The sequence below is a fragment of the Eschrichtius robustus genome, chromosome 9 (genome assembly GCF_028021215.1).
Source record: "Eschrichtius robustus isolate mEscRob2 chromosome 9, mEscRob2.pri, whole genome shotgun sequence".
NCBI classification, from domain to species: domain Eukaryota; kingdom Metazoa; phylum Chordata; class Mammalia; order Artiodactyla; family Eschrichtiidae; genus Eschrichtius; species Eschrichtius robustus.
Window position 1 is genome coordinate 31,526,129 of NC_090832.1, and position 288,358 is coordinate 31,814,486.

Here is a 288,358-nt window from a genome sequence, read left to right on the forward strand (position 1 = left end):
CGCGGGCTGGACTGGAATTGCAGAGCGTGGTCTGCAGAGGGCATGAGATCATGGGGCCCCAAAATAGAGCGTAGGAGAGGGAGGATGCGGCCGCCGGGCCAGTGCGGCTTCTCAAAGGCGGGAGAGTGCAGTCAGGACAGACCTGTGTGTTTCTGGATGGACAAGCAGAGAGGCTATGGGGTCAAGCGTTGGGGGAAGCGACCTTTGTCTCCTACGTAGAAACAGACAAGAATTCCCTCAAAGCCCTGCTATCCACTACCTACGCTACTCAGGACTATCCAACCTTAAAATACCTGAATTTACAAATGCACACATAAAAGAGATTTAATTTTCTGTGGTTTCTGTGCTGGGGGTGAGGGCTGCTCTTGCTTTATTTGTTTATTAGTTCTTTTAGACTTTATACATAGAAAGCTTCAAAGTGTCCGCGCTGCGCTCTCCTGAGGTTGCTGCCGATACTTGTTAGCAACGTCAAAAATTTTAACAGTCTGGAATACTTTGATACTTTGTTTTTGAACTAGGACACGAACAGTAGGCTATAATTCTTGGTGGGTTTTGCTTCACCTTTGATTCTACAACTTTTACATTTCCTTGCTCATCAATTAGAAAAACCACAAGTGTGTAGTGACGTGAGTCTCGGTTGTCAAGCGGAAAACAATTGACTTTCCATACCCGGAACTGACTTTAGTGACCAAGGAAATTTATACCATCCAATATCAATTAATTTTCAATTCATTTTGATTTCAGGAATATATACAAATATTTTTTTAAATGAGAATGGATGCTTAACAGATATAAGATGTGTGTTGTCCCCTTTAAAATAGTTAACTTGCGATGCTTTCCATTTATATTGATTGATTCATTCATTCATTCAATAATGAATCCTTCAGTTCAATCTCTTGGCTTCCAACAATGTCAGTGGTCTCCAACAATATCAAAGATGCACAGAAGTATATCTTTCCCAAGTGGCTCTCAGTCTCATCAAACAGGGTGAAGGCAGTAAACAAAAAACTAAAACCCAAATTATATATGCATAATAGAATCACACATAGGATATTACGAGAGCGTAGTGGAAAGGGTACCTGACATCTGGAAGAAGTAAAGGCCATCCCTCAAAGCACTACTGAGCTCTTTTTTTTTTTTTTTTTTAATTACCTTTGAGTCAGGTTTCAAACCAAACCACCCAAGAGAAACAGGTTTTCACTATTACATAGTCACACATTTTTTTACCCCAAACATGGCTCTAAATTTTCCTTTGACTGTTTCCAAAAATCAGAGTCAAGGACAAAGATTTACGGAGACTGTTCAAATGAGTGTCAAAAGCAACTCAACAGAGTCATTCCAAAATGGCTTTGAACTTGAGAAAACAAATGAAATAAGTGTATTGTCTGCATCCCAAGTCAACAAATCATTTTAAAGACTCCACCCATTGGTGGAGAGGACTGCAGGGTCACAAACGCAAACATCCAGGGACCAACAGGAACCATAAAAGAGTGAGGCAGCCCCTAGGTGACTGTGTGCCCTGTTAAAGGCTATGGCACTAATTCAGAAGGACTGTGTGCCCATTGTGGCCAGATAGTCAGAGTTTTCAAGAGAAACAGGACATTTAGATGTTTGTGTGAATTCTCCAGATTGTAAAAGTTTGTCTACAAAATTCAGAAAAACAATTTCATTAAATACTTTCAAGGCCAAACAAAATGTAACACATCAGCAGGGTGGGCCTGGCACTCAGGCCACCAGGATGTGGCCTCTGCCTTATGCTCAGGCCTTGCCTGTGCCAACTGGGACTTTTATGGGTAACTATAAAAATCCAGTTGAAACCCTAAAATTAGAATAAAAGTGGATCAAGTAGGCCACTCATGTTGTTTAGCCATACGCTGAGCTATAGACAAGTCTTGTCTCCATCTTGTTTATATTCAAAATGATCTGAGGGACAGCTTCACACTCCAAAGTACAATAAGGTCAAGAGACAGAAACTGCAACAAAACTCCGGTTAGTGTAAAGGTGAACAATGAACGTGTCATCCTTAGTCCTAAACCATTCTGCCTCTAATGATTGAGGACTCTAATCTAGTACAGCAGAAAAGATGAGGGTGTAAGATTTTATGATTCCTTAAGTTGTACTGTAAAAAATATGTAAACACTTCCCCCTTGGTGCCTGAAACTTTGGATATGAGTAAGGGCAAAACAGCAAACACAACCAACTTGTTATCTATGTTTGAACTATGACTTCTCAAAATTGAGAAACAACTCTTCTCAGCTTTTTTTTTTTTTTTTAACTCACTCCTGCATGTCTCCTCTACTCTTTTTTTTTTTTTTTTTTTTTTTTAATTTATTTATTTTTGGCTGTGTTGGGTCTTCGTTTCTGTGCGAGGGCTTTCTCTAGTTGCGGCGAGCGGGAGCCACTCTTCATCGCGGTGTGCGGGCCTCTCACTATGGCGGCCTCTCTTGTTGCGGACCACAGGCTCCAGACGCGCAGGCTCAGTAATTGTGGCTCACGGGCCTAGTCGCTCTGCGGCATGTGGGGTCTTCCCAGACCAGGGCTCGAACCCGTGTCCCCTGCACTGGCAGGCAGACTCTCAACCACTGCGCCACCAGGGAAGACCCCCCCCTCTTCTCAGCTTTTAAAAAATGAAATATACTATAATTATTTTAGCACCTGCTCCAGAGCTTCTCCAGCTGAAATCCCTCCAATTCTCCAGTGAAACTTGGAAGACATCTAGCCCAGTCTAAAATGAAAAAACAAGTTTCTTTCATCTTTATGAGATCTAGAAAAAAAGTTTTTTTTCCATGGCATTAATTTATTTTTAAGACTTTGCCTGACATCCTGATTTCTCTTTCTTTTTTGTAAGTGCAAAAATACTCCCCCTGGAAGAAGCTTGGATTGCAATGTGACCTTGTACAGAGTACAAGAACTCTCTGAGCCTTGGTTGCCTCATTTATAAACTGGTGTTATAAATAATACCATAAAATTACACTAGTATCTCTAAATGTCAACAAAATGTTTTAAATTTTCCCAACTTTACATACAAATTTAAATAGATCCTTTCCATATTTAAATCACCCAATCCCTACCCCTAAGAAAGAGAATAAAATGATTTAATTTTTACATAAATTATGCACAATTTAAATATTTAAATATAACAACTATAAATGATTTAAATATAATTTAAATATAATCTCTGGGAAGGTTTGAGAGCTCCCATTGGATATATGCATCAGCAAAGGGAGAGCCCATGGGATCAGGGAGGGATACTGACCCCTCTGTGATGGAGAAAAAAACACCTCATTGTCAGGTAACAAAATCAGTGAAGTGAACGCAGAAAGTGAATGCAACTGAGTCATAGAAACTGTGGAAAAATGGCAAATGCAGACCCCATCTAAAGGGAACTGCTGTCCAGTCTTCACTTTTTGGTTGTCCACGGCCTCTGCCACCCCCCATTGTCTCTTTTATACCTCATGTCAAGCAAAACCTGGGGTTGCCAGATAATCTGAATTCATGCCTGGCATTTTGCTATTTGTTTTCTCTATGCCTTGTGTCTTTTTTTTTTTTGTCCTTCTGTTTCTCCTTCACTTCTTTATAATTGTATTTCAAATATGTTTTATTATACCATGTTAATTCCTCTGTTGAATTTTACCTTTTCTAAAGAGTTATTTTCTTAGTAGTTGCTCTAGAGGTTATAATATGCATCTTTAATTTACCGTCTACTTCAGATTAATACTGACTTCATTCTGGTAAAATATAACATTGTTTTCTGTAATAGATCTCCATTTTCTGATTCCTCATTTCTGCCATTATTATCATATGTATTAATCTATACGTTATAAAGCCATTGATGCAGTGTTATGATCATTGTTTTAAACCTTAGGTTTTTTTAAAGAAATTAAGAAAACAGAGTATTCATACAGACACACACACACATACACACACACACTGATTTTTTTTTCATGAATCTGAGTCAAACTTTCTTGCTTCCTTGCAAGTACTACAATTTTTGGTTGAAAACTGGACTTGTAGGTAATATGTTATAGCTACTCTGGATTCTGGTTATTTTTCTGAGAATTTTTTCTTTCAGTACTCTCCTGGACTTAAAACTTCAGATTCTTCCTGCTGTTTTCTATAAATTTTGCCATTTTCACACTCCACCATCACCTCACGAAATCAAGTCTGCCCCTCTGATGTCTAAAGGCTACAAACTCCCACTGTTCTTATCCAACCCTAGCAGTTTTTCGAGAATAAATGCTGTCTCAACTTGTCTGCCTTTGGTCAGTTTACGGAACCCTGAGATGATTGTTAGGGTCATCTTATCTTTGACTATAAGGCCCACTGGGTAACTTCACTGGCTCTCAACTCAGGTAACTTCCACATCCCCAAAAGGCATGCGAGAAATTCAGTATTGCTCCCTTCCTACAGTAGAGCCAACTTCCATCCGCTATATCAGATTCTGCCTAGCCACAGGGTGTAAACATTTTTCATTTGTATGAAGCCCCCCCATATCGATGAGGGGAACGTTCTGCCCACAGAGGTCTAATCAGGAAGTAGGGTAGAAGCATCTCTGCTTCAGGCTTTCTATTCAACCTACCTAACACTTACCTTCCCATCCAGGACTTCAGCTCACAAAAGGTAAAGCCATCATAAAGGTGTCTAACTGAGCACTTCCCTCTCACCCTTCTCCTTTCCACACTCCACAGAATCCAAGAGTCAACTTTCTCTCATCGCAGTGTAGCAGGGACTTTTCCTGCATCATCTCCTGAGTTCTGTATTCCCATGGTTTACAGTACACTGAACATTCAAGTCTTTCAGGCCTCACACTTAATTTGTTTGTGGGAGCTTACAAAATTTAGAAATTGTTTTGTCTCTTAACAACACCTGGCTTTGAAGTAGGTGTTACATATCCTTGAAGTAGGTTTTTTTTTTTTTAGAAAGAACTCTCCCATTCTTTTTTTTTTTTAATTATTTATTTTTATTTATTTATTTTTGGCTGTGTTGGGTCTTCGTTTTCTGTGCGAGGGCTTTCTCCAGTTGCGGCAAGCGGGGGCCACTCCTCATCGCGGTGCGCGGGCCTCTCACTATCGCGGCCTCTCTTGTTGCGGAGCACACGCTCCAGACACGCAGGCTCAGTAATTGTGGCTCACGGGCCCAGCTGCTCCGCGGCATGTGGGATCTTCCCAGACCAGGGCTCGAACCCGTGTCCCCTGCATTGGCAGGCAGATTCTCAACCACTGCGCCACCAGGGAAGCCCTGAAGTAGGTTTTACAATTATATTTTTGCAGTTGAAAACTGGTAGCAATTCCTTTATCTTTGTATATTGGTCATAATAAAGCCAAGGCTGCCTACCTTATCTTCCTCTCCCAGCTCTGAGGCAGGTGGATAATTCTAGTTGGTCAGATATCAGATCCCTCACACAGAAAAAAAAAAATTTAACTCACCATTCTTTTCAAAATTATTATCCATTTTTACCCCCGCAAGTATATAATCGCATATAACATGTATATAGGAAAGATCCTGACATTTTTTTGATTCATCAATATGGGGAATCCCATTTTTTCTGTTGATGTGGTCATCAAAGCTGGTTAGGTATGATCATGGGACACACGGGACCAAGCCTGAGACAAGCACATGGCTTTCCTTCTCACTCATCTGAGAGAACATTTGCTACAAAGATGCCATAGTTGCAGGATAGTCTAAAATCTTGGGAGACAAGGAGAAATGTTGCAGCTGTGAACCCCAAAGAGTAAGAATTTCCTCTTCCTCACTGTGCTGGTGACATCGTCCAGAAAGTCAGATGCTTAAGTCTGGCCCAGTGTAAGACAGATTTGTTCATTCTTGTAATATGGAGAATAGTGGGAAAAAAAGCTTTGTACTTCTTTATACCTTAAGCCACCTAAAACCACAATATTGGAAAAACAGTATAAAAAAAGATATCTCATATTTTATTCCAGTATAAACTTCTAAAAGATAAAAATGTGAACATAAACACATGTACAAAAAACCCTCAAATGCATATGAAAAAAATATAGGTGATTATCAAAAATTACCTCATAGCTCCTGGTTTTTCAAACAAACATTTTTTTAGAAGAATGAATAAATGAGGGAGATAAAGTATGATCTTCCTTAATATACAAGGAACTTTATAATCATTTAAAGTTAATGATATTTTTGAAAAACTTAAGTATTTAAAAAAATGACAAAAAACCCAACTCTTTTTATTAAAAAAAAAAAAAAGGCACTTACCAGAAATAGAAAAGCGTATGGCCAAGAAAACATTCAAAGCAATGCCCTAACTAATAATAGGAGAATTGCCAATCAAAGGAATACTATATTACCAATAAAATAAAATTAGACAAAACATATTAAAAATGTCTTTTCATCATATTAATAATGGGCAGCTAAGGACTGTTATCTTTTATATAAAAGAAACAAACATAGTGAAGAATAGAAATTAATGAAATCAAAACCAGAAAGAAATGGAGAAACTCAATGACACCAAAAGATATTTCTTTGCAAAGCTTAATAAAATTGATAAGCCTCTAATTAGACTTATTGGGAAAGAAAGAAATTCCTAATATTGTGAAACAGGTAGCACAACCACTACAGATTCTACAAACATTAGGAGGATAAGGGAATATTATAAACAATTTTATGTGAAATTCTAGAAGGACAAAACTGTAGTGACAGAAAGCAGGCTTGTGTTTGCCAGGATCAGGGTGAGCGGAGAAAATTGACTATAAATGGGCACAAGGGGACTTTTTGGAGAGATAGAAATTTTCTACATTATGATATTGGTGGTTATATGATTGCATATATCTGTCAAAACTCATTGAATCGTAGACCGAAAATCAAAGAATTGTACTATGTATCAAATGTGCCTCAATAAAAGTGACTTTTAAAAATTAAAAAAAGGAAGTCATGCAAACAGGGACGTCTGGAAAAAGATGATGGATCAAACAGGTACATTTGCTTTCACTTTCTCCCCAGACCATACTAAGACAAAAGAATGCCTTTTTTAACGGCATAAATCCTCAGGGACAAAGAGAATTGGCAAGACATGACGAGAATAACACAATAGTGGATGGAAAAACAGGTGGACACTTGTTAAATGCTTTAACAGACCAAAGAAAGCTTAACCCTAAACCAAAAGTGAAGAAAGCCAAGATGTAACCAGACTTACATGCAAAATGGGCTACACCAGGTACTTCTGTTAGAGGCTGTGAAGGTAGGACTAAAAAACAGGCAAATTGCTTCGAAGTCTGTTTAAGAAGCAGTTAGAGGGCCAGATCTTCTCCCCAGTTCCATGCAGCTGGTGACTATCTCTTCCCCCTTGTCAGCAGAAAACTGGAGGTTTATTCTGTGGAGAAAATAAAACAGAGCCTTTGGACTCGAGGGCTCCAGAACTGAAAGGCAAGAAATTACCATATCAACATATTTGGCTAATTACCAAATAATTACACAAAAAACATATTTAGTGTGAAAAATAGGTTGCAAATATGCATACTGAATGCTAATCCGCCTGCCCTCTGGAACACACATTTATTGATTACTTACTGTATACCAAGGACTGTACCAGAAACATGGGATAAAGAAAGAAAAACAAGAATGGTCCAACCTCACGGGACGCTCCTAGCCCAGTGTGGAAGCCAGAAATGTTCACAGTTAATACAGTATGTTGAGAATTATGAAAGGGCAGCACAATGTATTGGGAGCCCATAGAAAGGTACCAATCCCAAATTGGAGGGCTATAGTCCTTATGACTATCATTGCTTATACCTCCTGTAGCCCACTTTAGAAAACCTATTCTCCTGAGAGCCACTAGAAAGGACAGCCTTACATATCCTGGGACACGGCCCTGCTCTTGTGGTCACAAATCATTTGATCAGATGCCTCACAGAAATCCAGCCCATCCATTCACTCTGCTGTGACCGGGGTTTTCTCTGGCTTGAGCTCTAAGGTTTGCTGTCGCTTGAGAATTTTGCAATCAGACAGAGCCGAAAGTCACAATGTAGAAAGAGCAGCTGACAGAGACCACGCTGGACACTGTGCAAGGTGCGTCAGCAGAGGACTCTGGTAGATACAGAAAGGGAAGCATGGAGTGGGCACTTGGAGAGAAGCACAGTCAGGAGAAAACGTGAAGTGACCTCCTGATTTTCAACACCCTAACCCACTACCTGTGTGGCTCAGCTCTACCTTACTTACTGTCTTTGGATCTTACCTGTTGTTGTGTTCTCAGAAGAATGCCCCTCCTTTTGGCCATGATCTGATTTTAGTGGGTTTCTTTCCTTTCATACAAAAAGAATAGAGCAAGGGTCATGGAAGACTTCCTGTTATTAGTCTGTTACTTCCAAGGACCAGTGACAGTCAGGCAAAGAATGAGAAGGATGGTATTTGAGGATGAAGGAGCAGCCCACACAAAACTCACAGGTACAAGAAAGAGTACTTGCAATGAAAGCACTTGAGTACAGCTGAAGCACATCACAGCGGGAAAGAGACCAGGGATGTACAGCTGGCATCTAGGCACTGAATGAGAAAGATGATGGGGTGAACTAAGAGCCCAGCCATATATGACAAATTTGTTTCTACAACTCAAAAAAAGGTAAATAAGTTTCCTGGAAAGTTTGACAAGCCAATTAAAAGACAGAATGAGTTGTGCCATTCTGGTTCCAATAGAAAAATTAATAAAAGTATTGCTGTGTGTAAATGTTCTGTTTAGAAAATAATTTCAATGGGAAAAAAGTGCTTTCAAAATATCTTCATTGTCTATGAGCTATAAGTAAATTCGTTTTAAGAAATCAAATGTAATAATGGAATGGTAATTAATCACAAGTCTCAAACTTTCCATGTGGATCTAATACCACGTAATTCTGAGTCCTTGCTATCACTAAATTGAGAAGCAAAATGAAAATTAACTTTATTATAACAGAAAAATAACTAATTATCCAGAAATCCCCATATAATTGAGATTATCATATTTTATTCTAAAGAAAAATGAAGTCTTGAACTTGCAAATTTTATTAAAGTGTTCAAATTAAAAGGAATAAAGTCAAACTTTTCAAAAAATGCAAAAAATGTATAAGTAATTAACCTTGTTTACTTCTGGTCATATATTCTTGATTTTGGAAATCCTGATAGGAATTGATAAAACTTATACTAAAAATTTAACTGTTTTAATAAGAAATTAAATCAAGGTGTATATACTTTTTAATATGCATGATTACTAAATAGAAAAATTATTTCACATATTTTTATATCTAAAAAATTATTGATTTATTCCTTATTAACACAGTCACATGTACACATACACACACGTGTCTCTTTCTGTCTCTATCTACATATTTGTCTATTGCACAACTATAGAAAAGAATTCAACTGTAAGAAACCACGTATTTGAAAGAGCACATAACTTTGTTTCTGAAGCCACAATCAAGACTTCAACAAACTAAAATACTCAGCAAATTGATTTGATCTGGAATGGAGACCAGCAATAATAATATCAACTATCATTTTATTGAATGCCACCGTATACTGGCCACAGTTCTGGGGACTTTAGTCATTCATTCATTTTTTTCACCTCTATTTATTCATCTATTCACTAAATATTTGTTGAATCCCTACTATGAGCCAAGCGTTATTCTAGACTCAGGATACATGGGTAAGAGAATATCAGTCTCCTCAAGGAATTTAAGAGTCTAGTGAAGGGAGATCGATATTAATCAAATAAATGCTGAAAACTATAATAAAAAATGGTAATAAACACTATGGTAAAAAAGTATAAGAGAGCAGAATATATAACTGGAATGTCTGAACCAATCTGTGGTAGGAGCAGGATGTGGTCAGTGAAGGCTTGCTTGAGGATGGAATGCTTTCACTGAGATTTGAAAAATAAGGAAGAAGTAGAAATAAGACCACAGACCTAGATGATTTTGAAATATGGCTTTTGCTAGTTGTGTAAGATCTGTGTATAGGAAGAAATGAGATATATTGACTATGAGTCATAAACTGGAAACTATTTGGACATCAGTTCTTAATCCACCAGTTTTATGGGCTCCCTTTTATAAATGAGAATAAGTCAAGATCCCCCCTGACAACGCCAGAAATAGTTTGGTAATTCAGAGAACAGGGAAGCACTGGAATTGACAAGTTAAAAAAAAAAAAAAACTTGAAAGGGATGATAACAATAATATACATTTGAAATATGATTCAGGTATGTACATTTTGAACATAGGAAACAGTAAATTAGAAAACTGATTCAAATACCCATTTGAAAATAAGGTTTTATCCCAGTAAATGAGGTGCTATACATCTGAAAGGAGATTTGAAAAGAAAGCAAATCACCGAATGATGTTGAGGAAGGAAATCAATAAAAATATTTCTTGTTTTAACTTGAGTTCTAAGACTCTCTAAGTAACAAGTGATCTATAATAGGTTATAAGGAAATTGAAAGTTGTGCCTTTTCTCCTCAATCTTACAAAAATCTTAAACTTGCAAAAACATTTCAGAGGAATGCGTGCTTGACAAAATGAAAAAATACAACATAAAGATTCATCCTGGTTATTTTTACACTTTCTTCAGACTAGAAATATCTGAACCTCGTCCCAAACTGTAAAATGTATCAAAATTTTATTTCCGTAAATTATTATGTGTCTTTCCAACCAGGGTTGGGGGATGCGGACTCCGGGGGTCACAATGTTAGGCCTTTGTCCACAGGGATGCGATTGGCCTCCCAGCTGGGAGCAAAGGTTGCCACGTGAGCAGAATGGGCAGCCCTGCTCTCTAGCAGTTGCTGTACTGTAAACAAGAGTGAAGCAAGCCCAAGCAGAGATGAAAAGAACTTTAAGGATTCACTCAAGCATGCTCCCCTGCCCCCTGGCTGTAAGCCATGACTGGGACTGGCTGGGAAACAGCTGCTTGTGACAGACCCGTCTGGCAAGCAGCTGAGAGATGCCTTTTTTTGAGCAAAGGCTTAAAGCCAATGATATCTCTAATAGGCACTGATACAACTCCAGGTGCCTCGTGGAGCCCGTGGCGAGGTGGCTCTATTATATGGAGAAAATAAATGATGACAAATAATAAAACAATGCCAGTCACCACTTTGGGGGCCTTTACAATACGCTAGGCACTGAGCTGTGCAATTTACAGACTGCTTTTGCTCCCTTCTCTTCACTGTTTACAAGACAGTGACAGCTAGAGAGCTGTGCCCTCACCCTCCCTCCCTATGCATGAGGCAGTTCTCATCATCTGTTTACTCGTGAGGAGACTGAAAGGTTTTCAGTAGTTTCACAAGATTTTATTTGTACCAAGGAACCACATTTTTAAGCCAATTCCCTGTGGATGGAGTGGGATATTAGGCTGTTTCTAGTCTTGCCACTATAAACAATGTTACAATGGATACCTTTGCACATACCTTGTTTCCCAAATGTGGACCACATTTGTAGGATATATACTTAAACACGTGGACATGCTGGATTGTCACTTCTTTTAGTTTCTAAAGATCCTGGCAAATGGCCCTTACATTGGAGTAAATGAATTTACTCTCCCACAAGCAATGCATGTGCTCCAGTCCCCACCCCCAGCCTCTCAATTTAGCAGTAATAACTGCAATCCCTTACTGATGCCTATTATAATGCTGGATGCTGTTTTAAATGGCTACATACATCAAGTCACTTAATCCTCACAAAACCCTAAGAGATAAATACTATTGTTATCATCACCATTTTACAGATGAGGAAACTGAGGCAGGCAAAGATTAACAAATTTGCCGAAGGTCAGCCAGGCAGCTTTGGATTCCAGGGCCCATACTTTTAATTCCCACATTCTAGGGTTCAAGTTTTATCTTTGACAGTCTGTTGGGTGAAAAGGGGTACCTCACTGTAGTGTTTGTTTGCATTTCTCAGATAATGAGTAAGATTGACATTCTTTGTATAAGAATTTGCCGTTCTTTTTTCTGTGAGTTGGCTGTTTACTCCTTTTGTTAGTCCCCTTTTCTACTGGGTTGTTGGTTTTTTTCTTACTGACCCATAATATAGTCAAGATCTTTTGACTTTACTTATGACTCTTGCTTATGATTTTTCCCAAGCAACATATTATTTTTTTTATGTAGTCATATTTACTGATCTTTTATCATTTCAGGGTTTGATATCACACTTAGAAAAATCCTCCTTCTAAGCTTTTTTTTTTTTTAATTCTCCAATGTTATCCTAGTAACATTTTTGTTTAAGTTTTTGCATTTCACTCTTTGACCCATCTGAAATTTATTTTGGTATGAGATATGGGTTTTATTTTTCAAATGGCCACCTATTTTTTTTCCAGAACCATTTAATGAATACTCTATTTTCCCCCTACCCGTTCTAGTTACCATTGCTGCTTAATAAACCACCCCAAAATTAGTGGTGTAACTAAAAAACCATCATATTGTGCTCACAAGTTCTTTAGGTCAGGAATTCAGAAATGTCACAGGAAGAAAGCTTTTCTTGCTCCACAGTGTCTGGGGCCTCAGTTGTAAAGAAGTGAGGGCTGGGGTCCCTAGACAGCTGGAGACTGGAATCATCTGAAGGTACCCTCACTTATCAGTTGATACTGGCTCTTAGTTGGGACCTCAGCTGGGGCTATCGGCCAAAAGGTCTCTTTGTGCTCTTTCATGTGTCTGCGTGGGCTTCCTCAGAATATGGTGGTTGAGTTCTGAGAGCAAACTTCCCAGGAGAGCCAGGGGGCAGTTACTGAATTTTATGACCTAGCTGGTAAGTCACGTAGTGTCACTGCCACATTAGGCACGAAGCCCACCCCATGTACTGCCTAAGAAGTCAGTACAAACTTACCCCTTTGACTAATACAAAAGGAATATACCTGGAGGAAATAACCCCCAAATGAGACAGGGAGTGGCAAAAACAGAACATCGTAAAAATGTGTTAGTGTTCAAAAGCAGAATGAAGAATAAAATCTAATGGACAATAAAATAAAAATAAAACAGATTCAAGGAAAGGAAACACAGACTCCACCTCTAGAAGTGAGGTGTCAAAATCACATTATATATATATCTGCCCCCAGTTCCTAGTGTAAGAACACTGGGAGTATCTCTTGTTCTAATACTTGGTCTCTGACCCTGGGCCAGACACAGGGTTCCCAAAACCCTACTAAATTCCTAAGAGATAAGAACACTAGGAGCATCTTTTGTTCTAATGAGTTGACTCTGAGTGGGCTCCTGGATGGGGGCTTATCACCAGAAGGACCAAGCCATGATGAGAAGCTTAGAATTTTCAGTCCTGCCCTCCTCACTTCTCTAGAGGGGAGAGGGGCTGGAAATGAAGTTGATAATTAATCATGCCCACGTGAGGAAGCCTCCATAAAAATCCCAATAGTGTAAGGTTTGGGAGCTTCCAGATTAGTGAACACATCCATGTATCAGATGGCACCCCACCTCCACGAGGACAGAAGCTTCTATGCTCAGCGCCCACTCAGACCTCACTTTATGCATCTCTTCATCTGGCTGGTCATCTGTATCCTTTATCTTATTTTTGATTAACTGGTAAACCTAAGTAAGTGTTTTCTTGAGTTCTGTGAGCCTATGTAACAAATTAATCTAACCCGAGGAGGAGGTCACAGGAACCTCCAATTCATAGCTAAGTCGGACAGAGTTTTTGGGTAACCTGGGAACCTATTACTTGCGATTGCCATCTCAAGTGAGGTGGATTGAGTCTTCTGGGACTGAGCACTTAACCTGCGGGACCTGATACTGTCTCCAAATAGATAATATCAGAAGTGAGTTTTACCGTTAAGAGACCCAGCTGGTGTCACAGAATTGCTTGATGTGGGAAAACCCCACACACATCTGGTGTCAGAAGTGCTGTGAGGACAGTAGTAGTGTGAGTGTAGAGGAGAAACCTAGGAAGATGAGTGTAGGCTCTTCCTACATGAACATACAGAGAGAAGACAATATGAAGACACAGAGGGGAGACCATCATGTAAAGCTGGAGGTTGGGATTACACAACTGTAAACCAAGGAACACCAGTGATTGCTGGGAGCCACCAGAAGCTCAGAAGAGGCAAGGAAGCATCCTCCTCTAGAGCTTTCAGAGAGAGCACGGACCTACTGGCACTTTGATTTCAGACTTCTAGCCTCCCAGAACTGTGAGAGAATAAATTCTTATTGTTTTAAGCCACCCAGTTTATGGTACTTTGTTACAGCAGCCCTACGAAACAAATACAGCAGCTTAGACCCCATATCTAGGTTTCTGAGCATTAAAACTCACATCATCAGAGAATAGACGCCACCATCCATTCACAGCCTTCAACTTTAGCTGGATCCTTAACATCAGTCCACGTACTCGAAGACATCTCTGGTATAGCTGTGCAAATCCTTATCAACTCCCTTCAAACCTCCTAAAGCAGTCCCCCTCCTCACTACCACATATAAACAGCAGCTGCAATTGTGGTTATAACTTGTTTATGTTTGCAGTAGTCCACTGTCATCTGCCAGGATCTATCTGGCTTATGTAGGGGACATACTTTTAATTGCCAGTAAATTAAATGTGGACATGAAGGGGACCACCACCCAGAAATCCTTTAGGTCTTTAAGGGTTGCACAAATTTCTGCCATTTCTCTTGGACTGTGAAATTGTTTTAGGTTCCACTATTTTGGCCAGAGGAGGCAGTTTTAGAGGTTTGTACTTGGCCTTCCCACTATGTGATAGTTCTTACCAACTGACCAAGGAATCCAAAGGAGCATTTTGACAAATACCAAGTCTGTCCACTCCAATTCTACATTCAGGGACTGAGGAACTGAGCACTTTGTCAATCCATGGGCCCCACATAAGCTGGACACAAGCCAGGACTCCATTTATTGCTGGGCCAACATGCGCTCCTACTCTATTAGAGAGGCCTCAGGTCCTTGACTATCAATATCAAGTCAGACCTTAGGTTCGACAGTTCTCAGAATGTCTGGGTGTATCCCTTTTCCCAGAGTATAGTTACCTAGTAAATGGCCTTGGACCCCTTTGGAAAATAACTGGAAAGAATCATCAATGCATCCACCTGCTGTGGTGTTGCAGTGGTCCATCCTCATGGGGACCCAGCCTGTACTTGACTCAATATGATACACATCTGAAAACTGGCTCAGTTCTGGAAACTAGGCTAGGGATTATGACATTTTGTTGGGCTGTTTGCCCTCACCCCCCTAATTTTCTATCCTGATTTCTTTTGTAGTTTACGTTGGACAATATCCTTGTTGTCTGCCCAGCTATCTTGCCCTGGGACCATCATGCTCCATTAACCATCTTCATAGCTCTTGGTGGTTCAGCCTCTTCTACTTGCTACTCCTACAATGCTGTTCATTATGCTAATCACATCCACTTTGCTTCAGAAGGTTAAATGGCATCACCTGGCTTCCATTATCAGCACGGCTTTCAAGGACCCCAGTTCTGTAGAGCCGCTCCTGTCCTCAGCCCTGGTCTCCAGAAAAGGACATCACTGAGCTCCACACCAACACTGCTTCCCAACAACAGCTCTCCCTCATCGGTGCATCCCTTATGGGTTTGGTAAACTGCATTCATCTGGGCTCTCCCACAGCTGGTGGACTTTCTGGCCTTACGTAGTATATCCACTCTAGCATGCCCACTTCTGTGAGCCTCCCTTGCTCAACCATTTGTCAGGAAGTTCTGGAATTTCTATTTCAATAAGTGTGAGCCATTATTTCCACAAAGTTTCCAGAGTCAATCTACCAGTGTATTAGCATCATCTTCAGCGGACCCTACCAACGTTAAATCCTGCATCAGGAGAGGGGGTTCCTGTGTCAATAAACTTTTATTTTATTATATCAAATATTATATGTTATATTCCATCTCACTTGACCTGTCACACTCTCAAAATTTCTCTCCTAGAGACTGCTTGTATACGTTGGCTAGATTCTACGTCTCTTTTGTTGTTAAGTCCCTTTCCTTCCCTGGCCGGTCCAGCACCTCCCCAACCAGATATGATTTCCCCAAGTTGTGATTGGACCCTAGTTATTGGTCTGGCGGTCAGGTGGCAGGGGAAGTGACTTCCTGAGGTGGACTTATGTTTTCTCGCAAGGCTTCAGCACCATCCTCAAGGTGGGAGTACTAGCCTTCAAAAAGGAAGAGTGAGCTCACTCTGTAGGTTTGAAGTCCTGTTTTCCAGCAGAGAACAGGTAGCTTTGAAGGGTAGTAAGAGAAATACTTCTGAGGTAGCAGGCATGAACCCAAAGCAGAATATAGACACATCATGTTAAAAGCTGTGGCTTAACTGTCCTGATCAACTCTGCGAAGAGTGTGAAGCTACATTTATTACATTTTGGAGCAACAGAAAGAAAAGTTATTGCTGAGTCAGGATGCTTGTATTACTGCTTCAGTATTTCACATACTATTTCATTACATCATTTCTACAATGTGCTAAAGACATGCTAAGTACTTATGTGTCCATCTGTTATGTGGAATCCAGAGTAGTCACAAGATCTTTTAAAAATGGTTGTTTCTCAGACTCTAACCTGTTTGGGAAATCTGCTTCCTAAATATATGTAATCATACAACTTCCTCTGTTGGTTGCAGATATTTTATTAGAAGATTTTTGTCTGGAAAGTGGGTGAAGAGAAGGAGAGGTGATGGCAGTAAGGAAGGGAAGTGTATGATTAGATTTTGCCTGATATCCATGGGTCCCAACTGGACCGCACTCCAATATGACCGTTTTGAAGGGTCTGCAGCTGTTTGTAAAGGTAGTTAATATCATTTTGTGGTGAGAAAAGCCTTTGGAATCAGAATACCTTTGTTGAAGCCCTCGTTTCTCTATTTGATGGTTGGATGACCCTAGCGAAGTCATTTAACTTCTTTCTGCTCTGGTTTCCACATTTTAAGAATGAGGATAATACTACCTGTTCTGCTAATCTCAAATAATACTGTTTGAAATATTAAGATTCTGAACGTAGAACACTTTGTAAATTTTAAGGGACCCCTAGGGTTGGTGAGGCTGTTCCTCTTGTAATTACCATGGAGTAGCTGCAAACCAAAGGCGAACTATTTATTCCTAAAGGGTGAATTTGTCTCTTTGGGGTGGCAGTTTGTTTCCTCTAAAATTCCTAGGATTTCATTTTTTTAGTTTCGAACTAAAGAAGTATTGGCAAACATAACTTGTAAACGTTACGTGTTTTAAATGAATGCTCATTTCTGATTTCATACCATGATTATTTGAAAACAACTTTTTTACTTTGAAAAAGTATCTACAGCTTATAACCACAGAGAAGGCAAACTGGTTTTTCTTAATTGCTCCAAAGGACATTCTATCCTGAGGTGATAAATGTGTAAATTTGCAGACATGTTTGAGGATCCAAAGTAAATTTCTAAATCTACAGAACTTTATGCAAGAAAATGTCCTTTTATTTCAAAGTAAAATTTGAGTTTAAAAATAAAAGTCAGTGTGCCTCAAAAACAGAAATATAAGTCAATGGAACAGGATAGAAAGCCCAGAGATAAACCCACACACATATGGTCACCTAATCTATGACAAAGGAGGCAAGGATACACAATGGAGAAAAGACAGTCTCTTCAATTAGTGGTGCTGGGAAAACTGGACAGCTACATGTAAAAGAATGAAATTAGAACCCTCCCAAACACCATACACAAAAATAAACTCAAAATGGATTAAAGACCTAAATGTAAGTCTGGACACTGTAAAACTCTTAGAGGAAAACATAGGAAGAACACTCTTTGACATAAATCACAGCAAGATCTTTTTTGACCCACCTCCTAGAGTAATGGAAATAAAAACAAAAATAAACAAATGGGACCTAATGAAACTTAAAAGCCTTTGCACAGCAAAGGAAACTATAAACAAGACGAAAAGACAACCCTCAGAATGGGAGAAAATATTTGCAAACGAATCAATGGACAAAGGATTAATCTCCAAAATATATAAATTATATATATAAATACATAATATATATATTATATATAATATATATAATATTGAGCTCACGTAGCTCAATACTAAGAAAACAAACAACCCAATCAAAAAATGGGCAGAAGACCTAAATAGACATTTCTCTAAAGAAGACATACAGATGGCCAAAAGGCACATGAAAAGCTGCTCAACATCACTAATTATTAGAGAAATGCAAATCAAAACTACGATGAGGTATCACCTCACACCAGTTAGAATGGGCATCATCAGAAAATCTACAAACAACAAATGCTGGAGAGGGTGTGGAGAAAAGGGAACCCTCTTGCACTGTTGGTGGGAATGTAAATTGATACAGCCACTATGGAGAACAGTATGAAGGTTCCTTAAAAAACTAAAAATAGAATTACCATATGATCCAGCAATCCCACTACTGGGCATATACCCAGAGAAAACCATAATTCAAAAAGACACATGCACCGCAATGTTCATTGCAGCACTATTTACAATAGCCAGGTGATGGAAGCAACCTAAATGCCCATTGACAGACAAATGGATAAAGAAGAAGTGGTACATATATACAATGGAATATTACTCAGCCATACAAAAGAACAAAATTGGGTCATTTGTAGAGATGTGGATGGACCTAGAGACTGTCATACAGAGTGAAGTAAGTCAGAAAAACAAATATCGTATATCAACACATATATGTGGAATCTAGAAAAATGGTACAGATGAACCGGTTTGCAAGGCAGAAATAGAGACACAGATGCAGAGAACGAAAGAACAAATGTATGGACACCAAAGGGAGAAAGCAGCGGTCGGGGTGGTGGTGGTGGGATGAATTGGGAGATTGGGATTGACATATATACACTAATATGTATACAATAGATAACTAATAAGAACCTGCTGTATATTAAAAAAAATAAATAACCAGTGGCAAACAAAAAAAAACCCGAAAAATAAATTGCTGACATAGGCGAAAGTAAACAAATAAAATTATTGTTAATTTTTAAGCTAAAAAAAGTCAATGTGCCTTTTTAAATAAGATCTGTAGTGAGATAACAGACGTGCCTTTCCTCTCCCCTCCCCCAACCATAATGAACTTCATTTCTAAAGAAATCACATAAGATGTGTTTGCTGCTTGATATTACTTCCTTTTGACCCCATCCTGGTCTATTCTTACTCCCTTGAGTGTGTAATTCCAAGGTGACAGCAGTTTCCAGGTAATAAGCAACATTCAAACATCTTTCATAAGGAAGATTCTGGATATTCCTTGATCCTCTTTCCCCACAGTTAATATCCCCTGTTGCTTTCCTTCCACGAATGTGTTATTATTTTATGATATATATATAATTAGACATAATAGTACAAAGATGTATTATTATTATTATTATTATTATCATGAATACCTAAAGATTTTGCTGATTTTAAATTATTCTTTGGCTAGTAGTAGAAAGAAATCTTTGAAAGATATTACCCTGTTAAAGAAACAGCACTTTGAAATGATTCTCCTGCATGTATAACCAGCTTACAATGGAAAATAATTAAGCTCATAAAAAATAATCACCTGGCTTGCATAACATTCTATGTTTCTAAACTTTCCACCAATATTAGAACTAATTTGTGCACAAGCTTTAAATCTGGGAACCATCTGCTTTATTCCACAAACAGCAGGCAAACTAGAATGGAAGAAAGAAAATATGCTTATCAAATTGAAGTATTCCAGTTGACTGTTCCACTTAATCAAATCACTGGGATAACTGCCAAATACATTCCCTTGGGTGGCATCCCACATGCTCCTAATAGAACCAAAATACCAGGAGTTTTTATAAAGATGAGCCCCCTGTAGAGCAGGAAACTGGGCAATTCCAGTGGTTCTCTACCCCCCAGTCCCCAGCCCCAAGCCTCAGGATAACCAGGACCCCTGGTGAGATCACCCATACTTCCAAGCAGAGATTTTCTGTGGTGTAGATGAGACTTTCAGTGAGGTATGTGTGTTTTGAAAAAAAAAAAAAAAATCAGTACTATAATATAATTTTATATTTGGAAAACCAAATAAAAATGCTTATTTTGAAATTTTAAATCTTTTATTGTTAATCTGGTTTTCCAAGGGGGGCACAAAGTTTGAAACGTTGAAATGCTGTCCAGACCTTTTCCTCCTTTCTGCTCTTTGTGAGAATTTGCCTGACTTTCACGACCGAGCCAAGATCCCTGCTGAGAGTAGGTGTCAATGAGACCACCAGCTTCACAGGGTGCAAGAAAGAGAAATCCAGCCTCCATCACTGCCCCAGCCCAGGGCACTAATGCCCATGTTTGTCTCCACACCTCTCTTCCTCAGTCAGCCTGCCTGTAGGAACTGTAAACCCAGTGCCCAAGGGTCACAATGAAGCTTGAGTCATGTGCCTGGAAAATGAGCTGATGGAGCTCTGGATGAGAGTTTGAATACAAGGAGAGTCGCCATCCCAGACAGAGCAATTTTCTCCACACCAATCTCCTGGGAGAGAAGTAGGATGGAAGAGGAAGAGGGGAAGCCTGGCCCACATTTATCAGCATGAGCTTACTTAAGCCTTTTGCTAAGTAACCATAGAAAAATACATTGAAACCAGACTTCACTACTATAACCAGAAAGTATTTTTCATGATTAATTGCTTCTTAGTCTCCAACTCCTGGAATACAGCTCTGCTGGTGAGAATGCACTAACAGCTCTCAGAAAACCCATGAGCAAGGTTGAAATCGCATGTGCTGGAACAATCAGGAAATGTTAACACATACATGTTGTGATGTTGACCTTTTCTTATGGAGAAATAAAGACGGAAGTCAGTTTGCCACACGGAGTAACCAATGGGAATTGACCAAAAAAATGATGAATTGGCTAGCTTTCTACACCTAAGATTTACTGAATATTTACATTTCTTCTTGATCAATGGTGATTCCAGAGGAGTGAAGTCTAAAGATTTTATGGTCTCTACATTCTCTAATCAAAAGTAAGACACCTACTGTGCATGGATCAATCTTTCAAGGACCCAGAGGGTCCCCAGCCATAGGAAGCACAGAACTGAAGGTGTCAGCAAGGCTGGCTGGCTGCATCTCGTCTACTTGCTCACCGACAAAGACTCTGATCTCAGAAACCAAAGCCTCCAGGTTCCAGTATCCACCACCAACCAGGAGATGCTGAAATTACGTACTTACTGCATTAGGAATGCCTTTGATTGGCTTAACACTTTATTTACCTATATCTACAATTTATTTACCAAAATGCAAATATTCTTGAGAGGGATAACAGAATTTGTTTTATCTAGTGTTTATAACTTAATGGAGAAAGATTTATGACAACTCAAGAGCTGGTTCTGACAGAGAAGGAAGCGAGAGAGGATGAGGGCACGGAGCATCGGAAATGACTGTGACAAATGAGGGGGCACACAGAGGGCACTGTGGACTCTGAAATCAGTTTGCTTATGTATTTTCCAGCCTTATTTTACTGAACCTATCCCTGACAGCATTCCCCCTTCAGGATAGCATTCGTTATCTGGATAAAAGAAAGCAGAAACTAGTGAGCTAGATGGACCAGGATCCCGCATCTGATGAGGCAAGTGGAACAAAATGGAACATCCCTTGGTCAATAGGGATGAAAAACTCCAGGGTAAGTGGCCGGGCACACCCGGAGAAGGTGTTACAGAGGGCACACGTGGAAACGCTCTAAGAACACACACAGCCTTGGCATGAAATGATGATCCACATTCCCAAAGTATTCAGGTTGCCCTAGTTTCTACTGCATCTCCGTGTTCTCCCTGCTCTCCTACCCTCCTAGGGCTGTCACATCTACACTCAGACAGCTTATAATGTCTTCCATCCCCATGACCCTTGGATTCCTGGGTTGTCCTCCTCAGGGTTCTGTTTTCAGAAAACTGTGCTCTTGCTTAATATCCGTGACATGATGGCCCAGGAACTGTCACCAGACGTCTAATCTACTTCCAATGTAGAACTAGGTCAGAAATATGTTTAATCTCACCAGGCCCGTCAGGCCTTCTCAGTCTCTCAGTCTTCCCACCTCATGGTCAATCTGCCCACCTTGCTACCTATTTGAATCTATTTGAATCTCTACTATTACCATCACCACCACCATCAAGGCCCTTACACCCATTTTTTATTGGGCATCCATCCATGTAGCAGACAGAGAGACATTGGGAGCTTGCTACATGGCTGGCACTGGGAATGTAGCAGCGACTGGAGGAGACACAGATCCCTGTCTTCCTGGCATTTACAGTTTAGTGGGGGGATGCAGACAACAAGGAAAATAAATAAATACGACATCTGGTATATTAGCAAGGGGTCAATTCTGTGGATATAAGTAAGTGGGGAGAGAGAGGTGGCTGCAGTTTTAACCATGGTGGCCAGGGAAGGCCTCACAGAGAAACTGACAATTCAGTAAAGACCTGAAGGAGAAGAGGGGGGACATCTGGGGACAAGTGTTGCAGAAAGCAGGAAGTGCACAGCCCTGAGGCTGGAGCCTGCCTGGCCGGTCCCAGGGGTGCTGGGGAGGCCAGTGTGGCTGGAACAGAGTTAGTGAGGGAAGATCAGAGCAGATGGGGTGGAAGAGATAAAAATGATGGGCCCTGGAGGTGAGAAACAACTCTGACCATCCCCAGATCCCAGAAACGTGGCGCATTCCTCTAGGGAGCCCTCCCCAGGGACTTTATATCCTTTATACCTGAGAGCAGCCAGAGAATTTACTGTTCACTTCTAGACATTCTGCCCTCTATTTGGAACCTCTGCCAATTTAAGGCAAAACACTTATGCATTTCTTGGTTCCTTCAATGGCAGTTACGCTGATAGGTTTTGTCAGGAATTGTTTTGCTCACAGTTGCTACAAAGATAGAAATTTGTGGAGATTTGTTTGCTGTTGACTCTTCAGTCAATTAATTCAAGATCAAAGGAAGTATACAGGAGGATTCACAACCAGAGATATATGCATTTTTCAGCCACGTCACTAAGAATATTGAGGTAAGATAGTGACCCACAGAATATGGGAAATGTGGTGATGCGTTCTAAAAGGAACACAATGGGCTTACATCTGTTGCTAGGGGTCCCCAGTGCCTAGATCGCGTCACAATGATGTTTCATACAGCTTCTCTGTATTAAAAACAACTATTTAGAACACTTAATCTGTACCAGATGTTTTCATAAGCATATATTTTTACATATATTAATCCATAAAAATGTCTGATGTATTCTATTATGCCATTTTAGAGATGAAAAAATCGATGCTTAGAAAGTTACAGAAATTTTCACTGTGTTGCTATGTGTAACTGCCAAAGGCACACATTTTCATTCACTCTGTGGAGGGAGGCATGGAGAACTGGTAAAATATATTCAAATCTCAATAAGCAATACCATTATCATTAGATAATGATACCAATATCATTAGATCTGTCTGTGATATTTAATCTATCAAGAGTTTATTCCCTGATGAATTTCTCTGATGGATGAGGGAGATATTCCCTTAAGGAGCTGGGTGTAGGTCAGGAAAGCTGTAGGAAATCTTGGCTTGTTCAGGTTTTACAGGCCCACGAATTGGCCTGAAAACCTTGGAAAAATAGATACAGACACATTATCTCACTTTTTCCACATCCAAGTCCGGTTGCAACCAAGGTCAGAATTGTGTGCTTCAGGAAAAATCAAGGAAATAAGCTAAATGAACTGAGATACACCGAGGTACACCGTTGTCCTGCTGGACCTCATGCAGCACTGCTCCTCTGGGATTTAGCTGTGCTTTCCTTATCTCAGGATGAGGAATTCAGAAATGTCTAAGAAGTGAAACAAGTAGGATGTACTTGTTTCACTTGGGTCTTGGCCATTCCTTTCTTCAACCTCAGCAGACAGAGAAGTGGCTCTGAGACTCCAGAAAACTCCCCTGTGGGGACACTGGTGAATCCAAGAACACATTGTTTACTCTCCTTGTGGTCGAGTCCCTCAGAAGCACACAGAGGGCCAAGTATCTCAGAATCCAAACTCCCCATGGCTTCTGCATCAAGACCCTCCACCCACTTTACCCCACACCATTTCCTTGTTCACTTATTTCAGTACCATCTACTTAAATCCATAGCGTTTATATAAAGTGAATCTTTCTTTACAAGCTTGTAGCATTCTAGAAAAGTTCTGATTTGCTTATTTGCAATTTTTATAAATCTTATTAATGTTTTTCCCTGGGATGCATTGTCATTTCAGACATGCCATCTCACTTGAAGAGGACAATATATACGTATACATATATCTTTTTGATTTATATATTTATATATGCAAATATTTAATATACATATATTAATTTACAAGCTATATTAATAGTCACATGTCCTGATGCCTCAAACTTGTCGAAATCTCATATCTAGGACAAATATAATTTCTGATAAAATTGTTTTTTTAATCTTGAGTTAAAGTTGGTGGATACTTCTGGTAAAAAAGCATGGTAATGAGATTTGAAAAATTCAAAAAATATTTTGTTCTTATCTCCAAATATTTACAGATCAACATCCTTCTTCCAAATTAAAAAAAAAAGTTCATTCTTTTAACAAATATCAATTCATTCAACAAATACTTATTGGGTGGTTGATATGTGCCTTGAAACGTACCACCTGCCAGGCACTACTGCTAAGCAATGGAAATAGAGTGACCAAATGAGCACAAACAAAGGTGAGCCCTGCCCTCCTGGAGTTTAGAGTCTAATGAAGGTGCTAATAAATGAATCATACCAACAATATAATTATAAGCAAATAAGGACTATGAGGGAAAGGTACTCAGGGCTTACCAACAATTCAAATCATATATATGGTAAATGACTTTTATTGATAAACTGTATTAGGATGCATAAAATTGATTGAGATGTACCCAACTGCTTACTCAACTACTGCATTTTGATGTCTGATCAACATCTGAACCTCCAGGTGTCAAAACTAAGCTCCTCGTCTTCTCCCTAGCCTTTTCTGTTTTAGTTAATGTCAACTTTATCCTTTGAGGTAGGACAAATACTTTGGTGTCATCTTGACTTTTCTTTCTACTTCAATCCTTTTATCTAATCCTTCAGCAGATCTGTGGCTCTATTTTCAAAATACATGCAGAATCTGACCACTTATTCCCTCCATTGATCCCACTGACGTCTGGATTATCAGAATACAAGCGATATTAAATCTTGCCTGGGTTTTGCAATACCTCCTAAATGGCCTGCCTTCTACATTCTCCCTGTTAGCGCTCTGTTCTCAGTGTGGATGATGTAGTGACCCTGCTCAGAGTTAAGGCAGAATGTATGACGCTTCCGCTCAAAACATTCCAGTGCCTCCTACCCACCCATTAAGTTCACAGCCCTACATGGCGCCTCATTTCCCCTCTGACCTAACCTCTTGCTCCTCTGTCCTTCACTCCCTCTACTCAGCAGCCTGACCTCCTTGCTGGTCCTCAGACTGGCCAGGCACATCCCTCTCCAGAGCGTTTGCTCCCACTGTTCCCCCTGCCTGGAAACCTTTTCCTCAGAGGTCGGCCTGGCTCCCCCACTCCCTCACCTTCCAGTCTTGGCTCAAATGCCACCTTTCCAATGAGGCTCACTCTCTAATATGGCAACCTGCCCTGGCTCGCACTGCCCAGCGTTCCTGATTCCTCTGACTGTGCTCTTCTTTTTCCTTTTGCCCCAGCACTTAGCACCTGTTAACGTGTATATAATTTTATATGAAATTATATTGTTTCTTTTGTCTGTCTCTCCCACTGGAATCTAAAACTCATAAGGGCAGGAAACTTTGTCTTTATTCACTGGTGTATCCTAAGCACTAAAAACAGTGCCTGGCATCTAGTATGCATTCAATAAATATATATATATATATATTTTTTAATTAATTAATTTATTTATGGCTATGTTGTGTCTTCGTTTCTGCGCGAGGGCTTCTCCAGTTGCGGCGAGCAGGGGCCACTCTTCATCGCGGTGCGCGGGCCTCTCACTATCGCGGCCTCTCTTGTTGCAGAGCACAGGCTCCAGACGCGCAGGCTCAGTAATTGTGGCTCATGGGCCCAGCTGCTCCGCGGCATGTGGGATCTTCCCAGACCAGGGCTCGAACCCGTGTCCCCTGCATTGGCAGGCAGATTCTCAACCACTGCACCACCAGGGAAGCCCTCAATAAATATTTTTAAATAGATAAACGGAAGTCAGTAGGCAGGGTCATGTAATGGATGAGTAGAAGCCTTGAGGAAGCAAACCTGAGTTCTAATACTGACTGCATTTTCTAGTAGGGTGAGTTACTACATACTCTGAAGTTTCAGTCCCCACTCCCCATAAAAATGTAAACAATAGCGTCATTATAAGAATTACACATGAAGCACTCAGTGTGACATAGGCTTTACAGGTGTAGTAATGACTGACCACAATATTTTTATTTGAAATAGTTAACAAAAGATTTAATGCTCTATTTTTTCAAACAATGTTCTGTAAGTCATAAAGATACCTTGAATACTTAAAAATACTTGCTCATTTTGGTACTGTAGGTACTACTCAAAATGTGAAGCTCATCAATTGTGTTAAATTCTTCTGGGTTTCTCTGTAAGAACTTCAGCAGTTCAGTTAGTGGAAGGTGTAGGGGAACAAAATGTCTCTTTGGCATGTGGATTATTTCTAGCTGAAAACAATCAAGGCCCAAAAGACTCCAAAAGAAACTCTGACCTTCCCCCTAACTGCCTAAAAGAATGTAGATAGAGGACCAGTTCTAGGAAGGGAGCTGTCACCATTCATAACTATGGTATGAGCCAGGTGTTGTAGACAGGGTAGAACCCAGCAAAGCCTGTTAAAATTTCTCTCTGTGTCCCACTGTCTCTGCCTGGCCCAGCAAACATTTGTTTACCAAACATTTGCTTTTCCATGTGAATTGCCTTCCTCCCTTTTGAGGTCCCAAACCACTACCTCCAATATCCTCTTTTGTCCTTAGCTGAAGGTATTTAAGTTAAGGGAGTCACCATTTTGGCAAGTTACTCAGTTTTTCTCAGTCTCTCCCACGTATACATGTTATTAAACTTTTATTTGCTTTTCTCCTGTTAATCTGTCTCATATCAATTTAATTCTTAGACCAGCCAGAAGACCCTAGAAGAGTAGAGGAAAGTTTCTTCCTTCCCAGCCTAGGTAACAGCAGCTGAAAGACACACAGAGTTTCTTAAGCCATAAACACCTAAGGACAAAAAAATAGTCTCATTAATAGTATTCAAAGTTAGAAAATTAGAGAAAACAGGCCCATTCCTTGTGGCACATAGTGAAATGTTAACAAATGACAGAGAGGAAGACAGAGAATAAATGACAGATGACATTGTCATTTATTTACGTTAAATGTTAACAAATGACAGAAATAAAAATTTGTTCGATTTTTTTTTTTTTTTGGCTTTCTTTCAGGAAGAATGAACTTCAGACCAAGAGTGGTAGAACAAACATCAGTGAGAGGATGTAGATGTCTAAGATATGTGAGGTTGTGAGAGAGAAAGGGACACTATTCTGAACCAGTTCGTCCCCACAAAGTAAAGTGGTGAGCACCCAGGAAAACTGCCTTTAAGATTTCTGAGCCACTTTCAATTACTTTTGAGAAGCAAAAGGAAATATATTTTCCGAGAGATGGAAGATGAGAGTAGGGCTGCTTTAGTTACAATTTCCTAAAGTAAATTGCATAAACCATAGCTTGACTTTAAAGCATATATGCTAAAAGCTAGTCTGAGGGAGTAACAGAAGCCAATATAATTCATGAAGTATTAATACAAATTCATTCATTCATTCATTCTAAAGTCACTTATTGAGTGCTTATCATGGGCTGGGCACTCAATAAATGTCTTTTTTTTTTCTTTTTTTTTTTTGTCTGTGTTGGGTCTTCGTTTCTGCGTGAGGGCTTTCTCTAGTTGTGGCAAGTGGGGGCCACTCTTTATCACGGTGCACGGGCCTCTCACTATCGCGGCCTCTCTTGTTGCAGAGCACAGGCTCCAGACGCGCAGGCTCAGTAATTGTGGCTCATGGGCCCAGCTGCTCCGCGGCATGTGGGATCTTCCCAGACCAGGGCTCGAACCCGTGTCCCCTGCATTGGCAGGCAGATTCTCAACCACTGCGCCACCAGGGAAGCCCCAATAAATGTCTTTTGAATGAGAAGAAATTCCCACCCTCATTGAAAATAACACCCTGTTCTTTTTTTGGAGACTGGTAAATAAAGGCAAGGCCATAAGAGCACGGCTAGATCTCCAAAAAGCATTTGATAACACCTTTTATGGGATACTAATAACGTAGTTATCTTCTCAGCAGACTGAAGGACGAGTCCCTGACCAATGAACGGTGAAACGTGTAGGTAGACTCTGCGACTTGATGTAGATCAGTAGCACATTGAGTGAACCAAGAAAGTGATTTTGATCTGCTTTGTTAGAGAAATCCTGTTCAGAAAGGATAGAAAGGCCACCTTCTGCGGAAGTCACCTCACCTTGGGTACTGAGTTCAGTTCCAGGTGTCAAAATTGAAATGGAAAGAAATATTGTTAATCTGAGGGCAATACAAAGATGCTGAGGAAGTACAGAGACTCATATCGCGAGTGACTGAAAAGAAGAAAGCCCCAGGTGTTTGCCCTGAGAGAAAAGAAGGATCAGGGGACACATAATAGCTGCCTCTATTATAGAAAGAGTGCTGCCAGGGTGGGCTGGAATTTGAGGAACAGGCAGAACATTTGGGGCCCATCTCTGAGTCAGGCACTCCTCAGGTACATTATCTCATTTAATCCTCATATTTAGCATTAAAGTGCCTGATCCCTGATGCACGCACACACCTGACATCTCTCCCCAAGTACATCGGGAACACTGGAAGTCATCACTTCTGTACATCCAGGCTCATCTTCCAAGGCTTTGAATTACTGCTTTTGTATTAACAGAATCTCATTGTTTGTAAAATTTCCGCGCAGTTAAGGTCAGTGAGGATTCCAAAGAGGAAAAAAAAAAAGTATTTTAGCCTGAGAGGCAAATATTTAACTGAGAAGTGGAGATAGAGAAGCCACTCCAGCCATCAAAAGTGACTTCAGAATCTGAAAGGACACGGGTTGTGTGTGCTGCGTGAAACATCACAGGTAGAAGCCCAATCTCACAGAAAACTATAGACACGTAGCACTAGCCTGTGCACAAGGAGCTGTTGGCAGATTTCCTAAATGGGACTTTAAAACATGGGGTCTGCTTTGAAAATGAGAAAAATTGGTGTTTCTGGATGGGAAAGTCAGTTGGAGTTCTCCAGTTCGATAAACATTTCTGAATCAGGCTTCTGTTCCTTTAAGAACCATGTTTACCTTCAAATTCATTTTGGTTTATAGAAATCCTCCTAAATAGCAATGTTCACGAAAAAAGGAATCCTTTCAGGGAAACCTCAGAAAATATATGAAAAGGTTCTTTGAAAGCTATAACATTTTGCAACTGACTTTCAAAGAGCTGCTGCCAGCTGCAGTGATCAGTTTGAGTAGATTCAATGGCTTTTCTTTATTTTTAGTATTTCATAGTTCACTTTTCCCTACTATTCTCAAATAACCTAAATATTCTGAGCTTTCTGGTATTTGCTTTACCAGGAAACTGACAGCATGAGAAGAAGCATTCTTTTTTCCCTGGTAACGTTCCCAGCAGATTTCTGCACACCTGAAGTTCTGTGGTTAAAGAACATAGATTTATAGGCATAAATTTTAAGAACTGTTCAAGAAAACAGACATCCAAACATAACCTCCATGAAACAGTAGTGCTGTTTGAAATACTATGGTTTGGGGTTTTGGAATAGAAAGAAGTACATTTACTGAAGACATAAGCACCTAGATGACTCCACTGGAGGGGAGTGGGGTGGTCACATTCCCCAGTGAGATGGAGTCTGGTCATAAACTCAGTCCAGTCTGCCCTTCCACCACCCCTCAAACCAGAATCAGGCCAATCCTGAACTCCCTCACAGCTGTTCTTTGCTAATGTCGACTTTTGTTAAATACTTATTATATGCCAGGCATTTAAGGACACAATTGAATTTAGTCCTCACAGTGGCCTCTTGAAATGAGTACTGTTTTTATTCCCATTTCACCAAGACAGAGACTGAGGCTTAGAAACTCTCCTTAAAAAATTGCTGGTAAGTGGTGACTCAGGCTCAGAGCCCTAGTCCTTCACTGTTACCCTAAAATGCCTCTCTCTGCCTTGTTCCTTCTACATACACTGGGTCCACGGATGCCCGAATTTAATCAGAAGTGTTCTAATGAAAAGGAAAATCCCAGATAGGCAATGAGTTAGTGGAACCTGAAATCTCTGGCCACTAGAAACAAAAAGAACCCCCTGGCAGGAGTATCAGAGAATACCACGTGTGAGATCAGTTATTCTGGCAGGTTCACCCCCCAGCCTTGGCTTGAGAGAAGAGCGCAAGGCTGGCTGCCTAAACCCTGAGAAAAGAATCTAGTCTTTTTCTGTTCATTTTTATTTTTATTTTTTTTAGGCTTCTGGGCTTTGGGAATCTGCCCGCAAAGCCTGCAAACAGCCTTAAGAGACCTGCTGGCAGCACCCTTAGGAGTTGTTAGCCAAAACCTTCCAGATCCTCTCCTCATCACTGAGACGTGTCCATTGGGAGTAGCTCAAAGATACTCTTTCAACCAAGATAATTAGTTTAGCAAAAGGGAGCCATTGTGGTTTGGAGAGCTCACCATTGATTACTAGGTTGAGATAAAGATTGTTCTCTCCTTTTTTCCCTCTTGAGACCTTAGATAGTAAAGCACTTTTGACCTTGTGCAATAGAGAGCTTCTTTCCCATTGAGAATAATGTGGGGAGGAAGGGGAGGGAGGCGGGAAGAAGTACATGTCCATTGTACTGCTTCTCGGCACTTGCGTTTACCCCATCAGCCTTCACTAAACCCGCAGTTATGTGGCCCTCACTAGTAGTGTCAGGGGAAAAACATGGCAATCCTAAGGCCAGTGATGGCCCTGAAGGGGTTCAGAACATGCCACCCCAAAATATGCTGCTTTGACATACTGATTATTTTGAGTTGAAAGCACTCAAGAAATAGCAGGTACGGGAAGGGCTCTCTGACCTCCTTTTTCTACCTAAAAGCACATGATAAAATTTCCCATGAGGGAGGTGCCCACCCTACACCAGGAAGAGAAGAATATCCTCATCACCAGAGACTGGTGTACAAACAAACCTACTAAATTAACCCTTATGTTCCATTAGTTCCTGCATGCATTCTCTATCGCTGTCTCACAATTTACTCCCCCTAGCCCAAACCCCTTTGTCTTATTGTATTCTTACAATTTATCATTCTTTGCTTAAAAAGATGTATAAGCTTTGGGGTCCCATGGCTTCTTCTGGTTGTCATTTTCCTTTGGAAGACACCCGTATACACATAAAAATATGTATGCTTTTCTCCTGTGACTCTGTCTTCTGTCAATTTCAGTCCACAGAAACTAGGAGGGTAAAAGCAAGTTTTTCCTCCCCTATAGCCCTCTTGGAATGCATGGAAACTTTTTTTCCCAAATAATTTGATGATATAAACTAGCCAAAGTTATAACATGCCTCTTTAAACTATTTTTCTCCTTTTCTGGCCCTTGTGTATTCTATTCATGATCATTGAAGAAAGTTTAGAAAATATAGATCAACAAAAAGAAAATAAGTAAATTAAAACCACTCAAAACACCACTACCCAGAGGTAATTATCATTAATAATTCTGTGCCAATTCTTCCAAGCCTGTTCTATTCAAATATAAACATATAAAAGTTAACTCTTTGGGCTTCCCTGGTGGCGCAGTGGTTGAGAGTCTGCCTGCCAATGCAGGGGACATGGGTTCGAGCCCTGGTCTGGGAGGATCCCACGTGCCGCGGAGCGGCTGGACCCGTGAGCCACAGTTGCTGAGCCTGCGCGTCTGGAGCCTGTGGTCCGCAACAAGAGAGGCTGCGGTGGTGAGAGGCCCACGCACCGTGGTGAAGAGTGGCCCCCGCTTGCCGCGGCTGGGGGAGGCCCTCGCACAGAAACGAAGACCCAACACAGCCATAAATAAATAAAAAATAAATAAATAAATTTAAAAAAAAAAAGTTAACTCTTTTAAAAAAAGTGTCAAATTCTACACACGGTTTTGTAACTTGCTTTTTACTTAGCAATAGATCTTTTCATATACAAATTAAAATTTCTTTTATTTTACTGCCATCTATATAGATGAGCATACCATCATTTATTAATTTGTTCAATTTTGTTGAACATTTAGGTAGTTCCTCATTTTTCACTATTACTTTAAGCTACAACAGAACAGCATCATTCATACATTTTCGAGCACTTGCCAATTATTCAAAATACATTGCCAGACCCAAACCAGCACATTTACTGAGGTTTCTGAGACATTGTCCTCCAGAAAGATGATCTCCAACAACAGTTCACTAGCAAAGTTTGAAAAGTGCCATAAAGCCTTTTCAAAGAGCAGAGCAAACCAATGATCCCAAAAACAATCCTAGGAGAGGGATGAGGCAGATCCACTGCTTTGCCAGGAGACCCTTCCTCTGGGGCTCTGACAATTCACTGAGATAATGTAAATGATTGTCGCTCTGTTGCCCCCATCCCAAGCTTGTAAAATGAGAAAACAGCAGAGTTAGATTATTATCCAGAACAATGGAGAGTCCCGGGGGCCTTCTGAGAAGGCATCGCTTCAGTGCGCAGCGTTGTTAAGAAAACAGAGGAAAAGCCAGCATTTGGTGAAAAGCTCGGTGGCAGCAGTTGATAAAAGCTGACGCTTTGGAGGTGCAGAAAGTATTTATTAATCAAATACTTATACAGCACTTATTATGTGCCAGCCACTCTAAGTGCTTTATAAATCTCAAATCATGTAATTCCCCTAACAATCCCATAATAAGGCAGATACCACTTTTAGCCTCATTTTTACAAGGAGGTTAAGTAACTTGTTGGGGATAGTTTTCGAGTCCGTGAGTCTAACTACAAAGTAATGTTGCCCGTCAGGGAATGTCCCCAGTCCCACTAAGAGCACCTCCAACTGCTTCCACATATACAGGGTGGTAAGCAATCAATTTTCCAATCAAGCAGGAAGCACCATTTAACTGGTATTGCCACAGTAAAAACAACAAAGACCGAAATTTGCACACAAAAAGCCACTTAATACCTAAAATAACTAAGATAATTTTAGATAGCAACATGTTCCCTGTACCTGATTTAGCCCTGGTTTCATTTGTCACTTATTAATTTTAACTATTTATTTGTCTGGAAAGATTCATTTTTCTTTAATAAATCATAACTGGACTATGTAAGGTCTTATACTTTGCAAAGACCTGTGACATATTTCATCTCATTTAATCCCCAAAACAACCACTTTGGAAGGTATTGAGGCTTAGAAAGGCTAAGTGACTTGTTTGTGGTCACTCAGCTAGATAAATAACAGAGGCAGGACATAATGCATGGCTTCTAACTACTTCCCCACTCTGCCCTAGCTACTAGCATCCATAAGCTCACAGCAGACGTTGAAACTAAGGAAAGATGTGAGGGAGCACGTTAATAGGTTAAAAGATATAGGTAGTTATATAGATAGATAAATATCTAGACATACACATCATAATATTTCATGTATTTTGAATTCAACCATCTGGGGAACTCACCTTCCAGAACTCAAAACCACCTGGTTGGTCTATCTATCTATCTATCTATCTATCTATCTATCTATCTATCTATCAATCTGCTTACCAGTAATAAGCTTTCTTTTCCAAGCCCCACAGAACTATTCTTAAATTTCACACATCTCAAGTCTTCTGGATTCTTTTCTCTCTGTAATTGACAGAGGAAGTTAAGGCCACTTTTCGTTCATTTATTCATATGTTCACTTCTATAAACCTGCCCTGGTGTCTTCTACACAACTTACCAAAACACTCTCAGTCTCTTTCAACATAAACACGCACACACACACACACACACACACACACACACGCCCACAGGTGCACGCATGCACCTATTAGTTGTAGCTAATTTTTGCAAATTTAGCTACACATTTAAAGCATGTTTGTCATATCTTATCCAACATACCTAGGTGTTACTTAGCAAAGATGTTTCTGGTTAGCTGGTCCTTCTTACTGCCTGAAAAGGGAAGTTATTCTTTTTCTCTCTAAACTTCCCTTTTCTTTGATGTGTCCACATTTTATTGCTTCTCTTCCTCTTTGTTTCTCTTCTCATTTCTTGCCCCTTAAATATCAGAATTATCATAAAATCTGTCCTGGCCCCTTTATCACTCTAATGTGCACTTCCTGTGTGATCATTTACATAGATAAAACTGAAAACAGTGTGCTGATGACTCACAAATCAGGAACACAGAATTCCCTTCTTGACGTCTAGAACTTTATATCCAATTACCTCCTGCATATGTTCACCTGAATAGGCCACTGGAACTTTAAATTCAGCATTTCTAAAGCCTAACTCTCTCCTTCCCCCAAATCTTCTCTTTTTCATGTACCTCTAAGAGACAGGCAATGTCATCCACTCAAGTGAAAAAAACTTAAAGTCACTCTTGACTCCTCCCCTTCCCTCAGTTTCCACTTCTGTCTCCCACCAGAATAATCAACTACCGTATCCAATTAGGTCTATTTCCCTTCTCTTTTATTCAATCCTCCACTTGCCTACCTTTTCAGGCCTTTGTCATCTCTCTCTGGGAAAACACAACAGCAGTCTCACCTCTGCTCTATGCTTTCCAACCAGGACTGACAATTCTAGTAAATAAATATACAAGATGCCCAATTAAGTTTGAATTCCAGATAAACAATCAGTATTTTTAGTGAAAATATTTTCCAAATATTGATGGGCAGACTATAATTTATCCAGCAACCCTACAAACACATCTTCGATATTGTCATCCAAGTGAGCAGAAAATTTACTATGGTATTCCTGGCTTAATATCCTCAAGCATTCCCCATTGTCCACAAGATTGTCTTTGGCATGGCACACAAAACTGTCCATAACCTCGCCACTCTATACCTCTCCAATTTTTCTCACCTATCTCTCCCTTTATTCACTGTGTTGCAGCCCCACTGGCCTCCTTCTGGGTCCTAGAATGCATGGAGCTCTTTTCTGCCTTGGAATTTGCAGGTCCATCTACCTGGACCACTCTCCCTCAGATCTCTGAATGGCTGCCTGACTCTTATTTTTCAGAACTTAGCTAAATGTCACTCATTCATAGAAACTTTCTCTGGGCATTCTATCTATAGTAGCCCCTGGTTACTCTTCACCTCATTCTTGTTTCTTTTTTTGATAGCATTTCACAATCTCAAAGTATCTTGTTTATTTGCTTACTAGTTTATTATACATTCATTAGAATATAAATTCTGTAAGGGCAAAGACTTTGCTAGTTCACCACTGAACTCCCAAGGTTTAATACAGTTCTTGACACATAGTTGGTGTTCAATAAATATTTATAGAACAAATGAATAGATGCATGCATGAATGAACAAATTAATGAACAGTTAAGCCCTCTAGCCATGAGTTTCTTTTGACTGTTTGCTTATGCCCTGTGCTTCATGCCCTGTCTTAGTCAATTCAGGCTTCCAAAACAAAATACCTTAGACTGGGAGGTTTAAACCATAGAAATTCATTTTATCACATTACAGAGGCTAGAAGTCCAACATCAATGTACCAGCATGGTCAGGTTTTGGTAAGAGCTCTTTTCTTGGGTTATAGATGGTTACCCTTCTCACTGAGTCCTCACATGGTGGAGAGAGAGAGAGTGAGCAAACTCTCTGGTGTCTCTTCTTATAAGGGCACTAATCCCAACATAATGGCCCCACCTTCATGAACTCATCCAAACCTAATATCTCCCAAGGTCCCCACCTCTAAATACCATCACAGTGGGGATGAAGGCTTCAACTTATGCATTTTGGGGAGACACAATTCAGTCCAAATCATGCCCCAAGTGTGATTCCCTCTTTTCCCTTCTGTGTGCTCCAGAATCACCATTTCTATAGACAGATTTCAAGTAAAATAAATCACTTCTTCCTTTGAATCTTGCCAACATCCTATGCACCTGTAGTGCTTTACTGTAACTAGTTTCATACATGACCATCTTCCTTTCTGAGACTTATAAGCTCCCTGAAGGTTGTACAAACACTTCATTGTGCCAGACATGTCTGGCACAATGTCTGGTACACAGAAAGAGTTCAATAAATATTCACTGATTAAATACATAATTGGATGAATGAATATTAACATCTAAGAAGGCAACATAATGTGGCTAGGACTCAGGGTAGTCAGTATTCATATCATAAAGCTCATAAGAGCTACTCACAGAAGATATATTCTTTCATTCCCTCATAGTCTGTTTATAGCTAGTTTTCATGGTACTAATGATTTCCAAGTCAACCTGTATTAGTTTGCTAAGGCTGCTGTAACAAAGTACCACAGACTCTGTAGCTTAAACAACAGAAATTTACTTTCCCACAGTTCTGGAGACCGGAAGTCCTAGATAGGATGTCAGCAGGGTTGGTTCCTTCTAAGGGCTCTGGGGGAAGGATCTGTTCCAGACCTCTCTCCTTGGCTTGTACATGGCCATCTTCTTTCTCTGTCTTCACATCATCTTCCCTCTGTAAGTATCTGTGTCCAAATTTTCTTTGCTTATAAGGACACCAGTCGTATTGGAGTGGGGCCCATCGTAATGACCTCATCTTGACTTAATTATACCTGCCAAGATCGTATTTCCAAATGAAATGACATTCTGAAGTAACAGGGGTTAGGACTTCAACATATGGATTTTGGGGAAACACAATTCAGCCTATAAAACAATCTCTGTTATGCTAATGAGAAAAATGGCAGGCAAGTCTGGTCTAAGCAATCACACAACAGCAGAAAGAGAAGTGATATCCAACCACCTGAAGCCAAGGGAGAGAACATGGTGGATGTGGGGACCATAAGGGGGTGGGGGAAGAACACAATGAAGAACAAACACAAGACATTAATAAAAGGATACCGACCAAAGGGCAGCATGCACTGCTGTTCGTGAAAATACATAGGGTCTTTAGGAAAATATTTGGTTATGTGTAGAGTAGCTTATTTAATGGAGCAGGAAAGGCTGTAATACATTTTATAAAGCAATCCTTCAAGTATGGTTACATGGTTTTAAATATTGCTTCTTAAAGGTAAACCTCCAGGCACGTGAAATATTTGGCTACTTAAAAAGACTCAGTCCCTCAGTGGTCCCATTGTTTCCTGATAACTTCCATCTTAAAGTAAATTACCACAGATCATAGAGTAGAAACGAAAAAAACCAAAAGATCAAGTAGTTCCCCAAAATGGGTGAAAATACCAGGAACATACATTCAGGTGAGAACCCATATGTGTAAAATAAGACACATACACTCTTTAATTCTTGTTCTTGCTCTTAGCTTCTCTTCTTTGCCACCCACCTTCTAGGACATCCGCTTAAACATCCTGGAAGAGTGAATCACCATGTGTATGTAAACCCAGTATTGGTTTCTTGGAAGTCTGGCAGGTGAATCATATTTCATAAATTTTGCCTTTAACAATTTCATTTGGAAAGAAGTTTTCATGTTTCCCAAATGTACAGTGTGTCTGTTAAGAAATTGAAACATGGTAAAAGAATGCAGAGCTTGTTAAAGCTAAAAAGTGTTATGTTATATACTTTTTGTAGCATAAGGTATTTTCACATCATCATGTTGTCTCCATATTCATTTCTTAACCACAACTATTATTGTAATTGCATTAATTATGGTAATGCTAACTGTTTTAACAAATATCCCAAAATATATATAAGGTTCAAACACACTGTCTTGAGTATTTGGGATGGCTAAGCTCCTCCTTTGGCAATCCTAACACTTTCATATTTGAAAATGAGTCAAGTATATGGATATTATATTCCAATTCCAGTTAACAAAGAAAGAACTCTTTGTATGTTGGATATTCCCAAATTCTTTCCTCAGTAGATTAGGAGATTTGGATTTGGTCTGAATTTCTTTATATTCCTGAAATCTCCTTGTGGAATTCTTCAACTTAGACCAGTGTCTGGACAGCTAGAATTATGGTGAGCACTGCAACATAAGTGACAACAAAGCTTACCTATTTAATGTGCCATAGGCCATAAATAAATAAGACTGCTCTTTGGAAAACTTCCAAAGGGGTTAATTTCTACCTCTTGGAAGAACCAAGTGCTTCCTTTTATGTAAGATCGCATTTATTTCATAGTATAGAAAGAGGTTTAATAAAATATTGTATGTAGAGCACTTAGCTCAGTACTTGGATATAGGAGACAAATAATAATACACAGAATATGGCCTTATACAAGCAGCACTCGAAGGATATGCATTCAGATATTAGGAGTGATTTGCTCTGCTTGGTAGTATTTCGAGTATTACTTCTTTTGCCTGTCTATATTTCTCTGTTTACAGTAAACATTTATAGGTTTATAACAAGTAAAATTAAAAAGCTATTTTTAGCTTTTAAGATAATATTTTAAATTCCGTGCTAGTGTTTATTCATTCATCTCTCTTTACACCTGAAGTTTCCCTGTTAAGTGGCTAGTCCAAAATACCCATTTGCAAAAAAGGGTCCTATTACCATTAGGAGTTTAATATGTGTTTAAATTTTTGTTAGTGACACACAGATAGAACCATAAAGCATACATGAAAGAAAATACTTTCTCATCTAAGAAAGAAGTCATTTTTTGCCTCAACATTCTAGGTTGGAAGACAAGTATTAATAGTGGATAACCTGATAATCATAGCAACATTTTCAATTGAGAAATGGATCACTGCCTGAAAGTCTAAGTAACGCAGGCGTTCCTGAAATTCTGTGGTGGCTTCTGTTCTCACCCTGTGTCTACTCTGAAATTAAACTCAGCTCTTTGCCGCATCCCCAAAAGAAATCCGACACTAAAATTCATTCATAAGTAATGTCAATTTTACTGAAGATTTCTAGGGGAGATGAAGAAAGGAAATTACATCATATATCACCCAGAAAAACTTAGTAAAGTTAATCTTCACTGTTTGCCCCCTTCTCCTGTGTCAGTCAGAAAATCCTCTCTACTGTCCAAAACCCAGCCTTGGGCTTGTTGCCAGCAATACCCTCCACAAACAACAGCCCTCACCATTGCCATAAAAAACAGACCAATAACTACTTAGCACAGGTTAAGTCTGGTCCGTGAGTGTTTTATGTTCCTTCTCAGGCAGTTTATCAAAATATTCACCCAATAAAACAGGTATGTGTGTGTGGTGGTGGTGATGGAAGTGAAATTTCGTAGCTAAGAGAATATTATTTCCACCAGATGGATAAATACACAAAGTCATTGTACACCCATAAACATATATGAATAAATACACAATATGAAAGTGACAAGGACTCTTTCAATTCTGCTCTCAGCTTGTCCTTGTCCCAAGCTTTGGCTCCCGAGAAGAAAGAGCTGGCCATTCCTGGAGCCCTTGGTGACAGGACTGGGGCTCCTTAACTTAAGTTCCCTCTACGTGGGAGCCTTCTGTATGCCCTCTCAGAAGGCACATTGCAGTGGCTTCCGAGAACACATGGAGCCTCCCAATGCAAAGTATTTTTTAAGAAAACTTTTTTAGAAATCTAAAAAAAAATTTCCTCTATACTTTTGTATAACACTTGACAAATCAAGATGAATTTTAATTGGAAATACATAGCAAACTTTGACTTTCCTTCAATAATCATGTGTCCTATTAGTATATAAACTATAACATGAGGGTAGGAAGACTTACCTTGATAGCTGTCATGAATCCAAATTCAAGCTTTTTTCCAACTATTTACTCAGCAACCATTTAGTAATTGCCCAGTTACTGTTTCCAATTATGTGGGCTCTGGCTTGTAAAGTCAGAGTGGGAAAGAGGAAAACCCAGCCTACAAAGTTTCCATCAAATAAGTCTAAACTCCAGACGTGTCTTGAGTCACTCTGACTCTGCTTGGTTATTGAAATTCTATGGAAATTTTTTCTCCTCATTGGCACTACTCAAACCTCCAGACCACTGGTTTCCAGCCTTATGGTGCACTGTGCTGTTTTTCCCTATTGCTTTTTGAAACATAAGAGTGTAACTCTTCCACTTTCATCCTTGCTGTTTTGGGGGTTTCAAAATTTATGCTCACATATTATCTAGGTTATTCTTATTTTAAAATAAAGACAATCACAATTTTAGGTTTTAATAGCTGAATTCTTCATATGCCATTGCGTCTCAAAACCCAAGTTGCCCACTCTGTCTGAGGCGGCCACATTCCACGGTTGTCCCAGAAGTACCTAATGAATACAGCTTTCCCCCAGCAAATCTGTGAAGGCGGAGAGCATGTTAGCCCTGGATAGCCTCTGACTCCCCTTTGCTAGTCCTTCCCCATTATCGTTAGCATCTTATCCTCCAAGCGTTACCCACATCTCAGGCATCTATCATTTCTTGAGGTCCCAGAAAAAAATAAAGAACTGAGTGAGTTAATCTCTTAGGAATATATGCAGTTCAAAAAAGGCGCAAATGTTTCAGGTGAATTTAGCAAATCTCTGATGGGCATAGTTAAGACTCCAGAAGGGAATTGTCTCAGGGCAGGACCCTTAATACAGTTGGTTTCATCCTGTTGGCCACCATATACTCTTCAGAGAGAGGCATCATATTGGATGAGGGACAACACTCTGCATTCTCTGAACCTCACTTGCTGCATCTGCACCTACTCTCAGGGTTGTGTAGAAAAATGGGACCGTGTAAATACAAACAAGTAATATTTTATGAGTGCATGTGAAAACTGGTGAAATCTGAATAAGGCCAATGGGCTAGTTAACAATACCGTACAATGACATTTCCTGGTTTTGGTATTTTACTATAGTCGTGTAAGATGTTACCGCTGGGGAAAGCTGGGTGAAGAGTATACTGGACTCTCGTACTATTTTCTGAACTTCCTGTGAGTCTATAATTATTTCAAAAATAATTTTTGTGTGTGCGTGGAAAAATAAGTGAGAAAGGAATTTAAAGTCTTCCTAGAAAGGTTCAGTGCATTGAAGAAATACTAAAGTTTTACCTGCCTCATTTCCAGTATCTTTTATGTCCACAAGTACTGTGTGCAACATTTTTAAGTAACTAATAATAACTACCCCCCCATAAACTCATTAAGCAAGAAGCATCTTTATTTCTCAAAAAAAATTCATTTTGGGGGCTTCCCTGGTGGCGCAGTGGTTGAGAATCTGCCTGCCAATGCAGGGGACACGGGTTCGAGCCCTGGACCGGAAAGATCCCACATGCCGCGGAGCAACTGGACCCGTGAGCCACACCTACTGAGCCTGTGCGTCTGGAGCCTGTGCTCCGCAACGGGAGAGGCCGTGACAGTGAGAGGCCCGTGCACCGCGATGAAGAGTGGTCCCCGCTCGCCACAACTAGAGAAAGCCCTCGCACAGAAACGAAGACCCAAACACAGCCAAAAATAAATAAATAAAATTTTAAAAAAAAATTCATTTTGTAAAGCATTAAGGTGATTTTTCTCTTTTGCCTATTTTGAGCACAAGCCGTCATCCTGACTTGCCCAAATGTGGATACGGGTGAAGTGGAGAAATTAATGTTTTGCATGCTTTTATCAAATACCAAAAGAAAGGCTGGTGTTCTAATATTCAAAAATAGGACTTTGCATAAAGACAACTAGACCTTTATGGCAGATTATTACTTGGGGAAAAGATTGTCTAAATTGCTCCATCTCCCCTTTAACATATTCAGGGACTGACTTGATTGCCAAAACATAGAGTTTTCATTGAGGAAGGTCCAGAAGGAGAAAAGACTGCTCCTTTTTGGCCTCGGTGAACTGCAGAAAGGAGGAGAAAAAAGAAAGGGTAGAAGAAGCCATCAGATATTTGTATCAGTTTTTATATCTCTGGCAGCCCAAAACATGTTAGGTTCATGAGACAATAACTTATGGGGGTACAAGGGAGGTGGTCTTGCATTGTGAACTTGGGGAGGAAGCTATCCTGATCCAATGTAAGGTGCAGTCATAGACACAGAGCAGAGTGGTAGACAGATGGAGCCCCTGAAGTTAGCTTTCCTGAGCTACTCAGTTTCCCTGTGGCCTGGATCCTGAGCTCAGGGCCAGCAGTGTGAGAGAGGAAATCCCACAATAGGGGATAAGACTGGATTTCAGGGCCAGCCAGATAGACAGAGGATGTCGTGAGAGACTCAGAGGCTGAGGTGGCTAAGCCAGATGGATGGACCTTGAGTTCACTACCGGTAGATTTCAAGCTTGGAGATGAATAGGGCAATTCCATGAAAGGCAGAAAGGAACTTACTTCTGAGGCCAGAAGATGCCAGCCAGCGCACACTCACGGACAACAGGAGGTCAGGGATCTCTCCCCCCAGCCCCACAAGGTCAGAAACTCCACTTCTTTTAAACCTGGACTCCAAGCAGTAGAGAAGGAGGGGGGAGACACTATATGAGAACTAAATATTTTCATCCTAGAGCATCTGAACACTTCTCCAAAACATCACTCACATTGTAAGGTCACACTAGCCTTTAAACAGGACTAGATTTTGGTTAAATTTTTTCCCTGTCAACCAGCATATGGTGACTCCTCTGCATACCTGAATATAATGCAGTTAATTATGAGATAAATTTTTTAGTCTGCTGTCCATGTGTCTTGTAAACTACAGGCAATCTACATGGTACCTGGGTGGCTAGAGAAAAGAAGAAAGATCAGAACTGAGCAGAATTTGTTCTCACTCAGGTTTAAACATATGGCAGGACAAATCATGTTATTACATCCTTACATCTAAAGTCTCTCTAAGCATAGTTTAGTGTAGCCGAAGCCCTTAGCATTTTTCTAACATAAGCTTAAACGGGTCCAGATAAGTTTAACTTAGCATTTATTGAGCCCTTCTCAATCAGACACATTGGTAGTTACTGGTACAAAGATGAGTAAGACAAGGGTCTTACTCTCAAATTGCTCACAAGCATCTAAGTAAATCATTGTGATACAATATATGCACTAAAACTACTTTAAAAGACAGTGATGTCAACGTACGTTCTGAAGTTAAGGTCCATCAGAACAGAACAAAGATCTATCAGCCAGTCTTTCACTAAGACTCTAGTTGACAACGTAACTGAATCTCAATAATGTGTCTAATAGTACCTCTACTGTGGTTTAAAAAATTATATTTTAAAATTCATGGGTTGTTTTACATGGTCATTAAAATGCTTTTTTTTCTGCAATCTAATTTTTAAGACTAGTCTGAATTCTATCACATTGGGACCTATAGGCTTGCTGTAAATTTTCAGAGCAAGTATCAACCTATAATTGAAGCACTTTTCACTTTTCTAAGCATATTTCATGTGTTATTTCACTTAATCCTTACAACGGGCATTAAATTATCCTGTTATCAATGAAAATGAACAACACAGAGTTCACGCAACGTGATGCAAGGGTCCGCCTCTGACTACTGTGCACACTTCCTCTTCCCTGTGCTTTTCCTAAAGCACCTGGCAGGTCTTTCCATGTAGTACTAGTTTATACAAATTGGCTTTGTTGCTCCACATTTACCAACGTGTATTCTTTAGAACACTAGAACTATATGCATAGGCTGCTGGTACTCTCTGTTTTGATTAAAGTTTTTTTTAAGTAAAACTAATCCTTGAAGCTTTTGGTATATTAATGTGTACTGTGTATATTTCCAAAGGACATAACAGTGCTTAGTACTTTCTAAGCGTATAAACTGTTTTGTAATGGAGCTTTCCAGGTCTATTAGGTTTCTCTAGAGAAACAGAACTAATAAGATATAAATAACATATATAATATATTACATATATATTAAATATGTATAATATTTATTGATCTATTGATTTTAAGGATTGGCTCACACAATTTGCAGGCTGGCAAGTCCAAAGTCTGCAGGGTGGGCCAACACTCTACGGACCCAGGGAGGAGCCAATATTCAGTTCAAGGCTGAAGATCTGATGTTGTAAAGGAAGTCTTAAGAAAGTCTTCTGGAGAAGTCCCTCTTGCTTGAGGATGGCAGACTTTTGGTCTATTCAGTCTGTCAACTGATTGGATGAGGCCCACCACATTATGAAAAACAATCTGTTTTTCTCAAAGTCCACAGATTTAAATGGGGCAAAAATACCTTCACAGAAATACCCAGAATAGACCCAGGCAAACTAATACGTAAAATTAACTGTCACACCGGTAGATTAGGATTCCACAGAAATCACCTTAGAAAACACTGCCCTGGCTGGATTATCAGCTCCTTAAAGGCAAGACCTGGGTTTTTAAGTTCTTGTATCCTTCAATATCTTGATTAATTGATAGTAAAAGACTGTAATTATGATAAAATGGAATGAGCACTGGACTTAGAATCAAAAAACGTGGAGTCCAATCCTGGCTCAACATTCTAGTAACTTTGTGGTTTCAAGGAAATAATTCAATCTCTATTCTTATCAGGTTTGTTACATGTGGACTGGGAGTAATCATAACTATATCAAATTAAATGAGGAGATACGTGAAAGTGTTTGGTACATACACTTATGAATTTAAAAATGTTTCATGAAGCAAACAATTAAAACTCCATGACAATGTCAAAGTATATCTCTGAAAATCAATACACTTCATGTTATTTTTGTCTGTTATCAATAATTATTCATTTTGTTTTTTTAGCCAAAAATGAAACACATGTCATTTTAATGTTACCAAAATGGGGTATAGGACAAACCATATGAAATTGTCAATGTTTAGTAGTTTCTGAATTACAAGAATGGCAATTTCATTTGGTTTATCCTAATACGAATAGGTGGTAAAATGCAGGGTTACACTTGAGGTTATTATAGCTAACAGACTTGTTATTGCTAATTAGGACTTGGTAGGCCCCATTCATTATTGTCTCTGCCTACAAGAAGATTTTATTCTGGGACAGAATGACTCAGAGTGTCAAACAGAACTGAAAGAAAAAAATTTGATCACTTTTTTGATTTGGTGGCAACTTTTAACAAATCTCCTTTATCTAGTTTTTTATTCTTACCGTGTATTGCAGGAAATGGTTATGAGAGGTCTGAGGGGAAAAGAAACTTCTCTTAATAGCCATTCTGGCTTCCTACTGCTCCTTGAACATACCAGGCACATTACTTCATAGCTTCCCCATGCATCTGCCTGGCCAGCACGTCATCTCCCCCAATTCTTTATCAGGTCTCACCTTCTCAAGGAGGCCTACCCTGACCATCCTATTTATTATTTTTAGCAAACTATCCTCCACATTTCCACTACCCATTGTCCTGGTCCTTTTTTATTCTGCCTTATTTTTTCTTTTTATCCATAGCATTTATCTCTTTCTAACATATGTAATTTAATTTTCTTATTTGTTGTATCTATTATTTATTGTTTATCTTTCTCACTAGCACATAAGCTTCTCAAGGGCAGGGATCTTTGTTGATTTTGTTCACTGATTATCCAAAGCCTCTAGAACAGTGTCTGGAACACAGTAGGAGCTCAGTAAACATTAGTTGAATAAATAAATTTAATGAGAAGATCTTGAACAGGCAAGACGTGTTGTTGAATGACTAGGAAAAGGTAGTTGGTTCCAGACTCAAAGGGACAGCAAGAGAGGAAGATATTTCGTATCAAAGTAATCGATTACATATTTGATTCTAAATTTCTGTTTTTATTTTGTGGAAAACTCTGCTGAAATGCTGTAAGAGACTGAAGTCACAATCTGAGGTGATAGCTGATGATGAAATCATCAGAATAAGTCCATTTTCTGAGATGACATCCAGACAGATCGGGAGGAAACATATGAATCTACTGCCAAAGCCAGTTGATCAGAGCCACTGTGGACAATCTGTTTCTGGTTTTTTCAGTATCCCAGAGTAACAAGATTAAGCATTCTTTTTTCTTCCCCCTTAAATTGCTAATGTGTGTATAACTTATAAAAATATTCTTGGACCTAACCAATGAATAAGGACTGTAATAGAGGCAGACCAAATTTAAAGATCAGGGCAACCACAAACCATAATGGAGGGTGCTATTAATGTGACTAACTCATCCTGGCAGGAAATATAGGAGTCAAACCTCCAAATCACAGGGCAAAGATCAACCTGACACAATCCACAAATTTGAGTCACTGAAATTGTGCCCAAACCCAAGTGAAGCAGAAACAATTGCCTTGTTCATTCAAGAAGAGTGCTTTCTATGTGATTGAGAGAGGGCAATGTTACCATGGCAGAGCCTCTGTTGCACATATTCTAGATCTGGTAACTTATTGAATCCTCATAACAACTCCATGAGGTGGGTACTAAATGATTCCCCTTTTACAGATGAGAAAACTAAGTTGTAGTTTTAAGAAACTTGCTCCAGGTCACACAGCTAGGAAGCCAGGATTTAAAGCCCGGTGGCTGTAACTTAGGAATTCATGGTCTTATCAATTCACTACCACCTCATAACACAACAGAGAAGAGATGATTCCTTGGGAGACTATTATAAACAAACTTTACAGCTAACACATTAAATAGAGAAGACACTATGCAAATCTTAGGCAAAATTTCTTAATTTCTAGAAATAGGAAAAATTGTTTAAGGTCTTTATTTATCCCTTAGACGTATAGAACATTATACTTTAGTGGAGGGGGCCATATGAGATGGACTAGCTAGACGCTCCAGATTTCTTCTACACCTACGCAACTTTAATTTACACACTGAGAAACATAATATCGTAGAATAACAGAACTAGCCTAGGTCTAAGCCTGGTGTCATGATTTACTAGTTGTTATTCAGCTACGTTTACAACGTGGATTTGGGACAAGTCAGAATTGTATGAATCCTCTGTCGTTGGAAGGCTGAGGTTTGTTCCTGTCTTGAAGTTTGTTCAAGCATGAGTCCACTGATTGAGGGAGTGATTGTGGTCTTCCAAGGGTGCTGTGTAAAAAGGAAGTTGTTTCTTCCAACAGCCTTGTTTGTGTTTTTGAAAACTGTTCCAGTTTATGTGCTGTCTCCATTCCCAGGCCCAGCCCTCTCAAAGTAAACAGATGACAAGCAGTAGTGGTAGGGTAGTGGTGATGCAGGGGTGGGGATGGAGGTGGAGGAAGGAAAGAGATGTCCCTAGGGCAAGAAGATTTCCAAAGAACCCAAATGTAATTTGGAAATAAACTCAAGTGCCAAAACCAGATGGGATTTATAGCATCAAGATCAGTCAAATCTATAAGCATAAATATAGACTGAGAGAAATTTCATGTACTTATTCTAAAATGATCAAACACTGATGGACATTCTTATACTAAATGCCAGCTAAATTAAGGGCTAAAGATGAATTCTTGGCCCATAAATAGGTACACCTCTTTATCCCATTCATCTCCAGCCATCTGCTTCTACTTGCCCAGAAAACTCATTTGTTTCTGATGTTTTGTGGAAGAACAGAATCTGAGCTTCCTTAATTCAGACTATGGCACTAAAAACCATGAAAGGAAAGCAAAGAAGGAAGGAAGGAAGGAAAGGAGGAAGAGAGGGAAGGAGGGGAGGGGAGGGGAGGGAAGAGCAGGGGAAGGGAAGGGAAGGGAAGAAAGGTAGGAAGGAAGGGAAGAAAGAAAGAAAGAAAGAAAGAAAGAAAGAAAGAAAGAAAGAAAGAAAGAAAGAAAGAAAGAAAGAAAGAAAGAAAGGAAGGAAGGAAGGAAGGAAGAAAGAAAGAGAGAGAGAAAGAGAGAAAGAAAGGAAGGAAGGAAGAAAGAAAGAAAGAAAGAGGAAGGAAAGAAAGAATAAAAAGAGAAGGACGAACGGAGAAAGGCATTGAAAAAATAAATTTCCATAATCTTAACTAAATCTGGAAAATAAGCCAACATTTAAAATTTCCCTTCTTTCCAAGTCTGCTCCCAAGACCTTAGCTGACCCCATTTGGGTTAGAATGTTCTCTTTCTACAAACAAGAATTAATTGCAATCCTTGATTCAGTAACATTGGAACTCACAAAAATGTCCCTCTTATACGCCTGTTTACCAAAACACGTACAACTAAAACCAGAAGTAATATGCGTTTCCTCTATTTAAAAAGCAAGTAATTCTGTAGTATTAAACTATCATTTATATACAAAGCACTTGTCAAAACTTTAGTTGATCGCATACTTTGATGTCAGCAGAATAAAAAGGAAAGACAACTGCATCACCTGAGAGATGATATAGTTCTATTGGCCAAAAGACAAAAAATAACTCAAGAAGACTTGGGGTGATGACTGGTCATGGATGCTAACATGGATTCTTACTACACCTACCTGAGGCTCCATTAATTCTCAGCTACACATTTTGGGTACCAATTTGTAAAAAATCAAGGCATTTATTGAAATATCAAGTAGTCATTTCCTGACTTACCCCAATAAGTTAAATTTTCTGATAGAAAGGGTTTTTTAAATCCTTAAAACATAAGTATTTTCCTGAAATTTTTGAAATTCACCTGAGAAAAACATTTGACTCTGAACCAAAGTAATGTGGATTGACATTTCTCCAAATCCTATGTTCAAATATTACATTCAAAGGAGAGCTATGCCCAGGGGCCATGAATTAATAGAGTTTCACTGTTATAATCATTGGTTGATGTGATTATGTGTGATTTTAATAATGTGTAATATATATTATATATTTTTTATATGTAGATGTAGTTTATATATAAAATGTTTATATATGTAGTTAAATAGTATAAATATATACATGTAGTTTGGATAGTGTTACAATGAGTATGTGTTTCTTTTATGATTTAGAAAAAATAAATTATTTCCATTCTTGGTGGGGGAAAGCTACATCTCAGTAAATTCAGATTTTGAATATACCAATTTAGGAATTAAAGTTGTGCCAATATAGTACTTTAATTTTTAAAAAATAAAAGTGCCATATATATGTTTACCAACTTCTAGGAATTTTCACAGAAGATACACTTTGAACAAAATTACATATGGATTAGGTTATTCATTGCTGTATATTTGTAACTACAAAATATTGGAAACAGTTAAAGGCCCTTACATAGGAGATTGACTTAATTAACTATGGTAGTCAACAGATTTTGACAAAGGAGTGAAGGCAATACAATGGAGCAAAGGTAGTCTTTTCAACAAATGGTGCTAGAACAAGTGGACATCCATGTGCAAAGAAAAAAAATTAATCTAGACAGAGACCTTACACCCTTCACAAAATTAACTCCAAATGGATCATAGACGTAAATGTAAAACACAAAATTATAAACTCCTAGAAGAGAGCATAGCAGAAAACCTAGATGGCCTTGGGTATGGTGATGACATTTTAGATACAACACCAAAGGCGTGATCCATGAAAGAATAACATAACTACACTGAAGGGGGAAAAATTAATACAAGTCATTTTGGAACACAGAATTGTGATTATAAATTTTTAGTCTAGAGACACAAAGAACTAAAAACATTTCTTGAATTCTACTTAGTAGATTTGTTTCTCTCAATGGTGTTGGTTAGTAATTCCTTCATTCTTCGTATTATAGGATTGAGCAAATGAGTAAATATGTTGATAATGTTGGGAACCAAGTTTCTCACTGTTGGAGAAGGAAGATACCATTATGAAATGGGAAAGAGTTAGAAAGAACCATGTAGTACTGAATGGTAATTGAACTCATTGCATTTTACACATGTAATTACATAATAAATGTAATTTATTAAATGTAATAAATATAAAGAGATATAAATAGAGACACATAGACAAAGAGATGTAGCTATAGATTGTACTCTTGTTGAGTAAAGGAGCCTAGATACAATGATACGCCAGAAGTAATTAGGGCACCAGCACCCACTAAATGGAACCAGGGCTCCTTGGAGAAATGGCTGATTCCAGAGTTAGCACAGATAAGTACAAGATGAGCTTAAAACATTATTTTTGGTATCAGAAATTAAGGAAGTGCTCAGAAAATAATGAGGATATGTCAAAAGGACACAAGAACCCACCTGCGGGAGCTTGCACAGGCCAAATTTGGGGCAATTTGAGTACTTAACTAAACAATGATTCTGTGTATTTTAATCAATTGGAATAAAAAAGAATCCATGAGTCTATATAAATAAGAAACAAATAATAGGGCTTCCCTGGTGGCGCAGTTGTTAAGAATCCGCCTGCCAATACAGGGGACACGGGTTCGAGACCTGGTCCGGGAAGATCCCACGTGCCGCGGAGCAGCTAAGCCCACACGCCACAACTACTGAGCCTGCGCTCTAGAACCCGTGTGCCACAACTGCTGAGCCCGTGCGCCACAACTACTGAAGGCCGCGGGCCTAGAGCCCGTGCTCCGCAATAAGAGAAGCCACTGCAATGAGAAGCCCGCGCACCGCAACGAAGAGTAGCCCCCACTCACCGCAACCAGAGAAAGCCCGCGCACAGCAACGAAGACCCAACGCAGCCAAAAATAAAAATAAATTTAAAAAAAGAAGCAAATAATAAACAAACAAAAATAAGAAGGGAAAGCTTTTCCTTACAGTAGAAAGCTAATAAATGTAGAAGGAATAATGGTAGTATTTAAAATCACCCTTTTGCAATTGTCATAGTAAAAATTGAATCAGGGAAGAATTATTAATGGATACTAAAGACAGGTGAAAATTTAATGAGAAACAGAATATTGATAGGGGCTCAAGTATCTCCCCACTAATAACTTCTAAATTATAAGGAGAAAGTACTGTCTTTGCAGCAGAGAAACCTGGTGAACACCAACTTAACCAACTGACCAAATTTGGCATCAATAATAATGGCAAAATCGAACATCTTGTGCTTCCAGAAGTGAAGCACCAAGGACACACTATCACTGATGTAGTGTTCCTGCCAAAACTGCAAAACATGGATCCAATCATAAGGACATATCAGACAAACCCAAACTGAGGGACAGCCTACAAAATAAATAGCCTGGACTCTTCAAAACGTTGACATTATTTGGTAAAGGCTGAGGAACTGTTGTACCAAAGAGGAAAGAAAACTTAATGCAATGCATGATTCTGTTTTGCATCCCAGAAAATAAAATCTTTTAAAGGACATTATTGAAAATGAGAAAAAAATAAATTTGATCTGGAAATTAAATAATGATATTGTATCAACATTAAACTTCCTACCTGACTGTGGTTGTGTGACTTAATGTCCTTGATCTTAGGAGATACACCTTAAAGTTCTGGGGTGGTAAATGGGCATAATGACTCCAGTGTACTCTCAGAAAGTTCAGGGAAAAAAATAAAGCTATCCATACACATACATAGAGAGAATATTAACAATCAGTGAAGATGGGTGAAGGTTAAACAGAGTTCTTTATACTATTCTCACAACCTTTCTGTATCTTTGAAGTTCTTTCTAAATAAGTATTTTTTAAATGCAACTAACTTTATTATTTACATTTTCAGATTTTTAAAATAAGACAAGATCATTATTTAAAAAGTAGGCTACATACTGAAAGTTATAAAGCAACGATTGTAAATCCCCTGTAATTCCATGAATTGTTAAATCAGTGGTGTCTTTCCTTCAGAATGATTTTACACATACATATTTCTTTTTAATGGGATAAGATTATACCAAAAAAAAATTTATACAATCTCTATGCAAAATATGCAATTTTAATGTTTCTCTGACTGAAATTTTTATTTCTATGTTGAGCACCCATTTGATATGATATCAAAAACAATTTAGTTGCTTTAAGAGAAACTCAGAAGCAATGAGGGCAACCACAGTTAAACTCAGTTCAAGGATGTAACCATCCTTCACTTGTCTCCCCCCAAAGTGGAGTCTAAATTCCAGGTTATCTTATCTAGTTTCCAGGCCACAGTGGGGCAGGGGACCACTGATTGGAGGAATTCTATCTGTATACAGGGCATCAACATTTTTGCCACATAGCTGGAAATAGTTTCCAATTTTTGTCTTGTCTTTCAGCTTCTCTGAATTGTACATTTTAAAACTAACTCTATAAGTAGAGTTAAAAAAAACCCCAATGGCCCTAAGCTAATATTTAAATTACTTATAATTAATGACCATAATTCCATTGAAGTCCTAATAGAAATAGTTTGTTTTTTTGAAGCTCATGCCACAAGATTTTTTTCTCACCAGCAAAGCCTGTGTCCCCGTATGAACTGGTCTATATATATCAGAAATGAATCTGGAACATTGCCAGTCTGCAAACCAAAAATCTGACCAATGGTATTGCCTCCCAAATGAGTACTGGGATCTCTTTGCTTAATAATCACATTTTGAAAAATTAAAGAGATACATATATAGTTTTTAAAAATTTGTATGCAATGCCAAAAGTCACAAGATAAAAATTTTATCTCCCTCTGTCTCTTAGTATTAATTCCTGCCTCTCTCCACCCTGGCTTTAGTGTACAAATCAAGGTTGACAAACTTCAGACCGTGGGCCAACTCTAGCCCCCCAACTACTTTTGTAAATAAAGTTTTATTGGAAACAAGTTACTCCAATTCCTTTTACATATTATCTATGACTACTTCCTTGATGTAATGGCAGAGTTAATTAGTTGCAGCAGAGTCTGTACAGCCTGAAAAATTCTATTATCCAGCACTTAAAGAGAAGTTTTGCTAGCCCCTGAAAAATGATAGTATACTATACATGCTATTCTACCACTTCTCTTCATTTAACAATAGTCATACAGTCAATATGTAGATCAACTTCTTTCTTTATAGTAGTGGAATCGCATTCCATTGTTTGCTTAAATAAACACCATAATTTGCTCAACAAGTCTTTTAGGTTATTTTCTGGTCTTCGTAAAAGACGATATTTTCATGCATTTGTGCAAAGTATATCTGTTGGCAGCACTTTTACAAATGAAATTACTGAATAAAGGTAATGTGTACTTTTTATTTTAATAAATATTGCCTGATTGCCAAGTATAAAAAGTTTTATAACAAAACTGATGTAGAACTGATTCAAAAGGGAGACCTACTTCTCCTACTCTCCCTTCTATTTAGATAATGCTGGGAAGAAAAATATAGCCCAGGATTATAAGAGAGATAATAAATATAATAAGGAAGGAACAACATAGCACAATCTCTGGCAAAAAAAGTGTACCTTTAAAATAATATGTTTTTATTGAAATGAAAAAGAGAAGAGAATAATGAAAATTATACAACATGGCTTTTAGAGGAGTTAAGGAAAAATAGAAAACTTTGTTTTACATTCTTCTGCAGAAAAAATCATTTACCGTTTGCCAAAGTTGTTTTATATATTAAGTTAAATAATGGTTTCAAATGTGGGCAAATATGTCTTTAGCTGCAAAATTTCAGAGACAGGCTGTTCTTTTTCCTGATAAAAGTCAAGCCCAGTAAGAAGTTCCACATCACGGACCCGGGCAACATGTGCGTTGAATCTTTCTTCAATCCAAAGAGCTTCTGGTTTATTTTCCTGAAAAAGAAAAACAAAAGACTATTTTCCCTGGGGCATGATTTTTCATTAACAGAAAGATCTTTTATTACTTAGAAGTTGTCCTTTTTCTTGTGTTTTTTTGGTTGTTGTTGTTTTTGTTTTTGTTTATTTTACTGAGGTATAATTGACATAAACAGCATTCTATTAGTTTTAAGTGTACAACATAATGATTCAGTGTTTGTTCCTGTGGTTTTTATTGCCTTAAATCTTAATTTGATACAGCTAAATTTTGTTGTATATTAAAAGAAAAAGAAAAAGTACAAAGTATAACAAATACAGACTGCCATAAAGTCATAAAGTACAGCCAATTTTATATGTACTTCAGATACAAATTTTTTTTAAAACTGAGACATTAAAGATGAAGTTAAGTCCCCACATTCCTCTACTCAGAGTTAATCGTTACCATGAGTCAGTGTGAATCCAGTCTGTGTTTTTACACTTTTACTGCACATCAGTATACAATATATAGCATTGATTTATGTTTTCAAATTTATAGAAATCATGTAAGTGGCATTCTATAATTACTTTTTCATTCAATATTATGTTTGTAATCTATTCATAGTGAAATATCTAGATCTAGTTAAATCATTTGTTTTTAGCTATGGTTTGTGGTAGCACAGTTTATTTTTTTCATTGCCATATTGCTAGTATTTTTGGCATTATAAATAATAGTGTCATGATAAATTACCACATGTCTTCTGTGTTCAAGAACATGAGTTTCTAGGATATAGAAATGGAATTGCTGGGTCATAGAGTACATGTAACTTTAACTTTACCAGATATTAAACCTAGCACTCCTCAAAGTGTTTATACCAATTTATAGTTCCATTGGCAATGGAGGATAATCCCCATTTCCCCACATCCTTACCAAACCATGATGTGAAATAGTGCTTTATCCCTGTTTAAGTGTTATTACCCTGAGTTTGACTGAGTATCTTTTCAGATATTTCTTGGCCATTTGACTTTCAATAGGTTTTTAACTACATATAAAAAACAGTATAGTTAAAAATAGTATAATAAATAGTATAGTAAAAACAATTTTGTATACTATATATACTGTATATATAAAGGTTAGTGCAATAATTTAGAGCCATGGATTTCTGTGAAATTCCTTATTCTTTATTTATTAATTTTCTGATATTCATATGATATTGCTAAATTTCCAGTTAAATTTTTAAAAAGTAAGAAAGTTTACAAGTTTGTTTAATTAGATGGGTCTGCTTAAATGACTTTCAGTTGACTTCAGCATACTGGTTCACTTGTTTTTTAAATATGCAAGATTAAAATAGGCAGCTACTATTTGAGCCAGAGAAAGTATAAGACGAAATCACTGTTTCGAACCTCTAAAGTATTTCTCCATGTGAGATTCATGAGGTGAGTTATTATTTTTTAAAATAAATATGTGATGTACTAATATTAACTCATATTTCTAATGGGAATCCAATTCAGTCTTTTTTTCTTGCCTGCACTATTTCACATTTTAGTAACATTTAATAGTTTTGATGACTTTTTTCATAAAGTTTCCCCCCCTTGGCTTTTATAACTCTATTTTCTCCCAGCTTATTTGGTATCCATCTAACTGAATGTTTAGGGAACACCTGACAGTCTTCACTTTTTTAAAACTGCAATGAAATGATCTTAATGATCTTAAATGAAATGAAGTGTACTTAAATGATCTTAAGTACAACATAATTATAACTAGGCAGGGGTGATACTCAAGCTATTCCGTATCAGATAGTTCACCAGCACCAACCAATCTGAACAGAAGCCAGCTGTAGACAACTGCTCTAGCTGTACCACTGCATCCCAAGAGAATAAAAGCCTTGTGTATACTGAGTTTTTATGAGCCATATTTAAATATATGCTTTTAGATTTATATATACATATAATTTATTGATTGATTACATATGTATTAGACCTGTTGCATAAATAGAAGTATTGTATACCCCTAAAATACAACTCAATTTGTTAGTTTTTTGAGGCGATACCAGTTTCAGTACTTTTCTCCCCTAACCACCTCCTTAATCTCTTCCTTATTCACTTACAGTCTCGTTATCACTGCCGTCACACTAATGAAACCATTTTGTCAAGGATGACCTAACTGAGTAGAATTTTTGTAGACCTTTCACTTAGCTATTACCCCAAGCTTCTGAAAGTTCCTTCTTTGTCCTCCATAGCTCTGCTTACTTGTTTGATGACACCTTCTGTTTCCTCAGCTGACTTTAGTTTTTTCCATCCTGGAAGAATAGACATTTCCCTCCATCTGATCTTTGGACCTCTTCTCTCTATTTTCTTCCCTTTGGAAATTTTATTTCACTCCCATGATTTAATACCAAATCTATCTCTATAGTTCTGTTCTCTTCCAAGTTCCATACCTGTATTGTCTACCCCTAATTCTATTTACAGTACAACTGTGTACCCCCAATTGCATTTCCAATATATACTAAGTTACAATAATGATAGTCACTTGGAGTTATGGCAGTGTTCTCATTTATCTGACAGGAATTCAGCAATACAAAGTTGAGGGAAAAAAAGAAAAAGGAGGAGGAAAGAAATGATGGAAGAACAAAGGAAGACAGAAAATATATAAGGAAATAAGAATCTAGTTCCCTACTTCAAGTGTGAGGTGGAATTGTGACTCTACCATTTCTACAACTGGTATCTGTTCCCTTAAACATTTTATAGTGTGAGTACCTTCCCCCCACTCAGTGATTAGAATATTTAAAAGTGCAGAATTTTCATACAACATGACCCTTAAAGAAAGCCTATTTCACTGGGTGCTTAAAGCACAATTACCTGTTCTAATGCTGGTGGAAATGTTGGCTGAATTGCACTTATTAAGGTACAGCTTGTGTATGTACAGTACTTTATGGGTGATTTGATTCTGGGTGATTTTATCTGTAAACAATTTCACTTTATGTTGACTTTAGAATGTAATTCCTTAAAAAATGTGATTTCTATATAATGGCTACCATTTGCTTACTATTTATTTAGAATTCTTAGGGGTTTATATGAAATATCGTATTTAATTTTCAAAACAACATCATGAGGGGGTGTATTTTTTATACATTTGAAGAAAGTGACACTCAGTTGTTTACCCAAAGAGGCCAAATCAGTAACTGAACCCAGATATCCAACTCCAAAACTCATGCATTTGAGTTCTATTCTATACTGCTTCTCACATACCCTCCTAGATATTCAACTAGTTTCTTAATCGGAAGACCACCAACAGCAAATGTATCCTTCCCAAAACAACTGATTGTCTTATATATTTCCTGGCCAATCACACCTAAATTTTCAGTCACCTTTAGCTCTATCATCCTCTCTTCCCTCCCTATATCTAATTGACAGTCACATCTTATTAATGTCACAATCTCTCTTATAATTATAGCTTGGTTTAAGTTTGTTTCATACTCCTCATATTATGCCTCATAGTTATCTTTATAGATATCATAGCCTGATTACTATACTGCCAATTCCTTAACATTTTGGCATATGTCCAATTTATTAGTGATCATGTCTTATTCAATAGAGATGATGCCCTGTTAATTTTGAGATCATCTCTACATTGGATGTTCAGGGAAAGCTTCATACCATTTGTACTTTACCTTGAAGTGTAGGTGGAATTTTTAGCAGATGGAAAAGAAGGGCATTCTAGAAGAGAGAAGAGCATGAGCAAGAACATGGAGGTAGGGAAAATCAAGGGGTGTTCAAGTAATTTCAAGAAGCTCAGTTGGCCTGGAACTTGGGTCTGCAAAGTCAACTTATGGTAAATGGTGAAGAGCCTTAAGTACAGGCTGGGAGATTTTTGTTTGTTTATTTTTGTAGTTTTATTCAGGGTAGATAGATAATCAAATGGATGAGAACGGATGTCATCACGAAAAACTAAATTTTAAGATGAGCAACTTGATAGTGAAATACAGAGGTGAAGGGGAGGAGGACAGGAGATAGTAAAACTACTTAAGATTCATTTTCAAAAGTCCTGATAGAAGACAATAAGGGCCTAGACCAGGGATAGCAAATCATTTCTTCTTTTCGCACCCATTCTAACCAATCCAAAATGGCTACCTAGAACCTCTATGATAAAGAACTATTTATTCCTGATTCAGTGGAAAAGAGCACCACACTGTATCAGTCACCAAAGTCTGCCACTGGAAGAGGAAGTGAAGAAGGACGGCTTCCCCTTGTCTTGACTAAATAAAATTCTGACAAGACAAATAGGAAGAGATTTAACTACACAACATCTCCTGATAGCTTCTTGTTTGGAAACTCTTCCTCATTCTAGGACTATGAGTGACCCACTGCTTAGCCTCTAAACTTTGCCATCCATCTTGAGTCACTGAAAGCAACCATTCAACACTCAAGTTCAAATCCTATCTTCAAGACTCAGCTAGAATGTCACCTTCCTTACCAGAAAGTATTTTTCCTTTGAAATCCTACTACATTTTATCTGTCCCACTTTGTGCCACTTATTTTTCTTTCTTTTATTTTACTAGGCTTCTAAATGATAGACTATGAGCCTTTTTTGCTAGAATTCATATCTGATTTATCTGTGTATTGCCCATAGCACACAGTATGGTGAAGGCAGTTATGTGCTGAACACCTGAAATAGAGATGAATCCCAACCTGGCTTAGAACCTAAGTTTTAATTTCCATCTCTACTAGCCCATGGGATTTTCCATGTGAACGCCCATTTCTACAAACCAGGTGTGCCTACACTTAATTATCCTACCTACCTGCCAAAATAATTCTCATTCCTAACTTCCCTCTTTGTTTCCCCCTAATTACCTGCATTTAAAATCTCTGATTCAGCTTTGAGTCTCCCTTTTCCTTTGGCTCTTGCATCCAGCCAGTTGCCAAGTCCCTCCCTTCTTCATTTCCTCCACAGAAGAGTCTTCCTAATCCTTTCAATCTGTTCAAATTCTGCCCATCCTTCAGGGCCCAGCCCTACTCCCACCTCAATTTATGTAACCTTTATTGGTTATCCCAGCCAAAAGTGTTTTGAATTTGAAACACTAAATACTTACAACAGTATTTGACAACGAATCCCAACTTTGTAATGTCTCTTACTTCTAATTTTTAAAATAATTCTTATATGATCGACTGGCCCATTTATGTGTCTGTATCTCATTTATATATCAAAGTTATATATGAACTCCTTGAGGGCAGAGACAATGTATTCTTCCTTGGTGCATTCGAAAAAGCTTCTATCATGATACTGTTTACTTAATAGGTATTCAATATATTAGCTGAATGACTTCAGTAAAACCCAGTTACCAGAATACATATGTTTTTCTATAAAGAACACATATGAAGTTGAAGTAACTATTTACATATAATTTGCCTTGATCCAAAAGGTTTTGAGGTGGCCTAATACATGATGTTAAAAAAGGAATGTTATTTGAACTAACTTATTTTGTAAATATATATATGTATTTAGGTAAATATATATACACATATATATACACCCTATATATATATGTATTTTCAGACCTCATGTTTCAAGTTGATGGAATTTTTATATTTACATATTCATTTAAGAAACATTAATTTAGTGCCAACTTTGGGACAGAACCTTAAGGCTTGCATTCAGAATAAAAAGCCTAATAAGATACAACCCCTTTCCTTATTAGTGAATGTGAATAAAATATATCTAAATAAAATATATGACATGCATATATAAACACATGTTCATGTAAGCATATACATGTTTAAGTTGATATTAATTACATAGAGATCAACAGTCTAAGGAAAAGTTCAAAACTGAGGTCATATTTACTACAACTCTAACCCATGAAACACCTAAAAAATATACTGTAGTCAGAGCCACTTTTATGAAAGCCCAGATGAGCTCTGACTAATCGTTTTCTCAGGGCCCAGGGCCTCTCCAGGAGCATACTCACGGGACAGCTCTCCACGTTGGTAGGTCGGTGAGGGATGACAAAGGGTAAGACGTCCAACCACCCAGGGCAGGCGTCGGGGGTTTGGCTCTTATTTTTACAACTGGTCAACACCACGAAGTAGTGTGTTGGGATGGGAACACTGGTGTTGACTACATATCTAAAAACATAATTGAAAAGATTTGATGCTATTATACTTTTGCTTCTGAAGATTAGAAATGTCTTTATATATTTTTAAAGAAATGTCAAAGTAAAATTATAGTAAAAGAAAGTAAATAAATAGAAAATACAAAATCTTACCACACATTTTTAAACCTTAATGAGCCTGAATCAAGATTTATAGAAGTCCAAGCCTGGTCATTTTAACATCATGGGAAAATATTAACATACAATGAAAAGCAGAGCATGGTATTCTGCCTCCCAGCTTTGTTGACTTATACATCACAGTGACGTTTCCTAATAGAGCAGGGGCTGGAAATGAAGGAGCTGGGATTTCAACTCTAGCTGCGCACTTCTACTAGACGTTTGGATGTGTACTAATCCTCTAATAGTCTAAGACTTTCTAAGTTTCCTCAACTTTAACATGGAGGTTTTCCTATGCTACCAACTTCGCAGCATAGACGGGGACAAATCCATACAACTGATATGACAGTCCTTTAGTCTCAGATAACAAACGTGAAAGTGCTTTTAAAAGTTTCAAGTGCAAAATAAAGGTAAGCTATTAGTATGAGTCCACTAAAAGGAAAATGAACTGGTAGAAGTAGTAATGTATTACTGTGATTTAGAATCAGAGCTAGACTGTCTGGGTTCTGGCTTTACTACTTAGTTTTGGAACTTAGACAAGTTAGTTAACCTCTCTGTGCCTCAGTTTCCTTTTCTAAATGGGAACTAATGGAATCTAACATGTGGATGTTTTTCAGATTAAATAAAGTATCTGTACATTCTTAGAAGCATACCTAGCATGGAGTAAAGTGCTATCAAATTGTTTGCTAGGATTATTAAATGGTGAAAGACAGGATCAATAAACATCGAAATAAGGACAAGGCAAACAAAATTTAAGGCCACACACAGTGATCATGAATGTTATCTTATCAGAAGGTATAAGTAGAAATCATTGCTTTACATAATCTAGGCTTAGACAGTACAATAGTTTAGTACTGCCCATTTTGATAATAAAGAGAAATCATGGATGACACTTCTAAAACTCTCTATTCCTGTGTGCTGGCTTCAAAAGTAATTCTTAGCAACATGTATGACCAGGTTTAGTACAAAGATGTACAGTTTAGTAGGACTAGTTTTCTATAGGAAGCCTACACTATCTCCTGGGAGATACTTTTATGAATCATCCACTATCCAAAATATTGGGCAGTATTTTGAATAGTCACTTCTTGATTTTTTTTATTTATTGCTGAACTGGTTCTCTATTTACTGATAGCACAGTGAGTCTTCCGTACCTCCTTAACCTTGACAAAACCACGTTTTCCCTTTCACATTAGTTTAGAAATTTTCCAAATAAAAATTTTGCTAAACTACTCCTGGACATTTTTTTCTTTGCCTATTAGTTTAAATCTTTGCCATAGAAAATTTTTGCTAAATATTTAGATAGACTAGTTGAAAATAGTCAACAATTGCATCTCTATATAAATATGTTATGTAATGTTTAGAATACTGAGCTTTAATTTTAAATATTGAGGTTTCCCCTTATGATACCCTACTGCCAAATCAAAAGTCCATTTGGTTTCAAATTACTTACTCTGTAATTTCATCTGGAGCATCAAAATGACCATCGTAATTATAATCAAATATTGGTCCACTAACCACATTCACTCCATTTCTTTCCATGGCATGTTTTACAAGAAGAACACTATGGAAGTAATCCCACATTGCTAAAAATAAAAGAATAAAGCGTTAAAAATGTCTGCCTCTATTGAACATGGAAATATTTTCTATTATAAACAGGTCCATTTAAATAGCATCCAATTCTGCTTTAATACTTGTCAGTGGTCATTGAGTAATACTGCAAAATAATCCATGCGACAAAAATAAACAGCCACATTCATGATAGCTTTTTGTTGTTGATGTAGTTACAGTCTCGGAATGACAGTTAAATATGTCTCCAAATGCTTCCCTAGGGCTGAGCTGCTTTGGGGACTGTATTAAAAAATGGTCAGAACACACATACTGCCTTATTAATTGTGACTCTAAGGACAAACACTTTTCATTTACTTATGGTGAGTATCAGTAAAATTTTCTTTTGTGGTTAGCTCTAAAATTAGGATTAAAAAATTATCAAAATTCTAGCAACAAGTCACCCAAAGTTGAAGTAAGTTGGAAAGAATTTACATTAGACATCCTTCCTGTTTCAATATTTAAAACATTAGAACAGGGACTTCTCTGGCAGTCCAGTGGTTAAGACTCCATGCTTCCACTGCAGGGGGCGCGGGTTCAATCCCTGGTCGGGGAACTAATATCCCGCATGCCACAAGGTGCGGCCAAAACAAAAAATTAGAACAAAATGACTGGTAACAGGAACAAATTGCAATAAAAGATGTGTTTAGTTTAGAAGTTCAAGGAGTCACTTGGGTATTTTAAAATTAACAATCTAAGTATATACTTACTTTTGAATGCTTCATACATAGGGACCAAATTACTTGTAATTAAAGCATCATATTGACTATCAGAAGTTCTATTGTTTGCTGCAAAACAAATGAATTTTATTAAATCTAGCTATAAGAGAAAGTATGACATTCTACATAATAGGCCCATTAGTATTACATACCAATGTAAATTTATTAACACACAAAACACAGAGATACAAAGCACTCTCCAGTGGAAGTCATCAATAATGCAGGCAGTTTTATGCATTTGATTGATACCTATAGTGGGCTGGTGACCCTCAAGAAGATAGGTCCATGTCCTAACCCCCCATTACCTCTGAATGTGATAGGTAGGAAAATAGTGTCTTTGCAGATGTCATTAAAAGTTCAAGATGAGATTATCCTGGATTTAGGGTGGGTTCTAAATCCAGTGACTGGTGTCCCTATAAGGAGGAGGAGGATTGAGAAGAGGAGAGACTCAGGGGAGAAAGCTATGTGAAGATGGAGGCAGAGACTGGAGTGATGCAGCTACAAGCCAAGCAACACCTGGAGCCCCCAGATGCTGGAAGAGGTAAAGAAGGATTCTACCCTAGATTCTCTCTTGCAAAGGGAGCGTGGCCCTGTCAACACCCTGATTTCAGACTTCTGGCCTCTAGAACTTTGAGAGAATAAACCTCTGTTGTTTTAAGCCACCAAGTTTGTGGTTAATTTGTTACAGCAGTCTCTAGAAGACAAATATAATACTGACAGGAAAGCATTGTTATTGAATATACATAAAATAATAATGCTATGATAAATAACACTTCCAAAGTAAAATTTTCTTGAGAAAGTGGGTTTTAACTCAGTGACGACTGCTGACAGCACCATCAATGGTTGGCTTTGAAGACACATGGACTTGCCATCTAGAGGAGCGTGTGCTGAGCCTGTATGCACTGGAACCAGACCGCCCGGGTTCAAATCCCAGCTCCACTGCCCACCAGCTGACCCACTTGGGCAAAGCGCTATGTCCCTCTGTACTTCATTTGTCTCATGGCCTCTCTCTCACTGAAATATTGTGAGGATTTAAACTGCTGCAAGCCTATGACTGTTTATTATAATGTTTTTTATATTTAAACTACCCTTGGCTACCTTAACTAATACTCAAATGAAAGGCCAATGCATGGGAAGCAAAAGGCAAGGAGAAGCAAGATTTTTTTCCTTTTTTCTTTAAGATTTCACAGCTGCTCACGGTCCCCAGATCCTCTACAAGCCTTTTCTACTTTTTTAAACTAAACTTTGAAAGTTGTAAAGTCAATGAACATAACATTATCTTCTTTTCAGGAAACATAAGAATTTGCTTATAATGGAAATGCTAACAATTTGTAATGGAGAGTTAGAAGGTGGTTTTGTTCAATCCTTAATATTTTTTGAGACAAGCTGTTTAGTTTTTCATTTCATTTCCTTGTCAAGACAAACATTTATAAATCAACCAATATCTTAGGGCTTAACAGATACAATTTTATAATGCCAATTTAAAATTTTTTATTAATAAAATGTTGCAACTATTTAAGGTTTATCCTAGGGTTTACATAAATTTGGTGGCGCTCTAATTGTCTCTAGATATTGTAACAAGATATATCAGTTTATTATCCTAATTCTCTGTCAGGAATTTTACATTGATGTGCTACTTGCTTTCACTAGGCCTTTTTTCCCCACTATAAATCTCAGAACCTCTAAATTATAAATCTCTAAATTGACCTCTTTGGTCATGGCCTCCAGAAAAATGAAGCCAAATATCTGGAGAAAACCCATTCTCAGAAGCTGAAATTGTTGAAAATCTCATGAGTAAATCAAGGAAATGACAATCCCTGCTGAACAGAGAAGAGATTTGGGTTTTAGAAAAATCACATTGGCTTTTGCATGTTCCCAAGAGAGAAGCTTTCTGAAAAAATATTTCAAGTTCATTCAGCTGCTTAATCCACATAAAGCTGTTGGATATACAGCCTGAGCGAGAGGCCCAAATTCCAGCCTGATTTGTCTTCACAGGCACAGCTGCATTCTCAAGGCAAGCCTTAGCTTGGCCAGTCACCAGAAAAAAAAAAAAAGAAAAGAAAAAAAAAAGTTTTTTTAGACGCTTGTGTCCCTCTCCAAAGAATCTTCAGTTTTAAAATTAAACTTAAACCTGTCGAACTCTCTGAACATCTGGGCCAGATTAAAGCTGATATGTGGTTCCCAGTGCAAAATTTATTAGTCTTTATTATAGCTGTTGCACTGCTCCAGGCCAGCCCACAACCACTGGAAGCCTCCTGGGCAGCTAGTTTAGCCCAAGCAGGTAGTTTTGGTGGGGAGCATATGTTTAGGGCACATGCCCACATCCAGCTGATGAGGGCTTTCTAAGCTGCTGCTCTAAAAAAGAGTTATACAAACCAGGAGGATAGAGGAAGCCGTGGGTGATATTCTTGTCTGCTAAACAGAAGGAAAAATTTTGGCTCTCAGAAGGAGCAACCCTGACATCAGCCCGCAGACAGTCTGGGACAGTGGGAGGAAGAGGCGATGTGTCTCCCTGTTGAAAGAGAGAAAAGAAAAAAAAAAAAATGACGCCCACATTGTGGCTCACCCATCGCCTTACTTGGTTTGTAACTTCCCTAGAATGTTTTTCATTTAACCTTTTCTTATTTTCTTAGTGAATCAGGTCTACGCAAGCAATGGAAATGGATGTCTTCAGCAATGTTTTCTTCTGTGGTTCCCTTCTGGTTAGGGACACGGGAAGGGCAAGTCAAATACACCTTGGAAAGGAATATTTGCAGGTTAAAACCTGAATTGAGTGCAGAGGGATAATGGGAGCTACTGCTAAAAACCCAAATCCATTTCAGGATCTAACTTTAGGTGGTGATATATACTGTGCTTGCAAATAAAAATTGAAAATAAAATATAAACTATTTTTAAAATACAGATATGACTTAAGGATAATATTCTTCAGTTGAGCAAGAACTTCTAATTAACCTAAGATTAACTCAAAGAAGCTGTATAAATTTACTTATTTGGGGACTTTAATAAATTTGTAGCTATGCTTTATTCATCTTGAAATATAGGAATATATTTTTTACAATTTTCTTTGCAACTTTAAAGACTAATATGGTAATTCATTTACTAGCAGGCATCTATAAATGCGCTGCCTAAGTACTTAAGGTAATACAGTATTACATAATCATATTTTGATGAGCATATAATTATGAGTATGTAAACATTTTGCTATTTATTTAATTTTTTCAGAAATTTTGATTTATATGCCCTCTACTGCCCACAACATATATATTTCTTAAAAAATTATTTTATAATTTATAAAAAAGAAGTTTAAATTAAATTAGAATGTTCTTCCTCTATTCACTATATTGTGCTAAAAGCAAAAATTAGCTATGGTGTCTAAAACATATGTGGTAATTATTTTATAATATATGCATATATCAAATCATCACATTGTACACGTTGTAAACTTACACAATGTTATATGTCAGTTATATCTCAATAAAGCTGGGGAAAAAATAAATAAATAAAATGTACAAGATCAATTCACAAAGGAAAAGGCAACATACACTGTGTGCTACATTCATAGGCAGGAGAGCCCCATGATGAGATATAGGACAGGAGGGAGATGAAGATGAGGGGAAACACAAGCAGAGGATGTACCCCTAACATGCGGCAACACACCGGTTGGAAAACACTATACAGCAGTGGCATAAATTTCTCAACTTGATTGTACACAAACATTTATCTCTGCTCCCCTCTGAAATCCCATTAAAAGAACAGTAATGATGAAGGCACATAAGAGATGATAAGAAATTTTCAGAAACTGGAAGTCAGATAAGCATATCTGTTTACTACTGTAACCTTGACTTGGTAAACCAGTAAACACTGATAACAAAGAGCCTCTGGTTGGGAAAAGCCCAAAGAAACTGATTCCTTCTGTAGAACACCAGAAGTGTAGAACTTGGAGTCTCCTAAAGACAGGGGATGTATGTAAAGTTGGAAAGAAGAGGATAGGCTGAAAGTCTGTAAAAGAGGCCAGACAGAGGCTTTACTCACTGGGGAGGTTGATCCAAAGAGACAACCAGACTAAAGGACACAAGGCACCCTGGAAAGCAGATGAAAGCAATGGAATTAAATTTTAAAATCTATGTACTGAATGGTAAGATTCCCTCCAGTCTCATCACCCCCGTGTATGTTGGTTCACATGAGAAGTGTCCTTTCTTTGAAAAACAAACCAGCCTGAAAAGAAAACGAGATACAATTGGCAGTCCCCAACAAAATGTCTGGTTCTCCTCCTGATTAACATATAATGAAGCCTATCAGCTGGCAAACTCAGCCCTGTAGCTTAGTGCCTCGCCCTTAAAATATGAGCTGACAGCCAAGGACCACCAGATATGCATTGGGGTTGGGGAGAGGAACGAAGAAGAAAAAGAGACAATACAGACAGCAGAAGAAAACTCACTTCTCAGAGAGATGAGAGTATGTATGGCATCCATAGAGAAAGAGCAGAAAGCATTTAAAAAGGAAAGAGATAACAGAAAGAGCTCTTGGGATTTAAAAATATGACAGCAAAAAAAAAAAAAAAAATATGACAGCAAAAAAAAAAAAATATGACAGCAGAAATAAAATTTTCAATAAGCTCTAGAAGATGAAATTGCAGATATTTCTCAAAAAGTGAATTAAAGACAAGAGATGGAAAAAGGGAAGGCACATATAAACACATTAGAAGTCTAATGTCCTATTAATTTTGAAGAAAAACTGTTTCTAAAATTCTAAAGCTAAGCCATCAATTAAGCATATAGATAGAATAAAAACATTTTGAGATGCACAAAGTCTCAAATATGTATCTTCTCTTCTTCCTTTCTTAGGAAGCTCCTCAGTGATATAGTCACCAAAACAAGGAGTAGACCAAGAAATATGAAGATATTAGTATTAGATGCAGTGTATCCGCTCCCACCATTTATTTCATTCTCCTTCTGGTGCAGATACTAGAAAGCTAAAAACATTTGTTTATATTCTTTCAAAAACAGATAGCGAACAATTCTGAATGACCAGGTTTCTTCACTTGGTGTATAGGGGCACATAGAGACGATGCAAAGTGGGAGAACTAGGGAGATTGACAGCTGACCCAGTCAGCCCTATAGACACCCAGAATATTGTGAGTTGATGTTTCCTACCACACACCATTTTACTTGAAGAAATATATAATACATGAATGTAGCCATTGATGCATTTTCCATAATATAAGGAAAGTGAAATGCCTATATTCAATAGTTAAAATTATAAAACTCTTAAGGAGGGAAGTTTATTGTAATTTTAATGAGCCTGCAGCTATGGAAGTTGTGCTCAAACAATTCAGTTGGGCAAAATGTTTACTGTTTTCTCAAAGTGGCATAGACTTTGGGTTGGGAGAAAATGACCAGGATGGCTTTAGTCAGAAAGTACTAAAAAAAGTTACACGTTTTCTGCTAACTGAAAATCTTAGATGTGTTTCTTATATATCAAACTTGAACCCCCAAATATAAGTACATCAAGACTGGGAAAGACAGGGTATGGCCTCCTTTATAAAGGTGAGATCAGGCAGTAGGCAGCTCTCTAGAAGGATGGAGGGGAGGTCTAGTCACATCATTTCTGAATCTTGGGCTCTTGAGAAAAGGCATAGTGAACTACCACCTTACCACCCCACTACTCCCCTACAGACACAGATACACGCACAGACACACACAGACACAGACACAGACACAGACACACACACACACACACATACACACACACACACAAATAGTTTCATCCTTCCATCTGTTCAGAGTTCCTTAGAGTTTTTTAAGCCAGGGGATAGAAAGTCAGGAAAACAATAAATAGAATTCAGACACTCAGATGAAATCTGAACTCTAGCTCTCAAAATTCTTCAAGGGAAGTAGATGATAAGCACAGACAGGAAAGTGAGATACTTTCATTTCTAGTCTGGCATGGAGACAAAATAGAACTTAAACAAGGGATAAAACTATTTTTATTGAAGTTATATAGACTCTCCTTATCTGTAGACTGAATGTCAAAGCTAAAACGTATTTATTTGAAGATTGGATAATTGTGATCTTGCCTTATGGTAAGGATAATAATTATGCACACGTTTAAATTATTTTTCTGGTCGTGATTTTTTTCTGTAGGGAAAAATATTTCTTATAGTTCAAAAAACAAAAAAAACCTTTTGCAATACACAATAATGTCCCTAGTTTTTAAAGACTCAGAAAACACATTTGGGTCATAATTTACAATATCAGTGCTAACAATCTTTAGAAACAAAAAAGACTTTGTAAAAATTTAGTTATGGGCAATATATACATATGTATATATAGAGAGAGAGGGAGAGATTTTTCAAAGTGTACTAGATTTTCTTCTCTGAAAAAGCCCTTCGACTTCATACTCAATTTCTGAATTAGATATGCTAAATAATTGTAATTCTTGGTATTATTTTTAATTTTCCACCTAGCAACAGAAAAAACAATTCTCATCTTCCTACTGAGGAGGGCCAGAAGCAAAATCCTTATACAGTCTGATCAACCTTAATGGTTTTGAAGCAATTGCTGTAGGACCGTGATTTCAAATCACAACTACTTCCCCCAAACTCTTCTGAGATAATAACAACAACAACAATTAGAAAACCCACCAAAACCACAGAAAAACAAAAGTTCCGTAAAACTTAAAGACACAAGCCAATTGGGTCCATGCTCCAAAAAGTGCTTATTTAAAGTCTGATTTTTCAAACACAGAGCTGATTTACAACATTTCTATGTGAATCTCAAAACATCCTTGTATGTAATTTTCTTGAACCACGACATACTAACAGAGTAATTTCTGAATTAGAAAGCAGAAAATTGCTAGAATTCCATCCTCTCACATGGACAGAGAAATACACAAGTAGTTCTGTGGGATCTGTGAAAGGACAGGAACTTTGGGTAACAAAGAAGCTAGTTTTAAAACAATAACAAAAAAAGAATTGTACTAAACTCTTAGTCTGAGCCCACTTGAAATCTCTCTGCCTTTGGTTTCCGCTAAAGCTCATATAAATTCAGGAATGCAAGACAGCAGGGGAAAGTATTAAAAACATAAACATTCCCCTTAACTCCACAGAATCCCTGGTACCTGGACTTTTCAAAATAGAGAATAGAATAATAAAACTGGCCTTGAATATACTGCCCCTCTCAAAATCAAAAACAAAATAGAAATTATGTTAAGGAATAAATAACTTCATATTATTGTTTCATAGTATGCTTCATAGCATGTTGAAGAAAATCACAGACAACTGAACACTGTGCATATTAAGAAAGTGATGTTGCCATTAACCATACATATGAACTCAGGTAACTTTGTAAATATTTGCCCACATTGGAAAACAACATTAGTGCTCTCCTACCACTGACCACAATTAAACCATTGTCAGCAGGAGAGTTGACTTTCAGAACACATAAAGCCATAATTAGTAGTGGGAAAATATGCTTATTCCAGAAATCTTGAATTGGAACAAGAAGAGTAAATAAACTAGATACAACCAATCATTTCCTTTCCATAAAAAGAGATGGAAGATCTGTACCCTTAACAAGAACAGTAATAGGTAGGGGTTTGTCATCAGAATCTTTGTATCTAAAATACTAAGATTTTCTCTACAAAAACAGCTTCCTGAATATTTATTTACCCTTCTGGTTGGAAGTACTGCTTCATCTTTAGTTCTTTAAAAATAATGGTTGGGATTAATTTATCTAACGCATTCACTCAATAACCATTTACTGGGCAGCGGTATTGTGCTGGGGAATACATTAAATAAAACCATTCAGCTCGGTGGTTTGTGACCACCTAGAGGGGTGGGATAGGGAGGGTGGGAGGGAGGGAGACGCAAGAGGGAAGAGATATGGGAACATATGCATATGTATAACTGATTCACTTTGTTATAAAGCAGAAACTAACACACCATTGTAAAGCAATTATACTCCAATAAAGATGTTAAAAAAAAAAAAAAATTCCTGCCATGAAGGAATGTTTGGGCTGATTTTTGGCAGACTTTGATTTTTGCTTTAATTTACATTTCCCTGATTGCTAATAAGTTTCAACTGTTTGGTTCATATCCTTTGCCCATTTATTAACTAAGATGCTTGCCATTCTCTTGTTTATTGGTAGAAATTTACTAGCCATTCTGGATCCTAATTAGTATACTGTATACTCATCACTTGTTTCTCATATGCAGTGCAAATATATTGTCCCACCCATAACTTCATTTCTTTTGTCACACATTAATGTTAATGTAGTAAATTAATCAATTTCCTCTATGTAATTTTTGTTTTTGTTGTTGTTCTGTGTCCTAAGAAATCCTTCCCTATCCTGAGGTCATAAAGATATACACAAAGGAAAATATGGATTTGCTGTTCACATTTAGGTCTATAAATTCACCATCAATTTAATTTTGTATGTGGTGTGAAGTAGGGATCGAATATTTCTTTTTCTTATGGTAGCCAATTGTCCCGGTGACATTAATTGAAAAGGAGTTTGCCAGATAGTGAAAGAGGTAAGAGGATTTAAACAATTGGATTCTCAACCTCAATCTGCAGAGACCTGTAACATAGGACACCTATACATGTAAGGCTAGCCTGGCTTCTTAGAGTGCTAGATCCTTTAGGGAAGGATTACCTCTTATTCACATTGTGTTTACTGTGCCTACCACGGTACACAGCAGATAGTATAGTATTTTAAAGTAATCAAATAAATAACAAAACCCTTTATAACTTAGTTACCATCACCTTTTAGGTGCACCCACCATATACTTGGGAAATACCAAATGAAATGTGTGCCTCTGTACTTCCTGTTGCTTCTCTTTGAAATCTTTTTTTCTACCTGCCATACCAATTAGTCAGTTGGCCTGTAAACACTCTGCTTTCTCCAGGCAAAACACAATGTATTCCTCTTTTGCACCCATGTAGCACCTACAAGTACTTGTAAGTAAAACCTGGGACATTGTCTTATCAATAGAAGCCACAGGCCCGTTGAGCTCCCTTTGGGATCTCTACTGCAAATCAAAATTCAACTTTTAGTATAGTAAAGAACTACAATTTCTTTCCAGCCTGCGTGAATCAATGGACACAGGAACTTACCGGTTTAGGGACTGTATATGAACTCCAAAGGGGCATCCTGCTAGTTTTGTCAAATCCACTGATATATTCCCTGTGATAAAGAAGACAGTGTTCCTTGTTCTTCTGTATAATCCTGGGCCTTCCAAATGGCAAGTTTAGTTTCTTTGTTGTTGTTACTAAAATAAAAATAACATAAAATAAAAATGTTTGTGAAAATTAGCAAATGTTTCTGTGTATAGTAACTACCCATCTCTGATGGATTATTATTTTCCAGGTACTCTGATAACTATTTTACATATTTAACCTCTTTAAAGTCTTACAACAACCCTATGAGGTAGGTGTTATTATTGCATTCTAAAAATTATAAAACTAAGGCTTAGATAAATTATTTAGCTAAACAGCTAACAGTTCACAAGACATATCTGAAGAGATAAAACCTTAAAATCAAAAGCACATACTTTATAACAAAGATGACTTACTTTAGTAATTGTCCTAGGAAAGAAATTGGAATTTTATTAAAAGTATGCCTACTGTATTTATTCATTTTTAATTGTCTGCCATTAGTCTAAATTCCACCAATTACTGATGGTTAAAAAACGTGCAGGGTATTCATGCCATGGAATAACACTCAGTAGATTATAAGAAGATTGTCAAAACAGCCGACGTATTTACTGAACTCTTACTGTGTGCCAGGCACCATTCTAAGTACACACATATGTTAACTCATTTAGTCTTCCTAACAACTCTAAAAGTAGGTATTTCCATTTTACAATGATGAAACAGGCCTAGAGAGTTCAATACAAGAATACTTGAAAGATAACAGGTTGATTGTAGTTAATAACACAGTATTGCACATTTGAAAGTCACTAAGAGAGTAAATCTTAAAAATCCTCATCACAAGAAAAAAAAAATTTTATAACTATGTATGGGGACAGATATTAACTAGACTTATTGTGGTGGTCATTTTGCAATATATACAAATACTGAATCATTATATTGTACACTTGAAACTAATATAATGTTATACGTCAATTATACTTCAGTTAAAAATTTTTTAAAGTAAAAAAATAAAAGGGATAACAGGTAATAATAATATTACTCCAGGGCAGACACTGTTCTACATTCTTTCCATGGGTTAGCTCTTTTTTTAAAATTTTTATTTCATGTCAGAGCATAGTTGATTAACAATGTTGTGTTAGTTTCAGGTGTACAGCAAAGTGATTCAGTTATACATATATTCATGTATCTATTCTTTTGCAAATTCTTTTCCCATTTAGGTTATTACAGAATACTGAGTAGCATTTCCTGTGCTATACAGTAGGTTCTTGTTGGTTATCTATTTTAAATATAGCAGTGTGTACATGTCATGGATTAACTCTTTTAATCTTTTCAATTACGTGAGGTGAGTACCATTATTACAAATGAAGAGACTGAGCCACAGAGAGGTTAAGTAATTTGGCCCAGGTTACACAGAGGGGAAACAGTAGACAGAGGACTTAAACCCAGGCAGTTTGTCTCTTCACATCTAAAAAAGTGAATAGGGAACTGTAGACAACGCACCACCATTTCAAGGAATTGTTGTGTGCTTGGGACCATCATAACTATTCCATGCTGCTACTGTTGTTATTAGATCTGGGGTATTTTTCCCTCTTGTATATTGGCAAGAAAATCTTTATGTTCAAAAGGACCTGTAAGCTTATTTTGGAGAACCTTCAAAAGGCAATATGGTATTTTGTTAGGTCTAAACATCGAAGACTTAACACGCTTTCTATTGACTTACTTTCACCTTGGGTGAGATTTAGCATTTGATTCACGCGTTCAAGGTCAGCATTCTGCAAGATAATGTGGGAGATGGGGAGAAAGTGAATCATAGTAACAACACATGTTTTAAAAGGTGATCGAGATTATTTCTGCAGTAGTCACATGAATGTCTTACTATGGAACAAAAAAGCCAGACTAACTTGAGTTTAAATTCCAGTTCTGCCACTAACTCAGAAATATAGAGACATTGCTACTCCCAGGAATACATTTTTTGTGTGGGAGTATGCAAAGATTTAATTGATAATGGGGCATATCATTCTGACCATAGCTGGAATCAACTACTAAGCTTGGATGACAACATCCCAGGGTTTCTGAAGCTTTAATATATATATATATATATATACACACACACACACACACACAAACACACGCAACTCCCTTGAGAGTCTTGCTAAAACGTACATTCTGATTCAGTGTAAGCCCAAGCTCACTGGGGCCTGTGATTCTGGATCTCCAACGAGCTTGCAATTGATGCAGATGCTGATCCTGGGACCACAATCTGAGCAGGAAGGGACCTTCCTTACAGAGAAGAACTTGGGGTTTTCAGTCACATAGACCAAGCTTCTGTGACATTGGACAATTTACTTAACTTTTCGGAGCCCTCCTTATCTCTAAAGTGGGGAAGAAAACACCCACTTTGTTAATACTTATTATTATTACTTTAAATAGTGGTTCCATTGAGGTTATCTGGAGCAGTAGGAAACCCACACCTTTACTCTGATCTTCAGGATGGATCTGATTTTTACTGGGAAGTTTAGACTTTTGCCCCTTTAAATCTTTTTTGGTTGGTAATTTACTTATGCATTTATTTCTGTGAAATGATGTTATTTTGAGGATCAGAGAATGGAAAGTCTTCCATGTCCCCTGGCTCTAAGAAACAATTCTTACCTGAGGCAGCTGGTGTTTATTTAGCTTTACAACAACCCTTGGAACTTGGCATCAAATGTACCTTGACATTAGTTTTAGCTTGATGGACTACGGATAGTGGGCTCCGATTCCATTCCGATATCCCAGCCCCACCCATGTGCTTTAATTCTCACAGCGGGGCTTGGTCCTTGCATTCTGAGCTCCTGTTCTGATTGCTTGCCTTTGGGAGACCCCTCTTAGCGCTGGAATCTCACCTGGTTGAGAGTCTCCTGGGATCTGAAATCCTGCTCCTGAACTCAGCTGGGCATCTGATCCACTAAAGAGACCTTCCCAATGCCGACTGTTTATCAGCCAGCCTCCAAGCGTCCTCTGATCAAAGGGTTCTTCACTACTACCCAAAAGGATACCTCCCACTTTAAATGCTAGGCTTCCTGCTGAGCAGCCTCCGAAGCACCTACCCTAGTGGGTGTGTCAGATGCCACATCTCAGTCCCTGCCCCCGCCAGCTATTTCTGCTCTGAAATAACCGAGTATGACCATCTGATTCTTAAGCTGTAAGAGAGATGGTTTATGAGGGAAATCAAAGAGAGCCCCAGGATTCCACTGTTTTGAACGATTAAGGACAGTTAGCTCACCATGGGTTAACAATTGCCAAATAGTGCTTTCCAGTTTACAAAACATATTCACATACTTAATCTTACAATGTTCCTCTCATTTCCAGATAAGGTTCAGAGAAACCACATATTCTCTTAGTAGATATCTGAGCTAGGACACAAACCTGGTTGTTAGCTACTCTGGTTATAGATGAGTTTGCCCCTTTACATTCTTATGGATACATGAAGTTATTACTTACATTTTGTAGCCCGGGGCATGAACATCCTAGAGTATCTGTGGGCAATGGAACAGTAAAGCCACAAACAGAAAGCTTTGACACTTCCTCTGCATGAGATGGTTCATAAAAAGGCACCTTCAGAAGATAGTTTAAACTACCATGGGTACCATTGTTTGGTGCTGGTTGAATGTGTAGAAGATCTGTTTAAAAATTAAATTCAGAGTAGTTTTAAATTAGAAGGCAACAACATCTATGCAGAAGATGGGAGAAAACAAACACTTAGTGTTCACTTCCTTTAATAAATTCTGCTGCATACACCATTCAGTTTAGCAGCTTCCCCCTCCCCTCCCAATTTCCATACCTAGTCTTTCTAGAAAATAGGAACAGTTGCTGTAAATGAGCCACAGGAATGTTTATGAACTGTTTCTGTTCCTCCAGAGAAAAGCATCTTTGCTTAAATGATCACTTTGTGCCTTAAGCATGTCATGGTTTTCTAGCATAAAAAAGCTATACTTTTAGTAAAAACAAGTTTAAAGAACTTAAATAATTTACAATCTTACTTGTAGTATATTTATTTAATTATAGGAAAATAAGTACAGATACTTTTAAAGTATTAAACTAGTGAATTTTGCTTAAAATTTAGAGAACTTGTTATAGTTTTTCCTATAAAAACAGAACATACAAATATTGCACAAACATAGCCTTGTAAGTGGCTCCTGCTGAGGACTACCAAAGAGATCTCTCCTAGAACTGCAATCCTAACTAGTTCTTTTTAAACTTTTCCTGGAAAGGGCCAGTAGCCCTGACCACAAACTCAGCCTTGGGAACAAAGAATTTAAGTTAATGCTACAACACATTATTTTTAAGTGGATACTCTTTGGTCTCTAAGTTACATTCAATTACTACAGGCCAGTGGCAAGATTAAGAGTGACAACCGTGAGCTACTTATGTTCCCAGATTCCTATAGCTAAAGGTGAAATTGCAACTCAATTCATTGCCTTGCCTAGCTAAATGATGTGTGGTCTGAGGTGAGCACATAGGCAGGAAGGTAGGTTAGATTCCCCAAAACTCTAATTCTTTATGGTTTTTTAACATTGAGTGTAATGTGTCGATCCAAATAGGACTTTTTTACCATCCTTTTATTCCAGAAGCTTTCTCTCTGTAATTACAAGAAAATACTTCTGTTTTTTGCTGTGTTATCCCTGCTCTGAAAAGTTGGAAGTGTAATTTTATTTATCTAAGTTCTATTAAATTAAATTTTCATGTAGTAACTAACTAACAGAAAAGTTGGTCTCCCAGGGTCCAATGTTTATCATTACTAAAACAAAACAAAACGAAAAGAACTCACATTTACCGCTAAATAATTCTGAATAGTAAATAATTCTACCTCATCTTTTCTACTTGCCATCTCCTTAGGACAGAGCATCTACTTCTGGGATTCAATTTATCACCAGCTTCAAAATTCATATTTTTAAAACTCAATTCACATATGATTGTTGAAGTTATATAGGTATACTTACCGCACATTAGGTTATAGACTTCAATATTGTCAAATGGTTCAACTTCAGTCTGCTGTTTAAAACTGGGTCCATGTGCCAGAAAGATAGCCTAGGCGGTAATAGTACACCTATTACTAGATGCCATGTAATCTCAAAAACAGATGTTGCAAGAGACACAATTTTCTTTTTCTAACAGCTCTTCTATTTGTATCTTAAGCCTCTTTAAGAATTCCTTTCCAGATTTTTTTTTTTAACAGTATGATTTTTTTTTATTATTGAAGTACATTTGCTGTACAATATTATAAGTTACAGGTGTACAATATAGTGATTCACGATTTTTAAATACTCCATTTATAGTTATCGTAAAATATTGGTTGCTTTCCAGATTCGAAAATGATTTTTGCAACATTTCCACCTGAGATGTTGTACCAAGTCCAATCAAATATAATCCATACTGTGTTTACTTCTAAATCCACCTGCTTCCATAGCACCTCCTATGTCAACAGACTAGGAGAATACACGCAACAGTGGACAACCGATGCCAGCACAATTCTACAACATCTGGACAACAGAAATTAGAAATTCATCATACAACATCATATATTCTTTTTATACTCCTTTCTTATCATTGTTCACATATGTTACTACTACATGACAAAAAATGTTGACATTTCTAAGCATTAAATATTTTTGTACACCTTATACTTGCCCACTGATTTCTCAAAGACATCTCCCATTTACTTTTGGGATGAAGAGACCTAAATATTTTTATTTATGTTTAAATAATTAAAGGTAACTTAATTATATTATTTATAACAGATCTAATTTGTTTTAGATTCTAAATATCTAGAAGAACAGTATCAAACACGGATAGGCAAAATTCTTTTCGGGCAACAGGAATATAAATATACACATATATATTTTCCCAAGATAATCAGCAAAGAATTGGAGGCATAGGTTTTTCTTGTAGTAATCAACTCAATTATCAAATAGTACCCTAATTAATAGAGAAGGATGCTGTCTCCAGAAACTTCTCAAGTATTTACAAAGAGATATAATTCATCATGACAACGTTAAGACGTAGTATATTCATAGAGAGCCTAACACATTTTTCTTTCTTTGGAAAGGGGCATGTGTGTGTGTGTGTGTGTGTGTGTGTGTGTGTGTGTGTGACAAACGGAACTAGGTAAGACAATCAGGTTGCAAAATCATGAAGCTTTACCTAGGGGGGAATATTGGCTACACTTTACTCATGGGCTCCTTCAAATAGTTTCCTCCCTGGGCTCCAAGGACAGCACACTCTCCTGGTTTTCTTCTTCCCTCACTGGCTCTACTCCCAGGTCTCTTTGCTAGTAACTCTTTGTCTCCCAATCTCTTCAAAGAAAAGTGCTTAAGGCTCAGTACTTGCTTTTCTTCTCCACCTACGCTCAGTCCCTGAGAATATTATCTAGTCACATATCTTCGAAATAATTTATATGCCCAAAACTCAATTTTTTTTATCCCTTTAGGTAGACTCTCTAATTGCCTATATGTAACATCTCCACTTGCATGTCTAATAAATATCTCGAATTTAACATATCCAACTAACTCTCCCTCTTTCCTCTCCAATCAGCTGCAGCCATGGTCTAATATCCTAACAGCCTAACGAAAGTTCTCTCACCTCCAACATATCAGACACGTTCCCACCTTAGGCCCTTGACACTGGCTGTTTCTTCTGCCTTGGACACCTGTCCCCTGGATACTTGAAAGGTTAATTCTTGCACCTTCTTCAAGTCTCTGCTCAGCCGTCATCTCAATGAATCTTACCATCTCCATCTTATTTAAAGTTGCACTCTGCCCCCATGTCACCCCCAAACACCCCCAATTTCCACCTACTCTGCTTTACTTTTTCTTTATTTCCCGTAGCACTTATCTCCTAACATACCTACCATACATTGCTTTGTTATGCCAATTGTCTATGTCCACCTGTTAGAATAAAAACTTCATGAGGGCAGGGGTCTTTATCTGTGTTGTTCACAAAGGTATTCAAGAGTCCTGAACATTGCTCGTCACAAAGCAGGTGCTCAATAAATATTTGTTTTTAAAAAAAAAAGCAGTAAGTTACCTCCATGCTCTTAAACTCATTGTTATAACCATGGTTGCCTCCTCCACAGGAAAATGCTTTAGTCCTATAAAGAAATAATATTATTACACTCTGATCAATCTATTGATATGAGACCTTATTGCAAACTGAGCTTTAATGGATTTTGATGTAGCCTCTCCTTTTATATAAGTAAAATTTTCTGTCAACAACAGCATAAATATATTTATTTTCATGCTCAAATTCAGAGCCACAGAGGAACAAAGAGAGTGGTAGGAGAGAAGGAAGGAGAATTCCAGCATCTATAAATAGAATTCAAAAGTATTTGACTTTTAAACATTAAGAGAAGGATATACAAAGGCATGGATTTTTTAAAAAATTTGTCTTTGGGCTTACTGTACCTTTACACATCCATGTCTGTGTGATTAAGAGTAGTTTGATTAATATATTATGTTAAGCATTTCAGTGCTTTAAAAATAAATCTTTGGAACTGGGAAAAAATATCAATTCCTATTTTATGTCAGAGATGTCTAGGGAAATAATATGAAAATATGAATAGAGAATACTCAGGGCAAGTTAATTATAATACTTGGAAAGGAAAAGCCAGTATATTCTGTAAAGTCAGAGTTTATTTTTAACTTTTGGGATGTTCTTCCAGAGGTTGTTGTTCTATTACTTGAAAGACTTTTCAAATTTAATTCATTTGTATTTTGCCTACGTTTCCACATTTTAGTCTTTGAATTGAGCAGCATTAGCAATTTTATATGTAGTTAGTTTTTATACTTGAAAACAAAATAGTGATAAAGGAACCTAGATTTTTTTAAAGCAATAATGTTATACTGGTTCAAATTAGGTCCCTAAAGGGAAAAAGACTAATATTTCCAAGTGTTGGCCTTAAAAATTTTCTCTCATTTGTTTCCCCAATCCCCAGCTCCCAACCCCTGGGCAAATACACACACACACACACACACACACACACACACACACGCACAGTTTTTGTTTTTTACATTGTAACGTTAATTGAGAGCAGGACTTTAGTGTCTTAAAAAATCAACTTTAAAAAAATTCATAACTGATTCTCACTCAGCTTAAATAAAAAAATAAAAATAAATCACAAAATAAAAAATAAATCACAAAATTCACCAGGCCACACTCAAGTCTACCCAATAGAGGGAAGAAAGGAGAAACTAAGTACCACCTAGAATGGGGAAAGCAAGAGTAGTCCTTTTGATAGGGGGTTTAAGTTCAGTTACTCTAAGGTGTCAGTTCATGTCATCTTAGTTAATGCCAATAAAATTGTTGGTATGAGGTAAAACTTGTTCTAAGAAATATTTTTATACTTATTCCATAGATATTTGGTTCCCCAAGATTACTGGAGCTATTTGATTTCGGATAGTTAAGTTTTAAATTCTGTGTGGGGAACTAGAGTATTCATTAATGAAAGAAAGGAAAGGTCTTTTAAACTAAGCCATTGGTAAAATTCCTAAAATTGATCCTTTATTTATCTCTCTGTTTTCAGATAAATCTAGTTTTTGTTGGTTTGTTTTTATATTTCCAATCCCTAACCCATCTTCATTAGAAAACTTTAGTATTACAAAACCATATTTGGAAGCAAAAGATAAAAATATTGTTAGAAAAACCTCTATTTTTTATTGCTTTCCAAGTGAAAACTTTAGAAGTCTGCTTTTCTAATTGCTCACATTCAAGCTTTCCAACCATTAATTTGGCTCTGGAAATTACATATGGAAAAATGGAAGCTGGCACTTGGAAAAGATGAGTTGATTTTATCTTTCATAACTTAGCTCAACTTCCAAGTACTATCTAAAATCTTTTGGAACAAATCTTTTTTATCTTCTCCATGTCTAATTAATAAAGTCAAAATTAAGGCCCCGTTTCTCTGTCACAGCTGGGACATGACACACATGGGCAATAAGCAAGACTTCTCTCCTGATACCCAGTTAGTTGCCAACTCCTATCTTTCTCTGTCGTACCTGTCACATTTCCCTCACTTTCCTCTACTGCCACCATTCTAAGCTAGATCTGACCTGAATTGGTTATCCTGGCTCTGAACTCCAAAATCTTCCCACATAACTCGTACACATACACACACCCCTAATTGTATTTAACCCTATATGTCCCTGCCGGAAATGGAAACATATGTTTTAATGAGTACAAATGGAAGACAGAATATAATGAACTGGTACTATCCTGGAAAATCTGAGGCATAAGTTCACCATACTTTCCCAATAGTGTGCTGACTAGTTTTACCAACCCCTACAGCTCCACAGCTCCCTTGGGGCTGTCATCACGCTGAAGACTGGGTTACAACACATCTTTCTAACTGGCCTCCCTGCCACTTGCTTGACCATCCTCCTCCATATGGCAGCTGGAGTGAGCTCTCAGAAATGCAAATCCCAATATATTCACCTCCAGCCACCTTGTATCTCCCAGTGGTCTCCTACTCTTTTCACAAAGTCACACTCCTTAGTCCTGACAGATAAGGTCCTTCATGCAGGAGGACCTGAATGAAGGCAGCTTCATTCACTAGGTGCTCTAGCAAAACCGAACTACTTGCAATTCATGGAATCTAGTCCCTCCGCCTGGAAACCTGACCCTCTGTTTCTACCTTTCCTGGCCCCAGAGCTGCTACTGACTTAAAAAAAAAAAAAAAAAAGGGACTTCCCTGGTAGCGCAGTGGTTAAGTATCCGCCTACCAATGCAGGAGACACGGGTTCGAGCCCTGGTCTGGGAAGATCCCACATGCCGCGGAGCAACTAAACCTGTGCGCCACAACTACTGAGCCTGTGCTCTAGAGCCCGCGAGCCACAACTACTGAAGCCCGTGTGCCTAGAGCCCGTGCTCCGCAACAAGAGAAGCCACTGCAATGAGAAGCCTGCGCATCGCAATGAAGAGTAGCCCCCGCTCGCCACAACTAGAGAAAACCAGAGTGCAGCAACGAAGACCCAATGCAACCAAAAATAAATATAAAAAAATAATTAAAAAAAAAAAAGGTGCTCCACTGCTCTGAGCAGAGCATTCAGAGAAAGAAGCACCTCTGAGAAGACACAGCCTGGCAGTGCTCAAGGCATGGCAAGCAGAGGGGTGCCTTCCAGTAAGGAAAAGGGGTCCTTCTCCTCTGCAGACACGGCCTGTCCAGGCTTGGTGAGCGGAACAAGGGTTAGATTCCCGCTCCCACTCGTCTCCTTGGTTGAGTGCCTCTGTACAATGCACAGACTAGACAACTGCACAGGGAGACCCACTTATGTGACAGCATTTAGCCTAACCCATCCTGAGCCTTCAAAACCCAGAGCAGGAATCACACCTACGAGGAAGCGTTCTCTGACATTCTCTGGCATCCGCACCTGGGGTGTGAAATCACTCTTTTTGTTTCCTTGTGCCTTGTACTTGATCCCAGTGCAACAGTTGTTACACCTGATTATAACTGTTGCCATCCTCCCTCCCTGGGTGAAGATCCTTCGGGTGGGGACTGTGTCTATCTCCATTTCTCAGAAACGTGCCTGGACAAACCGATGATTTGTCAGTTTCCAATCATAACATAAAAAGCTATTATTCATGTTATCTAAAAGGGAACTTTAACATTACTTCAACTAGTTTCAAATAATTGGGTTTCCCCAAATTAGTAAAATCTAACACATTTTATAAAGGGCAAAATAAGGAGGAGAAGGAGGAAAGTAGATTACACTAAATGATGAAATTTGCTATAATTTTGAAAAGGGAATCTAGTTATCAAATATTGAACATTATAACTAAAGATGACATATTTTAACTTAGAAAATAGGTAGCCTGAGACTCATGTGTTAAGGGCTGGAGATAGAATACACCCAGGACTTAATCAGATGAGACTTCCTGTTGCTCTGATTGGGGCTGTAGTCAGCATTTCCTCTGATGTAAGTTAGTTTACGTTGTATATGAATAGCAAGAGATTAGTAAAACCAGGTTCGTCTTGTGTTACAGATGAGACAAATGAAGACCTGAGATATTTATCTGTGCAAGTTCTCACAACAAACTAGGTGCGGAGCCGGGGCTTGAACTCTGGGGCTGCTGCTCTATTTACATCTGACTGCTAGCTAGTAAATGTACAAAGCTCACAATTTGAGACTGAGTATTAATGTGTGAAACCCAGAGGTATCCTGGTGGCTGGGCTCTCCTTCTATAACCCATAGTCCATGTTGTTGAACTGATGGGCACCTTCTCATTTTGTACCATTGGTCTCCTAACTCCTTTGATCTCATACCCTTAACAGTAAATATTTGGAGAACTCACTCACATTTGTATATGACATACACACACTACTAAAAATCTTATATATTTAACGTTAGTAAAGCTTAATTTATCTCACGTAATTTAATCTTTTAGAGAATGCTGTCCTGACCTACAGGACAGCCTACTGAGCCAAAGGGCTCTGAAACTCCAATTCCAAGAAGAAAGGCTAGTGTCATCTAGTGGCCACGTGTTAAACTGCACGCTCCCTGGCCTAGCGATGCACTGCTTGGCTTTCCTGTTATCTCAGAGAATAGACTCTACCAAATCTCCATTTCCTCATCCTGCACACATTTATTATGTTAGAGCCCAACTTCCTCTCTTCCTTTGTCTCCTCTTCCTTTATTAAACATATCTTCTATTTATATCCACTTATGCATATGGAAAAAATACTGGAATAAAATACAAAAATAGGGAATGCGAGTTAAACTACCAGATAATGTGTATTTATTTGTTTACTGGCTTATTATCAGGCTTTTCCATTTGACAAGGAGGGCAGGAATAATTTCTGTATCCCAAATGCCTTGAACAGGGTTTGGTACACACATAGCAAGCACCAATAACATTTTGTTGAGTCAATTAATTAATTGGTTATTTGGGGATAGAGTGATTCAGAATGCTTTATATTTTCTCAAAATGGCCTAATATTTTGCAAATGCTCAATGATCAATATGAATTACAATTATAACTAGAAAAAAAGAAATGTTACAACTAATTGGTTAGCTTGGCCTTACAGCCATAAGCATGCTCTTTCAGAAAAACCAAAGGTGACAAAGATCTTAAAGAGCTATCTAATCAATTACTCATTACCAGCCTGTGAGACAACCGAGGCCATCTTTATATCCTGTCTGCCACCTAAAGGAGACCACAGTGGTCTCAGTGGTTAAGAATGTGCCGGTACTGATAATCTCTGCGACAGTCAGCTTTCTTCCTCATTCTCATCTACATTGTAAAGATTAGTAGGCTAAGATGGGCAACCTCGTAACAGTCATTTCAAATACAGAAATGCTAGATAGCATATAAAAGGTCAAGAAATTGTCATACTCAGGAAAATTCATGTGATCATAATAGCAGGGTAAGGTCAAGGAAATTTATAATGAAAGATGGCTGTTAAAAGTATTATGAGATAAATTAATAGGCACACAGACCTCACAGCCAGCCACTGTCGATCCACCAAAAGATGAGCTTTGTCAATTCTGACATTTTTGGCATAGTGTAGGCGTTTTGGCAAATCAGGAGTCAAATAGGGTGTGAAATGCTGATCAGGTTTTCGGCACTGAAAAAGAGGTAAATTATTTCCTCATGACACCTATAAGATATGCAAACTAATTCAACAATTTCATCTCCTAAGATGATTTGTTAAACACTTTTTAAAAGTAAGAGGATTAAAAAAAAAAAAAAAAAGTAAGAGGATTTAAGCCTGACTAATAAAATAGGAACATTAAACTTATTATGTGTAGTCACATTCTCTAGTTATATTGTTTTTAATTGTTGCAACAATATTTAAGTTGCAATTTAACATATGATGTAAATTATATTGTTTGCTGTCTGAAGTTTTATTCCTGTGTATATATGTTAAACCACCATAAATCTCCCCTCCTTTTTAGACAGAGAATAAATATAAGTTTGGATTTAGAGTGGCAATTACAAATTTGGAGTCTAAATTATACATGAAAAGTCTTATATAGACATTAATAAATATGAGTAAAAAAATTTTTAAATTAGTTAAATTGCACCAAAAATCCCTTCACAATTGACTCAATTTACCCTTTAAATAACCTACATTTGCTTCATTTTCAAATCAAGTCAATAGTTTTTGAAATCTAGTCCAGTTCTCCCACTTGTGAAAAATTCATGGGTTTCTTCGCAAACTGGAATGAAATTTTATTTCTTAATAATTACTGCTGTTAACTAGATGGCGTATTTAAAAACTTGGTAAAGATGGAAATCATACTGGTATCTATACATGTAAAAAAAGTGATAAAATGAGAAATAGAACTACAAAGAAACTTTTTCTCCCTCGACGTTTTTGAGAAAAAACAGAAAAAAAAAATACAGGTAAGGATAAGGGGAAATGAATTGTTTTCTACTTGCTCATTTTCTTATTTATTTTAAGCCTCAATAATCTCATAAATATTTCAAGTCTGTGTCACTATTATCTCATGTTCAATTTACATAAGAAAAAGAGACACTACAAAATTGATTTTAAAAATCTAAAAGAAATATAGAAAGTAGGAGAGTGAAGAGAGTTATAGAATGAAAAAGGAAAGAGAAAGTTATTTATTACACAGATATTTCTGCCAGATATTTTTTTTTCCTGCCTACTTTGCTATCTTTTCCAGTCTTCTTATTTTTCTACTTTTTCATTTATCATTACTTCTTTCTTAAGCCGCTATTTTTGTAACTTCCAGGCAAGCACATTGTGGCAGCTGCTGCGGATGCAGCTTCCTCAAAGATCCAAGGGACTAGAATGTGCCCTTAAGGACCACCGATCATTTGATGAGGCACACTTTGCTGGCTGGATGTACAGCCCGAGTAAATCCAGAGAAAACTGGGGGTACACTGCCAACCTCTGAAGAAGTACGGGGTCATTCTTTGCATCTGAGAATTTGAGATGAAGACACTAGAGTTGAGATAAAATTTTGGTCCTTTTATCTAAGAACAAAGTTGACGCTGCTGTCTGTCATGCAGCCAGAATGTGCGGGACTTGCCACTTCATGTTTGGTTATGTTTGTCCAATATAAGCTCAATATAGGCCCACAAATCAGCATTCCTGGAAATATTGTACTACCACTCGGAACTTTTCCCTGGGAATAATGGCCTACTTCATAAAATGATAGTCCATTTCCTCAGGGCTCTGCAGCTCCAGGCCTGGTCCTATCTGTGATGCCATGTAATGGATTTCCAAAGCCTGCGGGATCCAATCCCTTTGCGCCACTAGGATTATTAGACATTTGCCATCATTTCACCAATAGGACTACAGCTATATGAATCATGAGGTGATGGAAAAAAGGGAAAACGATATGTGGATTTAGAGAGTCCATTTGCTGGAAATTCTCCACTACCCTTCCAGTCAGCATGGGCACATTCCAGGTACACCCTTCACCAGGAGGGAGTGAGATGGTCCGTCATGCTTACTCAAGATCAGAATATTAGGTGTAAGAGACAAAAGGAGTGACTAACACTAAAGAATTTCTGCTCAAGCGCTCATTCCTACTTCAGACTTGCAGTGGGTCCCCGGTTATAGTAACCACTCTTTCCCCAGCATTTCCTTATTCACATTTTCAGTGTTCAATCATTCACATTTTATTCTCACAGTTTTTACTACGTTTGCATATCGCCTATACATAAATAAATCTAGCCCCATCCCCAGCCACGGTAAACTCATGAATCCATATAACAGATGTATATTTGCAAATATATTTTAAACATAGAACCATTAAAACCACCATACAAGAATATTTCAGGTCTCTCCAGGTGTAGTGAACTTCACCTTGAAAAAGCCCGACTGCTTTAATCTATCTGGAGTTTGTCCTGCTTATTTACTTACAACCTGAGATGCAAGAACCAATCAAAAGCAGTTACAATTATACTTAAGGGAGTTGATTTTTCTGACCTGTACAAAAAGATCTATAATATCTGTGCTTCACTATTTTCCAATATTAAATCATACAAAAAAATATGAAAAATGATGCCACCTGAAGCTCACTAGCCCAGCTCCTTTGAATGAAACCTCAGCCCATTCAGTTCAGGAGTCAGTGCCTCTGATACCCAAACAAATTTCCAATAGTGGTGTCAACTCCAAAATAAAAACAGATAAGGTAAAACCAACTGACAGGAATTTTTAAAAAAGTTGATGGAGGTTTAAGAAATAAATTACAAATGGCTTGGACTCAAAAATATAGAATACAGCTTTCTTGAAACTTAGATTAAAGACATCCATTAATTTAAACATATGTATTAGAAGACTGTATACTTACACTGAGGTTCCTAACAATTTCTTCAGAATTAACTGTTTCAAAAGAAAAAGAAGTAAATCACATTACAACTGCAAAGAAATATAAACAATTCAGGTGAATTTGACACAGACGCTTATTAATGACTATGATCTGGTAAAATTAAATTAAAAAGTACTTTAAGCAAAGAATTATTTTAGCATTTAAGAATGGAGTATATTTTAACTTAACAATATTAGATATTACCATAGACTTTAACGACAGACTGTAATTAAACATGGGATTTTCTCATTTGCTTCTGTGTGGTCTTCCCAAGAGGTCAGAAGAGGGGGCCTGGTAATCCCTGCATCCTCAGAATCAGGAGGCTATGGTTATTCGTTTTCAGTATTACCTTTATTTTTTTATGTGGTCATCTTCATACTTACAGGTAAAAAAATCATGAGGTACATTATGACTCCTGATGCGGGGGGCAGGTCCTTCATACATGTAGAAGTTTACTTGGGAAAAATAATTAGTCATATATTCCACTTTGTCACAATAAGTCTGATCCATTCCTGAATTTAAAAAAAATTATTCACTGAATGTATAAGATGGTAACAATTGGTTGTCTTTGATCAGGTCAAACAGGAGATATTTTATGTTACAGATCTCAAACCAAGTTTGACTGAGAACCTTTACAATTTACCCAATTACTTTATTCTAATTAGCAGGCCTTGAAAATCCTGGCAGTGGAAGAGAAGGATCATGTTTATAAGAGAAGAACAGATAGGAATTATAAACAGATCATCTGTTCAATGCAGATCTATTAAAGTAATTTCAAAGAAGAAAGTTCTCTGTAGGAAGCTAAATAAATCTTTATAACATCTGATTTTACATAAAGCAACATGATATATTTTTAAATCAAAAAATAACATGCATTTTTATAAAACAATACATTAAGCAAGAGAACAAAGCCTAGAGAACTTTTACTTTTCATAAGTGTATTATTTAAATTTATATAAGAAGCATATGCTTTAAAAAAGAATTGGTAGTTAAACCTTTTTTATTTGAAGATTCTTCAGACTCCATCCAAATTTTTATTTTTATTATTTTTACTATTCATTTTATTATTTTTATATTTTATAATTTTTTTAACAAAATATGCATTAAAATATTTTCTTTAATTTTAAAACAATAGGTCAAAGTATTAGGGAACCATTTTAGAAACTTTTAAAATAAATTACTGTGTCTCACATTATCTTGATGTAAGATATAAACAAAATTCTGCAGATGTGTTCCTTTTCCTCTTCTCACCCCATCTAGACTACCCTGTCTAGAAAAGGTCCACTTCTGCTTTATGTACTTCCTACCACACCACATCGAGCAAAATACTTGGCATTGAGTTGGCACTTTAAAAATATTTGTTGAATGAATGAGTACTTTAAAAGTGAGGTTGCAGAGGGCATGACATCTGTCTCACTTCTTTTAATATTCAGGTTGACTGAAATGGAGAGCTACCCTCAAGCAGAGAAATGTGGAGTGACAGGGACTTTATAGAAGTCTATTCACATGACTCAAAAGAAATACACAGAACATGGTAAAACTAGCCAATTCAGTAAACAGCAGCCAATCTATATGAATGAATCATTCACTGAAAAGAAGACATTTTTTATGATAAGAGCCCAGCCACATCCTTGTTAAGTACTACTAACTCCAAATATATAGAAAATTAAGTGTATGGATAGATTTTTCAGAATGAATGTTAGAATAATTAAACTAAAAGTATAAATTTTAGTCCTCTATTCATCACAGCCTACTACAAAGCTCATTCTTTGCTCATTCAAGAGCTTCTAGGTCTAGAAATAGACTTTAAAAATCTCTATTTTTTTTGTATGCTCCCCGAAGTGATAAGATTTAATCAATGATAAAATACAATTTTAAAAAAAGCACGATAAAATATGATTTAAAAAAAAGCATACCATGGTCAGCCAAAAGGATTATATTGACACAATTGACTAAGTTTCTCTGCTTTAGGCCTTCCATCAACAATCCAAAAGTGTAATCTACTAACTGTAAGGCTTGAATTACCTAAGGAAAAAAAAATTGGAGTTAAGATTATCTTCATGAATTAAGGCTTAATTAACCAAACCATTACCTAATCGAGTAAAAATTAAATAATTTCCTTCTCTGAAATTGTTGGGTTTTGAAATAGGATATCAGAGCCCAGCACCCATACTACATTTACCAAATACCAATTCCCTATATTTCTATAGCCAAAAAAAAAAAAAAAAAAAATTAAACCATATTCCCTACAAAGGAAAATAGGCTACTGGCCAATAAATACCTGAGAAAAAGTGTTCAACTTCAACATTATTCAAACATTATTTAACTGCAAAGGTTTTCATGATAATTTCCAATGCTGGGGAGAAGAGTCCATAGACACTTCTATAGGAACCTAAATGGTTACACATGTTCCAGAGAACAATGTGACAATGTGTAGCCAGAGAGTTTAAAAGGGGCATACCCTGTAACCTAATAATTCTGTTTCTGGGCATTTGTCCTAAGTAAACAGAGTACAGATGGAGATTTACATACAAGGATATTCATCACATTATTTATTTACAATTTAAATACAAGAAAAAAATTATACCATATCCTTAAGTAGGCATACTCAATAACCATTAAAAAATATTTAAGCAACCTAAATGTCCATCAACAGAGGAATGGATAAAGAAGATGTGCTACATATATACAATGGAATATTACTCAGCCATAAAAAGGAACGACAATGGGTCATTTGTAGAGACGTGGGTGGACCTAGAGAGTGTCATATAGAGTGAAGTAAGTCAGAAAGAGAAAAACAAATATTGTATATTAACGCATATATGTGGAATCTAGAAAAATGGTACAGATGACCTTATTTGCAAAGCAGAAATAGAGACACAGATGTAGAGAACTAATGTATGGACACCAAGGGGGAAAGGGAGTGGGGATGGGAGGAATTGGGAGATTGGGATTGACATATATACACTATTGATACTATGTATAAAATAGATAACTAATGAGAACATACTGTATAGCACAGGGAACTCTACTTAATACACTGTGGTGACCTAAATTGGAAGGAAATCCAAAAAAGAGGTGATATATGTATATGTATAACTGATTCATTTTGCTGTACAGTAGAAACTAACACAACATTGTAAAGTAACTATACTCCAATAAAAAATAATTTTAAAAATATTTTTAAAGAACAATGGCATAGGAAGATGATCACAATACAATGCTAAAGTTAAAAAATTAAAGCCAAACTGTATACACACCCATACATATTGCATAATCCAATTTTGTTTTTAAATACATTCAGCATTTCATAGTAAAGTCACATATATGGAAAACCAAAAGAAAATATATCAAGGTACGGTTAACAGTGATTGTCTCTGAATAATGAGTTGGAGTTCATTTTTATTTTATTGTTTATATTCTTTTGTATTTTTAGATTTTTCTACACTTTATCGATATAGTATATTTAACTGACTTAAGGTTTAAGTGAATAATTTTAAACTAACATAACCTCATTTTTTTTCAGTGAATAAGAAAATGTAATAGCACTTTCCCCACGGGATTGGGGAAAATGTTTAATCTTCTTAGTACTATTATAACAATGATTGCCTTTTTTTTTTCTTTTTTGAGAAAGGATTTTACAATTTTACAATTTTATTTTATTGGCTTTGAGAAAGCCAATTACTGTTAAGAGTGTTAGTGCATTACCTCATGAACTCTCTCAGCAAACATTCATGGAAGGTGCTACTGGAATTTCCAGTTACAGAGACCAGGAAACTTGAGGTTTAAAGCAGTTAAGTGACATGTTGGTGATCCCACAGTTACTAAGGGACAGGGCAGGACTTTAACTCCAATCATCTCTATATACTGCTAAGTCTATCATCAACTCCATGACACTTTCCTGACCCTCATTCTCAGGGTGACCACGCACTCTGGTTTGCCAGTGAGAGTCATGGTTTCCACCTGTCATCACAGCCTAATTATGTTCCCTTTCACATAGGCCACCTACTCACTCCTCCCGGCTGCACTCAGAGCCCTTCCTCCTCTGTCCTCCCCTGGCATCCTGGCATCCCGCTACCTTTGGACTCTCCACAGTTTAGAAATCATCTGTGCCTCTGCCTTTCTCCCCAGGAGCGTGGGAGCTCCTGCAGGGAAAGGACTGTGCCACCAAACTCATCACCTGCTTCCTAAGCACAGAGCTGTTCACAAAGTACACACTCCATAGATGGCACGTTGCACTGAACGTGAAGTGAGTAGATGCCAGCCTCCTATTCTAGCCCAGACAAAGCTAAGAAACAAGAAATGCCTATAACAGGCAATGAGTAAGATAATTAACAGGGATAGAAAGCTCTGAGGCAAACTAAGTTTGGGTAGAAAACCCAACTTCTTTCACATGCAATCATGATCACTCACTTTCACAGGGGACACTGTGGAAACAGTAAAATCAATCCTGATATAATTAATTAACTGGAAAGACCCTCAATGAACAATTTTTCTCTGGATCTGGAAATCCCCTTGGGTAAAATGGCATTCAAGGCTGCTCTATGCAGCAGAGACATAACCTGTTTTTCAAAAGGTACAACATTCCTCCTGTCTTGTTCCAGCTCCTTCCACATGCTTCCCCCAAAACAGAGTCCTTCGGTGCTCAGAAATTTTCCCATCATGTTCATGAGCATTAGCAACATGTCAGTCAATCTGTTCTTAATTTCAATTTTCTTTTCAGAATTAAATTTTTCTTCCCAACTTTTCATTCCATCTAAGATTAATAATTTGTTTTTTAATAATGAATAATTACTGGATCTTATTAAAGTATTAGACCATTATTTAAAGTTACTGGAACCAAACCAGGACACTCTGTGCCTAATTCAACATCAATCCTAGAGACTCATCGGAGCAAATTTGTTATTAAGAAGTTCTGATTTTATTATACTTCAAATGCCTCTCCCACCTCCTCCTACCTCTCCAAATCCTGTCACCCTCTACACCCCCATTTCATAAAGCCTTCTCCAGCTATGCCAGGTCACAATAATCTTCCCATCTAAACACTATTTAAGCTATGAAATTTTTTTAAGGTTTCTTTGAGAAAGAATCCTTTTGTGCATTAACTCGTTATTTCCTTTATCTGCCCTTTCAACCTGGTTTCTGGTACAGCAGCTTCATCTTCTTCACCTCTAAGAATGCCTGGCACGACATCAGGCCCACAAGAAACTGTTAAAAGTAGGTCTTAGGGACTTCCCTGGCGGTCCAGTGGTTAAGACTCCACGCTCCCAATGCAGGGGACACCGGTTCGATCCTTTGTTGGGGACCTAAGATCCCGCATGCTGCGCGCCAAATAAAATAAAAAATTTTTTAAAAAGTAAGCCTCAAAGGGATAGCAGGGCAAGAGCAAGGGTACTGATAACTGAAAAACCTAGAACTAGTTAATAAGCTTTCAATATAGTAAATCATCTTTTTACTTTCAAATTATGTCATAGTAACTCTGAATCAAAGTATGTGATTAAAAGTAACAATAGCAATAACAAAGCCATAAAGCTTTCCAGTTTCTGCATCTGTTTGGCCTCTTCTTAAGTTTTAAATGAGGCTTTGTCTTAATCCTTCTATTTTTACTGTTCACTCTTTCTTTCCTTAGGACATCTCCGCTTCCATGCACCATCTGTATGCTGCCAAACTGCCTGATCTCCATCTCCTTTGAGCTTTAAATCCATATTTAGTTGCCTTCTGGACATCTCCATTTGGATGTCACAGGCACCCCAGTCACAACATGATCTTCACCTCCAAGAAGATGCCCTTCAGTGGTCTTATTGGAGGAACCTGCCTGCTTATGCTAGAAACCTGAAAATCACCATTGATCTCCCACCCCATCACCTATCTCACACCAAGTCATATCAAGTCCATCTCTTAAATGAATCTTAAATATACCTTCTTCCATCCATGATGGTTGCCACTACCACAGTCCAAGTCACTATTATCTCTTTCCTGAAACATTGTAAAAGCTAACTCATGTCTCCCCACTTTCCCTTGCTCCCTCTAACCCATTCCTCTTACATGATAAAAGTGATTTTTAAATTCACATAGATCTGATCATGTCCTTCCCTGATTAAAATGCCTCAGTGCTTCCCATTGCACATTTTATGGCCTAGAAGAACTCGCGTGGTTTGGTGCTTGCCTCCTTCTGTAAGCTTCCTCTTAGCCCTCTCCCCTGGTCCACAGTGCTCCTGACATTAGTGAGAGATAATCCTCATATAGCAATTCAGACAGTACCTGGCACAGAGCAGCACACAATAAGAGTTAGCTGCTATTCTTATTTTTACCATTATCATATTATCTATTTGTCTAGCTACCTGTCCATTTGTCTGTCCATTTGTTCCTCTAATGTGCTCAGCTCCTCCCTTAACCAGGCCATTTGTGAACTTTTTATCTTTTTTGTTATTCAGAGAACTTTCTAACCAGCCCCAACCCAGACTAGGTTAGCCCCTAAAGACCTCTCAGGGCATTCTGATTGTTCCCTTGGCAGCACTTTTCCAAATTACACTTAGAATTTATTTGGGTACTAAACTAGAGCATTGGATAGAAGAAAAAGATATGGCACCTAAAGTCAGCTGTAGGGGTCAGACAAATGCAGATTAGAGTATCCCCTCTCAAATCATATCAAGCAGGGATAACAATTAAAATGGAAAAGAAGAAATGGTGAATATGCTTTAGATAGTTAAGCCATTCACCCTTAGAATAACCTGATTAAGTGTTAGATTCTGTGAGACAGTCAAGGGTGGTGTAGGAATATAAAAGAGGACAAATGGGTTCATGGTGGTCAGACATGAGCAGGGCTTATATTAGAAATCATTTTGATTTAATGAGAAGGAAGAAGAAGGGCATTTCTGGCAAACACCTAAGACATGCTGCCAGAATGAATATGCTTGCATTCCAACTGAGGAAAACTGTTAAATGAGTTTCCGTGGGGTAAGGAAACGCCATACTCATGGGGACCTTTGCAACTTTATATCATGTCCAAGACAATGCAGCCTTGAGTGGGTTTTAGAAGAGAATCAGCTTTTTAAAAAAATCATATTTAAGAACTATATTTCTGTAGTAAATACAAAATGGTTTAGATAAAGAAGAAACAAGTATTGAAGGGTCTACCTCAATTATAATGGGGGCCTAGAAGGCGAATAACTCTGACTGATGCAATAATATATTGTCCAATTATAAGGAACTTCTGATTGGAACTGTGCTTGAATAGACAGCCATATATTCTACGACGGACTTTCAGGTGACATGGCTCGAAATGGGCTACATTAACATGTTAAGTTGACACACTGGATCTAGCCTTGATGTTCTCGTGATGTGAAATAACAATGCTGCATCTAAGCATTCAATAAGTGTTATCAAATTAATCAAGATGTGCTTAATAAGGCAGATATTCTTTTTACACATTTAACTATTTTGTGGTTAATAAAGCAGATAATCATTTAGACTTTTAACTATTTTTATGTCTTCATATATATCAAATACACTTGTATTCAGTGGAAATTAAAGAATAACATTTCATGCTGTGGGTGAAGGCTAGATGATTTTAGCTTTGTTTAAAAAGAAAAACTTACTGCGGCACTGACTGGTCCCTGAGCATGTCCTGCAGAATCAGGTTGTTCCACGTATATGGTATAAAAATCGGGTCTAGGAGTAAAATTGAAACAGAGAAAGACGTTACCCATTTGGAATAAAGGTACAAGTTGGGTGTGGGAGATTTGTAGGTCTGGAACTTTGTGGCAGTTTCCTCCTCTTTTTCTCTGGTCTTTCCTTCTCTACAACCAGGCCCAGTGGTTCAGTGGTTCTGCTTGGCTTTGGCAGGGATAGTGGTCTAGCAGGAAGTAAATGAGACCTTCCAGGATGTAAGCACTTGTCTGACTCAGTGCTGAAAATCTGTCTTGTTCTTGCTGTTAAGACCTCTCTTGATGAGCCTCGGCCCTCTGTATTTCCTACTTTATGACTTTCTGCTGACTCTTTTCTCTGCCACACTAGTTCTTTCTTTAAATGTCTGGTTTTAAGAATAATTCTTGAAAAATGCCTGTAAAAAGGAAATGCCAAGTTTTTTTCCAAAATGGTAATTTAAACTAAGAAATACTTTCATTTTATGCCCACAAACATCCCGCTGTGCCAGCACTTCCCTGACACTAGATATTACCGTTCAGCTTTGGGCAGGTCCAGCCACTTTAACAATGTAAAGACCCTCTCTTCATATGTGACACTTCTGAAATGAAAAGTAAAAATAATTTTAAAAAAATTAATCAAATCAAAATAACTTCATTATATGCCTGCTCAGGAAGGCAGGTTGATATTTTCAGATATTTTGTGTCCATATATTATAAAAATACTGAAAGGGATTCAGTACTACTCAGAGGGATTCCCGTTTTCAATACCTATATAGAGATACACTCGACTCACTATAAATTCAATGTATATTGTTTTCTTTCCTTCTCATCCATCCTTCCTTCACTGTTCCCCCGATTAAAATAGAAGGCCATTAATTACTATCCATTAGTTCAATTTGTTTATTTTTATTTACTTCATTCATTTATGCATTTATGTGCACTATCTTTTGTCAGACATGATTTCTTCATTTTAAACAGAATTTATCAGTGAGCAAACCAAAGACGACGTCCTTCCTAGAGGTTACATTCTAGTCAAGGAAGACAAACAATAAATAGGCCTAATACATAAATAAATTACAGAGTGTATTAAAAGGTGAAAAATGCTATGGGAAAACAAAAGCAAGACTAGAGCCAGAATATGGGGCACTGAGAAACTGGAGTGGGAGGATTTGAATTTGAAATCTTAGTGTGATGAGGCTAAGACAATACGGAGAAGGTAATTTTTGAGCTACAGCCAGAAGGAGGTGAGGGAGTGGGCTGTACAGATACATGGAGTAAGACTGTCTCAGGCAGAGGAACAGCCTGTGCAAAGGCCCTACAGCAGAAGCAAGCCTGGTATGTTGGGGTCACCGAAAAGGTCAGTATGGCTCGAGTAGAGTGACAGAACCCAGGAAAGTAGCTGGAGAGGAGTCTGAGAGGCAGGGGCACAGCAGGGCTCATACCACTAGGGCCTTGTGGGATTTACTCTTTGCTAAACTGCAAGCCGTTGAAGTTTTTGGTGCAAAAGAGTGCCATAATCGGACTTGTTCTTTTAAGTAATTATTCTGGCTGATAAACTGAGAATAGATTATAGGGAACAGAAATAGAAACAGGGAGATGTGTAAAAAGGCAGCTGCAGTAGTGCAGGCAAAAGAGGATGACAGCTCGACCAGAGTGTTAATGCTGGGGGTAATAAAAAGCTCTCAGACTGCATATAATATTTTGAATTAGAGGCACAAGGGTTTACTGACAGATGGGATGAGGGATGTAAGAGAGAGGAATCAATGTTGACTTCAAGATTTTTTGGCCCAAACAACTGGAAAAATAAAATTACCATCAAGATTAAGACCAAAAAAAAAAAAAAAAAATTCTAGGGGCTTCCCTGGTGGCACTGTGGTTAAGAATCCGCCTGCCAGTTCTGGGACATGGGTTCGAGCCCTGGTCCGGGACGATCCCACATGCCGCGGAGCAACTAAGCCCGTGCGCCACAACTACCAAGTCTGCGCACCTAGAGTCCGTGTGCCCTAACAAGAGAAGCCACCGCAGTGAGAAGCCCGTGCACTGCAACGAAGAGTAGCGGCCCCTCGCCGCGACTAGAGAAAGCCCATGCGCAGCAACGAAGACCCAACGCAGCCAAAAAAAAAAAAAAAAAAAAAATCGAATCATCCCTGCCTAGAGGGGATCACATCTGCAGGTGCTTTAGTACCTGTTGTAAATCCTATATATGGAAGGAAAGGTGCCATTTATAGCCACATCTGATCCTGGCCAAAAGTAGGTACCAGCTTTTAAACCTTGATACATTGCTGTCAGCCAGATCTATAAGAAGAGAAAATTTCAAATAAGTGGAGGTCAAGAGAATAATCAGTTTGAGTAGAAATGGTGCCATTTACGAGAAACTGAACAGTATTAACAGTTGCAAAATTTATTCAACTATTAAAATGTATTTAAATTATTTAAAATTTGTCTTTGTCGCAGTTTAAAAAAGTAATTATACAGGCATCCACTTCAAAAATCAAAAAACATAGGACAGTAAGAAACATCATTTTTCAAATTCGTAAATTTGCACAGTTCTTCTTTCCCTTTTAAAGATTTATAAAACAGAATGAGTAAAAACGTTAACAGATAATCTTTCTGAGTAACTTCCAGGTTGATACGTTTATAATACAACATCCAAGTTTCAACTGAAGACAATTTAGGTGAACAACTATACACGTTAAAAAGATTCAAATTATAATTATAAATAATGGTGAAACACCATCCCACCCCTAGCCCTTAGAAATTAAAAAGATAATGTAAAACTCAAAGTGGAGAGAGAAGAGAGATCCACTGTCACGTTGGGAAATGAAGGTTACTTTGGAGCCACATGAAGAATGCCACATACTGGTTGTCCATGCCACCAAAGTGGATTATCTTTCTCCTTTGAAGAAAGTGAAAACTTCTTGTTGAGGTATACGTCATACATATTATTGTCAATGATGCCATGTGATTCTGGATATAATCCCTAAAATGATAATTTTTAAAAAAGATTTAAGATAAAATAATAAATTAATAAAACATACATTTAAATTGAAATAGCATAAGACCTGTAACTCATATTTGAAAAGATGCCATATACCTTTCAATATAAAACCCCTGGATCTGAACCCTAATGCCAAATATACATACTAGTATTATATATATTCTAGTTCCACTGTGGTCTATAGCTGCAAATGAATGACATTAGGCAGATGATTTGGGCTGATAGTTTTAATATAACTCATGTTATTAATAACTGTTTGCTAATTATAGATTCTATATTATAATAATGATTAGCCATTGGTTTTATTGGCAGTAATAGCAAGAAATTTACTACATGGATGCTTTTAAGTATCAGATAGCCTGGCAAATGGGTTAAAGTGTGTTACCAGCACTTTAAAAGGAAGCCTGCCAAGTCTCTGTACTTCCTCCCTTCCATCCATCCATCAATCCAGTCATTCCTTCAATTCACATATTTTTATTGAATGCCCATGATACCCTATGCAGTTGTAACTACATTTAGAGAGGTTTTTAGGGTCATTATTTCGGAACATTACTATATATATGAATATGGATACATATGCATATGTAGGAAATTAATAGCACTTATGTATAATCCCTCATTTACATATACATGTATAAGTATTAATATATGATGTATGTAGACTTATGTAAGTATGCGTACATATAGTCAATTCTTGCTATTTGCAATAACTATGCTCTATAAAGTTGCTGCAAACACTGAATTAGTGAATATCGAACCACTGCTCCTAGAGAAAATAAAGGGTTAGGTTCCTGTGAGCTTTTGGTTATAATATTTTTGTCTACTGATCCATATGTAATCTTGTTTTATGTGTGTTTCTGTTTGAAGATCCCTCATTTAATATATATTTTTAGTTCAGTATAACTCATGACTGAACAAATCTAACACACATATCTTCTCCAAAAGGTACATCACAGACTTCTTGCTCTTAGGAACACTAGAAAGTACTTGAGCACCACACTTGAGGGCCATTGTAAACAGCAAAATCTCCAATAAAAAAGCACAAACATGTGAAAAACATGGCACTAAATAGACAGTAGACTGTGAAAACAACATTTGTTTATAGAATGAGAGCTAAAAACAAGAAGGCAGAGTATTGCCTTGTTAGACCTCAGCTGGAAACATGTGAGCTGGGTAACTCAAATGTTTAGGTGAATCTGCAAAATGGAATCTGCATTTATACATGCACACACACACATGCAAACACACATATATACATATATACATACATAAAATTACTTAAGGGCTAAAATTTAAATAAGTTGTAATTACTGTTCCATACTAATAAATGCAATGTAGTAAAGACATAATATCCTTTGGCAATAAAGGCTGAGGCAGAGGACGCCTTAAGATGTGTTCTAAATCTGTAAATATTAAATAAGTTAATCTTCCTTTGAGTTCATTTTGATCATTTCTTGTACGTCTTCTCATACATTGAGGACAATTCATTTGCTTTACTTGCTTTATCTAAAGAGATATAGCCAGTTTGGGACTTCCCTGGTGGCGCAGTGGTTAAGAATCCACCTGCCAATGCTGGGGACATGGGTTCGAGCCCTGGTCCCAGAAGATCCCATATGCAGCAGAGCAACTAAGCCTGTGCTCCACAACTACTGAACCTGCACTCTAGAGCCCGCGAGCCACAACTACTGAGCCTGCGCACCACAACTACTGAAGCCCATGCGCCTAGAGCCTGTGCTCCACAACAATGAGAAGCCCACGCACTGCAACGAAGAGTGGCCCCTGCTCGCTGCAACTAGAGAAAGCCCGTGCGTAACAACAAAGACCCAACGCAGACAAAAATAAATAAATAAATGTTTAAAAATAAATAAATAAATTTATAAAGAGATATAGCCAGTTTGAATTCAATTATGAAACAAGAGACTTTATAAAATTAAACATAATAAAAAAAGACTAGGAAAGAAAGAACTTTCCCACATCAGAGTGGCTGTCCTCATACATAGCCTACCATTCCCAGCAGACCTTCAGATAAATGGAGGTTAATCAAAAGATCAGAATAGAGGGTATTTCTCACATCCAAGAGGCTATCCTGGCCTGTCACAGAGGTAAATGAACCTAATGCTGGGACACTCATTCATAGTTAACATCTCACAGCCCTGGAATGACCCCATACTGAGACACTCCTTCCCAGCCTGAATTAGCTGTGACTGCCACCACACATGCTCGTGAAATGTGTGACCTGTGGCTTGGCCAGTTCCGCCTAAGCATGTCTGGTGTGGTCAGTTGCCCTTCGGGGGCCTGTCAGTCTTGCCACTGGGCTAAGCACTTACCGTGACAATGGTGTAATGATTTGGGAAGGTTTTGGTCGGATAGGCAGGTCTCAGGTATTTTGAATGAATTCCGCATGTTTCTGCAGCAAAGGATAGTGAGAAATTAAGACGTTGTTTCTTCCTCAGAAGTTGTTTGAATAACTAAAAATCTGAACACGAAAGTTTCACAGAGAAATAGAAAACTAACTAAGGGGTGAATTAGATGGAAAGAGGTCGAAATTCTGATGCTTAAAATTCCTCCATTCCAAGGAATGACAGTTTTCAGGAGAGGAGTGAGCTAAATCAAGGGTCAGGAAAATTTTTCTATAAAGAACTAGATAATAAATATGTTAGGTTTTGCAAATCCATATGGTCTCTGTTGCAACAGCTCACCTCTGCTATTAAGGCCTCTAAGCATCTATAGACAACATGTAAACAAATGAGCATAGCTGTGTTCTAATAAAACTTTATTTATAGACATTGAAATTTGAATTTCACATTTTTTTTTTTGCATGGCACAAAATATTCTTTTTTTCCCAACCATTTACGAATGAAAACAATTCTTAGCATTAACAGGCCTTACAAAAACAGGCAGAGTGGGCGAGATTTGGCCCGTAGGCCACAGCTTGCTGACCCCTGAGCTAAATGTACCCTACTTTACACAGTGCCAGCTTTGTTTGCTTTTGCTGCTCCCCTCTTTCTGACCCAGGCCATTACAACAAGAATTTCTATATAACATCGGCTTCTTAGCTAGTTCTTATACATAAAATATCCAATATAACAAAAGTGAACACAACTATCTTGATAACTGAAAAGGAGTTTAACTTGTGTAAATGCATAAGCCCATGCCACAAAGCAATGTTACAAGATGAACTAACTTTCCCACTTATTATTTTCAGTCAGTACAGTTTCCATCTGATCAGTGAAGTTTCCTGTGATCTGTTTTCCCCAAAGCATGGCATCAAATTGGCTTTCAGTTATTCTGTTGTTTTCATCTGTGCAATAACTCTGCTCAAGGAGGTCAGAACCACTAAGGCACACTGATATTTCCTCTGCAGCAGTGAAGTGTGAGAAATTTTCCATACCAAAATCCTACCAACTCTAATTCTAAAACAGAGCTTCACCATTAGAGATTCTATTTAGGTTAAAACAAAAAGTGCAAAGGATTGTTGTCCAGAAAGCAACAAACATTGCAACTGGAAATAATGAAGGTTTTCTCAAATAGGCTTGGAACTGGTCTCCTTCCCAGCCTCTAGAACAGTGTTTCCAATATTTTCCAGGAATTTCCTCCTTCAGAAGATTCTTGGATCCAATACTAAGTCTACTAAATAGGACTCTGGTGGGGATGGGGGAGGTTGAAAAGTGGAGGAAAAGGAGCTCAAAAAACCTGCATTCCTAGCAAGCACCCCAAGTGGTTCTGATGTACTCGAGTTTGAGGCCTGCTCTAGGACATAACGTATAATCAACTTTTTTCTTTCTCAGTCAATACCCCCAGTAAATAAATCATGTCCTCAATCAGGGAAAGAAACATTTAATATTGTTAAGAAGTCATATGATAGGGCTTCCCTGGTGGCGCAGTGGTTGAGAGTCTGCCTGCCAGTGCAGGGGACACGGGCTCGAGCACTGGTCTGGGAAGATCCCACATGCCGCGGAGCGGCCGGGCCCGTGAGCCACAACTACTGAGCCTACGCGTCTGGAGCCTGCGCTCTGCAACGAGAGAGGCCGCAATGGTGAGAGGCCCGCGCACCGCGATGAAGAGTGGCCCCCGCTTGCCGCAATTGGAGAAAGCCCTTGCACAGAAACGAAGACCCAACACAGCCATAAATAAATAAATTTAAAAAAAAAAAAAAGAATGAAGAAGTCATATGATAGAAAATAAAATGAGATCACACCCACTGATAAAAGAATTTAAGTGGGGAAAACAATCATACAATAGAGAGAGATATAAAGTCAGTTTCTGTTTTTATTTCCCTGAAACATGGGTAATGCGTTCAAATTCTTAAATGCCTAAAGTCACAGAGTATAAAATAAAAAACAAAGCTACCAGTGATGTAAAAACATGACACCTTCGTACTTGTAAACAGGACACATCTGTTGACTATCTACAGATTCAAGCTACCATTTTCGATCACCTGCCTTTGAACCAGAGCTATTATAGAATAACTCATCAAAAGCAAGATCTTCTACCATTGTTTCTTCCAGATCTTAATAATCTAAATTATGACTGAACAGAATAATTCTGGAAGGACACACAATAAACCAATGAGAATAGTTGCTTCTACAGAGAAAAATGAGGAAGATCAGGAAAGAGAGTCTGTTGGTTGGTTGGTTGGTTTTTTTGTTTGTTTGTTTTTTTACTGTATACCCTTTAATGCCACTTGTAAAAGTTTATCATTTGCATGTTTTACTCCTTAAAAAACATATTTTTAAAAAGAAAGTACCAACCGAAAAAAATTCTGAAAATATAAATGGAATAAATATATATCCATAGTAACTATAAACTATAAGAAGAAATGGAAGACTGAATGGATGAGTAGGTGAAATAGCTGAAGAATGTACAGATGCAGCAAAAGCAGTACTAGAAAAGAAGTTCATAGCAATAAACACCTACATTAAAAAAGAAGAAATTTCAAATAAACAACCTAAATTTACAGCTTAAGGAACTAGAAAAAGAACAAACAAAATCCAAAGTTAGTAAAAAAGAAGAAAACAACAAAGATTACAGCAGAAATAAGTGAAACAGAGAATAGAAACAGAGTTCTAAAAATCAACAAAATTAAAGTTGGTTTTTTGAAAAGATAAACAAAATTGACAAACCTTTAGCTAGATTAAGGAAAAAAAAGACTCATCAATAAAATCAGAAACCAATACCACAGAAATAGAAAGAATTATAAGAGACTGCTATGAACAATTACACCCCACGAACTGCATAACTTAGAAGAAATGGATAAATTCCTAGAAACATACAACGTTCCAAGTCTGAATTACGAAGAAATAGAAAATCTGAACAGACCAAAAACAAGTAATCAAAAACCTCCAAACAAAGAAAAGCCCAAGACAAGATGGCTTCACAGGTTAATTTTACCTAACATTTAAAGAAGAATTAATGTCATTTCTTCTCAAACTCTGCCAAAAATTTGAAGAGGCAAGAACACGCCCAAACTCATTTCATGAGATCAGCATTACCCTGACACCAAAGCCAGAGAAGGATACTACAATAAAAGAAAATTCCAGGCCAATACCTTCATGAATTTAGATGTAAAAATTCTCAACAAAATTCTAGCAAGACAAATTCCACAGCACATTAAAAGGATCATACACTACTTTCAAGTGAGATTTATCCCTGGGATGCAAGGATAGTTACTACTAGTCTTGTCCTATGCCCAGTTTCACATCTAACTTTCCAAGAAATCTGACTTCTAGTTCAAGCTAAATCACTTCTATCTCACCTGACAGTTTGTTGATCCCCGCCCTTCTTTGTCTGCTCCCACCCACGTTAGGACAAGACAACAACCTCATGTTCTCACTAGAGTCCATGACCCCTTAGTAGTCACTGATATAACTCACTGCATTGTGGTGTTAGCCCATGCTCAGTTTCCAGGCAGCTTGATAAGACACTAGAGATGAGGTTCTAGACTTCCTTAAAGTAATACCTGCTGTCACATACCTCACCTCAACCCTACCATTCTCGGGAGGTCCTAATCCTAAATCTTTTAACACATCTACTCTTAATTGGACCTCCTAGAAATGAAGAGCCCATTTTGCCTTGGTAGACCTAATTAGTTATGGCTTCACACATTAAAGAATTGAGATGTTGTATAAATGACTTAAAAAATATTTTAAACCTTAGACAGGAAGGCCCTTAATGGCCCAGTATTTCACTGGTGTCCTTTCCAACTCTCAAGGGGATGAGCAAATAAAATAATTCCACTTCTAAAGGGGTCCAGTTCAACCTGGCTAGATAAATTCCCTTTTGGGCACAGGGTCTGATATCCAGACTACCAAGGGAAATGCAGATAAGGAAATAGAAACCAAGAGTTGTTAATGACTTTTCAGGCTAAAGTAACTCAGCAGTAAGTGACAAATCCTGAATTTGGAGCCAGTACTGTCAGAGACCCAACATCTTAATCTCTATGCTAAAGATCTGCCTCAGAGAGTGTAGGAGAACCTGAAGAGACAAAGTCCCTTATGCTGTAGGGGGGAAGCAATTTATCTTTCTGCAGTCAAGGAATTTTAATGCTGGGATTAGTAGTAGAAATCATTAGGTCTAATCCTCTCATTTTACAAATGAGGAAACTGAGGCCCAGAAAAGGTGATCACCTTACTCAAAGTCAAATGCTATTTTTTAATAATTTGGAGAAAAATAAAACCAGGAAACCAGTAAAATTGTCAGAAATTTTGAGGACCATGGAGGTAAAAGAGGGCCTGGTAGAAGGGGGAAGTAAGGGAGGAATTGAGGGGCAGTGAAGACTGTGCGCCCTGGAGCCAACCCTCTGATACTTCTTAACTTTGTGTCCTCGGGGTTCTCCATTCTTCTTTATTATTGACTTTATAAAATTGTGCGAAGTCCAAGTACCCTAACTCAGAAGTACATCATGATAAAGATGACAATAAAAATAATAATTATAGTAATAACTTAAAATCATCCAATGTACACTATGTACATAGTCTCACAGTATTTCTATGAGGTGGTAAGTGACCATTTTACAGAGGAAGAGACTAGGGCACCAACCATGGAAGTAAACTTGCCGAAGGTCTCAGAGCTAGTAAGTGGTGGAGCCAGGTTCCAGGCACTTTGATTCCAGAACTGGACAGAGATACTGGACTTTTCACCTACTGGAGCCTTGGTATATGCTGATTCTGCCCAGTCTGCTCAGGCTTCTTCAGGCTCCCATCCCTACTGGGCATATCCACTTTGCTGAGACCCAGAACCCAGGTCTGACAAATGCCAACTTTGAGAGAGTATCCATGAACAGCTTTTCACAGAGCAGAAGTTATATTCAAATACAAAACAAATCAAAATAAACAAACAAAAAGATAAACACGCTGCAAAAGAAGGAAGGAGGAGCCAAGAAGTATGAAAATAGGTATCGTGTAGTAAACTCATCAGACTCTTGAGAGGACCCAGAACTAAGACAAACCACTGACATTAAAGGTCAGAAAGAAAAGTGTTAGTTAATCTAGACATTAACTAACTAGGTGTCTATCATCTGCATGTCCCTGATTATAGGAGACTTACTCAGTTTATTGATATTAGGTATTAGAGTACCCCATGTCTGTAAATATTCAGCTCTAAATCCATCCATGGAAAACAAAATAACTGGTGGCAGGTCAAATCTGAAAATGCAAAACAAGAAATTGTCCATTATTTTGATTTTTTAAAAAAGACACTTTTCTGTACTACTTATATTCTCTAAATTAGAAAATACTAAGAAAGTACAGTCAGAAATAGTTCTAAGTCAAGTTTTCCTTTCTCTTTTTAAAAATTATTTCCCTTTACAATCAGTATGTCCAGTACGTTATTAATCCATAGTAAAAATGTACAGTATTTTTTAAAAGGTGTTACATAAATTATCTGGGTCTTTCAACTTGGAGATCTACCACCCTTTGTGTTCTAGAGTTTAAATAATTTTAGCTAACTTTATTTCCATTTGCTCCTTGGCACTGGCTATCTCTGACACCCAGGTATACCATATATGAAATTTCTCTAGCCCTGAGTGTTTACAATGACCAGGCAGTGCACTGTGGAGAAAAAGGAAGGGATTGGCCTCAGAAAGATGAGTTTAATTCTCTGCTTCATTCTTTAGGAGCTATTTAACTGAGCAGTTATTCAACCTCTCAAAATTCAGTCCCAACCCACGCACCCAGCACTTTGGAATCATTACAACATGGTACATTAGTATCATTGCCTCACCTCAAATATATGTAGTATTTTACAGGGGCAGGTATACATGGAGCTAATTATTTGTAGTTTTACAGTAGAAGTCAGCAGCGTGCAAGCAGAGCACTAACAAAACATCACCAGAAATGAGATTTTCTATTAGAGACATTTCAAAATCCCAGCTTTGGCTAAGGATTCAAAAGCAATGATTACTGAATTCAATGCTCACACTCAAAAATTATAAAAGTTACAATTATTCTATCACATTTTGGATACAACTATTGTTATTATGATATGGACTTTAGGAACTCTGAAACTTACAAGATGTTTTATTAAAGTTCTACATTTTTTTACTCTTATTCCAATATCTCAGGATATTAATATTAACCTCCAAAGCATTACAATCTCATTTTAGTTGAGTATTTAAGTTACAATGATGAAAGGTAACTTTTGGGTTATAGTCAGAGACTGTCTTTTTTCCATTCAATATCTTTTTTCACTTCTAAAATTTTATTTGTATTTTATACACACACACACACACACACACACACACACACACACACACCAGAGATGTATAGTTTCCTAAATTTTTCCCAACTGAACTCCACTGCGTAGCCATCACCCAGATCAAGAAACAGAATATTACTTAGAATCCTTCCCTCGTTCCCCTTTCTAGTCACCAACCTCTGCAAAACACGCACCACAGATGATCAGTGTCTTGACTTCTAACAGCATAGATTAGCTGTGTCTATTTTTGTACTTATATTTATATGCAAACAGAATCATACAGTATATATTCTGCTGTGTCTAACTTCTTTTACTTAACATTATGTTTGAGATTCATCTGTATTTTTGCACATAGTTGTAGATCATTCATTCTCATGGCTGTCTAGAACTCCAGTGAATGAATAAACCACAACTTATTCATTCTGCTGATGGACATTTGGATACTTTCCAGTTTAGGGCTATTATGAATAACAACTATTAACAGAGTAAGTTTGTCTTAAATTCCAAACTTAGTGCACACATGGGACTTCCCCGGCGGTACAGCAGTTAAGACTCTTTGCTTCCACTGCAGGAGGCGCTGTTTGATCCCTGGTCGGGGAACTAAGAACCTGCATGGCACATGGTGTGGCCAAAAATAAAACAAAAACAAACATAGTGCATGCAAATAAGAATGCCAAAAGGAATTTTCAACTCAGTGCTCAAGCGGTTTCACATCTAAATTTTTGAACAAGAACATAAGTTTTCAAGAAATTTGGTTAGAATTTGTCTTTTAAAATTCTGACAAAGGCCCAGTAGTATTGTAAAGAAACTTCTGAATGCTGATACCAGCTCAAAGTAAGAAAAATAATTTCAGTTCTTTTCAATGTGTTTGAGTAGAGCTAGAAAAAAATATTAGCATAGCCATCTATTTGCACATTGTAAAAGAAACTGTGAGGAGAGTCTGGAGGATGTGTATTTGGTTTCCCAGAATATATATTTGTTGTACTCATTTAACAAATATTTGAGTCGGACATTGTGCCAGACACAGAATAAAGGCATGAAGGAATTGCAGCCCTTATCTAGGGGATGAAATTGAGAAGTAAACAGAAGTGATTAATGACTAGATTTGGGTACAGGATGCTATTCAAGTACATAGGAGGACGTCAGATTCGATCTTTGTAAGGTGAGAGCAGGCTCTCCAGGGGGTATGACATGTGAACTGACCCCTAAAGAACAAATAGAAATAATATGAAAAAAGAATGGGACCGATGTTTTACTCACAGAGAGCACACGTTGCAAAAGCCCATGTGAGATAAATGATGCATGCAATAACATTTAGGAGTCTCAAAAACATTGGGTGAAGCAAAAAACAAAAGAACACAAAAATAGACTCAAGAGGATATATGGTATGATTCCATTTATATGAAGTTCTAAAACAAGAATCTATGGTGATGAAAATCTGAACGTGACCTCTTTCTGTGGAGATGGAAATATTCTGTATCTGTGGGTTACACAGATTTCTGAATTTCCAAATCTCATTATACTGTACACATAAGTGTGAACACTTCAGTGTATATGAACTACACCTCAGAAAATAAGAATGGAAGATTTTGACTGTTTTAACTACAATGTGTAAAAAATTCATCATGAAATTAAAGTGAAATATTGCAATTTGCGTTGGAAAATACTTATTTTTTCATAAAGTCATTAGCATAATGCTGATTTTTAAATTTATATTTATAAATATGCCATCAAAATAACCACGCAGCTTAAAAACAGGGTAGGGGCTTTTTTAAAAAAAACTTCTGTAAGAACAGCATCTGCACTAACTAGGATAAAACTATAAGGTCTCTCAATCTTGATGCTGCAGGGTAACATCAGATCACCAGCTGAGCCAGCCAGAAATGCTTCCCAGTGTTCTAGTATTGCATAATTGGCGGTGTGAATTCCAGGGTTCCCAGCTTCAAATGCAGGGCTTGGTGCTGGTCACTCACCAAGGGAAAACACTGAACTAATGGTCTTTCCAAAGATTTTAATAAAGTCTGACACATTGTTCACATGATTTCAGGTTTGGGGGTAAAAGAAATATAAATGCATCTGTACGTGTGTATGTCTACAACTGCTCAGAAGAGTCCTCTATTTAAAAAAAAAAAAATTTTAAGCGTGGAAAAAAACAAAAACCAGGGTCATACATCTATGTGATCAGGATGCTGATTCAATTCTCATATGAAATCTTCTGAACTCGGCACATTATCGTTGTTGCTATTATTTTTACTATTATTCTGATTTTACAGATGAAGCTTAGGGAAGTTACCAGGGCAAAGTCCCACAGGCAAAACCAGGACTAAAACTCAAGTCTTTTTTTTTTTATTCCAAATTCTTTACTCTTCTACCTAGAAGCTTCTGAAGAGGGCAGCTGGATCTGAGGACTGGTGTAAACCAAAGTAACATGATATACAAACAGACACATTATACACACACATTTTTTTTTAACGAAATAACGTTATCTAAAAATGTCTCCATCAATTCTTTCTATAGTCAGATATTCCTTTCTCCTTCTTTTATCTCACTGTCATCCTCCCACTGCTTGGGCCAGAAGAGTGCAGCAGGTAAAGGGCAGAAGGGACAACTAGAGGAAAAGGGGAAATCCACCTTGACTGGGAGGTGACGTGGGGCACGTTTCCAGGGGTGGGCAAAGTCCGGGGAGCAACCATCAGAAACGTGTGAAGGAAATGTGTGCCAAGGGTGGGGTGAGGAGGGCCTCACATGTCCATCACCCGTGCCCATCTGGCAGTGTTCTCATCCATTCTTCAAAGTCCATCTTTCCCTGTGAGGCCATCCATGGACAATCCTCTTCCCCTTCCCTCAGTGAGAATAAATCTGAGGTGCCAGGATGATAATAGAAAAGAGTCCTGGCTGGAGTCGTTTAGATCTAAATTCTAATCCTGATCGTAGGACCTTGGGATGTTAGTACAGTACAAATATTTCAACCATTTTTTAAGTCATTGTTGTAAAATATGAATATAATAACTTAATGTAAAAATGCTTTTTAAACAATAAAGCAAACGAAAGTATGTTATGAGTTGGAAGCCACAAGGAAATCTAATCTTTTGTTAACTGTTTTGTTCTAAGATGTAAACAGAGTGGGGGAAATTCCACCCTGCCTCTCAGCTACATTCCTGCGTGCCTGTTAAAGGAGAATCTGTTAAAGGAGAATAAATATGCCTGTGTCCTTCTCACCCTTCTGGGCACTGAGGCTGCTGGGCTGTGCCACACTCTTCTTCCACCCATGAGGTTTCTCCTGAAAAGCATAAGGTCAAAGTCTTTAGATAAGAAAAGAGAAACCAATGTTCAATGGACATGCTCTTTCCAAACGACTTAATTCATGTTCCTCCAAAGACGAAATTCTTCCAGAACATGTTAAATGCTACTTCACACGTTGGCAAGGTCAGTGCCTCTAGCGATTTGCACAGATTAGTAATCTACACTAACTGAATACCAGGAAGCCCATCTTTACCAAGAAAATAAAGGGAATTCCTTTAACTGGAAAGGGACAATTTCTTCTTTCTTTTTTAAATAATGTTTCTTCCCTCAAGGACAGTGTTTTCCCAACTGCTAGGAAAAATGAGTTTAATAAATATAGGTATATAATCTAAAGAAAAATGAAAAGAAAGCATGAAAAAAAAGAGAAATAGCCAATGAGAATAATTGATATTAACATCAAATGGGGAAAATCAAACAAACAAATTTTTAAGATCGTAACTAAAAAATTCTCACTCCATGGTTGTTTCTGTCTATAGGACATTCCCACTAGTTAATGAAGTAGAAATAATAGAATATGAATGTCATCATTTGCAACCCCTAATGGATCTAGGCAATGATCATCAATGGCTAACATGACCAAAAAAGAGACAAGCAAACAAGATGTGCCTCTTGATGGAAGTAACACCACTACCTGTGAAGGGTACATGGTAAACAGGTAGATAGATAGATAGATAGATAGATAGATAGATAGATAGATAGAAAGATAAACACCTGAATCTGAACAGTCCTCTAGTTCTAACTACCAATTTGCAGGAAATATAAGGGATGACAAACTGCTTAAGTCACAGAGGATGCAATCTGCAAAACCCAGACTGGAAAATTCTACAGGACAAGTGACTCCACGTATCCAACATGTAAATTGCATGGGGTGGAAAAAAGGAAGGGAGAACCCACTTTTAAAGGACTTGAAATATATCAGCCAGTTGCAATGTATGGAATCTGTTTGGATCCTACTTCAAACAAATATTTTTTTACTATAATAAAACAAAAAACTCTGAACACAGATTGGACATTTGTTAACAATAAATAATTATTGAAGACATTTTTAGATATATTGATGATATTCTAATTTTGTTAAATCTTCATCTTTTTTAGATACATACTGAAAATATTTATAGATGAATGATATTAACCTTGGGATTTGCTTTGAAGTAATCTAAAATTTTCAAAGAGAGGTTGGAGGTATTTTATTAAGAAAAAAAAACCCAAAACTTGAAAATAAGCAAAAGGAGGACTGATCATTAAGCTTCATTTTAATGTCATGCTGGGAATTATTTAAAAAGCCCACCTATGGATTATCTAGTTACCTAGGAGTATATACCTTTATCTAGCTTATTCTTTACCACTTATTCATTTTACAACTTAGTAAGGGTAGCAGTTAATTGGTAGAAAACTAATAGCAGCGTAACTGATTCTTATCCGATAGCAGATAAATTGTCCTGTAGCAAAGCAAATCATTTGTGTCCCACCACAAATTACATCTTTAGTGATTTTATTCCAACATTCTCTCAGTTCTAGGTATACTTAGTCTCTTCAATCCTCTGAGCCAGCTTAACATTCATACTGTATTGGTATGAGACAAGATGTGGGCACGAGTTGATCACTGCTGAAGCAAGGTGATGGACATACGGTTAAACACACTATTCTTTCCATATGTTAGAAATTCATCATATTTCTTTTCAAAATTCTGAGCTTAAAATATAAGAGTTAACTAGCTGGTTTCTTGCACAAAAATTATTCAAATTCCCTCCAACTACGGTCTGGAGATACAATTTTGGCAAGAACCATTTAACATCTTAAAGTGTTGAATTCTTAGAGTGAGAAAACATTCACCTTTGTTTAAAAACTAAACTGAAATGATTCAATGAACACCATCAAAGGTAAACTTCAACAGTGCTTATAAAAATTACTTTTGTTTCTGTTAAATTCGAGAAATGTTGTGCAATGAATTCAGTGAGAAAATTTGCCACATGACCTGAGGATCACTACTGAGATAAAAAGTTAAGAGTTATAAAATTAGGGCAGAAGGCAGGAGACCACAAAGCTCAGAGGCACTATTCTCAATGAACTTATTAGAGAAATAAGCAAACTGCAAACTACACTTGCCTTTGTGAATTTAGGGGGATTTTTAATGACACAATATTCACTATTAAATATCAATTATTATTTAAAAACAGACTTACCATTTCAGGCTTTTACCTTCCTTTCTGGTTGCCCTTTTTAGTGGATTTTCAGTTATATTTTGCATAAAAACTGATTCATCTGTTAGTGTAAAACTTATTTTTTACTGAGGGACTATATTTAATAATGTTTCTACTATAACATTTTCCTCTTATTTAAAAAAAATCAAAATTCACCTTAATCTCTTTTTTTGTCTAAAAATATTACACACGTAAGTTAGTTAGCTCTACTGGGTGTGGTGTTAGGAAAAAGGGGTTGATAGCTTGAAGCAATCTTGTTGCTATGTGTATATGTATGTTTTTCCTAAGTCTCATCAGATGTGCAGAGGGATTGGTGATTTTTTTAAAAATCTACATCACTTATAAAGTGGTAAAGCAGGTGAAATCAGGCGTTGAATAATCTGGATTCTAACCTTGGCTCTCTGCATTACCTCCCTGCTAGTCCTAAATCAGTCATTAAACCACTGAGGACATAGTTGTTTCAACAATCACATTGCTTTAACTACCTGCTATTCAGGCCAGAGGATCTCTTCTGCGATGTTTTAACTTTAGGATCTGCCGTCCAGTGTCTCAGACCACAAGAATGTCTAGCATAGTCATTGGACTGAAAAAGACCTTGTTTTACAGAACATGTGGAATGTTAACTTTTCTCTTCTCTTCTATAATATCTTTGCTATGAGCTCCCTTCCTCTATCGTGCACAAAACCCATTTCTTCCCACAGTAAACACATTGGGTCTTTTCTTCCACATACAGTGGCTAAAAATTCTTTGACTTGTTTTAATGTTTGCAGCCTAGGCCAGCTCTAGGGTCACTGAACTCACAGAGGCAAATGGGTCAACACCTGCTTACCTTGGCAAACACTCTTATAGTCAGCACAGCAGTCTTTCTTCTGTAAACAGTCATCTGAACAAGAGCAAAAGCTGGATTCCAGTCTGGTCTCCCCACAACGAAATTTATTGCACGTCCATATTCGAGCTGGAAAATTACACAATTCGGTTTTGAGCATACAACTTAATTTAAGCATCCAATAACAAAAAATACAAATTCCATGCATTTCTTCTTGTATTATCCTATGGTCAAATTCTTGGTTTATCTGCATTCATAAATGAAAATTCATAATACGAATAAGGGGCAATCCACCACTTTTCTTCGTTTGGCATGGGTGGCAGAGAGAAATGTAGCTTTAGAAGCTGCAGCTCTGGTCTACCTATCAGGTACACCTCTGAGTTTGGAGAAACTCTGAACACCTGTCCTATTCCCACCCAAGGGTAGGAACTTCCAATGGTAAAGAACTACTAACCTTGAGTGACTGTTGCCACCCAAGAGCAGCCTGCCCAGCCTTATCTAAGGGCAGACAAGGAAGTGGCAGTGACAACAGAAGTAACAGGAACATGGTCAGGTCTGTAAGAATGTAGGCGGGCAGGGTACCTCCCAGCTGAGAGTGAAAGAAAGGTAGATCAGCTCCCCACCATGCCTCTGATATTTTCCCAGGCTAGGCACTTAATGTGAGATCAGTTTCAATAAATCCCAGTGCTAACAACAGCAAGAGGCTGGACCGAGACTGCTTCCTAGGGCCACCTGCCAGGAAACAGTGACTAAAATCAACATCAGCCCCTGTGCTCAGACAAATGCATTGGCTAGGTGACAGCTGTGTGTTTCAGTCATGCACAGAGTTCTTCATTCTTAATTATATGTTATGTACTTAGAAAGAAAAGAGTTCTGGAGATGAATTAAAAGGAGTACAGATCTTATCCATACTAGGCTATACCCTCCTTCTTGCCCTTTTCAGAGAGCATAATGTAAGGAGCTGTACTGTCCTAATCTTCTCTCCTCGAACCACTAGACACCTCCCCCCACCACCTCCTTGATTTCTTAGAAAATTAAATATTGCAAACTGTCTCTTCCGCCTCAAGAACAGTGTTTCCCAAGTTGTGTTCTGTGGACCACTGGCATCAGAATCGCTAAGAATCACCAGCTTTCCAGTGGGGTCTTATGCATCCTGAAATTTGAGAACCACTAAAAATGAAACTAAATAAGATGATAAGCCATGAGAAAACTCCCTTGAAACTTGTGTAATTTGACAACATTTCATCTACTGGAGACTGTTTTTCCTCAACCTCAACTAAATAAAGTGTGGATTCTATCTTTAGTACTGAAAGGGGGGTCAGGATAATACTAGATCCTGAATACAAGGCGTAATGGGCTGAATTGTGTCCCTCCCCTAAAATGTTGAAGTCTTAACCCCCCATGACTGTGAATGTGACCTTATTTAGAAAAGGATTTTGCAGATAATCAAGTTAAAATCAGGTCATTAGAGTGGACCCCAATCCAGTATGACTGGTATTCTTCTTACAACAAGAGGAAATTCAGACGTGGACACACCCAGAGGGAAGACTGTGAGGACACGGGGAGAAGGCCATCTGAAGACGAAGGCAGAGCTTTGAGTTATGTCTGCCACAAGTGGAGGAACACGCAAGATGGCTGGCGACCCGCCAAAAGCTAGGAGAGAAGCATGGAACAGATTCTCCGTCACAGCCTCAGAAGGAACCAACCCTGCCAAACCTAGATCTTGGACTTCTAGTTTCCAGAACTGTGAGAAAATGAATTTCTGTTGTTTAAGCCACCCAGTTCGTGGGACTTTGTTATGGCAGCCTGAGCAAACTAATACACAAGGTGAGCATTTGCACATGCATTAACGATAGCACAACCAACATGCTAGTAAACTTGCTCTCAGGATTCGTACTTGATTTCACACAGGTGTCTTCAAAGTCCCAGCAGCAGTCGCCTCGGCCTTTACATCCCACGTCACACCGGCAGCCCTCTAGTCCTCTATGTGAAGCATCAAAGCATTTTTTCCTGCAGCTTTCCTGCAGAAAGAATTCTGCAGAAACAATAAGGAAATCTGTGCTTAGAAGTTATCCGAAGTCTCATAGCTTGATGGTGCAAGCACAAGAAGTACCCAGCACAGACTAGGACGGACAATTAGATAATTTTTATTGCACTGTATGACTCATCAGTGCAAAGTGATAAATAATGAGTAATACATAATGAGTGATTTTTCCCCAGGACTCCAGAGAGGTCCCAGACTCAGAGACACCAGGCGCCATAAGGAGAGGGTAGGAGGGACAAGCAGAGGCTAAATGTAGTGGAATTGGTTGAAAGTCTGGATATGAAGCAGCAGCTACCCACCCCACCTCCCACTTCAGAATAGAAGGCTCAAAATTTGGAAGAAATTGGGAGGAGTTGCTTTCATCACAGAGACGGCAGACATGGAGGATGGCCATAATGAGAAAAAAAGATGAACAAGTCTTACTCTTAAATGTGAACAGATGACTACCAGACCTTTGAGGATAGCATCCAACATGAAAGACCAAAACAAACAAGAAAAAAAGAAAAACTTTTGAAGAGGAAATAATGCAAGGAGCAGAAGAGTTAAACACACACACGCTCACGCACACACAAACACACAACTGATACTGAGATGCTCAGAAAAGAAATCGCATCCATTAAATAAGAAAGTAAACTATAATTTTAAAAAGGGAAATCACGTTCAGGGTGCTCTTGGAAATAAAAACATGAGAGCAGTAATGGAAAACTCAATAGAGGGGTGTGGTAGGCAGAATTATGGTTTTCAAGAAGATTCCATCCCCTAATCCTCGAGACTGTGAATATACTGCCTTACATGGCAGAGGAACTTTGCAGGTATAATTAAGGCCACTACTTAGTTGACCTTGAAACAGGGAGGTAGTACTGAAAAGTGAAAACAAAGAAAATGGAAAAGATATTATTAAAGAAATCATAATAAAATTTCCCAGAATTGAAGAGTAAACATTATTATGTCAAAGGTGCTCACCAAATTTCACAGCAAAACTCACACCAAGGGATCAATAGGGATAAAGAGATCTGGAAAGCTCCCAGAGATAGATCAGGAGAAATGTATACAGGATCACAAGTCAGAATGATATCAAATTTCCTAAAAGCAACTCTGGGACAGGGCATAGGTCAAATGGCATGTTGGATACACGTCAAAGAGCACTATGTATTAAGTAGATAGGTGCATTAACAGTAAGGGCATGCATGGCAATTAGATAGCTACAAAGTCCAGTGAGAAAGTAAGGGGAAAAGTTTATATGCCATTTACATAAAAGGTCTTTACATTTTTACATTCACCTTCCTCCTTTGAAACATTTTCCGCACTTGAATTTCAGGGCAAAACAATCACCTGGCTTTCCTCCCACACTCCTGGCCCTCCTTCCTAGTCTTCTGTGTTCTCCCCCCTTCATCTTCCAATCCTTTAAGGTTGGCATACCCTGGTCACATTGCTTTAAATCCCACGTATGATGCTGGTAACCACCATGTTGCATGTCCAGCCAGAACTTCCCCCAAAAGCCAGCCTTATATATCCAACTGCTTTTTGACTTTTCTACTTGGACATCTAGTAGGTATTTCAAATTTAACATATCCAAAACTGAGTTCCTGATTATTCTTCCCAAACCAGCTCCTTCTATAGCCTTCCCCATCTGAATTATGGAAATGCCATATTTTCAGATGTTCCTGCTGAAAATCTTGAGGTCATTCTTGACTCCTCTGTTTCTCACTCCATATCCAATCTGTTGATAAAATCTATCTACTACATCGAAAGATCTCCAGAATCCAAGTACTTCTCATCAGTTACAATGCTACCACCCTGGTCCAAGACATATGGCTTGTCTATATTATTGCAATAATTTTCTAATTGGTCTCTCTATTTCTCCTGGTTTCACTCTGCCATTTATTCATAACACAGCAGCCTGAGCGATCATATTGAAAAGCAAACCACAGCATGTCATGTCATTCCTCTGCTCAAAACCTCCAATCACTCCCCATCACACTCAGAATGAAAGCCAAAGGACCTATTTTGACCTACCAACTCCTCTGTGATCAACTCCTCTTTGGTTGATCTAATTTTATGACTACCCTTCCTCTGGTCCTCTTAGCTCTAGCTCACTGATCTCCTGTTATTCTTTAAATAGAACATGCCAGGCAAGCTCTTGCCTTAGGCCTTTGCACTTGCTATTTTCTCTTGCCTGGAATGTTCTTTTCCAAAATATCCTTGTTTCTTCCTCACTTCCTTTAGCTCTTTACTCAAAAGTTATTACACACACCCCACCCACCCTGACTCAATATTTCATGTTCCCCTTTTCAGTTTTACTTATTCCTTAGCACTTTCCCTATCATATTATATATATATATTGCTCAATTTTAATTATCTGTCTTCCATGCTAGAATGTAAACTCTTTGAAGGATTTTTGTCTGTTTCCTTTATCACTATATCCCCAGTAATTAGAATAGTGCCTAGCACAGAGTCAGTGCTCAATTGTTGAAGAACAGGTAAAAAGGATGTGCACATAAAATGAGAAATTTATCACTCAAACTAGAAAAACTAGTTTAAAAACTCACACTAGAAAAAATATATATTGCCTATGAAAAGTAGGTTAATTGGAGCAGAGAATGGTGAAGATGATCAAGGGTTGGGGTTTAGAAAACAGTTGTGGTGGAGGAATGAGGGGGTAACTATGTTAGGATGCTGGCAAAAAGAGGCTAGCGTTAAACACCCATCCACTGGGTGGGAGGGAGAGGAGAGTGATGCCACACAAGCCCTGACAGACTGAAATGAAAGGAAGAGAATAAGGAACAATGACTGGGGAGCCAGTCAGTAGCTGTACTAATGTAAGGAAGGGAGGGAAAGAGCTGGAATAATTGGAGATTTTGCTCAGAGATTATGATATGCCTTTTGCAATTAATTTATGTGATTTGTGGGATGAAATAACCAAGAAATGATGCCCACCTGTGCACACTAACATCAGAATAATACCACCAAAATGACCTGCCAACCTTTGCTAGATCTAGGACTGGTACTGCAGCTCAGAAACACAACAGCCAAGCGACCAAGAAAAGACAGTAATTTTCCAGCCAATGCCCATCTTTTCAGTGCCACTGTGTTCCCATGTTACAGCAGGGGTACTGAGTGTTTGTAAATTACTAAGTGAAAACATAATTGGAAAATTGCCAGTTAACCTCACCAAGAGTCTTCTAATGGAGAAGACTTTCCCCATTGGAGTCAAATTAGAAGTTAATCAACCAGATAAAAAAGGAGAATAAATTATCTAACACTTGACCTCATACTTTCCCTTAGTAAAAGTGTCAAAACAATACATAGTAAGATTATAGAAAGTGCTTTTTATTGAATCGCTTGCAAACGGTTTATTTACTGTTCATACTGATGCGATATGGCAAAAGGGATGTGAGGTGTTTTGATACTTTGAGCCACGGATCTCCTATTTTTTTCTTTGCTTCTTATGAGGAAAAAAATGTGAAGCTTTTATTGTGCACTACATTTCAAGAAAGTGGCACTGCCTAACCAAGAAATGGTGAGATTTCTGGGATGGGGTAATACTAACGTGATATCAAGGTACAAAAGTGGTGGTAGGAAGTCATGGGAGTGAAGCAGCTAAGACTTTCGAAGCCAAGTTTATCATAGGGTATTAATGATTAGAGTAGGAGCTGGGAGAGAAGGAATCTTTGATTCAGTTACCAAAGTCCTCTATGAAGGTGAGGAAAAGGGGGAAATACTGGAATGATATGAATCTCAAAGAAGCAGGGAGATGAGGTCAAAGAGGAAGGTCCAGAAGCGGCAGTGGAGAGGGATAACCACAGAGGTGGGCTCCTGATAAGTGGGGCGTGGGAGAAAGGGGAGCCTAGCCTAGCCTAGCCTAGAAAGGAGGCGAGTCCAGGTTATAACAGGGAAGGTGAGGAGAAGGAAGAAAGAAGGAAAGTTTCTGAGACAATGCTGAGGGGAGTACCTTGCTCTTCTTGCTGCCTGAGTCCAGCTACCAGGCCTAACGCAAGTGACACAGCCACCAACAAAGTGAGAAGAACCTATTACCAAAAAAATGTGACTTTTATTACCATTTTGTTAAAATATACAAAGACCCAGATAACCGCCCTCCCTTGGTGATTGTTAAGGGAGCACAGCCTGCTAGCTTTTCGTGTTACCAGACCCAACAATGATAAGGGGACAGAATTTTATTTAACGCCTGATTATTTTCAGGCATTAAGTAAGAAAGGTTTGGGAAGAATGTTAAAATACTATTTATTACAGATCTTCAAATTCAAATACATTAGTCCTAGTTAGTTTAACCCCAAATTGAGTTAAAGTACAAATGAAACCAAGGGGCCATTTACCTTTGCCCATTTTCCTTTCTTAACTAGATACATGTCTGGAGATCATTTATTTAAAAGCATTCCAAAACTGTGAAATCGTTAACGACCTCATTCCCAGGAAGCAGGGTATTTTTCTCCCACTCTGACCATCAGAGAATAATGAGAATATTTAACATATAAAAATATAATGTCCAAATAATTAACTAGCAAATTATCTGCTTTGATCTGCAGTGCAAACAGATGTTTTAGGGTAACCGGGAAGTCACGTGATCAAAGATTGTGTATGTCATTCATTATCACTCCTACTGACAAAGCTCTTCAGTGTAATGGACCTTATACTATGACTGAAATTAAACTGTGATACAAATTAAAGAGAATTCTTCCCACTGACCTCTTTCCCTATCCATTAAGTCCAATGATAAGCATACTGGATGATAGAGCTTAAATAATATGTATCACCATAAAGAATACAAATGCAACAGGTACACAGTTTACTTAAAGTATTTTACAATACAAATAAACTTTGTTATGTTTCTTTTTTAAAAATCACTTTTATAAAAGAAAAAAAACCAACATCAAAATTTGCTTAGATAATAAAAACCCTACATAAACTATAGATTTTGTCTGTTTTTCTTCTGAAAATCAACTGAAAATTAACATACCTAATTTTTACAATAGAAGAGAATTCAGTGATTGGGAAAATATGGTTAAAATACTGTGAAAACAATTTTTATATGAAGACTCAAAATTAGCCCAAGGGTCAGTGACCTTCCAGCAGGTATTCATTCAGTGGAGAGGATGGAGAGGGAAAAGTAAACATAAACAGTTATTAAATAACATCATTAGCACTTTTTCCCTTATTATGATGCTCAAGAGCCACAGGTGACTAAGGCTACTAATGCTACAAAGCAACAAAGCACTGGGAAACTTTCCTATGGTAAACCTCATATGTCATAGATTTACATTTCGGCTATATCTCAGTTTACATCTTATTTTTGGTCCTTTGGCCATTCAAACTTGCTGGGAAAAGCAGAAAACATCTAGCTGTCCTTAGGATGCTTTAAAACTTTGTAATGTTAAATTTTCATGTCTATTTCCTAATGATTTTGTACTTGTTCCATATATTTATGACTTGCTCTCTGCATTATTCTGTAATCTCCTCAAGGGTAAAAAGGTTCATTTTTAATCTTGTATAATCATTGACTCTAAGTATGTAATTCTGAATAAGCTTCTTGATATTAAGGTGCAAATATATCTTAAACTATCTTATGCTATCTACAAAGTGGAGAGGGGAGTGCTTTGGACTCCAGAAATCACTGAGAAACCAACATTTGGCTTTAGCTTGGCTGAAAAAAGAATGCTAGAAACACAATAGATACATAAAAAAATTTTAAATAAAACTTTTACTAAAATTTAGAAAAAATAGGGTAGCTTTGAAGCTATGATTTTAAACTATTGAGCTTCTGTTTACGTGTACTAACAACCCACTAAAAGGATACAACGAAGGGAAATAAACGATGAACAAACTTTGCTCCCCAGGAGTTGATAATTCCCTGAATAAATAAGGTGGGATAAATATAGTAAATGGCATAAGAGCTAAAAAAGAATGCCAAAGTTCCCAGAATAATGAATAAATAGAATATCTTGAGCGTTTCCTTTGTTATAGTCACTGAGCTCAATACTTATACACACTGTTTCATTTACTCCTCCAAACAATGCTTGCGTGACAGAGAGAATGGCAATGACATTAAGAAAAGTAGGGAATTTAGGAGAAAACTGCAGTGGTATAGGTGTGAGAAAACTATGCAAATGGTTTTGGCTACAAGGAAGGTGCTGGATGACGAGCCAGCAAGCAGGCACTTGAAATGGTGTGATAGAAACTCAGCAAGAGGTCAGAACTAGTGGCTGACTTGGAATTCTTGGTGGAGAATATGCTCTTAAAACCATTAAAAAAGGTGAGATTTCCTAAAGAAAAGATCTTTAGTTAGGGTTTGGTGAAATGCATAATGAGAAGAAAGATAAATCAGCCAATAAAGCAGATAAGGAGAAAAGTGATAAAAATGGGAATGTCAATGCCATCATGAAAGTAAGGGGAGAGAAGAATTCGAAATGAGAAATTACTCCACAATATCTGTGTATTATTGTTAGGAGACTCAACAGGAGAAGGACAGGGGAGAAGGGCTGACTTTTGAGGAGGTGACTTGAGTACAGTAAAAACAAAGCTAGAGAACAAAACATGGTTGGGTGGTGAGAAAATTGAGACAATGGCTAGAGCTGAAAGTTTGATTGTAAAAGGAAAAGAGACTATAATAAAGTCAAGGAAAGTTTTTTATTTTTGTTTTTGTTTTGTTATTGTTGTTGTTGTTTTAGGACAGGGAAGATCTTACCATATAAGGGAACAAGAAAGAGAAAATAGGAAAAAGAGATCATCTCTAGGAGTGAAGTAAAATAGGATAAAATCAAGAGTCCAACAAAGAATATAAGACACGGTGATTTTAATTCCTCACTCTCTTGTCTTAAAATATTCATGCAAAAAAATTTAAAAAGGTGACTTGGGAGATAAATATAATTATAATCATGGTAAAATCAGTGCTGCTAAGTGTTCTGCCACAGATCCCAACCTTTTAGATTGATCAAATATTAATTTGTTGTTACTCAAATTTCTTATTTGCAAAATGTGATTCACTTTGCTTTAGAGTTGTCATAAGGGATAAAACTAAACACAATTACTTAAAACTTTACATTTAAATAGCAACACAAACAAATACAATCGGGAAGTCATACCCCTACCATTTGTTGCAAAGCTACAGAGACGAAAATGTTAAAATGTACTTACAATACAAATTATTTTGTATTTCTTAGCAGTGTTTCTCATAACAGGTTCTTCCGTTGATAAACTCAGCGTAGAATCCATTGTTCTGTTAGCTGTATAAACCTGTTCTACCAGAAAATGGTAGAACTCCTTCCTTTTTCTAGTCTGGCAAAGAGAAACTATTAATTACGTGGCTGTGACTGACTTTTAAATGTTTGGGAAGAGCACAGCTCTTTAGTGATTGGGCAATCAAGAGAGAGGGAAAAAGTAACAATAGTGTTGAGAGATGAAAGTTCATTTCTAGTACACTGTTGACAACTGTTCTTTCTCTCCTTATAGTTTCTACTAAATACTAATCAAAATATATGTAACAAGAATAATACAATAATCAAATTTTAATACAATGATCATTGATTTTCTTTAAAAATAAACCAAAACACCTTGTTACCAAAATTCTAGAAAGTTTCTACATTTATATAAACTTCCTGTCACTGTTGAAAACTAACATATTAACCATGTGCTTTAACCATATAAAAACTCCAACTCTGCTAAATCTGTATAAAGTATTAATCATGTGATAATTATGACTTGCATTTTAGAGCATTCACAATCTGACATGTTTTCACATGCATTAACTCATGTCAAACATAACAGAATCCTTTACAAACATTGTATCCCTATTTTGTAAGATGAGTAAGGTAAGGCTCTGATTATTTAAATTATGTGACTTACTTGTCCCAAGTCACATTTACTAGATGCCAGAAGTGGAACTGGAACCCAAGTCTTCTATAGCCCCAAATCCAAGGTAATTTTCACTGACCAATTAAACGTGATCCTTTCTTATTTACATAGACGAGAATGGTCTCATGATACATATATTTCATGCTGAGAGGGGGTTACTGATTTCTGATGAAAGAAGCTAAATTAGTAGCAGTGTGGCCAAAGAGAGTTCTAATAAATGGTGGGTTTTACACATTTCTATTTTAAATGGCCCTAAGGCAATAATTCTCAAAGTGTGATTCCATGGAACTGATAAATGAAATATTTTCTGCCATGTCAGTAAACAAAGGGTGTCACAGTCATCAACGATTGCAACCCTTCAGCATGAGCCGGTGAGCCCTGAGGAATCCCAGGGCTGAAAAGAGTATCTGCCTTCTAGCAGCCATCAGACTGCAGCCACTTCCTGCGGTGAGCCCTGAGGAAACTCAGGATATGAAAACACAGGATACTGGCCCCCAGATAGCTGAGGTGCATATCAAAGGAATGATTTCAGTGAGCCCAGACTCTTGCATCTTCCCATACATAGAAAAACGCTAAATTCCTTAACTTGAGATATCTGGTTTTCTTTAATTAACAGTAATTTTTTGACGTTCAGACTACATGCCCTTTGTTACAAAACTTCTATATAAACTGGCTCCCTGCCTTGCCTCTTCGGAGCAGTTTGTCAGAAGCATCTGAAACGCCGTCTCCCAGGCCGCAGTCCTCATTTTGCCCCAAATAAAACTTAACTCACAACTCTCACGTTGTACATTTTTTTTAAGTCAACAGAACATTAGTCCTATGATAACCTCCTTTATTTAATCAGATAAAGCTTGAAAACTCTCTTTTAGTGTAAAGGTTATAAAAATCCTGTAGACTGCAGTACATTCTTTGGAAACCACTATTCAAATTATTCCAACCCTAAAGACCGTGAAAAGAAATAGGAAATGAATCTATCCTAATATACAATGACATAAATATTAAGAATATTTCTGAAAATTGTAGCTAAATCCCTTTTTCTGTTATTGAAGTGCACTCCCTTCATGAAAAAAATCTGCAGCATAAAAGCCATGTTTCCTTTCGTGGCTTTGAGGATTTGTGCTATTCTTTCCCATCACTTTCTCCATCCACTATGCCCCCCACTTCACCAATTCCACCTACAGATCTACTAGTGGAAGCATCTGCATTTGTTGCGGTAACAGAAGGAATTAAGTTTTAGAGAAAATCTAATTCACGGTCTTGCAGACATCTTTCCATGGAACACAATGAACTACCAGTTCTTTAAAAATTCAGAAATGAACAAAAACATATTTGAATACCTTTGGCAAATGGTTCTTTGTACCGGGTAAACTTAGAAGCACCCAAAGTAGTTTTTTAATTTTAAGTTTTTAAATTCTGAAGCCCAGGCTCCACATTGATTGAATTAGAATCTTCTGGACTTTTGACAAAGGCAGCAGTATTTTTAAGTATCCTTCCACGTGATTCTTTTTATGTAGCCAAGATCAATCTGAGGCAGGAGATAGATGGGCTCCAGGCTAGGCATTCACAACTGGCCTCCTGTTTACATTTCATGGGGCAGCAAAAAGTGGGCTTCAGGCCAGACACTTACAAGCAGCCTCCTGTTTGCATTGCCTGAGACAGGAGATAGGTAGGCTCCAGGTTAGGCATTTACAATCAGCCTCCTGTTTACTCTGAAATGGAAGTAACAACAGAAACAGGGTAAATAGCCAGGCTTTGTCTCCTGTGGACACCTTAAGATACCAGTCACAGGAGCTAAACCCTGTTTGAGTAAAGGCTCAAGAGGTAACATATTTCCCCTCCTTGGGGCAAGGGAGACACTACACATGCAAAGAAAGGCTCTTTGGGGGTCAAAAGTCAGGGGATGCCTGGCCATAATGTCCTGCTTTTTTCTTCCCAGATACCTTTGCATTGAAATCCATCTTGGCTGAGGGGTGCGCGTGCACCTAGGGGAGGGTCCTGAGACAAATTAGCCAAGGGGACAAAACAAGATGACTGGCCAGAAGGAAGACAAAGACTGGAAGAACTGACCTATATAAATGGCTTAACCACCTTTTACGGGGCTCCTCCTCATTGGGGGGACGCCCGTACCCTTTCTCTCCTGGTGTGTATCTCTGCCTTGCTTCTGTCTTAACTAAACAAACTGTCTCTCTGTGTGCTCTCCCACTTGTTGTTATGCTGTGTCTCTAATAATAAACTTTGTACCTGTTTTTACAGTTTTTGCCTCCTTGAGAAATGCATTTTTCAATGGGGGCAAGAGCCAGGGAAAATTTGTTTCTAGCCTCTACCCCTTGCTGGTCTAGTGGCTAGGATTCCTGGTTTTCATCCAGGCTACCCAGGTTCAACTCCTAGGCAGGGAACTAAGATCTCTCTTCAAGCCACCACTCACTGCTGCCTCTCTGAAATCAAGTCTAAACACTTGCTTTGAGTCCTGTATGCACTTTTGGATTCTCTTCTGCAAACTTTCACTCTGGATTCTAATCAAAATTGATGATTGTACAGATAAAGCTAGAGGACCCAAGGGACTTGATCATCTGCCCAGATCACCTTGGTGAGCGATCTCTCAGAAACGAGATTCTGCCATGTCTTCAGGCTCCCACTGCAGAGTATTTTGTTGTTATTGTTGTGTTATGACATACTGATTTTATAAAAGATAGATTAAGTCTACATTGCAATTTGCCTCAAAATTAGGAGATTCCTAGGACCTACGGCTTTTGTGTACTCATCTGACTTAAGCCTTCAGTTTTTCTTGGTTTCTGGGTTCTAATTGCCTATTTGCACTTAGGACAATCTATCTAGTCTCCTTGAGTCTGGTTCGCAGTGCTCCTAGCTTTATCTACCTCTCTGTGGTGGTTTGTTTTGTATGTCAACTTGGCTACGTTATCGTAACCAGTTGTTTAATCTCCCACACTGTCAGAACACCCCTCCTCTCTTCTTCCACCCTTGTTCCCCAACCCCCTTCAACCTTGAGAACACAAGAAAACATTAGGTACGGAAGTCAGGAGGCCTCTGATAAAGTCTTATGTCTGTTACAAGTTGATTGACTCGACATTAGATTCTTCATTTTCAAAGTGATCTCAGATTATCTCCATGCTAATAAATGTTGGATATTATAATGGAGAAATATCTTAATCCTTCAGCTCCTGAGGGTAGAGAATCTACCTGGGACATGTACAGGTATGTACAGTAGAGATGTTGGCATTGCCCAGTCTCTAGTCATATTTTCTGCTATAACAATTCCCCTGAGTCCTAAGTTCCAACCTCTTCTGAGTTTTTCAAGTCTTAGAAACTTCTTAACAGTTCTCCTAAACATTGGACACCAGGCAAATGCACAGCTTCTGGGCAATTTAGACTTTGGACTAGACTGCCTGTGTCATCTGAACCTGCGCTTTCTAAGTTACTTGAACCTTGGAAGCCTCACTATTCTTCTTCCCTTCAGTTTTAGAACAATCTCCACCTTCTGGGTTCGGAAAGCTTCACTCTGCATATTCTAATGCTTAGAACACTTGGGCTCTGAAAGGCAGCTATCATTACATCCCCCACCAATCATAAATATTTTTTACATTCTACAAGGTCCCCCTGTCCACAGATTTCGGGGAATTTTCTAAAATCACAGAAAGCCCACTTGTTAATGTCTTGTTAATGTTAGCCTTCCTGGTTCTCCCACTTGAGCTTGAGTGGTAGTTGGACAAGCCAGACTGGGAAAGTTCAGAGAAACTAGATACTCTGTGGGTGGTGGAGGTGAAGTAGATACTAGGCACAGGTCCAGCAGAAAAAGTCCAGGGAGATCTCAAGTAACATAAGAGCAGGGATGCGTGGGCAGGTGGCCAACTTCAAGGAGGGCTTATTACAAAAAAAGGCTAACCAGATAGGTAGGTGATATAGAAAGCACAGATGCTAGCCCTTGGCAAGTGGAGATCCAATATTGGAGCTGAATCTAGACCAAGATGTCCAGGTGGGACTGGTGCTAGCAATGCCAAACCAGGGCCAAGAGGCAGCAGTATATAGGAAGGGACAAGGCAAAATCTCACCATGGACTATAGGACCCTGGCTCTTGGAACTGAAATACTAATAAAGTGCCTGGATTACTAGACATCCAAACAATGATTGATAAAGTAGAATCAATGCTTGTGGACTGATATCAGTATTTTGCATACCTAAGTGTATGAAAGAACACTTTTCAAGATGAAATACATCAAATCTCATTACCAGTCAGCACAGATGAATATTGAAGACAGGTAACAGTAATTTTGAACCTCAATTAAACAAAATGTTATCCCCCAACCCTAGGGGAAAAAAAGCTCTATTATTTTATTTTTAATTTTATCAATAAAAATTTGTGAAATTTGTTTCCTTTTACTATGTAAGTACACACATTTTAAATTTCATACACATACCTACATAGTATCTTTGGTTATGCCTCTTGGCCCACAAAGCTTAAAATATTCACTAACTGACCCTCTGCAGTTTTGGAGGCTGGCACTAATGTACTTAACCAGAGAAACCCACCCCAGCTCATCACTTGAACCATTGATTACTACCTCTGATGATTCAAAAAGTCAGAAACCTGATTTGATGCCTCCAGTTGTGGCAATTGTCTTCTACAGAACAGTCAACTTTTCTAAGGTTGTGTCTGGGGTCTGGAGAACTACTTCTCTTTCTTTGCCTCAAGTGCAGATCTGCCCTACTAGTGTTAGAATTCTAGTGGTCCACTCTTGTTCATTTCAAAACTCAGAAATAATTTTATTTCCAAAAAATGTCCAAGCTTTCCTAGGCTCTTGTTGTTTTTAGTGTTTTCAAGGGAGTGTCATTCACGACACAATTTCTAGGGACATCTCCAGAAGAGACATCCCAAAACCGGAGTCCCGCCATGCTACCTGAGTTCACCAGTGTTTGGGAGAGAGCAGCCCCACAAGTGTCAGTCCATGAAGATAAGGGCTGTGAGTTCACTCCACTTCTTTAAACCCTGACAGGCACTGGGCTATTTCCCCAAAACTTGGAATCCCTCTGGCATTCCAGCTCTGTTGAGACAGGGGCTACATTAGTTTAGGCTTGCCATTTTGTTCCATTTTATCTAGCGCAATGGCTGGCACCTAGAAAACATTCAATGAACATTTGCTGAAATTATTTAATGGTTTCAGAAATGACCTTGGAGGTTTAAGTCATAAATGTCTAGTGAAACAAATTGTTATAAATTATGACAACCTTACAGGTATGTGATCCAAATCTTTCTCTACATCCAGCATTTCAGAAATAGCTATTACCTCAAAGGAAGCCTCACCCATGAAATAATGCCACATTGGGTGCTTTTATTCAATGCAGAGTAACAATAATAACTGAGAACCACCAAGCCCCAGATTTTATACCAGGTGTTAGGAGATGCAAGAATGTTCCAGTCTGGTAGACGACTTCAGTCTGGTAGAAGAAACAGACATGTTAAACCATAATATAATGTGAGATGTGCTATACTAGTAGTATTAATGAAATACCAGGGGAATAGAAGAGGAAATAATCAACTTTTTTCAGGGGATTCAGAAAGGTACCTATATTAGTTTGCTAGGGCTGCCATAACAAGGTACCCCAGACTAGGCGGTGTAAACAGCAGAAATGTATTCTCTCATAATTTTGGAGGCTAGAAGTTTAAGATCAAGTTGTCAGCAGAGTTGCATTTTTCTAAAGCCTCTATCCTTGACTTGCAGATGGTTGTCTTTACACAGTGGTCTCCCTGTGTGTGTACTTCCCTGATGTCTTTGTGTCATAATCTTCTCTTCTCATAAGGACACCAACCATCTTGGATTAGGACCCACCCTAATGACTTTAACTTAATTACCTCTTTAAAGACCCTATTCCAAAAACAATCCTAAGGTACAGAGGATTAGGACTTCAACATATGAATTTGGGGGAAACGAGTCAGCCCATAACAGTACCTTAAGAGGTAACATTTCTAATAAGCACTATGTGACTTAAAAAGTAACTCAAGCACTGTTGTTGAGTAGTGAAAACATGAGTCCCATCACCCGTGCCAATTGTACTTACAGCAGAAACTTTGCCAAGATTTCATGTGCTTACATGGATAGGCTTAAAGGGAAGGTCTGTGGACCACTTGAAATTATGCACAAACTTTATGTGTATATATGTGTAGGTATATGCATAGGTATATGTATGTATTTGTTTTCTATATAGCTTACCTCAGAGTCTCAAAGGCAAGAGCTAAACCTTCTAAAAATAACACTTTTAAGGACACAATAGCATACCTACAGAAAACAAAATATGTTTAACCTGAATATAATCATGAGAAATGAGACAAACCCAAATCGAGGGACATTCTGCAAAACAACTGCCCTGGAATCTTCAAAAATGTCAATTTTATGAAAAGTGGGGGAAAGAATGGGTTAGTGAACTCTTTCAGTTAAAGGAGATCACAAAAACCTAACAACTAAATGCAATGCAAGACCCTTGTTTGGCTCCTGGATGGGAGAAAAAAAAAATATGTGAAGGACATTATTGGGACAGTTGAGGAACTGTGAGTATGGATGTATTTTAGATAATAGTATTATATTGATGTTAAATTTCCTGAGTGTGCTATGGGTACTGTGGTTATGAAAGTCAGGTCCCACATGCATGACTTTCGGAAAGCACACAATGAAGTATTTAGGAGTGAATTATGACGTCTGTAAATAATTCTCACATAGTTCATATAAAGATAATAGATTGATAGAGAGAAGATGAGGGACAGAGAGGAGAGAGAGAGACAGGAAGAGACAGAGAGAAATAGCAAATGTGGTAAAATATTTAAAATAACATGTGATGATTGCAAAATTCCTGCCATTTTTCTCTAGGTTTAAATTTTCACAAAATAAAAAGTTGGGGGGAAAAGAAATAGTCTTTCTGAGGAAATTAATGGGGGATATGATCTCTTCCATCTTCAAACAGGAGAGTAAATTGAGAAAGAGGAAGACATGAAACTGAGCAAACAGAAGATGCATGTAAGAGAGAACAAAAGAGAATCTCCAGGACACTAGCCAGGATAGTAGCCAGGAGGCAAGCTTAGAGAGTAGCCAATCCAGACTGGCAGAGGAGGACAGAAGTTCCAGGATGGATGTCTACAAGAGGAAGATAAAATTGGTATATACTTTATGTGTCTGAACTTCCTGAGAAGAGACTAATATCTCAGATGGAGGTTTCTGGATGAATTAGTCATAGGCACATCCCAAACTAAGCAAAGAAAAATCATGGCACAATGATTAACCCCTAAAACAAAATAAAAAGTTGTACAGAAAAGGAAAATATAATCACAATGCACTGTATTGCATTGTGTAAGTAATAAAGTGTAAATAATAGCTATAGAGTCAGAACAATATAAACAGTCTGCAATCTAACCAATAAATTCTGATACATGAGTGGGATAGAGAAGGAGGAAATGTGAGAGGTATTCAGGAACACTAAATGCTCATCTTTCATAGTAAGTCAATACATAATACCTAGAACTGAAAGAGCAAGAAATGGTGGGATAAAGCATATTATTTAAAAAAAGAATTGAAAGTGGTTAATTCTGGGGCATGGGGGTTGAAGGTGGGAAGGAGTTTGGTTGGAATGGATACACTTTAAATATGAGGTTTGGAGAATTAGTCCTCTCTTTATTGAAGTATTATTGATGCACAATATTATATAAGAATTAGTCATCTTTTAACATTTACATATATTATTGCTTTGAAAAATTATAATACCAAAAAGAAATTAACAATTATAGTAATAGTATTATCAATTGATTTCACAGTGAATAACCAAAAACTAAAGCTTTAAACTCTGGACAGCACAATGATCACTATGGTCTGAGTTAAAGTACTATTTGCATCAAAGTTTCTATAAACAAATAAGATGACCCAGGACAGTGAGGTTTTTACATGACTGAATCGATTATAAAAATCAGAGTTCTTCAGTCTGTAAAATCTATGTGGTATGATTAAAAGAATAATAAATTTGGAGTCAAAAAGCATTTTGTGGCAAAAGAAAGAAAGAAGAAATGAAAAGGTTCGAACTGAAGAAATTGAAATGTGAGTCTGTTGAAAATGAAACGCCAAGGTTGGATTTAGAGGCAGAGAGTAACATGATAAAAGATGTACTTTAGGAACATTTTCCCGGTTCTAGAGAATGGAATGGACCGGAGTGGGGAGAGATGAAGGCAGAGGGGCCAGGTAGGTGTGGCTGTCACAGTCCCGTGAGAGGTCACAAGTCAGATGAAGGCTGTGGAAAAGGATAATACATGTTGGGTTTGAGAAATATGAAGCCTGAGCTTGGAGAATGAGTCTAAACCCAGGTGACCCAGAGAGGAGTGGGGCCTGAGCAGAGAGAGGGGCATCAGGATGCGAGGCTAGTTTTCTGGAAAGCTGACAAGTAGGTTTTGGACCTAATGAGGCGGAGGTATTTATAGAACACACATCTTGAATTATTCAGCATCAAAAGTAAAGAGAATATCTTTTAGGAAAGAAGTGTAAAAATGTCTCTATTGTACTTTTTAAAGTAGTACTTTATAATAAATAGTATAACACATCCAATAATTTCTCCCATCCCTCTCAGGTAGCCAATGTTGATACTTAGGCATTTATATAAGTTTTCTGTGGCTGCTATAGCAAATTACCACAAACAATGGCTCAAAACACCACAAATTTATTATTTTACAGTCCTGCTGGTTTAAAGTTCCATCCAGATCTCACTGGGCTGAAATCAAGATGTCAGATGGGCTGAGTTCCTTTCCGGAGCCTCTTGGGGAGAATCTGTTTTATTGCCTTTTCCAGCTTCTAGGAGCCACCTACATTCCCTGTGACTCCCTTCCTCCATCTTCTAGGCTAGAAAACTTGCATCTTTCTGACCATTCTTCCTTAGTCATATCTCCTTCTGACTCTCCTCTTCAGCCTCCCTCTTCCACTGCTAAAGGCCCTGCGAATTACGTTGGACCTACCCAGATAATCCAGGATAATCTCCTTATTTTAGGGGCAGCGGATTAGCAATCTTCATTCCATCTGCAAATTTAATTCCCCTTTGCTATGTAATTTAACATATTTTCAAATTCTGGGGATTAGGACATGGACATCTTTGGGGGGAGTCATTATTCTGCCTACCATAGGCAAAAATACTTTTATGCTTTTGATGAAATAAAATTTCTATTTTAAGGCAGGACAAGAAAAATTAAACATAAAATTCTCTGTGTTTGTTTGGGCCTCCTCCCTCCCTAACGTGCTGTGTGCAACTGCATTGCACATCAACCAGAGCTCCTCAAAGATGGGAGAGCCTGTTCAACTGTAAAGATCAATTTTTTTCTTTCTTCTGATGCTAGCAATGTAACTTCTTAAAGAATAGCATGGGGTCATGGTGACTTCCTGCTCACTTTGTACGTGCTTACCTGGACTATGCACCCTTGGTTCACTTTATGTAAAATATTATTATGTCATTTGATGTATGATCCTTTGCCTTGAAAATGTATATGGCTGTGCCTTTGACTTCTAACAGGCAGAAAGTTCTCAGAGCTGCCCAGGTTATAATCCTCAGTTTGGCTCAAATAAAATTCCCTTTTTTTCTTCTTAACTTGACAGTTAATTGAATTTTTGTCAACATTTTCTTGGCGTAGTCGGCAGGATATCAAACCTGGCGTCTACCCTGAACCAGTGCTTGGTACCAGCATGGGCCCTTTGAGCCCCACCTGTTTACTGGTATTCCTGAGGTGCTTTGGTGAGTTCTCGTGATATCCAGACATCGTTGCTTTAAATGTCCTGAATTTTACTCCTGCTGTTTTTCTTGGGATTTGGAGTCCTAAGAGTATACCAGTACATTTCCTAGGTAGGGACCTAGGGGGAATTTTGGAGTAAACTGGCTGGCTGTCCTTTTTTAAAAGTTGCCTTAAATTGGAAAGATATGTATATATGGTCTGAACAAACTGTTTGCTAGTGAAATCAAAGACTGAGCCTGGTCAAGTCTGAAGAAAAAGAGACAACTGCTCCTTCTGGCCACAACACGTGTAGTGTCTGAGGGTCAATCCTCCTGCCAGGTAGTGGTCCCACAGAGGATCCCACTACAATCACTAAGTAAATCCTGCTCACCAGGTTGCATAATAAAGGCTAATCGCCTAGTGCCCTGAGCAGTTTTAGACCATTGGAGGGAGAAACTGAGACTCATAAGAGAGTTGAACTGACCCAGGCTCCGTGGGGAGCTAGACTCGGAAACAGCACACATCCAATCCAACTCACTGTCCTCAGAAATTGTTCAGATCATATCTAAATTAGGCCATGAAACTAATAATGGGAAACTGTGCCTCAAAGGCCAAACAGCTCCTGGACGGGCAGCCACTCACTGGAACTCTGGCTGGCTTCATATACAATTGGAACAAAGCCAATGCTTGCAAGCACTTAACGCTTAAATGGTCAGGATGGAGCTCTTTTGACATTCTAGAGAAAGCCAGCTTCATAAAACACCTGTTCAAAATTCTGACCCCAGGAGAATAAAAGTATTCCTAGGAGAAACCTTGACGTTATAACTCTTATTATGTCCTTGAAACGTAAACACAGCCCACAACACCTGAGAGTACAGCGTTAGCTCAGTTAGTAGAATTTAAAACTGAAAGGAAGAAAAAAAAAGGAAAAGAGGCTTTTTAAAACTCAAGCAGGAAAATTATGAGATATCTGTCTGTGTTTGTCTTGATGTATGCTTGTCTGTGTGTATGTTATAAACATGATATGTCCCTACCTCCAGATGGTGTTATCAAAATTAATTTGTAAAAGAACTCTATTTAACTGACTTAAAGATAAGTGCTAAAAAATCAAATATTTCTAGATGTAACTTAAATTAGCCCAAATTTGTAAAGGATCACATGATCTAGGATTAATCTTTAATGAATAAAAACAAGTTTAAATTGACGGTTTAATTAATTTAGACATGTCTTTAGAGTCATCAACATTAAGTATAATACTTTTGTTGTAACTAGGCTTACTGAAAGTCAATAAGCTCATATTATCTATGCTACAAACTTTGTCAATGAGATAATTAATGGCCTGATTATATTTCATAAGTAATAAAATATAAATGGGATATAAGCTTTTGGTGAATTCTTTAAGAATAATATGTTTTATGGAATGTCTGCCTAAAAACGGTTTCTCTGGATTTTTGGCAACCTGAAACTTTAGAGTTCTGCTAAATTAAATTAAATTATGGAAATTCATTGAATGTCTAGATCATTTTTAATAAGATAAAATACTGAAACATTAATTGTTAAAGAAGTCTATGTTTACCTACTTTTGACCTCTTATTACAGAGAAACTAAATATGTTTGAAACTATTAATAAATATATTTTGTGCTTTTTAAAAGCATATATTTTTAGAAATATATATTTTTAGAAATCAATTTTAAAAAGAGAATCTTGAGAAAAGAGTTTTATGCATGGTCAAGACTAAGATTAGATTGAATTTAATTAAATAAGTGAATTTTAATATTAAAGGTGAAATGATGTAAAACTAGAATTTGGTTTTTTTCTCTGTCGAGAAGACAAAGTTTTCTTGAAATATGATCTGCTTTTGATAACAGATTGTAAAGTTTCTTTACCAGTAACCCTCTGTACTTGCCTTTGAAATCTTATTGTCATTTTGGTTATGTGAATAAGTATTGTTTCACACTGACTTACTTACAATCCTACTTTGCCAAAATGTTTAAAACCTTTTGATATCTCTGACAACCTTTCTGAAATCAAATTCATGAAGTTCTTTTGACCTCCAGCTAACTTTGGGATGCTTCAGAGGGTCCTTGAACATCCCAAAGAAATAGGTAAATATTATTAACATAAAGGTTCTAGAAATTATATGAAGCTCCTAACCTTTGAAGTGTCCTGGTATGTTGTCAGTGTTAATTCTAGTCATTATCCTAAAATGTTGTATGTCACAGAAATTGCGAAATTTCCTTAATGACTGCATCATAATCAGGTCTTGAACAACGCTTAAGTCTTTCATTTATAGACAGTTATTGTCTTACTCTGATGCTTTTACAAAAATGCTTATAGATGACTTGCTTTTATGCTCCAAAACCAAATTAGATTAGGTAGCAAAAGGACTTCCACTTTGTCTGAAGGTTATTTCAGAAAGGCTACTGAAGAAACAGGAATAGGGTCTCCTTTAAGTATTTATGTCCCACACCCAGTTGAGTCTCTTCTAAACTCTCACCACGTTCAGCACAATTCTGAAAGCCAACAAACTTCTTATGAAGTAATGTTGCTTTCTGCACCTCATACCACCTTGGTTTGATGTAATAACATTAATCTTGTAATTTTGCTTCCAGCATCACAGGAAGAAAACAACTATGACTGCGTTTTGTTGACAGATCATCATCTTGCTCCCTGGAATGACTTACAAGAAGCCCCATTGATAAGGCTGATCTAATTAGATTTACAGATGGTTCCTACTTAAGGGATGAGCAGGGGCATTACAGAGCTGGAGGTGCAATCACATTCATAGAGGATATAACTGAAAGCTTTTATTTATCAGAAAAAAAGTCAGCACAACAAGCCAAATGAATTGCCTTAACTCTAGCTTGTCAACTAGCTAAAGACCAGGTGACAAATATTTATAATGATGGTCGCTATTCTTTTGCAGTGGCATGAAACTTTGGAATGCTATGAAAACAATGAAGTTTTTAACCTCTTCAGGACAACCTGTAAAAACTAAAACAAAAGACAGGTTTCAGAGTTATTAACTGTTATACAATTGCCAAAACAGTTAGCAATTATCAAGACAACAGGGCATTCCAAATCTGACACTAGGGAAGCTAAAAGAAACAGCTTGCTGTTGCTGCAGCCCAACAAGCAGCTTTAAATATTTATCCTGTTCAGCCTCGAGAATGCTCTACGTTAACCCTGCTAACCCAGTAAAAGGTTTCTTTCTACAGGCTCAAGAAATTGCCACCACAGAAGGGAAACGGACACGGCAACAAAAGGGGGGAATTTTGACCCCACCACGCATATATGGTTTAGACCTGTACATTCTTTAATCCATTGGGCATCTGAGAAAATGGTTTTTTGGGAAAACAATATTTTGGAAACTTTCACCCACAATGGTTCAAAGGAAATATATTACATTAATGACAGGGTCTTATTAAGACACTTTAAAAAAATTAGTAACTACCTTTACAGCAAACTCCCAAGAAATGAAAAGGATCATAAATTACAACCTAGAGATTTTGTTTATTGGAAAGGACATCAAATAAAAGATTCTTTGCAGCCACAATGGGAAGAACCTTATCAGGTATTAGTAACTAATCCATGCACAGCCAAACTGAAAGACATTAATTCATGGTTCACATCTCATTTTAAAAAGCCTCCTCCACCTGAATGGACTTTGACCCCTGTTTCTACACCTGGCTTCAACTAAGACAAGCATCACCAAGCTAGGGGGAGAAGAAGATGACAACAGTAGCAGACAACTGACCGGTCTATTCCCATCCTCCAAAGATTCTAAGCTGCTTTCATCTCCATCCACAGCATCTAGGGTTTCCAGCTTTCCATTAGAACTGCTATATCCTATTCCTTAAGGAGGTAGGTGCATCCCCTGATCCGCAAATCTGGCCCAGTATTTCTTCTAAACCAAATGCTTATTTTCTAAGAGACAGAAAGAAAACCAAATTTTCTTTCCGTCCCTTAGCTCACTCCATTATTTACAAGCCCAAAGTGATCATCACATTAGCTGATGACTCAAACAACCCGTCCTGGCTTTCAGGGCTCTCCAATTCTGAGAGGTACTACCCTTGACTCACCCTCCAGGATGATTCAACTATTTGTCCTAAGACCAGCTCTAACAGCGATCCAAATATACTAGCCGTTTTTACAAAGACATCTTGGTTGATCTCACTTTGCCCAAGTCCTGCTGGTCACCTTTACCTCTATTTCTGCCTTAGCTTGTTTCCTGAACTTTTGACATATTTCCTGTTCTCAGCACCAAGCCTCCACTATGCAAAATTGCACTGATAAATCACACTGATGTGACCACTAGTATACTTCCTTAGGTACAGTTTTATGTTCACCCTTTTGCTCAATCAGCTGCTCCACATAATTTTTCTTTCTGCTAAAGCTTTGGTCACGTTTGAGGAATGCTAGGACAGCTCATACTGTATTTATTTCTAAAACTACCTATCTATTAAATCCATGAGTTCATATCAAAATACCCAATTTCAATCAAGCACTGTAGGATTCATCCTAGTTTTCTCTTTCCACATGTGTATACCCCTTCTCCCACAATGTGAAACCAGACTTCCACTGAACTTACTATTTCTGCTTATTTGATAAACTCCCCTGTATGCAACCAGCCTCTCAACCTCACCACCATCCCCTCCCATGCTTGGATGCCCACGTCATGCCACTTAGGTGCCTGCAAACTCTACTGAGCCACCCCCCACCCCACCCCCATCCTGGAGGACAGAGCAAATAATCAAACCGAAAAGGATTATTCTCAAGCCTCAAAATCTAGTGGAAATTGCCCAGCTAGATTTCAGAGTTGCTTGGAACTTGCGACCCCTTTATTCTTTTCAATTTTTCCCTTTTGGAATGGGAATGTATATCCTAGGCTTGTCCTATCATTGTGTTTTGGAAGCAGATAACTTGTTATCTGGTTTCACAGCCTCATAGCTGAAGGGGAATTTTGCCTCAGAATGCCTCACACCTAAAGCACCTATAACTGATTTAGAGGATATTTAGATGACAGTTTGGACTAGGAATTGATGCTGGAATGGTTAAGATTTGAGAGCTGTTGTAATGGGTTGAATGTATTTTGCATGCTAGAAGGACATGCATTTGGGGGCCCAGAGGAAGGAGTTTTGAGGTTGAACTGTATGCCTCCAAATTCACATGTTGAAGATGTAATTTACTTGGACAGAGGGTCCAAATAAAGAGGTAATTAAGTTAAAATGAGGTCATAATGGTGGGCCCTAATCCAATATGACTGGTGTCATTATAAGAAGAGGAAATTAGCCACAGACATGCACAGAGGGAAGACCATGTGAAGACACAGGGAGAAGACAGCCGTCTGCAAGCCAAGGAGAAAGGCCTCTGAAGAAACCAACCAACTGATAAATTTATGAATCATAAATATTTCTTATATATTTATCAAAATAAATAATGATAATAATGGATTTTGACTTATTGAGTAAAATAGGAAACCTTGATCTCAAATTTCTAGCACCTTGATCTCAGACCTCTAACCTCCAGAATTGTGAGAAAGTACATTTCTATTGTTTAAGACAGCCAGTTTCTATTGTTACGGCAGCCTTAGCAAACTAATACCCTCAGCCTAACTCTTTTTTTTTTTTTTACATCTTTATTGGAGTATAATTGCTTTACAATGGTGTGTTAGTTTCTGCTTTATAACGAAGTGAATCAGTTATACATATACATATGTTCCCATATCTCTTCCATCTTGCCTCTCCTTCCCTCCCACCCTCCCTATCCCACCCCTCTAGGTGGTCACAAAGCACTGAGCTGATCTCCCTGTTCAGCCTAACTCTTGAAGCTACTGTGCAGCAGGAAATTTGAATTCTTTCATTTCAGGTTTTTAGAAGCTCTTACGTGGTAACAAGGGCATATTGTGTTGTATATACTTATTACAAATGTTAGGGAACTAAGTATCTGCCAGGTCAAAGCCACGACAGGAGAATTATTAGCTCGTCACCTAGCAAGTGAACGACATGAGTTCAGCTGTACAAGGTATTCCACAGCCTTCAAAAAAAAAAAAAATTTAAAGGGCTTTTGGAGGCCTATGACTTCCAGCAGTTTTCTTCACTAGTTAAAGTTGATTATTCAAAACAAGGCATGTTTTGTTAGGAGTTGGCGATGATAGTGGCATATGAAAAAAAAATACAATCTCAATAAAATATTAGCAGATAGAATCCAGAAATATATAGAAAGGATAACATATCATGACCGAATAGTATGTATCCCGGGGAAGCAAAGTTGGTTTAGCATTTTGATGGGGTTCAGGGCAGGCTGCCCCAAGATGTGCCACTCTGGCATGCTGAAAAGGCTCAGGAAGAACCTTTGAACTTCCCCCACTTATTGTCTAAAAGAATTTAAGATAGAAGACCTGTTTGAGGAAGGAGTCAACACCATAGATACTATAGTAAAATATCAACTAGGTGTAGTAGACAGGGAGTAACCTACCAAGGCTAGTTAGATCAAAGTCCTATCTGTGTTCCACTGTCTCTAGATGGCCCAGCAAACATATGCTTACCAAATATTAATTCTTTTCATCTTCCTGTGAATGCCTTACGTCCCTTTGAAGTCCCAGACCCTTACCTCCTTTTCTCCAGTCCAGAGTAATAAATATACCTTATCTTGCCTTACTGTCTTTGGAATTCTTTATGCTTATGAGGGTTCCCTGTATATATGTAATAAATTTGATTTTCTCCTGTTAATCTGCCTTATGTCATTTTAATTGCCATCCAAAAGAACTAAGAGGAAAAAGAGGGGGAAATTCCCTTCTCCCACAATTCAAAACCCCGTCAATTAAACCCATCACATTAACAGAGTAAAACTGAAAAATCTCAATAGAGGCAGAGAAACATTTGACAAAATTCAATATCTATTTATGATAAAAACTTCCAGTAAACTAGGAATAGAAAAGAACTTCCTCAATATGACAAACAGCATCAATGAAATGATAATGAAAATCAGTGAAAAACCTACAGCTAGCATCAGACTTTATGAAAGGCTGTTTTCCCCCTAAGATCAAGAACATGGCAAAGGTGTGTGTTCTCACCACTTCTATTCAACATTGTACTGCTGAAGGTCCTAGCCAATACAGTAAAGCATGAAACAGAAATAAAGGAAGAAGTAAGTTGGAAAGGAAGAAGTAAAACTGTCCTATTTACAGATGACCAGTTGTGGACATAGATGATGCTAAGGGTTCTATAAAAAACTACTAAAACTAAAAAGTGAATTGAGCAAGGTCACAGGATTAATGACCAATATCCAAAGATCAATTGTATTTCTATATGTTAGCAATAAACAACTGGAAAACAGAATTTTTAAAATGCTACTTGAAATACCATCCCCCCCAAAATGCATATAAAATACATAAGATTAAATTTAACAGAAGATATGCAATATCTGCACACTGAAAACTACAAAAGATTGCTGAAAAAAATAAAAGAAGACTAAATAAATGGAGAGATCAACCCTGTTTGTGGATTAAAAGAGTTAATATTGCTTAGGTGTCAATTATCTCCAAATTACACTATAGATTCAATTTAATCCCAATAAAAATCTCAGTATTTTTTGATCAAAATTGACAAGCTGATTTTAAAATTTATATGGAAGTGCAAAGGATTTAGAATAACCAAAATAAGCTTAAAAAATAAATTTGGAGAACTTAAGCTACCTTACTTCAAGAATTACTAATTAGCTACAGCAATTGGGACGATATGATATTGGCATAAGGATAGACAAATAGATCAAAAGAACAGAATAGAGAGTCTAAAAAGAGACCCAGACTAATACAAGGCAATGCAATGAAGAAAGAAGGGTAATCTCAACAAACGGTGATGGAACAAATGGATGAAACTAGAGGTATGATTCATCCTTTGGCAAAATTCCTTTCTATGAACATGTGAAACTACAAAACAAATTATCTGCTTCAAAATACACTGGTGAGACCAGCATTCCTATTTCAAAAGGAAGAAGTCAAAAAGAAGGGGTCACATGGGTCCCAAGCGAGTCTGAGACCTGGCAGGGAAAATTCCATTAGATTTTAAGGCTCAAGAATAACTCTCTTTAGCTTGAGGCTCTGTTCTCTAGGCCCATCAGGGTGGCAGCTGAGCAACTCAGCCCTAGGCAGCAGCCATGACCCCTCTGGAAACGAGGAGGAGAAAGCCCTGCCCCACCCTAACACATACACACACATGCACCACACCTACAAAAACTAATTCAAGATGAATCATGGATCTAAATATTTGAACTATATATCTACACTATCTATACTAACTATAAAACTTAGTTCTTAGAAGAAAACATTGGAGGATAGCTCCATGACCTTAGGGTAGACAAAGATTTCATAGGCTACTTAAAACAATAACCATAAAATTTAAACATAATAAATTGGACTTCATCAAAATTAAAATTTTCTGCTAATCAAAGACATCATTTTAAAAATGAAAAAGCAAGCCAAAACAGAGAGAAAACGTTCACCATGCATGGATTTGATAATAGACTTGTATACAGAATATATAAGTACTCCTACAAATAAATGAGTATATAAGAAATCACCTGATTAATAGTAAGCAAAAGACTTAAACAGACCCTTCATGAGAGATATCTGAATAGCTTATAAGATACACATTTTTTAAAAAATCAACATCATTAGTCACTAGGAAAATCCACACCCATTGAAATGGCTAAAAGTATAAAGATTGACAACACTAAATGCTGACAAGGACGTAGAACAATTAGAAACCACACAAATTTGTAGCATCAGAGTGTAAAAAGAGTAAAAACCATTTTGGAGAACTGTTTGCCAATTTCTTATAAAGTTAAGCATATACTTACCATATGACGCTAAAATTCTGCTCCTAGAAAAATATGTCTACAGAGAGACTTGTTTGAGAAAGTTCATAGCAACTTTATTTGTAGTAGTCAAAACTGAAAATGTAAATATCCATCAACAGGTGAATTGAAAAATAATCTGTGGTATATTCATACAATGGAATGATATACATGGATAGATCTCAAAATACAAAGTTGTGTGAAAGAAGTTAGACACAAAAGAGGAAATACTGTGTGAATCCAATTATATAAACTTTGAGAACATGCAAACTAATTAATGATTACTTAAATTAAACCAGTGTTTGCCTCTGGGAGGGGGATTGGCTGCAAAAGGACTCTAAGAACTTTCTGGGAAGATAAAAATATTCTATATCTTGCCTGAGGTAGTAGTTAAACAAGTGTCAACATTTGTCAAAATTCATGGAGCTGTATATTTAAAATATGCATTTCACTGTATACAAATTATACATCAATTTAAAAAAATGACTTGGGGGAAACACATGAAGAAGGTCTAGAAATGGATGGTCAACTTTTATTCAATGAATAGAGCATCAGCAAGCATAATATAAAAATTAATTTGTATTTGGTTATGACAAATAATTCTTACCAGACCATTTTACCTACTTAATTGTACAAGCCCTGGCCAACGTCAAGAGTAGCTGGCATTTGCTGAGAATATACCGATTTCTCTGAAGAACCTAGGGGCAGGACAGGAATAAAGACGCAGACATAGAGAATGGACTTGAGGACACAGGGAGGGAGAAGGGTAAGCTGGCACAAAGTGAGAGAGTGGCATGGACTTATATATACTACCAAACGTAAAATAGATAGCTAGTGGGAAGCAGCCGCATAGCACAGGGAGATCAGCTCCGTGCTTTGTGACCACCTAGAGGGGTGGGGTAGGAAGGGTGGGAGGGAGATACAAGAGGGAGGGGAGATATGGGGATATATGTATTTGTATAGCAGATTCACTTTGTTATAAAGCAGAAACTAACACACCATTGTAAAGCAATTATACTCCAATAAAGATGTTAAAAAAAAAAAAAGAGAGAGAGAGAATATACCGATTTCGAAACACAGAGCCGAAACGTGGAAATCTGCTAGTAAATGAAAGCTGTCTTAGAAGTGAATCTGGTAGAAGACAATCCACAATAAAATAATCTGTTTAGCATACAAAAAAGAACAATAGGTTGCTAGGGTACTTGGATTTTAATAATTCTGGCTCTGTCACCCTTCTATAATAGCTCAGATATTCTGCAAAATACACTCTGCAATACAGTTCATTGAATACCTAACACCGTGTCTAGCACTGAGGGAACGGTGGATAAATATTCCATAAATGAAGTCCTCTACTATTTATACACAAAAGTGTTATATGAAGACGAAGAAGAGACACCTAAATCAGCTTGAAGAATGAGAGCAAGTTTCCACAAAAATGTCAACTGATGTTTGAAAGAATACAGCGGTGGGGGGCACACTACTCAGTGTATCTGCTCCGACCATGCCACTGAATCAACCTTCCTCTTTGCCACCCTTCTCCATCCCTACCCACCACCAAAGAGGCTATATGTATTCAGTAATTGATAAATATTATTATTTTTAGATGATCATAACTGAAAACAGTATATATTATTATTCGATTATTTTAATTAAAAATCAGTAGTGATGCGTTCATTCACCTTTTCAACCTTCATTGAAAGTCTGCTGTGCTTCTGGCACTCTGCAAGGCACTGAGATAACCATAGACGAGAAGGCATTGTCCCTGTCGTCTAGAAAAGTGAGCTTTCAACTCCTGGCTCCAGGCTGCTGACGGAGTCCTAGAAGGTCAGCAGCTCGTAGACATCAGGTTGACCCAGGTCGCAAGAGGAGCATTTCCAGCAGGCTCTAGCCCCTGGGTCTCAAGTTTGTTTTCTTCCCGCCGTGCAAAAGCATCACCACCAAGCAGGAAGCAATTCCCGCTTCAGCCGGGAAGTGGCGGCCTGCAGCCGAGCGGGCCTCGGGGTGACTTAGGCTCGAGCTTCCACTTAGGGGCGCTCTCGTCTGGCTCGCGCGCCGCACTTCTACACAGGCGGAACCATCTGACTGGGTCCCTGGTTTCTGCGGGTTTCGTAATCAGCGGGCACCCAGCTTCCGTGCAGCTTCCGGTTGTTTGCTGGGCCCTGCAACAAACAGGGGACGGACTCAGCTGGGCGCTTGGGGAAGAAACCGACCCCGGCGAGCTGAGGTTTCCTACAGGCATTTGCGGCCCTCTGCCCCTCCATTGCCGGATCTCGGGCCTGACCCGGGCAGCGCGCCTGGTGTCCAAGGAAGGCGGTGGAGATGGTCCAGATGGAGACGCAACTGCAGAGCATTTTTGAGGAGGTGGTGGTGAGTGGAACGGCCAGGGATCCAGGACAATGGCTGGGAGAGGGGGTGGCTCGCGGCAACGGCTCAAGAAACCTGGCCCGGGCAACCTCTCCTCCATCTCTTCTTTGTTGTGAAACCGTGTATGTGTGCAAGGGTTGAGCAATTCTCAAACTGCTGTCCAATTCCAAGTCTCCTTTGAAATCCACAACACCCTTTGTTACAGGCCAAGCAGGCAGGTATTGTTTGTTTCTGCGCGTTGCTGATTAAGGTGACTTGCCCTTGTTGCATTGTATTATTTTGCTCGGGGACGCCCCTCCCCCTCCCTTTTTAAAAAACAAAATTCACATCGTTTACTTTTTTTTTTTTTTAACAGAAAACGGAAATTATAGAAGAGGCTTTCCCTGGGTGAGTATATGCATGGCAGATTTTTGTGTTTTTACCTGAGTGTATCTTTGTAAGATTTTATTTAGGTCTGTCTTGGAGGTTTACAAGATCCACTATTCTGGTTATGTTGAATTACCTTTTTAAAACTAGTGGCAAATAATGCTATTTTTGTTTTGTAGCATGTTTATGGACACCCCTGAAGATGAAAAAACAAAACTAATTAGCTGTTTGGGGGCCTTCAGACAGTTTTGGGGTGGTCTTTCTCAGGTGAGCACTGCATTTTTAATACACTCAGCTGATGATATTTGACCCTTTCTTTTTGCACATTTTCTTTGATGTTGCTGTTAAGGTCTTTCTGGAAAAGGAGAAATAAAATTGTCATCATCTTTTATTTGTCTATTCTGATTTCCATTTGTTTCCATTTGTATTCTTCCAGTAGAGAATCTGTATTGAAAAATCAGGTTGACGACAGCACGGTGTGAGTTGTTTTTAGAAATCTCTCCCAAGTTAGATTATATAAAACCATTTTGATCCTATGCTAATTTATTTGGTGCACTTCAAAACAGCTGTGTTAGGGATTGTAATGGCTAAAAAGTTCATTCATTTACTCAACAAAGGAACTGGCCCAGCATTGATACAAAGATGCCACAATAAGGATACAAAGATATTATAATAAAATTGAGGAAAGGAGCAGTAAAACTTAGTAACAGAGAACATTCACCAGAAAATGCAGCCTTGAAAAAGACAAAATGTGTGATCCTTAAAGAGTTCATAGTACAGTAGTACCTTATCTTCTCATGGTGCATTATAGGTAGGAAAATGAGAACTGTTTGCACTTGAGCTGCTGGTGGTTAAGACTTGCTACTCAGACATGAATCACAGAGTTTCAATACATTAGTTTTTTTAAATTTCTTTTACTTTTAATTATTTTTTTCTTTTTATTTATTTATTTATTTTTGGCTGCGTTGGGTCTTCATTGCTGCCCGCAGGCTTTCTCTACTTGCATCAAGCAGGTGCTACTCTTAGTCGTGGCGCGCGGGCTTCTCATTGCAGTGGCTTCTCTTGTTGTGGAGCACGGGCTCTAGGCGCGCGGCCTTCAGTAGTTGTGGCACACGCACTCAGTAGTTCTGGCTCGTGAGCTCTAGAGTGCAGGCCCAGTAGTTGTGGCGCACGCACTTAGTTGCTCCGTGGCATGTGGGATCTTCCCGGACCAGGGCTCGAACCCATGTGCCCTGCGTTGGCAGGCGGATTCTTAACCACTGTGCCACCAGGGAAGCACCCTAATTATTTTCTAATAGATAATATATTCATACGGTACAAAATGCAAAGGGTTGGACCAAAAGTTGGACCCAATGATGAATCTGCCTTACATCTCTCTTAGCTTAATTGCTTGTTTCTTTTTCTGTCTGCAAACAGCATTCCCAGTTTATGTTTCCTTCTAGAAGTGTTTTTTTTAATACATTTATTTTATTTATTTATTTTCGGCTGCATTGGGTCTTCGTTGCTGCGCGCAGGCTTTCTCTAGTTGCGGCGAGCAGGGGCTACTCTTCGTTGTGGTGCGCAGGCTTCTCATTGCAGTGGCTCCTCTTGTTGCAGAGCACGAGCTCTAGGTGCACAGGCTTCAGTATTTGTGGCATGCCGGCTCTAGAGCGCAGGCTTAGTAGTTGTGGCACAGGGGCTTAATTGCTCTGCAGCATGTGGGATCTTCCCCGACCAGGGCTTGAACCCGTGTCTCCTGCATTGGCAGGTGGATTCTTAACCACTGCACCACTAGGGAAGCCCCTAGAAGTGTTTTATGCATAGAATCATTTTTATAGAATGTTCATATGCCGTGTACACTGTTCATTAGCACCTTGCTTTTTTCCTCTTAATATTAAATTCTCAAAGTAATTCTACATCAATCCATTAAGAGTTACTTCTGCCTTCCTTTCTTACTTTCTTATAGCAACATAATATTCTATTATATGGCTGCACCTTCCTTTATTTAACCAGTCTCCTACCAACTGACAGGTTGCTTCTTACCTTTTTCACTTTAAATAATGCTATAATGAACAGTTATATGCATGGAACACAGAATAAATTTATAGTATTGCTGGGTCAGAGGGTATGTCTATGTGTAGTTTTTATAGAAATTGCCTAATAGCTTTCCATAAGGGTTTTACCAATTTATACTCCCGATAGCAATGTATAAGAGTATCTTATTCCCTAGAGCCTCATAGTAGAGTGTTAATGAACTTTTTGATCTTTGCCAATCTAAAACAGGAGAAATTTTATTTCAGTGTGGTTTTATTTTTGCATTTCTCTGAGTGATGTTGAACATCTTTATGACATACTTTAATATTTTAATAATTCGTTAAACATTTTATGAGTTAAGATACAGTCTTCGAAAATTTTATATTCTAATGGAGGAGCTGGGAAGAAAATAAGTATTTCTAAGTCAGCATTATATGTTCAACAGTAGAAGTGTGTATGAGGGACAGAGGTAGCACAGAGGAGCAGGACATCTTGAGGATATCCTAGAAGATAATCTGTGATTTGGGTACTACATTCTGGTATCAGATTTAAAGTTTTGCAAGTCTAGAAATTGGATATGCCATTAGATTCATAACTCATTGGGCTCTTAGGGATTAGACTCACGAAATTCTCATGAGGCTGATGTACTAATTCATAGTGGATTTTTCCCCCAGTGACAGGAATATTTATTTATATCTGCCATTAAGGGCACTGCTTACAATGCCGTACACAAGCTTTGCTAGAGTTTTCTATTGATCATGAATATGTTAATAAAATCATACTCTTTTTGGAGGTGCCATGTAGTAAAAATGGTAGAAGTTTATATAATTGTATGATTTTAAGCTTACTATAACTCAAGTACTAAATCTGAATTTTTTCACTTTTTTATTTTAGAATTTGTTTTCATCCATGAATTTATAATGGAGTATCTCATTCATAGTCTTGATATACTCCCAGGTACTATTAGCTATTTGTTAGTTACAAAATGTAAGTTTAGACCTAAAACGTGATCATTTTCTGATTTTCCAGGAGTCTCACGAACAATGCATCCAGTGGATTGTTAAATTCATTCACGGCCAACATAGTCCTAAAAGAATTTCTTTTCTTTATGACTGCTTAGCAATGGCGGTCGAGACTGGTCTCCTTCCACCCAGGTACGTTTAATGGTGAATATGAGCAATCTAAAGAATTTTCTTTCTTTCTTTTTTTTTTTTTTTTATAAATTTATTTATTTTATTTTTGGCTGCATTGAGTCTTTGTTACTGTGCGTGGGCTTTCTCTAGTTGCGGTGAGTGGGGGCTACTCTTCGTTGCCGTGCGCAGGCTTCTCATTGCGGTGGCTTCTCTTGCTGCGGAGCACGGGCTCTAGGGCACCCAGGCTTCAGTAGTTGTGGCGCGTGGGCTCAGTAGTTGTGGCTTGCGGGCTCCATAGTTGTGGCTCATGGGCTCTGGAGCGCAGGCTCAGTATTTGTGGCGCACGGACTTAGTTGCTCCGCGGTATGTGGGATCTTCCCGGACCAGGGCTCGAACCTGTGTCCCCTGTATTGGCAGGCGGATTCTTAACCGTGTGCCACCAGGGAAGCCCAGAATTTTTTTTTTTATTAATGTTTAGAAATTGGTTGAGGTTGTTGTTGTAAAAGGATAAGGGAATGAAGAAGGAAGTTGGGCTCAACAAGAAATCCTTTGTAATATCTCAGTTTTAATTTCTAGGATGCAGTATTCTTAGAATTGTATACTTATGATTCTCAAAACCAGGCAGACTTTGCCTTTCAGTCCAGAGACTAAAATCACTCATGTTGATGAGCTTGTTCCAGTTAACTTTTGTTGTTTTTGTTATATTCACTAGTTTGTTTTTTGTATTTTTTAGATTCTACATATAAGTGATATCATACAGTATTTGTCTTTCTCTGTCTGACTTATTTCACTTAGCACAATACCCTTCAAGTCCATCCATGTTGTTGCAAATGACACAATTTCATTCTTTTTTATGGATGAGTAGTATTCCACTGTGTGTGTGTGTGTGTGTGTGTGTGTGTGTGTGTGTGTGGCATGCCTTCTTTATCCATTCATCTGTTGAGGGACACTTAGGTTGCTTCCATATCTTGGCAATTGTAAATAATCCTGCTATGAACATTGGGGTGCATGTATCTTTTCAGTTTAGTGTTTTTGGGTTTTTTTGGCTATATACCCAGGAGTGGAATTGCTAAGTTGGTTCCAGTTTACTTTTGCTGCATGATGAATTACTTCAATACTTTGTGGCTTAAAACAATAATAATCCTTTTATTATTAACATTCATGATTATAGTGCTTGACTGGGCAAGTAGTATGTAGTTTTTTCTCAGGTCTCGTGATTGCAATCAGGTAGTGGCTACGACTGGAGTCATGACAAAGGTTTCCCCATTCATATCTGGTGGATGATACCTGGCTGTCATCTGAGACATCAGCTGGCACTGTTGGCCAGAACCTACATATGCCTTCTCCGTGTAACCTGGACTTTCTCACAGCATAGTGGAGTCCAAGAGCAAGCATTCATAAGAGGGCTAGGCAGAAGCTTTATCACCTTGCCTTGAAAGTCATACAGCATTCCATTCGCCAGTATTAGGCCTGCCCAGGTTGAGGGGTAGAGAATGACACTGATACTTTTCATGGGAGGAGTATCAGTGTCACATTTTAGAAGAGCATGTGGGATCGAAAGTCTTACTGCAGCCACCTTGGAAAAATACAATTTGTCACAAACTGGTAAATGGTAAATATTTAACCAATAGCTTTTGGTACATATCTTTCTAGTAAAAATATAATGTAATTAATATTATTTAGTTCTACTTTGTGTTTAGTCTTTCATATAAGTAAAAAATGTAAAATACTATATGTAATTTTTTGAAAGTGTGCTTGAGTAATATGTACCTTTATGAAAAATACTTACTGGGACTTCCCTTGTGGCACAGTGGTTAAGAATCCGCCTGCCAATACAGGGGACATGGGTTCGATCCCTGGTCTGGGAAGATCCCACATGCCACGGAGATCTAAGCCCGTGCGCCACAACTAATGAGCCCATGTGCCTTAGAGCCCATGCTCTGCAAGAAGAGAAGCCACCGCAATGAGAAGCCCGCGCACCGCAACGAAGAGTAGCCCCCGCTCACCACAACTAGAGAAAACCCCCGCGCACAGCAACGAAGACCCAACGCAGCCAAAAAAGAAAAAAAAAAAACTTACTATGGCAAATATAATATCCAGAGTACGCAGACCTTGGCTATTAGAGAACTTGTGAAAATTCTGTCTTGTAATTGGAACGGGTATTCCTTTTCTCTAGGATGGTTTGTGAATCCCTGATAAACTCTGACACACTTGAATGGGAAAGAACACAGCTTTGGGCCTTAACATTTAAACTGGTTCGGAAAATAATTGGAGGAGTGGATTACAAGGTATTTTTTTTCCTAATTATTCAATATAAAAAGTAATCGTTGTTAGGTGTGATTACTTTTTCAGTGTACATATCTTAATTTCACATGGGAGAAATGAAGTGGAACCATTTACAAGATCTCCTTTTTTTGTTGTATTTCCTGAAGGGATTTAAAATTGCTCAGTGTTTCTCACAGCTTCTCTGCTCCCCTCCCAACATTCTTAAAAATGCAGGCGGCTGGTAAATTTCTGTGACAAGTAGGGAAGTCACCAAGCAGACTCTGGGTCCCTTCATGCCACAGATCTTATGATGTTGGGGCCCCTTTCCAATGAAAGAGCACAGAACAGATGTGTATGGAACTGAGAAGAGATGCAGGCATCAGCTGATGAAGGGAGCAAGTCCTGCTTCAACTTGACCTCCCTTGGACACATTTCCTTCCTTAACTGGTGTCTTCAGCACTCTGCTCTTGACCAAAACCAACAGCATACACTCTCTAATTGTGTCTCATAATGCATCTCAGGAGCTCCATAGCTGCAGAAGCTTCTCCTTCATTCAAGCCACTTTTGTTATTGTCCTTCTTGAAAGACTTGCCAATACCTGACCCTGTGCTTTATGTCTGTATTTTTGCTAATCTAAAATGACTTAACTGATAAGTATTGGTTTGAATCGTGATTTAATACAGAACTAATTCTAAGAAGCTTTTTCTGATTATTTTCTCTGTACTTGTACTTCACTTTTCTCAGCATTAATATGTAGTTTTTACCTCCTTACTTATTTGTATGGTGCTTTATAATTGTTTCTAGTTTCTTTCATATATATGTTTTGTCTGTCTTTTTTACAAGATTGATCACATTGTTTATACTATGGAATGAAATTTCTTCTCTATATATCAGATTCTGCTCTGAAATAATGCAACTGGTAATAGATATGAGTGGATGACCAGTTAACAGAATGGCCTTATTCAATAAGTTTGAGGGATTAAAGTATGTGATAGATGATGAGAAGGGGGAATAAAGTTAGAATATGCAATGGGAAGGAGTAGAAAAGGTCATCTGCCAGAAAGTTTGTATTATTGTCCCTGTTTTCAGAGTATTTTCAAGTTATATTCAAATATATTTCTGTCTGTTAAGCTCAAATTAAACTTTTTGGACCCTCATAGTAATAGAAACTCTTCTAATGTTGTGAAGGTCAAAAAAAGCTTAGCAGAGTGTGGAAAGTTTAATTTTTATTTATAAGTGACTTTCTTCGTTCATTCATATTGCAAGCCATTCTTTAGAATCCTGCTTTGGAACATGACACTTCTCTTGGGTTAATGTTAGGGGGTTGAATGTTAGCTCTGGTTCAGAAAAAATCAAAAGTGTGACCTTGAGGGTAACATTTTTTTTTCCAAGTGTATAACCTTGAAAACTTTAGATGTTTTAACTAGCACTGGGGACGTTTTTATATTTTAACCTATGACTTTTTTGTTCTATCAGGGTGTTCGAGATCTCTTAAAAGTTATTTTGGAGAAAACCTTAACAATTCCCAATACAGTGAGCTCAGCTGTTGTACAGCAGCTTCTAGCAGCAAGAGAGGTAATTTAAACATGTCTGCAATTCATTGATCATATCCTAAAAAAAGGCTAGTTTCACATAGTTCTGTGCTTTTAAAACTTATGGTAGTTTGTAAAACGTTCCATTTCTTTACCTCTACAAAAATCGTGTTTTAAAGGTGCTATTTCACTTTCATTGTATTTCAAAGGGAAATTTTATATTTTAATTAATTCATGGTTTTTAACTATGAAAACAACAATATTGATGTTAAAGTATTTTCAACCATTTTAAAACATCAGCCTGTGGACCACTTAAAAGATCTTTGTGCTTTGTAACTAATGTTGCAAGAATTGTTAGTCTGTTGCCTTCCTATTAGAGTCTACCAATAATTGATGCATTTTCAATGTTTCTTACTATCAGCAGTCATTTTATTATTTATTAATCTTCATTTTTAGATATTCACATATAAACAAATTTTTTATGCTACAGTTTAAGCCCAGTGAATCCATGAAGTAACATCTCTACTTTTTAATACCATAGTTCTTGTTGTTGTTGCATTTAAAGGGCTTATCTGTGGGACTAGTCAAAATAATAACATCACCCTCTTATTTTTCTTAGGTTATAGCATATATCTTGGAAAGAAATGCTTGTTTATTACCAGCATATTTTGCAGTCACAGAGATCAGGAAATTATATCCTGAGGGAAAACTTCCACACTGGGTAAATTTAATATTTTCTAAAATTTTTAATAGAAAGTTTTATTAAAAATCGTTACATTAATCTGATTTTTTGTGTGCTTATTCTTTTAATGGTCACTTTATTCCTAGATAATAATGTGATTTTTTGTGTGCTTATTCTTTTAACAGTCACTTTATCCTTAGATAATACATAATATGTATTTATTTCATTTCTCTGCTGTCCTGCTGAGACAGTTTATATATTATGTGATGAAATATACATAGCTTCATCAAATAGCTGAGAACATGGTGGTATGACCTGACTTAATTCAGGGAGAAATGAACTGGTAAGTAATTGTTTGGAAGGAAGCAAAAGAGAACTAACCTTTGAGTAATTTTATGTGCCAGGAATTGTACTCAATCTTTACATATTATCTCATTTTATGTAAATGATTCTTGTATTCAGAGCAATCTTGATTTTATTTTTATACCTATTTGTTTTCTGTTTTGTTGTGTTTTGTTTCAGTTACTTGGAAACCTGGTATCAGACTTTGTGGATACCTTCAGGCCAACAGCAAGGATCAACTCCATTTGCGGTAGGATCATAATTCAAAATATACTAAATAGTACCTGATCTTTAGTCATCTGACTATTGAACAAAGTTGATGGTTGGTATCTTATACATGTCTTGGTGACTTGTCATTTTAGTATAACTCTAGGAGCTTAATAATGTCCTTTTACTTGCTTCAGGTACTTTGTGTGTTAAGTACAGGGAAGGAAAAGCAACTGTCTGGACTGGTCTAAGTTTCAGATAGAACCATTCTAGAAGATGTGTTTCCTCGTGATTAGAGGGAACTTTTAGTAGAGCTAGTAAAGCACCATGGAATCTCTAGGCAACTGGAAATCGTGGTAGATCTGCCCCTCGATTATCTGACTCTCTCAGCCCATTCCAATTTACACCTTTGCTCTGTATTTCATTTATTTTGTTTTCCATTTTTTCATGTTTGTTAGATTCTCAGAATTTTCTTTTAAAAACAAGCACGTGATTTGCAATTTTTGCAGTGCTCATATATATTCCTGAATAATTTCTAGAAATCATGGTGGCCTCAGAACAGCCTGGAATATAGACATTATTTAGTCAATGACCAAGTTTTTATCACTTTCTGTGAGTCAGGTGCTATTCTGGACACTGGAAATACAAAAATAAACTAAACAGACACTAGACAGATAATTCTTAGGCTTTTACCTTTTGTAACTGAGTAGATATTGACATCATTTAATGAATTATGGAAGGATTGAGAAGGATGATGTTGAATTTAGTTTAAGTTATGTTGAACTTGAGGTGCCTGTGGGACATCGCAGTGACAGTATTTATCAGTCATTTGGATACATGAACTGATTGATGGTCATAGACTACATCTAAGGCTTCTAGGAGCATCATGTTTAAAGTTACTCAGGTTGACCCTAGATTAAGCGTCTGTAAACTTTTTCTATAAATGGTGATATAACAAATATTTTAGGCTTTGTGGGCTATACAATCTGTTGCAACTACTCAACTCTGCCATTACAGTGCAAAAACAACAGTGTTCCAGTACAACTTTACAAAGACAGGTGGATTTTGTCCATGGATTGTAGCTTGCCGACCTCTGTCCCTGGACAAATGCAACATTTGTGAGTTTGGAAGGCCTGTACAAATTGGTCTTTAACCATCTGGACTAAAAATAATCAAAGAAAATTCCCAAACTTCTATCTAATTAAAACATATTTTTAACCAGTGCCTGGTTCAGCATAGATGTTCATTAAATAGTTGTAGAGTGAATGAAGGACCAGGCGTTGCTATGTTCACATTTATTTAGAAACATTTTTTTGTAATGCATACAGGCCGTTGCAGCCTTCTGCCAGTTGTAAATAACTCAGGCGCCATTTGTAATTCATGGAAATTGGACCCTGCAACTCTCCGTTTTCCTTTGAAAGGCCTCTTGCCATATGATAAGGTATGTTGCTAAATATGATGGAACTTTTGATCCATCTAAGAGTCTTCATTGTGGATTATTTGATGTGTAATGCTAAATTGTCTCTTCAAAGACTGAAGAAGTAAATATTTAATGAAAGACAGTTTATGGTTTATCATATGATTTCAATATCCAAGTACAGCCTGTGGTTTAGGATATTGCAGGTGTCTATGTTCCAATGGTCCACTTCTGGCAAAGCACTTGGTGTTAGAAAATTGAAGTTTTTAATTGATTCCTTGTTTTCACTTTTCCTTTACAAAGCAGGGACCAAAAATGAATTTGCAGTGTCCCTAAAATTTGAAGAGTGAGCCTCCTATTTGTTAGATTTTTTTCAAAAGGGGAGGACAAATGTAGAGTAGAAATTTCTCAAAGGAAAAAAATCCACAAATATCCGTAAAATGAAATATGTGATATAGACATAAAGCTATAATGAAATATGACAGATTTATTTTATTATCTTGGGGTTTGGAGTAGTGACAGAGCAGGGTATGGGGAGGGCAAGATACTTTTCATGTAAATGTTTCATGTCAAAAATGACATAGACAGTGATTAGGAAACTTTTCCAAAAGTGAGGAGTGTAAAATAGTGCAACTAAAGTGACAGTTCTGGGTTCTTGGCATATTAGTCACCGAAACTTTGGAAGATGAAAAAGTGGTAAACTAAATGGAATTTGCAATCATGATAGCAAGTAATAATGAAAACAGAGAAACTTATTGTGAACTTACTATGTGCCAGGCACTGTTTTAAGAGCTTACTTTGCAACAACTTTTATTCTTAACTATCATCTTAATATTCCCATTATCCAGATGATGAAACTGAGACACTGAGTAGAGTAGTAACTTGACTAAAAGGGCCCACATTTAGGAAATAGTATAGTCAGGATTCGAACTCTTAACCTGTGAGCTATCAAGTCATTTGTCCTCTCCAAATTTGGAAATGATGTTTATGTTTACACTTGTAGGAGAATGATTAGAAACTGCCTCCATTCCTCTTTGATTAGATTTCTGGGGAAAAAAATCCTTTCCCTACACTGATGCTTAAGACTTTCACGTGACTGTAGCTGAAGCCATTTCTAAGTTTTCCTCTATGACCTTGGGCAAGTCCCTTCACCTCAGTTACATCATTTATCAAATGAGGGGTGGGAACAGATTAATTGTAAGCACTAAAATCCTATGATTTTTTTCCACTAGATACTGCCTACTGTGTGAAGGTAACAAGTGCCTTTAGAGGATTTTTTGATCCCAATTTCAAATTATTTGAATTAACATTAACTTTGATCTTGAAGCAATAATTTTCTTTATTTTCTTTAAAGGATCTCTTTGAACCACAGACTGCTTTGTTGAGATATGTTTTGGAGCAGCCTTATTCCAGGGATATGGTCTGCAATATGCTAGGTTTAAATAAGCAGGTACTGTACTGTGCTGGAAACCTAGTAAATTCTGCATAGAATCTGCACTATTCTTTTCTCTTTTCTTTGCTATAGCTAACTGAGCAAAACAGTTAAGAACTATTTGGTGATTTTTTTTTAAATATATGGTTTATTAAACAATGTATTATTCTTATCATTTATATATTGCTTTAAGAATGTTTAAATTAAGAAGGAGATATTTTAAAAATTGGTTTATTTTGCATTGCTTTTTTTTCTATAAGGCCAGTTTCAAGTATACCTTTTGCCAGAGAAACCTACACATGACTTAACCATAATTTTTGACTTTTTTTGTTGTTCGGGTATCTATTTTTATAACCCTTGGTATTTTCAGCATGGCCTCCATTGCTGACTTTTTTTTTCTTTTTGGTGTGTGTTTTTGGTGGTTTAACATGTGGGAGGGTTTGTGCTGACTCTGGGTTCCTTGAGGCTGGCCTCATAGTCACTGTTTTGTCTTTTCTTTTTTTCTTCCTTTATTTTTGTTCTGTCCTGTCTTGTCCTGCCCATCCTCCAATGCTCTAGACCTTGAACATTGCTCAGGTATGTTCACAACCTTACTGTTGTATTGTGACTAACGATACGCTGGCCGCTTTGTAGCCACTGATTCCATTTAGAGAATACATGTATGGTCGGGGCTTGAAATTGGCAGGACCATGCTGAGACCAAGGCCACTAAAATGAATTTCTTCTTGGGATATGAGAGTTGTTTTTGGTGGATTGTTTTTGGTTTTGGTTTTTGGTGTTTGTTTTTTTTTAATATTCTTTTTTTTTTTTAATCAAATCAAGAGACAACACCTGGCACATGATAAAGCCTGTCACTTTTTTGATGGGTTGTTTTTCCTTCCCACTCCATTTTACTGTTTTTCATACTTAGGGCTAAAGCTAGCCTGGTGGAATTTTCAGAGATGGAAAGATTTGTGGTGGCCTTTATCTTTCCAGACTATTAAAACATAAACAAACAACAACATCAATAAAAATACTTACGTTGCTTTGCCTAAAAACAAAAACAAATTAAAAACAAAACAAAAAAGAGAACAAAAGCACTTTAACTGAGATATGTTACTTTTAAAAGTTGGAGTGGTACGCTTTACATGGGGAAGTTTTTTTGGAAACATGGGGATTGACTAAGAAATGTCACACTCTTAGGTGACCCCACACCTGCTTGACAAACACCCTTCTTTGTCAGTCTTTGCCAGAAGTGTCCTCCTCCTGCAGTGAGCGCCTCGCAGCTGAAGTCCACCTGTGGCAGGAGGAACACGAAATGGCCAAACTTTATAAACCAAACTCTTATACAGTCCCAAGTCTGTTCCAGGACTTTTCACCTTTGACATTTTAAGCAAAATAGTGGTTCTCATTATTTTTGTTAAAAATTTTTGAGCCCAACATATTAAAATAGACCAGCTTTTTGATTTTAAAAAGACGTTCTTGTCTAGGTTATATAAAATAGCGTTGCTGTTTGCAATACTATAGTGAAGGTTGTGCCAGTGCTTCCATTTATAAAGCCCTATTTTTAAGGACATATAGCTTGGCCATAAAACTTGCTCAGTGTTGAAACTTTGCATGCCAAACCTCACCCTAGTAGCAGTATCTCTTTTATTATTTTAAGTTTTTTCTTCTGAAAAATTTACCAAGTCTCCTTGTTTGGACAAGCCTTTGTTCATGTGAAACTGAAACTGCTTCACACCACAGTATCTGACAGTTAACCTCACATAACCTGTCAATGTAACATCTTAAACACCAAGTCATTAACTCTGATCAGCTTTCACTTGAGTTAGAGGTAAGTATTCAGTGAACCTTGAAAGAATGCTTCATGCTATGTCTTAAAACTAATTTTTGCAGTGAACTTTAAGGCATACTTGACTCAGTTTTTTTTTGCAGTTTGGTGAATGAATGTACCCATGGTCATTTGAGCTGCAAGTACCTTCCCCCAGATATCCTTAGCCATCCTTAGCTTTTTGCTTTTGGGGGGCAGCTCTTCTCAAAACTAGAAATTGACAAAATTTTGAGAAGGGTGTTTCTGATCTGATTCTTTCAGTAACAAGTTTCAACCTAAAAAAAGTTTATGACTAAGACATAAATCCGTAAAAAATAAAGTTTATAATGGAAATGCTGACAGAACATTATTAATATTGATCTCACTGTAGTGTAAACATTGTCAGAAGTTCACAATTCATCATTAATTGTTTTGGGAGAAAACTGTAGTGAGCGCACTTGTAAGATATATGCTGCATTGACTTGATATATTATTTTTACCACCTGGAGAGTAGGGTAGAAAATGAGAGCACACTGTATAAGAAGCATATGATTAAAAATAAACAAGTTATCTCATCACATCTTTTATCATTACAGAACTATATCCTGCACTATACTTTCTTGTCCTCTCTCTAGCAATGCAATAATTTACTTAAAGCTTTGAAACCTTTTAAGAGCTGTCCATATTGCATTTTCCAGTAGGAATTGGGCTATGGTATTTTATCCTAAAATTGGTTGCATTCAGAAGGTCATAAATAGCCCAGTTCTGTGACCAGCAAGGTAGAGTGTTCACAGTGTAAGAATCCTGTTTTGTGTATTTGCACAAGAGTTTGTATTCTTTCTACTGAATAAGAGCATTACAAAACAGATTCACTCCTCAAGCTCTTATGTGGTGGTCTATGAACTCTGGCTACCCTGAGACAGTGAAGTACTAGACTGATCACTCAGTTTATCCTTGAAAGGCACCATTGAAAGTGGTATTAACTGGCATGGGACTCCAGTTCTGATTGGTAGAGAATATGATAAATGACATACAATGGGGTTTTTCTTCCCAACCTGTCCTAAATAGATACTGCTTTAAAATTGATTTCTAGCACTGAAATAATGATTTTAAATTAACTTACGCCCACCTAAGTACAATATGTTAAAATTGCACCACATAAGCAGTACCAAAACTGTTACATGAAAATGTCAGCGGCCACTTAATATAGGATATGCTTACTAAGACGGAAAGCATTATCATTTGCCATTTTAAATAGTGGTGGGAAAAAATCAGGGGCATGGATGGGGCTTAACGTTTCTATTAACTCCTTGTGCCTGATTTTCAGCGTTTACCAAAACTGAAAATTTAATACAAGTTTCCGATACAGTTTGAGCTGTTATGCAGAAATTGCATTGTTAAAATACTGAATTTAGATTCTTATTGTTAAAACAGGCTTTAACTAAACATGCATATACATATGATGTAAACTAATTCAATTTGTATGCCTATATCTTGAAGACTTAAATTTATGAAAGCTTTCAGCAAGTTGTGAATAACCATAGACATAGCATCCATTGGCTACCAGAATTATCACACCCTATGATTGATAATTAGCCTTTATTCACAGATCATTAAACTGATTTACAAATTTTCATTTCTTCCACTTTATAAAATAATTTATTTGGTGGAGAATCTTAATTTTAATGTAATTATCTTTTAGCAGTTGAAAACTAAAGCAAAACTTATTCTAAAGTAGTTAGTAGCACAGATCATTTTATATTCCAGACTTTTCCCTCTTTTTTTTTTTTTTGGTATTATTAAAATTGGTAAGTAAAAAAAGGAACATGTGTAAGCTATCCCTAAACTTGGTTTGAGAACTATCCTTGGATTTAACCAAAAACACCTGGGAAATATATTCATTCTGATAGATGCTCTGCTACCCTCAGACTAACCAGTGCATTTGGTACCATAGAGATTCCTGACTGATTTAATTATTAACAGAAAATCTGGGGGTAGTCTTGAGTCATGGTATATACTGAAAGCTTGTCAGCTTTGACTGTAAATTTCCTAGTTGTTCTTACTTTGCCAAAATCTTAATATTTTTGGTTTTCCTCTAAATCATTAACTATATGACCATCAATCTCTGCACTCCTAAAAATATGTAGGTAAAAATCCGGTTCTCTGAAACAAATAGCTAATACTAATAAGGGAAACTCCAAAATGACCCAGGTGCTAAAAACCAATTTTGTTTAGTTTATTCTTTTTTTCCTGAAGCGGACTGATGGAAGACCATCACGGATGGAGGAATAGATGACAAATTGGTTAGTTTCCAACTAGCAGCAAATTCCCATCGCTGAAGAAAAATTCCTACTGGAAATTCTGGCTTTACTTCTTTTCACAAATTTTTCTGACTCTTGTATACTTTGAATGATCTCGCTCTAAATTTGTGTTGTCTGACACATTTCTTAGGTTGTTGGTGGTTGGCAGAACTAGTGAATTTCAAGCCCTGTACACAGTAGTTTTGCATGCTGATTTAAGAAATAGTTTGTAGTGTTGTCTGTTGCACTTTGCTCTGCTTCATAATGATAATTACATTTGGAGGAAAAGTACTGTAGTCCCAACTGGTGGTGTTAATATTGCTCTTCGTAAACCTGTAATGTGATTGAACTGTGATCATGGCATTGTGTTTTTGGAAAAAATATGAAACAACCATTGATGCTTACTGTTTTGGATAGATGTTTGTTTTATTTGCATGCTTTAAGAAAGTGCAGCTATATTGGAGCTTTACAAGTTTGGAGCTGGCAGAAAGCATGCAAAAGAGGGGATGCTATTCATTATGTTTTGTTTTTTTCCAAATTCGTCCCCATTTTGCATTTTTCCCCTAAATTTAAAGAAATCATATCCCTTTTTCATGGCAAAAGACTAATAATCACATCTAAAGTTTATAGGGAAAGCATCTATGTTAGTATTGTATTCATTAGAAAGGCTTCCAACTGCCTGGCTATTAAGTCATATAACATATTTTATTAAAAGTATAAAAATGGCTTAAAATGTGGCTTAACATATTTCTTTTCATAAAAGTACATGTTTTTAAAATCACTTTAAAAAAGCATAAATCTTTTTGCCTCTAGAAAGGGAAGTTGCATTTTCATTTTTAGTGTTTAAACTCAATTCTTTTTCTTGTTTTAGATTTTTAAAATAGTCTAATTTAAAATTAAAGCTGCATTATGTTTGGCTTCTAAGAGGGAAGAGCAGAGATTTAACTTTGAGATCAAGTTTTTTTTGTTTGTAGAGGAAGTTTTCCTTTCAGTATCAGATCAATACCACACATTGAAAAATAGACATTGAGTAATCTGGAAGCTATTTAGATATACCTCTGTATATAAAGTTAGTGTAAACATGTGGTGATTACTTTTAAATAAATAGATCATACACTACTTTGTTTGCTCTCCTGTCATAGTATTTAATTCCTGGAAATCCAGGGTTTTCATATTTTGAGCTAGATTGCAAAATTAATACTGTTATCCCCATTTCGTTTGTCTTTTAGATGATCTTTGTTCAAAAAATAAATAACAAAATTTTCTACTGTGTAGTGCCCTTTGTCATAGTGGAACAATGATGTCTATAGTGAAAGTCAAAAGTTAATGGGAAGGCTGTTTTGCGTGAGACCTGAAAAATAATTTTTTATGATACTCATCCTCTATGATAATGTAACATGATGCAGCTTTAATAGACTAAATCTAACCTTAACTTTCTAAGTTCAACTTCATTCCATGCTTCTCAGCCTCTTGTTACGATTAATGCCCATTAACTGGTAACTTCTGAAACTAACCGAGAGGCTTTTGGAATACTGTATTTAATCTCTGCCCTACAGCACAAGCAGCGCTGCCCTGTGCTGGAGGACCAGTTGGTGGATCTGGTGGTTTATGCCATGGAGCGATCGGAGACCGAGGAGAAGTTTGATGATGGGGGAACAAGCCAACTCCTCTGGCAGCATCTCTCGAGCCAGCTCATTTTCTTTGTGCTTTTCCAGTTTGCAAGTTTTCCACATATGGTCCTTTCTCTTCATCAGAAGGTAAGTACCACACCCTTTGTCAGAGCCACTTTACCTGTTGATTAGTATGTTTTAGACTGGTGTGGATGTTACCTGGTGAACAGAAGTTCCGAGCTCTGATTTCTGTTTTGTTCAGTGCCTTTATGGTTTCTTAACTTCTCACTTTCTTGTCACCGTAAAAACTGCATTCACTTCTTCATTCCACATATTCACAGTGCAAGGACCAAGAGATACAAAATGAGAAGGCACTAGTGTAGTACCCTCAAAGAGCTCTTTACCGGTGGGAAGATATAGGTATAAACAATTTGATTATAATATTGTAGTTCACATAATGGAAGCATGTTTCCTTGTGATAGGAATGAGAGAATAGTCCCTATTAAAGACATCAGGAATGGCTTTATCAAAGAGATCTTGAAACTATTACTTGAAAGACAAGTAGAAATTTGCCAAGAGGAAAAGATAGGAAAGTGTTTCCATAACAATAAGATGGTCATTTGGAAAGGGACAGAAGTGTGTGATAACTGGAAAGAAAAATATAAAAGGGAAAGTGTTGGTGAGATGAGGAAAGCAGGAAGGTAAGACCAGACATGGAGAACTTTATATGACCCTGTGTTTGTTCTGAGTTAAATTTACTTTGGGAAGCAAATGAGGAAGGGAATGACATCATCGTATACAAGTTGGAAAAATTACTGCTAATGACCACATGTAGAAGACAGTGATGTAGAGATGGATGGAGCCAAAATCAGAAGCAAAGAAATTAGTAAGGGAGCTGTTGCAGTGGTCTGGGTGAGAGATGCTGAAGACCTAAACCAGGACAGAGAGGAGGAGCCAGAAACCCGGTATGCTGGGAGGTGAATACGACTTGGTGACGATAGGTGACAGGGAGTAAAAGGAATCTAGGATCACTCACTGGTTTCTGCTTAGTCAGTGAATGAAAGAGTAGAACAATGAATCCAAAACAGGGAATACGAGTGGAAGAGTAAGTTGTGGAAAGGGTTAGACACATTGAATGGGAATAAGGCATAAGGCTTTGGACACATTGGGATTAAAATAGTGTTGTTGTATCTATAACATCTTGATAGTCTAGATTATTTTGGGGAAATTTTTTCATAAGAGTTGTTAAAATCCTTTCAACCACCACTTACCCACCACCCCTATCACCACCACTGGTTTCTGTTATCATCTACAGGAAACCAGGATAAGTGTTTTTGATAACCAGTCCTCAAGGAGTAAAAAAAATAAATTTAATCCTTTTGGTATAATAAAGCACTCCTTGTGTTTTGATGAAATATTTTTAGTAATATTCCCAAATTAAACTTGATTCTCATGCATACATGATCGACTTAATCATGTTTTAAAACATTTAATTTTTGATATGCATAGTTGTTTTGGAGGTCAGGGAGAAAACATAATATTAAAATAATTTAAAAGGCTTTTCTGGGTGTGCCTTGAGTGGAGAATAAGTAATTAGTAAATGCAAACGTTAGATGCTAACTTTCTGAGAACAAGGTTTCTCTCTCTCTCTCTCTCTCTCTCTTTTTTTTTCTTTAAACTTTACTGTATCTGTTTCTTTAACTGGCTGTGTAGATTTGTATTTGAATGTTTTTTACAGTTAGCAGGGCGAGGACTGATTAAAGGCAGAGATCATCTGATGTGGGTTCTCTTGCAATTCATTTCTGGAAGTATTCAGAAAAATGCACTAGCTGATTTTCTCCCTGTCATGAAGCTGTTTGACCTTCTGTACCCAGAAAAAGAAGTAAGTTTTACTAAATAGTTAACAATGTGATTAGAATTATGTCTAATTTATGTTTAAAGATTTTAGTGTGATTTTGTGAGACGAGCACTGGACTTGAAAGCTGGAAACATGGTTCTTTTCCCAGTTTTTGTGATTGCTGTGATCATGGGATAGACATTCAGTTTTTCTTGACATTAGTTTACTCCTGTATAAAGTGAAGAAATTGAACTAGATTATTTTTGAAGTTTATCTTAAATCACAGTTGAACATCTAGTATGACAAGCTCTTTCTCTACATTCTAAAGAGGGTTACAATTTTTTAAAGCATGAAACTGTTTTAATCTATACACATTGAATGACCACATAACATCAGTATCTGTTAATATGGTTTTTTTGGTTGTTTACCAATTGAGTGTGTCACACTAGTGTTTTATTATATAAGGTATTTGAGTAAAATATGGTATATATTGATGATTGTCAATTTTTTTTAGAAATTTTGGCTACCTAACATATCTGCTGTGATTTCTGTGACATGATAGCATAGTGATTGGTGTACTTTTTAAAAAATTTTTATTTATTTATTTATTTATTTTTGGCTGTGTTGGGTCTTCGTTTCTGTGTGAGGGCTTTCTCTAGTTGTGGCGAGCGGGGGCCACTCTTCATCGCGGTGCGCGGGCCTCTCACTATCGCGGCCTTTTTCTTGTTGCGGAGCACAGGCTCTAGACGCGCAGGCTCAGTAGTTGTGGCTCATGGGCCTAGTTGCTCCGCAGCATGTGGGATCTTCCCAGACCAGGGCTCGAACCCGTGTCCCCTGCATTGGCAGGCAGATTCTCAACCACTGTGCCACCAGGGAAGCCCGATGATTTTCATTTTTTAGAAACATTTTATTATGGAAATTTTAAAATGCACAAAAAATGTAGAGTAAATAGAAAAAGAAACTCCTGTCCCATCACCAAGAAATACTCTTTTTTTTTGGCTGCGTTGGGTCTTCATTGCTGTGCGCGGGCTTCTCATTGCTGTGGAGCACAGGCTCTAGGTGCACAGGCTTCAGTAGTTGCAGCACGCGGGCTTCAGTAGTTGTGGCACACGGGCTTATTTGCTCTGCGGCATGTGGGATCTTCCCAGACCAGGGATCGAACCTGTGTCCTCTGCATTGGCAGGTGGATTCTTAACCACTGCGCCACCAGGGAAGTCCAAGAAATATTCTTATTTCATCTTCTTTCCTCATCTTTTTTATTAATGCCGGATGATTTTAAAGCAAATTCCAGACATCCATGTCATTTCACTCATCAATAAACAATATGTTTGATGCTACTCATTTAGATTGCATGTCTCTTATATGTTCTTGGAAAGCATATATGTGACTTTTAGAAACTCTGTATTCATATTTATCACACTCAGTAAGATAATGATGTGATTAATTTTTTTCATAATGATGTGTTTAATTTTTAAAGGATAAAATTTGTTTTTTTTTTTAAATTTTTATTTATTTATTTATTTTTGGCTGTGTTGGGTCTTCGTTTCTGTGCGAGGGCTTTCTCCAGTTGCGGCGGGCGGGGGCCACTCTTCATCGCCGTGCACGGGCCTCTCACTGTCGCGGCCTCTCTTGTTGCAGAGCACAGGCTCCAGACACGCAGGCTCAGTAATTGTGGCTCACGGGCCTAGTTGCTCCGCGGCATGTGGGATCTTCCCAGACCAGGGCTCGAACCCGTGTCCCCTGCGTTGGCAGGCAGATTCTCAACCACTGCGCCACCAGGGAAGCCCAAAATTTTTTTTTTAATAAATTTATTTTATTATTTATTTTTGGCTTCATTGGGTCTTCGTTGCTGTACGCGGGCTTTCTCTAGTTGCGGCAAGCAGGGGCTATTCTTCGTTGCAGTGCGTGGGCTTCTCATTGCGGTGGCTTCTCTTGCTGTGGAGCATGGGCTCTAGGCGTGCGGGCTTCAGTAGTTGTGGCTCACGGCCTCTAGAGCGCAGGCTCAGTAGTTGTGGCACACGGGCTTAGTTGCTCCGTGGCATGTGGGATCTTCCTGGACCAGGGCTCGAACCCGGGTCCTCTGCATTGGCAGGCGGATTCTTAACCACTGCACCACCAGGGGAGTCCAAGAATAAAAATTTAATGATTATGAATGCTTTGTGGCAGTAGGAAAAGCTTGACTAAGCACCTGTGGATTTCTGTTATTTTCTTGGCAAGTAAAAACAATCTTGTAATAGTTTCAGTATTTGATAGCTGTTAGATCTTCTGATTTGTGTTATTGAACAGTCAAAGGACAGTTGGAGCTAAATTATGAGATATAGCAGAAATGAATTACTAAAATATATATAATTAGTTAATTCTACTCTTTCTTATTATATTTAAATTGTTCTTTTTTAGTTTATCCCAGTTCCTGACATTAACAAACCCCAGTCAACTCATGCCTTTGCAATGACCTGCATTTGGATTCACCTCAATAGAAAAGCCCAAAATGACAACTCCAAGCTACAGATTCCAATACCTCATTCCCTAAAGCTTCACCATGAGTAAGTTGTTTGTAGCTTGACAGCTCATTTTTTTAATTTAATAAATAGTGGGTTGTAGACTAATATTGGTCTCAGTATTTATGTGAAGTATGGAAATCTTCCCACATCCACTGGAGGTGAGGGTAAATATTTAATGTGTACGTTATAACTAAGGGAACCTGATCAATTGCAGCAGAAAGCAACTAGAAGATTAACCAAGCCTGTTTATATGTATGTGGAGATACATATTTATATATATATATATATATATTTTTTTAATTTTCAGGTCTAATCTTTGCTTTTACATGTTTTGCCTTAGTTAAAATACTTAATTTCCAAAACTATGGGAAAATGTTTCAAAATTGCTTAAATACTTGGAATTTGAGCATGATCTGACTGAGATATCTTTCACTCCCTGGGCTGCCAGGATTGATTGAGCTGATCTGGCTGGCATGCTCCCTTACATCATTTCCAAAGCTGCGATGACTCAAAGAAGATGCCCTCTTTTAGATAGGACTGGGCTTCCGTCCAGGGTGTTAGGAATAGCTGAACTTCTGAAAAGGACTGACTGTCAGATCTCTTCATAGGAGACTGTAGGGTAGTCAGGCTTTCATTTTATGAGGTAACCCTTAACCATTTTTTCTTAGTGACATCTGTAATGAAGGTATATTATTGTACTTAAGCAAATAGATAAGTAGAAGGCTAGTTCATGAATCTGTGAGTTATTTCTTCATTATCTGAATCTTAGTGCAGTATATATAGTACATACTTAACAACCATTCAGTGTTCACTTATAATTACTTACATTCTTTCTGAAATGCTTCTCAGTCTTCTTTATGTGTTAACACTATGTTTTGGGCAGAAACTATAATACCTATAGGAATAAATATATAGTTGCAGGAAATTAAACTTTTTTAGAAATGCAAATTACCTTTCTAGAAATTATTTGCATTTTTTTCTGTTTAATGGAACTTGAAATTTTAGGTTCCTGCAGCAGAGTCTTAGAAATAAAAGTTTACAGATGAATGACTATAAGATCGCCCTGCTGTGTAATGCATACTCTACAAATTCAGAATGTTTTACATTACCCATGGGAGCTCTGGTAGAAACTATTTATGGAAATGGAATTATGAGGATACCTCTTCCTGGAACGAGCTGTTTGGCTTCAGGATCTATTACTCCCTTACCAATGAACCTCCTGGATTCACTGACAGTTCATGCCAAAATGAGGTATGTTCTTTTCTATTTATTTGGTCCTATGTCAGGGAATTGATATCAGTGCAGCAAAGACTTGATTTCATGATTATGTGTGTATATTTTATGGCCAGGTATATTTTTAAAAACCTTTAGGTTTATTTTATTACAAAAATGGTATTGTTTATTATAGGAATTCTAGAATATACAAATAAACCCAAAGAAAATGAAAATAATTGCTATAATCCCTCCATAAGAAATAAGCATTGTAAAATTATGTTTATATATATGTATTGAGTCTTTTTTCTATGTATAAATATATGAATTTATAGGGGGTATTTTTGTTTTTTCAAAATGTGTTCTTAACTACAGTACTATTTTATAACCACCTTTTTCTCATAGTAATCTATTAAACACCTGTTTTTTGTTTTTTTTTTAATTAAACATGTTTTTAGATCTAGTGCTCTTCAGGAACATCTGTTTTAACTGCTACAAAGAAGTCTTTTGTGTGTCTATGTATGATTCTTTAGTCAGTTCCACGTAGTTGGATACTGAGATTGCAGTGTCTCAGTGTTATAAAGATGGCTATGAAGATTATCTTTCTGGCTGTCTTTGCACCTTTCTGGCTGTCTTTGCACCTATCCATAATTCCATTTTTATTAAATAATTTGCTGGAAGTAGAATTGCTGAGTCCAGGGATGCAAAAACTGTAATATCTTCCCTATGTTGACTATACATAAGAGTGCTTTTAGAATTGACATTTATGGTTTCTAAAAGACGGAAAGGGCTCTGTTGGGTGTGATTCTAGAACCTCAAGTGCCCATAGGAGCCAGGCTGATAATGTAAGTGAGTGATGCCTGCCTGGGGCTGCGTGAAGGCGAGTCAGGTAATAGTGTGCACGGAAGCCTGTGTGTATAGAGGGGTTGAGGCTGACCGGAGCGTGAGGGGCTCAACTCACGGTGCTGCCACTTGTGCTAATTTCTGCAATGTAAGAATGAACACTAGTGTAGCTAGTTCTTGTTTTTTTTGGAAAGGGCTTTTATTTCTAGACTCTCAACCGTTAAGTGTTGGCTCAAACTTCAAACACTGCATAGGTCAAAGAGAATGTGTGTGTGGGCCTCCAGGTGGGGGGGGGGGGTCATTGGTTCTAGAAAAAACGTGCTCTTTTTCAAATGGTTAACATTGTGCTAGAATTATACAAGCGCTTTACTGGCATATGTGACCAAATTGAGGTAAGTCCCTTTAGTACCTAACATTTGGGTCTTACCAGTGATTTGTTAAGTAATTCTGTAACAAAAGTTAATTTCTTAAATGGTTTTAGTTACATATTTGAAAAAGAAAAACAGCCTAAAACCATTCAAGCATGTACCCAAATTTTGAGTTGGGTACATGAGTTGTACCCAAATTTTGCTTTTCCGTGAACAGAGAGATCCTGAGGCACATTGAAAGCAGCGTGGAAACCAGAATTAGTCTCAGGTTGTACAGTGCATCACTACCATGTTTCCTGTACAGCCTAAATGATTAAAACAGAACTGATTCATTTCATATATTTAAGTTCAGATTTATACCAAGTTCTCTATAAGTAGAATAATTCCTGTGTTTATGTCAAAAATAATGAATTTTTCTTTTATTTTATGTTGTTGTTTCTCCTCAGCCTTATCCACAGCATTGCTACCAGAGTGATAAAACTTGCTCATGCAAAGTCCAGTGTGGCCTTGGCTCCAGCCCTAGTGGAAACGTACAGCCGTTTATTGGTCTATATGGAAATAGAGTCTTTGGGCATCAAAGGATTTATCAGTAAGACAGGACTTTCTGGTGTTTTTAACCATTAACGCGTCCATTCATTCAACGTATACTTTTCTAGTTGCTAGGGATATAGCAGTGTACTGAAGTCACTGCCATCATAGAGATTACCTGCTAAATGAGGAAGACAGACAAAAAATGTAAATAATCGAAATATGGAACATGTCAGGTGATAAACCTTACAGAGAAAAATAAAACAAAAAAGAGGAATAGACCCTCACAGAGGGTCAAGGGAGTGGGATGCATGTTTTAAAGTAAAGTTATGGTTAAAGAAAAGGGGGCGTGTAATTGTGCTAGGTGCTTGGATGTAGTGAGCAGGACAGACATGATGCCTGTACTCATATAAAAACCCACAGTCCCATTTGCCTCTCTTTCTGGTTTGCCTGGGACAGCAATGAGTACCAAGTCTGACTGGCAATAGGCAGGGGGTGTTCCTGCATTGCAGAAGACATTGTATGATGTCTGTTGGTTGTTATGCAGTTCTAAATAATAGATATTTTCTAATATGGAAGTGTTTTTCTGATTTGAGGTAATTTTAACTTTTTACTAATACAGTATCATTTTAACCATGGTTACTTTTTTTCCAGATAATTGAAAGTCAAATTAAACTTTATTAGCAGGGAGAAGGGGCTGTGATACAATTTGTGTGTTAAAAAGTGATCCTCATGCTTCAAAAGGTTGGGAACAGTAACTTTATAAAAGTAATTTAAAAGATAACTAAATAAAAATAAATAAAGAAGTGAGGAAGGTTAGAGTAATTTTTTTCCATATCCTGGCTCTTATTTTACCTTTCCAGATGAACTTGAGTATCATTTGTCAAATTCCAGAAAAAAAAAAAACAAAGTTGGTATCGTTGGGTTGACCAAAAAGTTCGTTTTGTAACAGAAAAACTCGAACGAACTTTTTGGCCAACCCAAAAATAAGGATCTGGATTTTCTTCCTTAAAATTAAAGTACAAATTAAGGAGAAAATTTGGAGAATATATGTGTATATATGTGTGCATGTGTATCTGTATGTTCGTATGTGTGTGTGTTCATGATCAGAATCTTTGCATGGATTTTACTCTGTGACTTTTCTTCAGATATCTTTTAATAAATAGCTTTTACCGATTGGTGCCTTAAATTGTCTTGTTCCTCAAGGTCAGCTTCTGCCAACTGTTTTCAAGTCTCATGCCTGGGGAATCTTGCACACGCTTCTTGAGATGTTCAGCTACCGGATGCACCACATTCAGCCTCATTACAGAGTTCAGCTCCTGAGTCATCTTCATACTTTGGCTGCAGTTGCACAAACAAACCAGAACCAGCTTCATCTCTGGTGAGCTCATTGGAGACTGTCTTTCCTTGGATTTATTAGAAACTTTGTTGGAGATGGGGAACTTAATCCATTAACTTACAGTATTTTTATTCACTGTCATAAAACTCCAGGGCTTCTGGAGTGTTTTATGTCCAGTATAGAGGAAGTAGAGTCCAGCTTTTTAAATAGAAACCTAGTAAGGTAGTTGAATTATTGCCTAGGGATCTTTGGACTGAGAACAAGTACTTCCAAGACCTTTGACATTGTATTCTAACTTAGCCCTTTAGAATACTGGATTCAAATATACTTCAGATTATGGTTAAAGTATCATGTCATTTTGATTTTCTCTAAGTGAAAATATATTTCATATTTTAAAAGATGTACTTTTTGAAATGCTGTGCATCCAGGTGAAATTTTTTAGTCCTGCAGACTACAAGCTATCTTTTTCAAATGTGTAAAATTGTCAGTTGGTTTTTGCTGTAAAATTTGGCACCTCGGGTTTTTAAAACAAATTAAGCAAAGCTCATTCTCACACAAAAGACGAGTTCATTTGTCTGTTTGTTTTTAATCAAAGAAGGGAAATTTATAGTTTGCATGTTTTCCCGTTGTGATTAACCTAGAATTAGATTTAATTCTATAGTTCTGAGATTTTACCTGCAGCTTAATCTTTTAATGATTGTTTTTGTTCTCCCACTTTTCAGTGTTGAGAGCACTGCACTCAGGCTTATAACGGCATTAGGTAGCTCAGAGGTACAGCCACAGTTTACACGCTTCCTTAGCGATCCCAAGACGGTGCTTTCAGCGGAATCTGAAGAACTGAACCGCGCCCTGATATTGACCTTAGCTAGAGCAACTCACGTAACAGGTACAGTGAATATGCAGCCGCCCCCAACAGAAGCAGATGAGTCAGTGTGCTGTGTCCCTCCTGACTACTAAGGGGCAGGGGGGAGGGTAACCTGCTGAAAAGATTCTTCTCACTTGTTTCCGAAAAACCAGTTGTTGTTTTGATATCTTTACCATTTCAGTAATTAACGTAAATTCTTCTCTGTGTACGACCATTTTAACTAGGTTGAACATCAGTTTTTGGTCATCTAACATCATTTTAAAGTCATGGTTCCTGAGCTTTTTGGTCTCAGGACCACTGATACTCTTAAAAAAAAATAATAATAATTGAAATTCCCAAAGATTTTCTGTTATATGGATTACATATATGATATTTACTTTGTTAGATATTAAAGTAGGAGTTTTTAAAATATTTGATTTATTTTAAAATAACGGTAATAAACCTATTGCATGTTAACATAAATGATGTAATTTTTATGAAAAATAAACCCTATTGTCTCCAAAACAAAACTTTAGTGAGAAGTACCATTGTTTTACATTTTTTGCATCTTTCTTTTTTTTTTTTTAATAGAGCTGCTTTTATTTATTTATTTATTTATGGCTGCATTGGGTCTTCGTTGCTGTGCACGGGCTTTCTCTAGTTACAGTGAGCAGGGGCTACTCTTCGTTGCAGTGCGCGGCCCTCATTGCGGTGGCTTCTCTTGTTGCGGAGCACAGACTCCAGGCGTGCCGGGCTTCAGTAGTTGTGGCACGTGGGCTCAGTAGTTGTGGCTCGTGGGTTCTGGAACGCAGGCTCAGTAGTTGTGGCACACGGGCTTAGTTGCTCCGTGGCATGTGGGATCCTTCCAGACCAGGGCTCAAACCCGTGTCCCCTGCATTGGCAGGCAGATTCTTAACCACTGTGCCACCAGGGAAGCCCTTTGCATCTTTCTTTAATGTCTGATGTAAAGGAACATTGCTGGATTCTCATATTTGCTTCTACATCTCATCTATTGCAAGTGTTATTTTAGTAGAAGTAAGTAAAAAAGAAATGGCCTCACACAGATAGGAGATGGAAAGGGGAAGAGTGTTTTAATAGCTTTTTCAGCTAATTATGAATATTCTTTGATGTCACACAAAATTGAAAAATTGATAGTTTCTTAAATGGAGTACAAAGTCCTGTCAGTGAACTCTTCGTACTCTGTTACATTATAACCCACTGGTCTGTTTTGTACATTTAATGGATTTTGTGTTCATGCATATTTTGTAACTTCATGAATTGGTTTTTTAGAAAACATTGGTTTACTGAGTTCTGTAGATAGAGCTTGTAAATATTGACACATTTCATTATGCAGTATCAGAAAATTACATTTTTTAATCTCACTACAGATTTCATTAGAAAAATTCTTTAAGTTTTGGAAAACTATTAGGCTTGTGGTAGTGTATATAAGTTTTCCAAAATTCTAATTTTCACTTGAAAGGTCAAATTTTATCATTGGTAAAAGATGCAGTCATTTGTTCTTCTTGAAGTGACAGACTCCCTTTGTTAATTTTCAAGAAAATGTCTGCCTAATGCCCAAATCCAGAAAACTATATGTTCTTTCAAGTAAAATTGGAATTCCATTGAAAAAAAAGAACTAATTTGACCCAGTACTCAATCGCACAAGTATTTTTCCTCAAGATACCCATCATACTTCGGTGTGTAGGTGGAACACCTTATGCGTACTTCCATTTTATCACACAGAATATTACAAATAGATGTACTTAAGGGCTGAGATACAATCTTTTTTACTACTTTATCAAGGATATTCTTAAGTGAAAGTGGCACCTTTTTTTTTTTTTCCTGCTAAGAGTGTTTTGTGGTGATTACAGTGGCTATTAGTATTGTTTGGTGCCACTGTTTGATTTGTTCTGAGGGCCAGCAGTGTTACCCACCATTGCTTTTGTGCCATCAGTGCACATTTCAACACAGTAAAAAAGCCAATGATATCTTAGCATTATTATTATTTCAATAGCATTGACCTCATCGAATCCTTGAAAGGATATTGAGGACCCACAGAGTCTATGGACCACACTTTGAGAACGGCTGTTTTAAAGAAATAGTTATTGAATTTAGCAACCTCAAATACCTTTGTGTAAACTGTCTTATTTTACATAAATAAACCTCTTTGGTTTAGAGAGTTATAGTCTATAGCTGTTTCAACCACCAGAAAAGATATGTGGTACTTTATTAATTCTATTTCCTTGGCTCAGTAAAGTGCTAATACCTCATTGTCAGAGTGAACTAAATGAGCAGTCGTGGTGGGCCTGTACCAATCTTTTATCATTGGTGCTCTGTAATGAAAAAAAAAAAAAAAAGATACCAAATGTCTTCTGTCTTCTTTTCACTAGTTATGTTCATATTTACCGATGTGATTACTAGTTAAGTAGTGAATGCACTGCAGTGAAATTCTCTGAGTGTACATACTTGTGACTTTTCTGTGATATCATTTATGAATTGTGGCCATGATCTTTTATATCTGGGTTACATTTGTTTGCTTGTGTTTAGATTTTTTTACAGGCTCTGATTCAATTCAGGGAACTTGGTGTAAAGACATCCTTCAGACCATCATGAGTTTTACTCCTCATAATTGGGCTTCACACACTCTTAGTTGTTTTCCAGGCCCACTGCAGGTAATTTCATCTTGAATTATATATTGAATATACAGTATCTGAAATCATTCTTCCCATTTACTGTGTTATTCTAGAGAGTTTTGATGATACCCAGAGAAAATTAGCTTTTATTTCTTTTTTTGTAAATCCTTGCTATTACTTCCAAAATCTCTTGGGTTCTTCCTTGTCTTATTATAGGACTGGATATGTTTCTAAAAATTTAATTGTTATGGCTTCATCTTACTAGTTAACAGTTTTAGAATCTTGTGAGATTTAACACATTAACTGAAAAATTCTTTCTCATAGAACAGGAACGGGGAGAAATACAATGTAATGGAGCTTCACAGAATACACATCATGTACATTTGACTGATTTTTTTAAAATCACACAGAGAGAAAAACTATAAACTTGGCTTTTATAATATGGAGAAAGGAAAACCTCATCTGTCTTCCACTTTTCAGAGAAAATTTTAGGCATAATGAACATCTGTTTTCTGTAACTTCTAATAGGGCTGGAACAGTAGGTCTCAAACTTATCAGAATCACCTGGAGGGCTTGTTTAGCTAAAGATTGCTGGACCCCAGCTGCGGAGCTTCTGATTCAGTAGGTCTGGGATAAGGCCTGAGAATTTGCATTTCTTACAGGTCCCAGGTAATGCTGATACGGATGGTCTGGGGACCATACTCTGAGAATCACTTGGCTAGTGTAATGGATTTTCCTTATAGATATACTAAAATATGTAACCAAAGAGTACTTAAATTGCTTTTTCTTTTCCTTTTTTTTTTTTTTTCCAAAGATGAGCAGAAGTATCACCAGATGATTGAAGAAAGTTTGAAATTCAGGCTTGCTTGGAATTTCTGTTTAGAAAATCTAGGAAAGAAATCTTACAGATAATCCAATCAAGCCTTTGTATTTTCCCAGTATAGAAATTCAGGCCTTGATTACTGAGCTGCTTGAGGTCACCTGGAATTTATTAGTGTTAGAGTCAAGCCTGGAGCTGGTTTCTTGACTCTGTAGCCATAGCCCTTTTTACTACAACCATTGAAGTAAACTTCTGATCTTCCTTGTAGGCATTCTTTAAACAAAATAATGTACCTCAGGAAAGCCGTTTTAATCTGAAAAAAAACGTGGAGGAGGAGTATAGGAAGTGGAAGTCAATGACGAATGAAAATGACATCATTACCCACTTTTCTGCACAGCGCTCTCCTCCTCTCTTCCTTTGTCTTCTCTGGAAAATGCTCCTGGAAACAGATCATATTAATCAGATTGGCTATAGGTAAGCCAGAAACCTAGATCTGCATGCCATTTGGCAATCCATTGTACCCTACAGCAATGCAATTTATTTTTTACTCTCTGCTTTCCAGAGTGTTAGAGAGAATTGGAGCTCGGGCCTTGGTAGTCCATGTGAGAACATTTGCAGATTTCCTGGTATATGAGTTCTCTACATCAGCTGGGGGTCAGCAACTCAACAAATGCATTGAAATTCTTAATGACATGGTATGGAAGTACAACATTGTTACATTGGACAGATTAATTCTCTGCCTGGTAAGAACACACTTACTTAAGAACAGATTTCTCAGCAGTCCCATTCTCTTTTGGATCGATGTGTATGACTAATGGATCTTGTGCTGATCCGTTCTATGTTGTTTCTAAGGATTTAATAAATTTATACTATAAATCAAGTATTGCTATCAATTCCCTAAGGGACTAGAGATTCCCCAATTTCTTCATTCATTCAGTAAGCATGTATTGAATATCTACTGTGTTGTATGCACAGAAGGTATAGAAGTAAATAAGACAGATGTGGTCCTGGCCTTGTAATGCCCTGAGTTGATTCTCAAAGGCTCCTACTAGAGGCAGGAAGTAGTAAAAAGTCACTGAATCTTTTTTGAGTGCTTATAACCATTTCTGTACACTTTGGTAGCCGTAGTCATAACTGAGCTGTATTTCTTACAGCCACCCAGTATTCCCCAAGCAGTTTTTTCTCCTGATTTTGATGTCTATTTCAGGCCAAATTTTAAGAAAAATCACTGAACCAGGCTGGACAATGCTACATTTTTTTTAATACTATAGTGGTGATATTTAGGGAGCTTAAGTGGTTAACATTTACCTCTTAGCTGTAGAGCATAGATATAAAGATGGTTATAGTCTAGTAAGGGAAATAAGGTAAGTCTATAAATCAGTAAAATAAAAGGATAAGTTAGAGGTGTAGGGAAAATATTGCCAGGCAACAATGAGAGATTACATCTACCTAGGTGGTGGATCTTAAAAGGTGGGTTAAATTTCAGAAAATAAAGATGGATATTCTAGGTGAGAGCCAAAAATAGGCAAGAAAGGGTCAGATATGTTTGAGGAATGCTGAACAGTTGTTTTGGGGTAGAGTAGACATATAATGAAATTCTAATAATCGTGAGTTTTACTGCTTTCAAATTTAGACTCTTTAGAGCCATGCTTTTCCACAGGTTGGGCATTTTCATTTAATTTTTCTGTTCTTCTCCAAAGGCCATGCGTAGTCATGAAGGGAATGAAGCCCAGGTTTGTTATTTCATAATTCAGTTGCTGTTGCTCAAACCAAATGATTTTAGAAATCGAGTAAGTGACTTTGTGAAGGAAAATTCCCCAGAACACTGGCTACAGAATGACTGGCACACCAAGCACATGAATTACCACAAGGTACTAATTAAAATTAGTGCTTCAATTAATCCTTTTTAAGGCCAAACTTTAGGTATTTGGCTAATTGACTTGGCTGTTTTCTCTGCAGCTCTGCTCTTTTCTCTCTGGTCTGTATAGAAGTGAATTAGCTCCCTAAACTTTCTCAACGTTCTAGAGTATCTCTAATGTTAAGAATAAATTGAAACTACAGTTTTAGTAGACATGGGTACTTACAATACAAAATGAAAAGAGTTATTACCAGTCCTTTCGTATGTAAATCTCTTTTGGTATATCTTTGGGATAATAGAGACTTTTGGTGAGTAAAGGACTCTAGATTTCGTTGCATTGCAGGAACAAACACAGTTTTATATTCTTCGAAAAATGACAGGTTTATTTAGCTCCTTTTTTAAGAAAATTACAAAAGATCCCGTAAACATTTACCATTTCCTCACTTCCACAGAAATATCCGGAGAAGCTCTATTTTGAGGGCCTGGCAGAGCAGGTCGATCCTCCTGTGCCGATCCAGTCTCCGTATCTGCCCATCTATTTTGGAAACGTGTGTCTCCGATTCCTTCCAGTATTTGATATAGTAATCCACAGATTTTTAGAGTTGCTCCCAGTATCCAAGTCATTGGAGACTCTACTAGATCACCTGGGAGGCTTATATAAATTTCATGGTGAGCTTTTTCAAATTTTAATTCCATCTAATAGCTCTGTAGACAAAAGTAGGCTGGGCATGACCATTTGGGTAATAGTAGTTCTAAAGGTTTTATTTTAATAATTTTTAATAAAAGTGTTTTTGAGGGGCAGTGCTATGTGATGATACCATGAAGTATAAAATAGAAAACATAAAAATATCAACAGTTAAATCATAGCCAAAAAAAAAAAAAAGTAATATACAAGAGATCCCTTATTTTATATATTGTGTGATTAATTACCAAATCAGTATAGAAGGAGGGAGGTATGAGTTCAGAACAGACTAATGTTACTATGAGCTAAACAGATCTTGGCAGGCTTCTTGGATGGATAGTGTTTGAACTATGATGTATGTGATTTGTATAAAGAGAAAGGAGAAGAGAGCATGATAAGCAGAAAGAATCCTTTGGAAAAATCATGGAGGTGTTAAAAACAAGGCATTTTGAAAACAATTGCCGCATTAGGCTAAATTGTACCTGGTGGTAGATCACCGTAAATGCCAGGCTGAGAAGTTATGATTTTATAACCTGCAGATAATCAAGAGTTAACTAGAAGTTATTGAGTAAAGTCATGGTATGGAAAGCATTCTTTTAGAAAGGTGAATCCAGTTCTAGCCGCAGCATGTCTTGGAAGGAGGAAGCTGTTTCAAAGACTTATGTCAAGACGTTCAGGTGTATGATTAGCATCTAGACAAGTGTGGTGGCATTGAAAATGAGAAAGAAGGGACAGATAGTCAAGGAAGTAGGAATTGGGCTTGATTGACCAGTTATGGGGAAAATATCAAAAGAAAGAAATCAAGGACAACTCTAAAGTTTTGAGCCTGGTAACTGGAGCATGGTGAGGTCAGTGACAGAGCACAGAAGTCCTGGAGCAGCCGCTGTGGGGACAGGGCATACTTATCTGGGGGGCAGTTCTTCTTAGTCCTTGATCTGAGATGTCTCCCTTCAAAGCAGAAGTCTGAATTGCATTTTAGCGCTGCAGAGTAGGTATGAAGTTCAAGGGAGCATTCCTTTAAAAACGCTTTCCTTCTGGATTGGGTAATGTATGCACATGATGCAGTGAAAAGTAGTTAGTCCCATCCCTATCCCCCAGTTAGGCAGTTTCTTTCCCTATCGGCAATCACTATTACTAGTTTCTTGTGTATCCTACCTTAAATACTCTAGAGTTGGTAGTTTATTTTTTTTCACAAATATTATGTAATATACACATTGTTCTGTACCTTATTTTTTTTTAACCTTTATAACGTATTAGGGTCGATTATTTTGTATCAATACGTACAAAGCTGCTTCATACATGCCATAATTGACCTAACCAATCCCCTATTTTTCACCATTTATACTGTTCTAATCTTTTGCTGGTATAAACAGGGCTGCAGCAACATTGCTTACACATAAGTCATTTTTGCAGGATAAATTTCCAGGACTGGAATTGCTACGTCAGAATGTGATGAATATCCTTCAGTATAAGCTGTGTATATTGTTAGACGCCTTCTGCGTTGTCCTAGAATAAAAATATTCATTGTATGCAATTGCCCAACATGTGAAATAGTTTTATAACCTTCTGAGCTGTTTTTTGGTAATCTTGAAAATAGAGGATTAGTTTTTCACAGTTGTCAGTAACCAGGTAACATTGTAATGATCTGTTTTCTTCTTGGCAGATCGTCCAGTGACCTATTTGTATAACACTCTGCACTATTATGAAATGCACCTGAGAAATCGCGAAAGTCTCAAACGAAAACTTGTCCATGCAATCATTGGGTCGCTCAAGGATAATCGACCACAGGGCTGGTGTCTAAGTGACACTTACCTGAAATGTGCTATGAATGCACGAGAAGACAATCCCTGGGTCCCAGATGACTCCTACTATTGCAAATTGATTGGCAGACTAGTAGATAATATCCTTTTTATTGTGATTTTTCCAGACTCTTCAGAAATAACTATATGTTGATTTGTGTGAACATATATTGTCTTTAAATATTCCAAGATTTTGATACATTCTAAGATTTCAATTTTTTAAGATCATTTTATTTGAAATGTTTTGAAGGTTTTGAAATCTTAAATTAGCAGCATTATGCCAGATAGGCAGAAATTTACTCCATTAAAATTTATATTTCAGAAAAGGCCTTAGAGAAGAGATCTGTTTTAAAGAAAAAAAATCCTATTCCTAAATAAATGTACTATGTGTTATAGTACATACATCTGTTTGCCACTGGAGAACATAGAATTTTGTTGCTTTAAATAAATCCCTGAATGTTTTTTAAAACATTAATAGATAACAATAAAACCTTATTTTTTTTTTTTTTTTAGTGAAAGAGATTCTATATTGGTATTTTTATTTCTTCACTTTTATGTTGTTTTAAATTATTAGCACACTGTGCTTAATATGTCTATACACCATGCCACTATTTACTAGATAGAGCAATTTTACATAAATGGGCATGATTTCTTTTCCTATGCAAGGAATTATTTCCTGGAGTAAAAGAATTACTCATGAGAAAGTAATGTTCTTATTAACTTTCCTATAACTATTAAAAAAAAATAGGTTGATAAAGCCTACAGATACCTTGGTTGCATCTATAGCTATCATGTCACAGTTATAAGAGCCCACTTATATAAGACCAACCGTTTATACCTGTGGTTGACCACATGGTTGCTATCAGTACACTTCGGTCATGTCAAATTTATTTGTATTTGGTTTGTATTGTTTGCCTCTTAAGCTCTCCGATAAATCACTTCTTGAGGCCTCATAATCAGATGCATTGGTAATTGAATGAGATGTTTACATGTGAAACATCTGAAAACTGTAAAGCACTATACAAATGTGAGCCTTTAATCTCAAAATAATCAAATAGTTATTGCTTTAATCATCTGCACCAATGGCTGGCAAATCTCCTGGTCCATTCCCAAACTGTGACTGGAGATTCAATGAGTTTCCCAACCCCGCTGCCCACGCACTGCATGTTACTTGTGTGGAGCTCATGGCCTTGGCTGTGTCAGGCCAAGATGTTGGAAATGCTCTTCTAAATGTTGTCCTGAAAAGGTGTGTATCCTGTTTCCTGCAATAAGATTCATTGTTTATTTGTAGAGAATGATATTTTATTTGGAGCTGTTTGACAACCTGTTGTCCCAAGGCCAATGCACGTTGAATAGTGACTGTCTTTTGGGTCCAGATCGTGTCTTTGTAATATAGATGAAATGGAATGAGCCCTGAACAGGGTCAGAAGACCTGGGTTTGTTCCCACTTCTACTCTTTATTAGCTGTTTGACATTTAATTTAGGAATAATGTTAACTTCTCACTAAAGATAGTCTTTCAAGATTCCCTTCTTAAAGACCAACATAAAGTAGGGGATAATGATTGGAGAAGAAGTATACAGAAATGAAATAGTCTTTTAGCTCAGCAACCATTGTTAAAGGAGACAACCAAAAAAAGAAAAGAAAAGCCTTATTTAGCTTTTGTTTATATTTTTACTCGCTAAAAATCCATTGTGGTTTTATTGAAATAGGTCAGTTGTCACCCCCCAAATGATATATGTTCTCAAAATAAGATCCATTGTCACTTTTATAATTTCACTCTTTTATTCTTTTTTCCCCACTAATAGTCAGCCTTTAGTGCCAAGAGAGAACATTACAGCATGGATGAATGCAATTGGATTGATCATCACTGCCCTACCAGTGAGTTAATCATTGTGATTTGTATAAGCTCATCATGCAATTAATGAAATGTTTCATATTTTTTAAGCTTTCACGTTATTATTGCTTCAGAAATCTACAGTGACTATTTTGTTTGCCTTTTGCATCAGATCTAAATAAATCTACCTGATTTATGGGTCCCTGCATCTCTGGTCCCACCTTACCTATCCAACCTTAGTTTTCCCATTAAAATCTGATCTACCTTCAACCCCGTAACATGTTATGTATCTAGAGCCTTTGCTCCTGCAAATAATGCTTGTTGAGACATGTTTCAGGTAGTTCTGCCATGTAAGAGAATATATCAGAACCCTTATTCCTTCTGTCAGCTTCCCTAAAGCTTACTCATTCTCTGCTGGCTTAGGGCTTGCTTCCTCAGTGAAGTCTTCCATGACTTCTCCGCCCATGTGAAGTCTCCCTTCTGTGACCTCCACACGTGTCTAGTCAGCACCACACAGTTGTCTGACATCTTTGAATGTCAGTAATATTGTCTAAACCTGAGCTTTCCAAACTTGTTTGATTATGCACCTTTATGAATCACTTTTTCCTTACACTCCTCCAAAATATATGTACACACACACGCATAGTTATGAATTATAAATGTGTACCAGTGTTATCTGTATAATAAATATAGGCAAAGTCAATTTACCATGTAGTAAATATCAGATACTAAATGAACTGGACATGAGAAAGTGCTATTATTTTAAGCTTTGGAGCAGAATACTGGATATGGGGTGGAATACTGGATAAATGCTGTTTTTCACCAGGCTTTCTCCTGGTTTTAAAGGAGCCGTATTGGATTGTCCTTCATGATCGAATTGTGAGTGTTATCAGCAGTCCCAGCCTGACGTCTGAGACAGAGTGGGTCGGCTATCCTTTCCGCCTCTTTGATTTCACTGCTTGTCATCAGTCCTACTCTGAGATGAGCTGCAGCTACACATTAGCTCTGGCACATGCGGTGTGGCACCATTCTAGCATCGGGCAACTTTCTCTCATTCCCAAGTAGGTATTATGATTTCGTAAAGACATTTGATTTATCATTTCGTTTTTGTTTTTTAATCTCATTTATGCATGAGGTATATATCTCATTCAATAGAACAACTTAGAAGTAAAAGTCTTAAGTAGATTCTAGGTATCAGGAAGCCTCCTTTATTTCAGAATTGTTTGAATGAAATTAATTTGTATGTATAAGTAACAATCTGGTATCTTGTTTTCCATTACCATTTTGGGAGGCTTAGTCAAATGCATTCTTTTTCCAGAATATATCCCAAAAGTTGGCTTTTGAACTGTGTAGCTAATATTAGGCTATCTTCTGATTTTTTTTTTTTTTTGACGGTATAATTGGTATTAATTAGATTCACATTTCTTGAGAATGGCCTTTATATTAGGTTGGTTATTCTCTTTTTATTTCAAATAATTCACATTCTGTCATTCAGTAATTTTACTATTAGGAATGACTTCTAAATCTGAAGTAATTTATTTCAATAATCAAATGAAAATAAGAGCCAGTGAGAGATGTGAGATTAATTTAAAATGTTACCAAAATTAAAGGAAACTTTTAAAAAGATTACGAATTTTGCAAATACTCGGGTAGGCTGTATTAACAAAGTTCAAACAATTCAACTGATTTCAAGTAACAATAAATTTTTATTTTTAAATTTTAGGTTTCTCACTGAAGTACTTCTTCCTATAGTGAAGACTGAGTTCCAGTTGCTTTATGTGTACCATCTCGTGGGACCATTTTTACAAAGATTTCAGCAAGAGAGAACTCGATGTATGATAGAGGTAGAATAAAATCTGGGTTTTCCGTGATAAGATTAAGTTCTAAAAGATATATTAAGATTTCTTTCCCAGTGTTTTTCAAACTGCATATCATTACCATTAGTAGGAAAATCATTTTAGTGGGATCTAAGAGCAATTTTTGAGGCCTTAGTGTCCCCATAACTTAGTATGCCTATAACGAGTTTGATGTGTGATGTGTTGAACTGGAGATGCAGGGGAGAATACCTGTCATCAAGGTTGAGAAGAAAGTTAAGGACGGAGAAGTGCATTTGAGAACATTCTCTGTAGTACAGAGGAATTCATTAAAATCATGGGAATGGTTGAAGTCAATCACCTATCACAAGAGTATAGATAAAAGAAAATGAGCCAGGAGTAGACCCTTAAAGTATGAGCCACCAAATGGAACTAAGAAGGTCCAGTATAAAGGCTCCCTGAGATTGCACATATCCCAGAAATTGAGAGGTGGTTTCTAGAAAAGGGATTGTCTAGCTCTTAAGTTTAAGAGAATACTATTAGAAAGAGAAACTGCATTTAAGCTCTATTAGGAGGCAGTTTGTAGCAGTCTGGATTCCATTATAAATGCAAGCAGTATCATATCACCCATGTGCATAGAGGTCTGTGTAATAGTGACAATTCTTCAACAAACATGTTATCCTCTGTGCTAGTCTTGTAATGGAGTCTAGCTGCATCAAGCTGAATTATTGAACCATTTTCTTACCATTTAAATAATTTTATATTATTTGTTAAATAGATTGGTGTGGCATTTTATGACATGTTGCTGAATGTAGACCAGTGTAGCACCCACTTAAACTACATGGATCCCATCTGTGACTTCCTGTATCATATGAAGTACATGTTTACTGGTGACAGTGTGAAAGAGCAAGTAAGTTCACTTTAATTATTTTTTAAGGACATTTAGTTTAGAAAACTTAAATACATGGCGGATAGACTTTTTTGTTTGGTTGAGTGGGGTTTTTTGGTTAATTTTTTTCTTTTAAGGGGACAAGGTTAATAGACCTTTTTAGGCTACATGGCATATTACTCTGGACATAGTGTTAAAGTAAATACCTATTATAATTTCTCACACTTTTCCCCTTGATATTTGCAGCAAAACATCTGAAAAAGACCGGGGGGTTTATTAACAGTAAACTCATTAGGAAGAAACAGTACGGTATGGCTACTGAAAAGATCAGAGAGGCCTTGTGTTATAAGTGAAGCAGGGCCTAGTTTTCCCCCCAGTGATGAGGGTACACTGTGAGGACGTGAGACAAATCGCAGCATGACAAGAAGACTAAAACCGGGAGGGTCAGGAGAATAACTAGTGAAGGGTATTTGAAGGAACTGGGGGTGCTTAACTTGAATTTTTAAGGTCCTGGGGAATTAATTGTATTCTTACTATTTGGGCGTTGCCATTTGGAATAGGTTTTAGATTTGTTCTGTGTCACTTTAAAAGGTATACAAACTGGTGAAGTTAAAGGGAGGCACGTTGTAACTCGACATATAAAGAGCCATAAAAAATAAAAAAATTTTAAAAATTTAAAAAAATTAAAAAAAAAAAAAAGAGCCATTCCCTGGGAGAGCTGTCTCAAAGTGGAAGGGACCTCCTTAAATCATAACTGAGTTTCCTGTCTGTGGGAACCAGGATCTCAGCTGTTTTAGAAGGGTGGAGAGAGGGCAGATAGGTGGAATTAAGTGACCTCCCCTCCATACTTCAATGTTATTTCTCTCTAAAATGGGAAAGGAACATAAACTGATAGATGTAAACATATGGCTCCTAGTCTGAGGGATTCGTTCCTTGGAGCTGGCGACATGGGGTGGGGAGGGTGTCGACTCCTTCATGCCTCAGCAGGATTGTCAAGTGGGAACCAATTCAGAAATGTTCTCGTTAGCATATTCCTTATATTTGGGCCTAAGAACCTTTGACACAAGGGGAATACAAAAAGGAAGAATTATTAATGGGCTGATCTTTCCTAGTAAGATCCAAAAACATTTGAGTAAAGCTAAGAAAGCTATGGAACTGCTTGATGGATGTATTCCTTTAAAGTTTTTTAAGTAAGAGTAGATCAAAGTGTAAATCAAAACCAAAAAGTTAGCTTTATAGATAAATGTTATGAACGTAAGTTATTCAAAGAACTTCGACATATAATCGTGCTTTATGCTTCCGTGAAGATGGTATCTTAAAAGGATGATCCCCTTGGTGGGTATGTAGAATTCCCTGTGTAAACTCTACTAGCTATCGTCAGTGGGACGACTGGCTAGCTAGGTAAACGAGTATGTCTTTGTAAGTGTATGCATACATAGATAGACGCGCATACACATGTATACATGTATATATAATGTGTGTGTGAGGGGCGACACATGTTTTTTCTCACGTAAGAGAGAAAGAGTTTTATCTGCTTTTGTTAAAACACAAAACATGCAGAGAAACATCTCATCCACCCGTTCCACTCCCTAGTTTGTTGTCTCAGGATATGTGTAAATTGCTTCTTCAAAGGTTGGAAATTGAAGTTCTCTGGTTAAAATACTTTTTAATGTTTAATGTTTTCATTTTTTAGGTAGAGAAGCTTATCTGTAATTTAAAACCAGCTTTAAAACTTCGTCTTCGATTCATCACTCACATTAGCAAGATGGAACCGGCTGCAGTGCCTCCACACGCCATCAATAGTGGGTCTCCAGCACCTCAGTCTAATCAGGTGCCAGTGTCTCTACCAGTGACTCAGTGAAGTCAGGGTGTGCTGTGGTGAAAACGGACTCGAATCTATTAAATCTGAACATGGTCGTGCTACATAGTGGTGGAGTAGAGGCAGTGATGTTCAGATTGTTTTATTCTGATTCAAGTGGTGAATCTGTTGACTTCCAACTCCCATCTCCCTATATTTTTGTCTCTAAGAGATAAAGTAAGCTACACGTTGTTCATATCCACAACAGTGTACTAGAGCTACCTAGGAATGGGGACATATCTGACCAAATGACTTTTACTAGGCACTCTCAATCTTTCCTATCTTGGCCATTGTTTTTATTGCTTAGTATTAATGACTTATTCAGTCTTCAAATACACTGTTTTAAAGGCACCACACATGTAAAATAGTTATTACAAATCCTTTTATACATAAATCTCTTTTGGTGTATCTGGGATAAGAGATTTCTGTCAAGTAAAGGACTCTAGATTTCATTGCATTACTGGAGCAAATAGGTTCATATTCTCTTTAAAATGGCTTAAATTTTTTATCATAGATTTCCAAGTAAATGGGCTAATATTTCTAGTGTAGATTGGCAAGTTTTTGCCTTTGCCGTGGACTTGAACTTACTATATGAAATGAGTTGGAAGTCATGTAAGAAAATAACGTAGCTAGAAACGCATAAACTTAATAAAATCATCCTTAAGTGGTGATTCTTTCATCTCTGTTTTTAAAAATAAATCAATTGCTTTTCCAGGTTGACACTTTTACCTGACAAATGATGTGATTCTTTGAATTTTTATAGTCTTAAGGTTTTTAAGTATTTATATTTTTAAATATCATGTACATTTTGGTTCTTTGGAGTTTATTAGATTTTGAGAGACATACTGTTAATGAGGGGGGTGGCATTAAGATTGTAAAAGAGCTGAAAAATAATTAGTAAAATCTGTTGAAAGAATAAACTGTCTGATTAATTACTCAGTTTGAATGAGCATCTGCTGTGTGCCAGGCAGTGTACTGGCTGCATTAGAACAGAGAACTGAGCTACTGCCCTGGGTTGTACACTGTAGTTTGTGACTGACATTGACCTAGGAATTAAGAGGTACATATTTTTTAAAAAAGAATTAGTGAAGTTTAACCAACTGTAGTTCAAATTTTTATTTCCAAATACATTCCTCCTAGACCTTCATCTTCTTCAGGTTTCATATTATCATAATCACTAAATGTTTATTTGTCATGCAAGGACAGCTTAAAATTTATATAATGGTATAAGCAATTTTTCTAAGCTAATAATATTCTTAAAATTCTCCAGAAATTTTATGCTAGAAATGATTTCAAGTATAACTCTTAACCTAGTCTCAATATATTCTTGCTGCCTCAAGGACTATATTGCTTTGAGATCCTAGAATGGGAATAATTGTAACACTGGTATTATACAACCATAACAAAGGGAAATGAAAATCAGTATCACTTTCTTAAGGACATACACATTCCAATTAATTTTATTAAAAATTCAATTTTTCCTCTCTAGCTTAAAAAAAAAATGGGAATATGATTTTCCCCAATAGGCTTTTAAGAGATTATTATTATTATTAATCAGAGACATTAATAAATACAGAAGCTTTGTGTGTTTAGAATGCAGCTGAGGAAAAAATATTTATATCCATTACATCCTAAAATTTTTCTTTTTGAAAACTAATAGTAACTTTAGAGTGGCTATGTTCACTAGGCATTTCTGCAATGGTAGAAATAGTCTATATCTGTGCTGTACAGTACAGTAGTTAGTAGCTCCATGTGCCTGTTGAGCACTTGAAATGTGGAACTGAATTTGTTATTTTGTTAAGCTTTAATTAATTTAGCCACCTGTGGCTGCTGTATTGGATAATGTTCTCTAGAGTAAGATCCATTATAATTGCTCTTACCTAATAAAAGTCATTCAGTAAAATATTTATCCTACAAAGTCCATAGTGTCAACAGGTTTAAAATTCTGGGTTGCAGGCAAAAAATCAGATGGTAGAGGCTTTTTAACACATTAAGCAATTATAACAAGAACAACAATAAAAATTCCTTAACAGAGCCTGCTTCATTACCGAGTCCACTTTGAGTTCTATATAAGTTAGAGGAAAGGGGAAGAGTTTGCTTCCCTTGTTTTGATTATAGTTTATTCTAATTTATTTTTCCACTTCCTTCACTATATAACAGCCAAGCTGAGTTTTTAGGATGTTTAGGAGTTCAACAAATGAGGCACACTGTAATTGCCATGAGTGAAAGGTGGGGCATTTGGAAGCCACAAATAATTTTAGGTGAAATCCCGATCTGAATTAGCATATCTTAGAAATAAAATAGCAGTTTGATTTCTTTCCTCTTTCCCAAAAGACTATCATCTGAATAGCAGTCATGCCTAAAATATCAACCAATATCACGTTTGAGGCTTAAAAAAAGTAAAACATGGTCATCTAACAATAATGAAGTTGGAGATTGCCCAAGCCTTATGATTACTCATTTTATAGATGAAGGAACCAGAGCCAGAGAGTTTAAATAACTTCACCAAGGTCTTAACAGTGTCTTGGGGCTAATGATTTCACTGTGGCTTTTTAATATTTATAGTAGTCTTAAGCAGGATGTGTGTGTATCTATGTCTGTGTGTGTGTGTTTTGCATGTATTTAGAAACCTGTGTAGCAGTAACAGAATCTTACAAAGAGATAAAGAGAAAAGAAGTTTCTAGGGATTACAGCTTTGAACAACATGGAAATATGGTCCCTTTTCAGGTTGGGTAGCTTTATCGCCTGAAATCAAGAGTTCCACTCTATGTGCGGGGGCTGATATAGGTGTTTATTTTTAATGCCAGCACATTTTTATTTGGAAATGAATGTGTATTTCTCTAACGATAAGGCTTTTGCCAAAATGGGAATATAAGCTTTTTAATTTCACAAAAGTTAGCATTTCCATATCTTGAATTTCATACCAAGAGGGAATTGATACAGTTTATACTAATTGTACTAATTTTTACCAAGGTAAAACATTTTTCTGAAAGACCAAATCTTTGGGAGGGTAACTAGAAGTTTAACTACACTAGTGGATTTGCTAATTATGTTGTTAACTGTGAGATTTTTCTATGACGTTTCCATGTTTACTTAGGCAGGTTAAGGTAATCAGTAGGCTTATGGTTACCCTCCCGAGCGACTCCAAAACAAGCCAAGGTTATTGCTACTGCTGTGTTCACTGTCCGAGTTACTTCTTCTGGTGTCTTCCCCAGAGATGGATTCACTTCCATTATATCTAATCCTGACAGTAGCCCTACAACAACAAATGGAAATAATGTAACTTATTAAATAGTTGACATTTTAAATTTAGTACAGACTGACTTGAAATATTATCCGGGAGTAGAAAGAGGTGTAACAACTGAAAACATTTCAGTCATTGCATCATGCAATGGACATTTAGGAAGTGTACGTTGGGGCTCGATTTTCAGATTTGGGAGGTATCAATATATATTGGCCAGGTATACACTTCCTTCTTTATTCACTCAGATTTTTACCTACCTGTTTTGTAAATTTCTTCTGTGATGTAGAGACCTTCTCTGTAAGACAGACCTCCCTGGACTGGCGTGCCAGTAGCTGGTGTGAAAGACGGGTCCAGTCCATCAACATCAAAGCTCAAATGAATTGGCCTTTTCTTTCTTTTAAGAGGTGGGAAAGGAATTCAGTTTAAAGTTGGTGGTTTAATATTTCCTAGAAAAATACAGTTCTTACTTTGCTTTACAAAAAGTAACAACCCAGTGAAGTTCCATGATTGTACTTACTGGCTTTATTAATAACTTACATTGACCAGTGTCAGTAGCAAGTCCTTTTCATAATATTTATGTTACACACATACAGACACACATACACACACACAAAGTATCATACCTTCCTAGTAGATAGCTGAATGCTTCTTCCATCACCTTGCCAATTCCCAGTTTATCCACTTCAGTCATTGAAAAGTATTTAATTCCCAGAATTTTCAAAATGTAGCTATGAAAGAGGATATATTAATCTACAATTTATAAGGAGGCTGACCCTATGCCCTCTTGTTTCCTTTTAAAGAGAAGATCAGTGTGGTGAGATTAAAAAAATATTTAAGTTTGGTGAACTGTATGTGTATATCAATATATTTTTAAATAGCAAGTCAAGGTAAAAATCACCTGAATACATACACATATATGTATGTACGTGTATACATGTAAATATATGTAGATATAGATATACAGACTTGGTGCTGCAAATAATTTTTTCTCATCGGCTCGACCAGCATGCCTAGCAAGAGAAAGGACAAAAAGGAAGATAAGTCACATCAAGGAATAAACTTACTGTTCCCCAGGGTCCACGTCTCTCAGGCCGATATACACAATATCTTTGGCAGATAGGCAAGGAGTCACCCAGGAGAATCCTGGGACATCGGGCATCTAGAATTGCAATGGTTCCATTGGGTTATATATGCTTCTCTTGAGCAAATCTTACATTGAAAGTTAAGGACACTTGTTAGATTGCGTGTATCTTGTTTAGAACATAAATCTCAGGGAAATCATTAAAATATAATACAAAATTAAGAATGAAGTGCCTGCCCGCCTGTGCTACCCTTGTTTGCTTTGGCCTTACCCAGCTTCACCCTGTGGCCCAGACCTAACCTGAATCACTTGTCAGCATTTACCTGCCCTGCGCCCCATTTCCACTCCGCCCTGCTTTCCTGGAACTCTTCTGTAAAGAAATCAGTGTGCTTCCATTACTTTCATAGCTTCCTTCTTTTCTTCTCTTTCTCAGTAAAGACTTAATCCAGAGGGTGGTTGAGAGCGGCTAAGGGAAATTTTCGATCAGACCTTTGGTTTGACCATATCTTCAGATGTCCTGGAGCCAAGCTTGGCTGTTCCCATGAGCTAGCTACGCATTTTGCAAGCCTATCACTTTGGTCATCTGTTTGGAAAACATTGTTGCCAACATTTAACATTAAGGAGGTTTTGATCCCCAAGTATCATCACGACGGCCAATTTGCTACAGTTGAATCAATAAAAATTGTTTTATTGATATGCTACAGCATATCAATAAAATTATGAACCACAGTGTTAAATCTTATTCTGGAATTTCATCTTAACGTCTTTTAGAAAAGAAGTTTCCAAGGAGGAGGTAGTTCTTCCTCTTGGGATTTAGATATATGCTTCTCACAGTAAAGATGTTAAATAATAAACCACCATAATCCTCATTTGAAAACTCCATTTTTGAAAAGGCCCTATGATGTGGAGGGGACACTTGGTAAGAATGAGAGGCTATGGGGTTTTGTAGTAGAAGGAGGAGGTGCCAGGAGACCAGTTCTGGGCCTTGCTGCACATTTGGTATGTCTGTTAACCTCTGAACCTCTGTTAACTTGCTTATAGAGGATTCCTCTCTGCCCCACCTACTAAAAAGGGTAGTTTAAGAATCAAAAGGGAAGCTACATATGAAGTCAGTTTGCAAACTATCAAGTAAGGTCGAGGTACAGAGCCTCACCACCTCTATCCGCCCACCCATTGCTTATTGGCTGCCCAGAAAAAGGTTTGAGAAATTAATCAAGAAGATGGCACAGGGGTTCTTAACTTCCCTTCCGCCTCCTGAACTTCTGCTAAAGATAATTCTTTTGTAACAAAATACCAACCAGCGGTTTACCTTTCCCTTTAGTTCCTTCAGGAGGAAAGATACAGGTTGTCCATGTAAGTTCCCAGTTGTGGTTGTCAGTGGAGTGTTGATGTCCGTGTGAGCATCCACCCAAATGACACAGAGATCTGGGTGGACCCTGGCATGGCCAGAGATGCTGCCAATTGCCAGACTTGAGAGGAGAAGAAGTTTGTATGGACATCAGGTTTGCAGTATCATTATAATCATTATCTATATCATATCATAAATGCAATATCCTCACCTGATTTTCCTTTAAGTCAAAGTGGCTAATATTTCTGAGAGGTTTTAAACTGGAGATGCCAATTAAACAATTATAACAATAGAGAAAGTATAGCTTATACTTAATATTTGCTAACAAGTTATATTTATTCACTTCAATGGCATTACTAATAAATCTGTAATTTTTTTCAAAACCACCTTCTAATAAAATTGCAAATTATAGTTTAACTAAAAATTAACTGTGTGAAAAGACAGTAGCCACACAAGAAATTTTTTAGCATGAGACACCACTCAACTCTCAGGGTTAAATCGGGCTCGTTTTCTGTACTCTCATCTCTCTTGGTAAATACTAATTCTCCCAAGTGAATTAGGACAGAGTCCTTCCATTTTTCTTAAAATCCAATTCTTTTACAATTGGGGAGCATCACTCAGAAGGCCTTACATCCACTTCAGCCAGTGTATCCTGGGAGCTCACTCACTCAGATCCTCTGCTGGAACTTTCTAGTCTCCTGCTACGTATTTAAGGACCCGCTCTTAGCCAGATCCAGAACCCTCAAAGTTCATCTCAAACATTCCAAGCTCCAGAAAACTTGCCGGAATGAAAATGCTAAGTAATATTTTACACAAAAGTTAAAAGATCAGGATTTGCCATGCAATGCTTGCATTCTCCCATTTGTGAATCTTCAGGGATCCTCCAGAGAATCGTGCACTTACAGATTCTCAAAGTGGAAGCAGTCGTCTCTTGATGTTCAGGTATTGATGATTCAGCTTGATGTTTGTCTTTCCCTACAGGTTTCTTTTCCTTTGGCCTTTTGCCACTTAAAATTTCCACTTACAAATTTTTCCACTTAAAAAAGAAAGTGAGCTCCAGTTTCTCAATGGCAGTTTTGTCACAGAAGCCCTGGTAACACTTTGGCTTCAGGGGAGAAAACGGAGGGGGGTGAAGTAACTGACTCTTGCATCGAGAGCTATTGTAATGTTTGTACTTTTTATCTAATTATACTTCTTCCGATAACATATCGTGGGACCTTGAGAGTAAACATGGAAAGACTCGCATGCAAAAATTATCTTTGCCACATTATTTATAATGGTGAAAATTTGAAAATAACCTGAATATCTGAAAATATGGATATATATAGTGATATCATACCTTGATGAAAAATTAAGCAACAGGAAACAATTATGCTTGTATATATCATGAAGTAACATAAGGAAATTTGTAGTGTAGATTAAGAACAAAACAGGATAATACACAATTGTTAAAATCATACACAAGGAAAAAATTACGGCAGGAACGAAGTATGCCAGATTTTCAAAATTCCAGTACAAACGGTTGTTAGAGAGTTACAACTGCCATTGTTTTTTCCCTTTTATATATGTGTGTGTCTTTCAAAATTTTTACAATTATTAACTTTTATAATGGGAAACACCTGCTTTAATTGTTGACCTAAATGAGTTGTTTCTATTATCAGTAATCAAGCACAATAAGCTGACTATGAATTTCCTCAGTGCTTATTTAGAAATGTAAGCCTGAACATTTTGCCGCAATCCATTCATATGTCATGTATTTTCTGCTGTTATAAATCTATGTTTCCAAAATAAAGTGGTAACCAATAAAATTAAAAGAAAAAAAGACAGAAATTTTGGTTTAAAATATTGATCAATGCTCTCCCTTCCTTATTTTCTCTCTTCTCATGGTTTTGGTGATACTTCCTTTACAGTATTTGTGCCAGACTTCCATAGAGATAATCATTAAAAAAGACCTGTGGTCTCCGCCCAGTACAAGGCTGGTCCTTCCGTTCCTCTTGATTTCTGCCACCACATCAGCCAGCTGTTCACTTGCTTTTCCCACAGACCTTGGATTCTTCACCATTTGAAAGGGACTGTCATTAGGGACATCAGCAAAGGTCAGGGCCCCATAATCTTTCACATCACACTCTATAATTAAAATTAAAAGTTTCAGGTTACTAAGTAAAAAAAGAGATTACAAAACAGCCTGTAGGATGATTCCAACTTTACCAAATAGGTGTATTTGAAATTTAAAAAAAAAAAAAAAGTCTGGAGTGGCTGCAAAAACTTGTGAAGGTGAAAACCTTGTCCACTGTTGCCTGACAGCATCATTCCACCTTTGCTGCACACCCGTGCCTGCTGTATGCTGGGTTCTCTGCAAATATCGATACTTCTTGAATCAAGCCAGTTAGGCTAGACGCGAAAGTGTAACAGTGATAAGCTGGTTTGGGCTTAATGGGTGGCATCACTGTCTTGGTCTCTGTCTCTGTTTATGTGCTGTCTACTTTTCTACAATAAGCATGTTTTGTATATGTAATGAAGAAATTGTTTTTAAAAGAATATGCAGGGCTTCCCTGGTGGCGCAGTGGTTGAGAATCTGCCTGCCAATGCAGGGGACACGGGTTCGAGCCCTGGTCTGGGAAGATCCCACATGCCGCAGAGCAACTAGGCCCGTGAGCCACAATTACTGAGCCTGCGCGTCTGGAGCCTGTGCTCTGCAACAAGAGAGGCCGCGATGGTGAGAGGCTCGCGCACCGCGATGAAGAGTGGCCCCCGCACCGCGATGAAGAGTGGCCCCGCTTGCCGCAGCTAGAGAAAGCCCTCACACGAAACGAAGACCCAACACAGCCAAAAATAAATAAATAAATAAATAAATAAATAAATAAATAATCCTTCCCTCTACTTTAAAAAAAAAAAAAAGAATACGTGTACATATATATTTATGCCCAGAAGAAAATACACCAATATTTTCTAAATTTTCTTACACTATATTAACAGCCCGTGGTTTCAGTCCAATCTGTCACCAGCTGAAGCAGCTCAGCTCCCTGCTCTGCCCATTGTACCTGCCTCATAGTGGGACTGTCTGAATTAAATAAGAACGAATGATTAGCAACGAGCCTTAAAGCTTCTGTGAGGTCAGGAAATAAAAGCTCTATTATTATACTTCTTTAATAAAGAAATTGCAGCTCTCCCAAAGTTTCTAAGGACCTAGGTCACTCCCTAAAAGGCCCTGTTTAGGCTTCAATTTACAGAGCTTCATGTGATGTAAGTACAGTGTTCTGAACTAACCAGTCATTGTACACTGTAGTCATTAAATGTCCGTGTGTATCCATGATTCATTAACACCTTCAAGAGATTCAACCTGATATAAAATATGACCAAATTATGCTTGTTAACAGAGGGGCTAGTCTAGTCCATTTCCCCAAGCCTTCTGTTCTCTCTTGGGGTCTTTTTTTTTTTTTTTTTGGCTTTATGAGGTATAATTGTTATTCACTAAAATTCACTCACTTTAAATGTACAGGTCAAGCAGTCTTAGAAATATCTACAGTCTTGCAACCATCACCATAATCAAGATTTAGAATATTTTCATCACCCCCTAAATTCCCTCGTGCCCCTTTATGGTCAATCCCTGCCCCACCCTCAGGCAACTACTGATCTTTGTCTTACTATGCTTTCGTCTTTTCTAAAATTTCATACAAATCATACAGTTGGTAGTATTTTGTGTCTGGCTTCTTTCACTCAGCATGATGTCTTTGCCATTCATCCATGGTCTTGCCTATGTCAGCAGTCTGTTCCTTTTTATTGTTGAGTACTAGCCCATAGTATGGATGTACCACTTTTTATTTATCCATTCAACGGTTGATAGGCACTTCGTTGTTTCCATTTCTTGGCTTTTATAAATAACGCTGCTACAAACATTCAGGTAGAAGTGTTTATAGTATATGTTTTCACTTCTCTTGGGTAAATATCTAGGAGAAGATTTGCTGGGTCAAGAGGTAAATGTATGTTTATTTAAGAAACTGCCAAAGTGCTTTCCAAAGTGGCTGTATCATTATGCATTCCCACCAGAAATACACGAGGGTTCCAGTTGCTCCATATCCTCCCCAACACTTCATCAGAGTTTTAAATATAAAGATGACGTTTACTTTAGCCCATACTTTTAAAATTATATCACTTTGCATTTGCATGCTCGTATATATGTATGTATATGTATATGTGTACACATACCCTCATATACACACCATGCAAACACTAGGTACTATTATTATTATTATATTACTGTTTTATTTTCTCTCCTTTTACAAATAGGGGTCCTCTTGCTAGTAGTGTACTTCCTGCTGCCCCTGGCTTTTCATTTTCGATTCCCCTGACTCCCCTACCACCCACCCCCAGTTCTTGCACACACACATTCTCTTATACAAGAGTCTGGCTGGAAAGACAAAATATCTGAGTGAAGATATTCATCCAACAGTATTTACTGAGCATGCTCCCCATTGCTGCTTTTTTAATAGGATGTACTTCTAAGGTTATAGCCAATGCTGCAATTCTGTGGTATAAATGTCACTCCAGACACACCCTCTTTTAGCAGGAGCCTGGTCATTCCTTCAGAGTGAGAAGGAAATCAGGCTGATCTTCCAAGTTAAAAATTACCTTGCTTAAACTAGTGGTTACCAGTGGGGAGGGGCAATGTAGGGGTAGGGGATTAAGAGGTACGAACTATTATGTACAAACTAAGCTACAAGGATATATTGTACAACACAGGAAATATAAGCCAACATTTTATAATAACTATAAATGGAGAGTAACCTTTAAAAATGTGAATCATTATATTGTACATATATGTAACATATTGTACGTTAACTATACTTCAATAAAAAGTAATTAATTAATTTTTTAAAATTACCTAGTTCTTTAAGTTTCTCAAGCAGACCAGCCTTCCTCAATACTGTAGGGCCTTCTTCCACCCCTCCTCGTGGCTGAACAATTAAAAAATAGAGTAATTCAGACATTATCATGACCATCTGATGCCCACAATAGGAACCCTTTTCATTAATCAATTGAAGAGTAACTATCAATTTTTGAATACCTACAGAGTCAACAATTTACATTATCTCATTTAATCATCACGGCAAGGTAGATTGAATTACCCCTATGTCAAATATGAAGATCTAGAATCAGAAAGGTTATATAACTTTCCTAACAAGTGGGAGAGCCTTAGTTCACATCCGCATTCTTTAGATTCCGAAACTTGCATCTCCTCTTCTCCATCACACCGTGTTACCAGCACAGTGAACACATATTTTGTACAAAAGCACTCCGAGAGATGGAGATACAGTGATTAAAAGGAGAGGGCTTCTGCCTTTGAGTAACTAACAAGCTAACAGGGGATTTGGATATTTAATCCCAATTACAGTACTTAGAGACTTGCTTCAACTCAGATACAAGATTCATAACCACAAAAACAGGATGATCGTAACTCTGCCAGGGGCAGAGTGTGTCAGAGAAGTCTGCGTGGAGTAGGCTGATATTTCTGCTGAGTCCTGCAACATGAGTAGGTGTTCAGGAAAATAGATAGGGTGATAGAGAAACTTTGCAAACCAGGGGAACAGCTTGAGTAAAAACATAAGAAAAAAAAAAAAAGAGCGTGGCATGAGAAAGACCTACTTGCAGGTCCTCACGGTGGTAAGTTAGGGCTCTTGGGGAGAAAGCAGGCGGCAGGGAAAATCATCACCCAGGAGCCGAAACCACAAAACTAACCCAGTATTTCAAGTTTTGACCTGCTTAAGCACAGTTGGCACAATTCTACCTTTGCTCATTTTACATCAGGGAAGCTAACATGCTTCTTCCTGGCCATAAGTCTTCTCCAGCCTCCTGGCAGATTAGCCATCTAAAGAACCGGTTCGTGCATGTGTCTCTCTGATTCTAATTTCCAACAAGCCTTTTCAATACAGGAGGTTACTTTGTGTTCTCAGGGGAGAAGCTGTGCCAAAAGATAGGTGCATCTATCCCCAGGATTGTGCTGTGGCACCAAACTAAGCAGATATTTCTTCCCAACTCAAATTACCGGATGACTTGCCCTGGCTGCCAGGCAAATCCTTCATGTCAGATTCCTGTCCCTGGCAGCCAGGGACGCCCCAGGCTCAGCCGGACACATTTGCTCCTTCACTCCACTCCCTTTTTGTATGACTCCCACCCCCTCTCAAGTAGATACAATTTCTCCTTCTTTAAACTCCAACAGAGTGCTGCTTGGCTCAAATTTTGCCTTGGTTTTGTGTGTGTTTTTGTCTTTTCTCCATTATTAGATTTCAGTCCGAGTTTTTCTACACTTCCAGCACTGTATTTTGTAGTACGGAGCTGACACTTAGTAGATGCTCAAAAATTGTCAATTTGATAGAACTCCCTGCCCTTTTTCCCTCTCCCTTTCAAACTTTAGAACAAATCTCATACACCCCTTACAAATGAACTTATTTACAAAACAGAAATAGACTCACAGACATACAAAACAAACTTATGGTTACCAAAGGGGAGATGGAAGAGGGGATAAATTAGGAGTTCAGGATTAAAATATACACACTACTATATATAAAATAGATAACCAACAAGCACCTACTGTATAGCACAGGAAACTACACTCAACATCTTGTAATAACCTATAATGGAAAAGAATTTAAAATTTACATACATATATAAAACTGAATCACTTTGCTGTACACTCAAAACTAACACAACATTGTAAATCAACTATATTTCAATAAAAATTTTAAAAATAATAAAATAACACCATTCTGAACTTTAAGAATTATAAAAAAACAAAACAAAACAAAACAACAACAAATCTTATACACCCCTTAGTTGATACGAAAGTCCTCCTGCAGTATCTGTAGAGGGTTGGTTCCAGGACACCCACCCTACCCCACCACGTCCCCATCCCCCCACCCCTACTCCCCCTACCCCCTGCCCCCTGCACAGATGCTCAAGTCCCTTACATAAAATGACATAAAGATATTCCAGATACAGAACCCGCAGATATGGAGGCCCGGCTGTATATTTATTACAATATCACAGTCGATCAATTTCACAGAGTGACACTTTTTAGCTTTTTTTTTTTTTTTTTTTTTGTCTGATTCAAACTGCTTCTAATGATTGGTCTTTCCTCATTGTTCTTTGTTGGCTCTACTGACTTTGAAGCTGGGCTCCATTCCCTAACTGACCGCAACTCTAAGATCCTCTGTAGATCTAAAGATGCACCAGTGCAGGGCAGGAGCACAGGCTTTGGTATCAGACAGTCCTGTCTGGAATTACACAGTCAAAGCTGTGTGACCTTGAGCAAATTCTCAGACCTCTCTGAGCCTTAGTTAACTCAACAGTAAAATAAATATAATACCTACTTCATTCTTTGCCACCACCTCCTCCCCTTAACCACTGCCCTGCAAGGGAATGGAGTCCTTTTTCAGATTCAACCTTCTAGCCCTTTAATCCTCTCCTTTGCCTATTTATCCAACTTTACCTCCTTTAGGTGAGGACAGAAATTTATATGTTGGCCATTTTTTTCCCTTCTATGCTATGGCTTAGTGTAGAAAAATATCTCTCTCTGAGTCCTTACTATCATGAGACAATAAGCTTCATTCTCATGGGGCCATGTTTTAATAAGGAAGAGCTGTAGAAGGCAGGAAGGAAGAATTATGGAGAATGGAAGATGCATCTGGCTATATTTCAAAATATTATCCCCTAGAGTGGCTGTTATTATCAGCATTTGGCCTTCTGCTGAGGTCCAGGGGTCAGAGCATATTCAAGCCGTTTCCTCCCTTCCTTTCTTCCTTCCTTCTTTTTATATCAGTCATTTCAGTGCTGTCTTTGTTAGAACCTGTCCCAAGAATAGGTGAGCACATTGTGGATTTTGCAATTACCCCCAGCATTAAAAGAAACACTTCTTTGTCAGCAAAATGTCCCTGTGTTTCAGGAGAGACCTTTGAAAGATTTCCAGGGAAAGTGAAGCAGTATTGACTGACAGTCCAAATGCAGTTTGCATCTCTAACCTCTGACCTGTCCCAATTTGTTTTGTAATAAAAAAGCCAGAGTGCAAAGCAAGAGTTCAAAACTAAGAGAAGAAATACATTGCTCAGACGGGCAAAGAGAAAGTTCTAAGAAACCTGAGAAACCCCATTTAAAACAACCACAACCACAAAAAATAAGCCTGGGAAGGTGTCAATTCACACTCTATCCTGTTTGTTTTTGTTTTTGTTCTTCCCCATCCCCCCTCTTTTAGCACAGACGCTTACAGGAGTCGAAGATATCTGTAATCTCATTAGATTTACCAGAATGAGTGTGCCTGGGCAGAAAAAAAAAAAGACTGTATATTTACGTGTTGCTGGCATGTTTTGGAATCTGGGAGTTTGATAAATTCATTAGTCCTTTCAATGTGGTCAACTTGCAGGTGGGTTTCCTTTTTTGTTTTTCTTTTTTCCTCCCTCAAAGAGAGGTGCACAGGGACTCTACCTAGTCCATGAAATCAGTACTTTTATAGAATCATGAAAGCCCTACAATAATATAAATCATTCACAAAGTTAATAAATCAATAATGTTTAGGTTATCCACATTTTTAAATTCTAAAGGTTGCTGCCCGTCTATGGAATTTTTCTAGGTGTTAATTACATAACTAAACAAATGTGTTTTCTTAAAATTCTATCTCCTTCTACACATACACAGTAACACCAAAAGCAACGAGAGCACGGAAATCTGAATGAGTAGCTACAATGAAGAAAAAGTCTATTTCCATTCAAATAAAAATATTTTCTCTTAAAAAAATATGAGGAAAAATTCAGCAGATTTAAATAAAATTAGCTGTGGCTGAGATTAGGAGCCATAAGAATAAATGGATTTGTGACCATAATTATACAATGATGCAAAATGGTGAGAGGACTTTAAAATATAGATTTCAGGTCAGGTTGTATCAGGGAATTTAACTAACCAGACATTAACACCTTACTAATTTTGGAGTTCGAAACTTTCTCATAAATTCCGGTTATTCAAAGCCAGCGTTTTTACTCACCTGGCCCTTTGAGAAAGGAGCTCCGATGACCCCTATGGATTTTGGCTTGGAACTCATGCTCCAGCACTGCTCACCGCTGCACCCAAGGTCTCGAGCCAGTCGTCACTCTGCAACTCTCAGTGACGGAGAGCACATATTTTTTTCTATTTATAATTGAGTTAAATCTGTTTACTTTATTCTAATGAGGGAGAGTGGCTCCACCTACTGAAACAAAGCAACCGTCAAGTGGAAGTCCAGCAAGTTCATACTTGGAATAACTATGAGTCCTCCGGGTCTAGGTCTCTAATTTAAAGTGAGATTATTCCTGTAGCCAGTTCACACCCATTTGACAAAGCCAGCTGGTGACATTAATCTTTCCTAACCACCACTTTGATTTCCTAATCATAATTATCTTTTCTAGTCATAATTAATTAATCAAAACCACAGAAGAAGTGCTATGGTTCTAGCGGTGCAAACTCGGGGCATGGCACTTACCTCCTCCAGGTCTTTGCATCCTCCTGTGTCAAAAGGGCTGGGACTAGCAAAATGGTCTCCCACATCCCTTCCAGCTCTACAACCCTGAATTCAGTTTTCACTCTGGGATTAATAGTTAATCCACGAGGCACACCTCATACACCACCAGAGCACAGTCTCAGGGAAGGCATATGACTTCCTTTTCTGATTATTAATTAAAGAAAAAATTAATTGCCTGATTAATAACCCAGAAGTGTTACCATACTAATTTCGAAATACGATATGTGGGAAAGTAACAGTTATTGGACTCATAATATCAAAATGAAATAGAGATGCAAAAACAGCCACGACTGAGTTTTTATCATGTGCCAGATGCTGTTCTGTTTTATATGATCTCATTTAATCTTTATGTGACTTTTATGACCAGTCTCATTATTTGTGTTATTTTACTGATGAAGCAACTAAAGCTCAGAGGGGTTGCCAAATGTCACAAAGAGGAAGAGCCATGACACAGTCCTAGGCATTCTGGATCCACCTAACCACTGGACTTTACATTCTAAACGCAGATGAAGTGTCAGCTATGTGTGCCTGTCAGACCAGTGTGTAAGATCTTATAGAAAAACCCAAATGAACTTTTTGGCCAACCCAATATATCCTAGATATTTACTTGGGGTATTTTGTATAGCTAAGTATTAACCTCTTATGGTTTCACACTGCAAATAACTTTTTCTAATCTGTCAGTAACCTGATAACTTTATATATATATGTCATCACTCAAGATTCTTATTTTTGAAATAGGCAGTTGAATAATTTTTTCCTTATGCTTTGCACTTTGGAAGTTTCATTAAAGTCCTTTCTACTCCAAAATCACAAATATATATTTCTGTATTTTCTCCTATTTGCTTTAGAGTTTATGTTTCACATTTAGTTCTTTAATCCATCTATACCCATCTTTGTACATTGTGTAAGTTTTCCAACTCTATTTTCCCTTGTAGAGTCCATCAGTTTCCTCAAAAACACCCACTGAGCCGTCCTTGCATTTTGCCTCATGGATTCGAGTGGTATTTCCCTCATGTACCAAGTTCCCCTAGACACATGGGCTCTTTCTTCTGATCCATTGGCTTATTTACCTGTGGCTGTACCAGGTCCACACTCTTTGATTATCCTGGCTTTACGGTATATCTTACCATTCTTTGGTTAATAGTAACATTTTGCTCTTCTTTTTCAAAACCGATTTAGCTATTTATGAGCCTCTGTTCATCTACATATTCAGAATAAGTTGTTGCGTTCCTTAAAAAAATCCTGCTAGGATTTTCACTAAATTTGTAGATGAGTCCATAGAGATTTGATACCTTTCAGGTTTCATTGTGGGTGTACTATTTTTACTCTAACATCTGAAAGTTCCTTCTATATCAAGCTGAGGTTGCCTTCTTATTACTTGACCTGGTGATTACAACCCTTCAATCCAAGTAAAACACACTATCCCTCGGCTTCATGTCTTTCTTGCATTCTCTATTGTTTAGCCTGTATATCCCCAAATACCTCACCAGTTTCTTATATTACATGATGGCTACTCTCCTTCAGGTCATCAACTTGGTCATTCCCTTCAAAACATCTTCTGGCTTCCCTATGGCCTCCTTAACTATGTGATTCCATCCAGAACCAAGTGCACACATCCAAGTGTAGATGGAGTCATCTAGCCCATCAAAGACAAATTTGGTAATGCTTGACTTTCCAATTCACTGATAAAAATACTGAACAGGGCAGCACCTATGAAAGAGCTCCTTGGTATTCCGATGGAAACCTCAGCCCAGATTGCCATAGTTCCATTAATTAGTCATGGATCCACAGGTACAGCTGTTCCCTCAATTCCCAGCTCAACCACTCCATCTTGGCTGTAAGGATATCATAAGGAAAACTGCCAGGCATGTCAATAAATTCTTGCTGCACTTTGCCTGCTACATTTTGTCACTTACCAGTCTGACTTCCCTGTCAAAGGTGATGAATGGACCCTGAGAGACACTCTCTTCTTGGTAAACCCATGCTGACTTCTAGTGATTACTGTTTCCTTTTTGTTGTGAACATAAACCATCTTTTCGATCTCCAAAGCTGTCATCTCAGGACTTCTAAAGGAAGAAGACAGAGGACATCTTACCTATATCATCCTATCAGAGCTCCAGTTTTTCCAGCTCAATCCTTTCACTTATTTTAGAGTGTACATATTAAGTTTTTAAAGCCCTTCTCCTAGTAATACAAACCTCTTATCTAATATCTCTCCTTCTCTCCCTCCGTCTTTCACTCTCTCTCTCTCTGTCTCTCTGTCTCTGTCTCTCTCTCTCTCTCTGAAATCCTATCTAGCACTTTCCTGAAGATGGGACCACATCTTATTTGACTTGGATCCAAAGCCACTAGAATGAGGTTTGACACATAGGCCCTTGTATTAGTTGCCTAGAGCTACCATAACAAAATATCACAAACTAGATGACTTAAAAGAGCAGAAATCTGTTATCTCATAATTCTGGAGGCTGGAAGTTTGAAATCAAGGTGTCGCAGAGCCATGCTCCTCCTGAAACCAATAGGAGAATCGTTTCTTGCCTCTTCCTAGCTTCTGGTGGTTTTCCAGCGAACTTTGGCATTCCTTGGCTTGTAGATGCATCACTCTAATCCTCCATCTTCACGTGGTCTTCTCCCTGTGTCTCTGTGTTTTCCCACGGCCATCTTCTTATAAGGGCACAGGTCATATTGGATTAGGGCCCACGCTACTTCAGTATGACCGCATTTGACTAGTTATACATGTATGCAATGACCCTATTTCCAAATACGGCCACATTCTGAGGGACTGGAGATAAGGACTTCACCATGTCTTTTGGGAACACAGTGCAACCCTTAAGAGCCCTCAGCTAATGTTTTTGCAATAAAAAGAAAGGATGAATAAATAAGTTCCATGATGAGAGAAACCAAAAAATCATATAGCTCTTACCCTCTACCTCTTTCTCTTTCTAAGCCTTCAAACTGTGGCCCATCTCTGCACTGTCCTTTCATCAGCCAACTAACAAACAAGACTCTCTTCCGATGAAGCCCAGGAGTCTTAGCGCTTTTATAAAGAACTAGAAAGTAGAAAAAATCCAAAGGACTAAATCTCTAATGAAGTGATTTCAGGGAACCATTTTGTTTGATGTATTGCCCAAACTTTTTTTTTTCTTCTAAATATTTTTGTATTGTGTACATTCTTTATATTTTGTTGTAACATATTATTTGAGAACAGATTCCATTAAAGATTTTCTTTTTCTTTAAGCCATCACTTACTCAGGAAGTGACCTGAAGGGCTGGCATTGGAGCCTGTTTCATCTCCGTCTGGGTCAGAGCGGGTGTGAGGGGTGTGGGTACGACAGCAGGCGGGGGGGTCTACGACGTATGTGCTACAGATGGGACATTCGCGCTCGGCACCAGTGTCTCCAGCTTGGTGGTTCTTAAGCTTTCTTGAATTACTGAGTGTTCTTTTTTTTTAAAATTTTTATTGGAGTATAGTTGATTTACAATATTGTGTTAGTTTCTGCTGTACAGCAAACTGATTCAGCTATACATATACATATATCCACTCTTTTTTGCCCGAACTCTTTAAACCCAATACAATAAGAAGGGGCCCGCTCCTGGAACACTTTGATTTTATAGAAATGTTCAAACTAATGATCCCTGGTACGTTACCTAGTCATGTCTCTAGGAAGGAAATCTTCTAACCCTTTGAGGCATGCTAGAAGCTTAAGCAGAGTGGGCGGTCATGAAAGAAGCTTCACTCTGAGTGTCTGGCTCATGTCACTTCATGACTATGTGTTTATAGCCTCCTCCTCTTTCTTTGCCTTCCTCTCTTTACCCGGTCAGACTTGAGGCAGTCGTCCTGAGAGTGTGGAGGCGATAGGAAACAAAATGTCGGGACGTCACTGATCTCTCTATGAGCATAGGAGCTCGGGGCAGCACTGCACCAGGAGACAGTGAGTAACCCAAAAGTGGAAGACCCACCCACCTGGTGCCCCGAAGTCTCCAGAGCTATCCCTCAGTTCCCAAGGGGACCCTAAACTGCAGCTTTGGGATGGGGAAGATATTTAAGTTTCATTTAGGAAGCTGCAGCTGCAGACTCCCAGACAGAATCTAAGAGAGAAGGAAGAAGATATAAATCACAGAAAATGATAATCGCTGGTTTCATGAGCACATGTGAGTCACCTGAGAGTACCCTAGAAATAGTGTGGGGACTTAAGGTCCTGCACTAACAGGCAAAGACTGGAGCCAGGGAACTACTGTGTATGCCTGTTATTGGGATCTAGATTTACTCCAAGGTAATGTGGCTGGGAATGTAGGAAGGCAGGCAAATGGAAAAACCGTGTCCCCTGAGGTAGAGCAGCTTGTTTAGCTCACACAACGAATTGAGTCTAGAGCTGAGAACGGGATCCACATTTCTTGGATCTCTCTAATGCTACTCCCACTTCTCATGCCGCCTCTCTTCACCTGCAAGACTTCTTCATTCTTATAAATGAGACAGTCAAACTTTAGCTTGTAAAAAATTAAAAGGATTTTCAGAATCTTTCAGAAATGAAACCTGGTGAGTAGTGAACCATATACTCTGAAAAAGTTGACAAAGAATCTGTAGAAAATTCATCAAGTTCTCTACCTAGACCCAGAGAGTCAAATCATTATCTATTATGTTTCAGTGGTTACTTTCTTTTGATTTGTCCTGCTAGATGGTGGATGCCCTCAAAGTCTGACTTCTCTGGAAAATTAAACTGAAATTAAAAACAAAATTTTAATTTTTGCTGAGGAGTTTTAGTGTGTCTGTGTATTAATCGGCACTGGATATCAATTTCTTGTAACTATTAATGGAAACCAGAAGTGTGTTAATTTAAGAGATGGCAGGATTTTGTTTTAAGGTTATCTTGGGTCATGCTCTGGGAATTACGTTACCTAAGCTTCCAATGAGGCATTTCTCGAGGAAAGTGGGGTTTTGTCTAGTTGTTTTCAAGATTTTTCTCTTTGCCTTTGGCTTTCTGTAGTTTTGGTGTGCTGGGTCTAGCTGTGCATTTCTATATATCTTTCTTGGATTTGTTTGGCTTCTTGAATCTGTGGATAAATATTGTTTATCAGGTTTTTTTTTTAATTCCCAGCCATTTTTATATGTGCAAGTGTCTCATATTCTCTGCCTCACCTTCTTTCTCCGCTCCTTCTGGGATTAAAGTTAAAAGTATGTTAGGCCTTCTAAGTCTATTCTCTTATCATCTCTTGCTCTTTTTGTCTTTTTATCTTTCCATGTTGCATTCTAGGGAACATCTTCTGATCTATTCCCTGGTTCAATAATGTGTCCATCAGCTAAATCTCTTCAATGAATTCTCAATTATTTTCCATTTTTTTGATATGGGTTTCTTCTCCCTGTAGCTATTTCCAAGTTTGTCTTTCATTTCTTTAAACATAGTAAATATAGTCGGCTTGTAGTCTGTAGCTGGTAATTAGTGTTTGAAATCTTTGTAGGCCTACTTCTATTCTTATTGTTTCTTTCTTAAGGTGATTTGTTTTTTAATGCTAAGTCATCTTTGTGCTGGTCATTGTTAATGAAAATATTTTCAGGAATAATGTGAGGAGATGATAAAAGTATCTTCCTCCGATAAAATCTGTGTAGTTTCCAGGTACCTGGGGCACAACAAGTCTAGAACTGCCTTTAATCCAATTCAGGGCTCAGGGTCTCAGTGCCACCCAGGTGAATTGAAACCTGGATGCAAATCTTTGTAAAAACTGGTTAACTTCTTGTCCAACTTATTCTGAGGATAGTCCCTCTAAAGGGTCACAGCTTTTTTTTAAGGTCTCTTCCTTAATTCTGAACTTTTTATATGCCCTGAGCTTTGATTTATGTCCATTTCACTCCACAAGGCTGTCAAAACAAAAGTTAAAATTTACCTGAATTTTCAAATGCCCCAGAGCAAAAGCAGCTTCTGTTCTAGCTTACTTCCTGAGGCTCCCATTTTCTCTTTTAATTTTAACCTCACAATTCTTTACTGTCATGTTAGGTCATCACTGCTTTTAAGTGAGTTTTGCCCATTATTTTTAGTTGTTGTCATCAAGAGAGATGATCTCAATAACCTAGCCTACTATTCTTGGAAACTGGAAGTTTACAGGTGAATTTTTGAGAGTATCCTGGCAAAGTACAGTAGAAAGTTGAACTTATGGTCTTTCCAGTGACATTTCCCAAAAGGGGGAATCGACAAGATGTCCACTCTTTGGGTAAACCATTTGAAGATGTGTCCTGAGAACACATCAGCAAGGAGGCTTGGCTCTCTGGCTTTCCAGAGTTAAGGACAAATGAGAGTCACCTCTGAGATCATGAAACATCTTTACTTGGCAGAGTCCAGCACTTTCAAGGCAACCACTCAGTTTTTTAGCTTATATGCTATAAATTCTCTGGTGAAGGACAGAGCTCCTCTGACCTGTATACGTGCACACTTACATTCTGTGGGTGGTTCAAAACACACTGCTACTCAGAGAGAGAGAGGCTGATGAAGGCAGAGGGCTCTACCTACCTAGATTCCTTGGTAAGTAATCAATCAATAAGTATTTACTAAAAACCATTTTATTTACTGCTTGCTTCTGTACTTTTCATTATGCAGGACCAGAGGTATAATATATAGACAGAGCCTTTAACTCAGGATGAAGCTAGGATCACAGATTGCATGAACTTGCTATGTCCCCTTAGTCTCCTTTAATCGCCACAGTTCCTCAGTTTCTCTTTGTCTTTCATAAACTTCAGACATTTAAAGAGTCTCTCAACTTAGGTTTGTCTGAGGTTTCCTCTGATTAAATTCAAGTTTTACATTTTTGCAAGAATACCACAGAAGTAATATTGTATACTTTCAGTGTATCACGTTAGAGGGCATGTGATGTTGATTTGTCCCATTACTGTTGAGGTTGACTTTGATCTCTCAGTTAAAGTAGGATTTGCCAGGTTTCTCCACTGTAAATTTACTATTTTTCTCTTTGTGATTAACAAATATCTTGTGAGGTTAATCAATTTTATGTAATTATCCTGTTTCTCATTATACTTCAACCCACTAAGTTTAGCCTTCATTGATGATTCTTGACTGAAACAGTTATTACTGTGACATTTGCCAAATGGTGATCGTTTATTTCCATCACTTTTTACATTTATTAGTTGGAAGTCTACTCTAACAAAGAGTTTTTATTCCTTCCCCATTTATTTATTTATTCAGTTATTCATATCATCATGTGTTCATGGTTTCTAATCTATGGGTATTGATCCATCATATTCTGTTACAAATGTTGGTGTCCCCCACATCCAGTTGATAGGCTGAACCTCTCACCCTCAATGGTATTTGAAAATAGGAGCCTTTGGGAGGTAACTAGAGTTAGATGAGGTCATGAGGGTGGGGCCCTCATGATGGGATTATTGCCCTTATAAGAATGTACACCAAAAGCTTGCTCCCTCTCTCCATGGATGCACAAATAAGAGGTCATGTGAGCACACAGAGAGATGACGGCTGTCTACAAGCCAAAAGAAAGAAACCTACATTACTGGCATCTTGATCTTGAACTTTAGCACTGTGAGAAATTTCTATTGTTTAAGCCACATAGTCTATAGTATTTTGTTATAGCTGCCTGACCTAAAACATTACCGTTTATTATTTTGTTCTCAGATTACCCCAGATTTGGCCAACGTTTCAAGCTGACTTGTGTATCTTGTTTTAATGACACCATCTTTATTGAGCACTTCCTTACTTTCTGGAACCATGAGATATTCCAGGCTCATCTTGTACATTCATCTTGTTCTTTCCCTATGACAGCCCTGGGGCTAGCCATTTGTCCAAGGAGCCCCAGTTCCTTTTATTTGAGAATGGTATGTGGAAACCAAGATCCGGGTGCCAGGAATGCCCATTGCTCCTGGGAAATCATTGCCTCTATGCTCTTTCAGCAGGTGGAGCTAGGAAATACACACACACACACACACACACACACACACACACACACCTATTCCTATAACCATCCATCCATCTGAAAATAGTCCCTCACAGAACCAGAACCAAACAATCCAGAGATTATTTGGGGGAGGGGGACATCCAGAAGGAGAGAAGGGCAAGGAAATTCCCAGAAAAGAGGGTACTTACATGTTTATGTGTTGTTTCTCAGCATCTCCCAGGAAGCCTCTGGGGCAGAAAGCTCTGAAGGACAGCAGCAGCTTGGCACCTATATAACCACAGGGTTTATATTATCTATGACCAGCAGATGTTGGGCACTATTTGGTGAAGTATGCAAAGCAGACAGGCAGCTCTAAATGGCTAAAAATTTGCTTATTTGGGCAATGCTTAAAACAACTAGATGTGTAAAATTTTTTTTAATTAATTAATTAATTTATTTATTTATTTTTAATTTATTATTTTTTTTGGCTGCGTTGGGTCTTTGTTGCTGTGTGCAGGCTTCCTCTGGTTGCGGAGAGTGGGAGTTACTCTTTGTTGCTGTGTGTGGGCTTCTCATTGTGGTGGCTTCTCTTGTCACAGTGCACAGGTTCTAGGCGTATGGGCTTCAGTAGTTGTGGCACGCAGACTCAGTAGTTGTGGCTCACAGGCTCTGGAGCACAAGCTCAGTAGTTGTGGCGCATGGGCTTAGTTGCTCCGTGGCATGTGGGATCTTCCCAGACCAGGGTTCAAACTCGTGTTCCCTGCATCGGCAGGCGGATTCTTAACCACTGAGCCACCAGGGAAGTCACTAGATGTGCAAAAATTTGAATTTGGTGCTAGCAGGTTTTTGAGCTAATTGGTCCCAGTCCACTGTTGGTGTTTTTTTCCAGTTTGATTGAGATGTAATTGACATTCAGCACTATATAAGGTTAAGGTGTACAGCATAATGATTTGACTTACAAATATCATGAAATGATTGTCACAATAAGTTTAGAGAACATCCATCATCTCATACAGATATAAAATTAAAGAAATAGAAAAAAATATTTTTCTTGTGATGAGAGCTATTAAGATCTACTCTCTTAACAATTTTCATATATAACATACAGCACTATTAATTATACTTATCATGTTGTATATTGCATCCTTAGTACCTATTTATCTTATAGCTAGAAGTCTGTACCTTTTGACCACCTTCATGCCATTCCCCCTTCCCTTACCCCCTACCTCTGGTAACCACAAATCTGATCTCTTTTTCTATGGGTTTGTTTTTGAAGTATAATTGACCTATGACACTATGTTAGTTCCTGTTACACAACATAGTGATTTGGTATTTATATATGTTTCAAAATGATCACCATGATAAGTCTACTTACAATATGTCACCATACTACATAGTTATTGACTATGTTCCCCACACTGTACATAGCAGTATATATATATTATTATATATATTATATATATGATTATTATATATGTGATTATTTAGAGTTGCTGATCTCTTAAGTACAGATACATTTTAAAAACCCTGCATTTTGGGGCTTCCCTGGTGGCGCAGTGGTTGAGGGTCTGCCTGCCAACGCAGGGGACACGGGTTCGAGCCCTGGTCTGGGAAGATCCCACATGCCACGGAGCAACTAGGCCCGTGAGCCACAACTACTGAGCCTGCGCGTATGGAGCCTGTGCTCCGCAACAAGAGAGGCCGCCGTAGCGAGGGGCCTGTGCACCACGATGAAGAGTGGCCCCCGCTTGCCACAACTAGAGGAGGCCCTCGCACAGAAACGAAGACCCAACACAGTCATAAATAAATAAATTAATTAATTAAAAAATGGTCCACATCAAAAAAAAAAATCTTTAAAAAAAGCTTCAGCTTGAAAACCTCTAACCTTCCAATGTTTACTTTCTAAAAAAAAAAAAAAAAAAAACCTGCATTTTTACTACCCCCCTCCAATGCTTACTGTTTTTGAAATTATATTTTACACCTTTTTGTTTCGTGTATCTCTTAAATACATTTTGTGGATATAGATGATTTTACTACTTTTGTCTTTTAACTTTCCTGCTAGCTTTATACATGGCTGATTTACTATCTTTATTGTATATTTGCCTTTACCAATGAGATTTTCCTTTCATAATTGTCATGTTTCTAGTTGTGGCCTTTCCGCTTTTGCTTAGATAAGTTGCCTTAACATTTCTTGTAAAGCTGGTTTGGTGGTGCTGAACTCTTTTAGCTTTTGTTTGTCTCTAAATCTTTTGATCTCTCCATCAAATCTGAATGAAACGCCTTGCCGGGTAGAATATTCTTAGTTGTAGATTTTTCCCATTCATCACTTTAAATATACCCTGCCACTCCCTTCTGGCCTGCAGACTTTCTGCTGAATAGTCAGCTGATAGCGCTATGGGAGTTCCTTTGTATGTAACTTGTTGCTTTTCCCTTGCGGCTTTTAATATTCTCTCTTTATCTTTAATTTTTGCCACTTTAACTACAATGTGTCTTGCTGTGGTCCTCTTTGAGTTGATCCTATCTGGGACTCTCTGTGCTTACTGGACCTGGATGTCTGTTTCCTTTCCCAAGTTAGAGAAGTTTTCAGCTATTATGTCTTCACATAAGTTCTCTGCCCCTTTCTCTCTGTCGTCTAATTCTGGGACTCCTATAATGCAAATGCTATGCTTGATGTTGTCTCTTAAACTGTCCTCATTTCTTTTTTTTTTTCTTTTTCCTGTTCAGCTTCAGTGATTTCTACTACTCTGTCTTCCAGTTTGCTGATCCATTTCTCTGTATCATCTAATTTACTATTGATTCCTTATAATGTATTTTTCATTTCAATTATTGTATTCTTCCTCTCTGTTTGGTTCTTCTTTATATTTCCTAACCCTTTGTTAAAAACTCCTAACTTCTCCCTCTGTTCATCCAGTCTTCTCCTGAGTTCTTGGAACATCTTTATAATCATTATCTTGAATTCTGTAAAGTAGATTGCCTATCTCCACTTCACTTAGTTCTTCTGAGATTTTATCCTGTTCCTTCATTTTGGACATATTCCTCTGTTGCCTTACTTTGCCTAATTTGCTGATTTTATTTCTATGTATCTTGTAGGTAGGTTATGTTTCCTGGCCTTGGAGAAGTGGCCTTTGGTAGGAGATGCCCTATGCATCCCAGGAGCTCTGCTGCCAGTGTCTATGCCCCCAGATTGCCTCCTGCCTCTTCGGGAGGTCCTCCAAGATTTGCAGGTAGGTCTGACCCAGGCTCCTTTCAAATTACTGCTTTTGCCCTGGATTCCAGAGCATGTGAGATTTTGCGTAGGCCCTTTAAGAGTGGAGTCTCTATTTCCCGCAGCCCTCTGGCTCTCCTGAAAGTAAGCCATGCTGGCCTTCAAAGCCAAACGTTCTGGAAGCTCACATTCCTGGTGCAGGATCCCCAGGCTTGGGAGCCTAATGTAGGACTCAGACTACTCACTTCTTGAGGAGAACCTCTATCATTGTAATTATCCTCCCATTTGTAAATTGCCCACCTGGAGGTCTAGGTCTTGACTATACCATATCTCTGCCCCTCCTACCCATCTCATGGTTACTTCTTTATATCTTTAATTGTAGAAGATCTTTTCTGCCAGTCTTCCAGTTTTTCTCATCAAGAGTTGCTCTATAAATAGTTGTAATTTTGATGTGCCCATGGAGGAGATGAGCTCAGGGTCTTCCTACTTTGCCATCTTGGCCACTCCCCTATTAGTTGATCTTACAGTATGTGGCTGGAACATCCTTCAATCAATGACACTTTATACCTACATCTATTAATAGATGAGTGATCTCAAGTGAAGCAATTCATCCATTCTGATTTTTTTAATGTAGGTTTTATTCAGGGTTTGAACCACAATCTAAGAAAGTAATATCCTTGGGCACTGTTTTGATTCACTGCAAACTAATCTCCCAGGGTTGCTTTTTAGTATCATGAAATTGATCTTTTTGGAAGGACACAATAAGAAGCCTTATATCTTATAAGCCTTAGATATAAGCAGCCTTATATCTATATTTGCAGTGGAGTTATTATTGAAGTTATTGTGTGCTCTATCTTTAAGTGCTCCCTACACGAAGTCCTCTGAGTAATTTCTTTCAGAACTGAATGTTATAAAGTGTTGCTTGGCCTGAGAAAGTTAAGTTGTCTTCTTTTGGACTTTTCTTTGGGGCTATGTTTTCCAGGAAGCTCAAAGCTGATTTTGTATGTATACGTGTGTGTGTGTGTGTTCATTTTCATTTTATCTGATGCTGACTTTTAGTATATTTTTGATTATTAGATTATGTGTGTTGCCTAGAAGCACCCTCAAATTCTTCATAGTCTCAAAGCATGGGAAAAATAAATAAGCAATTAAATAGTAAATTTAAAATGTTTTGATATACAATGTTTTTTCTTGAAATGCCATAGTCTGATTTATTTGTATCTGTTGAAAAAATGGTCCTAAATTGTTTGTGAGAGTCAGTGGCAAATAGAGACTCAGGGAACAGCCAGAAAGCCCTAAGAATATAAAAATACAACTTTAGTTAGGGATAAGTGGTTTCTCAATTGGGTGGATCTAGTCACCGCTCTTTTCTCAGATTTAGGAATATCCATTGTTTTCCATTCCCACTGAGGTCTACGTTCTGGTACAGTACTTCCAAAGTTTCAAAATTTTTGCCAACAAGGCTGTTGAAAGCAGGGATATAAATGGTATTTACAGTGTAATGTCCATGGACTTTGTTGCCAAACTCTATTACAAGTGAACTTCCAGGAATATTTGTGCTATTGGGAAGAGCTTCTACTGTTTTCAAGGCTTTCAGACAATTGTATGCAAGTTTAAGATTTGATGCTTTCTTTTCTACATTGACAAAAAGAAGTTACACCCTCATTAAGACACATGTAGTTTTAGTATTAGTTGAATTCATGTTTCTGTTTTAAGCATATTTACACTAATCCTCCAAGAGAAGGCTTAGAGAAAATTATGATTAAAATATTTATAGGACAATGCTCATAAACATACCAGCTGATTGATTGAAAAATAAAAAGAATCTAAGATTGCAGCGGTAAAAGAAAGTTGACAGAATGTGACCTCTTTATGCATTACAACCTGAGAAATCGTCTCCTACTCATTCATTCATTCATTTATTCAGCAAATATTTATTGAGAACATACTTTGTACCAGGCACCTTCTACTCTATTTCTAACATGAAAACAATGAAAATATATAAACCAATATTTTATAATGCCAAACTCACAAGGAAAGTGTTAGTAACGTGTGGTTTTCTATAAAACAGACATAGTTTCAGAAAAGTTTTATATCCAAACATGAATATCTCTAATGAGACTGATTGGAGACATTTATCATTTCAATTAGACAACTCAATTATTCACTGAATAATCTGTCAGGTTCCTCATAATTTTTATTTTTCTTCCTGATGATAGACCAACATAATATTTTTATTATTAAAAATGGATATGTGCCCATTGTAAAATATTGAAAATATTGAAAAAAATAAGAAAATGAACTTTACCCACAACCCTACCTCTCATATATAAATACTGCTAATATTCTTCTATGTTACTTTCTAATATTTTATGTATTTACATGTGTTGTTCATTGCAAACAATTTTGTTCATTGGGAACAATTTTATATCTCTTTTTATTCTCTTAGAATTATTTTCTGAACAGTTCCTATATTATGAATAATTTTTTAAAGAATGCTTTAAAGAGATATCAATATTCTATCAAATGATCTTACCATAATTAACTTGAATGATGAATGTTTAGATTGTTTCACTCTTCACTACTATTGAAATTACTATTAAAATTCCAAAGTTATCCATTCTACAGGCTCTCATACAACTGCCAAGATAAGCCCAATACTAAATAAGAGTATTTTACCAGCTTAAAACAGAGGCAGCTCTCATAGGAACTAGAAAGGGAGATGATGAGCATCGTGCAGTTAGTTCCTCAAATTTTTTTTTTTTTTTGGCCACACTGCACCGCTTGCAGGATATTAGTTCCCCGACCAGGGATTGAACCCATGTCCCCTACAGTGGAAGCACTGAGTCTTAACCACTGGACCGCCAAGGAATTCCCCTCAAACATTTTAAGCGTTCAGTTACACGAGGAGTTTGGAATTCTGTCGTAATAGTCTTCCTCATGGTAATTGATGAAGCAAGATATGAATATTAGGACTCTATGTGTCATAATAGGATGGAAGATAGTGCAATATTGTGAAAAGTTCATAGATTCTGGAATCAGAAAGGTCTGGCTTTGAATTCGGAGTATTTGACCTTGAACAACATCTACAAAATGGGGATAATAATAACTTTGAATGATTCTGGTGAAGAATATACTAACTAATGTATGTAATGTGTCTAATACAGTGTCCATCTATAATAAATGCTCAATTTATTGTAGATTGATTATAATGAATAATAATGGCTATTATTTTTAAGTTATATATACATGTATATGTATATTTCATTATTTAATAAAAATCATTCTATTGGGCAAGGCAATGTCTTTTACCTGACTTTAGTGACCCTATGCAGATATTCCAGAGGACAGTGACTTGCAAAAATTTCTTCTCGTGTGAATCAAAAGCCTACAAACTCTTCAAAACAACAATTTCTCCATTAGTTGTGAAATAGATGTCTTAACAGAAACTGTTAGCAGAGCAACTGATCAGTAACAAAAATTGATCTATTTGTCACTAAGGACAGCAATTGGAAGTTAAAAGCCTCCACCCCAGGAATGGATTTTCTATCCTCTAGTGTCATACAAACCACTCAGAGATTGTGTTTTATCTTTTCCATTAAAACAACTCTAAAAGATAAATTAATATTTATTAATTAACTAGAAAGCAGGACCTGGGGCTTCTGCTCTTAAACAATAAATTAGTTGGAAGGAGGAGGAGCATTGGAACATCACCTCCAAAGTGCCCTCATGACTGCAAAAGGGCTGCCTGGTCATAATGGACACCTTTAAAACTCCAAGCCTAGTGTCACCGTGCATGCTGGGAGCCATAGATACATAGGTGTGGACATTGTATTTTCTTCCTTTGGGGACCATGAGTGTTTATCAGGAACCAGAAACCACATTTCCAACCTTTAAACCAATGAGTCTCAACTCTGCCTGTGTAAGAAAATTTCCTGGAGAGATTTTAAAAACACCAGTGATGGCCCCCCACAAATAAATCAGAACCTATGGGGAGCATTTTGGTTTAGGCCAGTGGCTATCAAACTTTAGCATACATCAGAATCACCTGGAGGGCTTGTTAAACCACAAATTGCTACCCCACATCTAACACAGTGCTTTTGCCTAGTGTAAGTGCTCTAAAAATATTTGCTGAATAAACAGTGTTAGATTTGCATTTGAAAAGAGCAAACTTCTAGGACAAGGTAGATTAACTGGTGCCCCTGGATGGAATTTTCTGCAGTGTTTCATGGGCATGTGTGTCTGTACACTCAGAGGCCAGCTCCTTACTTTCATCAGATTCTTAAGAGGGGGTGGGGTTCCGTGATCTAGAAATGTTACAAGGCACTCTTATAGGAATTAAATGTTATATCTTCATGAGTAGAATGAAGAAAAAAAGTAGTCTTTTGTTTTTCAAAAAAACTAACTTCAGTATTGACTAGCACAAAAAGCATTTCATCTCATTAAAAGTAATCAATTAGCCACTAAAGACACTAGCCTCTCAATCTAAGAGCCAATCTGTACTCTGCCTCTCTCACATGGTTGACGTGGAGAGGAAACAAAAGATATGAACATGCTTTGAAAACTATTTCATCAGTGCTTTTTATTCTCTTCCAATACACTGCATGCCTAGTTTTACTCCTGATGCCCAGTTTTACCCTGTGCACCCAGTAAATGCTTGTTAAGTGGGAGACTGTAAATGGGCCTGCCCAGCGTTTCTCAAATTGTGGTCTGTGTACCACCTGCCAATGAGTCACCCAGTGGACGAGTTAAAAAAGTAGATTCCTAGGACCCCCTCCCTGGTCTAGCAAATTAGAATCTGTGTGGAGGGGGGAAGTGAGTGAAGAGGACCCGGATTCTGACTTTTCTCAAACTTCTCAAATGATTTTGAAGCAGATGAAAATTTGAGAACCACTGAACTAAGCTGACATTGGCATTGCCAGTCCCCACTGAAATCTCCCTAGTAGGTAACTTACCTCCTTGGGCGGAGGAGAAGCAAGTTCAAAACAGGAAAACATCCCCTGCACATTTTACTGACTTGAATCCCGTCATAGGGTCCTTAGAGATCCATCTCAGAGTGGACACACTACCCAAACAAGGCAGTAAATTTCCTGCAGAGCAATTTCCCAAGAAGGGCTTCAGCTTTCTTATCAAGATTTAGGCTTGTGTGGATGTCTAGATCCGGCGGAATAAAATATTACCTGCCATGACTGCTACCAGTCACGCTGAATGTGGGCTGTGCAAAATGTCCATGTGGAAATAGAAAAGTAGGCTGGCCCTTTCTGGGTAACGAAGGCCATGAATAATGCACAGAGAATGCAGTTTCTTTTCATGTACTTCTTACTGTGCTAATATTTGTGAACACTTTAAAAAGTAGCAAATGCAGGAAAAATAGGAGGGGGCATACCTTAAAATATATATCAAGCAAAGAGTTCAACAACTTAGACATTGCTTTCTCATATAGTGGTATATGATTACGGGAGAGAATGATGAATCAGGTGATATCTCTGAAGATCGGGTAATAAGATTAGCTCACGTAGGGAGAGCTTGCTTGGTGTCAAAGCTGTGTTAAGTATTTTACATTTTTATCTTATGAAACCTCATTAATTTGCCACTTAATACAATGTTTTTTTTTTTTAAATCTTTTTTTTTTTTTTTAATTTTTATTTATTTATTTATGGCTGTGTTGGGTCTTCGTTTCTGTGCGAGGGCTTTCTCTAGTTGTGGCAAGTGGGGGCCACTCTTCATCACGGTGCGCGGGCCTCTCGCTATCGCGGCCTCTCTTGTTGCGGAGCACAGGCTCCAGACGCGCAGGCTCAGTAATTGTGGCTCACGGGCCTAGTTGCTCCGCGGCATGTGGGATCTTCCCAGACCAGGGCTTGAACCCGTGTCGCCTGCATTGGCAGGCAGATTCTCAACCACTGCGCCACCAGGGAAGCCCTAATACAATGTTTTTTAATAAAATTAAATGTGGAAGAAAGTTAAGAAAACATGGACAAGCACTCCAGATGCTTCGAGCCAACAGGTGAAGCCAGAAATCCTGCTTTGTCCTCAAGGTCATTAGCTTCAGCTTCTATGAGGTCATCTGTCAGACAAGTTTATTGGGCAGGGTTACGGTTTGATGAGCCACCAGGTGAAATGGCTTAGGGAAGCACAAGGTAGCCCTCTTGGGAAAGAAAAACAAACACGTTTGGAACATCTAGTGCTATTTGCTATTTCCACCTGTGACGCTGCGGATGGAGCTGCCAGCATTCCCATCAGAATGGAGGGGTCTAGTCAGTCCGTTAATATTTGAAAACTCTCCCCCATTTGCATAGTACATAATATAAGGCATCTTGTAGAAGGCGGGTTCCCTGTCTCAGAGGAGTTTATAATCTATTATGAGGAAAGGAGGATAAATTCCCCTATGTTTTTACTTATAAACTTGTATGTTAACCCTAAAAAGCAACCTGAACCTTACAGATTCGTGGGAAGGAATCAAGAGATGAAAAACAAAAGTAATGGGGCTCATGGAACCAGTTGGAGTGCCCTATCTTCGGACGAGTCCCAGTGTCCGGGGTTGGTTAAGCATAAAGAGAGGAGTCATAGAAAGCACCCAACACCACCTCTGAGCTGGACCGAGAACAAGGCAAGAAGAAAATTAAGTCCCTGGTTACCAGCCTTGTCCAGGTCATGTTATGCTTTCCCGGCTCTGTCTGGGGGTTCTGCCATGTCTTCTCTCTGCACTATCAGCCTCACAGGACCCCTGTTCCTCCTCCCTCTTCCTGAACCTATACAGCCTGACACAGCTCCTGCAACATCAGACAGTGACAGAGGCACCCGTGACGTGTGAGGTTTCTGGCCCCCCAAAACCCAATATTCTACTTCATTCCCAACTCTGACTCTCCCCGGAGGTCTGAGTGTGCCCAGGGCACGGCTGTGCACCATATTCTCGCGGGAGTCCTCCAGTTCCTCTTTTCAGTAGCCTACGGTAACTTTAAAAATATATATATTTATTTGGCTGCACTGGGTCTTAGTTGCCGCATGCAGGATCTAGTTCCCTGACTAGGGATCAAACCCGGGCCCCCTGCATTGTGAGCACAGAGTCTTAGCCACTGGACCACCAGGGACATCCCTAGCCTATCGTAACTTAATGAAGCATGTTCTTAAGTCCAGCGGTGACCAAGAAGTGCTCCAGCCTACTGATAATAATGTGATAACAACAGGAGAACGTTATTACCTAGATCCCATATTCCAGGCAGTGAGCTTGATAATACTCAACTAGGATCATGGCATCAGGGGCATGCAAGGGTCTGTTATGCAGCCACTTCTCTGTGGATACTTGCTGCTGATGTTAACCGTTCCTTTAGTCCCTTATTGGCTGCTTCTGCTGTGCCCCTCTGCTCTTGGGCAGCCAGATCACAAAGCTCTCTCCCATCCTCCTGCACCACCCCAAGGCTCCTCCAGGTCCACTGACCCACTCAGCCGCATCTCTAGAAGTGGGAGAAAACCCAGACCTCCCCTTACGATATCCCCCATTCTTCTCAGCGTGTTTTGGCATAAACATTAATGTGTGAGTTCTCCTGATTTTGCTCCTGATATTCAAAGATAAGATTTTCGAACTAAAACAAAAACAAATAATCAAATTTCATGGTACCCTCAAATACCTGGCTCTTGAAACTGAAAATCACGTTTTTTTGTTTTTTGTGTTTTTTTTAATTAATTTATTTATTTTATTTATTTATTTTTGGCTGCGTTGGGTCTTCGTTGCTGCGTGTGGGCTTTCTCTAGTTGCGGCGAGCGAGGGCTACTCTTTGTTGCAGTGCGCGGGTTTCTCATTGCTGTGGCTTCTCTTGTTGCAGAGCATGGGCTCTAGGCCTGTGGACTTCAGTAGTTGTGGCACGTGGGCTCAGTAGTTGTGGCTCACGGGCTCTAGAGCGCAGGCTCAGTAGTTGTGGCGCAGGAGCTTAGTTGCTCTGCGGTATGTGGGATCTTCCTGGACCAGGGCTCGAACCCGTGTCCCCTGCATTGGCAGGCGGATTCTTAACCACTGCGCCACCAAGGAAGCCCGAAAATCATGTTTTGAAGATTAACATCTCCCTTACTGAGGGAGTTCACGGGAATCTCCGTAGAGACCCAAAAGTCAACAATTTGACTCTTCTTTCTTTACCATTCATATCTTGAGAGCAGTCATGCTCAAAGCCAGCTTTGATGCCAGAACAAAAGAAGGAGGCTGGATACTGAGAAATGCTGGCATTGGGTAGAGGGCTAAACTTCAGTTTTCTATCTGCAATTATCATCCTGGTACACAAGGAGGAAGCAAAACATAGAATTCAAAATTTGGTTGCTTTTTTTTTTTTTTTTTAAGCAGAAAAATGAGGATAATAGAAATATTGAGGACAGGCTGAGAGAGAGTGGGTCAATGATAATCTATTACAGATGAACTAAGGACAGATGGTACACTCCTTTTCCTCACTCTCTTTATTTAGTTTTGTTTAATCATTATTTTTTCATAAAGAGCATTTAGGTCAGAGTTCCTAGTTGTAAGCAAGGAAAGCATACTCTGGCCAATTAAGCTGAAAAAGGATTTTATTAAAAGGATCCCAGGCAGCTCAGAGAAGTGTTGGGTTGACTGGAAAACCAGGCTCAAGGCTTTCTGGGAACAAGCCCCCAAACATCACCACAGAAGGGGCCTGACAAGGGGACCCTCACAGTGACTGGTGCCACCAGATGTTACTGTTTGTCCTGATGCCAGTAAGTGGACTTTATCAAATCTGCAAATGCCGTAGTCACCCATGACGCTTCTGTACCAGGATAACTGGGACAGTTATACCTGCATAACTGCCTTCCCCAAGCACTCACTGCCAGTTCAGCCTGACTGGAGGAACCCAGGAAATATAAGAATGCCATTTTGAAAGGAGGAGGAAGGTTTGCGGGGAGGTGTGAGAATCAGTTTCTCTGGGCTCTATCTACCCTTGTGAGGCTACATGGTCCCCTAAATGTAGTGAGACTATTCAAAAGATGCTGGATTAGGAAACTCAATATATGAAGCTAGAAGAAGGTAGCGATAACACCACTGTGGAGAGATCACCAGGATATATGGTTATGTATGAAAGCAAGGGAGTATAAAAATAAATAATACGCTGCCCTTTGTGTAGGAAAGGAAGGAAATAAGACACAATATCCTCTTGCAAAAATGAACATTAGGAGGCTAAAGAAGACACCATGAAAAATGATTACCTATGGTGGGGAGAAATGAGGTGGAAGAGGAAGGATGGAAGGAAGATTTCTTATCTGGATCTGATTTCTGAGTCATTACCTGCTAAAGAATATCATTTTATTTAAATCTCAATGACTGAAATTGAAAGCCAAACAAAACAAATGACCCTGGATGTATATTAAATTATTAGGGTTACTCCACAGAGGAAAGATGTATTTCAAGTAACTTTAAAAGAGAGTACCCTGGTGGCGCAGTGGTTGAGAATCTGCCTGCCAATGCAGGGGACACGGGTTCGAGCCCTGGTCTGGGAAGATCCCACATGCCGCAGAGCAACTGGGCCCGTGAGCCACAATTACTGAGCCTGCGCGTCTGGAGCCTGTGCTCCGCAACAAGAGAGGCCGCGACAGTGAGAGGCCCGCGCACCGCGATGAAGAGTGGCCCCTGCTCGCTGCAACTGGAGAAAGCCCTCGCACAGAAACGAAGACCTAACACAGCCAAAAGTAAATAAATAAATAAATTTAAATTCATTCTATAAAAAAAAAAAAAGAGTACCTTAACTCTACATTCTTTTTTCTTTTTCTTTTTCTTTTTTTTAATATTTATTTATTTATTTATTTAGGCTGTGCCGGGTCTTAGTTGCAGCATGTGAACTCTTTAGCTGCGGCATGCATGCAGGGTCTATTTCCCTGACCATGGATTGAACCTCAGCCCCCCTCACTGGGAGCACAGAGTCTTACCCACTGGACCACCAAGGAAGTCCCAACTGTACATTCTTACTGGGATGCACTTTAAGGGGAAGAAAATCTATGGAAAAATAATGTTTTAACTTTTTTCAGTGGTAATGCTGGTATTGTTTTTGTTTTAATTTTTGTGTTCTTTGTTTTTTTTTATTGGGGTATAGTTGTTTTACAATGTTGTGTTATGGTATTGTTTTTAAAAGTAGTTTCTTTACATTATAGGATGAAATATAAGTGGAGGGAGATAAAACTATTAAATTAAAGAAATTAAGGAAAAATATTGTAATGACGAGATTAGAAATACCCATATGAACTCACTTTTTTAAAATATGTATTTTTTAACTTTGCTCACTGAAATATCTAAGATATGATGTCACTGCATTTGCCTTTAGCACTCTTAGAATAGGAGTTTTTGTCTCTCATACCAAGGATTCAGATTTGGTGCCCCAAAGCAAGCAAGAACACTTTCAAAGACTAATGGAGTCATGTGCAAAGGACCCAGGAGCCAGCTTAAAGGGTCTTCCACTGGTTATATTTGTGATGGTTTGAAACCTCCCCCCTCCATAATTGTAGTTTATTGAAATTCATTGAATTTATAAAAATCCATGAATCCATAGTGATACTAACAGAAGGAAAAGTCAGAAAAAAAACAAACAAATGACACTCTCTCTTCACCATTTGAGGCAGTTATTAAATTAACTCTTCTTGGAGGGGGCAATAATTTTCCCTCTACCCCTCTAGGTTCTTAGCTGAGACCCCTCTGTAATAAAAGACAGATTAACAGGAGAAAAACAAACAGAAGTTTAATAGCATGTATACCTCCCGTATAAGTGGGAGATACCCAGTGTGAAAGGGTTTCAACCTAAAATGGAAACAGAATATATGAAATGGAGAATCTCACGCATGCCCCCTCAGAAGAATGGAACTTAAGAAATAAGAGACTGATTTCCTGTGAATGCCTGGTTCACAGAAGTCCAAGACTTATCTCCTGACCAACGAACATCTGCCGGGAATTCCTCCCCACCCTCAAGCCAATGAAATTACTGCTTTAACTCTGGCTGGACTTCCCCTTCTTTGAGCTCCTTGCCCAGAAGTACAACCCACCCCAAATCTTCAACGGACCTGCCTGTGTTTCCCAGATTGCAATTCCTTGGCTATTCCCAAATAAACCCAATTTCTGGTAATTTGAGCTCACCTCAATTTACCTCCTTATTTAGGCTGACATTCAATGGTGTCAGAATGTGAGATCTGAAGGAAATGACCCCCTGAAGGGACAATGACCCTTGGAATCCAGCAAAGTATTTGCACTGAATGCCTTGAGCTCAGTGCTTCCCTGGGTCACCTTCTGCTTCTGATTTGATGGGTCTCCTCCTGGATTTTGAGCTCCCTCCTTTTGGTCTAATTCTCTGACTTTATTCAGGATTTGGATAAGGACAGATTGTCCTTCTGCTGAGTACTCTTTCGGTTTCTGAATTAGAGTGTGCTTGGTTTAGACTTAAACTGTGAATTTCCCTGAGAGCAAAACTAAAATCAGCAGGCACCAGTCAAGAACCTAAACAGTGTTAAAGAACTTGTCACCTTTATTTGAGAGAAAATTGTCTCCAAAGCACAAGATTCCCATGTAAGGATAATGGGGTCACGGATGAGTAAGTCTGACAACAGGTCTCTAGCCACCTGCAAGAAAACTCCCTCCAAGGAGGAACAGCTGGTCATGGGTCAAATAGGGCTAAGGCCATCTACCAGGAAAAAGAAGTATCCTGTGAAAGGCATACTATCAAAAAATACCCAAGTCCCAACCCTAAGCATACCCCTTAAGCTATCTAGAACTTTTTTCTTTGCCCTCAGGAAAACTCCAAAAATGAGATCTCAGTCATCTAAATGTTCTAAGGGTGGCCTCCCTTTAGGAACCTCAGCCAGTTTTATGTTAAAAAAATTATGGGACTTCCCTGGTGGTCCAGTGCCTAAGGCTCTGTGCTCCCAATGCAGGGGGCCTGGGTTCAATCCCTGGTCAGGGAACTACATCCCACATGCTGCAACTAAGAGTTCACATGCCACAGCTAAAGTTCCTGCATGCTGCAACTAAAGATCCCACAGCAACAACGAAAACCCTGTGTGCTGCAACTAAGACCCGGCACAGCCAAATAAATAAACATATAAATAAATATTTTTTAAAAAAACTATGGTCTCTCTTTATGTGCATGGATCAATCTTATTGAAGACAACCTTGAATTACAATGGCCTTATGAGGAATGTTCCAATTAGACAAGATCGTTTATTTAAGAAGTTCGTTTGAAAGCAAGGGCTCCCAAATCAAACAAACAGAATGGGATACCTATTTTAATTGGCATGCAGAAGCCTCCAAAAAGCTTCAAAATTCCAAAGTAACTTTATTCAAAGATTCCTTGAAAAAGGCTAATGAAAAAATAAAGATACAAGAGGTACCTAAAACAAAAGACTATAAGACACACATAACATCTACTGCTTCCTTCTACCCTTTACTTGAGTACTCATTCTACTAATTTTCTGTCTGAATTGTCTCTCCACTCTGAAGAGACTACACAACCGTTAAAAAAAGTCCACCAATTTAGTGGCCTTACAGACACCCCTATATCTACCCTCGAAGTTCCCCCTTATGAGCCCATATCAGTGTTGACGGGACTCCAAGGGGTTCTCCTGTAACTGCTACTAGCTATTCCCTTAAACAGCCAAAGGGAAACTAAAATTAAAATTATTGGAAAATCTTGGCAAATTCTGGTAAATACTGGAGCTACACTCTCCACTTTAAACCCAAATTACTCCAGAGCCTACAGATTAAATCCTAGGAAAACTGACAGAAGGATGAGAATTCTTTTGATAGTCAGCTCTCCCAGATCTCTGTCTCTACTGCCCAGTCTAGAGAGGAAAATAAAATTTCACATTGTCCCTACTTTTCCAAATCCAGACCTATCAGTTATTGCTCCTTTCTTTCCCAGGGACAGCTGTTACCTTCCTGTTTGTTTCATTTTGTGTCCTGAGAACTTGGCTTGGCAACCATTAGGTTGGGGACCCCAAAATGTGGTGGAATAGAAATATGGGTTGCACCACATTTGTAGCTTGGGTCCTACCAATTATTGCCAGCCCTCAGAGGAATTGCCTAAGTCTTTCTTTTTTTTCTTTTCTTTTCTTTCTTTCCTTCTTTCTTTCTTTCTTTCTTTCTTTCTTTCTTTCTTTCTTTCTTTCTTTTTCTTTATTCCTTTCTTATTTTTTTGGGGGGGGGGGCAGCGGTGTTCTTTTTGTTTGTCTCGACTGAGACCTGACAAGTTATTTGAAAGGATTTTTTTCAGTAGCTCTATGGTCAGAAGTTGGCCAAACTGGCAGCTGATATTCAGAGCCTGATAGAAACTTCTTTTAAGGCATTCTTCCCTAAGCTAAACGAAACTATGTACCCAAAGGGAAAGAAAAATCTTCCAAAAGGAAAGAAAAATCTTCCAAAGACAAAGCTCTAAGTCTCAAACAGAGGAATATTTTATTTCTATCTAAGTTGAAGATTTCCCTGATCTAAAGAAGCAAATTGAAGATAATATAGTCAGATGGGTGGATCAACCTATGATGTCACTCAAGCTGCAACCCAATCCCTCGAGGAATTAGAAACAATTGTACTTGTTTACGGATCTAATCTTTACAAGAATGGGAATTCAGCTCTAGAAGCAAATCAAAGCCCACCTATCAATTTTACCAATCCCAAACCCCCCCTAGTCATCTCAAAAGGCTTGCAGATATTGTATTTTTAAAAAATCTGAATTTAAGAAACAAAAGTCCTTCTTGGAGGAACTTGCATTTTCCCTGTGCCTTTGAGATGTAAATGTTCTACTTGGTTTTCCCTTGGAACTCTTAATTATGTCGTATCTTTGAAATGCAAACTTCAAGGAGGTCATTCTTATCAGAAGGAAGGGAAGAAAGGAAAGCTGCTTAGAATCTAGGCAAATGAAAAATCTTAAAACTCCATAAATGTTAGTAAAAAATTTAGGCTGTCTGAACAGATAAACTTATGCCATCAGCCAGAAACACTATTTGGATCAAACTGTTCTTTTATAAGCTAGTGAGTTTTGCATTATCTTACCTATCTCACAGCTAAAATTTTAAAACAAAAATTATAAGATTTCTGTTTTCATCTGTCTATATGTTTATGTATGTCTATGTATGTACGTTATAGATGTGTGATATTTTTCTACCTGCAGATGGTATTGCCAACATTAATTTGTAAAAGAACTCTATGTAATTGGCTTAAAGAAAAATAAGTGCCTATATGAATTAAGTATTTCTAGACTCTCAGAAATATTGAAAGTAACACAAATGTTTTTTCAAGTTCACATGATCTCTGGTAAGTCTCTAGTGTCTCCTGAAAAAAATGCACAATCTAGAAGTTGATAATTATGTTTTGTTTAGTGGACATACTGAGGACTTAAGCCTGGGAGACAGCTTCTCAGATAGCTCTGAGGGACTGTTCCAAAGAGGTAAGGGAGAAGTCAGGATATATAGGAGTTCAAACAAACAAACAAACAAAAACCAGGTAGTAGAACATCAAAAGATTACCGCTAATTAAACAAAAGCAGACTTCTCAAGTTAAAGAATTTAGCGCTTTTCTATGTATTAGAAGATGCAAGAGTCTAGGGTCAATGAAATTGTTCCTTTGATATGCACCTAAACTATCTAGTGCCAGTGTCCTGTTTTTCTCCATCCTGAAGACCTTCAGGGAGCACCATCAGGGGTGGCTGCAGTGACTGATGGCTTCATGGCCACAGCATCCTTTGTTTACTGGTAAGGTGGGATGACTTTCTCTGTCCACATTAATAAATAAAATCTAGTTTGTTGATTTAATTTTAGAAGTCATGTCTTTAGAGTCATCAGCATTAAATATAAAACTTTTATTCTACCTAGGTTTACTAAAATAAGCTCGTGTTACCTCTGTCACAGAATTTGTCAGCAAGAAAGATAACTTAAGAACATGGTTACCTGTTCAAAGTCTAATGAAATTTTCATGAGTAATCTAAACACAATGGTTATTAACAAGTAATTAAATAGATGTAAGGGAGATATAAGTTTATAAATAAACTTTTCAACAATAATTGTGCTTTATGATATGTGTACTTAAAAATAATTTCCAGAATCTTTTTGGTTACTTGAAACCTTATAGTCATACTGAGATAACTTGATGGATGGGTATTCATTGAATATCTAGATCACTTCCAAATAATATAAAAAAAAACACATTAATTACTGTGCATAGGTTTGTATACTTTCGACTTCCTTTTACAGAGAAACTAAAGCTATTTCATTCTATTAGTAAACAAGTATTTGTGCCACATTGAAAATCTTACTATGAGGAAGAATATACTTCTGTAAGTAGATAGGGCAAGAAGTGCCCCAAGGAAAAGAACCAGTTATAGTTTTTGACATAAGAGAAGCCACTTTTGGCCTAAGTCATTTTGTGATTTAAGCCTGGCGGCAATGCTTGCCCTTGAACAGATCTCAGTAATAACGATATTAAGGGAACAGAAGAACAAATGACTGTTATCAGGCAAGAGAAGTAACAATAACAAAGATAATAAATTAGTTGTAAAGATTCTGTTTCAATGGTAAAGATCAGCTAGAAGCACTTTCTTGAGCTGTTTTGCAGAATTTAAACCCCACCTTGAACACTTAAACACCAGATCAACTGAAACCTAAGGGATGATGATGTTGACCTTTTCTGACCCTCAGTGACATCAATCAACTAAAGCTTGGACTCTGTCAACCTTTGCCCCAATTCTATGCTGAATTCTCCTCTGCTCAAGCCCCTTCATGAATATGTGTGTACCCTTAGCTTAAAACTTCCCCATTTTTGCTGTTCAGAGAGACACTGCTTCGGGAAATATCCCAGCATTCTCCTTACTTGCTGCAAGTAATAAATCCTTCCTTCCCCCAGTCTTTGGCTTGGCTGTGTCTTTCGGCTCAAAGTCCACCAAGAGGTGAACCCAGTTTTTGGGTAACAATTCTAGAAGTTATGGAATATGCTCTGACCTGGAAAGATGTTTCCATTGTTCTAGTATCTCAGGCCACTGCAAAGAGGATAATCCAACATCCAAATGACTGTTGGATTTGCCACAATGCTGCTGATCCTATGGCTTCAGTTTCTGTGGAACAAACTCAGCCTCCTCTCTATCATGTCAGACTCCCTAACCCCAGGGGTCCATTTCTCTGTTTCTGGTCACCAACCCCAAACCTGGGAACTCTGCATCCAGGCACTGAACAAAAAAAAAGGACACAAGGCAAGAGCAACCAAAATTAAAACACCTGTGTTATCTACAGACCCTTAAATTTTACTGGCCTCCATGGAGGTCAACTTTCCTTCCAGTCTTGAGCCACAGACTCAAATGGGGATTACCAGGAGGCATTCATGATTCAAATTCGTTTCCTTTGGCAGATCTCTACTTCCCTGGCTAGGAGTAAGTGCAAATGAGGCTACAATCAAGAATCTCTCCTTAGCTCTTGAAGATATTGTACAATCTGCTGCTAAAGCAATAGCTGCCCAGCAAATATCCCTAGACTGTCTGGCCAAAATTGGCTTTGATACCAGAATAGCAGAACAAGGAGGTGTTTGTGCTATGGCCAACACCACCTGCTGCTCTTGGATTGAAACTTCTGGGGATGTTGAGACTCAGCTACATAAGATCCCTGAATAAACCAGTTTGTTTAAGAAAGTGATTCCTAAGTGGGGCTGGTCTTTAACTTTTTTTATTCTGATTGATTAGGGTCTTGGGAACCGTGGGGAGGGAGGGAAGGAAAGAAGGAAGATCAATTCCTGTACCAGAAAGAGCAGGATGACAAATTCTCTAGAAACTCTTATCAATGGAGAAGGCAAGGACTTAAATCTACAGAACAACTGTGCTTTGCCTGGTAAACTCTCATAACTCTGTCCTCATCACCCACACCCCAACCTCTTCTTTTGTCTTTAGCTGGAGATGGTATTTAAAGTGGTGGCTGGGCCATTTCAAGGAGTTTTATAGGAGGTACACATGTTATTAAACTTCTGTTTGTTTTTCTCTCATTAATCCTTCTTTTCATTACAGGGGTTTGCAGCCGAGAACCTAAAAGGATAGAGGGAAAGTAATTTTTCCTCCCCTACAAGGGTAACCAGATAGCCCCAATCAATATATAGGAAATAATAAAAATTAAGAAATACTCACTTGGCAACAATTAGTCCAATCATTGACTCAGGCAAAGAACTGGTGTTGACCCCCTTAGAAGAATGATTGATGGAGAACTGGAAAGCTGAATGAGGCCACAGTAGCACCACAGATATTGGTTTCTGGTTGCCATGGAGGGATCAAGATGTTAACCCCGCCCCCAGTGGTTTCTCTGAGCATCGCACTGGTGGACAACCAGATATCAAGGGTCCCCTGGTGAGATGCAATATGAAATGAAGCACATCATCTAGGGTGTTTTGTAGCCAAAAATGTTTAAATTGAATCAAACCTTTATATCTAATTTCCAATTAACAGGCAAAAGGTAAATGATGCCCCAAGCAAACAATCAGATAAATCCAGAATTGGGGATATTTTCTTCACTGTGAGCCATTCCCTTCAGCAAGACAGTGCCATTAAAATGTTACTGGCCAATTTGCAGCAACATGGATGGACCTAGAGATTGTCATACTGAGTGAAGTAAGTCAGACAGAGAAAGAGAAATATCGTATGATATTTCTTATATGTGGAATCTAAAAAGAAATGATACAAATGAACGTATTTACAAAACAGAAACAGACTCAGAGACTCAGAGAACAAATTTATGGTTACAGGGAGGGGGAGGGTGGAAGGAAGGGATAGTTAGGGAGTTTGGGATTGACATATACACACTGCTATATTTAAAAAGGATAACCAACAGAGACCTACTGTACAGCACAGGGAACTCTGCTCAATGTTACATGGCAGCCTGGATGGGAGGGGAGTTTGGGGGAGAAAGGATACATGTATATGTATAGCTGAGTCGCTTTGCTGTGCGCTTTAAACTATCACAACATTGATAATCAGATACACTTCAATATAAAATAAAGAGATGGGGCTTCCCTGGTGGCGCAGCGGTTGAGAATCTGCCCGCCAATGCAGGGCACACGGGTTCGAGCCCTGGTCTGGGAAGATCCCACATGCCGCGGAGCAACAGGGCCCGTGGGCCACAATTACTGAGCCTGCGCGTCTGGAGCCTGTGCTCCGCAACAAGAGAGACCGCGATAACGAGAGGCCCGCGCACCGCGATGAAGAGTGGCCCCCACTTGCCGCAACTAGAGAAAGCCCTCGCACAGAAACGAAGACCCAACGCAGCCATAAATAAATAAATAAATAAATAAATCCAAAGTTAAAAAAAAAATAAATAAATAAAATAAAATAAAATAAAGAGATAAAAAAAAATGTTACTGGCCAGATTAAAAGGACCTTAAAGCACCAGCAATCAGATGCGACGTGTGGTCTCACATCGGATCCTGTTTTGGAGTTATATATGATTTGGGAAACATTTAGGGAAATTTAAATGTGGACTGGTTATTAGATGATACTAAAGATTTCAGGACAATGTTTTTAAGTGAGAAAATGTTATTTTAGCTATGTAGGAAAATGCTTTTATTTTTTTAAAGATTCAACTGATATACTTACGGTGGAATGTCTTGGTGTCTGGGAAGTTACTTTAAAATAATTCTACATAAAAATAAATGTTCAGAAAGCTGCTAGATATAGGAGAGGAAAAATAATTTTCCAGTAATGGGAGGTTGTCAGGCAAAGCACAGTAAGCAAGGGTTTGATTACTATGTCAACTTAAGTTGTTGTCTTCTCCATTGACAAGAGATTCTAGAGATTTAGTCATCTTTCTCTTCCTGATACGGAGAGGGAGACACCTTCACAAATGGAGATTTCCCTTATAAACGGAAATGTCCCTTACAAAAGGGTAACTTCTACCTAGTTTTTAGAGCTTCTCCTGTGTCTCCTATTTCTTAAAAATAACCAGCTCAAGATAATCCTTATGCCAAAGAGGCATATTTTGGGGTGGGATATTCTGCTCCCTTTATGGGCAATTAGAAAACACATCTTTCTCTGAGTTAATTACTTTCTATAGTAGAACATTTAACTGCATTATATTACAAAGTGGTCATATCTCTGAGGATTTTTAATTATTCAGCCTAAAACTTAAGTCTGCGTTGGCTGTACTACATCAGGCAGCGGTAGCAACCCACAATTCCACTGACAGCAAATGTGGGGGTACTGGCTTGCTAGGGTTGCCATAACAAACTAGGGGGCTTCAATAACAGAAATGTATTCTTTCAGAGTTCTAGAGGCTAGAAGTCCGAGATGAAGGTGTCAGCAGTGTTGGTTCTTTCTGAGGGCTGTGAGAGATACTCTGTGCCAGGACTCTCCCCAGCTTCTGGTGATTTATGAGGAATTTTTGGTGTTCCTTGGCTTTTAGAAGCATCACCCCGATCTTTGCCTTCATCTACACAAATTTCTCCTTTTTATAAGGACACCAGTCATGCTGGATTAGAGCTCATCCTAATGACCACGTATTAACTTGATTACCTCTGTAAAGACCCTATCACCAACTCAGGTCACATTCTGAGGTACTGGGGGTTGGGACTCCAACATATGAATTTGGAGAGAGAGGGCACCATTCAACCCTTTACAGTGGAGAAGAGCAAAGTCTGTGATTGTGACGTGAAACCATGGTCTTGAGAAATCTAAGGATTCACAGACTGCACCAGCCTGAGTAGCTACCTAGAGGAGGGCCCAGGGGACAGGGCACCACCTCCCCTGCCTTAGATTAAAACAACACTGCTTCTAACTCTTCACATATTGGTGTCCACATGAGATTTCCCAAAAAAAGAAAAATTGTCAGGAAGAAGAAAAGGGGAGTCCTTGTTCAGTGGATATAGGGTTTTGGTTTTATAAGATGAGAAAGTTCTAGAGTTCTGGTGCACAACAATGTGCATATAGCTACTGTACTGTGCACTTACAAATGGTTAAAATGGTAAATTTTATGATGTGTGATTTTTACCACAATTTTTTTTAAAAACAGAGTACGCCAAATTAGATTTATTCAGCTGACTTTTGTTCTACAGCAATATTCCCTGAAGAGGTGACACACAGACAGCGAGTCTTTTTTTTAAAATAGACAATTCTTAAAGGTTACACTCCATTTACAGAGTTCAATACTGGCTCTATTCCCCATGTTGTACAATACATCCTTGTAGCCTGTCTTACACCCAATAGTTTGAACCTCACCCGTATGTTCCCTTTCCCCACCAATAACCACTAGTTTGTTCTCTGTATCTGCACCACAATCTTCTTTAAAAAGAGAAATTTGTCATAAAACCACGCTCCATATGAAGGACTAATAATGCCGTTTAGCCTGGGCTGCCCTCACACGGTGACAGCAGTATTTGCACAGGAAACACAAATGCCAACCACTTCCTGCCTCTCACTAGGTCTCCACATTTTCTTCTTGCCCTGAAATTCCAAGAATCAGAACAAATTCTCCTGTTTTGCAAAGTCATTTTTCCTTTATTCCTGAGAGTGAATCTGATTTTCTTAAGAAATGTCCTGATGCATAAGTGGTTTTTGTTCAATGACAGTCACAGGCATAGTATGAAACCTGAAAATTTCAGTCTCACTCCTTTCTATATTTTGTATTATGTATGCCTTTCAAAATACCAAAAAAACCCCAAAGAAGGTAAAATAATATCACGATCCAATATTCCTTTAGAAATTAGAAATCAAAATATAGTATATAAGCCATCCTAATGGGTGTGAAGTGCGATTTCATTGTGGTTTTGATTTGCGTTTCCCTAAGGACTAATAATGTGAGCATATTTTCATGTGCTTATTGGCCATTTTGTATATCTTCCTCGGAGAAATGTACTTTCAAATTCATTGTTCATTTTTTAATTGGATAGTTGGGGGTTTTGTCGCTGAGTTGTAAGAATTGTTTATATATTATAGATACCAGAACTTTATCAGAAAACATAGTATATAAATACTGACTCCCAAACTTTATTAAAGTCTATTACACAAGGGGGCGCTAGATTAACATATAATAGGTTGACTCGCGCAAGAACCAACATTTAAATTAGCTTTAGAATATAATTTAACCTAAAATAAATTTTAGCTATTGTTTTTCCACAGCTGAGAATTGTCAGTATTCACCAATTGAAGAGTTTTTTCACATTCCACGTGGGAATTAATCTCTTTTTACACCTGAGATTTCAAAAGTTTCTTTGAATGAATCCTCTCAGCACACACACACACACACACACGCACACACACACACAAATGTCTGGGAAATCAACACGCACACCTCTCACTTGATCTGAAATAGCGATGAGGTCTCATCCTATTAAGCATTTTTATTACCCATGTAATGCGTTATATAAGTAATTAGAAGCAGTTGTCAAAATAAATTAAGTAAACTCTACCGGTGATGCAGCATGTCTGTCCTTAAAAAGGTTATTCATTTACATGCATTCTTAGTTTAAAACTTTAAGGGAATTACGTGTTGTCATTAATCATAGTTCATTCTGGCCAACTTGTTCCTCCTAACTTTACACTTCCCCACCTCACAAAGTTATTTATAGGAACTATCAGGCCAAATCAGCAAAATTTTCAGGAGTGGTAAGAAATATCCAGAAACATTCATGTCCTCATTTCAAATTTGCCCACTAAGTGTCCATAGTATAAAAATTTGAATTTATGTAGAGGAAAAATCAGCAAGCTCTAATTAAAGTTTAAGGGAAAAAATGCTCACAATTCTAAATCTCATTCTACGGACTGGGTATTCAATTAATAACTTTGTAAAGATAACCCTAAATTTTATTTATCTCCATCACACTACACTAAGTTAAAAACAGTGTGAGTTCTTGGTATAGATGGATGTGGATTTAAATCCCAGATTCTGAGCCTCAATTTTCTCATCTCTAAAACAGGATCAATATTCTCAACGTATCTGGTATACCGTGATGGCATTTTAAATAAGATAATGTTTGTACATCATACTGGTCAAATAATATCTATAAGCATCAGATAGTCTTCCTCTTTCCTTTCTTTTCCTTCCTTCCTTCTTCTCTCTTCTCCTTCCTCCCTTCCTAAATTCTCTGATTTTAAAAGGTGTCAGGCTTCAAACAGTGGCAAGGTTTATACAATATGCTGCTCTTACTGCCGTGTTTAATATTTAGTTGTCTTTATCTGTCAGCTTCTCCTTGCCCCCCTCCCAAACCACCCCATTCCCCACACCCATGTACAAAAACTCTCGGTGGCGTTGGTGGTATAGTGGTGAGCATAGCTGCCTTCCAAAAACTCTCATGGGGAGCTCCTTAGGGGCTGTACTCCAAGCACTTTGCAGAGTACAACACCTGGTGCAGACTAAGTGAATCGACTCTACAGTTTCAAAGGTTTTCTTCTTTTCCTATTATTGTTCATTTCAGCTATACTGAGGATTCAGTGATACATTATACCAATTGTCTTAGGCAGAGTTTTTCGTGGTAGGCAACAGAATCCACTCCACTAGTGAAAGATTTTTTTTTTTTCAGGGATGTCTCTGGGAGACAGCTCCCAGAATTGCTGGGATGACTGCAGAAATGGGCTGAACTTCAGAAGCTGCTGGCTCTTCCACCATAGGAAGCTGTTAAATCTGAAAGCCACTGCTGCTGACAGCAATATGCCGCTGGTGCAATGATCTCTATTGGCAAAATGAATGCCCCAAACTCTTCTTTTCCCTCCACATAACTCGGAGGGAGAGCCTCTTTGAACGTTGCAACCTGAGTTACACCTGGAGCTCTACCTTTAAGAGAGACGGCGGAATGTAACTGCTAGTTTTACACACAGGAGGGCACAATAGAATTCATGTTGGGGAGGATTTTAAATGAGTCAAGAGAATCTCTACATTCTTTGTTTTCTATTTGGTGTATTTTCATATAATTATTAGAGCTTTTAAATACATTATTAGAAAAAGAAATGAAGAAAACAATAGTAAAGATCAATAAAACTAAAAGCTGATTCTTTGAGAAGATAAACAAAATTGATAAACCTTTAGCCAGACTCATCAAGAAAAAAAGGGAGAAGACTCAAATCAATAGATTAGAAATGAAAAAAGAGAAGTTAAAACTGACACAGTAGAAATAAAAAGAATCGTAAGAGACTACTACAAGCAACTATATGCCAATAAAATGGCAACCTGGAAGAAATGGACAAAATCTTAGAAAAGTACAACCTTCCAAGACTGATTCGGAAAGAAATAGAAAATATGAACAGACCAATCACAAGCACTGAAATTGAAACTGTGATTTAAAATCTTCCAACAAACAAAAGCCCAGGGCCAGATGTCTTCACAGGCAAATTCTATCAAACATTTAGAGAAGAGTTAACACCTATCCTTCTCAAACTCTTCTGAAAAATTGCAGAGGGAAGAACACTCCCAAACTCATTCTATAAAGCCAACATCACCCTGATACCAAAACCAGACAAAGATATCCCCAAAAAAGAAAATTATAGACCAATATCACTGATGAACATAGAGGCAAAAATCCTCACCAAAATACTAGCAAACAGAATCCAACAACACATTAAAAGGATCATAAACCATGGTCAAGTGGCATTTATCACTTGCAAGGATTCTTCAATGTACGCGAGGATTCTTCAATATATGCAAATCAATCAATGTGATAAACCATATTAACAAACTGAATGATAAAAAACATATGATCATCTCAATAGTTGCAGAAAAGCTTTTGACAAAATTCAACATCCATTTATGATACAAACCCTCCAGAAAGTGGGCATAGAGGGAACCTACCTCAACATAATAAAGGCCATATATGACAAAACCACAGCAAATATTATTCTCAATGGTGAAAAACTGGAAGCATTTCCTCTAAGATCAGGAACAAGACAAGGGTGTCCACTCTCACCACTATTTTTCAACATATTTTTGGAAGTCCTAGCCATGGCAATCAGAGAAGAAACAGAAATAAAAGGAATACAAATTGGAAAAGAAGTAAAACTGTCACTGTTTGCAGATGACATTATACTATACATAGAAAATCCTAAAGATGCCACCAGAAAACTACTAGTGCTAATCAATGAATTTAGTAAAGTCACAGGATACCAAATTGATACACAGAAATCTCTTGCATTCCTATACGCTAACAATGAAAAATCAGAAAGAGAAATTAAGGAAACCATCTCATTTACCATTGCAACAAAAAGAATAAAATACCTAAGAATAAACCTACCTATGGAGTTAAAAGACCTGTATGCAGAAAACTATAAGACACTGATGAAAGAAATCAAAGACAACACAAACAGGTGGAGAGATATACCATGTTCTTGGATTGGAAGAATCAATATTGTGAAAATGACTATACTATCCAAAGCAATCTACAGGTTCAATGCAAGCCCTATCAAATTACCAATGGCATTTTTCACAGAATTAGAACAAAAAATTGCACAATTTGTATGGAAACACAAAAGACCCCGAGTAGCCAAAGCAATCTTTTTTTTTTTTTTATGGCTTTCTTTTCTTTTTTTTTTTTTAACATCTTTATTGGAGTATAATTGCTTTACAATGGTGTGTTAGTTTCTGATTTATAACAAAGTGAATCAGTTATACATATACATATATCCCCACATCTCTTCGCTCTTGGGTCTCCCTCCCTCCCACACTCCTTATCCCACCCCTCTATATGGTCACAAAGCACCAAGCTGATCTCCCTGTGCTATGCGGCTGCTTCCCACTAGCTATCTATTTTACATTTGGTAGTGTATATATGTCCATGCCACTCTTTCACTTTGTGCCAGCTTACCCTTCCCCCTCCCCGTATCCTCAAGTCCATTATCTAGTAGGTCTGCATCTTTATTCCCATCTTGCCCCTAGGTTCTTCATGACCATTTTATTTTATTTTTTTTAGATTCCATATATATGTGTTAGCATACGGTATTTGTTTTTCTCTTTCTGACTTACTTCACTCTGTATGACAGATTCTAGGTCTGTCCACCTCACTACAAATAACTCAATTTCTTTTCTTTTTATGGCTGAGTAATATTCCATTGTATATATGTGCCACATCTTCTTTATCCATTCATCTGTTGTTGGACACTTAGGTTGCTTCCATGTCCAGCTATTGTAAATAGAGCTGCAATGAACATTGTGGTACATGACTCTTTTTGAATTATGGTTTTCTCAGGGTATATGCCCAGTAGTGGGATTGCTGGGTCATATGGTAGCCCTATTTTCAGTTTTTAAGGAACCTCCATACTGTTCTCCATAGTGGCTGTATCAATTTACATTCCCACCAACAGTGCAAGAGGGTTTCCTTTTCTCCACACCCTCTCCAGCATTTATTGTTTGTAGATTTTTTGATGATGGCCATTCTGAATGGTGTGAGATGATATCTCATTGTAGTTTTGATTTGCATTTCTCTAATGATTAATGATGTTGAGCATTCTTTCATGTGTTTGTTGGCAATCAAACACATGAAAGAATGTGTTGGTATATCTTCTTTGGAGAAATGTCTATTTAGGTCTTCTGCCAATTTTTGGATTGGGTTGTTTGTTTTTTTGATATTGAACTGCATGAGCTGCTTGTATATTTTGGAGATTAATCCTTTGTCAGTTGCTTCATTTGCAAATGTTTTCTCCCATTTTGAGGGCTGTCTTTTCATTTTGTTTATGGTTTCCTTTGCTGTGCAAAAGCTTTTAAGTTTCATTAGGTCCCATTTGTTTATTTTTGTTTTTATTTCCATTTCTCTAGGAGGTGGGTCAAAAAGGATCTTGCTGTGATTTATGTCATAGAGTGCTCTGGCTATGTTTTCCTCTAAGAGTATGATAGTGTCTGGCCTTACATTTAGGTCTTTAATCCATTTTGAGTTTATTTTTGTGTATGCTGTTAGGGAGTGTTCTAATTTCATTGTTTTACATGTAGTTGTCCAGTTTTCCCAGCACCACTTACTGAAGAGGCTGCCTTTTCTCCACTGTATATTCTTGCCTCCTTTATCAAAGATAAGGTGACCATATGTGCATGGTTTTATCTCTAGGCTTTCTATCCTGATCCATTGATCTATATTCCTGTTTTTGTGCCAGTACCATACTGTCTTGATTACTGTAGCTTTGTATTATAGTCTGAAGGCAGGGAGCCTGATTCCTCCAGCTCCGTTTTTCTTTCGCAAGATTGCTTTGGCTATTCAGAGTCTTTTGTGTTTCCATACAAATTGTGAAAAGTTTTGTTCTAGTTCTGTGAAAAATGCCATTGGTAGTTTGATAGGGATTGCATTGAATCTGTAGGTTGCTTTGGGTAGTAGAGTCATTTTCACAGTGTTGATCCTTCCAATCCAAGAACATGGTATATCTCTCCATCTGTTTGTATCATCTTTAATTTCTTTCATCAGTGTCTTATAGTTTTCTGCATACAGGTTTTTTTGTCTCCCTAGGTAGGTTTATTCCTAGATATTTTATTCTTTTTGTTGCAGTGGTAAATGGGAGTGTTTTCTTAATTTCACTTTCAGATTTTTCATCATTAGTGTATAAGAATGCAAGAGATTTCTGTGCATTAATTTTATATCCTGCTACTTTACCAAATTCATTGATTAGCTCTAGTAGTTTTCTGGTGGCATCTTTAGGATTCTCTATGTATAGTATCATGTCATCTGCAAACAGTGACAGCTTTACTTCTTCTTTTCCAATTTGTATTCCTTTTATTTCTTTTTCTTCTCTGATTGCTGTGGCTAAAACTTCCAAAACTATGTTGAATAATAGTGGTGAGAGTGGGCAACCTTGTCTTGTTCCTGATCTTAGTGGAAATGGTTTCAGTTTTTCACCATTGAGGACGATGTTGGCTGTTGGTTTGTCATATATGACCTTTATTATGTTGAGGTAAGTTCCCTCTATGCCTACTTTCTGGGGGGTTTTATCATAAATGGGTGTTGAATTTTGTCGAAAGCTTTCTCTGCATCTATTGAGATGATCATATGGTTTTTATGCTTCAATTTGTTAATATGGTGTATCACATTGATTGATTTGCGAATATTGAAGAATCCTTGCATTTCCGGGATAAACCCCAGTTGCTCATGGTGTATGATCCTTTTAATGTGCTGTTGGATTCTGTCTGCTAGTATTTTGTTGAGGATTTTTCCTCTATGTTCATCAGTGATATTGGCCTGTAGTTTTCTTTCTTTGTGACATCTTTGTCTGGTTTTGGTGTCAGGGTGACGGTGGACTCGTAGAATGAGTTTGGGAGTGTTCCTCCCTCTGCTATATTTTGGCAGAGTTTAAGAAGGATAGGTGTTAGCTCTTCTCTAAATGTTTGAAAGAAGTCGCCTGTGAAGGCATCTGGTCCTGGGGTTTTGTTTGTTGGAAGATTTTTAATCACAGTTTCAATTTCAGTGCTTGTGATTGGTCTGTCGTATTTTCTATTTCTTCCTGGTTCAGTCTCGGAAGGTTGTGCATTTCTGAGAATTTTTCCATTTCTTCCAGGTTGTCCATTTTATTGGCACATAGTTGCTTGTAGTAATCTGTCATGATCCTTTGTATTTCTGCAGTGTCAGTTGTTACTTCTCCTTTTTCATTTCTAATTCTATTGATTTGTCTTCTCCCTTTTTTTCTTGATGAGTCTGGCTAATGGTTTATCAATTTTGTTTACCTTCTTAAAGAACCAGCTTTTAGTTTTATTGATCTTTGCTATCGTTTCCTTCATTTCTTTTTCACTTATTTCTGATCTGATCTTTACGATTTCTTTCCTTCTGCTAACTTTGGGGTTTCTTGGTTCTTCTTTCTGTAATTGCTTTAGGTGTAAAGTTAGGTTGTTTATTTGAGATGTTTCTTGTTTCTTAAGGATTGTATTGCTGTAAACTTCTCTCTTAGAACTGCTTTTGCTGCATCCCATAGGTTTGGGGTCGTCGTGTCTCCATTGTCATTTGTTTCCAGGTATTTTTGATTTCCTCTTTGATTTCTTCAGTGATCCCTTGGTTATTAAGTAGTGTATTGTTTAGCCTCCATGTGTTTGTATTTTTTACAGATTTTTTCCTGTAATTGATATCTAGTCTTATAGCGTTGTGCTCAGAAAAGATACTTGATATGATTTCAACTTTCTTAAATTTACCAAGGCTTGATTTGTGACCCAGGATATGATCTATCCTGGAGAATGTTCCATGAGCATTTGAGAAGAAAGTGTATTCTGTTGTTTTTGGATGGAATGTCCTACAAATATCAATTAAGTCCATCATGTTTAATGTATCATTTAAAGCTTGTGTTTCCTTATTTATTTTCATTTTGGGTGATTTGTCCACTGGTGAAAGTGGGGTGTTAAAGTCCCCTACTATGATTGTGTTACTGTCGATTTCCCCTTTTATGGCTGTTAGTATTTGCCTTATGTATTGAGGTGCTCCTATGTTGGGTGCATAAATATTTACAATTGTTATATCTTCTTCTTGGATTGATCCCTTCATCTTTATGTAGTGCCCTTCTTTGTCTCTTGTAGTAGTCTTTGTTTTAAAGTCTATTTTGTCTGATATGAGAATTGCTACTCCAGCTTTCTTTTGATTTCCATTTGTTTGGAATATCTTTTTCCATCCCCTCACTTTCAGTCTGTATGTGTCTCTAGGTCTGAAGTGGGTCTCATGTAGACAGCATATATACAGGTCTTGTTTTTGTATCCATTCAGCCAGTCTATGTCTTTTGGTTGGAGCATTTAATCCATTTACATTTAAGGTAATTATCGATATGTATATTCCTATTACCATTTTCTTAATTGTTTTGGGTTTGTTATTGTAGGTCTTTTCTTTCTCTTGTATTTTCTGCCTAGAGAAGTTCCTTTAGCATTTGTTGTAAAGCTGGTTTGGTAGTGCCGAATTCTCTTAGCTTTTGCTTGTCTGTAAAGGTTTTAATTTCTCCGTCAAAACTGAATGAGGTACTTGCTGGGCAGAGTAATCTTGGTTGTAGGTTTTTCCCCTTCATCACTTTAAATATGTCCTGCAACTCCCTTCTGGCTTGCGGAGTTTCTGCTGAAAGATCAGCTGTTAACCTTATGGGGATTCCCTTGTGTGTTATTTGTTGTTTTTTCCTTGCTGCTTTTAATGTTTTCTTTGTATTTAATTTTTGATAGTTTGATTAATATGTGTCTTGGCATGTTTCTCCTTGGTTTTATCCAGTATTGGACTCTCTGTGCTCCCTGGACTTGATTCACTATTTCCTTTCCCGTATTAGGGAAGTTTTCAACTATAAACTCTTCAAATATTTTCTCAGTCCCTTTCTTTTTCTCTTCTTCTTCTGGGACACCTATAATTTGAATGTTGGTGCGTTTAATGTTGTACCAGAGGTCTCTGAGACTGTCCTCAATTATTTTCATTCTTTTTTCTTTATTCTGCTCTGTGGTAGTTATTGCCACTATTTTATCTTCCAGGTCACATACCCGTTCTTCTGCCTCAGTTATTCTGCTATTGTTTCCTTCTAGAGAATTTTTCATTTCATTTATTGTGTTGTTCATCACTGTTTGTTTGCTCTTTAGTTCTTTTAAGTCCTTGTTAAAAGTTTCTTGTATTTTCTCCATTCTATTTCCAAGATTTTGGATCATCTTTACTATCATTTTTCTGAATTCTTTTTCAGGTAGGCTGCCTATTTCCTCTTCATTTGTTAAGTCTGGTGGGTTTTTACCTTGCTCCTTCATCTGCTGTGTGTTTCTCTGCCTTCTCATTTTGCTTAACTTACTGTGTTTGTTGTCTCCCTTTCGCAGGCTGCAGGTTCGTAGTTCCTATTGTTTTTGGTGTCTGCCCCGAGTGGCTAAGGTTGGTTCAGTGGGTTGTGTAGGCTTCCTGGTGGTGGGGACTAGTGCCTGTGTTCTGGTAGATGAAGCTGGATCTTGGCTTTCTGGTGGGCAGGTCCACGTCTGGTGGTGTGTTTTGCGTGTCTGTGGCCTTATTATGATTTTAGGCAGCCTCTCTGCTAATGGTTAGGGTTGTATTCCTCTCTTGCTAGCTGTTTGCCATAGGGTGTCCAGCACTGTACCTTGCTGGTTGTTGAGTGGAGCTGGGTCTTGGTGTTGAGATGGAGATCTCTGGGAGATTTTCACCGTTTGATATTACATGGAGCTGGGAGGTCTCTTGTGGACCAATGTCCTGAGCTTGGCTCTCCCCCCTCAGAGGCACAGCCCTGACACCTGGCTGGAGCATGAATAGCCTGTCATCCACACGGCTCAGAATAAAAGGGAGGGAAAAAAAGAAAGAAAGAAAGAAAGAAGAAGGTAAAATAAACAAAATAAATAAAGTTATTAAAATAAAAAATAATTATTAAAAAAAAATTTTAAGTAATAATAAAAAAGGAAAGAAAGAAAGAAGAGAGCCACCAAACCAAAAAACAAATCCACCACTGATAACAAGCACTAAAAACTATACAAAAACAAAAACAAAAAAAAAAAAACCCCAGACAGACAGAACCCTAGGACAAATGGTAAAAGCAAAGCTATACAGACAAAATCACACACAGAAGCATACACATACACACTCACAAAAAGAGGAAAAGGGAAAAAATATATATATATCATTGCTCCCAAAGTCCACCTCCTCAAGTTGGGATGATTCGTTGTCTATTCAGGTATTCCAGAGATGCAGGTACATCAAGTTGATTGTGGAGATTTAATCCGCTGCTCCTGAAACTGCTGGGAGAGATTTTCCTTTCTCTTCTTTGTTCGCACAGCTCCTGGGGTTCAGCTTTGGATTTGGCCCCGCCTCTGCGTGTAGGTCACCTGAGGGCATCTGTTCTTGCCTCAGACAGGAGAGGGTTAAAGGAGCAGCTGATTTGGGGGCTCCCACGCTGAGGGGAGGGAGGGGTACGAAGTGCAGGGCGAGCCTGCGGCTCCAGAGCCCAGCGTGACATTGCAACAGCCTGAGGCGCGCTGTGCGTTCTCCCGGGGAAGTTGTCCCTGGATCACAGGAGCCTGGCAGTTGTGGGCTGCACAGGCTCCCGGGAGAGGAGGTGTGGATAGTGACCTGTGCTTGCACACAGGCTTCTTGGTGGCGGCAGCAGCAGCCTTAGTGTCTCATGCCCGTCTCTGGGGTCCGCGCTGTTAGCCGTGGCTCGTGCCCATCTCTGGAGCACCTTTAAGCGGCACTGTTAATCCCTTCTCCTCACACACCTGGAAACAAAGAGGCAAGAAAAAGTCTCTTTCCTCTTCGCAGCTCCAGACTTTTTCCCAGACTCCCTCCCGGCTAGCTGTGGCGCACTGGCCCCCTTCAGGCTGTGTTCCCGCAGCCAACCCCAGTCCTCTCCCTGGGGTATGACCTCCAAAGCCCGAGCCCCAGCTCCCAGCTCCCAGCCCCCATCCATCCTGGCGGGTGAGCAGACAAGCCTGTCGGGCTGGTGAGTGCTGGTCGGCTCTGATCCTCTGTGCGGGAATCTCTCCCCTTTGCCCTCCGCACCCCTGTTGCTGCGCTCTCCTCCATGGCTCCAAAGCTTCCCCCCTCTGCCCCCCACAGTCTCTTCCCGTGAAGGGCCTTCCTAGTGTGTGGAAACCTTTCCTCCTTCACAGTTACCTCCCACTGGTTCAAAGCAATCTGGAGAAAGAAAAACGGAGCTGGAGGAATCAGGCTCCTGGACTTCAGACGAAACTACAAAGCTACAGTAATCGAGTATAGTACTGGCACAAAAATAGAAATATAGATCAATGGATCAGGATAGAAAGCCCAGAGCTAAACCCACACACCTATGGTCACCTTATCTTTGACAAAGGAGGCAAGAATATACGATGGAGAAAAGACAGCCTCTTCAACAAGTGGTGCTGGGAAAACTGGACAGCTACATATAAAAGAATGAAATTAGAACACTTCCTAACACCATACACAAAAATAAACTAAAAATGGATTAAAGACCTAAATGTAAGACTGGATACTATAAAACTCTTAGAAGAAAGCATAGGCAGAACAGTCTTTGATATAAATTGCAGCAAGATCCTTTTTGACCCACCTCCTAGAGTAATGAAAATAAAAACAAAAATTAATAAATGGGAGCTAATGGAACTTAAAAGCTTTTGCACAGCAAAGGAAACCATTAAACAAAAGAAGAAGAGACAACCCTCCAAATGGGAGAAAACATTTGCAAACAAAGCAATTGACAAAGGATTAATCTCCAAAATATACAAGCAGCTCATGCAGCTCAATATCAAAAGAACAAACAACCCAATCAAAAAATAGGCAGAAGACCTAAATAGACATTTCTTCAAAGAAGACATACAGATGACCAAGAAACACATGAAAAGATGATCAACATCACTAATTATTAGAGAAATGCAAATCAAAATTACAATGAGGTATCACCTCACACCAGTCAGAATGGCCTTCATCAAAAAATTTACAAACAATAAATGCTGGTGAGGGTGTGGAGAAAAGGATCTCTCTTGCACTGTTGGTGGGAATGTAAATAGATACAGCCACTATGGAGAACCGTATGGAGGTTCCTTAAAAAACTAAAAATAGAACTACCATACGACCCAGCAATCCCACTACTGGGCATATACCCTGAGAAAACCATAATTCAAAAGGAAGCATGCACCACAGTGTTCATTGCATCACTATTTACAATAGCCAGGACATGGAAGCAACCTAAGTGTCCATCAACAGATGAATGGATAAAGAAGATGTGGCACATATATACAATGGAATAATGCTCAGCCATAAAAAGAAACAAAACTGAGTTATTTAGTGAGGTGGATGGACCTAGAGTTTGTCATACAGAGTGAAGTAAGTCAGAAAGAGAAAAACAAATATCATATATTAACACATATATATGGAATCTAGAAAAATGGTACTGATGAACCTATTTGCAGGGCAGGAAAAGAGACGCAGATGTAGAGAATGGACTTGTGGACACAGGGGGAAGGGGAGGGTGGGACAAGTTGTGAGAGTAGCATTGACATATATACACTACCATGTGTAAAATAGATAGTTAGTGGGAACCTGCTGTGTAGCATGATGACCTAGAGGGGTGGGATGGGGGCGGGTGGTGGGAGGGAAGCTCAAGAGTGATGGGATATATGTATACATATAGCTGATTCACTTTGTTGTATGGCAGAAACTAACACAACATTGTAAAACAATTATACTTCAATAAAAAAAAAAAGTAATTGGAGACAGAATTGAAACAACCATTAAAAATAAGCAAATAAATACTTTATTAAACACAAGTACATGTTCTTCTAATGTGACTGGTGAGGAAGATGGCAAATGCAGAGATTCAGTAATGTGACACTATTTTTAGGACTGCCTATTTTAAAACTATGTATCTAGAATATTTTTGAAAGTAACCAAACTCAGTAATATCATATTATCTATTTTTCTAAACAAGACTCTATATCATACCTATACAGATTAAATACCGAATTTTAAACACCACAGAAGAGACTGGTCAGTGGATTATTGTTTTCAATAATACTTTTTTCCAGAGGTATTTGTTTAACCCCTGAAAAATCTGGAAAGCTGTAGTCTCTAATACCTTGGATTTTTAAATTCACCCAAAATTTCTTTTTATCTTAGAATAATTCAAAATATACTATAAGCAAGAATATCATCAAATGAGGGATTGCTACATTTTTCTCTCTGGGGTGATTATTGAACAATTTTCCAGTTTCAACTTAACCTCTACTGAGCCCATTATGTCCGTCTATGGCCTTTTACAAGCTATGGAAGACATTCCAAAACGAGAAAGATTGTCAGCATAACCAAGAAGAAAATTAGAGTAAATGTGGGTTCCTTTTGATATGTTAAATAATTTCCATATCTTTGCCTTCCAGATCTGACCTGTGCTCTATAATTTCCATGATAATATCACAAAATGGAAGTAATATTAGGTTTACAGAGCACAGTGAGCTTGAAAGTTGTCAAAATGGCTCAAATTTCTACTCCTGAAACACTTCACAATACTCTTTCCTTTTTCCTTTTAAACAAAACAAATGCTAGAGTGCCTTTAAAATGCCTCAAAGCATAGTGCTAGACTCTTTATATACATTGCTTATTCAACTCTGATTTGAAAGCTGCAAGTAGTTCCAAACAATGACAACAGAGAAAACAGTTTTGACAAAATCAGAGATAATAATTATTAATTCAATCATTTAAATCAGGACAATGAATAGTTGTTTCACTGAACAGAAGAAATACTTGATTTAAAACGCATCCATCTGGACAACTACATGTAAAAGAATGAAATTAGAACACTCTCAACAGCATACACAAAAATAAACTCAAAATGGATTAAAGACCTAAATGTAAGGCCAGACACTATCATACTCTTAGAGGAAAACATAGCCAGAGCACTCTATGACATAAATCACAGCAAAATCCTTTTTGACCCACCTCCTAGAGAAATGGAAATAAAAACACAAATAAACAAATGGGACCTAATGAAACTTAAAAGCTTTTGCACAGCAAAGGAAACCATAAAATTGACGAAAAGACAACCCACAGAATGGGAGAAAATATTTGCAAATGAAGCAACTGACAAAGGATTAATCTCCAAAATTTACAAGCAGCCCATGCAGCTCAATATCAAAAAAACAAATAACCCAATCCAAAAGTGGACAGAAGACCTAAATAGACATTTCTCCAAAGAAGATATACAGATTGCCAACAAACACATGAAAGGATGCTCAACATCACTAATCATTAGAGAAATGTGAATCAAAATTACAGTGAGGTATCACCTCACACCAGTCAGAATGGCCATCATCAAAAACTTTACAAACAATAAATGCTGGAGAGGGTGTGGAGAAAAGGGAACCCTCTTGCACTGTTGGTGGGAATGTAAATTGATACAGCCACTATGGAGAACAGTATGGAGGTTCCTTAAAAAACTAAAAATAGAACTACCACACGACCCAGCAATCCCACTACTGGGCATATACCCTGAGAAAACCATAATTCAAAAAGAGACATGTATTCCAATGTTCATTGCAGCTCTATTTACAATAGCCAGGACATGGAAGCAGCCTAAGTGTCCATCAACAGATGAATGGATAAAGAAGATGTGGCACATATATACAATGGAATATTACTCAGCCATAAAAAGGAACGAAACTGAGTTATTTGTAGTGAGGTGGATGGACCTAGAGTCTGTCATACAGAGTGAAGTAAGTCAGAAAGAGAAAAACAAATACAGTATGCTAACACATATATATGGAATGTCAAAAAAAAAAAAAAGGTCATGAAGAACCTAGGGGCAAGACAGGAATAAAGATGCAGACCTACTAGAGAATGGACTTGAGGATACGGGGAGGGGGAAGGGTAAGTGGGGACAAAGTGAGAGAGTGGTATGGACATATATACACTACCAAACGTAAAATAGATAGCTAGTGGGAAACAGCCGCATAGCACAGGAAGATCAGCTCGGTGCTTTGTGGCCACATAGAGGGGTGGGATACAGAGGGTGGGAGGGAGGGAGATGAAAGAGGGAAGAGAGATGGGGACATATGTATATGTATAACTGATTCACTTTGTTATAAAGCAGCAACTAACACACCATTGTGGAGCAATTGTACTCCAATAAAGATGTTAAAAACAAACAACCAACCAAACTCATCCATTTCCACTCAGGCGGTTTGCCAGTATTTTAAATTTCCTAAAATGCTTTCATTGTCTGAAAACTGTGAAAATAGAGGGACATTAAAAAATTAGAACTGTAAAAAATAAATAAATAAATAGCTCATCCATTTCCATATTCAGGTTATAGTGGGACGGAATGAACAATTTATTTATTTTTCTCTATATTCATCAGGTTCCCAGGATGAAACACAGGCACTCAAACTGAATCATTTGAGGACAGTTAAGTAAAGGGACATTTTACAAAGACGTGGGCAGAGATTAAAGAAACCAAGGTGAAGAGAGCAAGACTCAGAGTCTGGTAAGTGCATGTGGGCGTGGAGAGCTATATCACCTCTGGGCTCAAAGAGGCAGGAGGGGGTATGGTTAACAGAATCTGGATGAGGCAGCTCTGTGGAGAGGGCTACATGATAGGAACTGACCTCTTCAGTAGAGAAATGCACACACTCTGGTGTGGCCTGTCAAGGACATGGCTGGTAGAATAAACACTCCATTCACCCTTTTCCAATACTTCAATAGCCTGCTGCCACCGCCCATTGGCTGAACTTAACTAGAGACAGCAACAAAGGAGCCATTAATTATTAACACAGTCCTAGGGCACAGTGTCAGAGCAGAGAGTGGATCATGGGGCAAAAGGAAGACATGGGTGTGGCCTTTATTTCGTGCCTGCGTGGCAATTCCTCATAGACACTATCTAATTTATTCCTCACCAAACCAAGCAAAGTAAAGATTTTTCTCAATTTGCAGATGAGAAAACTGAGGCTCAAATCTATTACTGTAATTTACCACATCCAATAATGTAAGTCACTGCAATAATAGTTTGGAGGAAAAAATCTAAGTACATGCAGAAAAAAAACACTAGAAGAAATGTAGTTTCCATTGATGATAAAATGTTTGAGCAATATTTGCATAGAAGGAATTTCTTAATCTAGTATAGGGGATATATATATTTAATTCTACAGTAAATATCATGCCTGATGGTGGAAATATAGAAACAGTCCTTTAAAACCAAGAACAAATCAAGAATGTCTACTGTATTGCTTATATTTTATATTTTAATGCAAGTCCAAGCTACCACTGGAAGTCTTAGCTATTGCAGGAAGAAAAATATATTTAAAACATAACAATTCAAAAAGAAAAAGTCTGCAAAATAAAATACATAAGAATTGAAAAAAAGAACAAAAAGAATCAATCAAACAAAACACTAAAAGATGGGATAATGAAGAGGTAGCAGAATTGAGTGGTGAAAGAACACAGACTGTTACGTACAACAGATCTGGTCTTGAAGCACAGCTTCCCTGCTCTCAAATCATGTGACCTTGGCTGAGTGACAACATCACAGATCCTCATGTGATGAATGTGTATTGGTGTATGAGTATAGTCATTATGGTTGTCTACTTAGAAAACCCAAGAAAATCTACAGACAACTTTTGAGATCTAAACAGAGAGTTCAGCAAGATTGTTGGATATAAGAGCAATATACAAAAATCAATTGCATTTTTATATGCTAGCAACAGATAGTTAGAAAATGTAATTTTAAAACATGAGGAATCTAGAAACAGACATAATAAAATATGTGCTTGACTTGGAGAAAATTTTAAACTTTACTGAAGGGTATTAAAGACCAAAATAAGTAGAGAGATGTATATATTTAGGAAATCAAAATATAATACTTCTTTCAGATTAATCTTTAAATTCAATATAATTCCAATAAAAAAGCCCACAAGATTTGGTAGAACTTGAAAGTTTAACCTAAAATCTGCATGGAGAAACAAAGGGTCAAGAGTATTAAAAACAATATTAGATAGGATCAAGACATACGCTACCAGAAAAAGACTTATTACAAAACTATAATAACTAAGACAATGTGACAAGGAAAGACAAATAGAAGAGAAAAGATAGCCCAGAAACAGATCTATACACATTTGGTTAATGTTTATGTGACAGAGGTGGCAATGCTGATCAGTGGAGTTCAGGAGTGCTAGAACAATTGGTTATCCATATGAAAAATACAAAATCGGATTCCTACATTACACCACATACAGAAATCATCTCTAAGTGTGTGAAAGACTTATATTAAAAAATAAAACTTTAGGGACTTCCCTGGTGGCACAGTCGTTAAGAATCTGCTCTCCATTGCAGGGGACATGAGTTCGATCCCTGGTCCGGGAAGATCCCACATGCCGTGGAGCAACTAAGCCCATGTGCCACAACTACTGAGCCTGCACTCCAGAGCCTGCGAGCCACAACTGCTGAGCCCGTGTGCCACAAATACTGAAGCCCACATGCCTAGAGCCCATGCTCCACAACAAGAGAAGCCACCGCAGTGAGAAGCCCACGCACTGCAAAGAAGAGTAGCCCCCGCTAACTGCAACTAGAGAAATCCTGCACGCAGCAACGAAGACCAAACACAGCCAAATAAATAAATAAATAAATAAATTTATAAAAAAATAAAAAATAAAACTCTAGACATTTTATAAGAAAATGTCTTCATGGCTTTGGGTAAGAAAGGTTTTCTTAAATGACACACAAAATGTAAATACCGTAAACAAAAGGATGATAAATTTGTCAGCATCAAAATTAGTGATGCTTGCAAATGATGCAACCGACAAGGGCTTAATTTCCAAAATACAAACAGTTCATACAACTCAATAACAAAAACCAAAATACCCAATCAGAAAATGGACAGAAGACCGAAAAAGACATTTCTCCAAAGAAGACATTCAGATGGCCAACAGGCACCTGAAAAGATGCTCAACATCACTAATTATCAGAGAAACACAAATCAAAACTACAATGAGGTATCAGCTCAAAAAGTGTACAAATAATAAATGCTGGAAAAGATGTGAAGAAAAGGGAACTCTCCTACACTGTTGTTGGGAATGTGAATTGGTGCAGCCACTATGGAAAAGAGTATGGAGGTTTCTTTCAAAACTAAAAATAGAGCTACCATATGATCCAGCAATCTCACTCCTGGACATATATCCAGAGAAAACTCTAATTTGAAAAAATACACGCACTCCAATGTTCATAGCAGCACTATTGGCAATAGCCAAGACATGGAAGCAACCTAAACGTCCATCTACAGATGAACGGGTAAAGAAGATGTACATATATACAATGGAATACAACTCAGCCATAAAAAAGAATGAAATAATGCCATTTGCAGCAACATGGATTGACCCAGAGATTATCATACTAAGTGAGGTAAGTCAGACAGAGAAAGATGAATATATCATTTATATGTGGAATCTAAAAGAATGGTACAAATGTTTTTATTTATGAAACATAAACAGACTCACAGACATAGAAGACAAACTTATTGTTACCAAAGGGGAAAGGAGGGGAGGGATAACTTATGAATTTTGTTTTAAAAAATAAGGGTATTAACAACAGTACCCGTATCGTGTGGCATGAACCCACTCCATGCCATCCTACAGGGAAAGTGCTGAGCAAACTGTCTGGCCTCTGGCAAATCTGCTTTCTGTGGCTCAACCACATTGATCTTTCAGAATGCCTGATGCTTTCTCCAACCACAGGACCTATTTACATGCTAATGCCATGTACTTTACTTCACAGCACTCATCTGACTGGGTAGTTATGCATTTACGGGAGCAGTAGTTTGATTAATTTCCATCCCATCGCTAGGCTGTTAAGTTCCACGAAATCAGAGTCAGTATTATTCTGGCTCAGAATCATATCCACAGGACCTAGTATATTCCCTGGCTCCTTCAGTACACTCTGGTTGAAAAGTGAATGCGTATGCACTTAATAAATAGTAACTACTGATATTTTATTATTTTGTAACTTGACCAAGACCATACAGCTAGTAAGTAAATGAGTTGGAATTCAAAGCCATCTGAAGGATTGTAGAAGTCCTAACCCCTGGGTTGACCCTATATAGCTAGGTCTCCTGGAGAAGTGTCAGCTGGGTCACCACACGTAATAGGAGCGTGAACAAGGGATGTCTAAGCCATTGGTTCTCTAAACCATTGGTGATTTACCTCCATATGGAACACTTGGCAATGTCTAGAGACATTTTTGATTGTCATGACTGAGGGAGGGGTTATGTTCCCAGCATCTAATGGACAGGGCAGGGATGCTGGTAAACACCCCACGATGCAAAAGACAGGCCCCACAGCAAAGAATCACCTGGCTCTAATGTCAGTGGTGCTGAGGTTAAGAAACCATGGTCTAGGCCACCCTAAGATGCATCTTGGAATTAGGACCATACTTTAATCACCCCTGGAAGACAAGAATCTTGCAGAGCAACCTCTTTTTTTCCTGTCACCGTAGATTTGAGTAATTAGGCTGCTCCTTAGTGAAGTCTCAGACTTCTGGATGTTCATCTAAGTTACTTTCAAGTGGCCAGCACTTTGGAGGTTTACTCATTAACTCTGAAATCCTAAAGGGCTCTGCTTTTTCTTTCTTTCCTTTTTTAAACTCTGATTTTTCTTCTTGGACCATTTACAGGACTCTGGGTGAAACCTAATTCTTTCCATTAACGTTCAGGTTTTAGTTTCAGTGGGGTTTTTTTTCCTTCTGTTTTCAACATTAAGAAATACTTCTCGGTCATGGAAAGATGAGAATAAAATATTTTAATGAGCTTTGTACAGTACGGGGTGTCTAAGGGAATAATAACTGTGCCCTTCACAGTGTACTCCCATTCCTTTCTGTTGCCTCAGTATACAGTGTGTATTTTTATTTCACCCCAAACTGAGAGTTGTTTTCTCTTCCACCCACAACAGTGCTGACTGCTAATGGGCTTATTAACTAAGGCTGGTTGCATGATTGCCACCCGGAGCCATTAGCATGTGCTGTGAGTCAGGGATGCAGAACACGGCTCCCGGAGAAGAAGAGGAGGAAGATCCAGATGGAAACGTCAACATCACAACGACCTCAGGGGTAGCGTTCTGGATTCCACAGTCTAACTAACTGGAGATATTTTGGTATTACACAGCGACAGGAAGTAGATTTAACTCATAACAAGAGAGACGTTAATAACCCAAGATATATGACAAGGGACTAGAAATGTCTTGGCTTAATAAAATATTCCCTGATAGTAAAAATTCTGCTGCAAATGGTCTGTGTGACATTCACCTTGAGAACAAATGAAGATGGACTTTTTATTAATGAAGATGAGTACCAATAAGATCCACAACTTCCTCCCCTCTCCCCCACTATTTAGGAGCTCAGCAAATTACTTAATCTCTTTAAGCCTCAGAATCCTCTTTTTTTTTTTTTAATTATTTATTTATCTATTTATTTTTGGCTGTGTTGGGTCTTCGTTACTGTGCGAGGGCTTTGACTAGTTGCGGCAAGTGGGGGCCACTCTTCATCGCGGTGCGCGGGCCTCTCACTATCGCGGCCTCTCTTATTGCGGAGCACAGGCTCCAGACGCGCAGGCTCAGTAGTTGTGGCTCACGGGCCTAGTTGCTCCACGGCATGTGGGATCTTCCCAGACCAGGGCTCGAACCCATGTCCCCTGCATTGGCAGGCAGACTCTCAACCACTGAGCCACCAGGGAAGCCCTCATTTTTTAAATGGGGTTGATGATAGTACATATTCCACTAGATTATTGTAAGGATTAAATGAGGTAATGAGTGTAAATAGGCAGATCACCATGCCTAATACATATAATAACTATTATCACCATTGGTATTACCAATCCCAGTTAGTTCTGCACATTCTTCCTACCCCTAGAAAAATCTGAAAGATAATCATTAAGACTGAATATAAAATATAATTAGGGTGGATTTTTTTTATTTTCTGAAAACTTTCCTAGAGCATATTTTATTACCTGAGGTAAAGGAAACTGCTTCTCTACCAAATGTATTTTGAAATAAGACAGGAAGACAACCCACTGATTGGAATTAATGTACTGTCTCTTCTTTCGCTAATTTGACTGTCTTGTCGTTTGACAAGTTATAAACCCTTCAGCATTAGGATAATCTGAAACTCTCAGAGTAAAATCTAAAACAAACTGCAAATATGAGGACATCAATAGTCAGTTGTGTTCATGTTAGCAGAAAAGAGGGAAACACTATCTGACCATATTATCTCTAATTTTAAATTGACAGATTCGTGCATCATACACATGAATATACTAGGTGTTGTGTTGTTAGTGTGCCCAGGGAAGGAAAGGCGTTTTTGCTTATCTTTGTGTTTCTGGCACCTAATTTTACACCTACCAGATAGAAGTTTCTTGCTACTTGCTGCAAGAACAAAATAAATAGTTTCTAAATGTTAAATGCTCATGACAAGTCTCACATGACCTGTGTGAACTATTAAATCAAAACCTCATGAAAACACCATAGTCTGAGTTTTAAAGCAAAGACTTAATATGTTGTTTAGTATCTCTGGTTTTATCACACACAAAAAAGTTAAGTCAAAATGGGGTAGAATGAAACCAGATATTCTATTTATAAAGTATGTCTAATGGTCTGAATGGGACTAAGGACAGTGTGTTGTCATGGTGACAGGATGTGGGGTTGTTAAGCCCGAAGACAGTGCCAGTGTATAAAAGGAGATTATTTGGATAAATATTCAATTATTCTTTTCTCATTCAAAGGTCCTAACAACCACCATCCAAGGATGATGGCAATGTAGCAAAGTAGCCAGGGTTTTAAATTAGAAGCTGTGCCCTATGAACTCCAATGTAACAACTGAAGAGGACTGAGACATTCACACAATAAGCACTTAATGAGTGCCCCTGTGTGCCAGGCACTTTGAGGCTTGGAACTAAATAGCTAGGATTCTCTATTAATGTAGACTTACTGGTATTGGTAAGGGGATGTCTACGTCCATTTGGGCTGCAGACTGGGTGTCTTAAAAATAAGAGAAGTTTATTGCTCACAGTTTTGGAGGCTGGAAACCCAAGGTCAAGGTTCTTGCATGGTCGGGTGAAGGCCCTTTTGCAGACTGCAGGTTTCTCATTGTACCTTCATATGGCAGAAGAATGGGCAAAGGATCCCTCTGGAGTCTCTTTTATAAGGGAACTAATCCCATTCATGAGGGCTCCACCTTCATGACCTAATTACCTCTCAAAGGCCTTACCTCCTAAGAGCATCACCTTAGGAGTCAAGATATCAACATATAAATTTTGGGGGTACACAGACATTCAGATCATATAGCAAGGGGTAACGTTAGAAAGTTACCTGGTTTCTTTGAACCTCATTTTCCTTATTTGTTATATCATTATACACACAGAGAATATTGTCAGAATCCATTCAGGTCCCTACCAGACTCCCTTTGCCCCTGGAATCCAGTCGTCTTCAGAGTCTATGCCATTCATTTGGCATGTGTTACCTGTGGCCTTGCACATTATAAGGATCACATCATAATCATGAAATAACACGGGCTGCATGAAGTAGCTATAGTACATAGCTTGTTTAATTCTTATAGCCAAGAAGCTAAATATACAGATATGAGGGAGGAGAAAGATGGGAGGACTCACAAAATAGAGGACTAGTCATATGGAAGTACAATGAAGAAGGCAGGGGAGGTAAAGCAGGAAGGTGAAAGGAATGAATTCAAAAATGGCAGCGGTTGATTTAAAGCAATGAGGTGGAGAAGAACCATTCTCCAACACAGCCTACTTTTGTATTTATGCCTTCTGTCCATTTTGTGTTCTGCCTTTCTTTCTCTTCTTTCTTCTCACTGTATTTTTCTTTAATAAGTTTTTTATTTAAAAATAATTGTCAATTTACAGAAAAGTTGCAAAGATAGTACAGAGAGTTCCCATACACCTGTATTAGCCTGCTAAGGCCGCCACCACAAGATACCACAGACTGGGTGGCATAAACAACATTTGTTTTCTCACAGTTCTGTAGGCTAGAAGTCCAATATCAAGGTGCCATCAGACTTGGTTTCTGGTGAGGCCTCTCTTCCTGGTTTGTAGACAGCCGCCTTCTCATTGTATCCTCCATGGCATTTTTGTGTTCACAGAGAGAGAGAGAGAGAGAGAGAAGAGGAGATCTGGTGTCTCTTCCTCTTCTAACAAGGGCACCAGTCCCATCAGATTAGGGCACCACATTTATGACCTCATTTCACCTTAATGGTCTCCCTAAAGACCCTATCTCCAAATGCAGTCACATTGGGGGTTAGGGCTTCAATGTAAGACTTGAGGGTAGAAGACACAATTCATAATCCACAGTAATTCTTCTCACCAAGCTTCCTACTGTTCTTATCCAAAGACTATAGTTCACTGACCCGTTACCCCTCTTTTGGACAGCTGGACAAAGAAAGGATAGGAGAAAAACCTACACACTCCCTTTTAAGATTTCCTTTTGGTTGAGCAGTTATGTGCCCAGCTTAAGATCACGATTTTCTTATTAAAGGAAAGGGGAGAGTAAATCTTGTTAGGTAGACAATGCCTACCACAATGTCTAATATATTTTGGTGTTTGGTGACTCCTAGTTCCTCTGAAAGCAAGAATGCATCTGAACCACATGTGTACAGCTGAATTTAAAAACCATTAGTTGTAAGAGGAAAGTGAGGGTAGGCAAAAAATTCAAAGATGGTTGAGTTCAGGGTAGGCAAAACTAGGAGGTTCAGAGACCCATGAGGAGATAATAATAGGATGGAAGAGAATAATGTGAAAATTTTCATTTTAAGAGGTTTATGGGGCCCAGGTTCTTGGGGCCAGAGAATTAAGGATGGGGGATGTAATGAAAATTGTTGGACATTGCTGAGAGCATTACATATAAATGCTTCATTATCTGGTTTGCATTAAATGCTCGGACAAGTTTTATATGCTCTGCATTCAAATTCAGTAAGAAAGACACTTGATCCCAGAGGAATCTGAATCCAAGGAATTGCTTCTCTGTAATACTTTATTAGTTGTTGAAGCCTGAGACAAAGCCCTCCACTCCTAATTCAATGTCAATTATTCTCCTTAAGTTATCAAAATGGCAGAAGGATAGTTTGCTTTCCCAGTGGCATTAAAATCCTCTTTCTGCTCATTAGGAATCTGCCTTTGTTTCAAGAAGGAGAGATTCTACATTTTGATGTGGGAAGTTCATAGCTCTGGATGGAAGAAAAGGCATCACTGAATAACAAAATATTTCATAAATTTGAATTTAGAAGTATAACCTTCTGAGTAATTTTTTTTCCTAGAAATCATGAAGCTCTTGATTGCTGTAAAACAATTTGACAGCAGTCAGAGCAGAGTAGATCTACCTAAGCACCATTAAATATGTTCGTTTTATTTCCTTTCTGTCCTTTATGCTCTACTTACTCTAAACATCTTTAAATTATTCATTACATTTCTAGGAAATCACTCAAAAGGACTGTCTTTGGTTGACCACTCATACTAAACTAAGTGGCCCCTCATCTCCCAACTTTGTTTACTGACCATTCAGAAGCCCCTACCACATCCAACAGCCTCCCTCTCTACCACATGCCTCACCACCAATTTGGACAATTTTCATACCCATGTTGAAATTTTACCACTCAGTTTTCTCAGCTTCTGGACTTTATCAGTAAACTGAGAGTAGTCACAAAGCCAAAGAAATTAATAAAATTAATAAATTAGAAAGCAAACAGAAAAGTAAAATTAATAGATAGAATCAGAGCTTTTTCTTCCAAAAAGACAATAAAAAAGAAAAAACATAGTTAAGATTAACCAAGGAAAAGAGATAAAACAAAAAAGGAAAAACTATCAATGAGAAAGACAGTAAAACCACAAATAGGGATACATTTGAAAGGTCATAATAAAGTATCATGTGCAGCTTTTTGCCAACAAATTTGAAGATCTAGGTGAAATTGCTGATTTTCTAGAAAAATAAATTTTAAAAATTGATTCAAGAATAAATAGAAAACTAGAATAGACTAATAGTCACTGAAAAAAAATTTTAACTTATCAAAGACCTATTTCTAAAAAATGTGTCCTACTCAAAGAACAGATGGCTCCTGTGTTATTTAAATTTTTGCTGAACATGCAAAGATGGAAACCTTTCCAGTTCATTTTGGAAAACTAGCATGTCTCTTATACTAAATCCGATATAGATAGACAGCACAAGAAGTAAAACATAGATCACTTTCATTTACGAATATGGCACTTTCTTAAACAAGTTTTGGATAGAACCTCTGTGCCAAACAACCCCAGATTTCTTCCTCTTCCCTCATAAATCCTCTGTTCCCATGCTGGGGTATGATGAAAGGTTAAAAGAGCAGAAAGTGGAATTTGGAACTTCAGGAAAGACGAAGGCAGACGCTAAAATGTAGTTTAAATAAATTCTGAGGTGTTTACAAATGACTTGCAAATTATCACAGCCAAGCTTTCAAATTTAAAGTGTTTTGTGATTGATTAGCTCACAAAGCAAATACTGATGATTAGCAGTTCATCTAGATTCTAGAGGTTGCAACCGAGAGACCCAGGTCTTTCAGGAACAAATGCTCTCTACTTTAGCTCATGTGCCATTTGCATGTGATGCATTTCTGTGTCTGAGTCCCAATCTCCGGATCAGCACATCACAGTAGTCAAGTCAGTGACCATTCCTTAACTTTACCCAAGGCAACCTATTTTTTCTGGATCATGTTCAAAAAACGTGATCCAAGGAGGAGTGGATGGCAATACGAACACAGAAGTATTTCTTAACAGTTGGCTCAAAAGTGAAATTGTGAAATTCAGGTGGGAAAGCATTAGAAATCAGACACACACACACACACACACACTCTCCAACTCATGCCATGGCTAAATGTCCTGAACAGAGGACACTGTTAGAAGCCCACTAGGTTGCTACAACATCCCCTCCCATAACACATGTTCTCTTGTAATATAACCTGGTCATTCCCCCATCAAAAAGTGGAGTCTAGGGACTTCCCTGGTGGTGCAGTGGTTAAGAATCCGCCTGCCAGTGCAGGGGACACGGGTTCAATCCATGGTCCAGGAAGATCCCACATGCCACAGAGCAACTAAGCCCGTGCACCACAACTACTGACCCTGCAAGTCACAACTACTGAGCCCACATGCCACAATTACTGAAGCCCACGAGCCTAAAGCCCATGTTCTGCAACAAGAGAAGCCACCGCAACGAGAAGCCCGCGCACCGCAATGAAGAGTAGGCCCCGCTCGCCGCAACTAGAGAAAGCCCACATGCAGAAACGAAGACCCAATGCAGCCAAAAATAAATAAATAAAATAAACAAATTTTTTTTTAAAAAGTGGAGTCTATTTACCCTCCCCTTAAATCTGAGCTAACCCCATGACTTATTTCTTTGTAAACTTTTTATTTTTAAATAATTTTTATTGGTAGAAGAGTTGCAAACATAATATGATGGGTTCCTGTGTACCCTTCACCCAGCTTCCCATAACGTTAACATCTTGCATAACCAGGATACATTTCTGTGATATATTTTGATCAATGTAATTCAATGGTTTGTGTGTAACTTCTTAGACTAGGTTTGGAGTGCTCTTTCTTAGAGCCCAACGTCCACTCAATAAAAAACCAGGCAGCCATGTGAGAGACCCGCTTAGAGAAGAACCAAGGCCCCAGTCAATAATCCCAACTGAGTTCCCGGCTGGCCCCTGGCACCAACAGCCAGCAACATGAGTGAGGCCATTACGGCCCTTCCAGCCATCTCAGCACTCCAGCTGACACCTCCAGAATGCAGGAGAACCATCTGGTCAACCCACAGAATTGTGAGACATAATAAATTGTTATTGCTCCAAGCCTCTAAGTTTGGACGTAATTTATTATGCACCAATACATAACTGAAACACCAACTTTAACTAGTTTGACATTTGTACTGAGGACTAAATAAAGCTAATCCAGGCAAGCTGGATCCAAGAAAGAAGAGGAAATGATACAAATAAAAAACAGTTTGGATAAGCAGTATTCTATCCCTCTAATTCAAGCATGCTAGTCTTTTTTATTATCAGACTAAATATAAAGCCAAGGTGTTTTTAAGTGATAAACCTCAGCTTTGGCGAAGGGAGACTCAAAGATCAATCTGACTAGGGGAGAAAAGCTGGTAAGAAGCCTTTTAAATTCTGATTTGAATTAATGTATATGTTTACCTATTCAAAAATTATATTTAAAAAAACAATCTGCACACACCTGAACTAATTTGGTTAGTCACACATTTCCTCTAAGCTTAGCAATGAAATTAGCAGTTACAAAAATGGCAAATAAGCAGGACCATTTGTGAATTTTTTCTCAATTACCTAGATCAGAAGCCAGCAAACTTTTTCTGTCAAGAGTCAGATAATTTAGGGCTTGCAGGCAAAGAAACAAAATCAACGATACTATATAGAAACATTAAAAAAAGAGATTTTTTACTGATAAAAGTCAAGGTATTTTAATAACAATTGAGTAAAATTTTTTGTAATATGGGTCTATTAATGAGAAGAATAGAATTCTCTTTTGTGGGGCATAATAATTTTTTTATTCAGAGTTCAAATGTAAAAACCATCCTTAGCTCATGGATAGTAAAAAAACAGGTAGCAGGCCAGATTTCATGCAGTCTGTAATTTTCCACCCTCTGCCCCTTTGAGAGAAGCAATTTTGCCATGGGTTCTGAGCGGTCCTGCACATCCTTGCTTGGTATGCCAAGATTGCAAGACCCTGACAGATATTTACTAGGCCTTTTTCAGGATGGTGTTTGTAGGAAACAAACTTGAGGGATGAGGTACATCTCCCCAAGACTAAGAGTAGGCTCACTCTAAAAGTGAAAGATTCCCCAAGATCAGTGTTCTCCTGTAATGCAACTCAATGCGTCTACAGGCATCCATCAAGGGCTCTTTGTATAGTGCCTGGACTTGGGGGCCATGGGAAACTGACGCAAATGAACATGAAAGTCTATGTACTGCTTTTGCTATGAGTGATAATATTCTTTATCTCTGACCCCAGAATCTCATGTCTTCTGCCATCATCCATGATAACCTCTTAGCCTGTAAGTAGGGTTAAGGTCTCAGACCATTTACAGTTCTTGCCATGAATCCTATATATAAATTAGATAAACAGCAAGAACCTACCATATAGCACAGGGAACTATACTCAATATCGCATAATAACCTACAATGGAAAAGAACCTGAAAAAGAATATATATATGTGTGTGTGTATATATGTGACTGAATCACTTTGCTGTACAGCTGAAACATTGTAAATCAACTATACTTTAATTTAAAAAAAGAGCTAAGGTTTTTAAGGGACAATCAATTCCATATTGGATGAAGTTAGAATGCAGAGAAAAGACTGGCCTAAGAGCATTGTGCCATATCCTGGTCATAAGGGAGAGCTGTGGGGATGATATATGGTGGAGCAGGAGGGCACAGTAAAGACAGCCAAGGTGTCTACATCACACTCCCTCCATCTCCCATCCCCAAGCACAATCTTCCCAGGTGGTGGTGACAGGTCCTCTTCCCCATCTTCTGCTCAGCCCCATTCACCCTTCTCCTCTCCTCTCTTATATTCTCTTTCCTTGACCCACATCCTGGTCAGCTGACCCTCAGCTCCAACCCCTTTCCCTTGACGTCTTCCAGCCAGGACTGGCCTCACACTACAGTTCTGACCAACAAATGGAGTGTCTTGAGTGGGGCATCTGAAATACTTTGCTAACATAATAAAGAAGGGCAGGCTCAGCCAACACACCCCATTGACCCCTTCCTGTAGGTTGGGTTAGATGATGTGTAGTCGGCAAACTTAGTATAAAGAATTCTCATTCTTTAAATGAGTGCACTGTTAACCCTAGTGTGCAGTTGGTGGGACTATAAATTGGTACAGTCACTATGGAAAACAGAATGAAGGTTCCTTGGCAGGTGGAGATAATGAACATAAAGTACCTATCATAGTCCTTGGCCCCATAGTGCTCACTGAGTAGATTAGTTATTGTAGGCATATTTTTAAAATTAATTAATTATTTACTTATTTATTTTTGGCTGCGTTGGGTCTTTGTTGCTGCGCGCGGGCTTTCTCTAGTTGCGGCGAGCGGGGGCTACTCTTTGTTGCGGTGCTTCTCACTGCAGTGGCTTTTCTTGTTGTGGGGCATAGGCTCTAGGCAGGTGGGCTTCAGGAGCTGTGGCACACGGGCTCAGTAGTTGTGGCTCGCGGGCTCTAGAGCACAGGCTCATTAGTGGTGGTGCACGGGCTTAGTTGTTCCACAGCATGTGGGATCTTCCCAGACCAGGGATTGAACCCGTGTCCCCTCCATTGGCAGACGGACTCCTAATGCCTGTGCTACCAGGGAAGTCCCTGTAGGCATATTTTTAAATCATTTATTGTTTCATGATTTACTTTGGATAATCCAGCAAGTTTAAATCTATTGATCCTGAAGAACTGGCACAACACAGGAAAAAGACAATGTTTTCCTTTGTGTGTAATAATATGTATTATATCTATGTTTTGGTGTTTTAGTATGTGCACACTGGTGATTGGCATTGGAAATTTTGTACTTCTTTCCATGTTGTAATTATAAGATGGGAGTTATTGGGTTAAGAGGTCATGTAACAATATAGTGTAGGGAGCAAGTGTGCTGGCAAATTTGCAAGACTTGAAGAGGAGCTTGAATAAAATTCATCAGTGCCAAAGGGCAGGTTGGAGAGGAGAAATAACCTAGCAGTTCTCCAGAAAAGGGGTATAAACATCAGGCCAAACCATCCCTCCTACATTAGGCTAAGGTAAGGCTGGTTGTGTTCAGCCTGCAAATCCTATCTGATAAGAGTCTAAAAATTTTGCTGAAGTAGTGCCTTTCTTTTACAAGTTTTTTTCTGTAAATCTTTTTTTGCAAGAAAAAACAACATTGCAGCCAGGAAAGCACTGGCAGGAAAACATGTGGAACTGTGACGCCTGGAAATAGCTGGAACCTTAGAAAAATACTGCTCCTATTAGGTTGGTATGCTATTAAGGAAGGGAACTAGCAGTTTTTATTTTAAAATGCGGTGTTTTTATTCTAATTTCAAGTGGCAATTTAGAAAAAAATACTACACTTAATGCTATTATTCACTATGGGATAAATTTTTCCAGCTTATGAATATTTTGTATTCTTTTACAAAAACTTTATTCTTTGGGGGAGAAGAGATACATATTCATTGTGTGTAGTAAATTCAATTATAGAAAAGTACAAAGAAGAAAGCAAAAATCATGAAAATTCTATCACTTAGAGAGAGATTATTATGGGTAATACTTGATACCTGCACTACTTCCAAGTATCTCTCTAGGGGTTAGTATGTGTGTGTGTGTGTGTCTGTGTGTGTATACATCTGTCTTCTAAGTATATATACATGTATATGCAATTTTGTATGGTATGGGATGTGGGCATTTTTCTGTGTCAATAAATTTGAATGTACATCCTTATTTACTCAAAAAACATGCCTAAAGAATAATATGAAGATGCAGCTTTAGAGAAAAAGAAATCCTTAAAATAAATTCTTTGAAACAATTTTTAGAAATTACTAACAGAAATTGTTCTCATGTCTATATGTGTGCATACATATATATATATACATATATATATGGCTATTTGGTTTTTTTAATTGTGCTTTTTTACTTTTCAAAATATTTTTCTATTTAAATTCAAAAAGTTCAAGTCTCATCTGATGCTGACCTCTAAGCCCCTGGTTTCCCTTCCTGAAGGCAAAAAATGTCATCACTTACTTACCTGTGTATCCTTTTAGAGATAGTTTACAAAAGTTGAGCAAATTCATATATTGCAAAGACATATATTTACGCAAACACAAATGCATATAAATTCCAAAACATTATTTTCTCCTTTTACATAATTGATAACACATTATATATACTGCACTGTACCTATTTTAAACAATATATCTTTGATATCACTTTGTCTCTTTCTAGATGACTTTTTCCATATTTTTAATACTTCCATGGTATTACATTATATAGTACACCCTAATTTATCTAACTAGGTTTATGTACCTAGGCATATAGGTTGTTTCCAATCTTTTGCTATGGCAAACAAAACTGAAAGTAATAAACTTGTGAAAATATAATTTCAATGAATATAATTATATTTGTAAGTTCAATTCCCATAAATGGAATTGCTAGAACCGTATGACCCAGCAATCCCACTACTGGGCATATACCCTGAGAAAACCATAATTCAAAAGGAGACATGTATTCCAATGTTCATTGCAGCATTATTTACAGTAGTCAGGACATGGAAGCAACATAAATGTCCATCAAAAGATGAATGGATAAAGAAGAGGTGGTACATATATTCGAAGGAATATTACTCAGCCATAAAAAGGAATGAAATTGGGTCATTTGTAGAGATGTAGATGGACCTAGAGTCTGTCATACAGAGTGAAGTAAGTCAGAAAGAGAAAAACAAATATTGTATATTAACGCATATATATGGAATCTAGAAAAATGGTACTGATGAACTTATTTGCAGGGCAGGAAAAGAGATGCAGATGTAGAAAACAGACTTGTGGACACAGGGGGGAAGGGGAGAGTGGGACAAATTGAGAGAGTAGCATTGACATATATACACTATTATATGTAAAATAGATAGCTAGTGTATCTAGCTAGTGAACCTGCTGTATAGCACAGGGAGCTCAGCTTTGTGCTCTATGGTGACCTAGATGGGTGGGATGCGAGTGGGGGAGGTCCAAGAGGGAGGGGATATATGTATACATATAGCTGATTCACTTTGTTATACAGCAGAAACTAACCTGACATTGTAAAGCAATTATACTCCAATAAAAAAACAATGGTGCCACACGACCCTTCATAAAAGTTGTACCAATTAAATAACCATCAGTAACATATGATAATGCCATTTCTCCACACCTGCCAGAATAGTGTTATCAAATAGTTTTGTCTTTGCAATCTGATGGAAGAAAAATAGTGTAAAGTAGTGTAATTTTCGTTTTCATTTATCTTATTATGAGTGAAGGTAAGCCTCTTTTATATTTAAGATTTATTTTTATTTCCTTTCCTGTGAATTGTCTGTTTGTGGCATTTGCTTATTTTTCTATTCAATCGATATTTTCTTATTGATTTGAAGAATTTCTTGTTTATTAGGAAAAGTAGCCCTTTGTGATATGAATGATAAACATACTGGTTTTTAAACAATAAAAGAAAAAGTATAAAAAATGTTCAGTCAAACAAGGTATGCAAAGATTGGTGTGGGTTCATTCTGTGGCTCAGCAGTACAAATGAAATATTTATTGGAATTTAAGGATTAAAGTTAAGTGTTACTCTAGTCTCACTCTACTCATATGCGAACTAGTTTAAGCAAAAAAAGAAAAAAAAAAAAGCTATTTTATGTAAGAAGAATTCCAGAGGTGGGCAGCTTCAGAAGCAATTCATTCTCATCAGCACCCAGGTTCTTTCTGTCTATCTAATATTCTTCTCCATACATCATAATAAAGCTGGTTCCTTTTGCAGTTGTGAGGTGGCCACCAGTAGCAATCACAGCTATGTGCCTCCTAGTTCAAGCCCACTGGGAGACTGAGATTGGCTTTTAAAGCAAACTAAGACCTTTCTCTAAAGATTCCATCAAACCTCTCCTCATGTCTCATTGGCCAGATTTGGGTCACTAACCCAATTTAAATCAATCACTGGTAAAAGTGATTGAATTACCTTTGACTCAAATAGATTCACCACTTTGTCCAAGGCCAATTCCCCAAAAATCATTACTCTACTCATTGCAGAGGTAAAGTAGATATTAGATAGATGCTCTTGCATTGGTCCAGTAGTATAACTTCTCTGTGCCTTGTTTTCCTCCTTCATTCAATGGGAATAATAATAGAACTTATTATAATTCAGAAAGACTTAGTGCAGTTCCCTGAACTAAATAAAAGCCCAATAGATGTTTGCCCTTTTCTCCTTGACTTCCCCTCCTTCCTAGCATTACTGTTGTTTTTGTCATTATTATTACTTACTGAATAGCTGTCTAAGGAGCACAGTTTTGGAGAAAAGTAGTTGAAAACTTTTTTTAGAAGATATATTATTGCTGTTGCCAGAACATACTCATTCTCTGTTTCTGACTGACCAGTTCTGTCTGTACCAATTGTCCATCATGTTAGAATATGAATGGCATCAGTAAGAAATCCTGTCATTCACAGTCAGCTCTTACTGATTTACTAGTGAAGTGAGCTTTTTTTATCCTAAACTTACTGCAGGAAATATCCAACCTTGACAATTAAAAATTAATTTTTTCATCCAGATATCCTTGTCCTATGATTAGATTTAGGTTATGCATTTTTGGTGAAATACTACATAAATGATATTATGATCTTCCCAAAGTATCATATCTAGAGGCATGTGATGTTTATTTCCCTCTGTTCTCCACTTGCAGAGTTACTATTTTTCCTTTTATGGTTAATAAACAACTTCTGGGGAATTTTTTTAGGTAATGTAAATATCATTTTCTTCATCAAATTGTCCCCCTACTATACTAAATACTACCATAGATGATTTTAATTACTTTTACTTGTGTTTCTTACCTGAATCCATTTTTAATATGATGTTCTAAGGGATGATTTTTAAAACTCTATCACTTGTTTTATATTTATCAATTGACATTCTACCATAAGGAAGAGCTCACATACACCTTCCTTTCTTCCTTCCTTCCTTCCTTCCTTCCTTTCCAGTACGGACTCTTGTATTCTTATTTTCTTCACTGAATTATAACTCATTATTGTCCTTACCTATTCTGATGTTCAAACTACCCCATATTTGGCTCCTGCATCCTTTTAACATGAACCAATTTTACTTTTAGTGCTTTCCTTAATTTCTGGCACAAAAAATATTCCAACCCCCTGCCCCTTTTTTTTCTCATCTCTGTTCAGTCATGAACTCAATCATTCTTTAGGGGTATCTACTTCTTTTTAGTGAGAAAATGAACTGACATCTAGGCAAAGTGTCACACGTTAAATATAAGAACATAGGATAAAAGAAGATTGAAAAGTTATATCATCCAAATACTAATTTTTCGGCATGATTATATTAATATCAGATACAATAGACTTCAGATAAAGGATATTACTAGAGATACAGTAGGATATTTCATAATAATAAATGGGTCAATCCGTTAGAAACATATGACAATCCTAATTACATGTGCATCTACTAGTGTTGCTTCAAAAGAAATTAAGCCAAAAAAAATAGACAAGAATAAAGAAGAAATGGACAGAACAGAAGCAAGAAAAACTACAATCCTGCAGCCTGTGGACCAAAAACCACAGTTACAGAAAGATAGAGAAGATGAAAAGGCAGAGGGCTATGTACCAGATGAAGGAACAAGAAAAAACCCCAGAAAAACAACTAAATGAAGTGGAGATAGGCAACCTTCCAGAAAAAGAATTCAGAATAATGATAGTGAAGATGATCCAGGACCTCAGAATAAGAATGGAGGCAAAGATTGAGAAGATGCAAGAAATGATTAACAAAAACCTAGAAGAATTAAAGAACAAACAAACACAGATGACCAATACAATAACTGAAATGAAAACTACACTAGAAGGAATCAATAGCAGAATAACTGAAGCAGAAGAACGGATAAGTGACCTGGAAGACAGAATGGTGGAATTCACTGCTGCGGAACAGACTAAAGAAAAAAGAATGAAAAGAAATGAAGACAGCCTAAGAGACCTCTGGGACAACATTAAACGCAACAACATTCGCATTATAGGGGTCCCAGAAGGAGAAGAGAGAGAGAAAGGACCAGAGAAAATATTTGAAGAGATTATAGTCGAAAACTTCCCTAACATGGGAAAGGAAATAGTCACCCAAGTCCAGGAAGCGCAGAGAGTCCCACACAGAATAAACCCAAGGAGAAACACGCCGAGACACATAGTAATCAAAGTGGCAAAAATTAAAGACAAAGAAAAATTATTGAAAGCAGCAAGGGAAAAACGACAAATAACATACAAGGGAACTCCCATAAGGTTAACAGCTGATTTCTCAGCAGAAACTCTGCAAGCCAGAAGGGAGTGGCATGATATACTTAAAGTGATGAAAGGGAAGAACCTACAACCAAGATTACTCTACCCGGCAAGGATCTCATTTAGATTTGATGGAGAAATCAAAAGCTTTACAGACAAGCAAAAGCTACGAGAATTCAGCACCACCAAACCAGCTCTACAACAAATGCTAAAGGAACTTCTCTAAGTGGGAAACACAAGAGAAGAAAAGGACCTACAAAAACAAACCCAAAACAATTAAGAAAATGGTCATAGGAATATACATATCGATAATTACCTTAAACGTGAATGGATTAAATGCCCCAACCAAAAGACATAGACTGGCTGAATGGATACAAAAACAAGACCCATATATATGCTGTCTACAAGAGACCCACTTTAGACCTAGGAACACACACAGACTGAAAGTGAGGGGATGGAAAAAGATATTCCATGCAAATGGAAATCAAAAGAAAGCTGGAGTAGCTATACTCATATCGGATAAAATAGACTTTAAAATAAAGAATGTTACAAGAGACAAGGAAGGACACTACATAATGATCCAGGGATCAATCCAAGAAGAAGATATAACAATTATAAATATATATGCACCCAACATAGGAGCACATCAATACATAAGGCAACTGCTAACAGCTATAAAAGAGGAAATCGACAGTAACACAATCATAGTGGGGGACTTTAACACTTCACTTACACCAATGGACAGATCATCCAAAATGAAAATAAATAAGGAAACAGAAGCTTTAAATGACACAATAGACCAGATAGATTTAATTGATATATATAGGACATTCCATCCAAAAACAGTAGATTACACGTTCTTCTCAAGTGTGCACAGAACATTCTCCAGGATAGATCACATCTTGGGTCACAAATCAAGCCTCAGTAAATTTAAGAAAATTGAAATCATATCAAGCATCTTTTCTGACCACAACGCTATGAGATTAGAAATGAATTACAGGGGAAAAAACGTAAAAAAGACAAACACATGGAGGCTAAACAATACGTTACTCAATAACCAAGAGATCACTGAAGAAATCAAAGAGGAAATCAAAAACTACCTAGAGACAAATGACAATGAAAACACGACGACCCAAAACCTATGGGATGCAGCAAAAGCGGTTCTAAGAGGGAAGTTTATAGCTATACAAGCCTACCTAAAGAAACAAGAAAAATCTCAAGTAAACAATCTAACCTTACACCTAAAGAAACTAGAGAAAGAAGAACAAACAAAACCCAAAGTTAGCAGAAGGAAAGAAATCATAAAGATCAGAGCAGAAATAAATGAAATAGAAACAAAGAAAACAATAGCAAAGATCAATAAAACTAAAAGTTGGTTCTTTGAGAAGATAAACAAAATTGATAAGCCATTAGCCAGACTCATCAAGAAAAAGAGGGAGAGGACTCAAATCAGTAAAATCAGAAATGAAAAAGGAGAAGTTACAACAGACACCGCAGAAATACAAAGCATCCTAAGAGACTACTACAAGCAACTTTATGCCAATAAAATGGACAACCTGGAAGAAATGGACAAATTCTTAGAAAGGTATAACCTTCCAAGACTGAATCAGGAAGAAACAGAAAATATGAACAGACCAATCACAAGTAATGAAATTGAAACTGTGATTAAAAATCTTCCAACAAACAAAAGTCCAGGACCAGATGGCTTCACAGGTGAATTCTATCAAACATTTAGAGAAGAGCTAACACCCATCCTTCTCCAACTCTTCCAAAAAATTGCAGAGGAAGGAACACTCCCAGACTCATTCTATGAGGCCACCATCACCCTGATACCAAAACCGGACAAAGACACTACAAAAAAAGAAAATCACAGACCAATATCACTGATGAATATAGATGCAAAAATCCTCAACAAAATACTAGCAAACAGAATCCAACAACACATTAAAAGGATCATACACCACGATCAAGTGGGATTTATCCCAGGGATGCAAGGATTCTTCAATATACGCAAATCAATCAATGTGATACACCATATTAACAAATTGAAGAATAAAAACCATATGATCCTCTCAATAGATGCAGAAAAAGCTTTTGACAAAATTCAACACCCATTTCTGATAAAAACTCTCCAGAAAGTGGGCATAGAGGGAACCTACCTCAACATAATAAAGGCCATATATGACAAACCCACAGCAAACATCATTCTCAATGGTGAAAAACTGAAAGCATTTCCTCTAAGATCAGGAACGAGACAAGGATGTCCACTCTCACCACTATTATTCAACATAGTTCTGGAAGTCCTAGCCACGGCAATCAGAGAAGAAAAAGAAATAAAAGGAATACAAATTGGAAAAGAAGAAGTAAAGCTGTCACTGTTTGCAGATGACATGATACTATACACAGAGAATCCTAAAACTGCCACCAGAAAACTGCTAGAGCTAATTAATGAATATGGTAAAGTTGCAGGATACAAAATTAATGCACAGAAATCTCTTGCATTCCTATACACTAATGATGAAAAATCTGAAAGAGAAATTATGGAAACACTCCCATTTACCATTGCAACAAAAAGAATAAAATACTTAGGAATAAACCTACCTAGGGAGACAAAAGACCTGTATGCAGAAAACTATAAGACACTGATGAAAGAAATTAAAGATGATACCAACAGATGGAGAGATATACCATGTTCTTGGATTGGAAGAATCAACATTGTGAAAATGAGTATACTACCCAAAGCAATCTACAGATTCAATGCAATCCCTATCAAATTACCAATGGCATTTTTTACGGAGCTAGAACAAATCATCTTAAAATTTGTATGGAGACACAAAAGACCCCGAATAGCCAAAGCAGTCTTGAGGCAAAAAAATGGAGCTGGAGGAATCAGACTCCCTGACTTCAGACTATACTACAAAGCTACAGTAATCAAGACAATATGGTACTGGCACAAAAACAGAAACATAGATCAATGGAACAAGATAGAAAGCCCAGAGATTAACCCACGCACCTATGGTCAACTAATCTATGACAAACGAGGCAAAGATATACAATGGAGAAAAGACAGTCTCTTCAATAAGTGGTGCTGGGAAAACTGGACAGCTACATGTAAAAGAATGAAATTAGAATACTCCCTAACACCATACACAAAAATAAACTCAAAATGGATTAGAGACCTAAATATAAGACTGGACACTATAAAACTCTTAGAGGAAAACATAGGAAGAACACTCTTTGACATAAATCACAGCAAGATCTTTTTTGATCCACCTCCTAGAGTAATGGAAATAAAAACAAAAATAAACAAGTGGGACCTAATGAAACTTAAAAGCTTTTGCACAGCAAAGGAAACCATAAACAAGACGAAAAGGCAACCCTCAGAATGGGAGAAAATATTTGCAAACGAATCAACGCACAAAGGATTAATCTCCAAAATATATAAACAGCTCATTCAGCTCAATATCAAAGAAACAAACACCCCAATCGAAAAATGGGCAGAAGACCTAAATAGACATTTCTCCAAAGAAGACATACAGACGGCCACGAAGCACATGAAAAGATGCTCAACATCACTAATTATTAGAGAAATGCAAATCAAAACTACAATGAGGTATCACCTCACTCCTGTTAGAATGGGCATCATCAGAAAATCTACAAACAACAAATGCTGGAGAGGGTGTGGAGAAAAGGGAACCCTCTTGCACTGTTGGTGGGAATGTAAATTGATACAGCCACTATGGAGAACAATATGGAGGTTCCTTAAAAAACTAAAGATAGAATTACCATATGACCCAGCAATCCCACTACTGGGCATATACCCAGAGAAAACCGTAATTCAAAAAGACACATGCACCCGAATGTTCATTGCAGCACTATTTACAATAGCCAGGTCATGGAAGTGACCTAAATGCCCAGAGACAGACGAATGGATAAAGAAGATGTGGTACATATATACAATGGAATATTACTCAGCCATAAAAAGGAACGAAACTGAGTCATTTGTTGAGACGTGGATGGATCTAGAGACAGTCATACAGAGTGAAGTAAGTCAGAAAGAGAAAAACAAATATCGTATATTAATGCATGTATGTGGAACCTAGAAAAACGGTACAAATGAGCCAGTTTGCAGGGCATAAGTTGAGACACAGATGTAGAGAATGGACATATGGACACCAAGGGGGGAAAACTGCGGTGAGGGGGGGATGGTGGTGTGCTGAATTGGGCGATTGGGATTGACATGTATACACTGATGTGTATAAAATTGATGCCTAATAAGAACTTGCAGTATAAAAAAACAAACAAAACAACTAATACTAAACTTTTATTGGGTTATTTGTATGGAAATATGTTAATATAAATGTTTCAGACATTACATGAAATTTCTAAAAATCTTATATTTGTATTTGTATGGAAGTATGTATGGAAATATGTTAATATAAATGTTTCAGACATTACATGAAATTTCTAAAAATCTTATATTTGTATGTGTATGGAAATATGTATGGAAATATGTTAATATAAATGTTTCAGACATTACATGAAAAAAAAAAAAAAGAAGAAATGGACAGATAGCTTCATAGTCATCAGAGTTTTTAGCATACACCTCTTAGCAATTAGTAAGACAGGCAGGCAAAAATCAGTCAGTGAAAATATTACATAACGAACATAACCTACAGATATTAACATGATAAAAACCAAATATTTTATGAACAACTTTATGGAAATATATTTAACAACTTAGAGGAAATTGATAAATTTCTTGAAAAACACAATTTACTGAAACGGACACAAGAATATATAGAAAATCTAAAGAGTTGTATATTGTTTTTAAAAAGTGAATATGCAAATACAAACCTTCCTTCAATGAAATATCCAGACCCAGATGCTCTTTTGGAGAATTTTACCAAACATTTAAGGAAGAAATAATTTCAATCCTATACAAACTCTTATAGAGAATAGAGAGAGTACTTCATGAAGTATTGATTTATGAGGTCAACATAACCCTATGACTAAAACCTGAAGAGAATATTATTAGAAAAAGACATTAGGCTCTTGTATTTCATAAACAAAGATGGGAAAAAATCCTAAACTAAATAGTAGCAAATGGAATCTAGTGATAGGTAAAAATAATATTATATTATGACCTAGTGGTAACATGTACCCAAGGAATTCAAGGTTGGTTTAACTTTAGAAAATCAATCACTTCAACAAATTTAAGAGGAGAAATACATGATCATCTCAATAGGAGTATAAAAAAAATTGATAAAATTCAATACTTGTACATGGTAAAAACAAACAAAACTCTCAGCAAATTAGGAAGAGAAAGAAAATTAAGCTAATAAAAGATATTTAACAAAAAATCTTTGCAGCTAATATTATACTGTAAGATATTGGATGCCTTTGCCTAAGATCAAGAAGAGGGCAAAGATGTCCACTCTCACTACTTCCATTCAACACTATAATAAAAGTCATAGTTCATGTAATAAAAATAAATAAGTCATAAAGATTGGAAAAGTATAAGTAGAACTACCATTATTTACAGATGACATAATTATATAAGTAGAAAATCTAAAAGAATCAACATCATACTAAAACTAATCAGTGAATTTAGCAAAGTCATCCCATATAAGGTCAATATTTTAAAATGTCAATGGCATTTCCATATACATGCAATAAACCATTGTATAATTAAATTTAAAAACAATCTATTTATAATAGCTTAAAAACAGCAAATACCTAAAAGTAAATTTAACAAAGGAAAAGCAAATTCTTCTACACTGAAAACTACATGAGAAAACTACCCAAAAAATTACTGCTGAGAAAAAAATTAAAGAAGACAAATAAATGGAAAGACAGACCATGCCCATGGATCAAACCCAATATTGTTTAGTTGTTGATTACAATCCCAAACAAAATACCAGCAGCCATTTTTTGTAGATATTAATAAACTGATTTTAACATATATATGGAGAAAATGTCCTGAAATAGTCAAAATTATCTTGATGAAAAAGGCAAATTTGGAAGAGATATACTAAAAGATTTCAAAACTTAACAAAAAACTACACTCATTAAAACAGTAAATTTCCTATTTGACCTAAGGATAAACCCATAGATTAATGGATCAGAGCAGAGAACTCAGTTACTTAATGTTCAACAAAGATGTTAATAAAATTTAATATGAGAAAGAAAGGTCTCTTCAATAAATGGTGCTGAAGAAACTGGATAGCCATTGAGGGAAAAAAAATTTGATCTTAACTCCTTCACATTATAAAAAAATTAATTCAAGAAGGATCATTGACCTTAATGTGAAAACTAAAACTATAAATTTTCTAGGATAAAATAGAAGAATATCTCTTTGACTCTGGGATAAGCAAAAAATTCTTAGATAAGGCACAAGAAGAACTAGTAAAGAATCCAATTATAAATTGGATGTCAGCAAAATTTACCTTTCTGGAAGGATCTCCTAGCACTACTCTAATTTTTTCTGGTCTTAAAAAAGGATGCCATAGGTCTCATTTGATTTGTCTTTGTCCTATGTCTTCATGGCCATTGCTATGACTCAGTGAGAGACAGTTTCATTATCCAAACTGCATTGTTTGGACTTTGTTTTCTTTCAATTCTGCTTGCAAATTGGCCAGTTTTTTTTTTCTGAGGTCATTTCTTACAACAACCTGCTCATGCTATCAACATTCTGCCTTGAAATATCTTTCTAATTCCACAAGTTCATTAGGTACATTTTCTGCCTTCAAGGGTATAGCATATAATAGTTTAAACAAATGTTTTGTCAGTACATTATACAGTACAGTATAATAGCTAAACAAATGTTTAGCTTGTAAGTTTGTAAGTTTTCCAACTTTCTGTACAAGTTTTTATACCACCTTCCCTCCTAGTCCCAAAAGCAATAATACCATATATATTAGGTTTTTGTAAAAACAACAGCCAGGGCTTCCCTGGTGGCGCAGTGGTTGGGAGTCTGCCTGCCAATGCAGGGGACACGGGTTCGAGCCCTGGTCTGGGAGGATCCCACATGCCGCGGAGCAACTGGGCCCGTGAGCCACAACTGCTGAGCCTGCGCGTCTGGAGCCTGTGCTCGGCAACGAGAGGCCACGATAGTGAGAGGCCCGCGCACCGCGATGAAGAGTGGCCCCCGCTTGCCGCAACTGGAGAAAGCCCTCGCACAGAAACGAAGACGCAACACAGCCAAAAATAAATAAATAAATAAATAATAAAAATAAAGGAATTCCTTTAAAAAAACAAAACAAAACAACAGCCACTTCTAGAACCAATGTCTGTATTAGTCAATTTTTGCTACATAATAGAAACTCAGAATTTCAGTGGCTTGCAACAATAAACAATTCTTTTCATCTTCACAGGTCTGCACTTTGCAGTGGTTTGGCTGATCTAGGCTGGGCTTTGCAGTGACAAGCTGAACTCCAGGCTTTGGGTCCAGTTTATCTTCGTTACAAGTGTCTTCATTCTTAGACCTTCACAAAAGGTGTTCCAGCTACCTGGGGCAGATCAAAGGAACAGTTTTGAAGACTTTGCTTTAGTAGTGTACATTAATACTCCAATGGCCAAATCAGGTTACACAGCCAAGCCCAACATCAACGGGGCAGAGGAGTACACTCTACAACCATGACACAGTGGGGAGGTGTAACCAGGATGGAAAGAAGAACCGGGGAACCTTATGCAACCGACCAGCCAAACCAAAGGAAACATCAAGTTAAATTAAAACATACTAAATCCATTTTCACTAAAATCAGAAATAAGACTGATCACTGCCATCAACAATATTAGCAAATGCAACATAAAAAATATATTAAAAATTTTTTGAATCAATTACTGCATTACCTGAGTAAAAACCATGTGGCAAAATTAGCTGAATCAGACAGATTTATATTCCATGGAAAAGGAGGCCAGATCAGCATTAGAATCTTTGTACATGAAAATTTTTTACTGATTTTTTTTTTTTTACAATTTTAAGCACACTAGATCAGCAATCCTCCTTTCTCTTACTTCATTTTTCAAAAGGGGGAAAAAACCCTTTTTCCCCTCCAAAGACTACTTACTGAAAATCTCATGGACCAGTTTAGAAAAGAGGCTAATGTTCATGAACAGCTCTTTGCACAATTTCTTCATTGTACAGTGTACAATGATGTAATTCTAGGAAATAAAAGATAACAAAGACCTTGGTGTTTCGAAAATGGCCACACCTAGTTTGTCTTAATGCTGAAATGATGTTATTTATTCATATGAATGAATCATCATTGCAGAGCTTCTGCTATTCTCTGCCCATGTTCATTTCTTGTTGTTAATTTCTAGTGTCTGAAAATTAGGTAATAAATCAAAAATAACTAGAGGCCCTCCTACCAGGAACCCTTTTTGTTTTAAAATGGTAGCAAAATACTGACACCCCAGTCACTTAGCTGCAATAGCATAAGGAGAAAACACATCCACTCGCCCATATCACACTCCCTCTGAATTGTTTCCCACCGTGACACAGCTCAGCCTGCCAAGGTTCAGGAATATGAAACTCATTTCACATTTCATTCCTCCCCTCTGTTCAGCACTCCCTTCAGATTCCTGAAAGCAAGAAACCTGCCACAACTGATCTCATTCTAAACACATTTTTTCAAGCAAGTAGACTCTATATTTAGAGGGCCTTTGAAAATTGAAATCATCACCCTAAATCACAGATAACTTTTCGTCTTGGGCCCCCTTAACTATGGTAGGTTATTTTCAAGAGCAGCACAAAGCCTGTAAGACAAAACAAAGAGGACATGATATTTGGAGTGGAAAGAGGAGATGAACATGGAGATAGAACGAACCAATGAAATGTAAAAGGTAGGGCGATCCGGCAACTAAATCAGTGGCAGATCAAGCAGATCTCTCTCCAGACCCACATTATAGGGCACAACTGAGTGAGATCAAAACCACCTGAATTTAGGGGATGGCAACTTTGCAATATTATCTTGCCTTTAGCACACATCAAGCATTGTGCATTCTTCAGGGCATTTCACTGGAACCCAAACAAGATTCTATTCCTAAGGATATTTTACAGTAGCCACTGAAAAGAGCTGGTGATGGTTTGTATTATCAGTGAGCTCACTCTGAATTCTTAGAGTCCTGATTCTCTATCATCTTATTTACATAAAAAAAAAAACAGTTAGAGAGAAATACAGTACGTGCTTCTTTATCTGGAATTAAAATACCCAGAAAAGCAAAATAAGTTGAGTGGCAAAAGCAATGATAACTGATTATTTACAATGATTACCAAAGGTACTAGTGAGAACTTAAAATGCTTTCTGATCACTGAAAAATTAAATCATGAGCACTATAATTTTAGTGTGAAGAGTTGATTTATTATATTTAAATTCTCTGAAATTGGCCGTTTATTTATTCAGTCAACAAATATTTATTCAACATCTACCAATTCTTGTTTCAATGAGGGGCAATGGACAGAATCACCCAAAAAGTGGAATCAAGATTAAGATCCCTGTAGGAGTTAACCAGATAGAGTAAGACAACAGAAGGAATTTGGTCTGCAAGTCCGACTGAATGAAGCAGGTTGCAGACCTGCTTGCATCTTTTCTTAGCACACTATCCTCAAAAATGTCTTCCCTAGATTGCTGTCTTGTCCCATTCATTTTGAATGACTCCTAGCCATCTACAGCTGATAAAATCCAAACCTTTCTTTAATGTGCACTTCTCTTACAGAAGATACTCATTCTATATTTGTTGATTTGAGTATATAAGAACATAAAATATTCTTCATAGCACATTTATCAGTTAGAAAAATTCAAAAAATCATTAATGTAAGACCAGGACATTTCACCTCTGAGTTCATTTCAAGAGACGGCATCTGTGGCTCATTAGCAAATAAAGTACAGAAATTTTCTTATACAGGATTTCATCAAGTAGAATGATCTTTCGAGGTCATTTTACCAAATAGAAAGACCTTTCAAAGTCATGACCAGATTGTGAGAAGATGCCATGCAATATACCTAGAATTTAATCAGATATTGTTTTAATACCTATGCGTTCGTAACATACAGGAAGTATTTGAAAAGAATGCACATCAAAGTCAAAGACCTTCCAAGTTAAATGGAAAAGACCTCAATTATTTTAATAGCTTTGTGGCAGGTTTAAAGTGTGGTCACGTATTTGTTGACACTTCTGCCATAGAAAGGGGTGTCTATGTCCCCTTTTCTTGAATATGGATGGGGCTTGTGACTCTTCAACTAGTCAAGTCTCATGGCAAGTGAACCCTATGTGACTTCTGAGGTTAGATTACAAAAGCTCGTGCAGCTTCCACCTTGCTTACAAGAACACTTGCTTTTAGTGTCCTTAGAGTCTACGTAAGATGTCTGACTACCCTACGGTCACATTGCTAGAGACACCACATGTAAGCACTTCAGTTGGCAGTCCCAACTAAGCCCAGCCTTCCAGCCATTCTCCTAAAGTATGAGACATGGGAATAAAACCTCTCTGGACTTTTCAGACCATTTTATTAGATTTCACAGTTTTGTAGGTCATGAATGCTGTAGGGTTCAGCTGGATAATCTTTCTCTTCCACGTGGTGTTAATGGAGGTCACTTGATGGAACAGAAGAATGAACCAGCTGATTCCTGCCAAATTTCTGACCCACAAAATTGTGAGATATAATAAAACAGAGGTTTTTTTAAAGCCACTAAGTTTTGAAGTTGTTTATTATGTAGAAATATGTAGCTAGTACAAGATCCCTCAGCCAGAACCCCCTAAAAAAAAAAAAGGATATAAGAGAATAATTTATGTACTGCTGAAAGGGAGTCTCATACTCTGTGAGTAGATAAAAGAATTGGGTAATTACAACCTAGTCACAGGAATAGGGACCACGAGTGCCATCAGGCCACCCTATTTAGAGGATCTTAATATAACAGGTCAAAAAATGGCCCATCAATGTCATCCACAAGAATCCAATCAGTGTCTCAACTGAAATCCTCCACTCTTACAGAATTTCAACCGTCAGAGAAGATATCCTTCAAAATTGTTTGCAAAGGCATACATATCTCCTTGATAGTTAAGCATTTTTCAATTCTGTAAATATTTAGAATTAAATATAAAAATGTATAAGTAATCAAAACCATAGCATTAATATTTGTGTTATTGAATCTGTGTATTATTAATATTTCGTATTTGTTATGTTTATAAGAATTTAGCCAATTAGAGTAAGAAATCAGCCTTGTAATTCCAATTTAAAATGAATAATTGAATAATTTAAACTTGTGATTTCAAAATGAAATCTTAGTAAGGTTGTGTACAGTTTGAGGACATTTAACAAAATTCAAGTTTCTTCAATACTGTAATGTTAATTTTTTAAATATATTTTTAGAGTACTCAGGAAGGTTTCTTTTAGTTGTCACATGGTTTATGTATCAAGTGAACGTAAATGAATCTAAAATATTTGAAAACATTTCACTAAGTTTTCAAAATGAGACAAACACTATTTAAAGTCAATGTAGTTCCTAATTTAAACTCCTTACAAAAGAATTTCCTCATGAATCTGCTGAGAGCTATTCTTCTCCTTTCTCCCCTAGGAATTTCACTAAGCTGTCAAAGAAGAATGACTGGTCACTGCCAAGGGCAAGAAGAAAAAGGTAGTTCTCCCTGAAGAAGGGTAAAGAGCCTGTTAATTATCAGCAACAGAGCTGAGCTCAGCAGTTTCTGAACAAAAGAAAGCTCTTCGTTGAGAACCACCCATCCCCTGTCAGTGCCCTGACATGCTCTTGGTGCTTTCCCTGCCTCTCTGCTGCATCCAGATAAGGAGATGAGCACCTTTAAAAGAGGGACACCACAAACAATGCTCAGGGAGATGACCTGAAGTGGGTAAGGGACCTGTCACCTGTTACCAGGTCTTCCCCTTTAAGAGACAATTGCAATATAAACCTTTATTCCTAGAATGCAGAAGAATTCCTTCCATTCCACCTCCAGAGACAAAGAACAAAAGAAATTAAATATATATGAAAGAATTAGAATAAAGAAATAAAGATATTCTTAAAATCATCAAGTCTCACTATTGGACTTAGCCTACCCTTCTCATATGCTTCTAGAAACGTGCATATGTACTTTTGTGGGCAACAGCCTGATCTCTGGCATTGGTCTAAGTTATGCCTCTATCTTATGTCTTTCTTAGGTTATTTGACCGATGTTTTTCTGTACTTCAGCTCTCAATGTTTAGCTCAGGGAATGTTGTTCTAATGACGCATTTTGCTCTATTCTCTTTGGCTTAGAAAGCCAGAGATAACCACTCTCAGGTTCGCTGGCCCTTGCTACTTCCAGATGCAGAGATTCATGTTGCCTGGGCAACAGAGGTGAAAGCTTCCCCTCACCCAGCTGAGCAATAGATGATCCTTATCTTACCAGCCTCCCTTCCCCATGTGTATCTTAAATATTAATTTCTTTATAACTCTTTTGACTTTATGTGAACCACTATCAGCATGGTGGACCTACCATATTGTCTGATCAGGTCCCTTTCCTGTTCCTGGAAAATCACCCAAACCCCATTGTGCGTCTATACGAGGATTAGCCTCTCCTTCCTCCAGTTACCTTGGCCCCAACTGACTGGCTCAGGGATAGCACCTAATCTCCAGTTGGGCCATTAGAGTCATGTTCCAGTTTTCTAACTGGACTTGAGGGGAAAAAATCCAGTAATCCTTGTTATGGGTTGAATTGTGCTAAGAGTATTTCTTTGATTTCCTCAAATTTGTGAATTTTCCAGTTTTCCTTCTGTTATTGATTTCTAGTTTTATTCCATTGTGATCAGAGAAGATACTTTGGATGATTTCAAACTTAAAATATTTATTGAGACTTGTTTTGTTTTCTAACATATGGTCTATCTTAGAAAATGTTCCAAATGCACTTGAAAAAATGTGTATTCCGCTTGTTTGGGTGGAGTGTTATATATGTCTCTCAGGGCGAGTTTGTTTATAGTGCTGTTCAAATCTTCAATTTCCTTATTGATCTTCTGTTTAGTTGTTCAGTCCATTATAGAAAGTAGGGTATGGAAGCACTCAGCTTTTTTGGCTTCGTTGGGTCTTCGTTGCCACACTCGGGCTTTTCTCTAGTTTCAGCAAGCTGGGGTTACTCTTTGCTGCCATGGGCGGGCTTCTCAGTGGCTTCTCTTGTTGCAGAGCAGGGGCTCTAGGCACGTGGGCTTCAGTAGTTGTGTCACGCAGGCTTAGTTGCTCCACGGCATGTGGGATCTTCCCAGACCAGGGCTCGAACCCGTGTCCCCTGCATTGACAGGAGGATTCTTAACCACTGCACCACCAGGGAAGTCCATACTCAGCTATTATTGGAGAACTATTTCTCCCTTTAATTCTGTCAATTTTTGCTTCATATATTTTGGGGCTCTGTTGTCAGGTGTGTATAATACGTTTATAATTGTTATATCTGTTTCATAATGAAGCTTCTCTACACTCATTCAAAAACTTAAAGAGATGCCCAGGAAATCTAATAATAGATTGGGTAGCTCTATTCTTGCAGTTTAACATTTAACATAATATTTGGGGTATATATAGTAGTTGCCATAATGTGCAAGGTCTAGAAGCTTTTGTATAGTTAATTAATTTACATAAAGGAATTTTTTTACACAGGAAAAGAAAAAGATTAAAACAATGAAATGGATTTCTAATCAAATCTGAAATGAAAATCAGTTATAGAAATGCCTGCAGAACTTCCTCTTTTGTGAAAATGTTATACTATGCAATTTATACATATACAAAAGATTTTATATATATATACAAAAGATTCTTTGTAAGGCACCACTCAAAGTAAATGACATTTATGTATGTACATGCCTGTCATGATGTTTTTAGTAATTTTGTAATCCAAAAAATGAATCTTCTATAAAGTATTTTTTTAAAGTGCATTTTCTAGTTCTCTATCACGAAAAAGTAATTTGCTCTAGTTCTAGACAGTGAAAAAACAAAACAAAACTGCTCTGCTCTGTTCCTTTGCTGCTTCTTTATAGTGTCCTCCTGTGTAATTGATCCCAGTGCCCAGATGTTAGGGCTGCTATTTCTTCAAAACATTAAAGAATGTGGAAGATTAGTTCTCTGTGCTTTTGATTCCTGTCAGAAAATTTCAATAGGTGGGTTAAGAAGCCTGAATGAGTCAGAGAATCTTTAAATAAGAAGACAAATAAAGTTAGAAGGTATAAAGCAGCTTATTAAAAAAAAAAAAAAAAGGTAAATATAAAAATTAAAAGTCCCATTTGATGTTAAATTATGGACCATATTCTGGTGCTGCAAAGGTGGGAATAATCCCCAGGCTCACAAAGGGCATAGATGATTCATTAAGATGCACTGGTGTGACATACTTTTCCTTACAAACTGCTCAGTCTATAATTCCTGCATTTGGAAATGCACTGTCCCCTCCCTGGAACAGCAATGAAACAAGAGAGGCTAGATATAGTGAGTAGCCTAACTCTTCCCTTGTCTGTCCCCACCTCTCCCAACACACACACACACACACACACACACACACACACACACACACACACGTCATTTCTAATTAACCCTCATGGGAGTGAGAAATTGCTCCAGAAACGGGCTGGGTCTGGGCCAGGGTTTCCATCACCAGATTTGGGGCTGGGCAGGGACGTGAGAGTGGGCTGCCCTGCAAAGGAACGAGTGGGTTGATCTGAGGAGAGGACAGGTGGCCTGAATCCTCCAGGGCTCTGCTGAGCTGAAGCTGACCCCTGCTGCCAAAAAAGCAGGTAGATATAGAGATCAAGATCAGAGAGATCCCGGCTGACATGTTCTGATGCGGAAAAGGAGAGGTGGGGACTGGCCAAGCCTATGTAGGCAACATGGATATTTACATAACACATTACAGTTTATGAGCGCTTTTCATCTTCACTATGCCATTTGTTTTTAAGCAACTGAATTATGTAAGAGGCAGATAATATTCTTATTCCCGGATAATACGAGTATCCCCATTTATTTTCATAAATGAAGAAATTGAGGCTTGCCAGATATCACAGTTTTAGTGAGGACAGAGCTATGACTCAAACCTACATCAGTTCATGCCTCTTAAGCTTGTGTTGTTTGGAATATCAGCCCCCAATAGACCTAATAGGTTACTGCAGATCAAAACACAATGCAATAAATTCAAGCCTTCCAGTATGGCTGGAGCTGAGTTTGTGATGGAGGCGGATGGTAAGCAGTTTGGCCTGGCTCGTAAGCTGTTTTCAAGAACTTATAATTTATTCTAAAGGCAGTGGGGGCTTCCCTGGTGGCGTGGTGGTTAAGAATCCTCCTGCCAATGCAGAGGACACGGGTTCAGGCCCTGGTCCGGGAAGATCCCACATGCCGTGGCGCAACTAAGCCCGTGCGCCACAACTACTGAGCCTACACTCTAGAGCCTGTGAGCCACAACTACTGAGCCTGTGTACCACAACTACTGAAGCCCGCACGCCTAGAGCCCGTGCTCTGCAACAAGAGAAGCCACTGCAACGAGAAGCCCGCGCGCAGCAACAAAGACCCAACGCAGCCAAAAATAAATTAATTAATTAAAAAAATAAATAAAATCTGTGAATTAAAAAAAAGAAAAAGGCAATGGGAAGGATGTATTCAAGTTTGTATTTCAAAACAGGGATCAGCAATCTATGCATCAGAAGCCAAATCTGGTCCACTGCCTGTTTCATAATTAGTTTTATTAAATCACATTTATGCCTATTTATTGTCATATTGTCTATGGCTGACGTCGTGCTACAAAGGTAGATTTGAATAGTTGCAACAGAGATCATAGGGCTCTCTCTAAGGTAATTACTATTGGCCCTTAACAGAAAACGTTGGCTGACTGTTTCAGAGAGATCTCTGACTGTGATGTTGATTAGAGGCAACCAAGATGAGACGCAGTAGCCCAGCCAGAAGTCAACTTCAAAAGTTTAGTGAAAGATGACAAGAATCTAAAGTAGGTTTGGGGCAATGGCAATGATCTCAAAGATCTGATGTGAGGATTCTGAAAGACTTGGAGCCTGGATATATAATTTGAGGAACTGGAAAGATAAGAATGATTCCAATTACACTATTAGATTTTTTTAAGACAGTAATTGATGGCACAGGATTAGATTCTTCACCCAGAAAGAGAATAAAGAGTGAGAGAAAAGGTCCCAGGCAGAACCTCAAAGAATGTAGATGTATAAACACTGGGCAAACAGAGAGACGCACTCAGAGAAAATTTAGAAGGAGTTCCCAGACAGGTGAGAGGACAGCCGAGGGTCAGTTGTGTCAAACACGCCACTGGATGGAGGTGAGGACCCAAAACTTGCCATTGGATTTGTCTAGAAAGAGCAGTTGCTATGGAAAGGCAAGAGGCATACCCCAGACTTTGGTGGGCAGAGAAATGGCAGAGAGGTGAGGGAGTGGGGAGAGAAATAGACACAACGTTTACAAATGCTTGATTTGGAAGGGAAAGGTAGAAATAGCCAGGCAGCTGCAGGGAAACCTAAGACTAAGCAACAGTTTCATTCTTTTGTTCTTTGTCTTTTACTAAAGGAACTCTGTGAGCAAGTTTAGATAATGAGGATGAGCCAGCAAAGAGAGAAACTGAAGATACAGGGGTCAGTGAGGCTGACTGATGGAGGATGGCTGCCACAGAGGCAGGAGGGAAAATCCAGAGCAAGGAGAAAACAAGATCATTTATTGAAAGTGAAGAAGGATGCCACAGAATAGGTGGTTTGAGTAGTCATTATAGACAATGGCAAAGAGAAAAATAACTAGGGCAGTCCAGAATTGCCAGGCAGAACTAAGGGTCCAGCTGAAGATCTGTGAGTTGCGTGATTTTCTCCACCAGTGTGAACAGTTTAAGTAGAAAACTAAACACAACATTTCAGTAGTGAGGAGTTGCAATAACTCAATAGTTCAGCTGAGAGAAGTGGTATCTAAAGTCTTTGGTATAAAGGATACATTCTTATCCTTCCACCTCTGTGAATATTTTTCACTTCTTGAATCAAAGTAGAGTCCCAAAGACTACAATTGTGGACCACAGCAACTTAGCCTCTCATAGACGTGTCTTCACTCAGTTTCAATTAAATTTTCTGGCCTTTCCAAGCTATCCAGAGAGAGGTCCATATGGCGTTGTTCTGGGTTCCTGTTGTAACTTAAAGGGAAATTTTCACAATGTCGGGAGCACTTGATGTCCTGCAAATGAAGGAGGAATCCACTTAGGTAGCACCAACCTTGACTTCCAAATGGAACAGTACATCTGCAAAAGGAAAAAATGATAGCATCTATATTACACATCTGAAGAGATCCTGGGAGAAGCTTCTGCTGGCAACTCGTGCCGCTGTTGCCCATTGAAACCGGCTAACATCAGTGTCATATCCTCCAGGAATACCAGCCAGCAGACTGTGCTGAAGTTGGCTGCTGCCACTGCTACTACTCCTATTGCTGGCTGCTTCACTCCTGGAACCTTCACCAGCCAGATCCCAGCAGGCTTACGGGAGCCAAGATTTCCGCTGGTTACTGATCCCAGGGCTGCCCACCAGCCTCTCATGCAGGCGCTTATGTTGACCCGCCTACAGTTGCTCTGTGTAACATAGACTCTCCTCCATGCTATGCAAACCTTGCCACCCAGTACAACAACAGGGAGGGGTGGTGGATGGCAGCCAGGGAAGTTCTGCGCATGCGTGGTGCCACCTCCCGTGAACACTCATGGGAGGTCATGCCTGATCTCTACTTCTACAGAGATCCTAAAGAGATTGCAATAGAATAGTAAGCCACTGATTAAAAGGCTGTGACCAAGGAGGAATTTCAGGGTCAATGGACTGCTCCAGCTCCCTAATTTACTGCTACACAACCTAAGGTTGCAGACTGGTCTGAAGGCGTGCATGTGCCCCCTGTGCCTATCCAGCAGCTCCCTGCTGAAGGCTGGCGCGTTCAACCTGCCACTGAAGACTGGTCTGCCGTTCTTACTGCTCAGGCCACTGGGTAGGTAGGAACAACCACTGAATGGTCTTAAGCTGTTCTACCACAGACTCTTTTTTTCTTTCCCCGGCACTATAGTTTATTTTTGTAGATACTGATATTTCCTTCATTTACAGTTTATCCCAGAAGCTGCCGTGGTAAGTACAAGTATTAGATTGTTTCTGTTCATAATTCCTTCATTAAGAATAAACACAAATCAATCTGACAAAATGAGTTCTTTACCTGGGAATTTGGACTCAAGAACAGGAGAGTCACATAATCTTTCCCCAGGCTTCCACAGACTCTTAAACAGGAAATGAAAATAAGGTTGACAAAAAATAAAGTTTCCAAAAAGAAATTTCTGATTTCTTCTAATCTATCGATTGAAGCCCAACTTCACTGGAAGCTGTAGAAAAGACCCTACCTTGATCCTAAGCTGTGTTAAACCCAAAATTCAAGTGAGTCTGAGGATGTCTGAGACACTAGCCTGATGGGGGAGACTCTAAAAGTACCTTTACATGAGGGTGAGAGGAGCAAGATGGGAAAGACATCTTAAGAGACAAGAGACTCAACGTATTGACATCTTCAATGTTGATACAACCAAATCTCGCCAATTAGTATTTCACCAAACTCACTGTGAGGCAATGGACACAAGGTATCAGCATCATTGGTATGAAGAGTTACAATCTGAGGGCTTGCTTATTTGGAGGCAAGCATTGTTCCAGGTCCTTGTCCTACGTTGTCTCATTTAATGCAGCAAACTTCTGAAGGGGTATTACTATTGTTTCTCTTTAATAGCTGAAGAAACAGGCTTGAGATACTAAGTGGCTTTCCTGAGATCACACAGCCGGTTGTTAGTAGCACCAAGCTCCACACTGGTGAAGCCAAAACTATCCTAGACACCTCTCTAATGATAGGAGTATCATCAGCCCACAAAGTCAGGTATACAAGAAACTTTTGAAAATTTCTTTAACTCAATTTAATTTCTATCTGAAGCCTCATCTTGAAACTTCTACTACTATTCACCTGGGCCATTTCAAGATTTCACCACTCTCATTCTACTCTGAGTTAATGACAATGTTTGGGAGCTGATGTGGCATCAAGGCATTGGGTGCACCCTGAATTTTAGCAATCTGCCCACAGTAAATACTACTAACACAGCCATTGTTCCATTCAGTGTGGCCCTTGGACCATGGGCCAAAACTTGTCAAGTACAGCAAATCGGTTTCTTTTGTGATTTTTTTTTTAACATCTTTATTGGAGTATAATTGCTTTACAATGGTGTGTTAGTTTCTGCTTTATAACAAAGTGAATCAGTTACACATATATATATATTCCCATGTCTCTTCCCTCTTGCGTCTCCCTCCCTCCCACCCTCCCTATCCCACCCCTCTAGGTGGTCACAAAGCACCTAGCTGATCTCCCTGTGCTATGCAGCTGCTTCCCACTAGCTCTTTTGTGCTTTTTAAATGTAGAATTAGATTGCCTTTGGGCAGGGCACACACTCTAGAGTTTTGTACACGCCCCATTAGTCTCCCATTCACACCACTTCCAACCTCACATGTATGTTACCCACCAGGAACATGGATACATTGAGTTTATGAGCCTGGTTAGAGAACCCACAAAGCCTTGGTCTCCATGGTCTTGTTTGCCTTAGTCCCTTCTGCTCTTGAGACCCAAGATCTTCTCTGCTAGCACGACCAGGAAGTAGGGCATGAACTTGCCCATCTCTTTCTCCACAGCCCTGGGCTCTGGGGACTATTTCTCATCTTGTGGAATCCTTTACCCACCATGCTTATTAAGGTCACTTTCTCTGGGCCCACAAATTTTCTCCTCCCTCCAGGGCTTAGGATTTGGAAAATAAAAGCCAGAATTTCCAAGTTTATCCTGCCCTTTCCTCTCTGGAGGTAGGGGTGGGGGCAGGGAGGGGGGAACTTAGGAACTGTTTCAACAAAGAAAATACAGGGAGGGAAAAAATACAATAATAGAGGATAAAATAATACCAAAATGATATCTTGCCACTTTAAGTATTTTAGAAGAAAAATGCCACTTGACTGTAGGGAACAAAAAGTATAGAATAAAGGTCTTTGGACGATTTGGGTGAGAGTTCCACTAACTTATCTTCTGGCACCAACCCAGAAACCACACAGACGGGGAAAATACGCAAAATACAGCGCAGTGCATTTAATATCCAAGAAAGTTAGAAGCTGAAAAAGCTGTGCTTTCACATAAGAGCAATTGTACAAGCCTCTTCTCAGCATGTATTTGGGAGCCTTCTGAGAGCATGGTGAAGTGCTTTCTGGTGGTATGAGTTCACAGAGCACTGACACCATCTCATTCCTTGTCCCATTTCTAATATGTGCTGGTTGACACCATCAGGACTCTCATAAGTGGCGTCATCTTCTTTTTAAATCACAGAACAGTTTTCTGTGTCCTCTTTGCTTTTCTATTTCTCCCAAGATGGCAGCTGGAAAAAAAAGAATATTAAAAAATGATGAAGGACCAAGTACAGGGAGAATGTAGCGCGGCATTTGTGGGGTTTTGTCTACTTTTATCTAAGTGTAGCTCTTCAAGGAGGCGTCTCATGAGTCTGTCGGTTATCAAGTCGTTTATATGAGATGTTTTCTCCTGAAAAAAAAGTGATAATTGCTATTTCTCTTGCAGTCTGGCAGTCTCTAAAAGCCCAGATTAACTTTCACCTCGAGACAATATTATTTGTACCAAGTCATACATGAAAATATATTTCAGGCCTATAGACTGGGTTCAGAAGTACAGAATGTGGAGATTTAAGAAGCTCCCTGAGCAGCTGAGTGTGCAGGTTGGGACAGGTAGAGGTATGGCAGGTAAAAGGAGCGGCAGAGAGATAGTGAGGGTCTGTGTGGGCAGGCTGAGTTTAGCATCCCGGAAATGCAGCCTAGGGACCTAAAAGAATATGGAAGAATTGAACATTGCGACTGTCTTAGGCAACAAATGGTAGATGATACTGGAGGCAGGACCGACCCTGAGAAATGGAAGACCTAGACATTAGCCACAGGTTTGAGGGGCCTAAGCAATGGTGAAAGCTAGTGGGCAACCAGACCTCACAAATGTTTGATTTAACCTCACACAGCCATTCTGGGTAAGTATTTTCCCTGTGTGCTGAAATGAGGGAACTAAATGTCAAAGGGAGTTAAATGAATTGCCTGGTCGTATATTTAGTGAAGTGATTCAGACCAGATTTCACCCCAACTCCTTTCAAGTCCACTCAAAAGCCTGAACATTTTCTAACTTCACCAAAACTGACAGGGTACAGACCTGAGGTCCTCTCAGGCAGCATCTTGTCCCAGCAGTTCTGGAGCCTGCAGTGTTTCTCAAAACATAATCTGTGAATAAGATCCCCACTCCAATAAGAATCACTCTAGCCACTTGTAAAAAATAGTAACTTCTGGGACTCTTCCCCAGATATTCTGATTCAGAAGGTCTGGAATGGATTTCAAGAATTTTAACTTTTAAGATTAAGATATATATATATGTATATATATATATATATATATATATATATATATATATATATATATATATATATACATATATATATATATACACACATTATATATATATATACACACATTATATATATATTTATATATATATACATTATATATATATATTTATATACACACACACTTGAAGAGAGCAATATTCTTTCTAATGATACTGCTAAGCTTTGAGGTTGTGAGCTAGGTTGGCTGGGGTTCCTCTTGCCTACCATGTAGAAGGAGATTCTCTATAGAAGTTTACAAATCAGAGATAAGCTTTCAAGTTCCCTGGATGTAGTGATGTCTAAAGTCTACCTTGGATCTCCTAGTTTTTGAGCCCATGTTCCTTTTTTTCCCTTTCTTAAGCTAGTTTAAGTTGGGTCTCTGTCACTTGCAACAAGGTGGCCTTGCTAGAGTTTACGTGAAGGAAACCAGAAGGTTTACATGAGTGCAGTATGAGTCACCAATGTAATGGGACTTCTAAATTCACCAAGGTTATCCTTGGTTTCAGAGCAAAGGGTCTAAGTTACATGTTGTTTTTCTTGTACTTCTTAATCCTCACGCTGTCCTTGGCTGATCCTGTCCACTTCTGTGCCTTCAGTTACAATGATTCAGAAACCAGTATATCCATCTACATCGCTCATCTGTGGTTTTGATCTTCTTTGGTTGTGATTCAAAGTCTGCTGGACATTTCCACTTGGGTGTCCCCGGGCCCACAAATCCAACAGGTACAAACATGCATTAATGATCTTTTCCCCCCAGATATGATTCATCTCTTGTTCTTGTCTCTGTGAAAAGCATAGCCATTCTCCCAAGTCCAAAGCCAGAAGCCTGGGCACTCTACTTAACACCTCCCTTCCCACCACCATCCCTACCTTTCTACTACTACATCAAGTTGGTTCTGCCATCTAAACTCCAAACATACATCTAAATACCCAAATACAGCTTACAAAGCTATTCGTAATTTGGCTATTGCTTACCTAGATTGTTCCATTTTTGTCCTCCTCTGCTTTTGGATTTTATGTGCTAGCCACTTTAAACTTTTTCAGTACCTTGAAGCACCATCCCATACTCTCTTTTGCCTCTGGGCCTTCCTATAAGTTGATCAAGTTGTCTGGAAGTCTCTTCCCTCACCTCTCTCTCTGCCCGTGAACTCCTATTCAGTCTGTAAGACTCAACTGAGATGTCACGTTTGGAAAGACTTGCCTCTGACCGTGAGTATGGCTTAGGTTCCCCTATTGTAAGTTCTCACAGTGTCCCAATAATTCCTCGTTGTAGCAATATTCAGTATGTTTAGCTTACTTTTCAATTTTTTAAGAGATAGAAAATTTACATAAGTGGAGAGAAATAATATGTCACGGATGGAAAATTAAATCATTTCTTCTCAAATTAATTTTTAAGCTTAACCCAGTATAATCATCCACGGTTGGATTTTTTAATTGATAAAATTATCCTAAAATTCATCTGGAAGTATAATTGAATGAAAAATAGCTTAAAATTTTCAAAAGAAAAAAGAAAAAAAGAAAAAGAAATAACGGGAAATTGACCTTATCAGTTATCAAAACCTGTTAAAGATATAAATGTTAGAATGCTGCTTAAAATTATTCAACGGCTTTTTATTTCATTAATAAAATTTCTTAACAGGGGC

The 288,358-nt window shown here is 37.9% G+C and overlaps 3 protein-coding genes and 1 pseudogene across 5 annotated transcripts; 2 read left to right on the forward strand and 2 right to left on the reverse strand.

Annotated features, from left to right (window-relative positions):
• Positions 1-52,903: 52,903 nt before the first annotated feature.
• On the reverse strand, positions 52,904-142,363 carry ENPP3 (ectonucleotide pyrophosphatase/phosphodiesterase 3). Of its 2 annotated transcripts, XM_068550797.1 has the most exons (26): positions 142,113-142,363; positions 121,121-121,261; positions 117,924-117,999; positions 113,825-113,962; positions 111,931-112,056; positions 108,817-108,877; positions 104,449-104,546; positions 99,231-99,310; positions 96,766-96,885; positions 96,091-96,200; positions 94,439-94,504; positions 93,858-93,930; positions 88,176-88,284; positions 86,643-86,771; positions 86,242-86,273; positions 83,410-83,537; positions 78,005-78,068; positions 75,922-76,009; positions 74,423-74,601; positions 72,663-72,714; positions 70,904-71,058; positions 64,164-64,299; positions 61,779-61,856; positions 60,914-61,046; positions 59,164-59,320; positions 52,904-53,239 (listed from the first exon to the last, which is right to left on the reverse strand). In XM_068550797.1, exons 1-26 carry the CDS (start codon positions 142,188-142,190, stop codon positions 53,069-53,071), a joined length of 2,778 nt encoding a protein of 925 aa, XP_068406898.1. In that variant the 5' UTR covers positions 142,191-142,363; the 3' UTR covers positions 52,904-53,068. The 2 variants fall into 2 exon arrangements, with proteins under 2 accessions (XP_068406898.1, XP_068406899.1); XM_068550798.1 differs by lacking the exon at positions 121,121-121,261.
• Positions 142,364-142,619: 256 nt separating this feature from the next.
• MED23 (mediator complex subunit 23) lies at positions 142,620-184,803 on the forward strand. 2 transcript variants are annotated; one of them, XM_068550996.1, is made up of 30 exons: positions 142,620-142,800; positions 143,153-143,184; positions 143,343-143,430; positions 146,206-146,330; positions 148,486-148,597; positions 150,051-150,149; positions 150,726-150,827; positions 151,311-151,380; positions 152,666-152,778; positions 154,109-154,204; positions 154,745-154,762; positions 159,831-160,031; positions 161,623-161,766; positions 164,119-164,264; positions 165,228-165,473; positions 167,092-167,234; positions 168,380-168,554; positions 169,235-169,398; positions 171,904-172,028; positions 173,078-173,283; positions 173,372-173,552; positions 174,510-174,680; positions 175,120-175,336; positions 177,013-177,249; positions 178,229-178,394; positions 178,955-179,027; positions 179,830-180,044; positions 180,707-180,827; positions 181,576-181,707; positions 183,380-184,803. In XM_068550996.1, exons 1-30 carry the CDS (start codon positions 142,753-142,755, stop codon positions 183,545-183,547), a joined length of 4,134 nt encoding a protein of 1,377 aa, XP_068407097.1. In that variant the 5' UTR covers positions 142,620-142,752; the 3' UTR covers positions 183,548-184,803. The 2 variants fall into 2 exon arrangements, with proteins under 2 accessions (XP_068407097.1, XP_068407098.1); XM_068550997.1 differs by lacking the exon at positions 154,745-154,762.
• A 1,595-nt stretch (positions 184,804-186,398) lies between these two features.
• ARG1 (arginase 1) lies at positions 186,399-198,427 on the reverse strand. Its single transcript, XM_068550998.1, has 8 exons — positions 198,246-198,427; positions 194,100-194,172; positions 191,170-191,344; positions 189,179-189,338; positions 187,853-187,947; positions 187,412-187,516; positions 187,046-187,182; positions 186,399-186,800 (listed from the first exon to the last, which is right to left on the reverse strand). Exons 1-8 carry the CDS (start codon positions 198,300-198,302, stop codon positions 186,634-186,636), a joined length of 969 nt encoding a protein of 322 aa, XP_068407099.1. The 5' UTR covers positions 198,303-198,427; the 3' UTR covers positions 186,399-186,633.
• An 83,979-nt stretch (positions 198,428-282,406) lies between these two features.
• LOC137769487 (small ribosomal subunit protein uS2-like) lies at positions 282,407-283,247 on the forward strand (annotated as a pseudogene).
• The last annotated feature ends 5,111 nt before the right edge of the window (positions 283,248-288,358 follow it).

Bases quoted from the DNA above. Each gene is read 5' to 3' on its own strand.
- MED23 (XM_068550996.1), top strand. From the start codon at position 142,753: ATGGTCCAGATGGAGACGCAACTGCAGAGCATTTTTGAGGAGGTGGTG. The intron at 177,250-178,228 runs ATATCCTTTTTA...AATCATCTGCAC, and splicing joins GATTGGCAGACTAGTAGATA to CAATGGCTGGCAAATCTCCT. The intron at 179,028-179,829 runs GTGAGTTAATCA...CTGGTTTTAAAG, and splicing joins TGATCATCACTGCCCTACCA to GAGCCGTATTGGATTGTCCT.
- ENPP3 (XM_068550797.1), bottom strand. From the start codon at position 142,190: ATGCCTTCTCGTCTATGGTTATCTCAGTGCCTTGCAGAGTGCCAGAAG. The intron at 96,201-96,765 runs GTATGTGGCATT...CTCTTCTTATAG, and splicing joins TTTGGTGGCATGGACAACCA to ATCTGGCTGACAGCAATGTA. The intron at 74,602-75,921 runs GTAAGTATACCT...ATTTTTAAACAG, and splicing joins AGTCTATAACCTAATGTGCG to ATCTTCTACACATTCAACCA.
- ARG1 (XM_068550998.1), bottom strand. From the start codon at position 198,302: ATGAGTTCCAAGCCAAAATCCATAGGGGTCATCGGAGCTCCTTTCTCA. The intron at 187,517-187,852 runs GTAAGTTTATTC...CCTCTTTCATAG, and splicing joins GACGTGGACCCTGGGGAACA to CTACATTTTGAAAATTCTGG. The intron at 186,801-187,045 runs GTAGGTAAAAAT...TTGTTGTTGTAG, and splicing joins AGAAGAAATTTACAAAACAG to GGCTACTGTCAGGATTAGAT.